At 39.0% G+C, this 242,222-nt stretch overlaps 5 protein-coding genes and 1 long non-coding RNA gene across 18 annotated transcripts; 5 read left to right on the forward strand and 1 right to left on the reverse strand.

Annotated features, from left to right (window-relative positions):
* Positions 1-8,249: 8,249 nt before the first annotated feature.
* LOC126380305 (mothers against decapentaplegic homolog 4) lies at positions 8,250-74,385 on the reverse strand. The gene is made up of 14 exons (XM_050029631.1): positions 74,251-74,385; positions 66,716-66,954; positions 61,806-61,980; positions 60,491-60,700; positions 59,779-60,384; positions 59,353-59,484; positions 58,808-58,924; positions 58,092-58,196; positions 35,900-36,030; positions 26,673-26,764; positions 20,438-20,606; positions 19,479-19,605; positions 17,570-17,714; positions 8,250-14,972 (listed from the first exon to the last, which is right to left on the reverse strand). Exons 2-14 carry the CDS (start codon positions 66,950-66,952, stop codon positions 14,903-14,905), a joined length of 2,316 nt encoding a protein of 771 aa, XP_049885588.1. The 5' UTR covers positions 66,953-66,954; positions 74,251-74,385; the 3' UTR covers positions 8,250-14,902.
* A 1,038-nt stretch (positions 74,386-75,423) lies between these two features.
* LOC126380294 (trafficking protein particle complex subunit 10) lies at positions 75,424-109,310 on the forward strand. 4 transcript variants are annotated; one of them, XM_050029606.1, is made up of 17 exons: positions 75,424-75,740; positions 76,204-76,415; positions 78,849-79,241; positions 79,422-79,721; positions 84,029-84,238; positions 84,445-84,683; positions 87,977-88,159; positions 91,219-91,644; positions 92,385-92,868; positions 93,944-94,129; positions 95,411-95,641; positions 96,263-96,526; positions 97,108-97,189; positions 97,972-98,100; positions 98,640-99,400; positions 99,521-108,651; positions 109,108-109,310. In XM_050029606.1, the coding sequence occupies exons 1-15, from the start codon at positions 75,677-75,679 to the stop codon at positions 98,771-98,773; spliced, it is 3,537 nt and encodes a 1,178-aa protein (XP_049885563.1). In that variant the 5' UTR covers positions 75,424-75,676; the 3' UTR covers positions 98,774-99,400; positions 99,521-108,651; positions 109,108-109,310. The 4 variants fall into 4 exon arrangements, with proteins under 4 accessions (XP_049885563.1, XP_049885564.1, XP_049885562.1 ...); XM_050029607.1 differs by having other exon boundaries at positions 99,626-108,651; XM_050029605.1 differs by having other exon boundaries at positions 98,640-108,651.
* Positions 109,311-111,666: 2,356 nt separating this feature from the next.
* Positions 111,667-142,179, forward strand: LOC126380321 (katanin p60 ATPase-containing subunit A-like 1). Of its 2 annotated transcripts, none has more exons than XM_050029654.1 (10): positions 111,667-112,166; positions 122,344-122,449; positions 130,786-130,915; positions 131,412-131,563; positions 133,064-133,222; positions 136,242-136,363; positions 137,915-138,094; positions 139,061-139,219; positions 139,738-139,961; positions 140,277-142,179. In XM_050029654.1, the coding sequence occupies exons 1-10, from the start codon at positions 111,975-111,977 to the stop codon at positions 140,473-140,475; spliced, it is 1,623 nt and encodes a 540-aa protein (XP_049885611.1). In that variant the 5' UTR covers positions 111,667-111,974; the 3' UTR covers positions 140,476-142,179. The 2 variants fall into 2 exon arrangements, with proteins under 2 accessions (XP_049885611.1, XP_049885612.1); XM_050029655.1 differs by lacking the exon at positions 111,667-112,166 and adding an exon at positions 119,039-119,241.
* Positions 142,180-142,643: 464 nt separating this feature from the next.
* LOC126380410 (uncharacterized) lies at positions 142,644-144,331 on the forward strand. The gene is made up of 3 exons (XR_007568475.1): positions 142,644-142,958; positions 143,236-143,291; positions 143,393-144,331. It is a non-coding gene; the product is annotated as an uncharacterized LOC126380410 (long non-coding RNA).
* Positions 144,332-145,112: 781 nt separating this feature from the next.
* Positions 145,113-240,145, forward strand: LOC126380284 (trithorax group protein osa). Of its 9 annotated transcripts, none has more exons than XM_050029576.1 (19): positions 145,113-146,321; positions 163,918-164,082; positions 174,812-174,958; positions 182,421-182,483; positions 214,504-214,633; positions 223,888-224,174; positions 224,283-224,481; positions 224,577-224,734; positions 225,281-225,322; positions 226,723-226,911; positions 230,223-230,439; positions 230,591-230,713; positions 232,116-232,190; positions 232,636-232,723; positions 233,000-233,219; positions 234,293-234,385; positions 236,875-237,135; positions 237,420-237,494; positions 237,662-240,145. In XM_050029576.1, the coding sequence occupies exons 1-19, from the start codon at positions 145,770-145,772 to the stop codon at positions 239,636-239,638; spliced, it is 5,061 nt and encodes a 1,686-aa protein (XP_049885533.1). In that variant the 5' UTR covers positions 145,113-145,769; the 3' UTR covers positions 239,639-240,145. The 9 variants fall into 9 exon arrangements, with proteins under 9 accessions (XP_049885533.1, XP_049885534.1, XP_049885535.1 ...); XM_050029577.1 differs by having other exon boundaries at positions 230,594-230,713; XM_050029578.1 differs by having other exon boundaries at positions 226,726-226,911.
* Positions 206,709-209,954, forward strand: LOC126380336 (uncharacterized). Its single transcript, XM_050029688.1, has 2 exons — positions 206,709-206,983; positions 207,289-209,954. The coding sequence occupies exon 2, from the start codon at positions 207,294-207,296 to the stop codon at positions 208,764-208,766; it is 1,473 nt and encodes a 490-aa protein (XP_049885645.1). The 5' UTR covers positions 206,709-206,983; positions 207,289-207,293; the 3' UTR covers positions 208,767-209,954.
* Positions 240,146-242,222: the final 2,077 nt, after the last annotated feature.

Raw genomic sequence — 242,222 nt, forward strand, 5'->3', positions numbered from 1 at the left:
GCTTTAAAGGGCGCTGAGCTGTAGGAAGTTTCAAAATTAAAATATTTGGGTTCTCAAATATGAAATGACTCCAAAGTCATCGGAGTTGCCAGCCCGGATAACAAGTGCGGTGGCAGCCTTTGGAAAACTTAAAATATTAGTGTACAAAGTCTCAGCGGCGTACTTGATACGTAACACTTTAAATGTCTAAGGTCCATCCTTCGCATAAAGCGGCAAGATGGTTTTCCAATAACAGAAGTATTACGTCGTTCTGGCATATTCGGAATAGAAGCTCTCATCATAAAAGATGACCTACGATGGTGCGGTCACGTCATGCGAATGGTTGATAGAAAGGTTTTCTATTTCGAGGTGTCTAGAAGGAACTGTAAACAAGGTGGACAATACCTGCGGTACAAATACGTACTCAAGCGCAACCATGTGGCTTTCAACATGCCAACTGATAGTTGGGATGAGTGTGTCTGAACCTGGAATAGCGCGTGATATAGTCCTCGAAAATCTTAGTCCAAGACGCCAAATACGGAAAACTCAACGGAAACTTTCCTACAATTACACGGTAAACTCGGCTGGCCAGCTTGATTGTATGCCATGTGACCAGATCTTCAATTCGAAGTTCGGTTTCGCTAGCCACGTCAAAGTCTACCACAACAACGACTTGGGATAGACACAAATAGAAGTCACCATCAACGGATACGGCTTGGGTGACATGATGACACGCACACTCCCGGTCCTCCCAATCGTAATTTTTAGCTGTGTGAACCGCCCAACCAGGACCTGCCCATACTTATTTTGATAAGTTGAAGTGATGCGGGCACAAGGTTTCATACAAAATTGCGATGACTGAAATGTTAACATTATTTCTTTTTTGTTTTGGAAAAACGTTTTAAGTCCTTTCAAAAGAAAATGATAGTTGTTTTATACGACAAAAAATTTAAAAAAATGTAGCATAAATAGCTGAAGTCAAATTCTATGAATATTTTCGGTAAAGGCAAAACAGTTCAAGTGCCAATTTTACTTTTAAACTGTCGAAGGCAAAACGGTTGAAGCGACAATATTTATAAAATCTGGATTAAAGCAAAAAGATTTAAGCGCCAAATCTATTTTCGTTTCGTCTAAGGACAAATGATTTAACCGACTTATCTATAACAAAACACTGTCAGGGAAAACGCTTTAACAGACTTCGAATCATGAAAATGAAAAGACATAACAGCTTATGTGACCGACTCATATCCCGGAATACGACTGATATGCCACCCGCCCAGAATTTTGTGCATTTTTTTGTCGGTTAAAACACGGGTTTTTAAAAATGTACCCAAAGTGCTAATTGGTTGAAGCGCCAAAAAGTAGCTTCGATTGATCTGAAACCAAGATCAGTCGACGCGGAAAAAATCGCTGATTCCGAATATATATATAAGTCAATTTCGCCCAAAATGTCGCTTAAACCCATTTGCCTTTCAACCCTCGATATGGAATTACCACAGCACGATTTTATCGACAAACAAAAGGCACGTCACTAGATTGAATAATAGTTTTATTTCTGTTCGGAGCACACTTCGCGAATGATTCCACTCATAAGTATATCTACCTGTATCCAACAAGTCACTTGGTTGCCGAACCTAGTCTTTCAACATCTTGAATGAAGAATTATCTACCTATTTACCTATACTTTTAATACATTTCGCCTGCTTTCTAAAAAGATCAAAAACGTACTTTTTTAATAAATAATAACGAGTATCATCTTTTCTATAAGTAACACTAACACTAGCTAAAACTGTCCCGTTGCACTTACAAAATAAATTAGGTGTAAGTATCTAAATAAAAATTCCACAAAAAGCTCGAACTTTATAGTTCGTACGTATATGTTATTTATATAACATATCGTTTTTAAAATGGACTCTTGGCTTTTAGAGACACGATCTAAATCTTTAAATCTTCAACAATCTAGTTACCATCCAAAAAATACCTACCTGCTTGGTAATATTGATTTAAAATATATCACGATTAGAAATGAAACGGAAATGCTAAAATTTCAGCACGCCGCTGTGGGCTCAAACGTGAATCTAAAATCCAAAATATATATGACTCACGCGCACCTGGATCGGCTAACCTGTGATTTAGACTCAAGCTCAGGTCGAACGAAATGCATGCCAAAAGTCTAGGTTTTATGATAAGTGCCCAGATTGGTACGACAAGCTTCACAGGTCATAGACATTTTTTTCTTCTAAACCATCCAAAGTTCCTTATTTAAAACTGCATAAACTAAGCCTCTATAGCTTCTGCTCACCCTACCGGTAGGAGATAGGCGTGAGATCATGCACGTAAGTAGTACCTACACAGTGATGTATCTACCACCAATCACCATAGATAAAAAAATCACAGTCCAACACGCTGTAACCGCAAAGTTTTTCAAAATTCAAACTTTGCAGTGCAATAAAAGAGTTCCTAACGCGTTTCGAATTCCACAATCCACCAAAATACGGTTTGGGAAGCCATGAAATGGCAGTTATAAAGTTAAAACATGTAAACAGGTCCGGCCTCGCCGCTAAAAATACCTAATATTTTGGAATATTCCCACATCGCGCGCCATTCGCCGGGCTACGATTAGCAAAGCGGGTGAAGGATGGCGATGGGAAAAGGCTAAAACCGAACTATATATCGCTATTTAGCGCCTGAATTTACTTAAAGGAATAAAAATGAAAGAAATTTATTGGCAATAACAGATAATATATTTGAAATAAGTAACATACTTACTTACTTTCGAATGATTACGTGATGCCTATAAATAATTTAAGTACTTATCTACCTATAAAGGCAAATATGGAAAAGGGATTTCACTTTTCTGTTTCAATTAGGAATTCACGAGTATTTTCCTTATTTTTGAAAGCTTAGGTTTTGGGTTTAGCAATTTCTAGATTGTGTTCCTGAATTTCGAATTTCAAATGTCGAACTGTGTGCCTGTCGTGGAACAAGGCTGAACTTAGTTAATTCGTTTAAACCTGGCGGAGTTCTGAAATGTTGTTTGATCGTTACTTTTTTCTTTTTTGTGGAGCCGTAGAGGCGGCCAATCAGCTCGCGACAGCACCGATCACCTATAACGAATTCTAGCAGAGTTTCCGACGATTTCTTAGGGCGTAGATGTTTCGACACGACCCGGGTTCGATTCTCGGTGGGACCTATCACAAAAATCACTTTGTGATCCCTCGTTTGGTTAAAAAATTGTAGACTGATCACCCGATTGTCCGAAAGTAACATGATCCATGCTTCGGAGAGCACGTCGTATCTGGCTGTAGTCGTTACATGAGCCTCAATGACCTTGCAACTCACACGAAAGGAGCCAATTTTACCAAACATAATTCTCTCAGACGACGCCCTGAACCTGAGCATCCTCAGACCTGTTTTATACCGCGTGAGAGCTTCTAATTTACCCAGCCAAATAGTTAATGCCATCTGATGCAAATTACAATAAGTCACGCCAAAAAAAAGTGGCGCCAATATTTTTTTACCCGTTAACTCCTCCTACCCGTTCGTCTAGTGACCGATTTTCCCTGAATATTTGATTTGACCCCATATTTTGCCTACAAATAGGGTACTTGACTGGGTCAAAGATAAATTATAAAATGCTAATCTACAAATAGAAGCCAGTCTAGGGTGATAAAAAACAAAACTCATTTTACTTTTCGACTTATTTTCGAATTTTATTTATGAATTAAGTAACAATGAGTACGACATTTGACCGCTTTTACTGATGACGTCACAGGACAGCATTTCCGTACAAACTCCAAAGAAAACTTTCGTTTTGACGTTTCGTAAAAAGTATCTCATTTGACTAGATTGTGCCTATCCTGGAAGTATGAAAATCGTGGATTATTTGGTCAAACCTAGGTCCTCCGGTCCGCCGGAAACCCGTGTTACTCTATGGTAGATACGCTACGCTTTTACTTAGTATAGAATAGCAGTACATATCAAGTGGAATTTTCCACAGCAAAATTCATGTTTACTGAGTCATATTCAGTTCCATAATTTTGCGACGGAAAATTCCACTTGATATTAACTCACAATCATAAGCTGAATCATCCCCCTCAGGATTCAGTATTTCCACTTACTGATGTAAGTATGTAGTCGTTAAGCCATGTCAGGAGCCTTTGGCGGCTCAGCATTAACCCTGACGCCAGGGTTGATGAGGTTGGTATTCCACCTCACAACCCACACGATAAGAAGACTATTCAGTACGGTGTCATTAACACCCTGTATATATACTTTGTCCACCATAAGCTTCGGATCTCTTCGTCTTCTTCAATAATAACAAATCATATCTACACATCCATCAAAACGCGTATAAAATATTGTGACGGCCAGTGTCGCAGCGCAAGCGCAGGTCATACAGAAATAGAAGATAGGTTTCCCAACACCAACACATACCATTGTGTCATTGGGAGAACCGTGAAGCACATGCGATAACGCCTATTTCCATCGAGGTAGGCAGAGACTGCGGAATTTTACTTTTTACGACCCTGGCAGTTCAGTGGTTAGTGGTATTCGCACGATAATTGTGGTGCGGGTTCGATTCCGTTTCGAATAATTTCAGTTTGGGTTGTCTGTTTAATGTCTGGCGCGAGAGCCAGGCAAAATGATTTTTGCTAATAAGGGATTGACTAGGGGTGGGATTTTCTCAAAACATACCTACTTACACAAATAAATACTATCTGCTCTAATAGGGTAGGCAAAACTACATGTAGGTAATCAAAAGACAACTTCAGACACTCTTGATACGAACTCGGGACGCCTGTATACCCGAAGGGTTAGGCAGACACATAAGCTCACGACTATATCCCATTTGGGTAGGCAGAGGTACATCAATCGCAAGATGAACTAAGTAGCCATACAGACCGCTTTCATTATGGCACAGTGTTAGAAGTTGGAATACAGTCAAAACTGGATCTCGCCTACGTACGGTTGGAATGGTGCCGAGGCGCGGGAGTGAGTCGCGGGGTATTTATAGTGGAGTGACCGGCGCGTGCGCCGAGAGACGGGCGCCGGCGGACGCAGCTGCTTACGTAATCGTTAAGTTGCAGGGAATATTGGACAGTGGTACCTTGAAAATAATAAGACGGCCCTTATCTCTGGAGAGTATGACGAAGACACAAGCCGGACACTTCTTAAAAAAACTCATACTTATCGCGCGCGTTCTCCCTTACTCCATAGCGGTTTACGGCTGTTTTGACTAAAGTATAACCCAGAGGGGGTGAGGTAAATCTAGCTCAGCGCCCGATGCAAATTGGTGCGGGGAGAGTTACCGTTCTATATGAAATATTACTCTATAACGATCGGAAGAAGTGGGGGAAACGTTTGGGGAATAGGTACAGTAGGTAGATATAGTGTTAAAATCAATTATAATTTGCTCAACTTCAGAGTAGAAATACATCTACCGCACTGCATCGCACTTTCCTTTGCTATCCTTCCCTTCTTCTATCGTGTGGGTTGTGAGGTGGATTACCAACCCCATCAACCCTGGTGTCACGGTTACTATTGAGCCGCCAAAGGCCCCTGATATAACTCATGTAACGACTACTAACTTGCTATGTAGTAACCGGGACCAACGACTTAACGTGCATTCCGAAGATCATCTTACTTTCGGACAATCTGGTGATCAGCCTGTAATGTCCTAACCAAACTAGGGATCACAAAGTGATGTCACGGTTACTATTGAGCCGCCAAAGGCCCCTGACATGACTCATGTAACGACTACGTACTTACATCAGCAAGTAATAACTGGGACCAACGGCTTAACGTGCCTTCCGAAGCACGGGTCATCTCTGAGAGAGAAGGATAGTTTGCTAGAGCGAGGTAAAGAGATGTAGTTCAACCGAAGTCCCTTTTCATAACCGCTGCAGCTCATATCTTGCACCTCGCCTCTTTTCTAAAGGACGCAAAGGCTAAATATTGAGCTGACTGTACTATGAATAATCACAACTATAATTAGCAGGCAATAAAAATCCGCCATTGAAAACAAGTATGAGTAATTCTACAAATGACTGTGTGCATGCAACATGTACACATCTTAACGTTATATTACTTTTGGCACTATAAGATAATAAATAAAATGTGTATAATAATAACTGTTTCTATAAATAATTCCCTCTCTAAATATCTAGTGAACCGTTTCGGTTTTACCGAGCGCGAAGTCATATTTATGTTCGCAGCATATTCTTTGCGGAATTTAGAGATTATTATAATCTGAACCACTTACCTGCATACCGAATAGTCAACCCAAACACGTTACGTTACGTTAGCTATTGTAAAAATAGAAACTTCTTCTTCTATCGTGTGGGTTGTGAGTTGTGAGGTGGAGTACCAACCTCATCACCCCTAGTGTCAGGGTTACTATTGAGCCACCAAAGGCCCCTGACATGGCTCATGGTAACGCCTACTTACTTACATCAGTAAGTGGTAACCGGGACCAACGGCTTTACGTGCCTTCCGAAGCACGGATCATCTTACTTTCGGACAATCTGGTGATCAGCCAGTAATGTCCTAACCAAACTAGAGACCACAAAGTAATTTTTGTGATATGTCCGCACCGGGAACCGAACCCGGGACCTCCAGATCGTGAGCCCAACGCTCAACCACTGGACCACGGAGGTCGTTACTACGCACGTCTAGAAACGATTCGGTGCGTTTGCTATTTGGTTGAGCGTTCACAACTTTTAAGCTCAACAGTAAATAGAAAACCGAATTGAGAACAACCGACGTTGTTGGCCCAAAGGACTTGATTCCAGGCCATAACCTTTTAAAAAAACCAAGGTTGTAGATAAATAAAACCATTATTAGAGGAATAACCTTTATATTCATTTCTTTCATAGTTTCACTCTTAAACTATGCGCTTAAGGCTGCAGCTACACTGTGCGGTATCCTAAATCCCAACGTTACAACGAGACACCTGTGCCCACAGCATTAAAAAAACAACATAATAAAATATGTCAAAACACATGGCAGTTCAAATATTTGAATTCCATAAAAATGCTAGTGTACTGAATAGTACGACGATCAAAATCCAACTACAGTACGTCTGCTTATTAGACACCTTGGATTATACTTTTGTTTAATTTTGCCAACAATTTGTAGTCCGATATGTTAACTACACTGTCAATATATTAATGTATAAAAATTGGCAATTTACTACTAACTAAAGTATTCTCAATTATTGCACGTGCCATAGACAGACAAGTCATAGAGAAAAATATATATTGCACTGAGGCAGTCTAACCCGTGTCGCACATCGGACACTCCAAACAAAAATCAGATTATCACCGTGTGTGGAATTACCGCGAGCGAGATTGACACCTTACTCTTTACTCATTTAGACTAAAGTAAGACCCAGAAGGGGTGAGATAAATGAGAGCCCGATACTAATTGGTTCGGGGCGGATAGTGACCATACGACGAGAATACGCGGTATTATTCCTTATCTTATGCCCCTGTTTGAATCAATAAAAGATTCATACGTATCAATCACATTAGGCACATACCTAACATATCGGATTCGAAATTGATGCCCGAATCAAACAAGTTTAACCCATACAGTTACAAAAATGAATTTTGTATGAATAGCGCAGTTGACGTCTACAAAACTTTTATTATTTCATAATAAAATCCGAAATTATAATAGGAGAAATATTATTTATACAACCTATAACTTAATTTCGATTATTTATATGAAACAATATAAAAAAAACTATACAATTCTAGCGTGAAAAAATATAACATAATGGTCAACTACTCAATTCAATATACACTTTTTTATTTGAATATATATAAAAAGGAATATAAAAACTATAATAAAGTAAGGTATGCCTAGCTAGTGTCGCCACAAACCATTACATGTGCCGAATGAACCTATTCGAAAGAAACTACCCTTAGCCAATATTACTTGACTTACACTTGCTAACACAAATTCCGACAAAAATAAAATGAACGCATAAACATCTTAAAAAAACACACCAAAAAATATTATGTATATCGGTCCAAATTTTAAATATGACCTAACATAAATGAATGCCTTGTTATAGATTACAAAATAATCAAAAAACTACAAAACAAAAAAATATTAACAAACAATTTCTCTACAAAAATGTGTTAAAAAAAATGCTTACACTCCGTAAACGAATACGAAAACATGACTAACCAATACATTCATTTTATTTTTTTCGAAAATACAAATAGGAGAGTAGGTTATGAAAACGAATTATACAAGGATTCTACACAGAACTGAATTTAATCATCATACAACAATTCAACTTTGCGCCGCCATCTTAAGTAAAAGGTATATTAAATCGATAAGCATATTGAATATACAAATTGAACATGGAAGAAAAGTATTAATATGTATTTTTTTTTATTAAAAGATTTGAGTGCGTTTGACCACGACCGAAACTGGTCTTAAACAGCGATGTGGTCTAAGTTGGAGCACGTAAACTCAAATAGTGTCAAATCACTCTTGTCTTAAAATCGCCAAATTATTGTGTACCCGGGAACAATGACGCAGGAAGAGAATTCCTTTCTTTAGCAGTTCGCGTAATTAAGGAGAAAGCGAATCGAAGTAAGAAATAAAGAATATTAGAATCGATTCGATTAGTTTAGTTTGACTGTGGTACTAATTCACACACCGTCTAATTTTATTTTAAGTTATACTGTCAATTTCTTATCCACCGAAAAGGAAAGGGACGGATGGTTGACAGCTGTTAATTTAAAATAGAATGAATGTACAATCCGGGCGAATCAAATAGGTATGTCGCTGGTATGCAAATGCTTTGACGTGTGCTGTCAACTTAATTCTGTCGGGTTATTGGCCAACGTAAAATTTTTAGACGATTGTTTTAGATTAGTGCCTAAAATTGACATGTGTCCCATAAATTGTATGCCTTTCCTTTTCGGCGGATAAGAAAAGGACAGGTATAATTTAAAATAAAATTAGATGGTGTATACAGGAATTAGCATCTGTTTTAACTTATGCTAACTTTATTGCACTTTGCGAAAGTGAGAGGCGACGCTATAGAGCTTTCAAACTACAATAAAATTGATGTTTATCGGACACGATGTTTATAATTAATAAATTTCGTTACTTTGTCGCGGTTCAATGTTTTTTATAGCCTCAGTAATTAAAATTAGTCACCTCGAGTATGACATGGTAATATTGCCGTTTCTAGAAGTTTATTACCTTGAAATTTATTATAGTATTCGTGGGCGAAAATCTTTAACTTCAGTTTTCAATCGCAATATGCTAATGACTGTGTGTTTGTGGTACTAGCGCTTGCGATCTATAGAGTTAATGCAATAGGGTAGTTTCCAACTAGTCAAATCAGTTACTTTTTACTAAAATTAATATGGAATTTGTATGTAAAGCAACCTATGACGTCATATAAAAACGGGACAAAATGTCGAAATGACTGTTACATTTTTCTTTATTAAAATTGATAAATACGTTAAATAGAAAAGAGAAAACGTTTTTGTCACTTTTAGATCTGTCTTTATTTAGTAATCACAATTTCATAATTTATCTTAGACCTAGGAAACTACCCAATCGTAATATCAGCGCATAATCAACTGATACGCCGGAATAAGAGGATAACATGAACTACACCTATTTCTATATTTTATACTTTTTTCCTTAAACTTTAATTTGATTAAGACAACGGCATATACATCTCCGTAGCTAATTACACCCAATGAGGTTTTGTGAGTTTTGTATTATATTCGTTCTGTGGTCTTTTGGAGTAAGTCTAATTAATTGGAGGTACAAAACGGAAGGTATGTCACAACCGGGTATCAATAAGCGAAATTCTCTCATTTGCAAGTTAAATACACTTTGTACTAAGAATCCTTTATGAAGGGTGTTAGAAAAGTCACGTCGAAGCAATTCTTCTAAAAAAGCAATATTGCTATTTGATATTTGTTGGCATTGCGCACTAAATTTTATACTCGCAATTGTCAAATAGCAATATTGCTTTTGAGATGAATTGCTTCGATGTGGCCTTTTTAGACGCCCTAATCATCGAATCGATAACATATAAAATAATGAGAGATAGAGGTGCCATGTATACGTTTAGGCTAGAGTGTTCGACACGAGGTTATCATCGTAATTATAATCCCGTTTATATATATTTTTTCGCCTATTCACCTTGATTTACAGTAGATCGTGTGTGCGGCACCCCCATGTGCAAGCGCGTATTTACAGGCGACAGTTGAGCCCATGCACACAACAAACGTAAGCTGTCAACTTGATAACTGGAGTATATCATCTCATAACTGTGTTTGCATCAATAATTTACGGCGGAACAATTCACAAACTCGGTAGTCTTATAACTGTGCTATGTAGAATTTCACAAATATTTTATTATTCCAAACTTCAACATCATTTAAAAAACTTACCACTTATTTAATATCATCTAAAAACCCTTTGAATCCTTTTGATCACTATAAAGAGGTATTTTCGATACATAATTTTGTGAAAGCTTCCTAAGAGAAAAAAATATTGAATATATATTCTAAGTACCGACTCGCAACCACCTGTATAATTATAGTCCGAGAGACTGACTCGCACACTCCTAACACTAATAAAAATATTTTTAATAAATTGTACTATTTACAAAACTTGCTTAGTCCGAATCTTCACAAAGCCATTGGTAACAATACATAAATCGTGAACAGTGAATTCCGAAGCGCAAATTAAAATATATCATAGAGCAATAACAAAAATAACAAAATCCTTTGTGATGAGCGTGTTATCCAGCAACCGAATTAGAAACAAATACAATTGGCTAACATCAAGCGTGCAACCGGCCTCTACATTAACATAATTTACATTTACTTTGTCAAAACCTCTTAAAAATAATAAATTTATATATAAGTAATATTTAATTATGAGAAAAATCAAAAACACTAACTTTCACTAACAGTAATTATATATAAATCATTCAACATAACTATCATAAATCGGCCAAGTAATAATAATTAAAGCAAAATCTTAAGCAAGTGACAAAAATCTCAATTATAGTAAACACATACACATTACACTTACGCCTAGTAAACCGTTTACGATTTCGTACACAAAATATGTCATTTATTCTTATAATAATCTAAAGTTAAAGTACGACGAAAAAATAATGGTGTCCTCGAGAGAGGGGCACCTAGGGTTGATTTCACGGGAAAACCTCACCGCTATGGTTAAAGATAATAAAAAAATATTTGAGAGCAGAATACGTGGACTACAGCTAGAAACTCATGTATTTTATAATAAGTAACATAAAGCGTTATACACACCAAAGCCGCCGACCTACCGACAGAACCCGGTTGCTTATATAATCATATTGGCCATGGTATAAGAAAACCAGGTATGCTCTATGAAAAGCCGTCATTGCTAGCCTTTTGATGACGTAAGTGTTACCATTAAATTGGTATCTCCAACATTCCAAGAATGTAAATTTTATTGTTGAAAATTAAGTGAATTACTGACTAATGTATTTAATTAATAATTTAAAATTAATCAATAATACTTGTCACATATATTTGCTTCTATGCTGTTCTGGGAGCAAATAAAAAACATAGAAAACGTTCAGCTGCTTGTCTTCCCGGGCATGTCGTAAAAACCGACAGAGGGATTGTGTCCTCTAATATGATGGACTAATGTTATGGGCGATAGGCTGATCCCTTATCACCACAAGGTTCATCATATCCAGCTTACGACATCGTATCAACAGTGGCTGCAAGTTGTCTTTGATTACTTGTGGCTCTGCCCACCCCATTTGGGATTACGGGCGTGAGTTTATGTATGTATGTATGTACATATATAACAATCAATAAAACTGTAAGTAAATCATTTACTAAAAGTGCTAAATGTCCTTGCAAGGTAATTTAAAAACATTGGTCGTGGCTAATTTATTTTTTACGAAATGGCAACACAGTGTGGGATGGCTTCAGCTGAGCTAACCTTGAAGTGTTAGCTGTCATTTTTAAGTATACCTGGTTTTCTTATACAAAGAAATATTGGCAACATGTGCCCATCGACATTTTGGCGACATGTCGCTAATTGGCGTAATCTACCCGGCGAAATTTAAGTCTTTCAACTTACGAACCCCCTAACATGGCTGCCGACATAAGCCAGCAGGTCGACGGCTTTGGTGTTATGCGCTTTACATAACTTTTTAAGCTTTTCTAAATGTAAATAACACCTGAAGATATACCATGAAAAAATAATAGACGTAACACCAAAAGTTTTAAGTACCTAGTTAGTGACGCTACTAATGACGCGACAAATAACGTGTCTCGACCAATAGAGACAGCGTATGTTGTCTACGTAGATAAACATCTTGCGTGTATTGGTCGAAGCCAGCGATATACTATAGCGCGCAAGAGAGAGGGTTATGTTACGGTACGTTAGCTTAGGAAATAGGTACCAGCCTTTGCAATTTTACTAGTTCGTTGAGGTACTTTATAGTAACATAACAGATCGAGCTTTACGTCTAATATCTTGTCATTTTTTACAGTAGATAATGGCAATTAACAACAAAGGAAAATAAACAACATTCGTAAGCTGAATTTTTTACACCGTACAGTCACGAGTAATATCATGTACCCACTTTAGAACCCTGTCGCACTATCATATTTGACATATTTTAATGAGACTTACGGTTTAATTTGTCAAAAAAGTTAATGTGACATGGTGTCAAAGTGTATACATATTAGTACTCGTGACCGTACACCGATTTCGCTAAACGTTAAAGGACCGTACTAGATCAAACATCGCGTCGAACAACATGTGTACTCTTTAAAACTTTGTCGCATTTACATAACTGTACATTCAGTGAGACTTTGAATTCAATATGTCATGCAAGTGAATGCGACATGGTACTACAGTGTACACATGTTAATCTTGTGATCGTACTGGAAATTTCACAATTCCATTAAATAGTTCGCCTTAGTACTATCCAACTGCGGGGGTACGCCGCCGTCCTACTCCTATAACAATTTCTGCTAGCAAATCACAGATCATCATAACAACTTAGCAAAATTGCATGAAAATAACTTGGACACATAAGATTGTCCGTGGTACCTAGTAATGTGACTAGAAGTTCCATGGACATAAAGATAAAATTTATATAGGTCAGGTATTTGAGTGGGTCAAAGATAGAATATAAAATACTAATCTAGAAATACACGCCAATCTAAGATGATCAATAATCAATCTCATGTAACTTTTCGAATTATTTTCGAATATTATTTATAAATTAAGTAACAATGAGAACGACGTTTGACCTCTTTTATTGATGACGTCAGAGGACAGTATTTCCATAGAAACTTCAAAGAAACCTTTCGTCTTGAGGTTTCGAAAAAAGTATTTCATTTGACTAGGTCGTCGTGTAGACTATTATTACGTTCCTTTGAGAAACGATGTTTCAATTTGTGTTACAAAAGATAAGAAATGTTTGGTACTATATTCGACTTGGCACTAGTATATTTTAAAAGCTCTTCACAATTCATGCAATTTCCACTAACTAGGCACATCAAGCTAACACAAATACAACCTTGGCCGCACGCACCCCCGCGCGCTCTATCGGTACACCTATCACAAATTACTAAGTAACTTAACCAAACACTAACTAACTTCACTTACTCTAAGTCAAAAGCTATCCCATTTGGCTTCTTTCAAGTTGAACCATAATTATGTCTTGTCATATTTAATCTATTCTATAAAATGCCTTATTTTGGTATCGCTGTCACTAAAATTCGTAAATCTTTCTCTTTATAGTAAAAACAACTCGACAAACTTAGTTCTACGTCAGTTGAGCAACAGACAGAACATTGAACATGTTCATCGATATTCACCATTTCATATAAATATATACTGATACATAGTACTAATATCTTACATAGTAATAACGTTACTTCATTTAGGATTTGTGAAAAATATTTTACTGAGATCTCAATAATATATTATTTAGTTTGTTCCGTCTCAATACTGTTACACAATATATGTATATCTATGTTTACTTTAAACTTAGTTTACTGTATCTACTTATTCAAAAATAAATAAATACAAGACATAAATTATAAGTTCACCTTTTGTTTTTAACGCGAGCGATGCACATTCCTCATGTGCAGTTTGTTTCACGAATCCCTAACTAAATTACGATCCAAAACCGTCAAACGTAAACAATTTAAGCGCCGGAAGACAAACAAACAAAATTTGGAAGACGAAGGCCAAACACGGGGAAATAATATTTGTAAATAACATAACGCTACAAGTAAAATAATAATGTTAACTTATTAAATGCTATTTTATGGCATCCGTTGATTCGCTCACTGCAACCATCGCACCACGTCCACAACACTCCACAGTCGTCTCGAAACAAACTTGCACATCAGCTGTCTCTAGCCGCGTCGTCTCGCCGCTCATGCGTACACTACACACACACACTCACACACACAAAACACCGGTCCTAAAACCCTTGCCTCACTGAAGAAATCATGCTTTGCAATAAGTAATGGTTTTTCGCTCTCTAAAATATTTAGCTCAATTTCAAATGGATCTCTCCACACACATAATATGGTCTGGTGATATTTGATAATGGAGGTCATTACATCCAGTTCTAATCACATCAGACCATAGTAATAGACAAGCGTAAATAAAAAAATAGTAAGTTTATCTGCACAAGAATGTTTTTTTTACGCAAAAGAAATAAATCAACATCGAGTGAAGCTCGGACTTCTAGCAAGAGGCAAAGTTTTCAGGCGGGTGTGTGTGTCTAGAAGGCAAGAACGACGACGTGCGCGAGCGCAGCACATGGCGTGTGCACGCGGTGCGCACGACGCGCGCGCCTCGCTCGAAGGCCTCAAAAGAAGCCGATCAACTCCTACTCGATGTTGGCCCGCGGCCCGTCGATTGGCATCGTGTGCAGAACCTCATCCAGTAGCTGCAGAGCCCTGGAATCAGACAAAACGCTGTTAAGGTCTTTCACACACACAGACACACACATTAAATCACGCCCGTGCCAGTCACAACGCTCCCCATGGACATATCCATGCGCTTCGTATCAAAGTATACAATGAAAGTACAATATCATCTCCGGTCCGGTTTTTTACAGAAGCCTGACCTTCCAACCCGGAGGGATAAACCAGCCCAATTTCGGGTTAGGTCACCTACCTCCGAGAACACATTTCTCACCGCTGAGCATATGATAATCGTTTAAGATTCAAACATGAATTAGAAAATCATTCACAATATACGCCAGATAAAATAAATAATAAACATTCGCTATTATAACCATAAAATGAAAGATTTCACTACATTTATTTATTTATATTCGCTTGAAGTGGCTTATTCAACGTTCGCGAACTGTTCAAAAATTAGAAAAATATTAAAAATATATAAATACCTCTTAGTAGAGCTATATCTAAACTTAATAAGATATGCAATGTGTCAATAAAAACATCCTATTCGTAGTTTTAATGGTACACAAACATATTTAGAAGCAAAAGGTAACTGATGACTCTAATACTGATTTCCGCTAAATCAATGGTGTTGGTAACACCGTCTCAAATACTGAGATGGAAATTAAATTTAATACTGAAATGAAAATGGAAAATTCCACTTGATATTAACTTAGAATCATGGTCTGAATCATCGTCCTCAGTATTCGGTACGATGCCACTAACACCTTGTATACACCTACTCTGCGCCAGCTACGCTATGGTATTAATAATTGGTACGGTGCAGAATGTCCCTTCTGTATTTATTCTATGCTACCAGACATGTTGAAGCAGGTTACAAAGGCCACATCAAAACCATTCACCAAAAAAAAACAATATTGCTATTTGACATTTACTTTTATATGCGCAAACGTCAAATTGTAATACTGCTTATAACCCCCCTGTACATAAAATCACATTACCAAAAATAAATGTCTGTCTCTCCAGCATTAAATTCGCATAGCACTTACAAACACTACTATTACTTATGCTAAAATAAAAAAGTGAAAATTAAAAAAAAATCATTCGCTATTAGCACGTTAGCACGCTCAGGATCAGCTCAAAATAACGCGCAGTATAACATAACATGAGTTCACAACTATATCCCAAATGGGGGGCCGGAGTTACATCCATCGCAAGATGAACTAAGTACCTAAACCTCGCTGAGCTTTCTGTTAGACCAACGTGACAGGTGGTGAGCCGTATCGCCCAAAAGGTATTTATACAATTTGACATTTTCGCATACAAAAGTAAGTACGCAATGTGAACGAATAGCAATATAGCTTTTCATTGTGGTCTTTTTAGACTCGAGTTGTTTTGTTAAATCTAATGTTTAACTTTTTTTAATGGCGTTTTGATGTTCCACTGATGGACGAAGGACTCTCTCCCTTCTTCCAGTTCGTCGTCTTGTGCTTTGGAACTCATTCCCCCAACAACAATGCCATTATGTCGCGTAATATCGAAAACCACGTAACCCGGACAGAGTTGATGTTCTCAACCCACACGTGAGAAGAAGCGAAACCACGTAAGCGACTTTTTGAAAAATCACATTTTGATGTTACTTTTTACTAAGCGTCAAAACACGAAATTACTATAGAATTTGTATGAAAAAGCAACCTGTGACGTGACAAAATGTCACACTTATTATTACATTTTATTAAAACTTTATTAAAATTCATAAATAAGTTAAATACAAAAAAAGGAAAACGTGTTTTGTCGCGTTTAGATATGTTTTTATTTAGTAAAATCAAAATTGGATCATTTATCATTGAAATGTATTTCATTTATTTTAGGAAACTACCCAATTTCCTTCAACAAAACTTCGATATCTTTCAATTAATTTCATTCCGGATATAAATTGAGACCGCGTATTATTAGCTAGATTGAAATTAACTTGTCTTTGATTATGTTAACGAAAGTCACAACCGAATGTGATTTTTCAAAAAGGCTTTTTCTTCGTTTTATCACAACAAGGCGCCGATATCAATAAAACTTTGCGAATGCAACACGAATACAACAGCTTAAAAACATAAGTACATTCACAATACAGTTCAGTAACTTCATTGTTCGTTAACAATTAACGTGAAGACATTATATATTTGTCGCCTTGCATACAAACGACACAAAATTAAAATAATACATAAAGAATGAAAAATAACCAACGGAAAATATACAGGGTCTTAGAGACGTCGTAACTTTAAGTTATGGTTCAGATCATGATTCTGAGTTGATATTAAGTGGAATTTCCCATCGCAAAAGTATGGAACTGAAAATAATTTAAAAAAACACTAATACTATATTACTAAGGAAAATACATGAAATTTTCCGACAAGAAATTCCACACTTCCCAACTTATCATGGTCTGAATCATCTCCCTCAGTATTTGTTACGGTGTATCTAACACTCATACGCACTTGTATACCTATACGTAATTATACAGTATGTGAGTAACATATAACCATTACTGAAGTGGATTATTAAGGTCATTATTCTGAGTTAATATCAAGTATAATTTTTCATTGATATTAATTTTGTTCAGTGTTGTTAGTTACCTGTGCAGGTGCACCTCGACCCAGCAAGGGGTCTCCTTGATGGAGGTGCGCGGGTAGTCGGGCCCCCAGCCCTTCACGAACGACAGACGCACGATGCACAGCCGTCGCAGGTCGTCCACGCCTATACCGGCCGCAGCTGTCAGACCTGAAGGTAACAATTTGTAATGGAACAAACAATAATAACATCTCAGCTAAGGGGCCGACCATTAATCATGCGAGGCTTGAGAGGGGGGAGGGGTAGTAATATATCATCATCATCAGCCCATTAACGTCCCCACTGCTGGGGCACGGGCCTTCCCTATGGATGGATTGGGAGATCGGGCCTTAAACCATCACGCGGGCCCAGTGCGGATTGGTGGTTATTAACGACTGCTAATGCAGCCGGGACCAACGGCTTAACGTGCCTTCCGAAGCACGGAGGAGCTCGAGATGAATTTTTTTTTTTGTGGTCACCCATCCTATGACCGGCCTTTGCGAAAGTTACTTAACTTCAACAATCTCAGACCGAGCGCGTTTACCGCTGCGCCACCAAGCTCCTAGTAATATATCATGAGTATTTATTTTTTCGGCAAACGCGCGATACTGAACCGAAAAGCAGCGTTTCATGCAATTATTTTGGTAGGTACTAAAAATACACGTGATATAGGGGGGGGGAGTCTTGAACCTCACCAGAAGGGGGAGAGGGGGTTAAAAATGCCAGAAAAAACATCACATGATTAATGGACGGCCCCTAACGAGTATATTCCAATTAGTTGTTACCCGCGACTGCGTTCGGGTGAAGCCCTACTATTAAAACTACGAACGAACAAGCTGGGGACAGGGAGGAGTGGAAGAAGGGAAGATAGGCCTTTGCCCTGCAGTGGGACATCGAGAGCTATTAATAATAATAATAAACTTCACCACTCCTTTTTTCCCCCTTAGAGTCACGTCCTAAAAGGAACCCCATGCAAACTTGTAGTCACTGAAATTTCGTGATGAGCGAGTCAGTCAGTCAATCGAAAGGTCGCTTTTATAATAGATTAAATTAGGCATTTTTGTGTGAATTCTATGTTCGTGATGCTGTCAAATAATGAAAGTACAACACAACACTATCAAGGACAGAACGTCTAATGACGTCCCGATTCCAAGGTGTCGTACTATCTATTATGAACCATTCTTCTTCTTCTTCTATCGTGTGGGTTGTGAGGTGGAGTATCAACCTCATCCACCCTGGTGTCAGGGTTATTATTGAGCCGCCAAAAGCCCCTGACATGGCTCATGTAACGACTACATACTTACATCAGTAAGTAGTAACCGGGACCAACGGCTTAACGTGCCTTCCGAAGCACGGATCATCTTACTTTTGGATAATCTGGTGATCAGCCAGTAATGCCCTAACCAAACTAGGGACCACAAAGTAATTTTTGTGATATGTCCCCACCGGGAATCGAACCCGGAACCTCCGAATCGTGAGGCCAACGCTCAACCACTGGACCACGGAGGTTGTTGAACCATTAATGACCCATGGTCTCTGCCCGTGAAAGGGTTAAACAGTGACTGTGGTCCTCTGGTCCTGTGGTACAAAGGCGCGGGCGCGCGGTTCCGAAACCCAGTACCCGACATGCACCAATGAGTTATTAATTTATTTTAAATACAGTTTTCACTAACACAGATGGCTCGATCATTAATGACGGCGATAAGGCTCACTGCCTATCACGTTGGTCTAACAGGACTTCGATTATCTTACAATGGATGATATAGTCAAATCAAATCAAATATTCTTTATTTCACATTCATGCACGAAACATTTTAAAACATGCACAGGAAAGATTGCAGCACAGTTCGCGGCCTTACTGCTGTGCAGCAGTTTCTTCCAGGCAACCAGAGACAGGAAGTGCCGTGTGTAGTCGGGAATGTTGTGTTATCTTACATTTGTTGACGGTGGGGTGCGCGGGCTGGATGTGTCCGGCGACAGCGGCCGCCTGCGCAGCCGCCGCCGCCTGCGCCGTTGCCGCTTGCGTCTGCATCTGCCGGTGACACTGACGCAGGTCGAACACCTGCACACAACAATAGTGGACCTCGTATAAGAAATAAACAACCAGTGTCTGTAAAAAAGTGTCCGAGCGCGTCTTGTCACAAGTGACGGCGTATAACGACACTGTACGGTCACGAGCATTAATATGTTTACACTTTGGTACCATGTCACAATAACTTTTTTGACAAATTGTACTGTAAGTCTCACTAAATGTCAAATATGTTAGTACGACAGAGTCTTAAAGTGGGTACATTATATTGCTCATGACTGTACAACCGCTATTGCACTTTACTTGAACAGCTATAACATCTTAATTTAAGGGAACGAAGTTATACTATCTACATAACATTATTTATACGTATTTCAACACGGTTCTGACGCTTTTTTAGAAAACTCCTTAGCGAATGTGAGTCTTTTTGTTTATAGGATGTCACGGGGTTGCTTGGGTTACTGTGGTTTTATGAATTTGTTTTATAATAAACTGAAATTTATTGGTGTGTCCATGCACAACCAATGTCAACACCATCTATCCGAAACATTAAGAATTAACAAAATACATATTATTAAGAATAATATGACATACAGATCAAAAAAATTGCATAAATCTATATGAAGCCGGCGATGATTTAATGGTTAAAACACTCGTCCTGGCTTGAGCTGTGGGTTCGAACCCCTTCCTAAAAAACTAAACTTCTAACATGATGTCTAATAATTATGGGCAATAAGCATAAGGTCCATGATATCTTCTTAAGACGGAATCAACTGCGACTGCAAGTTATCTTTGATTACATCTGGTTCTGCCTACCCCATTGGGGATTACGGGCTTGTGTTTATGTATGTATGAATTTAGTTACCTTGATGCAGGCCGAGGGGTATATCTTGTGGACAGCGTCGCCAGGCGCGCGGCCGGCCTCGCGGTCGAGGTAGTACGACTGCACGAACACCGAATGGTCGGACAGACAACGGAGCCACACGTCGCCTTCACCGCGGAGGTCCAGCTGAACGCCCTTGCCGATGTGTAGCCTGGAATAATTAAAAAAAACTTTTGTAGATTTTTTTACGTCATTTATTGTACACCATATTATTATTGTATTGCATAACCCCTCCGGTTAATTAAGGCGAGGCTTGTGCCCAGTAGTATACTAGCCCAGTCATTTTAGGGGTTTCACCTCGGAATGAGAGATAATAAGCTATAAATTGGTATGGACCTTTGTTTTGTCGTTTTAAATGTTATCTCAAAAGTCACAAATGATACCGTGTCCGCGTCTTAAGATATTGAAGGTCAAAGGTCATAAAAATTGGTTTTTTGTGATTATCTCGCTTCCTATTGCTTAAATGATATTTTTACCTATAATAAAAGTTGTAGAGTATAAAATTCTCTACAATTTTTGTTTCATGTTTTTTTTGATACGATCAACCGTTTTTGAGGTAGAGCGCGAAGAGTGCGCAGCGCACAGTTATAAATGGTCCAATGCAAGCTCAAGCGTGAGTTACGCTTATCAGTACGTGATATAAAGTCTATTATTTATTAAATTATTATAATTATTAAACAATGGCCATTATTTATATTTTTGTTGATATTTTATTAAAATCAGTAACTTAATTATTTATATTTAACTATTCAACTATAATATATTATTAATTCTGGAATATATATTTTCAGTTAAAACGTCATTACATACGTTTTCTTCAAAACGTGTAAATTTTTCAAAGCTTATATACCTGGATATACTTGTCCCTACCCTATGACCTTCTCTATTGACCTTCTCATCATCGAGACAGCTATTGCATTATCAGAACATCAAAAGACTGCCGTCATCATAGGAGAAGATATTGATTTGCTCGTAATTTTGCAAAAATGGTTGTGGTTCCCGCTGTGGATGTCGAAAATCAGGGCTACTATGTTCTTTAGCTTGTGGCCAGTGCAATGGACAAGCTTGCCTGAACGCTGCACAATATCCAAGTAATCCCGATGAAGAAAACGCATACGATCCTGAAATTCTGGAGGGTTTGGAGATGAATATGACCGATAATGAGGATGATGACAATGAATTGAACGTTTTCGAGCGACAACAAGAAGAAGACGACGAAGAAGATGAAGATAACTAGCTTCTATTCACAATTTTATTATAATTAAAACCAATAAAAATTCTTATGATATTTAAACTGACATTTCAACAAATGTATAGTATGGCATATTTAATGATAAATAAAGATATACATAAAATATATCCCCTTATTGCCTTTTTAACTGAAAATATATATTCCAGAATTAATAATATATTATAGTTGAATAGTTAAATATAAATAATGGCCATTGTTTAATAATTATAATAATTTAATAAATAATAGACTTTATATCACGTACTGATAAGCGTAACTCACGCTTGACCTTGCATTGGACCATTTATAACTGTGCGCTGCGCACTCTTCGCGCTCTGCCTCAAAAACGGTTGATCGTATCAAAAAAAACATGAAACAAAAAAGGTAGAGAATTTTATACTCTACAACTTTTATTATAGGTAAAAATATCATTTAAGCAATAGGAAGCGAGATATTCACAAAAAACCAATTTTATGACCTTTGACCTTCAATATCTTAAGACGCGGACAGGGTATCATTTGTGACTTTTGAGACAACATTTAAAACGACAAAACAAAGGTCCATACCAATTTATAGCTTATTATCTCTCATTCCGAGGTTGACCCCTTTTTTTACCTAATATGACTGGGCTATACAGGGTGTTAGTGACATCGTAACGAATACTGAGGGGGATGATGACCATGATTCTATTCTATCAAGTGGAATTTTTCGTCGCAAAATTCATGGAATTCAGTTCCATACTTTTGCGATGGAAAATACCATTTGATATCAAATCAGAATCATGGGCTTGACTCTTCAAAGTTTTCTTTACGATGTCACTAACACGTATGTATGTGTATGTTATGAGATGGTATGAACTACTTGGCCCAGTAAAATTTATAGATTAAGTATATAATATTATAGTTGTGTTTGCGTTGACTGTCCCGTGGTTTGTGGCACTAGAACAAACAACATCATTCCAGTATCTACACCAGTATCAACAGAACACACACGGCGAATACAATTCATACGAATTGCTTTTTCTCTTCATAAATGAATGAAAATATACAATACTTTAATGATATGAAAATTGTAGAGAATATATTCATTAAAAAAAATATAAGTTTAAACGCTAAAACCCGACTACGGAAAACTGACATATGATAATGATAAACATCGCTAATCGGAAGAATTTCAGAGAAACATACCTACCTATCTTTTAGTTTCATACCTTTTAGAGCGTCATTTTTCAGGACTAAGTTTATAAACTTATATTATTATTTATATTTTTTCTTATTTATTTATTAAGACAACATTCTTCCGATACGTGTTTTATGCAAAATTTGAAGATAGCAGCCAAATACATAACCCTCTCCTATTTGCTTCGCCGCAGGTAAAAAGGGTTGTAAAGTTGTCGTCTATTTTTCTGTCTCTACTCACCCCGTTAAGGATTTCATTCTACTTTCCATTTCTGCAAGTTAAATTAAATTATTGAATCGGAATGCTCCACCATTAATTAAGGGTAATTATAATTTTGTGGCAGTTCGCTGAATACCGTTAAAGGGAGGTGAAGGGAGCTTTACCCAGCTGTGTGAGTGACATACTCTCTCTACTCTGATTGGTGAATGTGGAGGAAGCATGAGAAGTGCATCAGGATCGAAGAAAATGGAATTCTATAGTCTCTGCTTACCCCGGTGGGAAATAGGCGTGAGTTTATGTATGTATGTTTATGTGAGTGACATGTCTCCACCGGGAAAAGATCCCAGAACCTCCAAATTGTAAGCCCATCTAACTACGGGAAGTGGTAGGCAAAGGTGTATAGTATGTAAACCCACTCGTAGCCAGCTATGTTCAAGTCCCATGTAATAGGGGCAAGCCAATTCCCATTCACAGGTGACATATCCTGAAAACTACGTGATATCAATTATTTATGATCCAAACATTAATTCAAACTCATAAAGTCAAATTCAGTGGTTTGGAGCCCAAGCCGCGATTCGAACCCTTGACCCTACGATGTAAGCCTCGCGTTCTCCGAACTGGGCTATCACCGATCGGTCTTCTGTCGTTCAATGTAATTAATTATGTACAAAGCTAGTAGAATTAAATATCCTCCTTTCTTGAGATAATTAGCAAGCGGCTTTAATAAAAATAAGTATTTAATTTATCCAATTACTGTAGCTCAAGTAGTTAGTGCTTCAAGGTAACGGGCTCTACAAAGCACCGGCGCGAAGCTATAATATCAAAGGATGTTTGTTTCCTTTATATTCTAAGTTTTTTATTCTGGTTATACTTGACTCAGGAAATAGGGAATTAAAATTCTTATCTTCAATTATTATCTCATATACCTTCCTTCTTCTCTTCTCTCGTGTGGGTTACTATTGAGCCGCTGAAGACCCCTAACATGGCTCACGTAACGACTACTCACTTACATCAGTAAGTAGTAACCGAGACCAAAGGCTTAACGTGCCTTCCGAAGCACGTATCATCTTACTTTCAGACAATCAGGTGATCAGAAACTAGGGATTACAAAGTAATTTTTGTGATATTTCCCCACCGGGATTCGAATCCAGGACCTCTGGATCGTGAGCCTAACGCTCAACCACTGGACCACCGAGGCCGTTCTACCGATACAGGTACCGATATACCTGCCTAATAAAGTACCTTATAAAGTCAACGACCGATCTAACCCATCTAATGGGTCGTGTTAACTAGGTTAAAGATTAATTATGAAATTCTGATTACTAAATAAAGACAGATTTAAAACCAACGAAAAACATATTATTTTTTTCTATTTATTTAACTTATTTATGAATTTTAATCAAGAAAAACGTAATAGGCCGCCTGTTGTGTTTTTCTGTATATGTTGTCCTTGTCTCTGTATTTTGTGTCCATTGTGCTCAATAAAGTATTTTATCTATCTATCTATAATAAGTCAAATACAAATTCCATAGTAATTTCGTGTTTTGCGTAAATTGTAACTGATTGACTAGTTGGAAACTAACCTAAAAAGGCAAGTATTGAACTCGTGCGTGACACCCGAGTTTCTGGTATTCGGATTTCCAGACACAGTAGTTAAACAATGGTGTTTAGGTGTGATCTATCAAGTCCTCAACTGCAGGAGAGAGCTGGCTCGTCTCGTACGGTCACGAGCATTAATATGTATACACCTTGGTACCATGTCACATTAACTTTTTTGACAAATTGACCCGTAAGTCACACTAAATGTCAAATATGTTAGTGCTACTGGGTTCTAAAGTGGATATATGATATTGCTCATGACTGTACGTAAGTAAGAATATTTAGTACACATAGGACACTGTAAAGTTCAGTGTTCGTTAGTGATACACATACGAGTATGCAAACAAAGTTGTTGAACATCGTGGAACGCAACAGTTCACATGCAGCTTTACATGTGGTGTGTTCATGATTAGATTAGATTAGACTCATTTATATCACATTTAGTTATACAACATATTTAGATATAATATAAAACGGAAACAACATAAACATGATCGTCGAAAATTATAACAAAATAATGTCAACATAGAAGATAATAAATTAAAATAAAATGTCACAAGATAATAAATCAATACAATGTCATGGCTAATATGAGTAATAAAACAATTATGTATAAAATAAAATTACAATCAAGTTATTATTATAAAATTAATGATTAATATTTATTTATTTATTCACATTTACATTATACAATAAATGGTATCATTACAGGATTCAATCCCAAATCGATATCATTGCATATAAGACAATTCAGACAACATAATAACAAATAAATATTCAAAAATTAACCAATTACCTATAATTTTTTAAATTAGTCAAAGTCAAATCTATCTAATATATAAATAAATATTAATATTATATTAATTACTTTGTGGTCCCTGGTTAGGACATTACAGGCTGATCACCTGATTGTCGGAAAGTAAGATGATCCGTGCTTCGAAAGGCACGTTAAGCCGTTGGTCCCGGTTACTACTTACTGATGTAATTAGTCGTTACATGAGCCTTTGTCAGTGGCCTTTGGCGGCTCAATAGTAACCATGACACCAGGGTTGATGAGGTTGGTAATCCGCCTCACAACCCACACGATAGAAGAAGAATAAAATACAATGTCAATTTTTCATAAAATCGTCAACAGAATATAGCTCCATATCCAACAAAGGTTTTTTTAGACTGTGACCGAATGATACATCACATTCCTCATTTTTAATACTAGTGGGTAGTTGATGTGATAATGGCCCCGATTCCTACAGACACCTCATAATTTTATTTTAAGTTATACCCGTCAATTTCTTATCCGCCGAAAAGGAAAGGGACGGATGATTGTCAACAAGTTAATTTGAAAATGAATGAATAACCCGTGCGAATAAAATAGTCATCTCGCTGGGATGCAATCTGACGTGTTATCATCTACTTAATTCTGTCGGATTATTGGTCGATGTAAAATTTTTAGACGGTTGTTTTAGATTTCAGCTTAAAATTGACGTGTATTCCATAAATTTTATGCCTGTCGATTACCCGTACCTTTCGTTTTCAACGGATAAGAAAATGACAGGTATAACTTAAAATAGCTTTGCTTCTATGCTGTTCTGGGATTCTTCTATGCTGTTCTGGGATGCTTCTATGCTGTTTTGGGAGCAAATAAAAAACATAGAACACGTTCAGCTGCTTGTCTTCCCGGGCATGTCGTAAAAACCGACAAAGGGATTGCGTCCTCTAACATAATGGACTAATGTTATGGGCGATAGGCTGATCCCTTATCACCATAAGGTTCATCATATCCATCTTAGGACTTCGTATCAACAGTGGCTGCAAGTTGTCTTTGATTACTTGTGGCTCTGCCCACCCCATTTGGGATTACGGGCGTGAGTTTATGTATGTATGTATGTATGTATAACTTAAAATAATATTAGATGGCGTCTGCAGGAATTAGCACCTATGTATGCATATTATTGTGTATAACAATTGAGCTGGCTAGTGAAAATGGCTTACCGTGCACGCTCGCTCTGTTCCGTTCTATGGACGTTGCTGAGAGCCCCCAGACAGAACCGATTGCCTCCCGATGGGTCCACGTACCCGTCCACCTGGAAATAAAAAAGTCAAAAATTACTTCTCATGAGTGGATTGTGAGACCGACCACATCAACCCCTCAGGGTTACTGTTGAAAAGCCCCCCGACGACCCGATTACTCTAGCCGTAGAAGCGATCAGCTCGCGACAGCAAACACTTCAGAACCCCGATACCGACCCCGCTATCGACCAACTAGGGTCGATTAATTCTTTCAAATATGATTCTCTCAGACGACGTCCTGAGCCGAGGTTCGCAACTGGGCACTCTCAGGCCTGTTGTCTTAAATTGTGTACCGGGTGAGAGCCCTCAGCGCTCCCCACTTGTCCGGCCAAGTAGTAAATGCCATTGCGGCAAATCTACAATAAGTCACGTCAAAAGCCGAAGGGACTGAAATAGCTCACGTAACGACTACATATTTACTCAAGTAAATAGTAGCCGGGACCGACTGCTTACCCTCCGAAGCACGAATCACTGATAAACATATTTTTAATTATCAAAATATAAAATAACATTTCTCCGTCAAGCTGTCCGATAAAAAGGAGCGATATATCTCTGACTGATTATTTTCAGTCCCATATAAGACAATATCCGTGCTTCGGAGGGCACGTTAAGCCAGCTAATATCCCGGATATTAGCTTGGTAAAACACCACCCCTAACCCGCAGTGGAACAGCGTGGTGGAGTATGGTCCATTCCCCTTCTGGTCGATTGAGAGGAAGCCTGTGCCCAGCAGTGGGACGTATATATATAGGCTATTTATGTATGTTATGTATAAGACAGTATAAATTAAGTTGGAAAATTACTAGAAGTTACTGGCTTGTATTAAATGTAGGCGAATGTTCCGGGAAACACAGTCCACCTGATATTTTTATTTGTTCCTGACGTATTTACCCAGTAATTAATATCTTGTTCAAGAGTTGTGAGAAATAATAAGGCAGCTCTTCCTAGTAAGGAAAAAAATAAAAACATTCCTAGTTTAATACTCAACTTAGACGATGAGCTGTAATACCAACTTTATTATTATGTATTACCGTCAAGTTTAGGTAAATATGCCACCGAATTTTCGACCAATAATCGTAATAAACTATGACATAGTGCAACCACGGGACTGGTTCGCTGTACATACATATTTTAAAGTCAGAAAAAGATTTAAAGCTGAAGCTTACTTTATGTAAAAAAGCTTATTATAAAATTAATGACTACCTAAATGATAAAAATGTCTGGTATTGAATGTGTTCCTCTAGTTATTAAATAACTTGTTATACCCTCATTGATTTAAAAGATGTGTTGCTGTTGCAGTTTCTCGTCATTTCTTCGCCTCAGCCATAACACCTTGCGAAATGACGTAAATTCATGTTACATTGACCTTCAATGAATAAATGATTCTGATTTCATAAACTCACGCCTATTTCAGAGTTCAAGTAGAGAATGTAGAATTCCATTTGCTCCGATCCCGACACACTGCTCTCGCTTCCAGTCTGCTGATAACTTGTAAATAATTCATTTGCTTTCTCTTAATTAAAAAATGACACCAAAAATTTCCGTTTCAATGTCAAAAAAATTGCCATTGCTTTAGTCGAAAACCTGCGTGGTTTTAATGATGAATGGCTTCACTGTTCATGATTCGCTCCAATTATTAATGTATTTTTCTAATAATTTAAAAGATAAAATTCATATTCATGCCGTAACAAGAATTTTAATTTTGGACCATTCCATGCTGTGATTTTTTATTTTTCATTTTTGGAAAATTGGTTTTTAAACTGGATTAAAAATACCGAAACAGTAACAATACCCCGGTAATCATGTTCTATATTACAGTAGTTAGTATTTGCTAAAGAAACATTATACTCGGGGATCAAACACGTCAAACGACTCATGTTTTGTTTCCGGAAAGGAAAAATAACTCACTCTACGAAAATGATTACATTACATGCCATAACCCTGTATAATAAAAGTATTGTAAATATCTAGAACCACCAAAAAAGATAAATAATCACTTAATCACGTGTAGACTAAGTTATTTTCCAAATGCCCAGTAACAAAAGTTGAGTCGATTTTTTATACACTAGCTACGTTTCCTCAACAGAAAAGTCATAGATCACAAAGAGAACATCAAACAGAAAAAAACTGACTCGGTCGGGACTTGAACCCGCAGGTCTTGTCAAACCTGGACGAGCGTGAAAACCTTAACACCTCCTGGTCCGCATGCAATCCATGCGAATTTTTCGATCTGTGTCCTGTGATATACAGGACCACAGATCGACAAAAACTAAATGTTTCCACTATGTCTATATATAGATCACATGATATATTTTGCTAGGCCAGCCAAAATAGTATTCACTGAATAGTACTTGTGCATTGTTTGATTTTGCGGCTAAATACCTACTGACCATCAAAGGCGGAATTGATAGCTTTCAGTATTTCAGGGAAATACTGAACGTTACTGGGATTGCGAATGCCTTTGACATGCATTCAGCATTGCTGTAAACAGTGCTATCCTTGTCTACGAGACTACAAACTATGTCGAAATATTATTAACATACAGTCGATTATCGGACAACACTTTGCTTTTCCGAAATTGTGAAAATTTGTTTCGAATTCGGTTTTACCGTTGTTGTTTTTCGGATTAGATTAATTCGTTTAAGGTTTTTCGACTTTTAAGGAATAAGACAATCGGTTTGGTTTTGGATGTTCCGAGTTCTCTTCTGTGTTCTAAATCAGGGGAAATACGGTTCCCCGTGTTACCCCGAATATTACGCGAGCGAACCCGCGGGCAGAAGCTATTGTTAATATTGAATTATTCAGCCAGGACGCAACACTGGGCATTTAACTATTTACTAATTGCTTCTCTCGTGGACTGGGAAGTTTACTGTGAAGTGCTTCTCCACATGATACATTCGCTTTGTTGTAGTTCGTAATTGAAATAAGGAACACTACTATATTATCATTGGTAGTGATTCCTGCAGACACCTCCTATTTTTATTTTAACTCCGTAACGCCGAGATTTCCAGACACAATAATTAAACAATGAGGTCATTGCCCTTATTGGCCAGAAATCTTTAACAACCATTTCAAAATTACGTTTTACGTAATTACGTTCGGGAACGTTGGCGTATAACCCGACAGACTCAGGCTGACAGCACACGTCAAACACTAGCGAGATACCTATTTGATTCATCCGAGTTACAAGTTCATTAATTCCTCCACTCAATAATTTTAAAATTAGAAACTGTTAATTATGCATTCCTTTCCTTTTCGGCAGATAAAAAAAAATACAGGTATCTTCTTCTTCATCTAATCCTTTTATCCCCTGTTGGGTTGGAACAGATTTCCACTCCTCACAATGTTTTGCAGCCCTAGCTTGCTTCCGTGACATGCCGAGAGTTTTTAATTCCCGTTAAGCGTCGTCGAGTCTATGACAGGGGGTTTAAAAAGGTCACATTGAAGCAATTCATCTACACGCATATAAAAGTAAGTGCGCAATGCAATAAAATTCTAAAAGCAATTTTGCTTTCTTACAACAATGTAGCCTTTTTAGACCACCAGGTATAACTAAAAATAATTTTAGGTGTCTGCAAGAATCAGAGTCATTGTTCAAATAGCAATACTAAAGCATTAGTGAAGATTTCTACGATTTCGAAAATGCCATATAGGTAGTTACCCCGTTCATTTATTTTTTTATTAAGGAATGTAGTTAGAGTACTTGTTATTTATGTGTTCCTAATTGCGGTACAAGTTATTCATGTGTTAACAAGTTGGGCGGTGATGCGCACAACACACATCAAAACATCTTAAACTTTTATACGGTTCACTAACTTTCGTCACACAGACTGCAGATGCCTAGACTTAATGCACTCACTCACAACAACAACACTTACAATGATCGCTTGTAATGTAACAGCTCAGGGGAATTATTTTTGAATGAAGATAAAAACTGCCTGTTTCTCCCGTCAAGTCGCTACTGTTGAGTGTTCTTAAATTTTGACAGTTCCCCATACCATTTGAGAAAACAAACATATTCTTTTGGTTGTAAGTTTAGACTATACTCCTTTGCGCAGGGTTCGACTGTAAAATCTGTTATATTTATTCCCTAAAGATCGGAAAGAAGAAAACTTAGTTTCAATCAAAACTGCCTTTTTCCAACTGGCTGCTTTTTTTAACTCATCCTTTAGCAATTCATCTCGGATTTTAGCTAGACATTATGGAGAACTGTCAAAATTTAGGAACACTCAACAGTGCCTACATTTAAGCTTCTAGTTTTTATCGCCTTCAACTCGCGTGCGAAAATATATACCTGTCTCGTCTTGCAAGTGACAAGGTCTGATGTGCTACGTGAAGAGGTTAAAAGAATAAGTCCCCTGATTCGAGCATAACTTCAGTGTTTGCGTCTAAGAAGAAAGAAAAAACAAAAAGAGAAGATGAGAAGAGTTTACAAATATACTTTTCACCTCTCCAGCACGAAAAGGATGCGCGCGTAAAAATAGATAATGCGCATTTTTTTTTTTTGTCTTACGTGACAAAATAACTTTTTAATTTTATATTCGGATTTCCTCGTGGGAGAAGGTAATAGAACATAGTCATATCTGAGCCTAATCTGCAGTCTAAACTTGGACGATTTTTTATTGAAATTTAGGTAGATATTGGCCCCGATTCTTGCAGACACCTCTTAATTTTACTTTAAGTTATACCAGTCATTTTCTTATCTGCCGAAAAGGAAATGTCGCTGGTATTTAATCCGTTTGACATGCTGTTTACTTGACTCTGTCGGGTTATTGGCCAATGTAAAATTTTTAGATTTCTGCTTAAAAACTTTTTTTGCCCGTCCTTTTTCAATTCTTTTTCAGTGGATAAGAAAATGACAGGTATAACTTAAAATAACATTAGATGGTGTCTGCGGGAATTAGCACCATTAAACCGTTAAACCTTAGTTTGAAGTCAAGTAACGCGGTGAACAGTAGTAATATTAGCCCTATATTATGGACTACCGTCAAGTTTAGACATACCACCGATTCTATGAAACCTATAATTACCAAAGATAAACTTGTCCCCGGTTCCGACTCAATGAATTAATAATTTATCTTAAGTTCAGTTTTCACTAATACAGTTGGCTCGACCATTATAGACGGCGATACAACTCACAACCTATCTATTACGTTGGTCTAAGAGAAACCTCTGTGAGGTGCGGGTACTTAGTTCATCTTGGAATGGATTTACTTCTGACTACATCAATTGGAATGAAGTCGTGAACTTATGTTATGTTATAAACTTCGGAGGCTAATGTAAGCCATTTCTGATTTTCAACGTCATTTAAGAAACTAACTTTTCTAAACTGACTTAGGTGAAGGTAGACGATATAAATAATAGACCATTGCTATTTCTGAAACGTTCCGGGGAACTTCTCCAATACATATTGATGTTGAAAGCCACCCACGGACAGTGTTACCAACTTGTCGGATTACCCGTCAGATATAGCGGATTGGGATGTGAAAACGGGAAAAACGGAGTAAATAATAAATATATAGAACACAATCAGCTGTATTTCTGATTGTTCTATTCCTTTCTAACATAAAGACCACAAATGGGCGATGGGCTTGAGCACTTGTCCAATCTAAACTGTCAAAACATACGGTTCATCGCTGTAGGATACTGAAACTGGCTATAGGATATGCTCTGATTATTTATAGCTCTACCCACGTCGTTAGGGACCACGTACGTATTTTCTTTTTTTAATAATATCAAGAAATTACTCCTACAACAGATAAGCAAAGGGCGCTACTAAATAAGCTGTTAAAGCTGTCTGAGAAATAAGCCGGGATTACTCGTAGAACCGGTACTTAGGAAATTCGTGAAGTAAAGTTGGCAACATTGTCGGTCTACCCTTGCGGTGCCCTTAAGTCTAAACGTAACTCTGTTGAAGACACACTACTCTATTACAGAACTCTGCGCTGACTATTATAAACTCAATTAAAACTCAATTTAAAAGTATGCCCTTTTTATTTCATTTAATAACAAAATACTGCCACTTTCTTGTAAATATCACTTCTTGGAAGTCTAGATTTGCTTCTCATTTGGCATTAAAATTATAATTTGGTAATGACAATTACATAATTTCCTTATATTTGGGCGAGAATCGATGACGTTATTTTCAAAACTACTTATATTGTATTTTCAAAACTACTTATGGGGCGGACTTTTTGACGAGTGCAGTAAATAGCACGGTTTCGTGTTAATTTATTGTGCAAATTGTTTATAAGTATATGGCTTTGTTCATTTTGTTTAAGAAATCATGTTTATAAATTATATTGGATTTTTATTATTTGAAAATGTATTACACAATAACAAACTACTGCTACTACGAGCTTTTGACGAAGCTTGTGTGGATTTCATTGACTGTTTATAATTATTTTTTTACGAGGCCTGTGGTGGATGTCGAGTCTTTTTGTTTTGTTTTTTTTTTTTAAATATTATTCTCGTACTCTACTCGTTCTTCTGTTTTCTCCAAAGTTTTTCCAAATATGCTATTGTACAGCATATTTGGAAAAACGATGTCTGAGCAATAGCAATTTAGCTATTTGACGCGTCATTTATAAGTCTTGAAAACATGTCATGTCATTAACGACCTCCGTGGTCTAGTGGTTGAGCGTTGAACTCACGGTCCGGATGCCCCGGGTCCAAATCCCGGTTGAAGCGTTTGAACATAATATATCGAAACAGGCCCTCAAACTATTTGCGTCAAATAGGTAGCCAAGTCAAATGAGATACTGTTTACGAAACGTCACAACTAGTTCTTAAAATTAATTCCTATTGAATTTGTTTGAAAATACCAACGCATGAGCAAACATCGAACTTATTGTTAAGTTATTCTCAACAAACTTTCGTAGGTAAGTCAAAAAGAATGGCAGGTTTTTTGAACTTTGTAGAATGAATTCTATTTTCAAAATTATCTTTTTTATTTTGTAAAAGAACTCATGCTGAAACAGCCCGATAGTCCTTACAAGATCTATTGTGACTAATATTAGCATTTTGCTTTTTAGGAATTTTATATGTAATCCAATTACGAGAAAGGGAATGAATGGTTTTGTTGAAGCCTGAATAATACCTGAATCAATTTTCTTTACAAACTATAGACCAATGCAAATCACAACACTACGAAACATAACTTTCGAAGGTACGAACGCAATCCACTATGAATAATGAAGAATATTGTATACAATACAGTGTATTGTGTACTGGATATTGCCGGGAAGAACACTATTGCAATATCTAAATGACGTAGGGGACCAAGAGCCGCAAGCCGATACCAGGGCTAGGGACTATATAATATACTACGTAAGCCAGTGTCCCTTGCCGTACTAGAAAAATAGCGGCCAACACGCACGCGAGAAGCCTCGACGTGCATACCGTGATCAAATCCAAGGTATTTTACGGGCGTAAAGTTTAATATTGTGCCAATTCATGTAATGCCGTACGATATGATTATTGGTCAACAATTATTGCAGAACACTGTCATGTTACTGGATCACAACAAAGTCCTTTATGCCTTCTTTTGACGATTCGTGGTCAACAAAAATTAAATGTTTTCCTTCTGAGGTTGACTTTTTAGGTTGTGAAGTGAATAGCAAACCCAAAATCCCAAGTGCCCTGTGTATTACAAGAAATTTTCTTGTAAAAATTTTCATCATCACAAGAATGTGTTTATCGAAACTATACATGTAAATTACATGTTACATGTGTGTGTTTATTTCACAAGTATATTTTACAATCGCTCTACTTTTTTTTTATAAACGTAATTTACACCTGCTCGTCAGTAACTTGTAGCTTGTGAACGTGTAGACTTAGAGGTTTTGATGAACACGGCATAGGATAAAAACACTCTAAAAGGCGACTGATGAGAGTGGAGCAAGTGAAAGAGGTGTGTCAGGATCGTAGTAAGTGGAATTCCGTGTTCTCTGCCTGCCCACACGGGAAATAGGCGTGATCTTATGTTTGTAAAACGTGCGCAAATGGAGCGCCAGTGGCGAGCATTTGTACTGCCTGTCAAAATGTTCATAACGACACACCGTCAGTAGTTGATACTTATTTCGATATGTAAGCTTTTAGGGTTACTCCAAAAGTACAAAAAAAGCACCGGTGGTATTATGGTGCCTTTAGGTCCAAAACGTCTACTTCCCAAAAGGACCACTGTCCCAAATCGTCCACTTCCCAAAACGGCAACTCCCAAAATGACCACTCTCCCAAGGTGGTATACTAAAATGTATGGAAAGGACCAGACACGCTACTACAAAGGAAGTTTGCTCCACAAAACAGAAAACACCTGTTGGAATGGTACAGACTATGATGTAAGAAAATCGCGAACCATGTCTATTAAGACCCCTATAGCCGCCAATGACCTTGCGAATTCTGTCAAAATCAGAACATAGACACGTCACGGAGTCGCTTTACTATTATTTATTTCTTATATATTGTTTATTTCTTATGGAAAACATTATAATAACTATAAGTGTCAATTCGTAAAACAAAACAATCAGAGCGGTATATTATCTAACTACTAATAACACGATAAAACTAATGTACATGATGAAACATAATTATATTTTTTGTGGAATTTTTGCCCAGCCTAATTAGGAGTAGTAATTCGAAATCAGTCATTTCAGGAAATCAGAATTATTTATTCAACGTAATTATCATGGATAAACTTGATGAAGGTCAATGTAATTGACAATGCAATTCGCAAGGTGTTATGGCTGATGAGAAGAAATGACAAGAAACTGCAACAGCAACACATCTTTTAAATCAATACATTACAAGGGGCCGTAAGGTTTTCCCCTATATATAATGATACCACAATCGACACGCCAAATACAGACCTATGATAGGTACAATACGGAGCGCGTATTTGGGTGCTCATTTCGAATATTGTTACTGAAAAAGAATTTAAGTGCAATACCGTACGTAATTCTCTTTTGAAGTTTATTTCTGGGGCATGCGGAGAGATTTTTGTAGCATATTTCCATTCAAATAATACCATGTTTTCAGCTCTGGTACGCACAGTGCCGAGTAACTCTTAATGATACGGGGGTAAGTTTACTTGCAAAAATCATTGTCGTCTTTCATAATCCACGTAATCTATGAAAAAGTATAAACACTCACGGTGACGTTGGGTCTACTCGACGGCACCTTGAAGGTTTCCCCGACTTGCGTGTCCAGCTCGAAGTAGGCGACAGAGCACCAGTACTCTGGTGCCGGCTGACTGGACAGCAGGCCGCCTGGATTGCCGTTATCTGTTGAAAAAAAAAAAAACGTTATAATTTGGCAACAAACGGCTGTTAGACAAAAAAATCAGGCCGAATCCCGAAGGACACAAAAATTACTTAGGGAAGTAGGTAGTTTGGTGAAGACATTAATTGCTGATCACCGGATTATACGAAAGTAAGATGATCCGTGCTTGGAAAGGCACGTTGGTTCCGGTTACTACCTATTTACTGAGGTAAGTACGTAGAAAATAATAATCCTGACACCAGGGTTGCTGAGGTTGGTAATCCACCTCACAAACCACACAATAGGAGAATACATGCATGGTTCCAAGGGTAAAGAGCTTGTAGGCATAGCTATACGATAATAGAATGAAAGGTTGTGCTAGCAACATTTTACAGAAAATGGCCGCATAAAAGGAATTGCGAGTATATACCAACTACATCCCGAATCGTTATGCCATACGATTGTTATGGTATACGACTTAGGACTAAAATAGGACTAGAGGATTATGGGGGCCTTCACGCGTAGATCTCCGGTAGACAAAAGGGTGGTGCTCAATAGGGGACTATAACATAACATCACAAGCCCCAAAGGGGATAGCAGGGGTTGGGGGGGGGCAGAGGTGTATAATATACACCCACTTGTCGCCAGCTACGTTTAAGTCTTATGTAGGTAGAGCCTATTGCCATTAACCGGGCACAAACCTTGGAAACCACGCCATACCAATTATCTATGATCCAAACATAAATTGGAACTCATTCAATAATATTTTTACTGTTATTCTAAAGTATTATACATAAATCTATGTGACTATACGACATTAATTATCAGAAGTTTCCGGAAATATTATCTTACAACACAAGCGATCGCAAAGCAAATTACCAAAAGTCAAAGAAAGATACGGTTGTCAAAACCACGCAAAAAAGTCTTATGGCATAGAATAAGAAATAATGCTACGTATAGAACGGCAAATTCTCCGCTCCCCACCGCAGCGGCTGAGGTAGGTTTCCCTCACCGCCCTCGGTCTGACTTTAGTCTTCAATCGTATGGGCGTCAGACGTCACACACACGATAACGTCAATGTGTAGTGTCTGTGTAAAACGAGGTGTTTTGTATAACGTGTTCGAGGTGTTTCTGTGGTTAAAACTGTTGGACAACTGAAAATTATAAGTAAACAATTTGGTCGTTATTAACTTGTATCTAAGGCTGGTTTCAGAATACAAAAAGGACGGTCGCGGTGCGTTCTGAAATTGAAAATCAGTTTCAAGATGGCAACCGACATGTGCAGCTAAGACCAAGTATAGAAGGTCTTTGTGTGCAACGTATTGAAACACTGGCATCCTATAAACGAATAGACTTACATTCACTAAGGAGTTTTCTAATAAAAAAACGTCTAAACCGTTATGTAAATATGTATACATTAAGTTCTGTAGATAGTATAAATTCGGTCTCTCAAATTAAGATGTTATGGCTGTTTAAATAAAGTGCAATATCGGTTGTAATGCATCTGTAATAGTAAATAAAATAGATAATAAGTATAATACTAGATCAATGGCCTCAGGCAAACTGGTTGTTCCGAGAGTGTACAATTATCCCATCAACAATTTGCCTGAGAACATTAAAAATATGCCAAAACTGTTTAAAAATAAGTTAAGAAAATATTTATTAGATTTAATTTAGCAGGTACCTATAATTTTTGTAATTTAACCATGTCTTAGTGAGACTCTGATCCTACAGTCAAATTGCTTATGCAATTTTGCAGGACATTGCATTTATACGAGTGTTACTTAAGGCCTAATAATAATAAATAAATAAAGTTACTACACGCCATCGCTTGTGACAAGATGCGCCGCGCACTCTTTTTTGACAGAGATTGGTGGTCTATATGTAATACGAGGTGTATGTATCGATGTGAATAATTATTGCCATCAACCATCTCTAGTTCGCCGTAGCTTCAATTGAGAACAACAGCCGCACGTGGATATATTCCCTCAATGGCCGGCATCGTCTGTTATATTGATGTTGTAACCATAGACCTTGTTGTCTGCATTGTAAAACCTTTTTGGAACTAATCTAAACTGTGTGTGTGTTCTTTTAGAAAATAATTATATATTCAAAATTATCACTTATAACAGCCTCCGTGGTCTAGTGGTTTGAGCGTTAGGCTCACGATCTGGAGGTCCGGGTTCGATTTTCGATGGGGACATTGTCGAAATCACTTTGTGAGACTGTGCTTTATTTGGTAAGGACTTTTCAGGTTTGAATCCCCTGATTGTCCGAAAAAGTAAGATGGTTCCATGCTTCGGCGGGCACGTTAAGCCGTTGGTCCCGGCTATTAGCCGTAAAAAAAAACACCTCCACCAACCCGCATTGGAGCAGCGTGGTGGAGTATGCTCCATACCCCCTCCGGTTGATTGAGGGGAGGCCTGTGCCCAGCAGTGGAACGTATATAGGCTGTTTAGTGTTTATGTTATGTATCACTTATAAAATAAACACGTTTTTACTATTATTCATTTTCATACCTTTCTAACGCGCCTAATATACCTTCCCACAACAACAGTCTGTGACTATTTCTCTTAAAGTTTTCATATAACGAATTATTTCTTTCCCGCGCTGTGTTCGTCATATTCGCGTAAGCGCGAAAGAATCTTTTTTTTTCTTTGCCGCTTGTTTATGTTTTTGATATCGGAATGTTCGGAACCATCTGAACTCACTACGACAAACCGCACTCACTGTGTCCTCACGTTTTTTCACCACATTAGGCCGTTTCAATGTGGTGAAAAAGAAAGAAAGAGGGTAGACAGATATGTCTGCCCATAGAAAATTATGGATCTACCTACTCCACTCCAATCTCATCAGTCATCCCGTGATCATGGCACTTGCAACAGTGTCGAAATATCTGGAGTCTCATATCCCCATTTAAACGCGGTAAGAACCCGTTATTATGTGCTTTAATTATGATAATAACCGCGTAAACTTAAAACAACACATGATATCAGTTATCTGTAATCCAAACATGAATTCAAACTCATTAGGTCGCATTCAGTGATTTAGAGGTCGAACCGGGATTAAAACCCGTGACACTTCGATGGAACTCACGCTTTCTCGCAGGGCTATCACGGATTTTCACGGACAGTTATTTAAGGATCCTTCTCGACGTATGACGCATCTATAGACAAAACCGGTAGGTAGCTATTCACTATAATACAACCGATAAACATCGCATTAGCAACGTGACCTTTCAGACAAATATACTGAGAATAACAGTCTAGAAAAAAATAACTAAGCTTATTGGATAAACAGCTCGGGGGTTTTTAAGAAAAAGTTTATCCGTTAAACTCAGAGTGAAGAAAAACAAATAATTATGTGTAGCTAAGTACTTATAGGTAACAGACCTACATTGTGTTATTATGTAACTAACATTTTTATTTTTATTTCTTGATATCGCATGAAATAAAAGTTTTTTAGGGATCCGAAACTGAAGAAAAACGAAACCTCATAGGATAACTTTGTTGTCTGTACGTCTGTCCGCCCGTCTGTACGGAGACAATAGCTTTTTAACGGCAGTCTTTCGTCGTTTTTCAAAGAGTCCCTTAAAAACCGAGTTTTTTATAATAACATCACAAAACAGAAATTACAGGTAATCTATTGATCAATAAATTAAATTGAGGAGCTCGGTGGAGCAGCGGTAAACGCGCTCGGTCTGCGATTGTTGAAGTTAAGCAACTTTCGCAAAGGCCGGTCATAGGATGGGTGACCACAAAAAAAAAGTTTTCATCTCGAGCTCCTCCGTGCTTCGGATGGCACGTTAAGCCGTTGGTCCCGGCTGCATTAGCAGTCGTTAATAACCATCAATCCGCACTGGGCCCGCGTGATGGTTTAAAGCCCGATCTCCCTACCCATCCATAGGGAAGGCCCGTGCCCCAGCAGTGGGGACGTTAATGGGCTGATGATGATGATGATGTTATTATAAAAAAGCCCTAGTGCGAGTCCGATTTACTTCATACGCGCATGACGCGTGACTTACATCATTGTGTCATGGGTTCGAATCCCGACGCGGGCTCTAAATCGTAAAACCCTGCATCGTTTAAAGCTACTTCACGATGTTCATCGTAAAATAATTAGTTGCTACTAAGCGCCGTATTTTATCTGATTAATTTCTAATATAGAAGCAGTTAGCTGTTTCAGGATGGTTTCAATTATTTTATTAAAGCCTTCTCTTTAGAACCCTTTTATTTAAGTCACTCAAGTCCTGTGATTCACTGGCTTGCTTCTCAAACGGGGGGCGCCGGTTCGAACCCCGGTCATCATCATCATCATCAGCCGTACGACGCCCACTGTTTGGCATAGGCCTCCCCCAAGGATCTCCACGACGATCGGTCCTGCGCTGCCCCGGTATGGGATTGTAATCATATATGAGCACAACTTTATGACCGCTTACCGTACTGTTCGATATAAAACTTACTGGCTCAAATCGATCTTTTAAGGCCAAACTTAATAATTATGTAATACAAAGTATTTCTATTTAGGTAGAGCATCCTATAACTTTGTTTCTGTACAGCATCATAATCATAATTATTATTAAGTAAGTAAGCATTTGTTTCTTACGTTAGTGACTCATCATCAGCCGTATGACGCCCACTGCTGGGCATAGGCCTCCCCCAAGGATCTCCACGACGATCGGTCCTGCGCTGCCCGCATCCAGCGGCTTCCCGCGACCTTCACCAGATCGTCGGTCCACCTTGTAGCGGGCCTACCCACTGAGCGTCGTCCGACACGTGGTCGCCACTCCAGAACCTTTCCGCCCCATCGGCCATCGGTTCTCCTCGCTATGTGTCCTGCCCACTGCCACTTCAGCTTTGCAATTCTTCGAGCTATGTCGGTGACTTTAGTTCTCCTGCGGATCTCCTCATTTCTGATTCGATCGAGCAGGGAAATACCGAGCATAGCTCTCTCCATTGCCCGCTGAGCGACACCGAGCCTCCTCACGTTAGTGACTGTAAGTCTTTAATAAGGCAAAGATTCTATAAAACCTATAATTATCAAAGATAAACCTATACCCGGTTCCGAACCAATGAGTTGTTAATTTATCTTAAGTTCAGTTTTCACTAACACAGTTGGCTCGACCAATATAGACGGCAAACGGCTCACCACCTATCACGTTGGTCTAACAGAAAGCAGAAATCAATACACCATCATGTAGTAAATGCCATGTAACACTTTTTAAAACGATTTTGAATTTCCAATTGTGCTCCTTCTTCTGCTCGTTTGGGTTGTGAGGTAGAATACCAACCTCATCAACCCTGGTGTCAGGGTTGATGAGGCTGTCCAATGGTACTAATTCCTGTAAACACCATCCAATTTTATTTTAAGTTCTATGTATCATTTTCTTATCCGACAAGCATAAAATTTATGGAACACACGTCAATTTTAAGCATAGATCAAAAACAACCCTATAAAAAATTTGCATTAGCCAATAACCCGACAGAATTAAGTTGACAGCCCACGTCAAACAGTTTGCATACCAGCGAGGGTTATTCATTCATTTACTCATTCTTCTTAAAATTAAGAGCTTTCAATCATCCATCCCTTTCCTTTTCGGCAGATAAGAAAACGACAGGTATAGCTTTAACTGAGGTGTCTGCAGGAATTGGGGCCATATAAAAGTAGTTTTCTGAATTGGACATTATAATAAACAATATGTTTTTCGTTTCTTACCCGTGGTATTCAAGCGCAGTAAATACGTTAGATATAAATCGATGTTTTAAACAACAAAGCACTAGTAAATAATGATGTATAATAGGGCACTAGAACTGCAATAATCCTGTAAGCACGGTACGAGACGTTATCAAGCTCGGTACCTCTGAAAGGAATGTCCATTGCAATCCTACCTTTGACAAGCAAGTCTGTAATTCTATCCTATCCAGTGTAGCATAGTCTCCGTAAATGAACTACACTAGGTTTACTTGTTGCGTAACGGCGACAGATATTTTATGAGAAAAGAAGATTTTTAAAAACGTAACGTGAATGCTCAAAAATCCCAAGCCCGGCGCAATCGAAATGTATCTCAAATTTTAGCAGAAAATTAGAAAAACAACACTTATAGAAGGCATAATCGAATTCGTTGCCTACAAAGTTTTTCAGGGATCAAGCAGAGTCACACATTAAGTATTTTATTGTTTTGTTTTGAGTGAAAAAAAAAATAACTTCGTTCTGAATTCAAATTCTGACACATGAAATATCTGTGTGATAAATCTATTATTTGATGAACATGGAAATTATATTCATTCGTTTGTACGGAAATGATTGACGAGGGACGTAGTCGGGTTATTTGTAATATCTTTTTGATATGACTTATTGTAGATTTGCATCGGATGGCATTGGCCGGACAAATGGGAATCAGTGGGGACTCGCACTCGCACATAAACTAGAATTTCTTACTTTAGTTGTTCTGGCAGTCAATGTGAGCCTTGATATACACAAAAAAAAACAAAAGTAAAACAAATTGGAAAAACAACAATACGAAGCTCCGTTTACAATTTTATAGGTCGACATCAATTGTACAGCTTATCGCGGAACTGTACTAAGGCCAAGTATTTTCTTTCTATGCGTTGACTCTAAGAATTTCACTCTAGCATTCTATTGCATTTCTCGAATGCCTTTAACTTAAGACCCACTTGAAATGGTCTAAGTACGTTCCAATTGTTCCGAATAGAAAGTAATACGCTGGAGGTTTAAGTAGTATTAAGAAAATTTATAATTGTTTCAACAATTTTCATTGCTTTCTTTTATTTGATGTAAACCGTAGGCGATCCAATTAAGACTTATGAAGCGGCACTTCCTCTTATGAAGTGCAAGTAAAGGTTTAAACTTTTTCTATATCATAACCCCTGTATTACTCGGGTATCTCCGGCCAAGTAGTTAAATTCCGGCCAAGTAGTTAATTCCGGTCAAGTAGTTAATGCCATCTGCCGCAAATCTACAATAAGTCACGTCAAAAAAAAAACTCTGGTATATTACAATATCCAACGCGTAAAACAAAAGAGAAACAGTCCAAACTAATATTTATAAATTCGGCAGTAGCTAACTCGGTGTATCAGTCTGTTACTCGCTTCTTCACTACTAAACCGCGGCGCGCGACCGATTTGGCTATAAATTGACACATGGATAGGTCGAAACCCCAACAGAAATACCCGACGGAGTTACCGGTATGGTAGTTAGTACATTATTCACTGTAGAGGCACGCTATGATGGCCGTTTTGACACATTACAATAGTGACGTAAAATCACGGTTTATTCATAACGCAACATAAGCTACCAAGTATGTCTCTAATTGGGGTTATCTAAGGTCCATCCATCGCAATATATTCATATTCATTTAGTTCGTAATAGTTATGTTATTACCTGTCATATGGAAGATATAATAATGCAATATGAACTAAGTACCCGTAAACGCCAAAGAGAAAAAAAAAAAAAAGTACCCGTAACTCACCGAGCTTTCTGTCAAACCAACGTAATAGGTTAGGATTTATTTATACGAGAAATATAATCAAATGCATCCGTTAGTTATCGGATTTAAAATAAGTGTTGCAGTCACTATTAAAGAAACAAACAAGAAAGTACAGATATTTGCTCCTTTATCTAAATTATTAATTAATACGAAACCTGATGAACGGGACAAACGTGAAAAATCACAAGGGTTATTCTGTAACTCCAAACGCCCTCGCGCCGCGGCAATGTCGTTCATGATATCCTACAACCCCAAGGGTTGATATACGAAAAAGCATTTTTAACAATCAGGCACATCTGGAATCCAAAGAAATTCTAGTAAAGCTTTATTGGCGGTATAATGTACTCTTTAGAACCCTAACTCATTACTATTGAATATATAACCTTAGCAAATGTCACATACGTTCTTAAGTTGTATGTCTTAGTGCTCATGTCCGTTCCTAAACGTGTGAAGTTTAGGGAATTTCGTCATGAGTAATGTGTGTCAGTGAGTCAGTGAGTGGTATTTCCATATTTTTTGTACCTCCTAACTATTTTACCTAAAGGTGAAATTCTTAAGCCTTCTAATATGATGAACTGATTGTACGGAAAAGTAAGATGATTCCGTGCTTCGGTTGGCACATTAAGATGTTGGTCCTGGCTACTAGTCGCAAAGACGCCCCCACAAACCCGCAGTGGAGTAGCGTGGTGGAGTATCCTCCATTTCTTCCGGTTGATTGAGAAGAGGCCTGTGCCCAGAAATGGGAGGTATTATTATAGGCTGTTTGTTTTATATTAATCCCGCCTGGGGCTCTAAACCACTGAATTCGACTTTATGAGTTTGAATTATGTTGGATCATAGATAATTGATATACATACATACATACATAAACTCACGCCCGTAATCCCTAATGGGGTGGGCAGAGCCACAAGTAATCAAAGACAACTTGCAGCCACATTAAGATTGTGATATCAAGTGTTTTCCGGGATTTGTGCTCGATTGACTGAAAAAGGCTCGCCCTCTATTACATGGGATTTAACATAGCTAGCGAGGAGTGGTTGTGTATATTATACATCTCTACCTACCCCTTCGGGGATACAGGCGTGATGTAAAAGTTAGAAAAAAACAAAAGTTATAGAGGAAAATCAGCATTTTCCTCTATATTTTACGCTGTCTCTGTAATGTTGTATTAGCAATTGCAGGCATAGGTTTGTTTCTGCGTGGAAAAGGTAAAAAAGAAATAGTGAAATACACTATCATGCAAAACTAAGCATCAAATTATAATAACTTTTTATATAAACAAGACAAACTTCCTAAATAAAAAGGACTCGAAAAATATAGTTTAATTTTGTACATAAGTTAAAAAGAAAGCTGATACAATAATTGTCTATAAAACATTTTTTTATTTTAAATCTTAACTTCTATAGTTCAGAAAAACATTAAATTTAAAAGCGCAGTACTTAGTTTTGCAGGTCAGTGTAGTTGGATTCTTTTTATTTTATCTAAGGCACGCTTCGTCATGCGCAGTGAACCATTTTTCCACCGTGCTATGTATCTTTCAATGTTCATAGAGGCGGTATCGAAACCGTTCTTAGAGCGGAATGTTCGAATGTATTTACAATAAAAAAAAAATGCAAATGAAAATATGCAGCACGGATTTAAAGGAAAATAAACAACGCAATATCGTACGACGATATAACTGCGGTAGGTAATAGGCCACATATCTATTACGAGCTGCGCATTTTTAGTCAGCTCCAAAAAATGAGAAAATACAGAACTGAAAATCTGACGTAGGTACATCTTTTTTTTAAATCAGCTTCATTAATTGGATACCACGCGGTTCGGTCTTCATAATCGATGTGTATTTTTTTTAACAAGCAGTTCACCATTGTGTAGCGTTCGAGCTTCCCGCCAGCGATTTCGAATACGGTCCATAATATCCGATCATATCCGCTTTACATAGTACTTCGTACCAAAAACAAGTAGTTAATTAAAAACTAAAACTACGTCAACAATTGTCACTGAAAAGTACACTACTTACTACATACACACACACGCTACACGTTACAGTACTTTATTTATTTTTGTTCTTATTTTATTCACCACAAATTATGTATCCGTAATAAATTGATTAATACGCCTCGTTTTAATTTCCTCATTAAAATCGGATAAGTAATTACGGTGATAGAACATCTTTAAACGCATACATTCAGAATGCTAAAACTGCAACCCCTCCTTCCCCCACCCCCTTCCAACCCTATAAGGGTTTCTGCGGCTGCAAAGTGTTATCGAAGCAATTGTGGCCTGTTCATAAGTTTATGTATTATATATTATGTACTCTAATTTTGCCGGTTTGGTCTCGAAAATATCCTTGAATTGTCAATTTTCATCAAAATCTTGTGTAAATTTCTATCTATACTTTAATATTCGTACTGATTATGAATATATTTAGATAGAGTAAGTGTCCGCCGGCACCACTCATATGCATGAATTAACAGTTACTAACTCTTACCCGCGGATTAAATCTCGTGGTTGTGTGAAAATATGACAGAGTTTGTGTATTCCACAGGAACTGTTACCGGAGTAAAAACTAGTCCGCACCGCTCTCAGCCAGCCAATAAATACCGCAAAAAACTCGTAGTTGCGTCGGCACGTTCCAGTGTTGCGTGAAAGAACGACAAACGAACAAACGCATTTTCGTATTTTTATAAAACATATACAACCTATATTCAAAACTCAAAATTCAAAAATATCTTTATTCAGTAGGTAACATAGTTACACTTTGAATCGTCAATTTTACATAACGAACGTCTTATCCGCCTAAAACTACTGCAGCTTCTCACAACCTGTATAGCCGGGGAAAAGAAGCTGCAAGAAAAACCTCGGCACAGCACATATATCCCCCTCTCAGTCAACCGGAGGCCGTAAAGAGCATACTACACCACGCTGCTCCACTGCGGGTTGGCTTAACGTGCCTCCAACACGGAATCATCCTACTTTTTCAGACAATCAGGCGATTCAAGCCTGAAAGTCCTTACCAAACAAAGGACAGTCTCGCAATGTGATGTGAAGTAAGTGAAGTGTTTAAGTTTAGCGAACAATAAAATATTTGCAAAGTACATCTTGTAATTATTTTACGTTATTACGCCGCATTATACGTCCTTGTCACACCCCGGGCAGTCCATACAAAAATCTCAAACAATCAGTCCGCGCGCGCTCGCTCTTAGGCTGCGTTTCCATTGACGCGGAGCTGGGCGGAGAGGAGCGGAGATGTGCAGAAATCGACCAATCACCGTGAGGAAGAGAATGACAGCGCGTCTTCGTTTTTCGCTCTCAAATCCGCACATCTCCGTTCTTCTCCGCCCATCTCCGCGTCAGTGGAAATCCGGCCTTCGTCCTTAGCGGCTTACGATCATTTAGTCTAAAGCACACCCTGGACACTCTGTACAAGGATCTCATTTATTACCGTGTGCCTAATGCGTAAGTGCAAGCGAGACAAAACAGTCCGCGCGCGCCCCTTTTACCCCTTATCGGCTTAAGACTAAAGTAAGTCTCACAAGGGGCGAAGTCGGCGCCCGATGCGAGTTGGTGCGGGGCGGAGAGCTACCGTTCTATCATCATCATCAGCCCATTAACGTCCCCACTGCTGGGGCACGGGCCTTCCCTATGGATAGATCGGGCCTTAAACCATCACGCGGGCGCAGTGCGGATTGATGGTTATTAACGACTGCTAATGCAGCCGGGACCAACTGCTTAACGTGCCCTCCGAAGCACGGAGGAGCTCGAGATGAAAACTTTTTTTTTGTGGTCACCCATCCTATGACCGGCCTTTGCGAAAGTTGCTTAACTTCAACAATCGCAGACCGTGCGCGTTTACCGCTGCGCCACTGAGCTCCTCAACACCGTTCTATAAGTAACATGTATTATTTTTCCTGTCTACAGAGGTAGCTCAATAGTGATTACGAACGTATGTTTACGTTATGTACATACGGAACATAAGTATACATACAGGCTAATTAGGGCACTGTTAGGCCAAGTGGTTCCTATGTTAGGGCACTGACCGTACGTATTCACGTAGATGTAACGTAGTTCGCAACTCCCGATTGCGAGACAGAGAACGCACACAAGTTTACGACTATACTCAACGGGGTTGTCAGAGGTACGTTCATCGCAAGATGATCGAAGTACCCACACCTCACCGAGCTTTCTGTTAGATCAACGTGATGGGCTGCGAGCCGTATTGAAGTCTGTAATGGTCGAACGAACTGTGTTAGTGAAAACTGCACTCTCTCCTTCTTCTATCGTGTATGTGGTGAGGTGGAGTACCAACCTCATCAACCCTTGTGTCAGGGTTATTATTGAGCAGCCCAAGGCCCTTGAGATGACTCATGTAACGACTACTTACTTACATCAGTAAGTGGTAACCGGTACCAACGACTTAACGTGCCTTCCGAAGCACGGATCATCTTACTTTCGGACAATCAGGTGATCAGCCTATAATGTCCTAACCAAACTTGGGGTCACAAAGTAATTTTTGTGATATTTCGCCACCGGGATTCGAACCCGCGACCTCCGGATCGTGAGCCTAACGCTCAACCACTGGACCACGGAAGCCGTAAAACTGCACTGAAGACAAATTAATATTAATAACTCATTGGTGCAAAGCTGGTGACGGGGTTAGAACCGATGCTCCCCGTTTGAGAAGCAAGCCAGTGATCCAAAGGATTGAGTGACTACAACAAACAGAGAAAACAGAAAGCGCTGTTCAACACAATGAATTTATTAAATAATACATCATCAATTTTACAACAAGATCAATTCACGAGGGAAGTTTGAAATGAAAATTGTTATTATCGTCCCTTTGTAGTGACAACTACATCAGAACGTGTTTGCAAAATCACCTTGTGATGTTTTCGTAGATAGCCAAGTGGTGAACACTCTTAGGACAGATTGGCATACGACCACGGATATCTCCTCATGAGTATTCGGAAGAATGTCACAGAAATATTTTCTAGTTTCATACTTTTTAAAGCGCGATTTGACGGGTTTTAGTTTTAACTCTTATTTTTATTATCCCATTTTCTGAAGAAGTATCGCTTTCGAAACTTCAGCCTCTATGGTCTTGCGATGAAGCGTTGAGCTCCTTTGGGTCCTGGTTTCGAATCCCGGTGGGGAAATAATGACAACAATCACTGTGACCTGTGACTATGACCCTAGTATGGTTAGGACACTGCAGGCTGACCACCAAATTGTGTGAAAGATGATCCCTGCTTCGAAGGGCATGTCAAGCAGTCGGTCCTTAATATTTACCTAAGTAAATATGTAGTCCTTACATGAGCCATGGTAGAATGGAACCCTGACACCGGTGGTGATAAGACCGGTCATAGATCTCACAACACACAGGGAAGAAGATGCAAACTTTTGATAGAGCGCTCAATAAAGGACTTAAGAGATTGAATTCTTCTTAGTAGACTTATTTTTTAGATAATGAATGATGAATTTGTTAAGCTGTTAATCAAACTCATTTAATTACTATACTAATTCTTTTTATCAATGCCAAAGTACATCTAATGTCAAAGGACATTGCAGCTAATCACCCAGTTGTCCGAAAGTAAGATGATTCCGTGCTTCGAAGGGCACGTTAAGCTGTTTGTCACAGCTATTAGCCGTAAAAAACTTATCAGCGTGGTGGAGTATGCTCCATTCCCCCTCCCGATTGATTGAGGTGAAACCTGTGCCCAGCAGTGGGACTTATAGGTATAGGCTGTTTATTAAAATATAATAATTGTGTTGAACAGCGCTTTCTTTTTTTATATGTTGGCTGTTCTAACACGAAAATTTTATAGAAAAAGATTAATAATTAAAACGAACTTCTCGTTAAAATTACGTCACACTTACTGGTATTATACTTTTATAGAAGGTTCAAGTTCATTTTATTTTTAATTCTTAGCAAATGTATTTCGGGGAAAGAAAATTTTAAAATTCGAGGGAAGAAACCTCTTAGAGGCGGATTTTTTTCTAAAGGTTATTTATGGCAGTCTAGCGGATTTACGTAAGTGTTACTATATAATATAAGTAGATAATCACAACGGTCGCGGAGAGTGTGACGAATGACTACATTTTAGTCCTTCTATGGTGTCTAGAGGAGTACCTAAACATTTTCCTCAGAATAATAAGCACTGGTATCAAAAGCCGTACACAGTGGCGGATAACCTTTAGACATTAGACCTAGGCCTACATCACACCCCAGACACTGCATACAAAACACCTCGTTTTACACAGACACTACATACCATACGATTGAAGACTAAACTATGTTCGAGGGGGGTGAGGTAAACTTAGCTCAGCCGCGGGTGCGGAGCGGAAATTTGCCGTGCTATACGTAGTATTATGCCTTAATCTTATACACGTAGGGCGCTAATATATTGGGGGTCGCTAATTATGGCAAAACATTATACAGAAGCGAAAGGAAACGACGTTAAATCACAATACTTAGTACTTTAAATAAAAGTAAATATTTAAATAAATATGAAATATTTATGTCTCCATACAGACTTATTCTCGTAAGGCCGAGATTTCCAGACACAATGGGTTTTGCATTTTGATAGAACATTCGTTCTTACCGACTTAATAGCGTTTATTAAATTACCCTGCCCATAGGGTCCCATTCGTCAAGGTCGCGGGCTCTGGCATCGGAATCAGGCAGTGTAATAGCTCTCCAGCCAGTGGGCGGGACCACGATTTCGCCATACATTTTATACCGATAGTCTAATAAGCCATATAGGGTGTCGCTTATACAGAATGTTAGTGGCATCGTAACGAAAACTTTGAGGGAGGATTCAGACCATGATTCTGAGTTGATTTCAAATGGAATTTCCCGTCAAAAATATGGAACTGAAAATAATCAAAAACACACTAAAACTTTCTTAAATTTACCGGCAGGAAATTCCACATATTAACTCAGTATTCGTTACGGTGTCACTAACACCCATACGAACTTGTATGACTATCTGTACGTACTTGCATGGGGTGTAAGTGACATTGTAACGAATACTGAGGGGAGTGAGTGCTGAATCATTATGAGTTAATACCTAATACCAAGTGGAAATTTCCATCGCAAAAATATAGATGTAAAATATCATGAATTTTGCGACGGAAAATTCCACTTGATATTAACTCTGAATCATAGTCTGAATCATCCCCCTCAGTATTCGTTACGATGTCACTAACAATCTGTACATCGCACACGTCGCTCATCGTTCGTAGAACGGACGGCCGATGGCTTCTCGAGTAGCGATCGGGGCCCGGAAAACGCAGCGTGGGCAGGCCCCCTATAGGTGGACCGATGACCTTCTGAAGGTCGCAAGAAAACGCTGGATGCGCCAGCAGAGCATCAGTCATTGTGGGTAACCTTGACATAGGCCTATGTCCATCAGTGGATGATTTTATTATGATGATGATGATGATGAATAAGCCAATAACCTGAGCAAACCAGGTACAGTCTCTAAGAGTTTTTTGTTAGACGTGTCCTCGCCAGGTATCGAACGTAGCCCTCCGAATAGTGAGCCCAACGCTCAACTGGACCACGAAGGCCTTTAAGTACAGAAGTTGACATACTTTTATATAGTTATGTAGCAGAATGTTCTTTTCTCACAATTTCCCTTGATCGCGAAAGGTGCTTTCGCAAAATGTCCCTTTAGTATTACAAAGGCGTTAGGACATAGAACAATTTTGAGTTACATTTTAAATCTTGCTAAAGGGAAAGACGTTACGAGCAAAGGAGGGTTTACTTCGTCTACAAACTTGTATAGACGGCGCGCATACATATAGTACTTATCATGCTTCAAAAATAATTTATAATAATATATTAAAAAATAAAATATTATATTGTTTAGTCGCGAAATGTAAATAAATAAATAAAATAAATAAATAAATTGATAGTACGAACTTCAAATGCTAATTTGGCACGAACACTACCCTTAATTGCCGAACAGTGAACAATAGGACTCGGAAAACGGAATTATCGGTTTTGGCGATATGCACGTGGGTGGTGAAGCTACGCGTATTCTGGGAAAAAAACACAGACAAAATTAAGGGAATTTGTGTCTTAGTCAATCCCAAATAAATTATTATATTGTACTTATAACATCTTTTTCTCTCTCATATTTTGGAGTGTCTAACAAAACAAAATAGAGCTGCCCAACTTCTCGGGCATTTCGTAAAAACCGACAGTGTGTGTCCTTTCTAACATGGTGATATAATATGGGCGAAGGCGCGATCGGTTATCATATTATATAAAACCGCATTAAAGTCGGATCATCCGTTTGGAAGCTACGATGCCACAGACAGACACATACACATTTACACAGACACGTCAAACTTATAACACCCCGTCGTTTGTGCGTCGGGGGTTAAAAAGAGTTCGTATCAAAAGTATCTGAAAGTTTTCCTCTGAATACGCTCCTTATTACAGATTACAGGCGATTGAATTTGCATTTTTTAACATCACGCCTGTATCCCCGAAAGGCTTGGCAGTGGTGTATACTGTGTGAGTATATTATACGCACTCCTCGCGAGCTATGCTTAAGTCCTATGTAATAGAGAGCGCCTATTGCCAATAACCGGGAACAAATTCAGGAATCCTTATGATATCATTTATCTACGAATTCAAATTCAATTCCAAAAATGAACTAAAGATCATCACCTCAAAGTCCAATTCAGTGGTCAGATCCCGAGCCGTGATTCGAACACGTGTAAGTCAAATATTATCCGGACAGGATCACCGATACTATTACCTATTTACTTTTATGAGTGTAAAACAATCGAGATTGTTAAAAACACATATTGCAACTAGATCAAATATAAATTTTACATGAAATTGAGAGACAGGATGCAATTTCAAACTTCCATATTTTAGTTCTGTAACTCCATGTACACGACGTACGTGCGATAGGATAGGTTTAATTTTACTTACGTACTCGTTCACTGCGCGGGAAAGCTACGGGCATTAATTAGTATGCGGCAATTTTGTTGTGGTAGGTATTGTAACACACACTAAGTAATGGATACATGTATGTTGTCCGTCTGTTTGTCAAAGGTACACCGCCACCGGCGCTATGGGCGGATTGTTTCCATCCCTATTCAAACAGCCATGCCAGAGCTTTGAATTCGCATTATGAAGCGAATTACGCATTCAAATCTGAAATTTCACACTAATTGATTGAATGTGGGTGCATTTTTAGTGTTTACTTATTTACTTCGATGGCGCAATCGATTTGGGCATTAGTACACTTTTGTTGACGATCAAACCTAATCTAAACCTAGGCTTTAAGAGATCCTTATTTAAATATAATAGCTCACGATCATATCCCAATAGGGTAGTCAGAGGTACATCCATCGCAAAATGAACTAAGTAAAACCAACCGAGCTTTGTGTTTGTGTCTGTTGTAGTTACTTAAAAAACTTGCTAAATATCACGTCCGTTATTATGTATAGGTGCATGTTCAAAAATTCAACCAAGAGAGAAAAATACGCAATAAAACGAGGAGATTTGTTATCTAATTTTTCATAAGCTCTTTTCATTTCAAATCATTGTAACGCGAAATTAGTAATTTCCGTACCTACATAACAGACGAAAAAAGATTGTAGATTATTCTTATTCACCACAAAGTTACACTTAAAAGCAACAAAGGAAAAATCAAAATATAATTATATTTGTACATTACAAAAAATAATCAAGCAATAAATAACCAGTGCAATTGAAATTGAATAATTCCAAATTTAAATTTTCTGTTTCAACTCACGGGATTCCATCTGCAATTTTAACGCGCGGTTATTTTTGCGGGAACATTTGGATGTGGACGCCATCACTCGAGTGATAGAGCGCGCAATTTAGTACAGAAGCTTCTACGCTTAGGTCCCGGGAGCAGCGGAAGCGGACTGTAACAGGTGGTTCCTATCGGTGCACCTTTAAATAAAGGTGGGCGCAGTTGCAGACCAACTTTGCTTGCATTGCTTTAACTTTACTGCGCCAATGCGCGCCCCTACTGCGCATGTCCCGAATCCACCAGACAACCCCCGCTAAAGTTTCGCAATTTGAAATCCTTGCGAAAACGAACATTCCGCAAGTTCTCGTATTATTATTGTTCAGAATTAGTAAGAAACTTGTGACAATCCGAAATAAAAGAGTTATTAGTAGCTTTATGCACATCTTATAGGGTATCCTACGATAAAGTACAGTCCCGAAAACAAGACAAAAAGTTATCGATAAAAAAGAAAAAGAGAATTAAAAAGTATTGACGGTTTTATTGGCAATCAAAGTTTATATTTTTCTGTCCCACAATAAAATGCAGTCCCAAAAGGGGGTGAAAAGTGTGGAAAAAGAGTATTAAAAAAAATTCTCAGTTTTAATGGCAATCAAAGTTTATAATTATGTATATTTCAGTGTAACCTCTATTATGTACAAAAACGTCGATTACTTCTGAATATTGACTCATAGTTGTCTCTTAATATTTTTTAATTGGGACGAAAATTAAGACCTGGTGATTCTACAAATAGGCGCTTACGTAGTAGGAGTATTTAGTATTATATTGCTAATTTTTACCTATACATAATTAAAATTCGAATTACATTTCATTTGCGCCGGTGCTCGATGTTTCGAGCACTGACACTATTGGTTTTTATTGCTAAAGAGGACTTAAGCCTACATATGCATAGTTTGAAAATATTAACATCGTGTCAGTGTTTAAGTTTGCTTTTGCACTAAAATAACTTCTTAGATAATTCGTTTCATTCCCGGTTTAAATTAATTCTATTACATCATGCGTAAATTGCTTCATTTTTATCGAATGAGAAATTTTGCAACGTGTAATTGTTTAGACATGCACTCTGTATAGAACATGGAAGTAGGAATGTAGTAAGGAGGTTATAGAATAGAAATTGTTTATTATAGAAGTTCTAGAGCGCCATTCAGAGCCCTAATCGTGTAACTCAGAAAGAGAAAAGAAAAATCCTAGCCTGTGTTTCGTTGAAACTGCCTTGGTGGTCTGGTGGTTGAGTTGGGATCGCGATCCGGAACTCCTAAGTTCAAATCTCAGTGGGGTCAATAAAGAAAAATCTGTAATCCGTATTTTTTAGGACTTAGGACTGTCCACCCGATTGTCCTAGAGTAAGATGATCCGTGCTTAGGAGGACACGCTAAATAGGTCCCAGCTACAATTTATTACTTAAATAAGTATGCAGTCTTTACATGCGCCATGTCAGGGGCCTTTGGCGGCTCAATAGTAACCCTGTCACCAGTCGATCGTTGATCTCTCCCACACGAGATAAGGTTGAAACTAATAACTCCTGTAAACTCATTGAAGTTTTAGGCAATAATCAGGGTTATATCTGTCTAAACAAATACTAAGTTACACAAACATCCCCCAGATTACAAAGTGCGGGTACGGACGCGGAAATGGGCACGGGAAGCAGATCGGAACAAAAAGGCGCGAAAGCGCGCTACGCGAAAGGGACGGAGCCTAACCTAACTACAAGAGGACACAAGAAAATGATGTGAAACGCGGTAATTAAGTTTTCCCGACTGCAGACGTACACATTTCGAAGTTGGTGTTGTACTTGGAGCCAATAGAAATCACAGATTTGCTTTTTCTGGGAAGAAACTGTCTTTGTGCTTTCATACATTGTGGACCGCTATATGGATGACGGGGTGGAAACATAGTTAGGTATATTTAAAAATTAAAAAAATATCCCTTCGTCAATTCGGGTACTTCAATTAGATATGGTAACATATTATACGTCAATTTGTACTTAATTTTTGAAATAAATAAATAAATAATTCTTACAGCCTCCGTGGTCTAGTGGTTAGAGCGTTAGGCTCACGATCTGGAGGTCCGGGTTCGATTCCCGATGGGGACATTGTCTAAATCACTTTGTGAGACTGTCCTTTGTTTGGTAAGGACTTTTCAGGCTTGAATCACCTGATTGTCCGAAAAACTAAGATGATTCCGTCCTTCGGAGGGCACGTTAAGCCGTTGGTCCCGGCTATTAGCCGTAAAAACACCTCCACCAACCCGCAGTGGAGCAGCGTGGTGGAGTATGCTCCATACCCCCTCCGGTTGATTGAGGGGAGGCCTGTGCCCAGCATTGGGACGTATATAGGCTGTTGATGATGAAATAATTCTTCAAGAACACTCTACATACATTTGCGGCAGTTGAATGAGGAACTTCCCAGGCTACGTTTACAAAAACTATAGATGGCGTTGTACAGTTTTAACACGATAATTACCTATTTTCTCATTACTCGGGTACATCATTATTCCAAAATACAATGTAATGGCAGAAGCATTTGATATTTGGATCATATTATGTATAGAATTATGTTGTTACCTATAATTCCTTCTCTTGATTTTGATCAGAATAATAATAGGTGGAAGATGTAACGGTGCCTGGGTGTAATAAAAAGGGTCATCATTTATGCCCAAAAACTACTGTAAAAGATGCATAATGTCAATTATCCATGTAATTAGAAAGTTAAACGAAGGAAAATCTGTACAGCGCCATCTATAATGTTTTTGGGGAAATTAGCCTGGAAAGTGCCTCATTAAGGAGAGAACTTCCAATGATACATATATTTTAAATCGAAAAATGTCACTCCTATAGGAACTCGGGTTTTGTTGAACAAAAATTCGAAAATACAAGATTAATATGAATTGCGTCACTCTTCTAAGAGTACATATTTGCAATGTCTTTCAAAATAAGAACAGTTTCACAATGTGATTTTTCGAACGAGATCTAGAGCCTAATGACATTAGTTCCTTTAGACTGTACCACTTGAAGCCACATTTGATTCGATGAGCGAGGTAAATGTAAACACACTCATCCAACACAGATATATGCGAATGACGGTATAAACTTTTCTAAATTGGTTGTAGAAATAGTTTTGAGGCTCTCAGTTCAGGAAGTAAAGTCGTTGAAAGGTCTCCAACTTTTTTATTAATACTTGCGGAAGATTCTCCTACTTCTCAATAGTTGTTTCAAGACTTACAACTTTTGTACTTTTTTATTTTACATTACAAAATCGAAGGATACTTTATAGCCACAATGCAGATCTGTATAAAGCCGACCAAATCTTCAATCAATCAATAATACTTTATTGCACAACAAGTAAAAACATAAGCACAATAGGTGGCCTTATTCATAAAAAATCAAATCTTGTTCATAATCATGCAGTTGCTGACCAGGCGTTGCTGTGCGATTGTTTTTACGGTGGACAAACACATAATTATGCTGAGCAAATAATTATTTACCTGATTTCCTTGCTAACCAAAATTTTATAATACTACTTGCCGTTTTCGTACTAACGGGTACCGCCATCTAACTATTTTGTTTGGTATGTTTAGATCCCTGCAGCGACATCTAGTTCCCTAGAAGGGTACTAAATATCCAGGCATTAGAACAATGGGGTAGGTTCCAAGTAAAGTAATTAACGGGGTCAAAAGTCAGTCTCATTTTACTTTTCGACCTATTTTCGAATTTTATTCATGTATTAAGTAACAATGAGTACGACGTTTGAACGCTTTTATTAATGACGTCACAGATCAGTATTTCCATACAAACTCCAAAGAAAACTTTAGATTTGACGTTTCGTAAAAAGTATCTCATTTGACTAGGTTGTCAAATTAGGTGGCCAAAACAAAACGTTCGAGATCGTTCTTGATAAATAGAATGAGGAAAAGTCTACTCGTTTTGCACTTGTTGCTATTTCGTTATCAGTATTTTATTATTTATCTTCGACTTACCTGAGTCGTCCTCGATGACTCCACCGCTGGCGAAGCTTTATAGCAAAAATGGTACTCAAAGTTTTTAGATAAGTACCAAAAATTGCACTTAACCCCTTTCTTGTTTATAGGGAAAAGCCATGAAAACTCTGAAACCTTTTGCTCTTCTTCAACACACATGCTCGCTCAGTGGTAGGAGTATAAGCAGGGTCCCACACTCATCAATTTATCCCTAATGTCTTGATGTGATCTCGTGCATACTTGTCCCATTTAAGTCCAGCTATTCTCAACGGTTTTGCAAGGCAAAACCTACCTTACGCGTAGACTGTAAACCACCTATAGCCTCAACTGCTGAGTACCTCTATAGGTACTATAATAGGGTCTGTACCCATTTTACGTAACACATCAGACCTTGTTATTTGCAAGATGAGACAGGTATATATTTTCGCACGTGAGTTGAAAGCGAGAGATTCAAAAATAAGTCGCCTTGTCTTTCTGGGCATTACTTGCGGTACTATCTCCGACGTAAGACAAGATATTGAAAAATGGATGTCAGATTAATCTTTAGCGTGTTAGTAGATTGATGAAAAGAAAAAACAATCAACTTCTCCATTCCATAGACACTTTGACATTTTGACACACATACAAAAAAGTATATCGAGACGTACACCGCCATCTACCCTATTTTCATATCCTCTTTTGTTTCGATATTGCACGACTCGCTGACGTGCTGTTAGGACGCTAGTTTTCTATAAAGGTAAATAAACTTTGTATGATAAATATTGCTCCAGCTGCAGGCGTCAAATGTATTAGTACTTACAATAATGGTGGTGGTGCGAAGGGGCGTCGACAGGGCCAGGGGGCGCAGCGGGCGGGGGAGCTAGGCTCTGCGTGTATGTCAGCGTGTTGTTCCCGGTCCAAGTGCCTGAAACATGGACTTTGGCTAGAATAGTCTTCACCGTGCAGTTTTAACCGTACAGCAAGACCTTGGGGATCATAGCCGTCGTAGCCCAGCCACAAGGCGCCGTAACTGAATGAACGCTTGACACAGTGAGTACTGTGAAGTCGCAGGTTTGCATCCCAACACGAGCTTTAACCAATGATTATTGTATTTGTTTTCGAATTTATGTTTGGATCATAAATGAGTATCACGTGCTCAGCGGTGAAAACATCGTGAGGAAACCCACATTCCCGAGAAATGCGCGTTTCGGAGGTATGTGACGTACGTAGCCTGTATTGGGCTAGTTTTCCCTTCGCTGGTTGGAAGGTCAGACAGGCAATCGCTTCTGTAAAAAAGACTTGTTAAATCTTCAGGCTGGGTAAGTGGACCCTGTCAATACGGGATAACTCTAGGGAGATGATTAATCATGCCTACAGCGTAGTTTCCTTGCATTCTGGATTGGGAATAACCTATAAAGAAAAGATATGTGATCTGATTGTCAATTACGCACGCCGTGAAAACTGACTGAAGGATTAATATCCACTGGTGAGGTAGGTCATCGACTCTACTACATGATAGAACAAGAATAGTATTACCTTGTTGGTGCTGCGTGCGTGGACTAGGCTGCGGTTGTGGCTGCGGGCTGGTGGCGGCGAACCCGTTCTGCTGCGCAGTACCCTCGCCGGGTTGTGGTGACACGCATACCGTGCCCGCTGCGCAAAGATAAAAGACTTAATGCTAAAATTTCCCCACTGAGTCAATGTGGTTCTGTGATACACTGGCTTGCTGTACCCCAGCATCGGACTTGGACTAATGAGTTCAGTTTAATCCAAAGTGCAGTTTTCACTAACACAGTTGGCTCCATTACTATAGACAGCGATACGACTCACCACTTATCACGTTGGTCTGACAGAAAGCTCGATACTCATCATGTACTCACACCGTTCACATACATAAGGATATTCACACAATACTCATATCTTTCCTCTTAATATTACGTTTCATATCATATCTCCTCACTAAATGCCCGTACTTTGTGACTTCCTATTAATATATCATTCCTAATCTTGTCCTTTCAAAAGTTAATAAATACACATTTAAACTATTCTGGATATTTATTAGGACATCGCAAATATATTACCTGTATTGCCTGGTAATGTCTGCGTCATTTGTGTATCGGCTGTGGTTTGCTCTGTAGCGTTGAAGAAGGTTGTATTATTGCCGTCGATGAGAGGTGTAGTGCCTCCCGGGGAGATATTGACTGGCATTGCCGCTGCAACGTAATCTACATTCAGTACCTATGTTTTACTTTTAAATGAGAAATAATACCTCGTTCACAACGTGTCCAGTAAACAGGTGAGTGCTCTCTGCCTTGTACTCAGTATAAGCACTTGACACACGTCATAATGTATGACAACATGCACTGGTTACTTGGACAAGTGCACTTTCTCGCCGATTTACTTGACACGTGTGATTAAGGCATTAGGACATAAAACATGCAGAACAAAATAAATGTATGAGAAGTGGCGGCACTAAAGAAGGTGCAAAATAAAAGAATAAAGCTTACAACGGTTCATTCGTTTAGGCAGCCACATCGCCCTCGCGTCCATAGTGTCCGGAGGCTCCAGTTTGGGCGCTATGGCTCTCTGCTGGGCCATCGCCATTTGTTGCTGGGTGGGCATCTGCATGCCTTGGCTTATCGAGGGCATTTGAGGCGTTCCCGGCGACATCTGATTAGGTGCCGACGCCATACGCGGTGACGCCATCTGTGGCACGCTCGTCCCCATCTGTGGCGTACCAGGTCCCATCTGCGGAGTGCCAGGCCCCATCTGCGGCGTCCCAGGCCCCATCTGCGGCGTCCCAGGCCCTATCTGAGGCGTCCCCGGACCCATTTGCGGCGTACCCGGTCCCATTTGAGGAGTTCCTGGAGCCATCTGAGGAGTACCCGGCGCCATCTGCGGCGTACCGGGCGCCATTTGTTGTGTTGGCGTCATCGGCCCACTCGGACGGTTAGCCATCGGGGCACCACTAGGGTGGTTTGGGTGGTTCTGCATCATTTGAGGAGCTGGACCCATTTGCGGTTGAGGCACCATCTGCGGAGGTCCACCGGGCGGTCTGATAGGCGCCCGAGGCCCGTGTGTCGGCGAAAACATGTTCGGAACGCCTTCTGGCGCTAGGAGGAGTAAAACGCAAATAAAAAAGTTAGCATGCATCGCAACTTAAAATTCGGACACGCTACTCAAAATAAATAAGAAAAATGCTGTTATAGTAACTCTTACTTTGTCCCTGGTTTATAATAATGTTGGTGGTTTGGAACTGTTGGTGGTGGTGCGGGATGGTGGAGTGGTGGTGTCTGGGGCTGGTGGCATGGTGCTGGATGGTGACCAGTTCACCTGTGTCCATGTCCATGCCATTACCACTGAGACCTGCCGTGTACTCATCTTTGACCAATCTGCTTGGGCCTGACTGGAGGGTTAGCCCGGAGAGATCTGGAAAAAAAAGAATCTCGTCAAAAAGTAATCATGCTTAAATAACTAAAATATGATGGAAATATTCAGGTGTATAATTCTGTTTATTTCAGGATCTAACGTCTAAACTATAGTTTCCAAAACAAGATTGGATCCTAACGCCATGGTGCTTGAGCAATAAACGACCCTTTATTAGTCTTCATACTCTTTCCTAGTCTATGAAATTGCAAATATTCTAATCGCTTTTTCTCAATACTATATTATAATAGTTACAAATAATAGTTACAATGCTGTGTGATGTGTATGTCGAAACAGAACCAAGGGCAAAACTGTGAACATCATATAAAAATGCGAACGAGATGAAACTACTTTCTCAAATGCAACGCAAATAAATAGATTTCCCATATCATTGATTCTGGAATATCCTTAAAGAAAGTAGGACGATGTCTCGCAAGGTAGAATCACAATGTATTGTTTGGCATCAGACATGTAAATCTATTGGTGTTGTGACCTAAAACCATCTGAAAGACAAGGTCGCAAGGCACTGCCTAGGGAGGCCATCATCTTTTGTGTTTACATACAATAAAAGAATAGATAATTCGCCAGATTGCGCCTAGACTATTTACAGTGCTTTTTGCAAAGTACAAAGAGACAGGTCGCCATTGCATCCTTAAGATAAAGCATAACAATGCCGTAGAATAAACAATAATAATATTACTGCGTATAGAACGGTAACTCTCCGTCCCGTATAGCAGCACACGGGATTTTTGGATGCAAGGTTGTGACAACTCTGCTGGACACAGGTGTACCCGCACACAACCGGAGGGGCACGGAATAAAATGTTCCACTGCTGCTCCATTTTGGATTAGTGAAGATAAAGTCACAGCATTTGAGTCACATTCATTTTTGAAATATGTATTGCGGCGACGTCTGCTGTCCACGGTGGACTGATCGGGGATCACAGATCTTTTCAAATATTGGAGCCAAACGGTCCTCACTGCGTTTTTCAGAGGCTTGGCTCTGAGCCCCCCAGCCGTCTCAACACTGCAGGCGTTTATTAGGTTAACAGACTCATTTTCTGTTTAGATGTAAACAAAGATCAATCAAATATCACAAAGCAACTTACCTATACCTGGAGAGACGACTCTCTCGTAGTGATAAGGGTTCACGCAGACTGAGTCACATTTGAGGTCGAAAGCAAACTGACAGAACTTGACATGTTTCAGTTCATTCTTGTGGAGATCTGGCCAGCGCCATATACGAGCATATATCACGTGAGGGAACCCCTTGCGACCGGCAACCTGGAAGGAAAGAAAAAAATATTGAACTGCAATATTATTCCATTATTCACGGGGTATGGAGCATACTCCATCACGCTGCTCCAGTGCGGGTTGGTGGAGGCATTCCATATCCCGTCTGGCTCATTGAGGGGACCTCTGTCCAGAAGTGGATCTTATATAGGCTTTTTATTATGTATATGTCCACCAGGGGAAGAAAGTGACCGATCAGCAACGACCCGACCGGACCCGACCCGAGGATGACTGCATCCTTTTCTAAAAAGGAAGAAGGCACTTTCCGAGTTGTTGTAGTATAAAAGAAATGGCATTTAACCTATCATCGTTCCGGCATACGAGTAATAGTAATAGTACATATTATACGCATTACTTCTAGACATAGGCCTCCCCGTCGATCGGAGGAGGGGGTACGTAGCACCACGCTGCTCCACTGAGCTATGGCGGAGGAACGAGCTTTGGCGAAAGTAAATTTGGATAAGTCAATCAACTCCAATTAGTACAACATTACGCACTTATATCAGAAATAATCAGAATGCAATACAACTAAAACTTTCCGTCATCTGGGATTTGTAAAGGTCAGTGTATTGTGAAAATAGAAAATGGATTCTAACGGCCGCAATATAACTGCCTATCAAACAATATTCCAGATCTTCGTCTGGTTCCGCTTGCTGTTAATATATGTATGCCTAAATCCCGTATATGTCCGCCCTTTAATCCTATTTTAAAATTAGTACTCAAATTGTCTAAAAGTGTTTTATTATGATTAGTCTGACATTGGGACGTATATAGGCCGTTCATGTTATGTACAAAATTGTATTGGTCGATTTTGAGATGAATATAAATACAATTCATGTCGCAAGTCTTGCTAATCTCATGTAATAAATAAAATAAATAAATAATATCTTTGATCATATCATCAGCATCTGTTTCAAACTATATATGACGTCATTGTTTTGAAATGCTGCACTTATATAAGTTTTCAAAATCATTTTTTTTTTACCTTTGATGGGTTTGCTCTTGGCCTCAGACTTGCCCGAAGGCATTGACGAGGCCTAAGTGAGCTCGCCCAGAAGGCGATGATGATGATGGTGATGATTTTTATTTCATCGAACAATGAACCAAAGGAAACAATCAAAATATCTCTTTCATTAAGACACCTAGGAAAAACTGACGTCTATTTCCCAACGAGGTAAGCAGAGAATGAAATTCCATTTGCTTCGATCCTGACATACTCTTTCTCCCTTCACATTCAGTAATCCTTACCTCAAATAAACTTTTAAGAATATCAACTAACTCATAAATCATGCTACAGCAAGCATGCACATAGTTATATAAAAATGATGTATCAAAGTGAACTATGTTATCTACTGAATAAAGATATTTTTGAATTTGAATATTACACATTTAAGGCTTTCACAAATATAGACATTTATTTCACAATTTGTTTATATTTCAAATACTAAACCTTTCTTAAGGACATCCCCAATTTGGTCGCATGCCAACCAACTGGTCATTTGGTAAATTAGTTTAGTAGCTAAACACATACTATTTGGAATCAAATATTATATAATAAAATTGAAAATTGATTAGACTGCAATCAAGTTTTGATGAACTATTGAATCGGTCTATGGATAAGACTTGTCTTCTACAGGAAAGCTATCTGAGGCTTCGAGGGGTGCTTCAATTACTATCTGTAATCACAACAATTTAGATTGAAGATACGCCTCGGGAACCTAGATAAATAGAAAATATAATGAGTGGTATTAGAATTTGTTTTGTAATAATTTGTCTGCAATATTGGCAATATGTTATAAATTTGTTTACAATTTTCTAGTTTTTCTAAAACACATAACATAATATAGCATCACGCCTGTACCCACGCAGGGGCAGGCAGAGGTATATAGTACAATAACTCCAGAGGCGAGCGTATTACCCTTAACCGGACACAAATCCTGGGATCCTACGATGTAAGTCAAGCATTCTCCGTACAGGGCTATCAGGGATTATGCTTTTTTTGTAAAAAGTCATTTTAAAACCCAATCACTGTTGAATAACAACTAGTTGCTTCTAAGCTACACTGAGTATAATTATTATTAAAACTAAAAATAAAATCATTCAGCTCATACAGAGGGAATGTATAGGATACGTTTCCTAAACTAACGCGCTAAAAGTATCAAAAGTAGCTGTAACTTATCTTCTCATTACTTGTGGCCCTGCCTAATTAGGGATTGCGGGCGTAAATGCATGTATACACTTTTTTTGAGGAATCTTTTGTCGATTGTTTGCGAAGAACTAAATCGCAATGACATTTGGATTCTACCCCGCTCCCGCGCATTTTTGTTCGATGCGGTTTACCGTTTCTGTACTACTTCGAAGAGCTTGTTTTCCCCGGAGCCTCTCGACACTGTAAATGTAGCCATAAACGTTACCACGGTAGAATTTATTTATTTTTTTACTTGCCAATGTTGAGATTCCTCGATAATAAGTTATTTCCTTTTTAAAAACTCAATCAACCAACCGTAAAATATTATTAAATAAAATAAAATTCAAATTGCTATAGGTCGCTGTCACGCAGACTAACACAATTTCCGATTGCGTCCTCTCGGATATTGCAGGATGTTTCCAAAGAGGGGAAAACAATTTAATTAAATATCGAAGGAAGACTTTGGTTTTCTTTGAAAAAATACACACATAGCGAATATAGGTGCCGATTCGTCCGTCATCCTTCTTTTACGATAAGAGCCAGAAAGAGACATAGCTACCTTTGAATTAGGGATGCACATTACGATTCGATTTTTGTGAAGATCGATTCAAGTGAATACGATCTAGCGATTTTTTGAATCGATTCACTTCTATGCGATCTGAATTCGATTCGATTCATAAGTAAGATGAATCGCATCCTTCAAATCGCATTCACAGACAATCAACTTGTTATCTTAAGAAAGATCAAATACATACAAACGAATACCGACACTAAAGTATATTTAAAATTAAAACACTCCGTCTCACGCAATGTTCCTGTTACAAAGCAAGGTAAGTTGATTTTGATAAACAATGAAACATGATGAGGGTAGATCAAAATAAGTAGTTATGGTTAAGTATTTATTTTTCAATGTGTTTTATTTTATGAAATCTTTGCAAATTTAGATTACGATTTTTAAAGCAATTTTCACAAGATCGATTCAAAAGGATACGATCCGATCCAAGGATCGATTCAGAGGTTTACGATCCATTACGATCCAAAAAATCGATTCAAAGTAAAAAACCGTGCATCCCTACTTTGAATTAAGCCTTAGTATTTCGTGTTTTAGCAGCATTAGTCGGAGGCTTTCAGGCTTGAAAACTATGCAGAGAATGGGTTTGCTACTAGCGCAAACTCCTTCATCAACCGCTATGGAGCAGGGTGGTAGAGTATACTCCAAACCCGCTCCAGGTGTCAGGGAGGCCTGTGTTCAGCACTGAGACGAATAGTATGATAGTAATGCGGCCTAACATTTTAGCGTAACTTGTGACTATTTTACTGTTATTAAATTTTTATCATACTCAACATTTTTTTACATCTAGAGATCATTCATGTTCTACAATTGATGATTTTTTACTATTCTATTTCAGTATTTCGAACACAATTCTTGTAATTGTTTATGCAATTAAATACTCATTCATTCATTCGAATATAGACGGTTTATGTTATATACCGCGAATTAAGTTATAAATGTAATATCTGATTCGGTTATGATAACAAGTCTGTAAATACACTTCTATGTGGCAAAACCTAACCCAACTTCAAAAACCTAACGCTGCATAATACATTTGAGATAACACTGAATTTGTTCCCAATCCGGTGTCTTGCGGAAACCAGTGAATAATTTTGAATTCATATACTACTTGATCGCTTGAGTTACATTGAATAATTCAAAATCGAAACTGTGATCATATCTAGGACGGCTTTGAATTTTGAGTTTGAATTTAATTTGATCTTTGAAATGGCGACCCTTAAGGTCAACCCATTTTAAAGATCTTGTAGCATGATACACTTTCAGCATAGCCGTACAATAATAAGGATATTTTAAAAATATGTCATGTCCACCTTGGTACTGGTTCCCGCAGCACCTATCTTTCTTTACTTTAAGTTGTAGCTGTCTTTTCCTTATCCACCGAAATCGCTAGAGAAGGCAGTAATGCATAATCTTGAAGTTTTCAAGGCTAGAGTGAATAGGCTTTTGTTTAGCTAAGCGTATTCCACCTTAGACCACATAGTCACATACCATCATGCGAAAAACGAAAACATGCGTGGAACTGTACTCTCTTATCTTACTTAGCCTAACTGATCCCACGGCTGGTCAAAGGTCTTCTGATCCTTCCAAGTTCCATCTTTCCCGGTGCTCCTTTAGGCGCTAAGGTCATTACGGAAGATCATTAAGTAGTAGTTCAGTAAGTAGTAGTAACGGCTTAACCTCGTAAAGCCGAGGTTTCGAGACACAATAGTAAAACAATGGAGTTTGGATTTTAAAAGAACTGTCGGCGTTACAACTTTAACATGCCTTCCGAAGCACCATCTTACTTTTTTGGACAATCAGATAATCAGCCTGTAATGTCCTAACCAAACTACGGATCACAAAGTGGTTTTCGTGATTTGTCCCCACCGGGATTCGAACCCAGGACCTCCAGATCATGAGCACAACGCTCAAGCACTGGACCACGGAGGCGGTTACTGAGGACGACATTACAGAACGATAGTTACCTGTAGTCTGCCGTCCAAGGTTCGTTGTATGGTGACGCATTTGCTAGGGTGAGCACCGTTAGTTGTGATGGCAGTGATGAGTGAGTCGAGTTCATCGCGCTTCTCCTTGAGTTTCTTCACGAGGGATTCTATGGCTCGTTTGGAGAAGCCTTCGCTTTCGCCGCCCTGCCGGTGGCACATGAGAGAGTGCACGATGCTGAGGCATGCGTCGGCTGATGTCGGCGCTGTATTGTTCATGGCTGAAATTAAAAAAAAAGTTAAACTATTTCCCGTTGGATATTCAAGCCACCACAGAGTCGTAATAGAGCAGCGTGGTGCATGTTCCATGCCACCTCCAATTGATTGAAGGAGGCCCGTTCCCAGTTATGGAACTTATGTCGTTCCATTTCATCATATTGTGAGCTCAACACACTAATACAAATATCATCGCCTTTTAAAAAAAACTCATTCCGATGTGATATACTACAACAAAATTTCCCGAAAATATTAGTTGTTTTTAATTATTTAGAAAGAAAATTCCACTTGACATCAACTCGGAATCATGGTCTTAATCATATCTCAAAGTTTTCGTTAGGTCAACAACATACAGGGGGGTTAAAATGGCCACATCGAAGCAATTCATCTAAGAAAGCAATATTGCAATTTGACATTTGCGCGTATAAAAGTAAGTGCGCAATGCAAATTAATGTCAAATTGCAATATTGCTTTCTTAGGGTGGTATTAATAAACTAATCTCAGCTGAGACTGCCCTCAAGATCATGCTCAAGTCCCTGTTTTTATATGAGAACAGTCATTGACATGCTCTTGAGGGCCGTCTCAAAGCTGAGATTGGTTTATTAATACCACCCTTAGATGAAATGGTTCGATGTGGCCATTTTAACCCCCCTGATCGTAACGTCGCAACATCTTAAGGATTTAGTATCAAAAATAGACGCAAGTTATGTGATTGCTTCTGGCTCTATTTACATTACGGATCACCGATGTGACTTTATGTAAGTATGTGTGTATGTAGCCCAATAAACCTGCAAGAAGCAAGAGAAGTGTGTCAGGATCGAAGCAATGGGAATTCTATAGTCTCTGCTAACCCCGGTGGGAAAGAGGCGTGACTTTATGTATGTAAGTAATTAATTACTGGAACATCATCACACTATTTGTGGGACTTCCAAACAGAATCTTCTTCTTCTTTGCGAGTCGATGGCGATCGAAACTAAATTTTTGCTGACCAATAATTGGCCACGCTTACGGCATTGTCAGTGGCTTCGTAAAGGTCTTTAATAGTGCAGGTGTTAGGGCACTTAGGACAGCACAAAAGGTGAGCCGTAGTTTGTGGTGATACTCCACACTCGCAATCATCGCAACCATCAACTGAATCAAGAACTTAAGACTTAGGTGAATAGGTTGAGTAACAAGAAGACTAGAGAGAAATACTAGAACAATATAATGATGAATAAAAAAACATCCTAGCGAGGGAACAAAATAAATGCAAGCGCAACGAAACTGATAAGACACAGTCTAAATTAAATAAATATCTACTTATAACTAAACTTTGATCGCTACAGTCCCATATAGGGCGGCCAAAGGGACTGATAGGACATTTCCTAAAAATAGAAGATTTGGACAGAAAGAGATAGAAGTATTTACTACATATTTAGATTTCTCATTTTGGTAAGGTGCTCGTGCTGGTAAACATTAATACGAAATAATAAATTTATAAAAACATATTATTTATTATAAATGTACTTATTATTAATAATTAAATTAATAAAAATATGCATGAAATCCCGTAGATAAATAAATAAAATTTCCGTACCTTTAATCGGCATAATGAAAATAAACACTAACTTTACGAATCAAAATATTGCAATTTATTTTAATATGTACGTGCTCGCGGCGTACCGAATGACCGAGAGAAAATAAGAAACTAGAATAAATGTGAATACATATAATATGACAAGGCTGAAATTGACCATATGCAGAATATGACCCCATCAACAAATGATAATCGCGGAAACCTTACTAAGCAAAACGAACACGAAACTCTCCGGTGGGAAAAGACAAACAATGTTCAAATAAACAAACTAACTTTAAACATAATAATCTTCTAAGAACGCCTAAGTGGACTCCCGCGCCGATTCAGTGTAACATCAGTAACTATTTATTATACAATCACATTTTATTTACATTTCTCGCAAAAATTGTTTATTCATACCCGAATAATGGCTCGGCCCCTATTAATATGGGACTTACAACATAACCGCCGAGGAATGGGTGTATAATACTATAAACCTCTGCCTACCCCTTTGGCAATACAGATGTGATGATATGTTATGTAAAAATTTTTCAAAACTTGAACATCAAACTTTAATTAAATATACAACAAAAACAAGAGGAATCCATTTTCGAAAACAAACGACTATCATCATGTCGAAGTTTCCCATAAAAATCCGATAACACACAAAAAAAAACAATACTGAGTCCATTTTTACAATATATCTATTCAGTCTGTATCTATTCACTGCTGCGTGTAAGCCTCCTCTTTTCCACGCGACTTTTTCCGCTCAAAAGTAAAACAATTATAAAAAACACTTATGTACATACGGCACTGCCAAACGTTCCAATATTGCATGGCGCTGATGATCACAACTTATTTCAAATTCAACTTCTTCTTAGTAGTCTCACTACTAGGTGAGCGTGACGGGTTTGAATGGGGCGCGACCACCCATTCGCAGAGACACCCAAACCAGTCTGACTGAAACTCTGGGACTAGTCGGCAGCGACATAAATATACAGATAGCTAGTTTGAGTACATAACAAAAATCTCAGACTCCATATTAAACTCGCCCCGCCGAGATACGAAATCACCTTACTATCTTCGAATGTCAAGAGCGTAGTACACTAGGGCCCCTCTCTCATTTAATAGCGGTTAGTTAGGTAAACAATGCAATGTACTTCTCCACCGCCCAGGGTTTTCTTGCAGCTACTTTTCCTCGGCTACACAGATTGTGAAAAGCTGCAGTAGTTTCAAGCGGGTGAGACGTTCGTCAAAAAAAAAATGTAAAACTTGACGATTCACTGTTACCAAATGAATAAAGATATTTTTGAACGGTATTTTGAATTAATAAAAACGCACATTACTAGCTTAATTAGAATGTTACTCAAATGTTACTTTATTTTGGTATGACTGGGCTGGGAGATAGATGCACGTTTTTATTTCATAACGCATTTATTTTTTCACAGTAATCGTGCATTAGTACACGTTTTGTACAGCCAAAGTTTTAGAAAAGCATGCAAAAATTGCGCCACCTAAATTTCTAATAACAACGGTACAATTGGGTAGTTTCCTAGGTCAAAGATAAATTATGATATTCTGATTACTAAATTAACACAAATTTAAAACTGACGAAAAACATTTTCTTTTTTCTGTTTAACTTATTCGTGAATTTTAATCAAGAAAAACGTAATAATAAGAAACTAGTGTATTATTCCCCTACGGACGTCAATCGTCATCCACAACAACGGTACGCGAGACGTTAATATTTCAGTATTCCTTCATAAAATACTTTTTATTCAAGATGTTATGGCAAACATGTTTTTCTTTACCAGAGTCAACGTTTCCAAAATGTATTCTTACCCATTTAAATTCTAATAAATACAAAATTTTGGCCATGTAGGAAGGTGGCGTGAAAATAAACAATGGCATTGCTAGGAAAATTACTGAATTGCTACTTTTTCTAGCTTGTGTAACAGCCTATATACGTCCCACTGCTGGGCACAGGCCTTCCCACAATAAACCGGAGGGGGTATGGAGCATACTCCACTACACTCTCCACATCTCTGTACATTGTGGAGAACAAATAAAGATATATTATTATTGTTATTACCGCGGGTTGGTGGAGGTGTTTTTACAGCTTATAGCCGGGACCAACGGATTGACGTGCCATCCGAAGCATGGAATCATGATATCTATAGTGATGGAATTATTGATAAATAAGTACCACAGAACAGAGATAATAAGTTTTTTTTGACGTGACTTAATGTAGATTTGCCGCAAATGGCATTAACTACATCGGCGGGCAAATGGGGAGCGCTGAGCGCTCTCACCCGGTACAAAATTTAAGACAACAGGCCTGAGGGCGCCCAATAATGAGGTCGCTTATGCCTAAATACTATACTGTTTCAATTATATATCTTTAGACACCTCTACCAACAGTAACTACATTGAATCGTCTCCTGTCAACCTCCGACTCTACCTAACTCAATAGAGATTGAGGATATGAACGTGTGTATTTGCATTGTATGTGATTTATTTCTGTATTAGAAGTGCAGGTCAAGGTATCACAACGACTTTTATGTTTATGACTTAGCTTTCCTCCCGCGACTTCGCCAGCGTGAACGTCTGTTATATTATAACAGACACTTTGACAGTAAGGAGCCATAGAAAATATTTCTTATAGTGAGATGACACTACTCATCAGCAACAATCATCATCATCATCAGCCCATTAAGGTCCCCACTGCTGGGGCACGGGCCTTTCCATCCATAGGGAGATTGGGCCTTAAACCATCACGCGGGCCCAGTGCGGATTGATGGTTATTAACGACTGCTAATGCAGCCGGGACCAACGGCTTAACGTGCCTTCCGAAGCACGGAGGAGCTCGAGATGAAAACTTTGTGGTCACCCATCCTATGACCGGCCTTTGCGAAAGTTGCTTAACTACAACAATCGCAGACCGAGCACGTTTACCGCTGCGCCACCGAGCTTCTCATCAGCAACAATACAATCATGGTATATGAAAACCAGGTATGCTCAATCCTATGACAATGCGCCATGCTAGCCCATTGATGACGTAAGTGTTACCATTCAATTGGTATCTCCAACATTTCTTGGACGTAAATGTTATTATTGAAAATTAAGACAATTACTGACTAATGTATTTAATTACTATTATTTGTCACATAAATAAAAATCATTTCAACTACTTTTCTTTAAAACTTCCTGTACATTTTATTAGGTATGTATATTTATTGTAAGGCCGGGTTTCCACTGACGCGGATATGGGCGGAGAAGAGCGGAGATGTGCGGATTTGACTAATCACAGCGTTCGAGAGAGCGAAAAACGAAGACTCTCTGTCACTCTCTCCCTCACGGTGATTGGTCGATTCCTGCACATCTCCGCGTCGATGAAAACGCAGCCTAACGCGTGACATACGCATGCAAGACAGCTTGCGAAGCTTCCGCAGTATTGATATACCTAACTACATACAGTCAGTCAGTCAAGGTGCAAAAAATATTGTTTTCATGTCTACCGCCATTTTGTATTTTACGGCCGCCATTTTAAAATGAACATAAAACCTACTCTAACCAACGGACGGTCAAGACAAATAGATAGACACTAGATTAGGATATTTCCAGACAGACAGACACATACAATACAATAACAATTATACCGCTACGCAATCCGCAGAAAAATGAAGCACAAACTTGCGTGTGTGTTTTTTTTGCAACGTGAAATTTTATGCGCGCCGATCCCACTTGAATGAGAAAATCCGGATGACCCGGGCGCCAATGTGCCTATTTTTATCCAAATCGGCCCAACGGTTTAAGCGTAAAAAGGTAACAGACAGACTAACAGTCACTTTCGTATTTATAATATTAGTATGGATATATTTCAAATAACTTTACACAAATGTTTTATTAATAGCAAATTGTAAATATTATGGTGAATGTTTTCCTGAAATAGTACTTATGTGGTGTGGAAAAGTACCTAGTTTCACTTGAAATCATCATTAATACATAGTATAAAATGGAAGTGTGTCCTGTGAGTGTTCAGGGTAATCTTGAGAAACACTGAATGGATTTACATACAGTTTTTACTGTTATATTATATTATACATTAATTGAAGAAAGTTGTAAGGTAAAACTATTCTCAGATCAAGTCTAATAAATTAATAATTGAGGTTAGCATAGAGTGCCCCAAAAATACTATCAAAACTAAAAGTCGGTACCCAAATTACCCTGAGCCCATTTGGTATGTTTTTTTAAATTTTCTACCTTACATCGCATCAGTAGTGGCTGCAAGTTGTCTTTGAACACCATAAGGATTATGGGCGTCATTTTATGTCTGCGTATGTTCTACCTTACTTTAGAAATAATTATTTTATTTACTTCATAACTTTTCTTTAGGAAGCCAACTGGGTTATAGTTAAAAATTAATTAGGCAAAAAAACATACAGAAAGTAACTTTGTTCAAAATGTTTATGAAACTTTGCCAGCTAACAGAAAAGAAATGAAGGAGTTTTGGTTATAATTTCAAAAAGTGTCCCATTTATAAAACTTTTAGAAACATAAAAAAGTAACCTTGAGGGGGAAATAGCAAAGTTATTGACATTCAAAGTTTGTTGTTGTTCTTGTTGCTCAAAGACATTTCAATACATTGTGGCTGGTCTTTGGAATGTTTTTATGGGATGTAAATTACACAATTTCAATAAAAAATTAAAAGAATTAAAGCATACATAAATCCATTATTCATATCAGAGTAGAAATAACACTAGTCAGAATACAGTCCTAATAAAAAAAGAATATGAACAGGTGTGGTGATTATTGTCTTTAAACTTCTAGCTAGATTAAAAGAACTTAGAAGATGTTTTACTGTCTTATGACAGTCCTTCTGTTGGTTTTATAACCAACAGGAGGATTGTATCCTTTCTAACATGATGGACCATTAATATGGCCTCTAGGATGGTCACCTGTCACTATATGATCCATCAGTCCATCTTAGTAATTCATACCAATGGGTGTTTAAAGTTATGGGTTTCTGTACTGACACATATTGAATTAGTAAAGTGTTACCACCCCTATAATAACGTAGGAGTCACATATACCTAGCATTGTTAACTTCATATATAATATACACATACATTTATAAAGGAATACATTAGTGTTTTTTTATACAACACAGCCTTCTATGGATATCCAGACCACTGACAAAGTAACAGGAGTGCTTGTCCTATGTTGTTTATGTTTCAATCAAGTTACAATCAAAGTTTAATTGTTACATTTCTAACCTTAAACTTATGGTTCACTCAGGAAATTGAGACAACTAACTACGCTCCACATTTCTTCCGGCTTTGGACTTGGCGGGCACCGCGCCTAAAGATCATAATCTTTTACAATAAAATATCACACCTGAAAAGTTTTAGTCAACTTTTCAAGTTTCTTATCAGCACTAATGGTCAAGAAAAGCTTTTTACTCGAAGGCTATGGATAAGTTATAGAAAAAATAATGATTATGACTTACGCGAGGAGACAAGCCTCCACTCCTTAGTAGGCTTAGACACTTTGTTTAGTTACCAATAAAAATTCGCACACTTTCTCAATATAACCTAACTTCACAAAAACAATTCAATAAAAGGACAAATGTTCAAACAATACAACCATATCATTATCAAATATTAGACAAAATTGCACAAAATAAAAGAAAATAATTCCCTACGGAACAAGTGTTTAGTAAAAGAATAAAAATATTTAAAGTTACCTGCGAGCTGAAGTGATATTACTCCTTGGTTTTGTAAGAAGTTAACTTAGTATTCAATCACAAATTCATGGATAAATTATGAAAATTGATTTTCTTTATTGCGAGATGATACAAAAACAGTATGCGACATTTTGGTGACGCATAGACAATTAGTGTTACCATTACTAACTACTAATGATTTTATGAGTGTTAAGAATTGTATAAATTCATCTGGCAACATTGATAACAAATAAGTTAAAATTTTGGTTTTAGAACATTTCTCGACTTATTGCAAAGACTTATTGCGTTCGCGCTACGAATAGTGCGCGTTGCAAATTATATCTAGGCCTACAACCAAAAGCTGTACAATGTTTATTCATCTAGATAGCATTTGCTGCGTCTATTGAGCAATCCCCTCGATACAACTAGCGCCCTGGCGCGGAACCCATAACCCGTGCCATCCGTTATATTGTAGTTAACAAAGGTAGTTAATAATTATTCATTACATTAGAGTTATAACTTATAACTCTCCAGATTTAACGTGTCGGGTACATAATTATTCAAAAAATATAATTTAATGGCAGAAGCATTATATAACATAATTATAAGTAATTATGTATAGAATTACATTGCTATGATACCTATGCCGAAGGCAACGTTGTACACCGCCATCTATATTTTTTTTGGGAACGTAGCCTGGTAAGTCCCTTATTAAACCAAGCATCGGACCTCAGGCGAACCGGGTTTTCTTGGTTTTGTCCAAGAAGTTTTCAATATAATTTTGAAATTGATCTTCAAAAAACCTCAAAAAAACCTACTATTTATTGGTAGAGTTGCCAGACGTAATATAACATGTTTATTTTTTATTTTTATTACATAACCGGTATTTACCGAAGAATAATTTCATAAAAATATCGTGGGGTGCAATTGGTGCAACGAAAACGACGAAAACATAGTAACGTTTCGTTTTACGGTTATCAGCTCATTAGGTGCTTTTAATAATAATAATGCTTTTCATTTAAATATGTTCTTAGTTTTTAGAAAAGATGTAATTTATAATTAATATTTACTCATCAAATCACTGAAAGATTATGACAACCTTGCGGTATTTGAAGAAATTATTCTTCTGTTTTGTATAATTCTATAACACAAATCGACACCAAAAATATAAAACGAAACGTTATCTGTCGTCGAGTTGGTGGCTGACAGCAAATTTTAGCCAATTTTCGTTTTTATTTTCGTAGGAACATAAAATCCTGTTTTAAACCTTTACTATACATTTCTTCTTAAACAATCTGTACTAACTAGAGATACAACTAAAAGTTGTATTCATTAATACTTTGTAATTAGTAAAGATTATTAAAGTGGGTGGATTCTGACTAATAATTAGGAGAATTTTTATGTGTGTCATGCCTGCAAAATTCAGGTATTTTGCTGATGATGAACAATGAAGGGTGTCGATAATTCTCCATCTGATCGCGAAGGAATGACAAACAAACCTATAGTAACATGTGAGTATATATTTGGCGTACTAAAAGTTAGGGACGCGACATCACTTATAAGCTCTTGTTTCGAATTTATACCTCAGGAACGGCTAACTAATTTAACCCGAAACCTATTGAAAGTGCTAATAAATTTTAAATAATTAAATTACTTAATGCTTTTTACAAAATTAATTTAATACCAGATCATTGATTTATACATAAATAGATTACCAGATTACTATAGAACAATTTATTAATTTATTTTTATTTATGGAAAACATACACCTTATTATTTACTAATATAAAAGCTTAAAATATTTTTAGGTGTTAGGCCTTTGTACATCAATGAAAGTCCAAGACTAGCGACAGACTGCTTTATTAACCAGTAAAATGTACCTACCACCATGAAATATAAACAATAAATAAGTAATATGAATCTACCGACCTAACAGACCTTATGATGATAAAGCAATAACTTCACATCACACAGGTGCCGGAGACTGGAATCTGTTCTGCACATTAGAGGCGCCACTTGTAGCAGCAATACCCCAAGACTCCTGCGAATGGAGGCGGTCTTATGGCCGCGTAACCAAGTCTGTGTACTTAGAAGCATCATTTGTCAAGTACAATAGGGATAAGCTGCAGTCTGAGTATAGTCTGCTGAAACGACCAATATTTCACATCTACTGGACTGACTGTGTGGTAAGTTAAATAAAACTAAACAATATTTAAAATACAATTTGTTTTTAAGTGATGATATGGTTATAATTTGAATCTGATTTGATTTCTATAAGGTATTTTCGATTTTCCTTTTCAAGAAAACTACATGTGTAAATTAACCCCACATGACTGTTTCAACCAAAATTTTGCTTATTTTATTATTATTTTTCTGTTCTTTTTACATTTCTGTTTATATGTAAATTTGTGTAAGTTCTACTGTTTTTTGTATTGTTACTGTGTGGTGTTCTCTATTAATATATAATTTCTTTCCCTCTAAATTTGATACAAATTCAGCTCAAAAACAGTTCACTAGGACATATATCTCATAACATTCTGCTTGTGAGTGCATTATTCAAGTGCACCACAACATAACAGCATAACTAGTCATAGCAACTCAACCATGGCATATTCAGAACTCAATAAGAACTGTCTTTTACCAACATCGCTATGATATGATATGACTATAAATTCTGTATAGTAAAATCAGTCTTATGGAGTTCACATATTACAAAGTCAATCAAAATCGTTTATTCAACATAATTATAAACTTGTTGAAGGTCAATGTAACATTTTTGAATTTTCGTCATTTCGCAAGGTGAAGAAATGACAAGAAACTGCAACAGCAACACATCTTTTAAAAACCAATGAGGGTATACATTACAAGTTATTTAAGTAATGACCTAACATTTGTGAGCTTTGCGAAATTTACAGGATTTTTTTACAAGTGTCATTTATAAAGGCGAAGTTTTTCAAAATATTTGTTAATTACTTAGGTTTTGTAGTTTTCTATATCTTTAAAAAAGCCTTTCAAAAATCAGAACAAGCAAGAACAGTTTGCTGGATATATTTTTATTATATATTTTTATTGAATCATTTTTTTACTAATATTATTATTTAATTTATAATTTGAGTTAAAGGTCATGTTGATGTGACGTGTGTGTATGTATGTATACTCTAAACACATGGAACTTTCGATTGCAGTTGCTCATCCACGATTAAATATAAAAAAATGCATTGAAATATTCGTTTGTATTAGATTCTGGCGCAAATGCGTATTGCATTGAATTTGTGTTTGAGGTAATATCAAATTTCGCAGCATATTGCTTACTTGCATTCCTAGAAATTACTGCATATCATTAAACCCTAATTTAAGTGCAATGTCTTCCTTATTTTGTTGCTTTATCACATCTTCTACCTATAGGAAGGAAATGACGTGAACATATGTGTGTATAGATATATCCAGATATTTTGTTATGTGTACATTTGTTGCATACTAGTTGTTCGTACCTGTCTACCAGGTACATTTACAATACGCCGCGCCTGTGCTGCTGCTGCTTTTGCGCTCAAATGCACACAAAATCTTTAATCATAATCAATCGACCCGTTTTCAATATAAATGCACGGGAATTGTACTGTATAAATATAGTTGCCATCGATACTACGTGTATACGTATTTATATCAAACGACGCGATTGCAGTGACATTTTAATGGAAAAAGTTGGAAGCTGCTTGCTAAATGGAAAACACCCGCGGCATAAAAGCTTTTGTAGCGAACTTACTGCAAAACATTTTAATTTAACAGGAAATTCCTGTTACGGACAGCAGACGAATGATAATAGATTTTAATAAAAAATAAATTGCATCTGTTTATTATTTTTCCATTCTGGGTGTTTATTATTATGATATTATGATTGCGTTGCGATTTGTTACGTAACCATTGCTAAAGTGATTTATACTGGAATGCATTCTTTGAATGCAACAGCGCCGACGTGTCGTCAATTTACGCGTTCATCCTTAACTGTGCCCTTTGTTGACATGTTTATTTTTGCAATCATGATTGTTGTAAAATAATAGGACACTTACCAAGTTATTCTATACTTTCATACTAGACCTCGCGTAATCGTAGGGGTGGGCGAAGCCACAAATAATCAGAATACAACTTGCAGACAAGTTTAAACGAAGTTCTGAAATGGAAAGGATAATAATAAACCATACTACTCTTGCCCAATTGGCATAGATTAAAAAATAATGCGTATAGAACAGTGACTCCCCGCCCCGCCTTACCCCCTCTGGGTCTTACTTTAGTGTAAACGGATAGTAAGAGCAAGAATGAACTGTTTGTCTCGCTCGCACTTACGCGGTAAAGCGTCACACATTAAGAATGAGATTTTTGTATGGAGACTCCGAACTGTGTGATCTGAAATGGTTCATCTTGTTAAAGTAGATAAAATCCCTTAGTCGATTTTCGGTATCCGACACTTTCTTTACCTCCACTGATTTCTATAAATTTTATACATATCTGCTATATTCATTTCCGAAAAGGTTCTATTTTTAACCGACTTCACAAAACCAGAAGGTTCTCAATTCGTCCTTATCTTTTTTTTCCTTGTATAATAAGAACACTTGCGGTTACAGGATATAGAATATTACAAAACCACACTGAGAGAAGACGTAGAATCATGGCTGAAGCATCTAGAAAAGAATGGGGTAACAGATTGGATGATAATTTTAGTAGAAACGTACGATATAAGGAAAACTAACAAATTGCTACCGAGGACCACGGTGCTGGACAAAATAAAAGGGGACTTCGCAGTGAAGCAGACTGAGGACAGATTTATATCGGTGATAAACCCTATAAAGTCTGAAGCGAGGAGTGCTGAATCGTGGAGGTCGCTCGTAGCCAAGATGAGGCATCTCATTCTCGTAGCATACAATAAAGCCTTGATAAAATTTGAGGAGTATACGAGGGAACAGAGAGAGAAGAGAAATGACCCAGAGTGGGATTTTTGTAAATACTTCATTTTACAGGTAAAGGATTTTGTTGTGTCGATGTAAAACTGCTTGATGTTGTATAATTGTAAACTCTAGATAAGTTTAGTGACACTTTCGGATAGAAAACAGGATTCTAAAGTCAAATAATGCGTCACATTTAAGCTGCTTGTTTTGTTTATTAATTTAATGGAATTACAAAAGCATATTCCCTTACAGGAACAACTAGCATTTGTCTTAGAAATGCTAGGTTTATACGACGAAGCGTTAGTTCAGTACGATGAATTAGACGCCCTATTTTCGCAGTTCGTTCTAAATTCAAATGTGACTGCTAGTCCAAAATGGCTGGACAGCTTTAGACAGCCAATCACGTCGTGGCAAGCTGTCAAGTTGACAGCCCTGGTTCCGCAGAAACTGAGAGACCTCATCATAAAAAAGAAAGCTTCCTTACTGGACTTCAGAAGCTATCTCTTCCAACGCCAAAGTGCCATGTTACTGCTTACTAATAAACCTTGGGAGGTAAGATTTTTAATTAATTTAAATATATAGGAGATGCAGAAATTTGGTGTTTTCCCTTCTGGTTGGAATGTCAGACAGGCAGTAATTAGCTTATCTGAAAGACCGGACCGGTCATATCTTCAGGTAAATGGACCCCATGCAAAACCTGGTAACGCAAGGGAGATGATATAGAAGGAAATAATTACTGAAATATACGCGCTAACACTAACGCAGGAACTAGAAATTCAAAGTAGACAAGAATAATATTAGTTTATGGGGAAAATGAATTGCAAATCAAGTAATGAGAAGACACTACAGCTTCGTACCAGATTTTCCTATGTTTTATTTTATTACCATTCCACAAACCAAAGTTCAACATGAGTAACAATAAAATTGGTTAATTGCGAATACCGCAAACTAAAGTTCCCGGTTTCGTGGGTTACAAATGAATAAACAGCAAAAAAGAACAGGCATCTTGAATGTAAACGGCGGGAAAGAAAATCGAACATCGGATTGAATGATCGACGGATAATCATAAAAAGTAAATAAAAAAGTATAATTGAGTTTTTAAACGTTGCCACTTTTTAGATTTAACGCAAAATAATCGTTCCGCCAAAGTATTATTACTCGTTTCATTTGTGATATAAATGATTGTGTGCGATTATAATGTGTTTGCACGCATTTAGACAATTTTTATAGACGGACGCAAGCAATTGTACGTTAATTACGAGCAATTAATATTTGTTTGCATTATTCATCGAATCAATACAATTTTTTAAACGGACTTTGGGTTCCGCGACCTGTTAAATAAGTAAATTATATACACTTCTCATCAAAAAAATCGAAACACTTCCGTTTTCATTGTTTCTGTCCGAATTTAACACAAAAAAGAATTCATACGATGAAAAAAAATACATAAATGTATAGCTGGCAGTTTGGCCATTACAGTAATAAGCGAAAATTCTAAATTCAAAATTAGAATTTCATTTGTTTATCTTATAAACGAAATGAATCACTGTTTTGAGACAAATGTGTGTTTAGGGTTGGAGTACATTTAGCGTTTAAAAACTAAAAATTGGCGCCTATCCTTAAACTTTTTGTTTTTTATTTCAATACTGTGACTTTGGGACGTCTGAAAAAAGGTTTTTTTTCTAAAACGTATGGATACTTCGCCCACAGAAGCCGCCCAAGTTGTGGCATTGCTGGATTCTGGCCTTAGTCAGCGTGTTGTGGCTGCAAGACTGCATCTAAGCCTGTCATCTGTTCATAGAGTCTATAAACGTTATCGGGAGACTGGTTTGTTCACGCGCCGTTCAGGATCTGGCAGGAATCGGGTCACTTCTGAGCGAGATGATCGATGTATTGTAACAACTTCTTTAAGAAATCGACGTCTTAACGCTTTTCAACTGCAGCAGCGGCTTCGTGTTGTACGAAGGGTGGCTGTAAGTGACTCTACAATTAGAAGAAGGTTGAAGGATCGTGGACTGGTACCGCATAAGCCAGCAAATGGGCCGAAATTAACTGCAGACCATCGAAGAGCGCGCCTTAACTTTGCACGTGAGCACCTAAATTGGTCATACCTACAGTGGAGCAAAGTTCTCTTTTCTGATGAGTGTAAAATTATGCTGTATGGTAACGACGGAAGGAACAAGGTCTACAGAAGAGACGGAGAACGCTATGCACAATGCTGCATTGAAGAAAAGGTCAGCTATGGTGGCGGTTCGTGGACGGTTTGGGGAGGAATCAGCGCCGACGGTAAGGCAGAGCTTGCTTTCGTGTCTGGGCCACGTCTGCCTGCACTAAACTGTCATCGGTACGTCGAAGAGTGTCTCGAGCCTCATGTGATGCCCTATGCACATTTTATTGGCAACGGCTTCATATTCATGCACGACAATGCTAGGGCTCACACCGCGGGCGTCGTACGAGATTATCTTAACGAAGTCGATATCTCTATTATGGAATGGCCAGCAAGAAGCCCGGACATGAATCCCATTGAACATCTGTGGGATGAATTAAAGAGACGAATTCGAGCAAGAGATCCTGCCCCAGAAACACTTAGCCAGCTGCAAGATGCAATCCAAGAGGAATGGGACAATATACCACAGCATGTGATCGTGACTCTCATCCGATCGATGAAGAACCGTATGGAAGCAGTAATTAGAGCTCGGGGAGGGAATACAAGTTATTAAATAAACGTTTTTTAGCTTTTTTTTTTCATTTACGTGTGTTGTTTTATCCATTTCCTTTATACTCCATACGGAATAAAAATGACTCATTTAACAAAATACGAAACCTATGAAAAATTCATTTAAATTTAGAACATTTTCATTAAGATTTGATAAGCTCATATTACTCACTATTAAACGACATTTAACATTTATTCCTAAATGTACACATTTTTCTGATAATCCTGACAAAACGTAAACTTGCAAGGTGTTTCGATTTTTTTGATGAGAAGTGTATTATGTTCGGGTGTGAAATATAATCCTATTTATACAAAACACTGACGTCATATCCTTTAAGAATAATTAAATTATTTAATCAGATAACAAGATCCATTTATTGTTAGTATTTGCTAAAGACTTTGTAAGGCTGAAACAATTTTCGCATTTCTTTTACGGAAAAACATTTGATTTTATCAAGTAGGTGTATACTTTTATCTATAGTTATAACTAAGTTATGTTTTATATATGTAAGGAACCGTAACAGCACTGTCTAGTACCACTTAAACCTGGCGTATCGGTTAGCCATTGCTTCAAAGTCTAGAAATTATCTTCGACTGCTTTTCCCCATGGTCGACCATCTGTGACTGGCCAATTATAACGTCCAGTATCATTATAGTGACAGTTAGTCAAGTTAGTGTATTTCTTCGTTCGTACTGCAGAATGCATTTCAAAATAAGAATGTATTTTTGAAGAATAATTTTGTGATGTGAGACTAAATAAAAAATAGGACTTATTACACTGCCCAGTCCATCGGGTCTGATGCGTCAAGGACGCGGTCTCGGGCATAGGGTGTAAGTAAAAAATGTATGACGGAAATGTGACCCCGTCCACCGATGAGCTATTATACTGCACGATTCCGATGCCTGAGCTCGCATAGACGGTGTCAGGTTAGTGTAAAGTGATTTTAGAATAATTTGACGCGTGTTTCTAGTACCTACAGCTCTCCCGGTCCACACACCTACGCTTTCGTTTTACTTTTGTTTATGTATTTTGTTGTGCACAAGTATAGCTTAGCCACTTATAAACATAAAGTGGCGAGCGTTAACTTATAAATACGCTGGTTTTCCCTTCGTGATTAGAAGGTCAGACAGGCGGTCGCTTCTGTTAAAAAACCGGGTCGAACATCGAAAAGCGAGGCGATGAAAACGGGATAAATCATTTTGCTAAAGTGATTTGTGTCTTATTGACAAATGTAATAGGTGAAAATCAGTTTCGCCAAAAAATGCAGATACATCAGAGACGTAAATTACCGCATTTTGAAAGTTCGAGCCCCGAGGCCCGCCTCTAGTGTTACGTACGGCTAATCTGTCACTGGTACACCTGTTATTTCAGTTCTGTGTCCTTCACCTTAGAATCACTTTGTAGGTACGGGGAAAAAAAATGCGCTTATAATGTCTATGAATCGATATCGGAGTTTAAGTACCTATACTGGATATTGCTGATGGGTTCTTATTATAAGCTGTAATATAAAGTTGTGTTATGTTATATAAATAACAAGGTAGTTTCCAACTAGTCAAATCAGTTACTTTTTACTAAACGTCAAAACACGAAATGACTAAGGAATTTGTATGAAAAAGCACACTGTGACGTCATAGATAAATGTGATAAAATGACGGACTTATTATTACGTTTGTTTGATTAAAATTCATAAATAAGTTTTATATTTGTCTTTGTTTAGTAATCTAAAGGAGAATGGGCGAAACTGGTCCAAGAACCTCCACTGATGAGACTTATATGTAATGAAAGCTTATACTTTCCCTATGATTCTGGCAAAGTTCTATCAGATTCTGTCCCGGGATTCTTTTTCTACGGCCGTGTTTGTCCTGGCTATGTAGCTTTAGTTACTGAGCAACAAATCTTGAGTCGATTTTAGTCCCCCACTGTATTTTATCACATTTTTAGCCAGGACAAACATGGCTGTAGAAAAAGAACCCCGGGACAGAATCTGATAGAACTTTGCCAGAATCATAGGGAAAGTATAAGCTTTCATTACATATAAGTCTCATCAGTGGAGGTTCTTGGACCAAGTTTCATACAAATGTGCCCATTGTCATTTCATAATTTATATTGAATCTAGTACACGACTAATTACGATGTTTCCAGATCGCTTCGCGTTGTCTGGCGACGGTGCACAGCACTCTAGTTGAGCTAAACCTCCTGGGGGCGTCGGCAGTGGAGGGCGCCGCGGCTTGTTGGGCCCAATTGGCATGTGCCGAGACCCTGAGGGCGATTGAGAAGCTGTCCGCATCAAACAGTGCCTTGGAAATGTGCACCGCAACACAAGCACCGTTGCTGCACAATGCTAAGGATAAGGTAGGGCTCGTGATGCTGCTACTGTTAGATAGAAAATCTCGCCCGATACATCACTACTAGTAAACGTCACAACACTAGAGAAATATAATCATTAATCACTAATTGTACTGAGCTAGTCGTTCTGTTTAATACTACTTTATTATTGTTAGATGATTGTTAAGAGTTGTTAATGTTATTAGATATTAAAAACAACCTTTATATTTCAGCTTCACGAGCTAGGCAAGCTCTGTGGTCTTCTCCCTGGATCCCCAGACCCAACATCTGAACAGCTGCACCTAGTAGTGATGCTGTCAGCTGGGATGGGCGACAGTGAGCCTAATAACCAACAACCTACGCCCACGGATCGATTGAAAGAGGCGCTGTGTAGCAAAACTTGCTTCCAACAATACTACCTTGAGCTGGCTGAATTGGCTATGGGGACTTATAAGCATATTGGAAGGTTAAGGTGAGTGGGAACGTCAAATTAATGTGCAGCGCCGAGTGCGTTTGAAAGAAGGAAATCTCATCTCATAAGGCTCCCTGATAACCTAGCCTTAGCTACCGCTTCTAGCGACCACTTCGACTCCTAGTCTACGGAAGCGGTCAGGTACGCAGGATATATTAAAGCGCGCAGACGTTCGCGCAAAACGCAGGCGCACACACTCGTCTTACCCCCTCCTTGCTTCAGTGGAACGGAAAACCGATGTTATGTTATATAAATAATAGGATAGTCTCCAACTAGTCAAATCAGTTACTTTTTACTAAACGTAAAAACACTAAATTACTAAGGAATTTGTATGAAAAAGCACACTGTGACGTCATAATATAGAAACGTGATTAAATGACGGACTTATTATTACGTTTTTCTTGATTAAAATTCATAAATATAGTTCTGATCAGTAAACGCGTGACCTATATCTTAGTGAATCTTAGTAAACCACTAATTTGACGAGTTTCATGTTTGGATAGTTGATATCACGCGGTTTCCAGGACTTGTACCCATAACATAACATAAACTGCCTATAGACGTCCCACTGCTGGGCACAGGCCTCCTCTCAATCAACCGGAGAGGGTATGGAGCATACTCCACCACGCTGCTCCACTGCGAGTTGGTGGAGGTGTTTTTACGGCTAATAGCCGGGATCAACGGCTTAACGTGCCCTCCGAAGCACGGAATCAACTTACTTTTTCGGACAATCAGGTGATTCAAGCCTGAAAAGTCCTTACCAAACAAAGGACAGTCTCACAAAGTGATTTCGACAATGTCCCCATCGGGACTTGTACCCAATTAGTGGTAATAGACTTGCCTCCTACTACATGAGACTTAAACATAGCTAGCGAAGGGTAGGTGTACATACTATATACCTCTGCCTACCTCTCCGAGAATACAGGCGTGATGCTCTGTATTTATGTTTTATCTCCTAACGCGACGAAAACAACAATGGAAAACATTTCATTTGAGTATTCAATTAGTCAAAGAATACAGAGTGTTAGAGACATCGTAACGAAAACTTTATTTATTTATAAAGCACAGCCACATCACAACACAGCAAACTTAAAAATAAGAAAAATATTAGGTAAGTAATATATAATCTAGAATTTTTCTCATATAATATATTTAGCGGATCATGGAACACATCAAGATCTAAGATTTTTGTTACAAAAAGAATTATATTCTTTAAAAGTTCTTTCGTTTTACAGCGGGGGGTATAAAATATATTTGTTATTTTATGTCTGGTATACTTATATGGCATAACATAACAGCCTCCGTGGTCTAGTGGTTAGAGCGTTAGGCTCACGATCTGGAGGTCCGGGTTCGATTCCCGATGGGGACATTGTCAAAATCACTTTGTGAGACTGTCCTTTGTTTGGTAAGGACTTTTCAGGCTTGAATCACCTGATTGTCCGAAAAAGTAAGATGATTCCGTGCTTCGGAGGGCACGTTAAGCCGTTGGTTGGCTATTAGCCGTAAAAACACCTCTACCAACCCGCATTGGAGCAGCGTGGTGGAGTATGCTCCATACTCCCACCGGTTGATTGAGGGGAGGCCTGTGCCCAGCAGTGGGACGTATATAGGCTGTTTATGTGTATATTTATATGGCACGCTGAATGAGATGCTCTCGTGAAGGAAGGTATAACTCCATTCACATTCACACTCCATTGTTTGAGGGGTGATTCAGATCATGATTCTGAGTTGATATCAAGTGGAACTAAAAATAAATAAAAAAAAATCATAAAAGAAAACTAAAATTTTCATGAATTTTCGGACAGGAAATTCCATTTGATATCATCAGCTCAGAATCGTTGCCTGAATCGGCCTCTGAGTATTCGTTACGATGTCACTAACACCCTTTATTATAATACATATAAACATTCGTATCGCGTGCAACTAAGAAGTATATAGTACCGAGAGGTCCATAGCGATAAGCTATTAGAGTTTAAGTAAATACATTAAAGCGATACTTACTAATGAGATCTACTGATCAGTAAATAGTAGCAAGACTGTCGGCTTAACGCGCTCTCGGGGTTCCATACTCACGTTATAAACACAAAGTAACTGTATAAATCTTTGAACACCAGCGGCTAATATTGTTTATTTATTTTATAACAATAGAACAGACGAAAGAAACATATAAAGAAAACGCACAGTACAGGTAAGCTTATCGCTAAGAAAGAGATTTCCAGCTGACCTATGTGACAAAGAGACATGCAGTGTATAATACTATAGGTAGATATACCTAAATACGCGTACAAATTTTCAAAATCAAATCATATATATTTTGTAAACAGTTGGTAGGTTTTATCTTCTATCGTGTGGGTTGTGAGGTGGATTACCAACCAACCCTGGTGTCAGGGTTATTACTGAGCCGCCTACTAACTTACGTTACGTAAGTAGTAACCGGGATCAACGGCTTAACGTGCCTTCCGAAGCACGGATCATCTTACTTTTGGACAATCAGGTGATCAGCCTGTAATGTCCTAACCCAACTAGGGATCACAAAGTGATTTTGTGATTTGTCCCCACCGGGAATCGAACCCGGGACCTCGGGATCGTGAGCACAACGCTCAAGTACTGGACCACGGAGGCCGTTAGTATAGGTTTTATGTTCTAATTATGTTATGTTCAAAATAGCCCCCTATTCCCAGTAGTCTTACCGAGTAGTCCTACCAGTTGAGCTTCTGGGAATTTCCCGGACTACATCAATTCATTAGTTTTAAAATATAGATTATGTTGGAAGATATTTCTATTAAATGAACCGTCTGCCAGTTTTGTGTAGAATCTATTGTCTTTATGTTCCGTCCTGTATAATAACTACCAGGTTAAAAAGGCCACATGTAAGCAATTCATCTAAGAAAGTAATATTGCTGTAACTGCTTCAATGTGGCCTATTAAGCATCCCAGTTAAATAAACAAAACCGTATAGCCGTGGTAGCCCAGTAGTAGAACACTTGACTCTCACTTTGACGTCTCAGATTCGAATCCCAGCATGAATTAGGCCTACCTAATTCATGTTTGAACCATAAATGATTATTACGTGCTCAGCGGTGAAGGAAAACATTGTGAGGAAACCCACATTCCCGAGGTACGTGACCTAACCTACGTATATTGGGCTGAATTTCACTTCGCGGGTTGGAGGGTCAGACTAGCAGTCGCTTCTGTAAAATAGATAGATAAGCGGATCCCTGAAAAAAGGGATAACGCTAGGGAGATAATGATGATGTTAAATAAACAAAACAATTTCTCTTCTTCCTCCACAGATTCGCGAGACTAATCGGCCGTGATTTGGCAGCGTTTTACTCAGAACTGGGAGAGACTGGGAAGGCGGTAGTCTTCCTCATGGATGCTTTAAGGTCGTATGAGGAGCAAGGATGGTGGGACCTCGCCGCGCAGACCAGGCTCGAGCTCGTCGCCGCCGCGAAGAAGATGAATGATATGGATAGGTAAGACGAAATTTAAAAAAAAATATTTTGATTACGTAATACTTGCATGCGTAGAGGTGTTAAGCCACGCGGGGCAAGAGTAGAGAGAGCTATTTATGTAGCTCTTGTGAAGTGTAGTTAGGATTTTTCATGGTATCATGATCATCAATTTAAGAGCCACGCTCTTGTCGGTGTCGCATTTTCCATTCCAGTCTATCAAAGGCCAATGCCTTGACTTCCCTATAAGACACGACGTTAACCTTTTCTTTAATCTGTTCCATGTAAGCTCTTCTTGGTCTTCCCCTTCCTCTCTTTCCTTATAGCTTTCCTTCTATGACGTTTTTAATAACTTCGTCATTCGTTTTCATGGTATAAGTTAAATAAATTCTTATAGAAACTTTTTGCTCAATTGGAAGTAAATAAAAAAAAACAATAGGCTAGTTTCCAACTAGTCAAATCAGTTACTTTTTACTAAACGTCAAAACACGAAATTACTATGGAATTTGTTTGAAAACCGTACCCCCTCCGGTTGATTGAGGGGAGGCCTGTGCCCAGCAGTGGGACGTTTATAGGCAGGTTATGTTATGTTATGTGTTTGAAAAAGCACACTGTGACGTCAAAGAAAAACGTAATAAAATGTCGGGCTTAATATTTATTATTTCTTGTTAAAAATTCATAAATAAGTTAAATAGAAAAAATAAAATGTTTTTCGTTAGTTTTAGATATGTCTTTATTTAGTAATCAGAATTTAGTAATTTATCTTGAACCTAGTCATCATCATCAATTTAAGAGCCACGCTCTTGTCGGTGTAGCATTTTCCATTCCAGTCTATCAAAGGCCAATTCCTTGACTTCCCTATAAGACACGACGTTAACCTTTTCTTTAATCTGTTCCATGTAAGCTCTTCTTGGTCTTCCCCTTCCTCTCTTTCCTTCTAGCTTTCCTTCTATGATGTTTTTAATGAATTCGTCGTGTCTTATTAGGTGTCCAATCATCTTGCCTCTTCTGTCCTCAATAATTCTCAGTATTTGTCTCTTTTCCCTTACTCTTACTAGCACTTCCTCATTTGTAACCCTTTCTGTCCAACTTATTCTTTCCATCCTCCTCCAACACCACATTTCAAAGGCCTCGAGTCTCTCTCTGTCCTTCTGTGTCAGTGTCCAAGTTTCACATCCATAGAGGGCTATACTCCATACGAAGGTTTTGACACATCTTTTTCTGATAGATTTGGCAATCCTAGCCTTGAATATGCACCCTTTGTTATGGAAAGCTTGTTTTGCCATTGCTATTCTGGTTTTAACGTCTAACGTACATCTTGAGTCATTCGTTATTATGCTGCCTAGATACTTAAAGTTCTTTACATTTTCAATCGGGATATTATTTAACTTAATTATTTGGCTGTCTATTTTTGGAGTTTTGGAAATTGTTAGAATTTTGGTTTTACTTATATTAATTTTAAGGTCGTATTTTTCAAAAACTGTGTTCATTGTGTTAAGTAGGGTTTCTAGGTCTTCTTTATTACTGGCCAGTGCCGCAATATCGTCTGCAAATCTGATACTAATTATATTCTGTCCATTTATTGTTATTCCGTTACTGATTTTAGCTATTTCCTTCATGGCACCCTCTATGAAAATGTTAAATATTAGTGGAGATAAGGAACAGCCCTGTCTTACACCTTGCCGTACTCTAGCTTTTCTCTTCACTTCTCCTATTTCTACGACAGTTTCCTGGTGTTTATATAGTTCGTATATTATCCTTCGGTCTCTATAATCCATTCCTACTTCCTTCAACCCCCTCATCATTTTCCTCCAGTTTACCTTGTCAAAAGCCTTTTCAAGGTCTATAAAAGCCACGCTGGTATCCATGCTTAAATCCAATCTCCTGTCAATTATCAGTCTTAAAGCTAATATTGCTTCTCTTGTACCTTTCTTTTCCCTGAACCCATACTGGTCATCTCCCAGACATCCCTCAGCTTTAGGTCTCAGTCGGTTTTGAATGATTTTAAGTAAAATTTTTGAAGCCTGTGATATTATGCTCAGTGTCCGGTGTTCTTCGCATTTCAAAGTATTTGGTTTTTTTGGTAATGCCAAAGTTTTACTAACTTGAAAGTCTGTTGGTATTTTGCCAGTTGTATACATTAGATTGATTAATTCGTAAATTTCGTTCAAAACTAAGGGGTTTGCAGATTTTAGCAATTCTATAAACAACTTGTCGTCTCCGGCCGCTTTTTTATTTTTTAAACTGTTTAAAGCTTTATCAAATTCCTCTCTCAAGATGTCCGGGCCACGATCATCCTCTTCCACCTCTTGTTCATCCTCTATATCGTCCTCGGTTAGTCCATCTCCCTGATATAATCCTTCTATGTATCTCTTCCATCTGTTAGCTATATCCTCATTATCAATCAAAATCTTTCCATCTTCATCTAGTATTGCTGTACTTCTTGTCTTTTTCTTCCTATTTAAACTTTTTATTATGTTATATGCTAGATCCATTTAACCTAGTACACGTCCCAATTAGTTCACCTGTTTAGCATCTCGTATATAGTCGAAGAAGCACGTCCCGAAAATTCTTTACATAAATCTAATTCCCCTTACTGCTTATCGTGGCAGGGCCATTTAAAACTCAGAAGGGGCTTTCCAATCGACGTTCCCCAAACACACGATAGATGGCGGTGTTCACTTTTAACGTGATAATTACCTAAATTCTCATTGCTGGGATACATAACTAATCAAAAATGTAATCTAATGGCAACAGCATAATATAAAACTAATTGTTGCTCGATATTTGAATTACATTACGTATAGAATAATGTTGCTACCTATATTGCTTTTCTTTATTTTGAACAGAATAATAATGGGTGGAAGTTGTAATTGTACCTTGGTGTGATAAAAAGGGTCATCATTTATACCCAAAAACAAAGATAAAAGATGCATTATGTCTGGTTATCCACGAAATTAGAAGTTTAAACGAAGAAAAACGTTAATAACGCCATCTATCGTGTTTTTGGGGAACTCAGATTGGAAAGTCCCTCATTGGTGCGGGGGAGAGTTACCGTTGTACAAATATTCTTTTTTTTTCAGATATACAAAGCTCTCTGCAACAATAGCATGTACTGCCGAATTAGAGATTCTAGTCAGAAACTTTTACTTCGAAGAGATGATGAAGTCTATAAAGGACAATTTACTAGACAAAAGCGATACCGTATTGGCTGAGCTCAACGACTGTTTTAAGATAGTCTCAGCGACATTAATACCGTCTGAAAGAGGGGTTTATATCACCGACAGCACAGTCCAATGCTGCTTGGTGGTAGACAGTAACTTCCCCAAAGAGGTGTCGTGCTCTCGTGCAGCGATCAATATAGAGAAATGCAAAGACGCCAAGCAGGAGAAACGGACTCCGATGAAAAGTTACAAGACTGATTTAAGCGTTAGTGTTGGTGTGCAAACTGGATCGCCGAAAAAACCCACCAGCTATTCAGATTGTGATTCGGCTAACCTAATTAGTAGGTAAGTGAACTGCTTTTGTTAGATGACAACCCAACTCAGCCGTGTTTCCATGCTGTGTTTTCACGATGTTTTCCTAAACTTTTTCTATCGTGTGGGTTGTGAGGTGGATTATCCCATCAATCCCGGTGTCAAGGTTACTATTGAGCTGCCAAAGGCCCCTGACATACGACTACTAACTTAAATCAGTAAGTAGTAACTGGAACCAACGGCTTAACGTGCCTTCCGAAGCACGAATCATCTCATTCGGACTCTCGGAATCTAACTTGCAAGCAGGCGCGCAAATGTTATCTTTTGTAATATTTATTAATTATTAATAATAATTGAGAAAAAAGAATAAGGGAAGACAAAGCAAAAGATGCGAACATGAACTTAAAAAGATAGCTGGAGCAACATAAAAAAGAAAAATAAAGGAAAATGAGAAAAACGGGAAGATGTCAGTAAATCAAAAACAATGTACTATTAAGAAAAAAACTAATGGTACACACTATAATACAACTTTATGTAAAAAACTTATATTATTATCGACGTATTTAGAAAAGGTTTAGTACGATCTACTTTGAACTGGCGCGAACGTGTATGAACCGATTGATGAATGTGGAGGAAGCAAGAGAAGTGTGTCAGGATTGAAGCAAATGGAATTCCATAGTCTGCTTACCCCGGTGGGAAATAGGCGTGAGTTTATGTATGCGTGTAAATTATTATATTGAATTGTAATATCCAATTACCTTGTTTTCTTCCAGTATAAGACTAGACGACCTCAAACCTAAGAATCCGTTACTGAGTCCGCTCCAGATTACATCGCAGTTACACTACAAGGAAGACAAGACCCTGCAGAAGGCTACCCTGGAGTGCCAGAACCCCAAAGTCACCCTCAAACGCTCAGACAGCAGCAAATATAGGAAACCGTCCGCCACAGTACGAAACGACTACCAACACAGCTTCTCAGCTGATAATTTAATACTAAAACCCGGAATCAACGAGATAAACCTAGAATACCCGGCTAAAACCTGTGGAACTTTTAAACTTGGTCAGGTTTCGTTACTAGTTGAGAAGAAATTGGAATTTTTATCGAATGTGTTAATACCTATTAAGGTGGGGTATGAAGTGGTGACTCAGGGTGTGAATGTGTATTTGAATAAGGTGGAGCCGAAAAAGGATCTGGTGGCGGGGTTGGAACATGCCATGGAGCTGGTCGTTACTAGCGGTAGCTCGCCTTTACAAGAGGTAAGATACATTGTTTTAAATTTACGCGGCTATTATCATAATTAAAACACATAATAACGGGTTCTTACCGCGTTTAAAATAGGGATATGAGACTCCCAATATTTCGACACTGTTGCAAGTGCCCGTGCCCGTGTTGTCATCCCGTGATCATGGCACTTGCAACAGTGTCGAAATATTGGGAGTCTCATATAGGTAAGAACCCGTTATTATGTGTTTTAATTAAGAGGTAAGATAACATCAATACAACACAACGGCGTAGGCAACGGCATTGCCGAGCTGCATTGTGTGACGGATACGGCAGAGACTTGGTTAGGGGAGCTTAAGCTGGATATATGATCCGCGCAGGATATTTTATTTTTGTCTGCCATACGCAATAATAATAACACAACGGACATATTCCATTCCAACTATCGTCCCCGCGTCAATTCTCATGTATACCACTTCAAGTATGTCGAAAATGACGTAATCTAATTTTCATGGTGTAAGATGAACAGGTATGCTCAATCCTATGACAAGCCGCCATTGCTAGTCCTGGATGACGTAAGTGTTACCATTAAATTGGTATCTCCAACATTCCAAGGACCTAAATTGCAAAGTAAATTAAAAATAATGGACGTGGGTAATTTATTTTTTACGAAATGGCAACGCAAAGCGTGATGACGTCAGCTGGGCTAACTTTGAAATGATAGCTGTCATTTTTGAGCATTCCTGCGGGCTTAGCACCGTAAGCAGGCCACTCTTTCTCACCGCGACACAGATAATAAGTCTCTTTCTGTGCAGTACTGCGAGAGAGTGACGGGTGACGTATGTCGAGGCGAAAAAGAGTCGCGCGCTTACGGTGCTAAGCCCGCTGGTCTTCTTATACCATGGGCAAAACGAAGCGAGGTGCATCTCTGTTCTGGTTCCATTTTTAGGCGGCAACAGATCATCCACCAATAAATATGCTCGAAGTGTATTTGCATCTAACATAGTAGGAATATTCAATTTGATCTTTTTATAAATTGTTGTTTGTATTTCCAAGTTCCTTTTTTTAACGAGAAGTTAATGTTTTTATTTTCTTTTCTCTATCTCATAGAACTCAACGATTCTCCTTAAAACGTCGACGGGTCTGTTAATCCGTTTTGCTGATAACCCGGAGGGTCAAATGTCCCGGGAATTGAGTATCCCCGTGCCGGCCAGCAAGCCGTTTGAGAGCACCCGCGTACCGCTGCGGTTATTCGCCAGCTTGCAGCCCAAGAGAGAGAAGAGTATAGAGCATACGGTAAGCTGTTCCACAATATAACATCACATCCGCATATCGGACAGGCAGATGTGTATAGTATACACACCCACTCAATGTCAGCTATACCTATATACATAAACTGCCTATATACGTCCCACTGCTGGGCACAGGCCTCCCCTCAATCAACCGGAGGGGGTATGGAGCATACTCCACCACGCTGCTCCACTGCGGGTTGGTGAAGGTGTTTTTACGGCTAATAGCCGGGACCGACGGCTTAACGTGCCCTCCGAAGCACGGAATCATCTTACTTTTTCGGACAATCAGGTGATTCAAGCCTGAAAAGTCCTTACCAAACAAAGGACAGTCTCACAAAGTGATTTCGACAATGTCCCCATCGGGAATCGAACCCGGACCTCCAGATCGTGAGCCTAACGCTCTAACCACTAGACCATGGAGGCTGTTCTAGTGGTTAGAGCGTTAGGCTCATACCTATATAAGTCCCGTGTAATAGGGGGCGAGCCTAATGCCATTAATCGGGCACAATGCCAAATCTTGGAAATCAAACTCTTACACAAAACCAAAAATATTGTTCCTATGCTAAACGGGAAGCAAATAAAACAAACATAAAACGTGTTCGGCTGCCTATCTTCCCAGACTAGCCGTTAAAACCGACAGAAGCATTGTAGTCATTTAGTCCCTTCTGACGTTTCTTCCGCGTCCTGGGAGGTGCTGCATATCTTAATTTCATTGATAGATAAGAAGAAGAAGTGGTAACCGATGTTCCAACCCGCGAAGGGTCAACCAGCCCGATAGATTTGTCAAATATCTTCGAAACGTATTTCTCGGGAATGTGTGCTCACGATGTTTTCCTTCACCACTGAGCACGTGATAATCAGTTATGACTCAAACATGAATTCGGAAATAAATTCTATAAACATTGGTTTAGGTCCGTGCTGGGTTTTGAACATTCGTCCTTCCAACTACGCTACCAAAAAGTAGAAAAATATAGAAAGCGTTCAGCTGCTTATGATCTTCTGCGTGTCCTAAAAGTTTTAAGCCATTCAACTATAGAACGATCGACTTGTGATTCGCGGATACTGATGTTTTTAGTTGCCCTTCGAAGGGCGAAATTAAAACAAATTAATGTATGTATGAAGAAGTCATCATCATCAGCCGTACGACGCCCACTGCTGGGCATAAGCCTCCCCCAAGGATCTCCACGACGATCGGTCCTGCGCTGCCCGCATCCAGCGGACGAAGAAGAAGAAAAAAAAAGAAGTAAAATAATGTGTATACATTTATGGAATGTTAACCCAACAGGTGTGGCTCAACTGTCCATGGTGGGACACGGTGACTGAGGTCCCTCTCCACTTCTCCCCGCCAATAGTGGCGGCATGGCGGCTACTCACTTCGAACACTCGGAAGTTCGTGCACGTTACGCTCAAGTCTTCCGTCGCTCACTTCTTACAGTTCCGGCTGACTAACCCCAAGTTGGATTGCGATAATAACACCACCGTGTCCGATTTAAATCCTAAAAATGCAAAAGAAATGGTGAGTTATTCTCTTGAATTTGTCTCGTTTGGTTGTGATTGGATGAACAACCCCAGCCGACCTGAATAGGAATCGGCTTCAGGCGCCTAACTTCGATTTCTTAGCCGGTACCGATGAAGTGTCAAAAGCACTGAAATCATAAGACCAATCGGCTTGCCGAACTTCATGTGACGTCACGAATGGGGGATCGTCATCTTGGCTGCTTACGCGGTACGGCAGAATCAAATCGATGTTCGATTTGCTCCAATCTGAATCGGTTTCGTCTTAACCGGTAGGGTAAGATGCCAGGATTACTATTCAGCCACCATTGTGACAGTTCAGATATATATAAATACAAGATTTATACATGGAATTATGATTTATCCATTCGGCATCACTTATCACATTGGTCTTACAGAAAGCTCGATGAGGTGTACTTAGTTCATCTTACGATGGATGTACCTCTGAGTACCCCAAGTGGGATATACTCGTAAGCCTTTGTTGTGGTTATTGTAACTTCATGTACTTACATGACATTTTTTTCAACTTCAATGAACGACAGAGTCCGATCTCCTGTTACAATAATAATATTCTGTAAATTGTGATTTTTCGTTCTAATTTCAAACCATGTTACATTTCCAGATGCTAGCATCGGACGGTACAACAGCTTCCTTCATGTGGGAGCTTCAAAAGGACCCACTAGTCAAGGCGGGCCCTATGAAGGCGACATTCTCTATCGACTATACGCCTGTTGGCATTGAGGAGCCTTCTAGAACATTCAATTGTCCTTTTGACATACAAGATTATACCACTTTGTTCGTGATCCGGACGAAATTAGAGCCCAGTAAAGGATCCGATTTCTGTAGGGCTTCGCAGATGTGCTGTCTTCAGCTTAGTGTGCAGAGGGTGAGTGTGCATGAAATATACAAATATATACAATTGTATTGTTCATAATAATTGTGGGTACTTAATGGTACACGTCAACGAAGCCTTGTCGTATCAGATAAAGTTGAGATCCGCGTTTGGATGGCTGACTTCGAAGGGTATTGTTAAAAAGATTTCGTTGAAAAACCGTAGTAGTAGGTGCTTTGGCGCCCGAGCTAGGAAAACCTGTGTAACAGGGACCAGTTACCCCCTTCAGATGGGGTGAACATTGAACTTACTTATATGTTAACGAAGTGAAAAATCTATACCTAATAGATGGACAGCTCAACTTAAACGTTATTTTTTACAAATTACGGAGGCATGCGAAGTATACTCCGCCACTTTACGTTACTTTTATACAATGGGGGACTTTCCAGGCTACTTTCCTCAAAAACAATATAGATGGCGCTGTATAGCTTTTGGATAATAGAAATATGCATCTATTTATATCTTTATTTTTGGGTATAAATGATTTTTGGGTCAAATATGTTAGTGCGACATAGTCCTAAAGTGGGTACATTATATTGCTCATGACTGTTCAGTGTTTAATGTGTTTGTTGTAGGTAAATGAAACGGAATATACGTCACTCATGTACGAAGTGTTGGCCGACCAATCTATGTGGGCGGTCCTCGGTCGCACAGCAGGTATGTACATCTCAAACTTATAGGGAAATTTACAAATAATTATACATAAACTGGTGAGACAGAGTGAAGTGGAGAGGAAAGGCGGGAAACGCAGACCCCGCAATAATGTGGGAATAATGCAACACGAAAGAGACAAATAGACATGCATATATATTATACCATATTGAAATAGCCTACATATCTAATCTAATCTAGCCTACAAGATTCCACTGCTGGGCAAAGAAAACATTTTAAAAACAATAATGACAAATAATAATTCGCGCAGAGGAGAGTATATTTTCATATACACAATAAGAAAACTTGAGTCGGTTTTTTGTCCACAAGTGTAGTAACTAGAAACGTGCGCGATCTTTAATAGTGACAATCTCTGGAATCTGGGCAAAGGCTTCCTCTTTCCATTTTTCGTGGTTCTGTGCATACTCCGGCAAGCGTCCAAGTCGACGCGCCATCTCTTTCGAGGTCTACCGCGACGCCTGTAACCGTCATGAGGCACCCAATGCGTGACGATCCGTGAAATATATTGTCCGTTAATGTGCCTGTTTAATGATCTCATGCAGTCGACTGACATGTAAAGCAAGTTTATTTTCACACACACATATGCTTTAACATGTGCTGGTCACTATTTTTTTCAACTAATCCTGCAACTTTTTTATACAGATTGTTTTCACATTAGTATTAAGTTTTCATACATATTATGTTGTGATGTCAACATTAAAATACTAATTTTGAAAACGACTTGGTATCCAGTTAGGTCTCATTTCTTTTTTTTTCTACAATGGCAGGAGTGATAACTATGGAGTCGGAGTGCACGGAACCGCAGTGCGTGACTTTGGACGTGATGCCGCTGGTCGCCGGGTACCTACCGCTGCCCACCGTGCGACTGTCCAAATACATCGCAGCTAGCGCCAAAGGTAATCCATAAAGGAGGAAGTAATATTCTTCTATCGTCAAATATTTCAGTTCGTAACTATTTCAATTACAAAGCAATATAGATAATGGTTGTTAGAGTTATTTAATGATTCTAATGGTATTTTTAATTCCTTGACAAAATGTGTTGGCCACTGGTTTAACGGTTGAGGTCTACTGAGGCTAGCCGGGGAAGTGTGTCCTTATGTTCCTTATCATTTAGGGGTCAAATGATGCCTTCTTTAGGCTGTTAATCTGTGCTACAGCTTATATGAGTTTCTGTATAAACATCCGCGAATTCATGCATCCAAGCTATTTTTATGTCCCATGTAATGGGGGCGACCATATTGCCATTAACCTGGCGCAAATCGTGGAAACTACTCATGTAGTTGTATGACAGCAATGTACTTACCTAAATTAGGTCGGATTACATCGAATCTATTTACGTATTTCTAAGTTACCGACCAGATTTCGACGTATTCTTGTATGACGCGCTGTATCTGCAGTCGTATATCAATGTATACAAAGATATATTTTTTTTCAGACCTTAAAAAGGAAAACACTGGCCATCCCCGTTTGGAGCCGTTCAGTCCCGGTCAGGTGTACCACGCAGGCAAGGCGAAGCAGGTTCATGTCTTGCCACCAGCTCCTAAAGAGCATGTAGACCCATCGGCTTAACACGATACATTGGGCGACGTAAGTTGCTAACACTGGACCTTAATGCTAAGATATGTTCGACCACTTTTGTTACTGACTCTATAGCATGACGCCACTCAGAGATTCCAGAGATTGTCACTATTAAAGATCGCGCACGTTTCTAGTTACTACACTTGTGGACAAAAAACCGACTCAAGTTTTCTTATTGTGTATATGAAAATATACTCTCCTCTGCGCGAATTATTATTTGTCATTATTGTTTTTAAAATGTTTTCTTTAAAATGATTCTATTGTAGCATAATATATGTGATGATGTCTGTATGAATTTAGTAGAAATGTAGGGGTTCAGAGAATTGAGACAAAGGTTCTTAAAATGGTTGTTAAAATAAACAGCAATATAGGTTGTAAAGACAGTGTCGACTAAATTAGATCTTGACACGGCATCGCTTAGTGACAAGTTGCGCCGCGGACGCGTTTTTACAGAGATTGGTAGTCTATTTACTAACGAGGTCAATGTAAAACGACCATAAACTAACCCACGGCAAGAACCTCAGGCCAGAACACACCTCATTGTACTTTTTTGGTAGACAGTTAATAAAACCACGTTACACAACGAGTCGATTTTTTGTCCATAAGTGTATACCACAGGTGTGTATACCACAGATGTGTATACCACAGATGTGTATACCATAGTTGTGTATACCACAGATGTGTATACCACGGATGTGTATACCAGAGATGTGTATACCACAGATGTGTATACCACAGATGTGTAAACCACAGATGTGTATACCATAGATGTGTATACCACAGATGTGTATACCATAGTTGTGTATACCACAGGTGTGTATACCACAGATGTGTAAACCACAGATGTGTAAACCACAGATGTGTATACCACAGATGTGTATACCACAGATGTGTATACCACAGATGTGTATACCATGGATGCGTATACCACAGATGTGTATACTACAGATGTGTATACCACAGATGTGTAAACCACAGATGTGTATACCACAGATGTGTATACCACAGATGTGTATACCACAGATGTGTATACCACAAATGGGTATACTATAAAACGGTATTCCAAAGAAAGGACTAATGTTTTCAATGACAGTTGTTACTAGTTGATTAAGGAATGAAATATGAGATTAAGCTTGCGTCGTATTAGAAGTGACTGCAGGTTGCCATTTGATTGCTTCTGCTCACCTCATTTGGAATTTAAGCAGTGAAATAAAATCCGTCAAATGATATAACCAGTTTTAATAGACAAAACACTTTAAAAGCATTACCAATAAAAAATAATAAGCGGTGCAGTTAGTATTGAACAGCCAAGCAAAATTGAATTGAATTTTTTGATAATTAGATTACATTTCGCTCAGCTGACAAATACTTAAACACACGTAAGGTGATATGTTATTTACTAAGTTTGGCTAAAATGGCAATGAATGGTTACATAATATATAAGTATAAGACGTGGAATTACAAGGCTATTTCAAGGAAATATACAATTGTACAGTTTCCTAGGTCAAAAATAAATTATGAAATTCTGATTACTAAATAAAGACAGATCTAAAGGTGACAAAAAACGTTTTGTAATAAAGAAACATGTAATTATAAGAGCGTTGTTTTGTCACGTTTTTCTATGACGTCACAGGTTGCTCTTTCATACAAATTACATAGTAATTTCGTGTTTTTACGCTTAGTAAAAAGTAAGTGATTTGACTAGTTGGAAACCACCATATTCAATAATTTATTTCTTGCCTTACGGATCACTGTATCCCCCACAAGGTGGACCGATGGCCTCCTGAAGCAGATGGCATTAACTACTTAGCCGGAGAAATGGGAAGCTCCCATTCTGACCTAACGGAGAAGGCTCCGCCCCATGAATACTCATAGAACCAAAAACCCTCGTGTTCTCTGACTTATCAATGGAACCTCTGAATTGTATCGTAACTCGTAATTGGAATAATATTCTGTTTCAATAGGATTTCCGTATAAACCACGCCTGTATTTCCTATACGGGTGAGTAGAGACCACGAAATTCTACGTCCTACGACTCTGACAATGTTTATAATAGAAAATCCATTGAAACAGAAGCTTATATACAGGCGTTATGTATGTAAAATAATTAGTCAAGTATTATTTTGGAAAATCATTTACGATTTTTTTAAGGATGTTCTACCTTATACGAACCGTCGCAAAACGGGGAAACCCATACATGCTTTATTACTGAATAAAGTTAATTTTGATACTGATTTTGGCAAATGCAAACTTAAGGCCGGCACGCCAAAAGCAATTCAGATGCAGCGAAGTTAGTGCGTGTGCGCGGATGTTGTAATATAAGAAATCATATGTAGTGCGTCACAGCAAAGGCAGTAACAGCGCAGGCGCAGTTTGAGCGCGGACAGGAGCGGCGGCAGCGCAGTTCAGTGCAGTCTTTGATCTACACGAACAAATCATCGAGTTTATATGATTTTATAGACAAATATAACACAACGCTGTGGGAGAATATTGCGAGCCCGCGTTGAAACTGCCCCCGCGCAGCTTCGGACCCGCTTTTGTTGTGCCGATGCTTTTATTTTTACGTTTTCACCCCCTCTGGGTCTGGCATGACCACAGTCGTCGTTCTTTACGAACGCAGAGCACAAGAAAAAGACAGTGTTAGCTGTGGAACTGACAAAATAAAAATAGGTTAGCATCTGCCAAAATCAGCACCATTGTGATCCTTTTTCCTCCTCGAGTCTCTAAATTGACCCACTAGTGGGACCATGAGGATTCATGTCTCGTGGACCATTTGGCTCCGGCCAAATAGTTAATGCCATCTGCGGCAAATCTACAATAGGTCACGTCAAAAAAAGGACCATTTGGTCTACGTAATGAAGAATTTACTTCGTCGATCTGCATTGAAAAACTGTTAAAAAGGACAAAGTATGATTTAAATATGATTTTGTTATATTTACTCGCCGGATGATCGACGTTATCTTTTTAGAATTATTTTCACTACATAATGTTTCCAAATCTATTTTGCGAAGTGGTGTTTTTTTATCCACTCTTTGTTATAAATCCCTTGCGATATACTTTACAAAGAGAAAATTTGAACCGCATTCGCATGGACAGGAGGAGGACCCGATTGTGTAATGGTTAATACGCTCTTCCCGGCTTGACAAGGGCTGCGGGTTTACGTCCCGTCCAAGTCACATTTTTTTTCGATTTAAATTTTCTCTTTGTGAGTTTTCCTAAACAAAAATATATCTTTAATACGGGTCGTTTTTTACGTGACTTAATGTAAGTTTTCCTCAGATGTCATTAACTGCTTGGCCGGACAAATGGGGCTTCACCCGGGTTTAAAAAAACAACAGGCCTCAGGCTTAGAGCGACGTCTAACAGGGTTTATAATTGAAAGAATTAAAAAAAAAGATAATCACTGAATGAGGGAAATCGTCGACCACGACGGCGGGGTCGGCATCGGGTTCCAAGCCGCGCCCGCAAGCATAAAAAATAAACATGTCTACCTACATTATGCTTAGTCCTACAAACGTGATGTGATTCAGGTCTACGAGAAATGAGTATCCCTTGAGGTTCCATTACTTAGTCAATTTAATGGGTCCACGAGAAAAGAAGGAGATAATTTAAGGGTATAGAACGTGTTCTGTGACATTGCAAGTATATGGAAGATGTAATGCTGACTTGAATCTAATCTAGCCTACAAGATCCCACTGCTGGGCAAAGGCTATAAGTATAAGCGTAATAATCGTAAAAAGCTTATAGAACTTGTGTATACACGCCATAGAGAAACACGGGCCGTGAGAGTTGGCAAAGGTAACATATTATACATCAATGAGCCAAAGCGTCGATACAAAATCCAGGTTTTGCAATAGGAATCTGCGACACGTCACTTTGTGTTTGTACTAATAGGGTAGTTTCCAACTAGTCAAATCAGTTACTTTTTACTAAATGTAGATCGAGCCGTTGCGCCAGACTTTATCGAACGCCTTCGCCACATCGAAGAAGAGCGCTCCCGTAGCGACAGGTTTTTTATAGTTCAATTTACTAGAGATGTGTTCAACAATACGGAGCACTTGTTGAACGCAGGAGTGCCTAGTTCTAAAACCAAACTGCTCCGGGGGAATAGGACTTTTGGATTCGGTATAGTCCCGAAATCTAGCAAATAAGAGCCGTTCATAAATCTTCCCCATGGTATTAAGGAGACTTATGGGACGGTAACTCGAAGGTTTTTAGGTTTCCCAGGCTTAGGTAAAGTAATAATTTGTCTTTCTTTAATATGCACGAGATCCATGGCTGTATAGCTAAAGGCTGTAAGACTCTGTTCTCTTTGACATTTCTATCGATAACTATCAACTAACCGCTCAGCATTATCGATTGTTATTGTTTAAATCCGCCTTAACTAACGCGCGCAAAGATTTGAGAACCGTACAGCCTTGTCTTTAGTAATTTATTCTTCGAAGTACATGTTCAAAATAGGCCTCGTCTTCAGTTTTCATAACCGTTTGGTCCAAAGCCTTGACTTCAATTTTCAATCTCTGACTTAATATCCAGTTTAGGTGACAAGATGAATCGCTTAGGTATAAACAGTTTCTAGGATACAAAATAGTTTTGACGGTCCAAGTCCAAGTCAAAGGTCCAAGAGGGTCCTATGGTAGACAGGAACGCCTGCGCATGACTACTCATTTTCCGTGTTGCTCTAAGGGCACATTATGGAGCAAACGAATGGCAAATTGTAACAACAATATTTCACCAATATGCTCAGTGAATTTATAACTCGTGTTAATAATTACCGTATTTAAGGTCACATTTTTGCAATAAAGATGTTTGTGCTTTTTCTGTGATTGTTATGTAATGAGAGGAATATTTTGAATATACTTATATTATCATCAACATATTCCTTTACACATCTACATAATGAATAATGAGTTAGACGCGCTCGATATACTCTATACGACCTAAACATTAATAACGCTATCGATTAGAAATATAATATATATGTATAAATAATAAACATGAATTAAGTACCTAGATTCATCGGACACAACATCGGTACCCATATTGCACATTATATAGTATTCTAATATATTTACGACAAGCTAGATAGGATACTGGTTGCCTTAGTAACACGTATTAACAATAGTACATGAATAGTTTTACGCATAATCAGTCACACATGAGTATAATTACCGCCGATTTGTGCCCATGTTACAAAAGTTATATAATTATACAAATTAAATCGTGCTCAATAATAAAGTCGCCCATTTTTGTCCATATAGTGAGAATAGTCTGTTCAATTCAAGTGAGATTTGGACCACACATGTGATAGACCATTTGCTTCTTAAGTCTATGTATAAATGACTAGCTAAGATTCGTAATGTCTCGTCACACTGTGCGCATGACGGGGCAGTAGCGTGACGTCAGCGCCGCGCTAGTAGCTTAACTGTTCTAAAGTGTGTGACGTTTCCTCCATATACGCCTCCCTGGCGTCGCGCTAGCTCCCCGTCACGCCAATAATATGACGAGACCTATATGCTGTATCCGAGTGCAGATTAATGATTATTAAAAACTCGGCGTGCTAAGACAATTTTATAACTATGTAGATGCTATGGCCTAGCTGGCGGGGGTACGTTAAAATGCCTTTTATTTTTAAAATGATCGTTCTTAATTGTTAGTTTTTTAATGTACGATTTGCTAATAATTGCGAACTGTCGTTTTTATCTATTACATTTATTTATTTTGTTAAAAAAACTAACGTAGTTTCAATTAAAATAACTGAAATGATTAATTTTATTATGTATTTATATAAAAGCGCCCCCTCGGGCTGAATGAGGGAAGGCCTGTGTCCAGCAGTGGGACGTATGTAGGCTGTTTATGAATACATTAAGCGAAATACAACTCGCTGATTAATCACGAAATCTCAGAAACTACAAGTCCTAGGAGTCTCAAATTTTGTACGAGGCTTCGCTTTAGGATGTAAGTGCTCACTAAGACGAGATTTGGCGAAATTCAGCCCCCAAAGGGTTATAAAAGAGGTTGAAAGTTTGTTTTTAAAGTAGTAATGGTGTAATTTCGCGGGTGGACAGCTAATACATTTATGTGCTAGACTATTGACAATTTAAAAATAAAGGCATTTAAGGGTGCCCTACCGTAGTTTATAATGCTTTAGCCTGTCTCCATATTCTAGTGTTGTACAATATTATAACGTTATTCTCACCAACGCGGCTAAAGGGTAGAATGTGGATATCAGGGTAAGTGACAACATACTTTTCGACTAGTTTTGCCGTTTTTAGTATTGAATAGATCTTTTACATGTGAATGAGTTACAGCCATCCACGATGCAGTAGGTTAGTATTATTGTTACTAAAAATTGTTCCCTTTTATATACGAAGCGCCTTATGATGAAACAAAGTTTATGACATCAAGGTTTCCTACAAGCTTTCATCAGTGGTGACTCTATTGCAGATCCGGATATTTTGGTACATTCACATAGAAAATGTAAAAACGCAAAACTAGTCTAAAAGTCATCCAAAAATAGTAAGAAAAACAATGTCATAGTAACTAGGAAAAACATGTTTTATAACAATTTGTTTTTCCTAATCCCTTCGACATGTATACAATTTCAAATTCGAGATACATATAGAGAAAAAAGCTTTTTGCTTTGGTAACTTAGAATCGAAAATTGATAATACCTTAACAATAATTAATTAGCTAGATAATTATGGCTAGAATACTAGATGTGTTTTTGAAAAATGTTGTTTAGGTTTAGCGAAAATGTTTTGATTTCTTATTTCAAAGTTTATATAAAAAAGGTAAGAATTCTTATTAACAGAAAACATGTTTTAGGAAGATATACGACCGGTTCTATTTTTAATTTATGCGTCTAGATGTCTAGTCGTATGATGGTGCCGATTCTAACAGACACCTCTTAATTTAAAGTTATACCTGTCAATTTCTTATCAGCCGAAAATGACAGGGACGGATGATTGATAGCTGTTAATTTTAAAATGAACGAGGGGATTAAAAACGAATCACACGAATCAAAAAGGTATCTCGCGTATGCAAGCCGTCTGTAAGTCTGTCGAGATGGTATTAAAATTCCTGTCTAAAATCCCTTTACTTTTCGGCGGATAGGAATATGACAGGTAAAACTTAAAATAAAATTGGAATGTGTTTTTCTGAAGTCAGTTTCAACTTGGCTGTTATTTTATATCTATCAATGAAAGTGTGGCTAAACTTGTCAGAGTTTTCATTAAATTCCGGGATCCGGGGCTGGGGGCATAATTTCTTTATAATTCGACTATCGAGACGTGTTCCTTCCGTCAAACAAATATTTGGAAGGAACGCCTTTCTCACGGGCCCCGGTACCATAGTAACGTATTATAATACAATGGACCCGGGTACTACCTATATGAAAAATCTGACGTGTGCAATGACGAACGAATTACTGTCGACGACACGTTTCAAGAGATAATTATTTATATAATTATTTCTGTACCTACACAGACGCGATAGGAGCTTCTTTTTTTAAACTAGATGATTGTATATTTGAATTTAAATGTAAAGAAAACACACGTTTTATTCTTAAGTTTTTCATTTGAGCATTTCCTTCCATATGCTAGTTTTTATTTTCAATGCCATATTATAATACTTTATTTGGAAACCACAACGATAATATTCAGCCTAGTCTCCCATCTTGTCTTCTCTTTTTTTTAAGTTGTACATATTAAATGGATTTATATGGTGCTGATTAGCGGCAAATCGTGCGTACAGTTGGCAGAAAAGTCAAATCAATTTATGATGTTGAATATTCAGAGTTGAAAAATAATATTTGTATGTGAGATTTCTGGTTTGTTATTCTAACTTTCTCGCCAATCTATACAAGAATTTTTGGTGGTACGGATTATTAATTTAACTGTAGTTTTATACCTACACAACTTGGTGTCTATATTATCTTAGTGCATTTGGTGTATGTTTATTTTTAACTGTTTAATCGGGTTCAAAATGTATAACCTAGTGCAATTACATAGTTAACGTCCACTACTAGTTATAGGGACAAGGTAAGACCAGTGCAGATGCTCAAGACTAAGTATTCAAAATGTATTAAAATCTAGATTTTTGCTGAACAAGATCGCGTAAGTTTTGTTATGTTTATACATAATGCTGTCTAACAAATGTAAACCTAATTGTATTTTAGTTTCAGAGTGGTGCTAATTCCTGTAGACACCAACTTAATTTTAATTTAGTTTGACACAATTTTTAGAGCTATCAGACTAAAATAAATACAAGTTTTTTTCCGCCATAAACGGCAACAGTTTTAAAGTAACTATCTGTGTATGACATTTTTAATAAGTGAAGGACAGTACGACTTATATAGTTTTCAAACTAAACTAAAATAATAAGCAATATAAAAGAAGTCCATAGGGTCGAAATCTCGGCAGAAAGCTAGTAGAAAAAAAAACTAATTAAGACACCAATGAACTCGCTGCCTAAGTAAACTGCAGAACCGTATTATTTGTCTAGTATTTGTACCAGTGTATTCGTGTAGTATCTGTGGTAGGTCGTAGAATGAATACATGCAATACCATATACTAAATATAAGGACTGACCATTTCTGTACTGGCTACCACTTATTAGTCAAATACATACACTCGCCCGTGAGTGGGGCTTCCTACTTGAGTTCGTAAGTCTTCTGACTATAGATGGGTAATCGACCCCGTGTTTTAGGAAAATTGCCAATTTAAAAAAAACATGGGTCGCACATCTATACAGGGTGTTAGTGACCGGTGTCACTGAGGGAAATGATTCAGTTCATGATTCTGAGTCAATATCAAGTGAAAACTTTACACAAAATACCGGAAAGATTACCAATTTACACTTACGACGATGTGTATATGGGCTACTCGTATTCGTGATGGGTTATTGTCGTTCATCTTACGGTTCATCATATCCATCTTAAGGCATATTACACTGACCAATCCATCGGGTGTAGGTATAAAATGTATGGTTATTACACTGTACGGTCCCGACGCTGGATTGGGTAATGTAATAAGCCCCTTACCGACACTTTAATTAGTGTCTGCAAGTATATTTATTTTGTTGCTTCTGATGACTTATCTGCGCTGCTCGATAGCGATATGCGCGTGATTTTTGTATTTATTTAATATAAATATCACACTATGCAAATGAAAATCAAACCTTCATTATTTTTATGTATTATTACTATAACACAACATAACTTCATGACTATATTATACCCAACTGGGCAAGCTTGGTGACGCGTGGGTACATAGTTCATCTTGCGATGGTTGTACGGTCACGAGGATTAATATGTATACACTTTGGTACCATGTCACATTAACTTTTTTGACAAATTGAACTGTAAGTCTCACTAAATGTCAAATATGTTAGTGCGACGGAGTCCTAAAGTGGGTACATTATATTGCTCATGACTGTACCTCTGTCTAGCCTAGGAATATACTTAGTTGTGAGCTTATTACTGCACGTTCTTTTTTTATTGAATACAGTGATTTTTTTATTATCACATATTTTTCGGTTCAAGTTACGCCAATTTTATAGTTAGTTTAGTTACATTTATGTGTACTCATTAAGTAATTATGATTAAACATGTGTAAGTATTGTATGTTGTTAGGTTTTGGGCAACACTGTTTGGTTTAGAAGATCAATAAGAAAAAGTCAAAATTATGTTATGGCACCTAGTTTTATAAAAGGTTGTATGGTATAAATATGAATTATGCTATATGTAAGCCAGGGAATGAAGAGATGGAAGACTTTGTTTGCAAAACTCATAAAAACATTTATTTAATCACAAATAATACTATTGCACTTATTACATTTTCACCGAATTGTAAGTCAGTATCAGAATAGTATTTTATGCAACAGTTGTATAAGAAGGGTCAAAAAATGCGAGTGGCGTGAGTTGCGATGTGAGCCTTGGCGAACATCGCAATAAGAGACGCCACGAGCATTTTTTGACCTAGTTATACAACGTTGCATACAATACTTTTTCTACGACGACGTAATTTTAAATGAAACAAAAATTTTCCAATTTATTTTCCAACGCGCGGGAAAATGGCGGCAAATGTATACTTTTTTTTATAGTATATCTATGGCACCAAACAAAGTAAAGGTGCCAGTTTCCAGGTCAAAAAAAAAACAACAACAATGCTTTTTTGGCGACATTATAGTACAGTTACACTTTGTAAACAATGCTTTTATAGGCCATAGAGCGTACACTTTTTCAAAGAGTTTAATTATGTATGTACTTATATTAGACTTTTTGGTTATTTAAATGCCAGATTAAAGTAGAGGAGTAGAAAAAGTAACATTATAAGTTCGTTTAGATTTACGAAAAAAGTAATTTTCTACTATTTAACCTAGGCACGACATCTGTTCCAACAGTTACAGATAAATATAATATTATAATTGTGTAAATAGACATATATTGTATAACTGGAGATTGTATTTATGTTTCATACTATGTATAATAATTAGGAGTACCTATCAATATAACGTTTATTGTTAACAGTTGTTTTATTTATATTTTACAGACAGATTAACGGATTATGTCTATAAGGGGGCATCCATTAATTCGTAAGGCGTATACCAGGCAAATACGTATTTCTCCGAAAGAAACATTCTAGGGTTAAAGTACGATCACGAGTACTATTATGTATACACTTTAAAATTTATATCAATCAATCACACTTTGAAACCATGTCACATTAACTTTTTTGGCAAATTAAATCGTAAGCATAGAATAAGGAATAATACTTCGTATAGAACGGCAACTCTCCGCTCCCCACCAGCGTCTGAACTGGGTTTACCATTGCCCCCCTCGAACATAGTTTAGGCTTGAATCGTCAAAAGTCACACATACAGATGCGCCTATATGATAACGTCAATGTGTGGTGTCTGTAAAATGAGTTTGTTTGTATGAAGTGTCCAAGGTATGCCGTAAGTCTCATCAAATGTCAAATATGATAGTGCGACAGGGTTCTAAAGTGGGTACATGATATTGCTCATGACTGTACATTACGGCCGCACCGAATCGCACTTTCCTATGTTTCTATTATTTTCTGTCACTTAGAACCACGCTCAGAACCGTCATTTACTAGAGCAAGGTAATGCGTGCGACCACACGGCGGCAACGTCGAGGTGGATGGAGTGCGATAGCATTTCTGCTCTTATCTCGCTCTTGCAGATTCCAGTTTTATATATTACTGGCTAAATTTGAAACCTCCGAAAAGTACGAAACTATTAGCAAGCGGCGACTGTTTACATTATGTTTCTATTTAAATTCCTACGAATACATTTTAGTTCCCGTAGAGGTACGCGGATCTCTGCGGACCGGAGGAGAGTAGCCATGGCGTTAGTTGCCAATACAACATTTTCTGGCACTTTTCGCGGGGCGGGAAGGTGTGAGACGTTACATTGTGGTTGTACCAATTGTCGATAAAAGAACTATCGATAAATTCAACAATTCGTTCAGGGAAATCAAAATTTAAAATATGATAATATAGTTATCAAATTGGCAAAAATGGAGTGGAGGAAAAATTATTGATGATAACAGGTAAATACATAATCCAATAAAAAATTGGGCCCACAAATTTGGACTTGGCTTGAAACGAGCTTGTCTATTGCGAGGTTTTATTTAAAAAATCATATGCGAATATGATTTGAATAAATGGTTTTACTATAAGGCGACGATATGCAGACTCCTTTGTCTTTGACATTTCTATCGACAAACCGGTAAATCACTAGCGACAACTACAAAACGATCGCTCATAGTCGCTTGATTAATGTATGAAGAATGTTGATCAACAAATCCGTAAATAACAGAATAGTTATAATTAATATTTTTAAGTTTTACGAGAATTAAATCGTAATAATTTGATATAACATTACTAAAATATGGAGCCAACGCCATCTTTTATATAAATTCGACTAGCCAGATCCCTTTTAGCAACAAAATACCGAACAATTAGGCATTTTTCAAGGACGTCGTTTTACCTACGCATCTAGATTCAGTCTAGCGCACAGGCCGACTGTAATTAGTTTTTTTTATAAAACTACCCGACCTGAGGACATAGGTATAGGTTCGCAGAGGAGGACGCCTGCGTATGGCTACTCCCCCTCGTTTAGTCTAGGTCCTGATAATGTGGACAAATAAATCGCCTAAAGATAATTTTACAGCATTTACATTTATCCTTGGTCTATACCAAGAATAAAGCCTATGCTCAAGAGTACCAGACGGAAGTCAAATCTCGCCGCCACGCCGCTAATGTCGCAGTATCTGCATAGATTATTGTTACATCCATGGATTTATAAGTTCGTTTAACATTGGCCCCGATTCCTGCAGACACCGCCTAATTTTATTTTAGGTTATATCCGTCATTTTCGTATCCGTCGAAAAGGAAAGGGACGGATGATTCACAGCTCTTAATTTTAGGAAGAATGAGTAAATTAATGTGTCGGGTTATTGACTGACGTAAAATTTTTAGACGGTTGGTTTAGATTTGTGCTTAAAATTGACGTGTGTTCCATAAATTTTATGCTTGTCGATTACCCGTCCCTTTCCTTTTCGGCGGATAAGAAAAGGACAGATATAACTTAAAATAAAATTAGATGGTATTTACAGGAATTAGCACCATTAGGTTGAGTCTGTCACCACCTTTATTTTTATATACGTCATGCACAGTCATCCATTGTGAAATCGATTTTAATAATCGATTCGAATAAACCATAGACTCAAATACGATTATGGCATAGAAAACAAACTTACTTTTCATAGCACCAACATAATGGCGGAAAATTGCTGGTTCACGATTGGCTGTTCGGGCTGTTCTCTTATATTTTTAGGTTGGTATTCAAATTGCGATTGTTTGTGAGAGTGTGGTGGACGAACTGTCTGGCAAACGAAAATGTCCTAGGAAGGAACGAAATTGATAAGTTTGTTTTGTGTCATAAATATGTTTTTGATTTTCTAAAATTTCAAGTAGACATGAGATAAATAACGTTTAGGAGAGAATAAAAATTACAAAGTGTGGCGAAAATAAGTCGCCACGATACAGTTCAGGCGGATTATGTGAAAATGCGAAGTGCCACTTTCAGAGTAAGATTGCACTGGTCACACGCGATTTTGCAGGTCTTCGATTAGAGCCGTAAAATTTTCGTTGAGGAACGTTACATGTACGCAGCGGGAATGACAATAATGGCAGTTTGTGTTGGCGAAATTTGCGAGAATACGAAGCTAGCTCGGGAAATGGCTTTAATGGGGAACTACGAGTCAGCCCTCGTGTACTATGAAGGCACGGTGCAGATGATCCAGAGGCTGCTGATGACCATCGCCGACCCCACACGCAAGTCCAAGTGGCAACTGGTGAGTACTCCATAGTAAATATGTGTTTTCATGGAGATTTTTCTCGTTTCGTAGCATATACGAAGCTGCTCGCCTTGAGTGCAGTGACATTTCCTTTTATGATAAGAAGTGTTAATTAGCTTCGCCTTTGGGAGTCAGAAGGCCACCCACTGAGAGCCGAAACGGCGAGCCATGCGGGCCTGCATACAATTTTTATGGTATTGTGGATAACAGGTGTTTTTGGTAATGTTTGTGTATTCAGTTGTATAACATAATGAAATGAATTACAATAATTCAAAATATTAATCGTAACAATTGGAAACCAGGCTCCTAATGAAAATAAGACTATGTGATATTCAAAAGAAAAATCACATGTTAGTTATATTGTACTAGATATAACTTTTTGTAACAAAGCATTGCAGGCATTGTCTCATTATTGTTTGTCTTCTCAAGCACCTTGCTTAGTTTAGTCATTCTTATATTATATCCACAACATAGGTAAATAACTTATATCTTCCCATAGTAAAAAGGTAGTATAAATCTATTTATAAAGACAGTAATTTAGATTATCCTTCCTATTTATAATATTTCTCATTCATTCTGTGTGCCTGTTAGTGCATTGTTTTATATATAGATATACTTTCCCAGCAGTGGGACTTATGCTGCTGCTATTATGCTATAAATATCTATATATAAAGTAAGCCTCCCCGCACTTTAGAAATACTATTATTAGATGTCTTTAACAAAACTTGCGTGACAGCAGTGTGCAATCTTTTAAAAAAAATGATTTAGTTTCAATAATTCTACTCGCTAAGATGTATCCATCCACACCTACAGAACTGTTCGTGTAGTAGGTATATATTAAATAATCCAAGGGTAAAATGATATTGAATATTAATACCAATTGCAATTAAATTGAGGAAATTAAATCTCATTTACCAACACAAGAACTCATTTTAAATATGTATTACTATAGTAATAAAAAATATTATGTAGGATAGACAAGCATTTATAACGGTTTGCAGATAATTTTCTTTCTTGTAACTGTTAAAAACCTTCTATTTATTGTGGAAGGTTAATGTTGCCCACTAAAAGGTGGACCGAAGATTTGGTGAAGGTCACGGGAAGCCGCTGGATGCGGGCAGTGCAGGACCGATTGTTGTGGAGATCCTTGGGGGAGGCCTATGCCCAGCAGTGGGCGTCGTACGGCTTATAATGATCATGAATGTTGTTTATGTATTTACTGCCCAGTCTGTCCAGGGACTGATGGCAGATTATTAGAAAAACAGAAATGAAAGGAAAGTGCAATATCATGAGTCACATTGCAAATAATGAGTCAGTTGTCAACGGGTTCAGATATAAGATGTATTTACCAACAATCTTATGTTTCACAATGGTGCATATGTTTTTAAAAATGAACAAACATCCTCACATGAGCTGTTCATGTAAAATATTAAATTTTATGGCCGCCTTTGTATCTCGTCTTTGTTTTAGTAAACTTCTAGTTATAATGACTCAGCGCTATAATTCACGCGATTTTATTGGGTATTTAAGTTGCTTAATCATAACATTTATATATCTGTCTTGTCAAAACTGTTAAATTTTTGGTGACATTACTTTAAACACTGTCTTTTTCATTTTCAGTATGTTGTGCACCCTTTCACAATTTCTTTTCTTTTTTAATTAAAAATTTCGCAACAGTCATGGAACCTGTAGTTCTTCTCGCCCAATTGTGTTAGGTATATTAGACACATAAATGGAAATTAAAGTCTTTTATTATATGACATAATTATGAATGTATGCCAATTACAAATCACTGCATGGTCTCTCTATTGACACTGCACATACTATAAAGGCTTCGGCACACAGAAAGTTAATACAGGACAGAAGCAGCATGAGCTAGTGTCAAATTATAATATTAGGTTTTCGGATGAATTTATTAAATATGGCCTTTTAAGACCCTCAGGTCTGTTAACAGTCTTAGAGACTGATGGGAGATTACTAGAAAATAAGATATGAAAGTATGAATCAGATTCCAAATAATTAGTCAGTTGTCAACGGGTTCAGTTATCATATTTAATTCCCCAATATTCTCCCATAATGTTCGGGTTTATGTATTTGTCATTGAAATCACAGAAACATTTTTTTACACACTTATTCTTTGTTCATCATAAAGCACTGATAGAATGTTTTTATTATTATGTGTGCTTCGCCGCGCCTGCGCTACTACTGCTCTTGGTGTGCATAAGCCTTAAAAGTAATTTAGCTTATTCACCCAATCATGTTGATGTATTGAAATGTTGCCATTGCAAGCTGAAGAGGAGCTCATTGAATCAACATCAATCTGCATAAGGTCAACGGTTCATGATTCATGACACAGCCCACGCAACGTAACTTGCAAAAAAGTATTTACACTTTTATATTGACTAATGAGAATTAAAACCTGTTGATCTGGTTGTAGGAGATTTTAGACGTTCCATCTGCTAGTTCAGCTAAATTTCGTGTCGTTATACAGTTTATTTACACTGAAATCAAAAGAAAATCGAAAATGTACCTATATAAAAATTTAACTTAGTATGGCAATTCTCCGCTCCCCACCAGCGTCTGAGTTGGATTTACCTCACCCCCCTTCGGACATAGTTCAGTCTTCAATCGTATGGCAACAGACGTCACACACACCGTTGCGCTTGTACGATAACGTCAATGTGTGGCGTCTGTTTAAAATGAGGTTAGTATGAAGTGTCTGGGGTGTGAATGTTAACATTTAAGAATCTAATGTTAAGATTTGGCTCTGATTCCTGTAGACACTTCTTATTTTAGTTTAAGTTATACTTATCTGTCTTTTTCTTATCCGCAGAAAAGGAAAGGGATGATGATAGACTGTTAAGGAATACCCCCACGTGTGTTACCCGTCCCTTTCCTTTTCGGCGGATAAGAAAATGACAGGTATAACTTAAAATCAACTTCGATGGTTTGTACTCGAATCATCACCATTACTCTCATACTTACATAATTCTGTATTGCACATACAGGAAATACAAAAGACAAAGAATATATATATAATAGGCGGTCTTATTCCTAAGTAGCAGCAGTGGCTCTTCCAGGCAACCATCCATTACCATCATGTTGGAGATAGCAGGCATAATCTCTTTGTCGAATTTTACTATAAGCTCAGGATGATAAACAACTCAGCATCAACGAAGCTCAGTACTGATATAAATGAAGACGGGAACAGCGCTTGTGACTGTTATTGTAGGTTATATTAGTGTTCACTATAGATACCTATTATTGGTTATTATATACCTTGCATGTTAGTGAAACCGTAATGAAAATTTTGCGGGATGATTTTTGACATGATGTAAACAATACCTGTCAAATCTACAGGTTAGGTAAGCTAAAATGGGATAATGCTAGGGACGATGATGATGATGATTCACATGATTCTGAGTTGTCAAGTGGAATGTTCCGTCGCAAAAGTATGTAACTGAAAATAAATGAAATGAAATATATTTATTGTGGATCATAGGTAGAGAGGTTCATGTCAATTATAAGTTGTTTCATCCAGCTATATCCCGCCATATAGGCATACAATGTTAGGTCTTCTAAATCTAAAGTCATGCTCATAAACACATTATACAAAATAACTTTTCCACTTGATATTAACTCGGAATCATGGTCTGCATCATCCCCCTCAGTATTTGGTACAGTGCCACTAACACCCTGAATATACCTACCTACCTAGGTATTGTATAGATAACTTTTTGTGTAACCAGTGAAACCTACAAAGTGTTTTTACACTCGATTGCTTTAATGTAGCACAATGCTTTAATCCGAACACTTGTGTAATAAAATAACCTTCGAAAGTAGCAACAACCAAACTAGTTTCAGTTAAAAGCATTGTGTATTATAGATTTCTGATTAGCGACTCACTTTATCTCAATAAATACATTTTTCACAGAAAAAAAAACACAGAACGCAATAAGACGTACGGTCTACTTTATTTAGTTCATTATCTCCGCACGTTTATTGTTATTTTTAGGGTTTCGAACCTCAAAACGGAACCTTTATAGGATCACTTTGTTTTATGCATTTCAAAAAATTATCTAAATACAGAGTTACCAATAATATACTCTCTCTCTCTCTCTATTTAAGAGCTGCGCTCTTCTCGGTGGAGTAACCGCCATTCCTCTCTTCTTCCCGCCAAAACCTTCACCTCCCGATACGACACGACCTGCACCTTCTCTTTTATTTGTTTCATAAATGTTATCCTAGGTCTACCCCTTCCTCTCTTCCCTTCAATTTTTCCTTCTATAATGTTTGTTATAAATGAATCGTGTCGTATCAGGTGGCCAATCATATTTCCTCTCCGGTTCTCTATAGTCTTCTACAAGGAATATAAATTATACTGTCATCATCAGCCGTACGACGCCCACTGCTGGGCATAGGCCTCCCCCAAGGATCTCCACGACGATCGGTCCTGCGCTGCCCGCATTCAGCGGCTTCCCGCGACCTTCACCAGATCGTCGGTCCACCTTGTAGCGGGCCTACCCACATAAATTATACTAGAATTGGTTTTTTAAAGATATTAACAATACCTATACTTATTTGTACTGTCGACAGCACTGCTAGCTAATTCATACTACCCCGATACCGACCCCGCCGGCGTGGTTGACGATTTCCCTCAATCAGCGCTTATCGCTTTCGACCCGCTAGGGTCGATTAATTCTTTCAAATATTTTTCTTCTCAGACGACGCCCTGAGCCGAGGTTCGCGCCCAACTGGGCACCCTCAGGCCTCTTGTCTTAAACTTTGTACCGGGTGAAAGCCTTCAGCGCTCCCCTTTTCTCCGGCCAAGTAGCTAATGCCATCTGCCATATGTCACTTAAAAAAAACATATTCATACTGCCGTCCGTTTAACTTCTGTTTTAAAAAAACATTTAATGGAAAACATCATGGCAAACGAAGCAGGTAAAAGTATCTTGCCCTTGGAAGTAGAATGTCTACTTACGAGTTCATTTTAGTCTGACCTCCAACATGGACCACTGTTTGCTCTTTTCTTGACCCGCGCTAAGTCAGGTCGCCCAGTGGATTCATCGTAAAAAAACTATAAACTATAACAATTAAAAGTGCCCTTTTCCATCTGGCTGCTTTTATTTTTCGTAACTCATCCTTCAAATGGGATAGACTCCGCATTACTCCACATTTTTATGAAAATTTAGGAACACTCAACAGTGCTGTCGCCTACATACCAGCTTATTAATGCAGTCTAACTTAACACCAAAGTCATAAAACGAATAAATAACTGGTTTATAGCACACAAGCTAGGTAAACGACTTGTCGTAATTGTAAATAAACTTAACAAGCACCAGTTCACTCGGTAAACCTTCAAAAAACATCAGAAACTCCGTTGATAAAAACAATTAATAATATTCTTCGTACGTAAAGTAATCTTTGTTTAAAAACAACAAAAATTCAAGCACTTAAGGAGATAAAAACAATTTTCAAGGTTCCTTATGATTTTTTACTGAATATGTCAAAATTAATGTAGCCTAAAGAAACTGGTGTTTCATCCTAGCCAAATAATATAATTAATAATAGAATTAAAATAATAAACTACACGCGAAAACGCATATAACATAACTTATGCTCTCAGTATATTCCTAATAACCCTGCCATATTATTCCTTATTCTATGGCCCTACCGAAAATGGGTATTTTACTCGGTCATAAATTATGAAACGTTAATCTAGAAATAAATTTCAGTGTAAGATGATCAATAAGCAATCTCTTTTTACTTTTTGACTGAGTTTCGAATTTTAATTACGATAACAATGAGTACGATGGGTAACCGCTTTTATTGATTACGTCACTCGATCGAACAGTATTTCCATACTTTGATAGAAAATTCTCGTTGTGACGTATCTCATTTGAGTAATGCCCGCTGTGCGTTATTTCATTATTCCCGATTGTGAATACTGAACATATTGATGACTATCATAATAATGATAATGCATACAGGGATAATCGCCGGTTCGCCGGGCCTATACGTGTTTGCTTAGGTCCCACGCACGCCTTCCAAAAGTCCGGGACTCTAGTCCCGAGATAAGGAAACGACATACAAATAATAATATAATAATTACTCAATTCTTTGTCCTAACACGTAACTCTTTATAGAAGTTTACAGTCTGTGGGTTAAACATAAAAATAAACAGCGGAAACAACTTTATTGACATACAATACAGTTCAATCAAAATTACAAGTACAGTTACTTCTGGGAATGACAAAAAGTGTGCGTTACCACGCCGTCGCCGCAACGACTGGCGACAGTTCGATGTTTCAGTTTTGAACCTTATGCTTTGGGGGATAGCGGTGCGGTTCTATTTATTTTTATCGATTTACCGCTGATTACGTACAGCTCCGTGGAACCGTTATAAAAACGCGAATAATCCGTGACCAATCAATAGAAGGGTATAATTAAAACGTCACACTTTTACTAGCAAGCTCAGCTCGCATACAACCATGCATTTGCATATTATCACGCTAGCCGCGTCGCGCGTCGTACGTGAACTGAACATGTTTTCCACCCGGCCAATCGACTGTTGCGGTCATAGCAATTAACTTAATTGTCTTTTATTAATTGTATACACAAAAACACATCCTTTCGTTGTAAAGAGTAACAAATGGCTTCCTTTCAAACATTTTTAAGTTAATTTTTCGTTTCCTTTCTTAAGTTTCTTAAAAATTTGTATCCGCTTGCGGGTTACAAATGGGTATTATCGTTTTACGAAGGTAAAGGTTTCGTGTTGAATAGACAAAAGCGATTCTTTAATTAGTTTGGAGAACTCTTTGTGAAGTATGATGTTTTCGGCCTATATAATTAGTGCGGGCCGAAACAAACTGTAAAGTTTAGGTCACCTAGACTGCCTGGATGCACGCCAAACGTTTGTTCTATTGTCGCTAACTTTCGTCGCGCTCTTTTTACACACTTATTGTCATGCATAATACCGATCGGCTGAAGTGTGGACGTTGCCGCAGAGTTCAACGAACCCTGACTGAATACATATTATCTTGTGACGCAGGAAGCTTTCTTTTGCTAGGTAAGTTTGCCCCGAGACTGTTTTGTCTGTGTACTATTACCATAGTTACTAGATACACGTGTGGTTATAGAACGCTCCTAACCCGTTTGTTGATAAGAACGATGACGACGTACATTATCCTTGCCTTTATGCTCGGATGCGTCGGAAACAAAATTGACGTAAACATTCAAATATGGAACACTGTACATTGACGCCCACATACGTCCTTCTGTTTTTAATTGCTGTTGACATACTTATACGACCGTAACTGCCTACAGGTCGTTACAATGTAATATCGAAATGCGTGAAGTGATTTTTAATTCACATCCTGACGCTGGAGGAGTGTTCTGCACTTACGAGTAGGTATAATTTGTTTAAGGAGAAGTCTGTCTCACATGTCTTATCTATGGACTGGGTGGTTACAACGAGAGGACATTCAGTAAACATGTAGCAACTTCATGTTGGTCAGTCAGACGTAAAGGGTTTAAGCAGTTTAATTTACCATACACAATAGAATGGATTTGACTTTATAATGTGCGTGCATTGACCCTAAAATAGGTCAACGAAATGAAATATCGCTTTCGTGGAAGAAACGTCAAGTTTCGTCTATATTCGTGATTCAAATCCTTATGGTTTTCATGTCGAGCGTTGACTAATTGTATGTACTGTGTCGAATTTTAGCGTCGTCTCTCACGAAAATTGGCGGACGTTCCGTTAGTCTTACACGCATTCCATTGTTTAGTTATGTCAAATGTTGTAGGTGGACACTGGACAGGCCAGCCTTCGTTTTTTACTACAAGCATCCGTTTAGGAAATACGAAGGTTTATTTTGTAAATTGGGTAGAAATCGGTCACGTAGTCGCGTGCCGCGCCACCGCGGGGAAACTGGGGCACAGTGGAACAGTTCGTGTTTGTTGCAATGTGCGGCATTGTATACAGTTTTCGGTGATTACTGACGGATTTATGTGGATTACTATTAGGCTTAGTCCAAAATATTGCTGTATTTTTCCTTTTAAAAGGACTTTTTTGCTGCATTAGAAAATACTGGTATATTTGCCTATCAACTTGGCCATATCGTCTTTGAAACGGTCTAATGGCTAGTTAATGATATTGACGATGGGCTAGTAACCACTCGTCATAGATAGGTGAATTTCACGTCATTCGTGTCGTAGCAAAAATATCTAATATTTTTTCAAATATTCGTTTGGAACATTCCTAACTTGGTAAAATACATTAGGTCCAACCGCACATTTGCAAAACTCAAAAGATTCTACCTATAGAATATTTTTGCGGTGACGCGTATTACATTTGACTTCCGGTGCTCTGAAAGTACAATCAAAGAGCAAAAGTTCATTCACTGAGCCCAGCGAATTATTGGTAAACAGTGGTGAAATTATGAACCATTAGTTGTCATAATTATAAAATTTATGTTTTTGTAGGTGTTTTCGGTCTATTACAGAAGCGACGTGTAACCAGTAGGCTCTGCACGGTGTTCCGAGCCGCGCGCGGTGCGAATTATATCGAGGCCTTTGACCAATAGCCGTTTGACGTCGATCTACGTAGATAGCATTCGTATCGTTTATTGGTCGAAGCGCACAATATACCTAATTCACGGTTGTCTTGTAGATCATGTAGAAACTATTTTCATTATTCAAAAAAGGGCAGTTCGCGCTATTTATAATCTGCGTTGTCGGGACTCTTTAAGGGAGCTGTTTAAAGAAATAAATATACTGACGGTCGCAAGTCAATATATTTATGAAAACATTATGTATATGCGTAAAAATGTATCTCTCCTTCCGAGAAACTGTGAAAGGCATACTTACAATACAAGGAATAAAAATAAAATTGTTGTTCAAAATTCTAGATTAAGTAAATTAAATTCATCTTTTTTGGGGTTATGTATACGTTTTTACAATAAAATACCAGATAATATCTTAAATTTGTCAGAGAACAAATTTAAAGCTCACGTGAAGCTTACTTTATGTAAAAAAGCCTATTATAAGATTAATGATTACCTAAATGATAAAAATGTCTGGTATTGAATGTGTTCCTCTAGTTATTAAATAACTTGTAATGTACCCTCATTGATTTAAAAGATGTGTTGCTGTTGCAGTTTCTTGTCATTTCTTCTCCTCAGCCATAACACCTTGCGAAATGACGTAAATTCAAAAATGTTACATTGACCTTCAACAAGTTTATCCATGATAATTACGTTGAATAAATGATTCTGATTCTGATCCGACCGGAGGTCTAAGTGCAACCAGTTAATATATTACTTTGCAAGAAACTGATTGGACTTTTGCATGGGCTACCATATCCGACTTCGGTCTTCAACATTAATTCTCTTCTGATGATTTGTGTTGGTATTCCGGACATGAGGTGTACGTCTGTACGTGTGTCTGTCTGCCTACAAGTCCTCTCTTACTCAACGAACCCAAGATTTCGTGTGGGAAGAACTTTACATTTTTTATTGTCTGCTTTGGAGAATTGTGACTTAATCATTATGGGAGATCTAATTTCACTTTCGCCTCCGCACGGAACAGATGACGATTCGATTTCGCGATTGTAGTATTTTTGCGAACGTTTTAATTGTATTTCCTGCCCATTCCCCGCGCCGCTGTGATGCGTAACGTAACCTGATATCCGTCATCAATTTTGCTCTTAAATATTAACAGAAAATCACCCTGTTACAATGAAGTATTTAAGTTTAAAACTGAATATTAAATATTTTCCGAGATGTTCTAAGCTTGTTTTGAGAGTAGGTGTGTTTAGTTCACAAGGTGGTCAATAGTGTTTTACTTTTGATCACTAATTAATTCTTTGGTCATCAATAGTAAGAATACATCCCAACCTCACTATTTAAAACGTACTATATTTTCATTATCGATTCCGTCCGAATTAACCAGACACAATTCTAAGACTCCATTATGCACTAATGCAACCCTTGTTGCGAAATATCAACTTAATCCAGGATATACATAAATGTTCGTTTTTCCGAATTTCGTGAGATATATAATTTTAATCAGCGTTTCTCTCATAGCGTGACGAATATAACGAACGCTATTGGTCGAGAGTCGAGAGAGCTAATCAAAATGCATTATTATCACGTGATTTTGTTTGTAGGTCCAACGACAGATGGCGCGCGAGTATCGACAGGTGAAGGCGACTATGGCAACACTGCAGATGTTCCAGCACGAAGGAGAGAAAACCATCACACCGTTGTCTGCCAGTGAGTACCCTTTTATTCTACATAGTACGTCCTCTTGTCGATACTTCTATATTGAGATTTGGCAGCAGACAGTACGGTCACTAACAATGGACAAACGGATTGTGTTCTTTCTAACAAGATAGATATACAGGATGTTAGTGAATGGTTGAACTCACGATCTGGAGATCCCGGGTTCGAATCCCGATGGGGACATATCACAAAATTCATTTTGTGATCCCTAGTTTGATTAGGACATTACAGACTGATCATCTCATTGTCCGAAAGTAAGATGATCCGTGATTCGGAAGGCACGTTAAACCGTTGGTCCTGGATACTACTTACTGATGTAAGTAAGTAGTCGTTACATGAGCCATTTCACGGGCCTTTGGCGGCTCAATAATAATCCTGACACCAAGTTTATGATGTTGGTGATCCACCTCACAACCCCCACGATAGAAGAAGAGTGACACTGTAACGAAAAAGAAATTAAAATTCCCACTTGTTTTTCTTGTCGAAAATGTTTAATTAAGATTTTAAGTTTTTGTTGTGCCGCAATGTAAATCGCGCAACGCGAACAGTCGGTACACCACGTACGTAACTACGTAGTTTGTGCAACGTTGATAATTTTTAATAATTTGTCATTTTTTATTATTTTTTTATGACATAGGGTGGGCGGAGTTCCACAATATCGCCATCATCATCATCTCTCTAGCATTACCCCGTTTTTCACAGGGACCGCTTACCTAACCTAAAGATTTGACAGGTTGAAAGACTTTACAGAAGCGACTGCCTGTCTGACCTCTCAACCCGTGAAGGGAAAACCATCCCAATACAGGTTAGGTCATATACCTCCGAAAATGCATATTTCGGGAATGTGGGTTACCACGATATTGTACATTTAAAATACTTGCGCGACACATCGTGCCCGATCAATCGCGTAAAGTAATATGGCCTTTAGAAATGTGCATGCACATAAGATACAAGGTCACGCTTGCGCGTTGGCTGGGCACCCGTCACCACTATAACTTTGTATCAAGAGTGGCTGATCATTTGAGATTTTACCCACCCCATTATGCAAATTCAAATATATCTTTATTAGGTAGGTAGTTACACTGTGAATCGTCAATTTTTACATAACGAACGTCTCATCCGCCTAAAACTACTGCAGCTTCTCACAACCTGTATAGCCGGGGAAAAGAAGCTGCAAGAAAAACCTCGGCACAGGGCCCTACACGTTCTTTTAAAAAAATGCATTACTGATGGGGCGTAAACATGTAACATTTCTCCAGGTATTGTTACCACAAATGGTGGTGTACAATAGGCTGTATAGTCACAGGTCGTATCCAATCGTATCCATTATCGACCATGGCTGAAGGTCGCAGATAATTAACATAGTGTTGTGACGCACGCACCCATATGACAGACATAATTAGTGATGTCGAAGCCAAGCCAAAATCGATAGAATTTGAACCATAATTCAGTTTGATGATGAGAGTGCTGTTTCCATAGTAATATTATTTATTCTAAAGAAGAAGAAGAAAGGAATGAAAGAAGGTTTACGGAAGCAGTATAGGGCTAGCAGAGGAAGACCTAGAAGGACGTACATTGACCAAACTGGAGATATCCTTAGAAAAGGATCAGTACGATCTACTCTGAACCGGCATGAGTGTATGAAACGATTGATGAATATGAAGGAAGCAAAAGAAGTGTGTCACAATCGAAGCAAATGTACATAGTCTCTGCTACCCCGGTGAGTTTATGTATGTATGTATTATAAATAAATAAATAATTTATTCTATGATTTCGATTAGCGAAAACCGTCTGAGCATGGAAAATTAAGTATGAAAACATTTATTACCCTAAATTTTAATCTCGTAAATTGTACAGTTAAACAGAATAGGCTAATTTCCAACCAGTCAAATCAGTTACTTTTTACTAAACGTCAAAACACGAAATTACTAAGGAATTTGTATGAAAAAGCACGCTGTGACGTCATAGAAAAACGTGATTAAATGTCGGACTTGGTACGTTTTTCATGATTAAACTTCTTAAATAAGTTAAATAGAATAAAGGAAATGATTTAGTGATCAGAATTCCATAATTTATCTTGAACCTAGTACTCGACCGAATTATATACTTAAATAGAATTTTAAATGTGTTTAAGAGTTTAGTAAAAATAGCCCTTAGTATAATTATGAAGTAATAGAGAAAATTGGAAATGTTGCAATGGTGCCGATTCGGCGAAGCACCAACTTAATTTTAGTTTGTAAGTAAAATTAGGTTAAGTTTGTTCGCCAGATTAGAACACATCGGACACTTCATACAAACAAAAAAGTCTAAACTATGTTCGGTGGGGGGGGGGGAGGTAAACCTAGCTCAGACGTTGGTGAAGAGCGGAGAGTTGCCGTTCTATGCTATGCTAGCAGTTAAGCGGAAAGTTGAAAGGAACACCACTAAAGTAAACCCTAAACTGTCGATTCCATCATTAAAGAGATTATGCATATTTACACTTCATTAGGTACCGGTACGCCCATCACCCGAGTGACAAGTGTACCTTAATGCTGTGGTGGTGTCCCCAATAGCCGGCAAACGCGTCACTTTCATTTCGTGCTATCTCAGCACGAATCAGTGACGTGGATTTTACGTAAATACTTAAGCCATCGAGCACACGGCCGGATTTCTATCGGAGAACGCGCGGGTAAATACGCGGAGATACAAGTTGTTTGAAGCTTTTTTTTTCTGGAATCAGGTATCCTTTGCTAGAATTACGAACACTGATCTATTACGAGTCAAAAGCTCTAATTCCAAATTCAAATTTATTTCAGAAATAAATCATATTTAACATACAATGGTAAATTAAAATAAACCCAAATTAAAAATACAGTTAAGAGGCTGCAAGTAGTCTAATGGTAATGTTTGTGGCTGCGCCCATCCTATTAGCGACCTACCTAAGATACTATAGAGCTTATGGTCTTGAATTTAGCATATGCAGACGTTTATAAAACTGTACCTATTTTTCAAAACTAACAACTCATTAAACATGTCATAAGTTACACAATTGTCAATGATTTGAAGACACTAGAGATGAAATATTTGTCCGTACACAAGAGCTTAGAGTATGTTATGTCATAGGTACATAAGATCTACTATTATGGCATCTTCACTTGATTGTGCTTATGCTCACGTAATGACACACTTAAGTAGCTACAATATTTCTTGTGGGACAGGCATAGAATAAGAAATAACTACTACTACGTATAGAACGGCAATTCGCCGCTTCCCACTAGCGACTGGGTTTACCTCACCCTATCGGTCTTGCACATATATGCTTGTACGATAACGTTAATGTGTAGTGTCTTTTTGTTTTGACGTGACTTATTGTAGATTTCATTAACTACCTGGCCGGATAAATGTGGAACGCTGAGGTCTCTCATCCGGTACAACATTTATGACAACAGGCCTGAGGGTGCCCAGTTGGGCGCGACCTCGGCTTAGGGCGTCTGAGAGGATAATATCGACCCTAGTGGGTCGATAGCGATAAGTGCTGAACGAGGGAAATCGTCGATCACGCCGGCGGGGTCGGTATCGGGGTTTTTAAGTGTTTGTTGTCGCTAGCTGATTGGCCGCCTCTATGGCTAGAGTAATCGGGTCGTCGGGATAGTATATTACGTCCTTCGAGTGCCTGTGTAAAAAAAGTGTTTTGTATGAAGTGTTCGCGGTGTGGTACAGGTATAAAAATAACCTATTGCGTTTCAATGCAGTGGTAATACGATTCTCTTGCTACTGTGATCAATCTGTGTTTATTCTAGACCAGTGGTTCTTAACCTTTTAAAGTTGAGTATGCATTTGAATGACATATTGATGAGCCATTGACCATCAACTATTTACCGCCTAATAAATTTATTATCATTGGAGTTTTGGTTTTATGAATTAAACACGTGTGAAATTATTCATATATTTAAAAAGTAATTGCGATTTTTAGCGGACTCATTGTCTCATCTTGATGATCATTAATGACTTCGCGGTCCTCCTTGGGAGGTTTTAGGGACCACTAGGGTTCGGCAGACCACTAGTTAAGATCGCGTCCATGGGCGATCCCCAATTGAGAAGCAAGCCGGTACGTAGGTAAGCCGGTTAAGAAAAGTATAAGTCGGATGGATACACTTATTGCGTACACATTCTAATGAATCGTAATTAACTATTTAACTCACAACCATCGATCTCCAAGTCCATGTACAGAGTACTAATGTATTGTTAAACATTCATTGTTCTTAGCTAAACAAAGCACATATATCTAATCTAAATCTTTAGACTCTTATCAAGAGGTATAAAGGGTGTTAGTGACACCGTAACGAATACTGAAGGTGATGATTCGGCTTAGGTGGTAACTCACCCAATGTAAACTCACCCAGTGGGTGAGTTGCCAGCTTTTCAGATTATTGATTCTTAGTTAATATCAAGTGGAATTTTCCGTCGCTAAATTCGTGAAAATGTTACTGTTTATTTTTATTTCTATTCCTTACTTTTGCGGGGATGATTCTACTTCATAAGCTGAATCATCCCCCTCAGTATTCGGCACGGTGTAACTAACACCCTGTATTAATAAAACAGTATTTTCAGGCAAGATTTAGTATCCAAACAAATACAGCAAATGCGAAAGTAACTGTCTGATTGTTACCTTTTGACGCTTAAACCGTTAAACCGATTTTGATGAAAATAAATAATTTTAAAAAGAAAACAATTTATCGTTCTGTCGTTCGAGCATTATCCGTGTAATATAATTATCGTAATTTCGCCTTTAAAATACTATAAGAGTTTATGATGGGTATATTAGCAATGTAAAAAGGAAGTTCCCGAAGGACGTCTATCTACCTGTATTAACCAGGTAATAGGGAGGAGCTCGGTGGCGCAGCGGTAAACGCGCTCGGTCTGCGATTGTTGAAGTTAAGCAACTTTCGTAAAGGCCGGTCATAGGGTGGGTGACCACAAAAAAAAGTTTCCATCTCGAGCTCCTCCGTGCTTCGAAAGGCACGTTAAGCCGTTGGTCCCGGCTGCATTAGCAGTCGTTAATAACCATCAATCCGCACTGGGCCCGCGTGATGGTTTAAGGCCCGATCTCCCTATCCATCCATAGCGAGGGCCCGTGCCCCACCAGTGGGGACGTTAATGGGCTGATGATGATGATGAGGGAGAGAATAGACACTTGCTAGATAAGCGTGTCACACCTTGGCGACGTCGCAATTGAAATAAGAAGATTCCTCAAATAAAATATCCCCCCCCCCCCCCCCAATATACATGGTAAAACGTCAGGGGGGTTAAAATGGCCACATCGAAGCAATTCATCTAAGTAAGCAATATTTCAATTTGACATTTGCGCATATAAAAGTCAGTGCGCAATGCAAACAAATGTCAAATAGCAATATTGCTTTCTTAGATGAATTGCTTCGATGTGACCATTTTAACCCCCCAGGTGTTGCACGCGTTGTGTGTCTAGCTTTACAACTCTACGTTTTCCAACATGTCCGACTGCCCAATCGGGTGTGGAAGATAAGTCGATTAAATCGCCTCATTATACAGGGGATCGATAATTAACTAGAAATTCACTATCGCTATTATATCATGCCTCGGTTAATGAAAGTGGCTTCACCGGCGGCGCATGGTTTTAACCACGAGGTACAACGTAGATTGATAAACAAGATAAAAAATATATTAATTTCTTTTAAATTGCGCAGGGTCACAGTAGAGCTGTTTGTTTGTATTTTTCACTTCAGAACAGTTATTATTTATTTATTTACATTTCACAACTTTACAGTGCAAAAGAATCAATCCAATTGAAAAAAAAAGCCAATCTAATTGGGATAGTCAAGAGGTACATTCGTCGCAAGATTTTTTCATTTCATATACGAAAAATGGGTTGTAGGAATGAGTGTTTACACTTCTGCCTACCCCTTCGGGGATACAGGCGCGATCCTATGTTTTATTGTGTTTAGTCTATTCAGGAGGTTTTATTTAATTTGAGGAAACTTAAAATAAAAAAAATAGTAGAAAGGTTATAAAAAATGATGAAAAGCAGAGCTGAAGGCAGTGATTACCGTACACCACTTACTACGACCCTGACACGCCACTTTCGCTATATGCTCGCCGGTTGAGAGTATTTTTGACCAGGGGGATTAAAAAGGCCACATCTAAAAAAAGCAATATTGCAATTTGACATTTGCGCATATAAAAGTAAGTGCGCAGTGCGAACAACTGTCAAATAGCAATGTTGTTTTTTTAGATGGATTGCTTTGGTGTGGACTTTTTAACCCTCAGGACTCTCTTTCAAACATTCTGGATTTGATTCTCTAACACTATCAAGCGGTAGATATAGTTGCTGTTTTGTCTAACTTTTAACGTTGGGGCTCAGCTGAAAGTCAGCGTTGTGGCACTCCCTCAATGTCGGAGAGTCACAACATCTTGCTGAGCTGACGTCCCTTTTTAGAGATAAAGTTTAAATTCATTATTATGTTCACTATTGCAATATCTTGTACCCACTTTAGTACCCTGTCGCACTATCGTATTTGACATTTAATGAGGCTTATGGTTTCATTTGTCAGAAAAGTTAATGTGACATGGTTGCAAAGTGTATACATATTAGTACTCGTGAACTTACCTACCTACTTTTTTTTAATAAATGTATTTTTTTAAAGATTAACAAAACAATTAAAATAACTCCACTAAACCCCTCACGGGTTTGTCTCGGCGCTATAATCCGCATTCTTTCTTTTTAACACAAAGCTCTAAGTTTTATTATTAATATGTATGGGAATAGTACCTACAATTAATTCCGCGTCAATCATGTGTGTGTACATAATATGCTCAGCGGTGATAACCGGATTGTAATGTGTTTGTTGATATGAATAACACGAGATAACAGATATTACTACTGGTACTGCAGGCATGTTTACGTCAATTTTATAGTATATTCCACTACTTTATAAAAAAACAAACCATTTATTTCAAGCAACTAGGCCCTTTGGTTTTGGTTTCATACAAGACCATTAACCCGGCCCCAGGGGAGTCAGTGTCACCTTCTCTGCCCTTCACTGGTACAATTCCTGTTCGACGCGTCCTTGCCGCGGGGGTGGGCGCCTCTTACTTCAGTCAGCCGGAGTGAGATGGTGATACGTGATATGTCCCCACCGAGATTCGAACCCGGGACCTCCGGATCGTGAGCCCAATGCTCAACCACTGGACCACGAAGGCCGTTATCAGTGTATAGTCTGTATTTAGACAATTCCACTCGACGGAATTAGGATTTAGATTGACGTTGTAGTCTTCTTCTTTTTTCGTGTCGTGTCGATGGCAAGTCGAACAAAATACTTTATAATTTCTTATCTTATTTAGCCTATACGATCCCACTGCTGGGCAAAGACCTCCCCTTGATTTTAACATTTTATAATTTATCAGCTCAAAATGCTGCCACGGCAATAGCGCGGGTGGAAGCGCTCATCAAGTCCGCCCGCGTGCAGGTTTCAGGGCACAGTGGGTGTAAGCGGTGCGATTAAGCCTTCGATAGCTAATAATAAAATAGGGAAAATTTGAGAGAACGAAATGAGCGGCTGACATAAATAAAAGTATAATGACAACTAAAAATAAAACAAAATACAAAGAAGTAAAAAATAATAGACAAAAACAAAATTAATATAAAAGAGACCGCTATTGGCAAATGCAACCTGCACGGTGGGCGTGCTATTAGGTGGGACATGGACCGATGGATGGATGGATGTTGTTACAGAATAAGACTGCTGGTATGGTCTTATCAATATAGAATTTTAAGATTGGGTGAGATTGTATCAGAAACAGTCCTACTTTCTCTTTATTTACACTGTTGCGTAGGCCCAGCGAACAGTGTCTACTATTGGAAAGTAGAACTAATTGAAGTGAAGATGTAACCGTTTTTCCGGAACTATTCATATGTCCACTAATGCCTTTAGTGCATCAAGTACAGGGGGGTTAAAATGGCCACATCGAAGCAATTCATCTCAGAAAGCAATATTGCAATTTGACATTTGCGCATATAAAAGTAAGCGCGCAATGCAAACAAATGTCAAATAGCAATATTGCTTTCTTAGATGAATTGCTTCGATGTCGCCATTTTAACCCCCCCAGGTATTCGAATTCGAAGACACATTATGAGTACTTAAGATGCTTTGCGCGACAGTATTTTTTTTTTTACTTTGATGATAGTGGAAGACGCGAAAGTGTTGTCAAGATCGTAGTAAGTGGAATTCCGTGATCTCTGCCTACCCCAACAGGAAATAAGCGAGATCTTATATCTATCTATGTGTGATTGAAGTAATGTTCGTCTGTTGCAGATATCGAGGACCTGCCAACCCGGGACCAGACGTGGGCGCTGGCCCCCCACGAGGTGGACCCGGACATCTGGCCCCCTCCCCCCGACAGAGACCCCACCACGTGGCCCGCTCCTACCACCGTTGAACACAAGTTCGTTGCATTTTTTTTAGTTTTTTTTTCTAGCGCAAACACCTCCAGCAAGTCCCGCTGTTGGACACAAGCTTTCCCTCCATTATCCGAAGGAGGTATAGAGCATACTCCATGTCGCTCCATAGAGACGTGCTTGTAACCAATCAACCAATCCATAGATAATAAGATCCAACCCCTTACCCGATTTTATCTAGCTATCTAATCAAATTATGCATGACGGATATTTAGCGAAAAGGACATTCATTTTAATCAGGTATAGTTTTGTACGTATTGTTAAATTTATGTATGTAACTATTTAAAATAAACCGTCGCTTCCAATCCAACCGCTGCCATCTTCCTCCTCTCCACTCTCTCTCTTTCGCGCTATTCAGGACACGTTCATAAACTCCATCTCATACACATCACGTTCATAATAATCTTTCATTTGAACACATGTATTTATCGTATGAGCCTTTGCAGCCAGAAATAAATGTGACAGTATTATCTTGTCTTCCAGGGGACCTGCGCCGTTGAAATCAGCCCGGAACAACACGAGGGTCAACAACCGCGACAAGAAGGGCCCCGTCAACCAGCGGAACGTCACCTCGCAGAACAGAAAGGTCTCCGACGTGCGGACCCCTAAACTGAACACCAACAAAGCACATAGCGGTAAGCGTATCTTAGGGTTGTAGCAGAGTACAAACTCTGCACATACTGGCCTTTTGTTCGGACCATCATCATTTTAAATTACGAAATTCTCATTCCATTCCATTCGCATTTCCTTTCATTTTACTCACTTTTGACTCACTGAATCCCCGACCTTCATAAAAACAACAAGTGTGTTATACCGTTTAGGGCCGTGCCCTCTAAATCCTTAGTCTTGAATCTTTTTAAAATGTGTATATTGTGAACTATTATTTTTGTGACTATGCTACTAAGTTTGTGAAGTGTTTTTAATAAACTGTATATACTCCTGTTGCTGTTGCTTCTACTTTATCATCGTCAATCATTCCCCTACTCTGCCGGCACGTCGGGATACCATATCCTCACCTCCTCAGCGTGCCGCAGGGTTGTATTAATAAACTATTCTCAGCTTGTAACAGAAGGCAGTTTAGTTCCACTATTCGACAATGTAGTATGGTGGGGGTTGAGCGGGCAGAGAAGGAGCTTCGATTCTGCTCTCAAGATCAAGTCAATGTGACAGATTTTAAGTAAAAACAGAGACTTTCGAGCATGATCTTGAGGGCAGTCTCAGCTAGGGGGATAATGATGAGTGTCAGAATATCTATTGTTTATTCTAACAATTAACCATGTCGAGAAATGACCAAAAATAAAAACAGTATACCTACTAATACTGTTTTTTCCGCATTAGTTCCTCGCCCTTTATTTACATAAAGTTTTATAATCAATAACATCGTTGTTTCGCGGCGTCTGTTTAGGTTTTATATCGGCGTGGTATGCAACAAACGGCCTCTGGATGCCTGACCTGTTGTTGTAAAGATAAAACATTCGCTAGCGAGACGCTTGGGGAAACAAAAGATAAATATTTAATTATGCGAAGTAAAAGGCAGATACCTCCGACATTTAATATTCAATTTCCCTCTGTTCTTCTCATTTTCGCTCCCGCTCTCTGTATGTCTCCTATTTCCTGTTTTATTCCCAGTTGTTGGAGCCAGTCGGCTATCATAATCATGCGTGGTTAGACGGTCGTGTTTTTGACACCTGTCATCACAACTGCTACGTTGTGGTGTTGTTGCTGGCCTGACGAATTGAATGTGTAGTTATAGGAGGGTTTCGGTCGAGTCTTCCGTATTTGGCGCTTTGCGTCGAGATCTTGTAAACGCTTCTCTTCAAATAAATTCACGCCATTGTGAACGGTGCGGCGCTATTCTGGTCTAAAACGAGCACGATCCAGAAATCTGGCTACTACGGAGTCTGGCTACCACTATCTGATTTTAAACTACCTTTGACTATAATTACTACAGAAGATGATTCCGTGCTTTGGAAGGCACGTTAAGCCATTGGGCCAGGCTAGCCGTAAAAAACACCTCCACCAACTCGCAGTGGTGCAGTATGGTGGAGCATGCTCGTTACCCCTCTCGCTGATTGAGGAGACACCTGTGCCCAGCTGTGTATAATCCAATTCTTATTGTTTTATGTCTTTTCCAGCAAAAACAAAAGACGCGTCGAGTAAAGACCACGGCGGCGGGAAGGACAAGCAGGACAAAGACAACAACAACGGCGACACAGACGATGAGAAGCACAGGGAGGAGGAGCGGCGGTTCGAGCCGCCCTCCAGCGCCGACGCAGACCTCGTCGAGATGCTCGGTACGAATCATGACTCGCTGTGGTGTACTTACTACTATACTAAAATCAAACGTTCGCTTCCCGCAGTGCCATAAATCATTGGTGCGCTAGGGATGGACGCGTGGTGTGAAATCTTTCCTTTTTATATTAATACTATCGACACAACAGTGGCACGTCACTATTTTCGCCCGTAAGCCTCGTAAGTGCAACAGAGAGCGTATCACATATTCGGCGTTCTGCTTCCACGTTTTATTGCACCGCGGGCAGCAAGCGTTTGATTCTAGTATAGCATAGAATATAGAACGGTAACCCTGCGCCCCGCACCAAATCGTATTGGGCGCCGACCTCAGCCCCTCTGGGTCTTACTTTAGTCTTAAATGGCCGTAGGACAGTATAATATCTGATTAGTCATCACACAAACTGCAACGTGACCGTATTTTTTTTTTCTTGATATGAGTTTGTTCTTGATACCATACTCCCTCCTAATGAGGTTAAGGAAGTATCGACGGCGTACGAGCTTACCCAGAAAGTGCCTGTTCAGTCTTGTCAGGAACTCAAGTTAAGTTGAAGTGAACGCCGATTGCTGAAGTGTATTCCACTCCAATAAATAGAAAAGAAGTAACGAATAATGGAAACTTTACAGATAATTTGCATTTCGTTGCGTTCCGTGTGGTTTTCATTTATTGTACATCACTAAAATACAGTACAGTACAGTCATATCCATCTTTGGACTTCGTATCAACAGTGGCTGCAAGTTGTCTTTGATTACTTGTGGCTCTGCCCACCCCATTAGGGATAACGGGCGTGAGTTTATGTATGTATGTGTACTAAAATACAGTCAGATAACAACCGCCATTACATTACATTAAATACTTATTTTCATATTTTTTTGACAAAAGCGCTGTGCTTAAAGTAATAAAGGTTTTAATGATTTGTAAATTCTTCTATCATTATAACTTTACATCTTAGTGTCTCTAACATATTTTTTTGCATGCGCTGAGCGATATTTTAAAACTGACTTTGCAAGTATCTGCCAGATAAGTCCTGGATAGGCTATCAGACAGGTGGTTACACAGCTCCTGATATGCAATAACATTTACATAAGAATAAGAATAAAATAAATTTATTGCCAGTAACAATTTACATTTGCTATATAAGCTATGTAAATATAATATATATCGAGCAGTAAGACAGTTGTACAGTCATGAGCAATATCATGTACCCACTTTAGAACCCTGTCGCACTATCATATTTGATATTTAATGCGACTTAGGGTTTAATTTGTCAAAAAAGTTAATGTGACATGGATTCAAAGTGTATACATATTAGTACTCGTGACCGGACGCTCCATGGCTAATAAGATTAACAATGAAATAAACAAGAATGTATTATGCAACTTATCACGCATTTAATTTTTCATGCGACTGACGTAATATTATGTTGTCGTACAAAATCCATGTGAAGTTTGCGAATAATCACCATAGCAACGAATATGTAAAACTATGACGTGCTATAAAAATGCAGTCATAGAATATTACGTGCGAAGTGCAATTGCTACTTTTTTATTGCTTTGTGAATTCTGCTTGCGAAGTGTATCTATTAAATATCTACTACTATTTTTATAATTTCTTCTCCTGAACTGATTATCTCTTGAAAATCTTACCTAAAATAAAACCTCTTCAGTGTCGACCTCGGAATAGAAAAACGAAAATTCTACTCTGTAAAACGTAACACGATTAGAACAACATATATTTTGCTCTTTTGTACTAAGCTGTATACCGTTAGTGCGATAGAGATGTGAGATACTATATCTCTACTGATGTTTTCGTAACTTTCTTCCTTCTTATGGATGAAACAGTAATGGCAATGTACAAGTTTATCATTGTTTAATACGTAGAATTAATCATTTTTAATTTATTGTATTTGAAACTTTAGATTGGGGGAGGTCTATGCCCAGCAGTGCGACGTATATAGACTGTATTTATGATCAAGTTCAAATCTACTGTACTTCAAACGTATCTAATCGTAATGCAATCTAATAACAGCAAGCAAAGCGATTTATTAGTCTAATTTCGATACTATACTATCACTTTAACTATGACTCATAAAAAGCTGCGATTTGTAAGCATTGCAAAAATTGCAAACATAATGTAATCTTACTTCATCACCTCGTGATTACCGATTCTCATCATCACGATTTTGATGTAAGGGAATCTGTACAGGGGGGTTAAAAAAAGAATTATCAAAATCGGTTCATATACGACGAAGTTATGCCCGAACAAACATAAAAAAAATATATACGGTCGAATTGCGAACCTCCTTTTTTGAAGTCGGTAAAAATGTTGCAATTTGACATTTACGCATATAAAAGTATGTGCGCAATGCAAACAAATATCAAATAGCAATATTGCCTTCTTAGATGAATTGCTTCGATGTGGCCATTTTAACCCGCCTGTTCTGACAGCTGTAATTATTATCAAGTATATAATGAGGTATCTAGTCACTGTGGTCGTATGGTACACCGGCTTGCTTCTCAAACGGGGAGCGTCGGTTCAAACCCCGGTGCCGGACTTGTACTTTATCTTAAGTGCAATTTTAACTAACACATTTGGCTCGACCGTTATAGATGGCGATACTGCTCAACACCTAACACGTTGGTTTAACAGAAAGTTCAGTGCATGTACTTAGTTCATCTTGCGATGGATGTAACTCTACCTACCCCAATTAGTTTGTAGTCGTGTAGCTTATGTTGTTGTGTCGTGTAGTCGTGTATCAACATATATACCTATATGGGTGTATACCTATACGGTCACGAGTACTAATGTAATATACACTTTGAAACCATCTCAAATTAACTGTTTTGACAAATTAAACCGCAAGTCAAATAGTGCGACAGGGTTCTAAAGTGGGTACATGATATTGCTTATGACTGTACATAGCGAAGCGATGCGACGTTAAATTCTTGTCTCATTTAAATATTCAACGCTGGTTTACCTCACTCGACACTGTGGTGTTAACATTGTTCTCTGCTCACTTTCAGAGAGGGACATAGTACAAAAGAACCCCAATATCCGGTGGGACGACATTGCTGACTTGGCGGAAGCGAAGCGACTGCTGGAAGAGGCCGTGGTCTTGCCAATGTGGATGCCAGACTTCTTCAAGGTAAGTTAGCCTAGACGGCGACCTAGTCCATTGAGGTTACAGGATGCAGGTTGTAAGTTCAGACGTTCGTTATATAAAAAAATACGATTAAAAATGTAACTATGTTACCTACAGAATAAATAATTTCGAATTTTAAAATTTGAATGCTACTTCTTAAAAAACGAGGGACGTCAAAACGATAGTTTTCTATCGGTTCATAATGAAATTGCCAAGTTATGACGTCACCAATAATATGTTCAAAAGTCGAACTTATTGTTTCGAAATTCGTAAGAAAAATGAGATCAACCTCAGAGCTCGTCATATCCAAGGGAAATCAATAAATTACATCAAAAAAATTCAAATCAGAGTGGGTACAAAAGAAAATCTAATAAAGCTTTTTTTAATAAAAACGTTTGGGTTACTTATCTTCACGCCTTTCATATTCCATCTCTGAGTATCAGATTATGTAAAAATACCTAGCTTTGTTTTACTTAAGAAACTAAGGTTTACGACTTGAATTCCCGAAATTATAATTTAAACGATTTCTGCAAGTTATCGATAATGCTTTATAACTACAAGGTGACGTATCGCTGATTCCGCGGCTTGTCGTGCCTTCCGAAGCACAAAATCATCTTAATTTTTCGGACAATCAAGTGATTCAGCGATTTGCTAGCCATACAAAGGACAGTCTCACAACGTGATTTTAACAATGTCCTCAACGGGAATCGAACCCTAAACTCCAGATCGTGAGCCCTACGCTATAACCACTAGACCATGGAGGCTGTTCTAACTAAGAGTATTTTGGAAAAATAATTAGAATATCGTCACCTTATAGTGACAGGGCGTCGTCTGAGAGAATTATATTTGAAAGACTTAATCGACCCAGCGGGTCGATAGCCATAAGCACTTCTTCTTCTATCGCGTGGGTTGTGAGGTGGAGTACCAACCTCATCAACCCTGGTGTCAGGGTTACTATTGAGCCGCCAAAGGCCCCTGACATGGCTCGTGTAACGACTACTTACTTACATCAGTAAGTAGTAACCAGGACCAACGGCTTAACGTGCCTTTCGAAGCACGGATCATCTTACTTTCCGACAATCTGGTGATCAACCAGTAATGTCCTAACCAAACTAGGGACCACAAAGTAATTTTTGTGATATGTCCCCACCGGGAATCGAACCCGGGACCTCCGGGTCGTGAGCTCAGCGTTCAACCACTGGACCACGGAGGTCGGTGTGACCAAGTATAGGTACTTAATGCTAGACTACCCACCTCTCTAGGAATGAGTGTACTTAAAGATTTGTGTAAATTTATCGTTTACTGTTCCAATAACCTATGTAGACAGTCCTACGGATGTATTTTTGTATGAAGTGTTCGGCGTGTTTTTTTTTTTAAATTTATTTGAACCATAAATTATACATTTTTTGCACATAACATTCTCTCGCCAAACTGACACCAATTTGTTGGCGAGTACGCTCTAGCTATGTTTGATTATACTATGTACATTTAAATACGATTTTGTCTCTTGATTACAACATGTGTGCTATAGGGTGATGAAATGTTTATCCTCAGGGTATCCGCCGACCGTGGAAAGGCGTGCTAATGGTGGGGCCGCCGGGCACGGGCAAGACGATGCTGGCCAAGGCGGTGGCCACCGAGTGCGGGACCACCTTCTTCAACGTGTCGTCATCCACGCTCACTTCCAAGTACCGCGGCGAGTCCGAGAAACTAGTCCGACTGCTCTTTGAAATGGTAAATAGGCTAACAACTTACCAACCAACCAACTACCTCAACAACTAGTCAAATCACTTACTTTCCACTAAACGTCAAAACGCGAAATGTGTATGAAGAAGCACACTACGTACAACGTTAAAAACGATGCGCTTTCAATAGCTTTATATAAAATTGGAGAAGTTAAACCCAAGCAGCTGAAAGGAAGAGAAAAATATATTGACAACTAAATAAACAAATTACAAAAAGCAGCAGGCCTTGTGGCCTGCGGTGGAACGTAGAGAACTAACTATAACCTTAACCTGTAACACCAATTTTATGTACCTATGTTCAATGCAAATAAAGAAACTGAATCTGAATCTTGTCCGCTGTGTAAGTGCGACTCCAGATAAATTAAGGTCCTTGATATACGTGAGTACCGAGACATCCACGATCTTTTCAAGATGTCGCACTCCAAAAGAAATGTCTTATTTTATTGTGTATTGCTTATAGAAGAGCCAAGAAAAAAAAACTGAAACCTATTTTTATAAGAAATGACAAAATTGTTCGTTTTGTGTGAAATTGTGTGACACACTTTTCCATTTTCATATTCAGCGGGCCTAGCACCGTAAGCACGCGATTCTTTCTCGCCGCGACAGAGATCGTCTGTCTCTTTCTGTGCAGTACTGTGAGAGGGTGACGGGTGACGTATGTCGAGGCGAGAAACAGTCGCGCGCTTACGGTGCTAAGCCCGCTGGTCGTAAATCGATGCGTGAACGAGCAACGTTAACTCGTCGGTCAAATTTGCCAACTCGCGTTTTGACATTTACTTTGTCACATTGGGGCCCTGTGCCGAGATTTTTCTTGCGGCTTTATTACCCCGACTATACAGGTTGTGAAAAACCGCAGTAGTTTTGGGCGGATGAGACGGTCTTTACGTAAACATTACGTAGAACACAGAACTATGTTACCTAAGATATTTTTTTGAATTTGAGTTTGAATTCGCAGGCGCGGTTCTACGCGCCGAGCACGATATTTATCGACGAGATTGACTCGCTGTGCTCGCGGCGCGGGTCGGACAGCGAGCATGAGGCGTCACGCCGCGTCAAGTCCGAACTTCTCGTGCAGATGGATGGACTAGGCTCCAGCACTGACGAACCAGCGAAGGTAAACACATTCAGGGTGCTAGTGACATAGTGACCAAAACTTCGAGGGATAATACAGATCACGATTCTGAGTTGATATCAAGGGGAATTTTCCGTCGCAAAAGTATGGAACTGAAAATAATTTAAAAAAAGAACACCAATCATTTCATGAGTTTTCCGACAGGAAATTCCACTTGATATCTTGAATCATCCCCCTCAGTATTCGTTACGGTGTCACTAACACCCGTACGTACTTGTATGGCTACCAGTACTTGTACGGGGTGTGAGTGGTATCGTAAAGAATACTGAGGGGGAATACCATTATTCTGAGTCGTTTGGCCACGTTTTTTTGATGACGTCACCGCTTTGTATTCCCATACAAATGCCAAAGTGCACCGATTTGACGTCCGGAAAAAAGTGGATCATGCTTCATTACCTCCCCTGGTTGATTGAGTGGAGCCCTGTACCCAGCAGTGTACATAGATTATATATGTTATGTTATTTATTTACATGTAGACTAAAAAATCATTTGTCATGCAGGTGGTGATGGTGCTAGCGGCGACCAACTTCCCGTGGGACATAGACGAGGCGCTGCGCCGGCGGCTGGAGAAGCGCATCTACATCCCGCTGCCGAACCAGGAGGGCCGCGAGGCGCTGCTGCACATCAACCTGCGAGAGGTCAAGGTCGACCCCGAGGTCGACATACGGTCCATCGCCAAGAAGCTTGAAGGATACTCCGGTGCTGATATCACTAATGTTTGCAGGTCCGTTTTAATTAGAATAAAAACATAACATAAATGAAAGTAGATTTACGAGAAAGATTTATGATACGGGTGTAGGGGTGGGTTTGGAAGAGGAAGGCCTAGGCGTACACACCGCGATCAGATCCAGGATATTTTAAAGAAAGTTCAGGTCTATACCGATGATAGTGGAAGAAGCGAAAGAGGCAGGATCGTAATAAGTGGAATTCCGTGGTCTCTGCCTACCCCGACGGGAAATAGGCGTGATCTTATGTATTTCTTCCAAGCAACCAAGATAAATACCTTATAACATACGAAGTATGTTTGTTTTGTTCACAGAGACGCGTCGATGATGTCGATGCGGCGCAAGATCGCGGGTCTGAAGCCCGAGCAGATCAAGCAGCTGGCCAAGGAGGAGCTGGACCTGCCAGTCACCAAGCAGGACTTCATGGAGGCGCTCGGAAAGTGCAACAAGTCGGTTTCCAAGGGCGACATACAGAAATACCTCTCCTGGATGGCTGAGTTCGGTTCCTCTTGATTGTCGTAGAAACAACTCAATAAACTGCCTACGAGGAGTGTTCCTAGTGTACACACTAGAGCGGTCACCTGCCACGTAACATTCGCTCAGTAAATCATGTTGTAACAAAACATCGAGCGCTTTCGATGCTCTGTTCGATAGACTGAGTCGTCTGATGTTATGTTACAAGTAAACGCTCTAGTTTGTATCCGGTCAGAGACATTTGCCGCGCAACGCTGCTCAATATAGCGCGGGAGCATTGGCTGCGAAACGAATGTTGCTCAATGTTTTGCAACATGCTGCAGATCAATGTTGCGCGACAAATACAACTGAATGAATCCCCGGCACACTTCACTTCGGAACCGAACGATCGTCATTGATAGTTTTATACAGAACTGCTCGATAATATGCAGCGTTTGACAACTTGCCAACATCCTCATACTTGTAACAATTATAATTTAATCTTTAACCACGACGGTCTTTCTACAGAGCTACATACCGCAATAAAGAACAGTTTTGAACGTCGCTCCTAACTTCGTGGTGGCTAAGTAGGTTTAAAATAGATACGAACTACATAGCGCCCACCACTACATGACGAACAGCGTGAAATATAATGACTGGAACATGTCATCTATTCTATTCTACATACTTTTATGTAACCAAAATATTTTTTCAATAATGCCTTACTATATAAAAGCAACATTTGGACTGTTTCAGTATTAATAAAAAATAAATATTAGTGGCATATCGAAATTGAAATAATATATATTTTAAAATGAGAACGTTTACATAAATTCATAAAGAATCATGTAGAGTAAACATTCCGATGTGGGATAATGTAAATAGGCTTTTAATTAATAACTGGTGGCATTTTACTAAACTATTTTTTCAATCGTAACAAATAATCCTGCTCACCGTCACTACTCGGTCTCGGTACATAGCGCACCTTAATTGTGTAGAATATCTTAAATTCATAGCGCCTGACGCAGTTACGACCGCGCTCAGCCGAACACTCCCATGAATTTGTTCTGTCATATCGTGATTTTGTACTTAAATTATATTAAAATTTGAGATTTATTTATAGAATTAGTAATAATTTTATGCCATAACTAATTTATATAGTTTTTTTTATAGATTTTATTTGACATGGACAATTTGGCATTTATTGCATTGTTCGCTCAATTAATTAAATTTTATAGTAAATGTCTCATGTATTTTTAAGGATTCGGCACACCAAGAGCAGGAGCAGGCCAGAAGCCGTTACAACCGCGTTCAGTTGTCATATCAGAACATTGGTTCTTTGCCTTTGAAGTCATATAAACATTTATTTTTACGCACTATTTTGATATTTTTTTAATAATATATAACTGCGTTGCCACCGCGCAGGTCCTTGTTCTAACTGCGCTGGTACTGATTTTGGTGTGCAGAAGCCTTTTAGTGATTCACTAAGAGCATTGGTGTGTTACAATGCAAGATTCCATGTTGAGCATTACGTTACGATGCGAGACACCTCATCGCTGCCTTTGCTTTTGTAACCACTCGAACTGTGCATGTTATACAGTTTGTACAGGAAAGTGAACCATGAAATGAGCCATCACAACAGTTTTATTTCATATTTTACTCGTATTTCATCTATAAATTTTGAATCCTTTTGTTAAGTTAATAATTTTGCAATCATGTTAACATACATTATAATGAAAGGAAAATAAACAAATTTAAATTTTACGACTTCTTATTTATTCAATCCTTTTCCAGAAGTGTAAAACATTTTCACAGTCATAAATCAGGTATTTTATTATTCTGCAACCTTATCGAGTTTGGGATCGCATGCACTCTGGTGCTACATGATGATCCGGGTTCTGGTGGTAAGGTGGTCAAAACAACTGCTATAAATCCACGCAACCTTATCAATCCGAGATGGCGTGACACCGCTAGGCATACTACCCACTTGCCTACTAGAATACTGACAAAGTTGGCGTAGGGGGTGGACAGGGAGCATCGACTGTAAGGCCACAACAAATTTCAAGTTGAAGATCTTGTCCTTGAACTTTCTATTACCATGTCTGTCATACATTCGACGTCTGTGCTACGGTATTTCCTTTTGGGACCCTGTACAAACGCGAATTTGTCCTCTGAAGAGGACGATTCCCCGCACCCCAATAATGAATCGGATTCGGTAACATCCTTATCCACTCTACAGTCGTTGGTAATTATAGCTACCGATTCCAAATTCACCTCAGGAGTCGATGGTAGCTATACTTACCAATAGTCGGGGTTCCGTTAGGGTGACCAATTTTATGGATTAACTAGTTTTACAAGCTAGTATAGATTATAAAATTATACTAGTATTGTGTACTATAAAAATCCTTACTAGGTGGTATTTGCATCTCTTCCCTATGAGTTGGTAACATTAAAAAAACAACTGTCGAAGTCAGACGAGTGTTGGTCGAGTCTACTGTCAACTACTGTGTTTGCGATTGAGTGTTTTAGACAAGAAATATGCCGTAAGTATATAAAATATATTATTTTTATTGATTAGCATACATCTTGAATATATCCTCTACCGTTTTCTACAAAAACCTGAACATTTAAGCCATGATTTTGTTCCAAAAACATTAAGAGAAAAATATCGTATCAAAAAAACGTCTCTTGACACTAAAATGGAGGCAAATTACGGAATATTACACGACGCATTATATTTTATAATGTTTTAAATATACCACGTTACTTATTAGTTACTCGTGGAAACACATTATTTACCGAAATAAACAATTATTTCAGCAGATGCCCAGGATATTGATTACAGGGTACACCAAATTTGGTCAACTTTCATCATGGTAACTAAACCTACCATCGACTTATCTGGGTTTAAGGGTTCGTACAAACGGAGCGCTAGCGTTATTTTAACTTCAGTTCTAAACAATGACTTTTTTTTCAGAGATGCTATAGTTCAGCTATAGAGAGGACACAGAGAGTAATTACAAAAAAAAACGAATTACTAAACTGCCAGTAGATGTCCGACAGGAGCTTACGGACAGAAAGCGGCAGGCGCAATTAGATTTAGCAATAAGGCCGCCTTTTGTCTCTAGTGTCTCGATTTATTTGTTTGGTACGTCATTTTGTGCAATCAAGTATATTGTATTGCAAGACTGTAATTTTAAATTCTAATAAAAAATATATATTTTTAAGGTCCGAATGTTAAGTGCTTGGTAAAAAATGTAAATAAAACAAGCATTCAATTATAAATTGGTTTTAGTTCATATTAATAAACCTTAATTTTTCTACTGGTTTTCTTTAATTCCTGAAATCACACACACAAAATGTCTATGTTAATCTTACCCGTTATTGGTAACCATAGTTACCATCGACTTAAAAAGGCAGAAACGCTCAGTGCGAACAGAAACTTAGCGAGGGCGGCCATCTTGGTAAGAATACGGTGTTACAAATAAGTCGTCACCAGGTGTTATATTTATATTTCTTGTGTTTAAACTAAGTAACATTAAAATATAATTTGAATACTAGTAAAAAGTGTAAGAAATGCGCTTTCAAATAAAAATTATTACAGTCCCTAGAACATGATACTTTACATGCTATTAACAGGCATGGCTGGGATAACTGAAAAAATGAGCGGATTCTGTCAATTCTAATTGGATTTGAGATAGATTTTATAATGTGATCTTTTTTATTTTTATCTAATTAGAATCATTGCACATCTGGCTTGCTGTTTCTGAATTTTCTTTATTATAGCCACAGTAGTTTTTGAGTTACAAGCCTATTTATAACACGCCACGATATCGCCCATCGAACGCCGCGCAAGTTCGAAATGCCTGGACTGTTGAGGCTAGATTTGCTAGTGCGCCTGGACTGTCAAGTGGTTATGGAAGTTGTTTGATAACTCATGGTCATCGGAGAGGAGGGTGGCAGGGGAGCAAGATGGCGAATGGGATAACGGGCACGATGCGGTGACACGGTTGGTTCATATCGCTGCGCGCGCGATTTACGTGCTGCATGCTACGGGCATAGAATACTACAGGTTAGGCTTTTACCTAACCCATCTACCATATGCGTCATACGTAAACATCGTCGTCCGTATTTAATATGGTTTGTGTATAAGTTCAAAATAATTATTATTGTAGCGAGTTGATACATTTACATGATCAATTCAGAAATCGATTTAATAAAAAAAGTGGAATAGAGAACAAGCTGAAATAGACCATAGACTATAACGTTGATCAAGATGTTCTAAATAATTTTGTAATTTACGAATTAAAATTATATTCTTTTATTTCGTAGTAAGTGAACGTTAGATTTCGTTTATTTTGACATTTCTTTTCACCTTTTTTATGTACTCTGAAAGATAATTTATTATCTTTGCAATGTCATGTTATTTCGTTCTCATGTTGGTACCGCGAACTTCCTAGTCGTAATAGCCCCTAGTTTATTATACTTGTTTTCTTTACTGTATTGAATATTATTGAAAAATAAAAATAATATTATTATAGCACCTTATTATATTTTATATGAAAATAATTTATCCCAAATGCCTTACAAATAATAAAGTAGAGCACTGACCAACTGAAGTTAGCAACAGAACACTTGGCGCCAGCGGAACTTGTCAGAAGAAACTAAATGTTTATGTTGGCATTACTGTTGTAACTACGTGTCGTAACAGTACGAATTTGTAAACATGCATACATATTTTTGGCTAAATTTTAACATATTTTTTCTGTAAAAGACCTTCTCTCATATTTAGGTAAACGATAATTTTACAAAGGATTCATTAGCGGTTGGACTTATTTTCTGATTCCCCAATATCGCGTTTTTTATTTTTTTCGTAACCGAAGTGAACATAGGCAAAAGCGTCGTCAAGCGCTGTCGCTGTAGAATTTCAAGTCCGTATAATGGCGGACGCTAATAATTGTGGGAGTTTCGTGTATCTATTGTTCTGTTTTTAGGTATTTCTATAGTTCAAAATTTCGGGAATGAAGTTTATAACGAGTGCGCACGTCCAGAGTGTTAAAAACGTGTTAGTGATATGAAATGCATGACTATATAACGTGACAAAAGCGCCTGCTAGATATGTAACCTTTTCCCTAACCTCGTTTACGCCAATGGAGTAGATATGTGATCGATGTGTGTGCGTCGGTGAACGATTTTTCGTCCGTTTCGTGTTAGAATTGATGAAAAGTAGATTCGTTTATTAGTAATGGAAGTGTCCGCGTCGCGATTTAGCTATCCGACGCCAGATTTCGATGTAACGTAAGCGAGCCGGTCGATTGCAAAGAGTGAGCGGGGACAGCCGCCACCAGCCGAACATGGCTGCGACGCAGGCAGAGACTCAGCGCAGCGAAGCGAACGTAGAGCAGAGTCCATCAGAACCACTCAGTGAATCTCGGAACGCTTTATTGCAAAACGGCACCGACAAGGCGATCGGACGCGTTCCGCCCGATGGCGTCGTGAACACAAAGAGTAAGTCGCCGATGTCGGCCGACTCGGGACAGCCACGCGACGGAGGCGAGGCACCGGGCCACGATCGAGGCGGCGAGAGACCGGGGCCCGAGCAGTACGGCCAGTACCGGTATCAGGAAGGCGGAGGAGATCCATATTATTCGCAACGGCCCGGCTTTCCCGGCAAGCCGCGACCTCCGCCGCCGCAACAACGGTTCTTCCCAGGACAGCCAGCCTCACAAGCGCCGGGACCCACACCGACGCTGAATTCTTTGTTACAATCCAGCGGCGCGCCGCCGCACCGATACCCCAACAGCTATGAGCAGCCTCCAGCAGGATACGGAGCGGGGCCAGGCTGGCCGCCGCCAAGACCTATGCCTCCTTACAATCCTCAAGGAAGCCCATATAGAAATTCAACAGTGAGTATTCCAATATTTTTAAGTATTTCTTATAAAACTTTCAGAAAGCTAAACATAACCTTAATCTTGTTTACTCATTTTCAAATGACTCTTTTAAGGGTAATCATTTTAATTCAAATGATTTAAAAAATAATCTGTGGAATACTATTAGTTGGCTGAATTTTCTATAAAAGTTCTATTTGTAATCAGAGTAGATTAGATTCATATTGTGAAGTGATTTTATGTCAAAGTTCTGACCATGCAGTCTTGAACTTAGATTACATTTTGTTTGAATAGCAGATTTTGTGTCATTTTAATATACTGGAGTATTTAGTGAATAAATTGTTTATTATAAACCATACTTTGAGTTGGCAGTCTGTGATAACTTGCAAACAATTTAACTACAGAAGTATTGTTTGTTTGTCCGTATACTCTTTATTGCTTTAAAATACAAAGAAAATAAGTAGAAGTATTCATATTTGTAAAGTGATTTTATGCCAAAGTTCTCACCATGCAGTCTTGAAGATAGATTATATTCTGTTTGAATTGCAGATTTAGTAAATTTTTTTTTTTTAATTTTAAATCATATTTTGAATTGGCAGTCTTATGTTGTGCTAACGGAACATGCACTTCTAAGTTCAACGGGGGACTTTCCATGCTATGTTCCTCGAAAAATAATATAGATGGCACTGTACAAATTTTCCTTGGTTTAACTTTCTAATTTCATGGAGAACAGACATATGCATCATATTTTATGGTTGTTTTTGGGTATAAGTATACATACATAAACTCACGCCTATTTCCCACCGGGGTAAGCAGAGACTATAGAATTCCATTTGCTTCGATCCTGACACACTTCTCTTGCTTCCTCCTCATAAGTATGACCCTCTTTATTACACCCAAACACAATTACATCTTCCACCCGTTATTGTTCTGATCGAAATATAGAGAAACAACATAATGTGGTCCAAATATCAAGCAACAATTATTTTTATAATGTATGCTTCTGCCATTATATTGCACTTTGGATATATGGTGTGGAATATGGTATGTACTCCAGTAATGAGAAAATAAATAGTTACAATGTTAAAGTTGTACAGCGCCATCTATATTATTTTTGGTGAACATAGCCTGGAAAGTCCATCATTTGTTATGTTGTACCAATTGTGAACCTAATATTTTATTCAGTTAGAACTTAAGCATTATCCATGTACTTTCTTCAGTTGTTTATAATAAGACATTTGATTTTCATTTTAATATGTACTTGTTGGTGTCATGTGTTTGTCATTGTTTCTATTTTTAATATCAAGTTTATGTTCAGATCTAATTTGCTTTCCAGTTTCACAACTTCAATTTATTTCACACTAATTGTTTTTGCTATTAATTCTTGTTTTTTGGTAAATTTGAAGAGCAAGTAAATTGGATGCTGAAGTTCACTATAAGCAAATGCGAATGTCATCATTTGAGTTATTCCAGTTGGAGACCAGGGGCAGCAGAGAGGTAAGTATAATTTTTTGTGTCTTAATTTAAAATAAAGTAAAGGTTTGGGCTTTCACCAACAAGTCATACAGTCATGAGCAATATAATGTGCCCATTTTAGGACTCTGTCACACTAACATATTTGACATTTAAAGAGACTTACAGTTCAATTTGTCAAACAAGTTAATGTGACATGGTACCAAAGTGTATACATATTAAAGCTCATGACCGTACATCAGCAATCCAATTCAAAATAGTTTATTTTCGATATAGAATCTTTACAGACCTCTTATGGAATTAATCCAGTGATATCTTCAATCCATCAATTTCTTTAGATTAAATCCAATTCTCAACAATTAACAGTTTAATACCTACCTAGATACCTATAAATAAATTATATTTTATGAATGTAGCTAAGCCTAACCTTTATTTTGTTGAAACATTTATTTAACTTGTTTAGTTAGAGCATTGCCATATAAGAACACAAACAGCATCACGCCTGTATTCCCGGAGGGGTAGGCAGAGGTGTATACACCATTGAGTATATTTTTTTATCATACTGAAACTAGATTTGAATCAGATCAAGCTAGTTCTTAAAATCAAATAGTATAGAATTAATAATTGAATATCCAAAGCTCGCCAAAGCTGCGAGACATATGCTGGGGAAAAGATGAATCATTAGAATCTCCCCATCTTCAGACACCCATTATTTTCTTATTATTATTTATTAAATTCTGTTGCGATTTTGTTATCTTAAGTACAGTGGTTGTTACCCATCCAATAGTTAACATTCATGAATTCATCATTTTCGTAGTCTATTTGTTTAAAAAAATAAAAGCCCCTATATTTTTATTTTGTAAAATCAGTTGTTTACTTTGCGAATTTTGGTTTTTAAATTTATGCACTTCTCCTTTCAAGACCATGAATATGTAAGTACTTTTTAATCTTCACTGTGAGCCCACTTTCATTGCATTGAAATAATACACATTATACATATACTGAATGATTTTTATGATCTAAATAATATATAAATAATGTTCTTGATGTAAGTGGACTTTATAGTGATTAAATTTTTTTTTGCAATGCGAGTTTTATTTTACTGTGATCAGAGGTTTGTATTTACTTTCTTGGTTTACTTTATCAAAGTTTTAGCCAGACTTATACTTTAACTTTATTAATACACTAGCAAACCTCCTTTTTGCAGTTATTACTCTTTATATCATATTTAAATGAAGTAGTGCAAGTGTTAAATGTGGTGAGAGAGGGAAACAGAAGACTATCACTTTTCTTTGAAAGTTTGAATGCGGTAGCAGATATTTTCTGCCTGTTAACATTTATTCCCAACATCTAGCCGTTTTTCAACTACTTACGTTCTCTTTATTTCTTAGTATTTGAACTAAGCCATAATTAATCCTCTTAAGTGTTCGAGGCTATTCTCCGCGTTATAAAGAGGTTTTAGATAATTTTGTCTCGCTACAAATACTCCAGTAATCTATAGTAAACTCTCCTTTACACTGTATTGTTTCTAGTCAAGTACACAATTATAGATGTTTTGTTTAAACAGATTTTCGGAACTCAGTTTTAGCCTTCAGAACACCAAAAGCAGGTTAGAAGCTGCGCGGGTACTAAGTCGCCGCGGGCCCTCGTTCTGTCATATCTAACGACCGTGCAATATTCTCCTATAACGTTGTTTCAGTATTATTTGTTTGAAATCATAATATAAACAATTATTTTTAACGCACGTTGAACTGTGCTGCCACCGCGTGGGCCCGCGCATGAGCTGCGCCCGCGTCGCACCTGCGCTGCTACTGCTTTTGGTGTGACGGATTTAACTATTCCCATCACTCTTTGTTTTTTTGAGTGATTTGATTTTCTTTTTATTTTTAATGCGATGCGAATTTGTTTTGAAAAATAATGACAATGACACCAACAAGTTGAGTTTGCATGAGATCAAGGTTAAGGATATTTTGTTTTCAATTTTGATGGACCCTTTAAGGATAGTGTGAAACTAAATTTACAGGCAAAAAGAAGTTGCTCTACCTGTGTAATATGCGTGAAAAACTGCAAAATTCAGTTCTTGTATTTTTTTTCTATTGAGCACTTATGTGTCGACGAAAGTCACTATGAACACGTAAGTAGACTAAATTTAAACAAAGTAGGAATAATTTGAATTCAAAAATGTGTATCCTAGAAAATATGATTGAGTGTAAAAAAAATTAGTTGCCCTCCTTATTGCGTGTCCTACCTATCAACTCATCATTTCTCATCAACATCAAACTTCTATATCTTTTGAGTATTGCTCTTATATGGTTGCACTTATTTTAATTTAGTATATAACTAGGTTGGAAATTCGGTGGCCGATTTACCTAAACTTGATGGTAGAATTGGTATTACATTTCACCTCCTACATTTTTTACAAATGCAATACTTCGAATAACTAAATAGCTATATATACCAGGAACTTTCACACATCCACAGACCTTTGCCATATCGTGTTATTGTAAACTTTGTGTATTATAATTTTATTTATTGTAAAATGGGTCCTTAGTGGTCATCATCAGCCTAAGCCCAAGTATGTCCTTGGTATTAGAATTATACGATAACGGAAAATTGACCGAAAAATATGTAGCTATGTATACGTATTACGCACGTAACACAACTTTTTTGCGTACAAAGTTTCACGTTACCCTGAGGGATGGGAGGCGGCGAGGTCTGTCTAAACAGTATATCAAAAATGCACATTTACATAGCGTTTTATGTTTTTTATGTAAACTCATTGATGAGTTAGAGCTTTAAAATGAAGAAAATACGGAACACAGTATATTTGAGTGCGGAGTTGTGCTACCACATCTAGAATTTTCCGACACAGTGAACTATAAAAGCTGCGAGCTATCAACTTTACGCTCACGTCACTACTGTATATCGGATGGCAGACGCAAAAAGAAAAAAAGCGCCGCGGAGGAATAACAAAACGGGCCCGGCTGTTGGTAGTGGATATAAAAACGAAAGCGCACTGCGATAGTGAAAGTTTGATGTGTAGGCAAATATTACTCGCTTCCAGGCGGAGATTTGTGCGTTCCTCTCACTTCCAAAAGGGGGTAAAGTAACCCGAAATACGGGGAATTGCCGGCTTTCCGCCGCTCGGGCGCCGCACATACATTATGTAGAGGCGGCGGTGGGACATGTTTGACGGAATCAACGTGAATGAAACCTGACATCCGACACGTGTACCTATCTAGCGTTTAGTTGGAAGCCTCCTGTACGCCAGACTCGATCCTGTACTTTACCGATATCGCCGTCATAAAACTTTATATATATTTTGTATAGTAACTTAATCTAGTTGGTCTCGTCCATCAAAGCAGTATCGGAGTAGAGTACTGTTTGGGGTGTTCATTTCATATGTTACATGCTATGTACTATATAATTAATTGCTCTTATTTTTAGATTTGTATAATTATGTATATTTCTAGAGAACTATAGTATTGGGATGGTCTTGTAAAGATAGTTCTAGAACATTGATAAATAAATAAATAAATATGAGAGAAGCACTTACTTTTGAAAGGAACGCAGAACTGTTATCTTGTCACTTAAACAAGTTATTGAGTTGGTTCAATTACACACCTTGTGCAGCAGCACGAGTAGTTTGCCTTATTGCAGAGGTTGAAAATAGATTTTCCAAATTGAAAAATCAATTACAAAATTATCAATTACACTTTTAAAGAGAATTGTAGTTAGGAACTGGTAATGTGTACGAATTAATAAAGAAAGTGTGTTCCATTCGATCTGGCGGCGGCGTGCAAATCCTAGCTTGTCGGTTGCGGCGTTCCGTAGCAGGGCGGTCATAAAACAATGCATCGGGTACGTGCCTGTTTACACTTTCGAGTTCACAACCAAGGTCGTACGCATTTGTAAGGATGTACTACCCGTGTAGGCTGACCACGAACAAACACCGCTTACGTAACTGGCCCACTTCCCACGGTATGGTTTATGTTCCGCCCGTCACGGCTTTTTGCAATTAGCCCAATTAGTATTTGCGTACGTATGAGTGTCGTCTTTACGATACAGGAAATGACCGATGGCTTACTTTCTTTGTTGCCTTTCATTGCAGAAGTAATGCATTGATTAGAGCATTTGCTTTTAATAAATGCCTAGGCACATTTTTATTAATAAATACCATGGTACGCTGCGAGCTGCTGTAACGCGTCAAAAGTTTGACTTTTACTTTGAGCAAAATGCATTGCCAAAAGCCTCATCCGAAGCCAGAGCTGAACCATTGGCTCGTGTTGTTTATTTGAATAGAATTAGACAAGATAAACATTATGCTTGATTGAACGTGGGATGACAACTCGCTCGTTCGAAATTCAAAAGCGTTGCTCCGATTTGAAGGCGGGCATTGTCATCGAAATCGCTATGACGTTACGCCGATTATTTATGAATGGCTCGAATAGTCGGGTATTGTGGAATTAGTCATTTATCTCGGCATGTTGTTTACCCACAATCGTGTTAGATAGTTGTCGATAAGGAGACACGTGGTTACGGGGTCGTCGACCCGACATACTCGTGCTCGCCGACAGCTTGGTAATAATAATAAAATGTTTCCGTGCGACTGGTTCAAGGGCGAGCCGCTGATATCGGCGCCCGCTATATTTAGATTTAGATGTGTGTAATGTGGATACGTATGTGTTTGCTTACCTTTACAATAATTGTCTTACCTTCTATCCTTCTTTGCTGCCTGCAATGCAATCTAATTGATAACTAATGGATACCGTCGTCATCATATCGGACTATGACCACGGAATTGAAAACGAACTTGCATTATAATTTATTTTCAATACACAAACCATAATTTGATAATCCACTTATTCCATGTAATCTACAAATTCTGCGAATTTATAGTACGCTAAGAGATCGATAAATGCCACAGTTTCAATTGCCTAAACAACGTTAATTGACTGCGGTAAACCTCGGTAACGAACCGTCTCGCCCTGGGTGAACATGTGAAATTCGCAGCTGCAACTGATTACTAATTAGTGTGCGCCTGTTCGATAGCTATTCTCCGTATTTAGGCCAATACATGGCGGCGTGCGTAGTGCAGTCCGAGCAAATTTTGCTCTCACTTTCGTATCGCAATAGCGGCCGTGTGTACATGAAAACGAGATGAATGGGCCGACGGAGACCGTTCATTCTGAAGCCGTGATGTGGATTTCGTAAAATCAATGGTGCTAGCAGTCTCGGACCCGCGTACGGCAGATAATCGTGTCATTGTGCTGCGCTCGGATAATGGGATGGCCTCGATCTTCCACCGCAAGGGGTTACTGACTGGTTAACAGCCGTCTATTAAAATTTCACTTGCTTGTGCCAATGCTGATTCTACTGCGGTCGCTAAACGATCGTCAAAAATGCTTTTTGTCAAGGTCTGGTCAAAAGGCTCGAAGTTCAAGCTACCACAACGCATTGATGGAAGGCGCGTGACGTCACATGTTAAATGCTGCAGCGAAGTAAGAAGACCGCGCCATTTACACGAGCGCTAGTATTGGCGAATAAAAACGTCACTCGTCACGCGGACTGCATTCATTCATACAATATGTTGAATGTCGTAATGGGGTCGTTAAACCGTGGTGACGTCACGTAATTGCCGGCTCCCTTCCTCGGTCGCCGGTTGGAATCAAAACGTCGGATTAATAACAAGGGAAGCCTGTGTAGGTCAAGCACATTATCACTAGTAACGGCTGGTGTGCGTGATACACCTACATTTTGCATTAGATAAAGTGTCATGTGTTCTCACTTTGCACCCCCTATGTATCTCATTCATTGGTACTATGATTATCCAGATCAAAGTATATACCGTGGATGTAGAGAGCCACACAGCGATGCGCGGGGATACCAGCAACAGAAAAAAATCGCTAATTATTCTTTTGGTACTTATTCGTTTACTAGGAAAGTTACGATTGTCACAATGCTATAAATTGTTGTAATATATACAGGCACCGACAACCGACCTTTTCAAGATGCAAACAATGTGACGTAACTTAAACTAACATCGATAAATGTATATGTAAAAGGGGCCATTGCCAAGGACCTTGCTCTGAGCGCAGTCGGAAAGGTAAATGACTTCCATGCATACGTATCTGTACAATCTATAAGTACATATGTTTTAAAGTTCCGCCATGAAGTATAAAACTGTTTCGCCGGCAACTGCACGTTTGATGTGCCATAAAATTTATTATGAACAAGCGACGTTCATATAAAAAGCATCAAAAACTCGAAATTATGGTGCTAGCTGAAATTACTGAAACTAATATTGAAGTGTGACATAATTAAAAAATACAACTATCAACAAAAAAATAACTGACGGAGTTGAATAAAAGCACAATTATGGTCTCACTTCTGTGCACGTTTCTTATCGCGTCAGCCGCCGCCTATGTTATTTCAAACGAGTGACTAATCCGGAAATCTCTGATTTCAGTCGTCTATCGCTTCTGTTTCAGAAGACATTCACTCGTTTTCTGGCAATTCAGTGCAGAGAAGAAAACAAAATACGGTTCTTGTAAGCGTGAACTCAATGAGAGCTATTATCGCTCGGAACGTTTTACACCGTATTATAAGATAATGATGTAGAAATATGTCTTAATCCAAATAAAATCCAAATGAATGACAAGAAAGTGTTTTGAAGGAGATTTAAATCGCCGCGACACAACTAAGACCTCATAAGAAGATTTAGTGGGAAAATTTACGGCATACAGTACCGCATCCGACGAGGGGTGAACATTTCTTTAATCCGCGGCAGTCGGTACATAACGGGGCGCGCGTCTATACACTGAAGTATATCTATATTAAAGGTCACGACCGCCACTCTATGTACTCGGATAGTATGTACCTAAAGGGAGTTCTTTATTGAACAGTCTTGAGTGGGAAAGGGGTCGCTTTATTAGGTCAGTAACACTTGTAATCCGTTTGTTTACATTCGTGGTGTATTGTTGATTACGAGATTAAACTGTTAGCTTGTTTATCAGTTACATCGATGTTACGTAATTCATTGATGTTTGTTGAGTTACACGGCGTTACGTCACGAAACACTCTTATCTTTTCTAGAGTTGTTTTAAAATTTAATAAACACGATAATAAACATTGCATTCATTGATCTTGTTGTGATACAACATACAATTTTTTCGTCAAATTTTAGTATGGCTAGCAATTTCTTCGGATAAACCTTAACACAACATTTTTTTACCAACATCAAGTTTTTTGCTTGAAGAACCCTTTTGCTATGCATACCCATGCAAAGGTCGGTCGACTAGCCGGTTTTCTATTATTGTTAACCGCAACTAATTTTTTACCTTACCCTTACGCAAGCTGCTAAAAACCCTTCGATAGTGCATGTTGTGCATTGCTGTGAAAGTGAAATGAGAAGCGCCGGGTTTATGGCTGGACAGGAAACAATTGTGGTTTTTTTAACTAGTGTATCTATTTAGTTGGGCTTAAATATTAGTGGGGGAAGTTAGCAGGTGCCCCATCTCGCCCCGGCGTCTTTACGCCCATGTATCTGAAGCGACTGTTAAGATCAACACAGAGTTAGACGAGTAGTTTACCAAGAACTGGCTTGCAGCCATAATTTATAGTAATGCTAGTCGGTATGTTTACTTGTCTAATATCGCGGTGCAATGCAATCCACCTGTTGCCCAACCGGCACAGCACCTAGTTACCGCGAGCTTGACATTCACGGGGGCTCGTGACGGTGCAGACCGAAATAACTTGCCGTAACCGACCGCATAAGACGACGTAATGCTCCTTCTATTTATAGAGCCTTATAATTAAATACACAGACATTTGTATGTACCTTCCGCTAGTGCGTGACGGGCGGCGGAGAGTGCGATGCAGACGCGCGTTTGTGATCGTGCCAGACGCTGATCAACATTATTTCTGCAATGTAGTGATATACCCATCCGAAGACATTGGCTTATTTCAATTGGTAATATGGTGAAATAAAACTGTTTTGGACATAAATCTTTGTTGATTTCCAAAGTAATAGTAAAAATTCCCGTCACTCCGTTAACGTTGATTTATTTAGAAATATTGTCAACCTTCTTATTGTTTATTGAATAGTTTTCAGGTGTTATTATACATAAATACCTATTTATTATAGGCAAAACGAATTTGTGTTTGTTTACCGTCTCCAATGAAATATAGTTGAATAAGAATACATTCTTTGTGAAAGCATTTTGTTGACGGCACGTGGCGGCGGAAGCCGAAACAGATGATTTTGATGAATACCGTTTACGTCCCATTGTTGATACTCAAAAACGCATAAAAAGTAAACCGGTCAGCAGGGCTTTTATCGTTTCTCGCAGGAGCTCGATGAAATGAAGTAATAATAGTAATAACAGTCAATCTCATCTCATTCATTTTCTCTTTTTCTCGCAACAATACAGTTATGGCTCGACTTTTTTTTGTAGATACGCAAAGGGATAGCCCGACGGCGTTTAATATGTAAAGGAAGGCAAGGTTACACGCACACACGTGTGGTGGTGTCTGTATAAGGTGCGGTTGTATGGAGGGAATCCCCAACTTTTTACAAACACAATCAAAGTTATGTAATGTTTGCTCGTATCCGCCGGCGCACTCGGCCTGCCACTGTTTGTACGAATACCGATGTTATACATTACTTACCGGCATGTTGTATTACTCATAGGTCATTAACATTCTGTTAAACCGTATTTACTTTTTGTAAATTTATTGTTGTTTTAGTTGCCTCGACGCCGACGCATGATAAATTGTTAGTCTGAACATTCGTGCGCGGTTTGGTTACTTTTGTTATTGTTCAGTTACCTCATTCCGAACATTTATTACATTGAGCCGATATTTCATATTTATCAAACATGTTCTGCTAATGTATTTCTTAATTTTATGAAAATACAAAATATTACCCAACTCAACAAACTATGCCTGAGTATCGGTGCATTTTATGTTTGCCCTACTACGCCAAAAGGAAAGTTATTATATTCTCCAGCTAGGTTAGAACTACACATCTTGTTTTTTAAACAACGGGTTTCAATATATGTTAGTCACTCTTAATAGCTATAACTAGAAAATTATGAAACTACTAATAATATTGTGTGTTTAATCAAACCACATTCTTGGAAACACTTGCTCGCCGATCCATAAGACAAATAGCTGGAATAATACAGAATAACAACGTGTTTCCGTCGGGAGCCAAGAAAAGAAAGAGGTTATTGGCTGCGTCACCTGTAGACAGTAGGCAACACTTGAAGCGAACTACGTCTTTACCTCAACAGCGATCAATGAAATTAGACGTTAGTCTAATATGCAATAACATATGCTTGTGTGCGATACAGGTTGCACAAGAACTTATTTATTATTAGTAAGGGGGTTAATGTTTAGGCCGTTGGTAATGACATAATAGCGATGTAAGTGGGTGAGTGCGGTCGCGCCGACGAGTTGGATTGGAATCCGGTCGCATTCCTAACTGCACTGCAATGTCGCGTTTGATGCAATTGCACTTGCAAGAACTACTCGTTGCGTAGCCTCTCCACTTGTAAATATAATTCAATTTAATGATATATCCTTGCAAACAATCGCCTGTACCTGAATTCCTGACACAATTATATCGCGTTCATTTTAATTTACCATTTCCGTAAATTCCAGAGCCAAGTATCTGAACGGGAGATGGAAACGTAGAGATTTATTTTAATGCAATTGAATTGTTCTCTTCCATGTTCAGAAATTCCTAGAAATGCCTCGACATCGCTTCAATTCACGATGTCGAGGCATTTCTAGGAATATTATATCTCCATTTTCTAGTCCATCAAATAATATAATTTGAAATACATTATAATAACATTTGAATCTCGACTTTCAACTACTCAGTGTAGAGATGCAGTCACATTTTATATTGGTTTCCTTTGAAATTGTTATGAATTAAGGAAGGTATTAATTATAGGACAAACAAGTTTGTAGCTGCATAAATTAATGATTACTATCTTTATTCACTTTCAAAAGATAATTTTAAAACTGAGATTATATACCACAGGTATACAATAGTATAAAAAATCAAAGTGATTTATTTTCAATATAGAATTAGCACACAACTCTTATTTAAAGTTAAGATATTTATTTTAGTATTTAGTTGATTTTGTTGTAGTAGGTAAATAGAACTTAATAAAAATTAATTCAAAATCGTGTCTTGTCTTGTAATGCGTGCTTTTCCAAACCGGGATAGCCGCACGCGCCGAGTGACGCTATGTCACTAACATAGAACACCGGCATTCCTTTTTTGTTCGTGTATCATATTAAAGACACAATGACCCTAACAGCTGATTTTACTACTAAGTCACTTATCTTCGCATCATATATCGTTGTTATTACTATTGATTCTGGATTCTGAACTGACCTTACGAATTTTGTATGGATCCGTTGCCAAAATGTTTTAATTACATAACTATACTTTCCGAACATCTATACGTGCTTATTTAAATTATTTACGGCAACGCTGCCATTTTATTGGTTGTTAAATAAATAATAGTAAAATATTTAATTTGATATAAAGTTTTTTTGTTGGACTACTCATGTTGTTGAATTCGCTTTATCGACAGACGCGAAAAGTCAAGCAAGCTTAAAAAAATATGTTATGTGATTGTCCATTATAGAACAGTTCATTCAGCGCAGTTGTATTTAAATTGAACTCAAGAACATAATTCTCCTTCTGGAGAAGTCGGGTCGGTCAGTCGCGAATAATGTTTTCACTTTTCTAGTACGAAAATTGTGTTTTCCATGCATAAAAACAGCGAGGGAAAGCTTCTTTTATTCTCTTGTGAGACAAAGTAGCTTTTTAATTTTGTACTCGGTTTTCCAATGGGAGAAGACAATGGGACATATTTATACAGCTCGATCTGCAGTATAAACTCGGTTCTTAACAGGCGTAATTTTATATGTTATTTATAAAAAATTAAGTTTATAATTATTAATTTAAAAACCCAATATATAAAATTTACATTAACTTTATCATGATTAGTATCTATTAAAAAAAATACAATATCTATTTAATAAAAAATAAATAATATAAAACAAAATTCACGCGACTTAAATGTCAAAAGTTTTCTTTAAACGTTACATTATTTGAACTATACTTCTCATAAACAAATAGAAAGACTTTGTTGTGAGGATAGCTTGTAATGCTACTACTTATCTATAAGTTCTATAACCTATAAAACTTTTCTCACTGTTAGAGATGTAAGTTATTTATTTCACAGGAGTGCAAATTGTTTTTGACTCGTACCTTTAAATCACTCATTGTGCTCAGTAGTCTATTTTATAATCACACACTAAGCTCGTTATTTAAAGTCAGTACTCGCTGAAAAACATACCTTTGCCCTCGTGTTAAAAAATAACTATTGCCGATTTTAAACTGGAAGATCGACTACAATTTTTGTATAGGAAAGTACTAAGACGTATCCGCTATACACTTAGCCGGTGTCTGCTTTGAACGTAAGCAACCTTTGCTAAGTGTGGACGAGTAAGGATGAATCATATCATGCATTTGTAAATTGAATCAGTCACTAAGTTAAGCCGGGTTATTAATAAAACGACCTTCAATATAGGATCAAAAGAGGGGAGCTATAAATAGCATGAACTTGACACTACTCGTCGCCTAGACGGAAAAAGAAAACTCACAGTGAGATGACAGCGAGTTACATCGAGACGGAGGCGGAGTGAGTCGATCCCATTCAAATTTATTAAATCAGTTCACTATCATTCGATTTGCTGACTCATTTTAAATATTTGCCCAACCCTATTATAAAGCGAACCGTATCGTTGATGAGCATTGTTTGTAAAAAGCTCACTTTTGTGTTCATTCAGCACAAGAGATGCCTTTGGAACCAAACGAAGTGTAATCCGATGAAACAAAACTCTGGCGGAGGTTTTAAATAAGCTTTTTAACAGATGGCTGGACTCTAACCAGCTTATCTGTAATCATTCGTGTTCTACTGTAAATACTGTAATGTGTAACTTTCCTAGTAGGTAATTGTGCTCTCACTGGATTTATAACTGGCGTTAGTTGATGGTGAACAATTCGTGCCGATTATTCTAAACCGATAACTTTCAACGGAAAAGCAGTTTTGGGACCCTTTGATGCATAATCATTAATTTATAGATTGTACTCAGTTCAAGTTAACGCAAGGCTTAAAGTTTACTTATAGGTCTGACGCGATACGACTCTGTTCGATCTTTTTTACCCGACTGCGGCGAAGAAAAAGGGTTATGTGTCTGACCGCTATGTATGTATGTGTGTATGCACGTCTGTTCCAACCTAACTTATAAACCACCTGTCAGAAATTAACGAATGGGGTGTCACTAGAAGCGTCTTGATTGTCCGGTGGTTATAGGCTATGTGAAGTCACGCTAAATTCAATGTGGACATAAACCGAGGCCGATAATTTTTTTTAAATGGTTGTATGTTGGGTGTCGTTTATTCGCACATTTAAAATATGTCCATATTACTAGCTTTTACTTGCAGGTTTCTTTGTATTTTACACGACAATTACGTAGAATTGATAACATGACTGCTCATACATGTTCCGGTCATAGGTTTTATCTCCAAACCTTATAAAAATATCGGAAGCACGTTATCTTAATAAATCAAAATACTTACCTCGGCTACCTACTAAACATCACTATTCGGAAGCTTTATAGAGAAATAATACCTGTTTTCTTGAATCATACTTTTTAGAGCGTGATTTTTCCGTAGTCGGTTTAATTTTTTAACTTTTATGTGTATTTTGACTCATTTATATTTCCGCTATCTCCGCTACAATAGGAAAGGACTTATTAACCGTAGTTTTAGGAAGCCGTTGAACTGTCCAGAATTTCGAACTTATTTAACTTCCAATATCAGTCCCTTTGTATAAGTTAGGTAAAGTTTGTAGTACTAATTTAATTCCTTGTGTCTCGCTGCTCGAGTCAACCGCGTGCGTTTCGACAAAGCAGTGGCTTGCGTCAGCTCGGCGGCGTTTCCCAACTGTAATCCCGGCGATTACGGGTGGTTGTATCTGGTTTGACTTACTGACTAGCGCCCAATACTAGTGATCCCCAGTCGGACCGCAAGTCTAGAGACCTCGTAAATGTTCTCAAATAAATTTACACCCCTGACGTTGCTACTAGAGACAAGTACAGACATGTAAGGACTTCCTCCCATTGTATTTTTTTTATTTCCATTATAGAATTAGGTTTGCAGCGCTCGCCTGACTCTAAACCAATTTGCATTGGCTACGTGAGCCCTATAAAAGTTAATGGAAATACATTGTCCATGTAGATGGAATGCGTTTGAAAACAAATAGGTGCGTAGCGAGTAGAAGCGGTACGCGGGTTGCGCACCTACCCGCGGGTCAATTACTGCATAAATCAATACGGATGTCGCCCTATGCGGTGGTTCTTTGTTCCAGCCGACTGGAGATACAAGGCCCGTCTCGGCGGCTCCAGCTCTGTCCGGAAAATTCGCTGAGGTATCGCGGGGTCGGATGATTACTTATTAACGTAGGTGGAGGCTGGCTGGCGCGGGCGGGCCGCTTGGAGCTCGTCGCGCGATCGATGCCGAGTCGGCCAATAGCGCGCCACCGCCCCCGACGCCCGAACCCTGCGCAACCCTCGCCGCGCCCCGCACCCCCGCACGCCGCCGCAACACCGCCCCCATAAATCATTGAATCCGCCATAAAACACCCCAATGTTCGTAAAAATGTAATTCTAATTGCCTAGCACATGTGTCATATCTCCTAATCAAACTGCACCCGCAATCCTGTCCAGGACGGGGTAGTTGGAAGGCGAGACGCTTGCCAGGCCTTTAATCAAAGCCAACTCAGATCCCCGTCACCTATTCAGCGCGCTGCGGCGCTCTTACGAATAATTGAATTTTCTTCGGAGCAAAATACAAGTTGAAAATGCTAATTATATTTACTGGTTTTAAAATTGAACGTTACATTTTCGTTATTGGGTCGGAGGCGTTATTTATTTTTAGTACAGATGAGTACTCTGCGGGTTTCCATTATAAATTGTTGTTTTGCGAAATCACTTATTTTGTGACAGTGAAACTGTAGCAGTTTATCAAAGTCCGGAGACTCGATGCAGACAAAGTTCGGAAGTGAATGTACACTCGACGTCATTAAATTAAAGCGGGGGAGGTTTCTCCCGCGCTCGCCCGGTCTTTTGTATCTGACAGTCATCATAACTCTCGCTCGTATTAGTCGGCGCTGACGGATTGCTGTCTCCTATATCTCTTGTAAATGCTTTCTTGACTACTGTTGCTTTTGCACAGTGTACGACACAGTTTTCCACAGAGATGCACACTTCATTGTCATAACGTTTTTGCGATCAATTAGATGTGACATGAACAACCTACACCTTCATTACACACATGAATAGGTTTTCTAAAGATACTCGTAGACCGACGCCTTCGTATACTCTATGTTATAATTTCTAACATACCTCTTTTTAAACCCTTTGTTATATTTTCCTTTGGTAATCTGAAACTACAGTCCATGGCTCAATTTGAAAAGAGAATAGTCTAATAGGTGTTATATTAAAATAGGCCTGTTTAATTAAAAAGTTGGGAATTCAGTTTTTTAACAGACTTAATAAAGGGAAGTTTTCAATTTGACCAGCGTGTGTGTAATATGAAATTGCATAATATTTGTTAATTCTAGGTGGGCTAAATAAACATGTGTTGCCAATTTTAACAGGTAATATTTGTCCACGCATTTCTCAGAAACTACAAATCATATTGTAATAATATTTTTGTATTTTAATCATTCAATAGTACAAAGTGTGGTAAAAAACTGATAAATATTAAGACGTAATGCTGAAATTAGATTTAAATTAGGTGAAACTGTTTGAGCATAAGTAAATGAAAATTGAGAAACTGTCAAGAGTGTGTTGGTTATACGTTATACGAATTATTTATGGGTTGTTCTTCTTTTTTATCGACAATGATCTGTCCTTCGTTCTGCTTCTGATAAGTTATGTTTTAGAATTTTATTTCATGTTTTGATTGTCCAAAAATATAGTTATCTTATTATACTCAAAATACAAGCAAAATACTAATCGGTTCCTCAATTAGTTATTAACGTAGCTTGATCGTTTTTCATAAAATTATGTGACAGAGTGGTAAATTGAAATGCTGTCTCCGATGAAAAGGGCCACTCTGTCACAATATTTTTTGGAATGCGCCTGCAAAGAAAAGTATGTTACCAAGATAAAGAGAACCACTAAATAGTCCTCTACAGACACATCTTTATATGATGTTTTAAAATATTTATTGCCGTTATAATTTTAAAGATGTTAAATCCGATAAATCGAGAAAATGTCTTTTTATTGTCGATAAAAAAGAAGAACGACCCTTATAAGGTCTGTTATATATTCCAGTGTTTTGATATCGTAGTTACCAGGTTATTGAAGTAATAAGTAAGCTAGAAAAGACGGTCAACACTACAGTAATCACTGTGAGGCACTTACAGGGTTTTGCTGGTTGCGTCGACTTCAGAATTTAGATTCTAACATTGTATTCGGCAAACTATTACGTTTTACCTTTTCAGATTTAGGATCAGATTTTTTTTATTAGAAAATACGTTTTGTGTACCATGACATCCAATGTCCATTGCAGCTGGTACGTCAACGGGACCGGTACAACAAATTTTGACAAGCAAAATGAATTTTCATTTCCCTTACGTATTCAGTGGTCTGTCGAACATTCTGGACATTCATTTCATGTCATGTTGATATTTTGTTTAAAAGACATTAATCAATGAATTCGTGTTTTTTTTATTGCTATGAGTACATTTATTTGAACCTCAAATATATTTTTGTTGTCGAACTGCTATTTTTGACAGCTCCCGTTTAATTAAATATGAAGCCTTGAATCTCGTAGAATTTTTGTAACAACAAACATTTATTGGAAATGAAAAACGTTAATTGATTGCCCAGGTTATGTTTGGTTTTTGTTGGTATATCTACTCTATATTCAGATAATATATTCATATTTATATGTGATATAGAATGTGTGTTCCTTAAACATATATGATGTAGGAGGGATAATGGTTAAAGCTTGTGACTTTACTGATTTGTTCGTTTGCAGCCACCTCGAGGTTACGGAGGGCCCCCTTACGGTTCAGGCGCTCCAGGAGGGCCTCAACAGCCCCCTGCCGGCTACGGTCCTCCAGGGTCCTACCCTCAGAGGTACCCGCCACCGCCGGGGCCTCCGGGCGCGCCCAATAATCGCCCACCCTTCTCACCTCATCAGGTCAGTGACACTGCATTTACATACTATACGATTTTTCCGATAATGAGACTTGATAGTGGTATAACATTCACAAACGTTTCCCCCTAGCACTGTTGTTTATGGCGTAAGTGCCTTTGAAACTGCTGCAAATTGTTACAAAGAGTATAATAATTTATTAGTTAAAGATCATCTACCAATAATATCATCCAATCAATATTCATTCCATAAACAGTTGCAGGGGAATTAAAATTATTTCATTTGAAGATATGTTTAGTTTCACTATTATTGAATGGTAATACTTCTAGTTTCCTTGATCAAAGATATATTTACTACAAGTTCATTTATTTCCATTGCAATAGTCATTTTTAGCCCATTCAGTCTATTTCAGACTCAGCGTAGGTTTTCTGCGCGTCAATAACAAATGTGTTTTCTAAGTTGTATAAAGGATTCTAAGAAAAGCCCCCATTGTCGTTGTACAATATCATTCAGGGCCACGTTTACAACTGTTTGTATACATTTCTCCCAATGTTTACGTATAAAGCTCGTGCATAATACAAAATCAATCGGTTTTTATTATAGTAAACTGAACAAGTTCTGTAGTACGCTCAGTAGTCGACCATAATCTTAAGATTATATTATTACCAGCTATGTAATCCGTAATCTGAAGTGAAACTGATGATGACGTTCGTTGTAATTACTACTTTACTAGTGTATTGTGCGCGGGCTGTCTAACCCGCATCAAGCCAGGCGCCGTTCCTAAAAACTGCATCCATACTCAACTCGAGAACAGATAGATCGCACATAAAAAAAAACTATATCGCCAAAAATAAAGCTGTCGAGTTATTATTACTCGGACTATCCTGAAAACATTGGTACGAATCTTAAACCTTTTTTATTTTTGATTTCTATAGGTATAAGGGTGGATATCGTGTTTATTAACTTCGCAACAATTTTAATTCTTTTAAAGTAACTTTTTAATGAAGTCATTTGACTTGCTATTGTTTGTTCGATAAAGTAAAATATTTTTTTATGTTGATTTGTGGGAATGTTTTTTCATTGAATTTTGAACTTCAGTTTATGTAGGTAACAATATTAGGCTTCTTCTTCTTAAAGTGGGTTATGAACTTATGAGTTTATAAGGCTACTTGTGTCACGGTTAATATTAGCGGCCACTGAAATCGTACATGTAACGACTACATAATTATTAATTAGTGGCTTCCGAAATACGGAATTATAATACTATTCAAAGAATCAGGTGATGTAGTCTGCAATGTTTTGTCAAAGCCAATCAAAGGAAACTCATACAAAATTATTTTGACAATTCATCGGGACTCGAGGACAACCAGAGCGGAAGCCGAACGCTCTAACCACTAGACCATGGAGGCTGTTAGTGTTATACGGTGACACCAGTATTAAGCTTCTTTTATAGGACAGAAAGGTAGCGAATCTGAAGATAACTTGCAAGTGCTTGCTTATATCACAAGTTTCGTCATAATCTTGCGTCGTAGAACAAATTACTGGCACCTGAATTTGATTTTTGGTAAAGGTAGTTCTTGAACTGTCCGCACGGGATTTCTGCCACGTTGATGCCATTCTGGCTATGTTGCCTACCCGATCAACAACCAGCAAAGTTGCCGTGGGAACACCTACCAACGTGAAAATACGCAGTATACTATGTAGTGGAGAACAATTAGAAAGTAAGAATTTCGCTTGTGCCCGTAGATTTCGTTAAAAATATCTGAAAATTTAATATTCAAACTAGACTTGCAACGAATATTCAGCCTATTCGGTTACTTTTACTTTAGTAGTTTTTGTTGTAGTGAGATAACTGGTAAAATAAAACACTATATTGATTTACTATAATATCATATTTTACTGATAATTATTAAAGTTAAGTACGGTGTATTGTCGTTAAGTTAGGTGGTAGAGTATGCTCCATAACCCCTCCGGTTGATTGAGGGGAGGCCTGTGCCCAGCAGTGGGACGTATATAGGCTGTTTATGTTATGTAATTATTAAAGTTGTCATTGTTAATTTCTGTGTTAAGAACTTTAAAAAAATAAAAAGTAGATTTAGTAAATGTTATTTGAATCCTCGTACGCAAAATTTAGAAGAGGAAGACTAGTGCAGAATGACCAGTACAAGCTTTGAATTAAATTTATTTTTAGTAAAGTAAATTCGTATAAAATAATAAATCAATGATGAGTGCCAGTTAAATACTGGCTATAGTTTTTAAAAGCCAAATATTATTTACAGCATTAATAACGTTTATTCACGAGTCACATTGTAATTTCTTTTAAAATTGGATGTCAAGCACGTTTGAAGGGGTGACAGTTTGTAACATCGGTTTTTAAGCCTAGCCATGGGCCATTATTTGTTTGTAATTTCCCAGCAAAATGTTTACCCACATTAGTCTATAGTTGTTGATCGAAATAGGCACGCGTAGTACTAATATTATGCCTACTGTGTGTGTTTGTGGTTTGTTGGTAAAGAATGGGACTTTACCGCAGCGACGACGGAGCAGTCGATCGACGTGTCTTTTTGCACAGAGATAGTTTCAGGCTACTTTATTTCCAGGAAAAATGCTACTGATCATTTGCACGTTTCCTGTGAGGTAGATTTGGAAAACTACGTTGTTTTTCCTTACAGTCAAACGAGAGCGAGGTAATACAAATAACATTTACGTAGGCGAAGACAACTGCCCACAACTAAACTCTTTTACCTTATTTGTACTCGCTGTTTGTTAATCGATAAGTATAAGTGACGTCAAATACATAATTAATTCATGCTCTTACGCAGTAAATCTATGCACAGAATCTAAAATTAACATATTATAAAAATAAACTGTTCATCACTATCCTATTTCCAGCTTTAGTCTTAAAAGTATTTTTATAAAATCTTTTACAATTTTCCTTACAAATCCTATAAGTAAACGTAGAAGTAAATGCAAGCCAATTAGTAGTGATTGGATCTATTCACTGAAAGTAAAGTATCAGGATTATTATAGTATTAAGTCCTTTTTTCTACCTTGTTTTCTTTCATTCTTTTTTTAGTCTTAGTGGGATAACGATTCCTGGTCGCTACAGTCGGTTATCTTTAATATTTTTTTCTACCATTTGTGTAATTTACCAGATTCCATTTAGATCGAAATCTTGCATAATATGTAGGTATTCAAATTAACGCAATACCAATTTTTGATTTTAAATATATCAATACGCACCGCAAATACTTTGAACTAATTAAATGGCTTTCGTATAGATTACATTTAAATTAACAAAATGATCCATTTGATAACTCAATTTCAATAAATACAATAGCCACTAATGCCACATAATTAATTATCAATGGAAGCTGCGCTGAGATGTATTCATCGGTATTTCATGGTTTTCATATTATATAGTTCGATTTTAATTAAAAACTTCATTAATATATTATTAATTTTGGAATTACAATATTGCATCTGTATTACACGAGCATAATTTTATATAATATGAAAAAAATACAGGGTGTTAGTGACATCGTAACGAAAACTTTGATGGGTGATTCAGACCATGATTCTGAGTTGATATCAAGTGGAATATCCGTCGCAAAAGTATGAAACGGAAAATAATTTAAAGAGACACAAAAATTTTCATGAATTTTTCACTTAACAGGAAATTCCACTTGATATCATCTCAGAATCATGGTCTGAATCATCCCTCTCAGTTTTCGTTACGAAGTCACTAACACCCTATCTACTTGTATGTACTTGTACAGGCTGTAAGTGACATCGTAACGAATACTGAGGGTGATGGATGATTCAGACCATGATTCTGAGTTAATATCAAGTGAAATTTACCATCGCCAAAGTATAGAACTGAAAATAATTTTAAAAAGTTCATGAATTTTGCGACGGAAGATTTTCGACATGTCACAAGTAGATAGGGTGTCAGTGACTTCGTAACGAAAACTGAGGGCGATGATTCAGACCATGATTCTGAGATGATATCAAGTGGAATTTTCAGTCTGAAAATTCATGATTTTTTTTTTAAATTATGGTTTCAATCATCCCTCAAAGTTTTTGTTACGATGTCACTAACACCCTGTATAACAGTGCATACATAGGGCAGGATGAACACAGTGTCACTAACATCACATGTCCATATGACACGTGTAATAAGGAGGATAGTTCTTTATAATGATTAGCTGATTTTGTTTGCCACTGCCAGGTTCGCCAACTGATGGGATTCCTGCTAATGTGTAAATTAGAGCGTAAAATGAGTAGCCACTTGTTTACGTTCAACAATCGTTAATAAGGTGTTTTCTTTCACGAATCATGAAAAAATAGATTTGTTTTCTTACATAATATTATGTGCCGGCTTTGTTTAATGTTTAATGCCAAAATTTTAGCGAATGCAGTCTCTATACACTCTGAATTTACTGTGCAACGGAGTTCTGTGCTTTCTAAAATCACAGTGAAACAGTGTAGTTACTATAAACCAAATTAATTAAGTTACATCGAATGAGGATCGACAAATTATTTCATTTTTAAACATCTGCGTAAATTATATTTACATAATATAATAACAGAGTTTGAGTATTGTCAATTGAAACTTCGTCCTGCGCTGCCGCGCGTAGTGTGCGTGAGGTCATCTTACATCTTCGCGTACCTACCTTGTATATATTTAGATTCGGGAGGCTCCTACGCATAACTGAAAAAACATTTATAAGACCTATAAATATTATTTTTGTTTTCCCGAACAAATAAATCAATGCTTAAATAAAGCGTAGGAGCCTCCCGAATCTAAGCATTTACTAAGGAGGCCGCCCGTAGTAGTTACGGGGATATGTATGATGACGTCACCACCTCTCCCGTGGGCTAAAGATCACGCTACTTCAATGGCTTGTTTTAAAACTCAATAGCTTTATAAATACTCGACCGATTTTCGTCATTGAAAAAGTAATATCATTGGTTATCCGGAAATAATAACATGATTTAAAGTTTGATCGATTTATTTTTACCCTTAATGATCCTCTGCTATTTCCTGCAACTTTTGTCCTCTCTAGTAATTCAATTACTTAATTATAAATATTATAAGTATGTAGTAATTACTCTTGGTATATAAATTCAGTTTAAAAAAAATAAAATTTATTACTTTGACCACGAAAGATAATCTATTATATTATGAATTGTTCATGTCATCTTTGTGTTTGGGTTCAAAATAACAATGCACATAATTATGTAACGCGGTGTTATTAGTCATATTGCGACGATCGCGTATTAATATGATCAGAGGTTAACGCCTCTCGGTCATTCAACTCTCCAAAAGTACATACTAATAGCAAGTTTAAAATAAACTAATGATACCTATCGTGTCAAAGTACAAGCACAAGAAAAAGATGTTTTAAAATTATATACAAGTCGAATGAGAGCAACTTTGCTCTCGGAAAATTGTGAATTGAACGCTCAACCGTTTCTCGTAGCTTCCTTACAAACTGTGACTTGTCGACTCTTGGAAGTTTCAATTCAAAAGTTCAGCTGACCGTCTGATTTATGCACAGGTGAAAGTTCAAATAAGTTTCTTACTACTTTGTACAAGGGTTTTTAGAATACTTATAATTTTATATTAGTTTAAAGATTGTCTTTTTGCTCAAAGAAACAAGTGCTGGAGGTACGATTCCACGTAGTGCTTTTCGAAGTTGAGGGTTGAAGAAGCGGTAAACATGAACTTTTGTGTTTTCTGAATTTCTTCCTCCAAAACATGTACTTCATATCCGTGGAGAAAATTTTTCTTTTGTGTTTATTTTACTTCATATTTTGTAAGATAATTAGAACGCTAAGTCCCAAGATACGGAGCCGTCTGTCTAATTGGATCACAATAGTATTTCAGGAATAGAAATTTGAATAAAACATTAAAAATCATTATTAACATTTTTTAAAAGTAGACACTACGTTGCTTCGCCGTTACAAAATTTGGTGGAGATATCTTATTCTCTCGAACTCGGCGTTGGTATGACACGATTCATATTCAAGTCGAAAACTAAAGAGCCGGCTCGAACGCTTCTCAGAATCATTGAGCCGGCGGCGGCGCGACGGAGCCTCTTCCACTCACGTGAACATAAACGTTCTATCATAGTTACTTAGCATCTTCATTCCCGAACACAGCTCTAAGCGCCTTACGCATAAGTTCTAACTTGGCTTGTGGAGGCTGGTGATTCGCTCGAATGACGTAAGCCGCTCCGCGCGCTCGCTGACGTAAGCTCGTTGTGCAACGGAGCCCGAGGTACGTTTTGAAGCATGGCTCTTGGAGCGAACTCGTGTAGAAATCGGTGTTAAGAAACGGTTCGACGGGGAACAAGGCCGTTTTGAAACCACGGGCAAATGTGGTTAGCTCTGAATCTAGTTCCAAAGGTTGTTTCTTTGGTACGTAAACGTAACTTCAGTAATTAAACTTGCTGATTCTGGATTTTCACATTAGATAATAATAATATTATGTTATGAATGTAACACATAATATTCGAACTTATTCTGATACAAGAAACTCGCTCCACATGGCGAAAGATCACGTATCCACGCCATAATAAATGGATGTAATCAGTTTCTAGAAGCATAATGTTCTGAAACGTGAATAAATTGCATTCGTTTTTCATTTCATGAATGAAATCAATAAGTACTTTGAAAGTTTTTTGAACTCTTGACACAGATTTTGTGACGTTCACAATTACAGATACCTGGGTTTGAATAAAAATTAATTAAGAAAGTTACAGGGTTCGTTTTGTACATTAGTGACTAGTTCTATTAGAGTATACTGTCACTACCGTACTCTCCCAGCATTTTGTGTTAGTGAGGGAAACACATCAATCAGTAAAGGGGTACTTTGTGGTGATCCAAAACTAATATTATACATGTTATAAATGCGAAAGGAACTCTGTCTGTTACCTTTTCATGCTTAAACCGCTGAACCGATTTAAATGATATTCAGATAGTTATGAGTCCTAGGTAAGAACACAAGATAGTTTTTATCTCGGATATCACCCCTTAAGGGGATGAAGAGGGGATTGAAAAACTTGTTGCGCGAGATAGACGAAGTCTACGCGGACAGAGTCGCGGGCGGAAAACTAGTACTTTCATACTTTGTCTTCCAAGAAATGTTTGTCGGCATCGACAACATGTACTTACACGCATAGACATCACACAACTTGGACAGAAGCTGCTTGTTTGATTGGCAATAAGTGTGCTTGTAGTTACAGTAGTTTGTTAGTAGTTCGATACTTTGTTGTATGTTGTGTAGTTTGGTCCTATTTGTAGCAATACGAAGGTGGGTGTGCCCGTGAACCTATAAAGGGGTAGGAGGGATCTTGTAGGAGTATTGCCGGCACAGCTCGACACCCGCATCCGGGTGCAATGAATGCGACGACGGTTTCAAGGGCGCGCCTCAGGTGATGACGTACGCGTACCCCACCGCCACCCACCGGCTCCCGCGGGGTTCCGGCACCCACCTAATAATGCACGTCTACGCCCTGTCTGCCGCGTCCGCACTCGTTGCAACCTTCACTGCTCTCGGGGAGACCCCCTTTTGCACCTAAGGGGTGTGGACTGTAAAAAACAAAGTACCCACCACAGCGCATCGCACGTGACGAGCCTTACGAAAAACCGCAGCTCAACAATACAAGCAGCTTCTCGACACAACCTAAAACAGGTTACGTGTAACTAATACTAGTGAACTACAAATGACCTGTCTAAATCGATCGTCTTTCTGTCCGCACGTTGGCTCGAAAGTCTGACAAGTCACAATTAAGAATGAGCTGTCAGTTTGGATCACGTTGATAACTCTTTAATTATCATAATAATAGTGGAAGCATACGGGTGGGGGCGACCCCGTCAGCTGAGCGAAAACGAAAGTAAACAGAACTCGGTCAAAGGGTCTGTACTCACCTACCCGCAATATTTATGTGGGTACGAGGGGGGTACCCCACACCCAATCCTGTCTCCCTCCTTTGATGGATTGGTCGGCGACTGGCGCGAAAGTTCGACTAAAACTCGCTGAATTCGAATGCCAGGCATTAGTCTCGATTTCCTTCTATCCTCCGCGCGACAAACTTTTATCACGAAATTATAATTCAGCGAAAGTTCTCAGAATTTTTCGTGTTTTGTTTTGGGCGCGGACATCCTGCCACCTTACCCATCCCCCTGCTTTCAAAGTTAGTCGGGTGACATGGATTGTTAAATAAAATTATATCTTACCAATTTTTGTTTTGAGAAAACATCTTTTCAAATCATAATATTTGAGTCCTGTTTGTTAGGAAATTGCGTATAGATAGTTGTACGCTGTGGTAATAAGCGAATTTGGTAGAGCTAATTAGAGTAACGTCAGGTACGGTTGCAGTGATCGCAAAGCGTGGAGCAGTGCGACGGTGGAGCAATGACAATAATATCCGGCAGCACCGTATAGGCTGTGGTATCGGCTTTGAGGCTAAATGAAGCGCTGCATATCCAATTACGTTTGATACCCCCACAGTATAACGTTCGAGGCCAAAACCCCATTAAGAACCAAACACTTGTATAGCTTATTACCCTCTGGTAGATTGGGATGTAGTAGCGTACTGAAATTAGTATCCCGACGTGTCAGGTGGCTCCTGCTAAATACAATATACACAATATGTTTTCGCGCTAATATATTATCGCGTTATAGAAGTATACGTTTGATACTTATACGTAGCTTAGTTTATTCAAATAATGTATACTAAACTCTTATAAATTGAACACGCACTGTAAAAAGAAAGAACCCATACAAATACCAATACACCTTGTTAAGACCCGCAAGGTTGGTAAATAACATGCTTATGTAACAACACATTTTGTTCCGCAAACAAAAAAAAACAAAACCGGTAACACATGCCGTTATAATTATTTAAATGCCTTGTAATTATGTAATCGTCCTATTATCAAGAGCAATACACATTACACGTTAATATTGTGTAGGTAGGTCGCGAGCAAAATGACGCCTCATTTTATACAATGATCGGTTATTAGGAAGGGTGGTTGGATATGAAAAGTGAATGACTCGAGTTGACCCGGATTGTTTCAATATGAGGGCAGCTTATTTGTAGCCTTGGAACGTGACGTGGAAAGTGACTGCGGCGAGAAAGCACTACGATTGATGCAACCAGTCTGCAATCCTCGCCGATTTGTGTCGAGGACGCCTCTGGCCTTGCTTGCTGTTAGATATGACGTTATGGACTCGCCCTCCAATCAATGAATGGAATCAAACTGTGAATATGACTCACCTTAAACCAAGTTCAGGCTAGGGAAATGTTAAGAATAGCACAGCTACAACTACAACTGTTTGGAACTAAGAGTTAATACTCGTAATTTCGTAAACAGTAGTTTATTTTAGTCTTATAATAATAGTAATGACTGAAATGAACCTTGGCACGACAATAACATAGCATGTCTATCGTAGTTTCGTTCTTTTGTCAATTTTAGATAGGTGACCAGGCGTCCCCGGAACGTTAAAATGTGTTGGTGGTGGTTTCGTTATAGGCACCTAGGTGGAGGCATAGACGCGTTGCAATGCACTCGTTGGCAAGTAAACGGGTGTGCATAATGGATGCTCGGTCAAGGCCGACCGTGGCCGCCGACCTGTACTGCACGTGCTTGATTGTTCTATACTTAGTAATTGTGTGCGTACGCCACGCTAAACGGGAAATTAATGTTACACACTCGACATTATATTCTTAACTCCTGCAACTCCTGGCAAAATTTTACTACACGCCTCAATATTAAATAAACAGAAAACCTACTAGCCCTAACTTCAATGTTCACGTTCAAGTTTCTTTGCTGCTATGACCGTGAAAGTTCAAAACTGAAACCGCTCAACTGCAGAGAAAGTACTCCGAATAACGTTGGAAAATCATTTTGGTTTTAGAAAAGGAAAACTGTGTAAGAAGTTTGCGTACGCTCTCGACATAAGAAAATCAAGAAGCAGAAACTTTGATAACACATGAATATTGTCGCGGGATTTGGACTTTGTTTCTCATTAAACAAACCTGTTTTGTGTTCCAAATATTCAAAGAAAAGTGTGCGAGATTCTTTACAACTTTTACTGGGCAATTCTGCTATCGTTTAATGGAATTAGGTCATTCGGAGAAGTTTGGGGTGGATGGAGTGTATAATAAAAATGTAATTAGAGTGGGCGTGTTCCCGACGCGATCGGAGTCACGGCCAAGGACACGCTTTGTCGACTACGATTAATCGAGTGCTCTCATTCGGAACTGATTGTCAGCCGATCGCGCTCCTTACTGATCCATGTCATTATCTACTTGATATTGTCTCGAATCATAATTGTTATCAATGCCTTTTGCACATTTTATACACACACTTCTTTCCCTCACTTTGATTTATTAGATAGCTTAATAACGATCATTACTAATGTAGGTATTTATTGCAATATCGATTAATAACTATTAATAGCTGTTGCGGATTAGTAACAACATATTATATTTATCTTAGCTTTGTTGTTTTGTAAGCCATATGCGGACGATGATGATAACAAAGCTAGAAAAATTGCCGCAAGATCGTTCGCCGAAAACCATGAGGGCCGGGTGCTAAGGTAAAAGGGATGCCTTTGCCCAACATTAGGACCAGGCTAGAACATTTTTTATTAGAACTACTACTACTATTCGTCTCTGTCTACCCCTTCGGGGATACAGGCGTGATACTACTATGTTCTTTGAGAAAATGAAATGTATTAATGTACAATCTTCGACAGGGCTATGAGCGCGGCGGTTCTCCGCAGCCACAGAACCAGCCGGCGGGCGCACCGAGCCCCGGCGCCGCACAGAGCGCCCCGGGGCCCATGTCGCCCACGCAAGACGCCCAGCATATGCCGACACACGGCTCGCAACCGCAACACCAGGTAACACCGTTTATCATAGCCCAAACTATTTCTGTCTTGACTTTTCTCAGATTTGCCTCGGATTGTATTCACTACTTCATCAGACAAAAGGGGTTGGGGACTATGACCCGGTTCAAAATGGGCCGTTAGCGATAAGCGCTGAAAGAAGGAAATTATAACCCAACAGTAATATGGGCCTAAGCCATGGTATAAGAAAACCAGGTACGCTCAATCCTATGACAAGCCGCCATTGCTAGCCCTTTGTTGACGTAAGTCTAACCATTCAATTAGTATCTCCAAAATTCCAAGGCCATAAACTTTATTATTGAAAATTAAGTGAATTACTGACATGACTCTGAATTTATTTAATTATTATTACTTGTCACATATATAAATAACATTAAAACTGTAAGTAAAACTTTTACTAAAACTTAAAAATTTCCTTGCAAAGTAAATATAAAAACATTGCTTGTGGGTAATTTATTTTTTAAGAAATGGCAATGCAGGGCGGGACGACGTCAGCTGGGTTAACCTTGAAATGTTAGCTGTCACTTTTGAGCATACCTGGTTTTCTTATACTATGATCTAAGCTTGATACGTAGAACCAGTTAATGAATTCTGACATAATACATCTTATTTTTCTAGCTTTGTTATCTTAACCAGAAAACACTACTCCTAGTCCAAAGTTCCATTGCTAATGTCGTGTAGGGCGATTAGAGAAACAAATCAGAATGTTCCGACGTAATTATCAAAGATAAACTTGTTTTTGGCAATGGGCAATGGGCAATTTCATATTTTTTTATTACACGTCTTTTTGCAAGATGTTATGGTTGAGGAGAAGATATGGAAACAAACTCTAGCAACACACGTTTAAAAACCTGGATGACTTAAAGGCGATGATGACCTAAACCCTGCGTAATGATTGACGATTGTGGTAATAATTGTAATCTATCTTAAACAAATGGCTACGAAGGTAATGACTTTGGGTTTTATATAGATCTAAAGTGAATAGCCTAGTTAACATAAGTAACAAAAGGCAAGGTCATTCCATATTTAGAATTTGTGTACTGCCCATAATTTGAGCTCGTTAAGTCTTCGGATTCTATAAATATTTAACTTATTACAAACTTACGGACTCATTCTTTCGCTCGTATAGGAAGAGAGTACTAACCTCTTGAAATAAGATAATTTGAAGTGCCATTATGTATTATGTAGACACGCTAGAAGTGCGGGAGAGCAGCAAACACTCAAAGTTTGTAGAATTTTTATGTTCAGTCGAACGAGTGTTGCTATAATATTTGGTGGTAATATGGGGAAGAACATTAGAATTGAACAGTTGGAGCAGTAGCACAGCTTATAGAGCGGTTGGCGAAGCGGCGTCATGTTTGCATTTCGTTTATCGCTCGTATCGCGGCAAGGCGGCGCCGGTGGCGGAAATTTTCGATAATTTCGGCCGAGTCGGCTGCTCCGACCGACATACGTTTGTGCCACGAGATAGCTCCTCGAACCGGCAAGATAAACGGCTACTTGCGAATAAAGAACACGATTTTACTGCCACGCCCGTTCGCGCTATAAAAAAATCTGGAAATACTCCGAAGACTTTTTATAATATAATAATGGAATCGGGCAATCGTAAAAATCTTAAACTGAAGATTGCGAGATAAGCACGGGAATGCGCTGGATAATTTTATTGCGAAAACCATTAACGTTGGAGTAAATAAAGATTTTCATACCCCTTTCGGCATGAAGTCCTTTACACAGTGAATATTTAAGTAGCGTGCTGACTGGCAGTTACAGCGAAATATATTTTCATCTGAAATGTTTTGTTACACTTGTAGTTGGATAGAGCGTCAGCACGAGCATAGATAGGAATCTGTATAGCTTTAGCGAAATTGAACCCGCTCTATATGGAAAGTATAGTAATCCACGAAACTCGGCGGATGGAACTTCGGCTATGAACTTTACTGTTATCGCTCCACATTAAACTGCTTCCCAATGTACGGAACCCTCGTTGTTAGCAATTTTTAAAAATTACCTCCCCGACCATAACTATTTCAATAAACCGTCTATGGTCATACCCCTCCTAATAGACGACTTTTACTTTCCCAAACTTTGTTTTGATATTCTTGCTCTCTTTTATGTGCTGTAATAATCGTTGAGGATATGGAGTTGCTTTGTTTGCATTCGTTTTTATTTTTTCTTTAGCTACTTGTAATAATTTATGAGCGGCGTGTCAAAATAAAGATTATACTACGAGTACACCTAGCTAGGTGTCGTGCAGTAAATATATTATTAGCATTTTATAGTTATGCTTAGATTAAGAAACATATTAATGTACAGTTTAAAACTACCTCGTGGGTTTATATCCAAATTCCAACACCTATGGTAATGGCAGTAGGGCCGAGGCCTTAAAATCGGATCAGTGCGATGCCCTAACGAGAACTTATAGCGATCGATAAGAAAAGTTCGTTTATACGAAGCGCGCCAGTTGAAGTTTGTTTAATGTGGACGACACGATTTATTCGTCAATATAATTCAGATTTAGTAGTGCAGATCGATGGAATATTGTAATCTTGTCTGATATAATATATGACTTAATAATAATTAAGATGAAGGCATGCGCAAGGCGAGAAGCAAAGTTAACGATTGGTTCGTCATAGTGCATCGATCAGAATTCTCGGCGCGGAACGTGAGCGCGGTGTTTTTGGCACGCTCAATTCCTCGCGATTTACATATTTGTATGGGCCGGTCTCTAGTTGTATGAGACGCACGTGGCCGGCCTAGCGACTGCCGCTCTCTACACTATAATGAATAACGTACATTGTGAATTCACATGCCGACGGTATCGGTATTCTCGCAAACAAGTATTTACTAGAAGCTGCCTACATATTTACAAGGGGCGGTACACAGCGCAGGGATCCACTATCGAAAATTTACTTTTATTTGCAAAGTACAAACAAAAGTACAGTCTCCAGATCTGATCAGACCTATGGGATGATGTGGATAGGTGATAAGTAAAGAATGTATTTCGAAGTTAATGTGTTCTGTGCTTACAGAGACACGTTCCTACCGAAGGAGCACGGGGTGCAAAAATTAAACGTCAGTCAGCTATCACGTAACTGACGGAGCAGAACACTCCGACCCTCCTGAGGGAGCCTCTCCTGTCGATTCTACGCGCGGCTTCCAAGTAATCGCCGCGCACACTACAATTTATGCTAACGTAAAACATCGTCGTCGCTGCACTATTTTACTCGCAACCCTCACTGAATTTACCCTTAACCTACCAAAGTCTACGAGAGACTTTAAAAAAATAAATAAAGAAGTAGTACCTAAAATAATTGAATAAATACTTTCCAAGAGCTCTATTAACTTCTATTATCTCAGATCCATCTTTACGTATCCGTTGTAATCGCAGAATAAGTTGTATAGTTATTAAGCAATGAAGCATACCTAGAAGCCCTATTCTCATATCGATGCTATCTACGGAGGCAACATAAATCTAAACTCCTTACAAAACTCGGGGCACCGAGCTGCGGTTAATACTCCACGATGTCAGTGGAGAATTTTGAGAGTCAAGGGCCATTCCGGCATCGTGATCGCTCGAGAGTCGTACGGCCGAAATGAAACGTCGTATCTTATTTTATGATTAGCGGCTCGAAAGCGCTTTGTAATTTTGTTAGTTCCGCCTTTCTGGTGCTGGGGGCGAGCACAGCGAGTGGAGATCGATGCAAGCGTTGCGTGCGAGTGCGAGCGGGAGGCCACCACTCAATGCTTGCGCCGTCCCTGTCGCTCGAACCGCCTACCAGGCAGCCATGTTGTGCTCGACCTGCGCTCGCCCGACCGCCATTGTAGCGTTTGTAGTTAGTGTTGTGCGCCGGCTCCACTCGACTCGATACCTCTCCACAAACATTCTACGAACACCTTTAACTCAACTAACTTTGATTTTAACTTACGATCTCCGTAAATAACTCTCGTCTCCTTAAACATTTCCTTACAAACAGCTTATATAAGCAATCAGCCGGTAATGAACCAAGTCAGTTATCATTTGCATTACCCCCTACACATATAGGTATCGTGAGTTATGATTCACGTTAATGTATAAAACGAATGGTATTATGAAATATATCAGCAGCGAGCGATCGTTATGAAGTAAACATGCCGTTTGATATTCAACGCGAGTAGAGAAGTCGCGAATGTCGATAAAAGTATTATCGATAGGGAAAAACGTGTAGTGGACTTATAGCCACGGCTCCGGAATTAAAATGTCAGACGTGCGGCAGCGCGGGCGAGCGTGGGGGCTCGCGGGAGGCGCGCCGGGCGCGGGGGGCCGGCGTTATTAATAACCATAAGCCAGCAGACGCACGAACGTCCAGAGGGGCCATGCCAGCGCGCGGTAATGAGGAATCACTAATTACATTTTACTGGACTTTACTATTATACCTACGTTAATTACACTCTGATGTTCTATAGATATGGCCAATGTTTTTCAATAAAACTGCCTGCTGTCAAAACCACCGATTCCATTTATTATGCGATTGGATTTTATTTTGGGTCGGTGATCGCTTTGACCGGCATTGCGGCACACGGTTTCGTATGTAATCGCATTGTTTGATAGCAGAGCCGGTGCTGGATATTAGATATCGGGCTCGGACAGAATGACAAGATATAATGGCGTGGCTGGCGGCAGGGTCCGCTTTAATATTCCCCGGCAGTAGGCACGCCGGTTGCGCGCGACAGCTCTACCCGCTCGCTAGCCCGGCTCCACTCCGCCAGTAAAAACTCAGTATATTTTATTGTCAAGGAAATATATTTGTCAAAGGCCGTGCGATTAATTGCTTGACTTTCTGAAGTGCGCCTCGGGGATTTTTTCCCTTTAAGCGTTTGAATGAGTTATTTTTGCATTTACCTTCTTTTATTCATTCATAGTTCAAATATAAAAATAGAATTGCTATTATTATTTATCAAAGAGTTTACGATAAGGGTTGAAGTATATTATCTATTGATGTGATAACATATTAGGACTATTTTTATCGTATTGTAGGTCATAATTATATACGGCCTAGTCGAAACTATTAGTGTGCTGTTCATGAACGGTTTGTAATTATTGTTACGGAACTCTTCTTCAATTAAAGCTTGGCAGTCATGTTAGTCATTCTCGGAATGGGCAGCCCGCCACCGCACGGCAGCTTAAAGATAACTTTTCGCTTTTGCCCTGTTTTTCCGTATAAAGAGCAAGTTATCGTCGGGACGAGCCGGCGCTGTTCTCATAACAAACTGCAAAATGCTCGGGATTCTCGGAACTTTACTGTGGCAGCCCCGCTCTCGGTTGGGAACCTTTAAAGCGCTGACTGTGGGGCGTACATTCTCTCCTGCGGCGCAGTCACCGCGCCCGCGCCCGGGCTGTCGGGAATTGCCGAGCTGGATAAATTATGCCGCTCGCTCCCTTTTGCAATCTCCGCAAAATAATACAATTGAATCGTAGCAGAAGCTTGACGATCTTTGTCTTGTATGTCGGCCTTGAGCGGCTAACGGGTTTACTATAACAGTTGCAACTGACTGCGGACTTCGTAAACTTAGTATCAACCCTAGGTCGATATCCGAGCTCGCAGCGACTACGTGGCAATATGTAGTTGGAGTACTTGTGTTCTGGAGAGCACGGACAGAGACGCAGCGCTGTGTGCCGTCTACAGTCGCTGCTCTCTCTGGCCACTTCACCGCTGCGCTACATACGACTTATGAGCGACATTCTCTCACACGTTGCCTTCACAATGTGCCGTGAGAATTTAAAAGTTAGCGACTGACACGAACACACTCATCTGCTTGCACACTCGGAAGTCGGGTTTTGTACGTCGCGCTCCCCTTCATTACCCTCTGTATTCATTCATATCAATACTTACCATTAATTAGAGTGTAGGTATATAAATTACCTGCATATTTATTTTGTAGTGGTCAGTTAGACAAGCCAACCAATTCGCCTTGTCCGCCTCTCATATAATTATTCTGCAACACAAATTGAATTACCTCTAAAAGTCGTTACTTGAAAAGCGGCAGTAATCGTTTAGATGGTAATAGTCGTTCGAATCTAATTTCACTACGGCATTGTTAAAGTAGTTTACATGTTAGTTTATATCGTATTGAGTCAGGACTGGCAATGGGGCGAGTGATCTGTTATATGTTTTGCGTTCCCGACCGTCGTAGCCTGCCTCGTAGTCAGTAATTGCTGGCGAGTCTCCTCATCCCTGCGGCGCCACGGCGACGTACGTTGCATCAAACTTTATTCCATGTCTCTAATTATGAATGTTTTGATTCCTTATCTCTGTCAAGTGTAATTTGCAACTGACAACACTATTAATTACTTTGCAAACGCGAGTAGGTATGACCTCGACTCACTTCATTACTAAGTTCGTACTCGTGTTACATTTCTATTCGCCCCGCGCGCTTATTGTGTTCTACTACATAACGTGGGTAGCAAAGTAATTTAGAATGAAATGCTTGTTTATCATAAACAGTTTTTGTACTTTGCGCCAGGGTAGACTCAACGTTAAGCGTTTTACTGCCCGAATGGGCTTTTTAGCAGCCAAGTGCGGTCTTCGGCTTACAGTGGTGCATGAAACTAACTTTGTTCTGAGCTCGTGAACTTTTTGTCCGGCGCTCGTTTCAAATTGCAATTTAATTCGAATTGCACCAGTTCTGACGGAGTTACCTTTAACCGCTTGTTCGTTGTTATTTGTCGTTGTGACTTTCCATTATACGTTTCGAAAATTGAACCTTTGTGTATTAAGAGTAAAGAACATTAATTGCTATACGATTTGCAGTTGGATCCAGTAATGTATGTTAGATGTACAAGTCTATGTGAAAATTTATATGAAATCGTGCTTTAGTGATGTGTATCTGTACCTATTGCAACGCGGGTAAGGAGCATTGAAGAGTATAGGATAAGAGGTAGGCGCGAGGGCTGGGATTATGGGTCATATAAAAGGCAGTTGAAACTGGAATGGAGTAGCTGGTCGGGGCCGGTGTCTGTGTCAATTAGTCGCCCACTGGCGCAGACGCTGCGGACGGATTACATGCGATCATGTCACTGCACCGCGCCGATGTACACCGAGCATCGCGGCGGCCGCTCGCCTTTATTACTCTGTCGATGAACGTTGAATTGATCCTGTTGTCGTTAACAAAGTTCATTTTCCTCAGAGTGCACTTCGGTTTGTTACTAAAAGTAAATCCGAAGGTTTGGGTATTTTATCACCTTATTGATGTACACACATTTCTAACTATTACAAAGATATACATGGCAACTGCCATCTTGTAACGAGGTATCTAAAATACCCTTTGTTATAACAATCCGTATAACTTGTTATAGCTGCAATAGAACATCTAGTTGATGATTTTCAGACGAGCAAGGTATATTTAATAATGATTAGAATTTAGAACTTTATAATTGGATTAGATATTATTATTATAACAATTTTGTGTTTTGTCACAGGGCTACCCTCCCCCTCCGAGGCCCCCTCAGCCGTCCACGCCAAACGCGCACGATCCTGACTCGGTGAGTACATTCCATTCAATATGCTGTAACCCACAACCGCATCTATTTCAGGAAAAATTAGCGCAATTTACGCGACAAAATCGTTATGGAACACTTTTCAAACTACGATTAGCATTAGAAGGCATCAGGAACGTCGGCAGGCGTGATCAATCGGCGGAGGCCACCGGATGAGTCAAGCCCTGTATTAAAAAGCTATCAACTCAACCGCTCACATTCTTAATAAGCCTGCCATGAAACGTTGGTAAAGCTGATTTTAATCATAATACCCAACTTTAAACATAATTTACTAATAATATGAAGGCAGATATTTTTGCGGGTGTATTCTGTGCAAATGATGAAGCCAGGTTCAACACTAATGGCTATATGGCGTAAGCAGCTGGTCATAATAACCAAGCACAACGCCTGTACATAGGTAATGAAGCTTTGTTTTGTTTATGACCGTGCATTATTTACCTACAGAATAGAGATCCGCTTATAAAAATATTTATTGTAATCAAATCGCGCCTCTGCTTCAGTATGGCAATATGTGTTCGATGCACGTACAGGTAAATTAATTATAGCTCCGTAATGATCTATCTTCATGAAGGCATTGATGTCAAAATTGATCACAAATTTAACTGATTAACGGTCATTGTGAAGCGGGTATGCCGTGTACGTGGCAATTAACGACGCGCATGCAGTTCACATGTGCTGTAGTGTGTCTCCCAAACCGATGTCGGTGGACATGGCGCGCGGACTACGTAATGATATACGTCGCGTCTTCATTAGCGCGCACATGTGGCCTGCGAGGCTCGATAGCGGCGCGCCGCGCCGCCGCCGCCGTCGCTGCCAGGCCTGCCACTTTTATTTGTGGACTGACACCCTAATACTATATTTTCTGAGTTAGCAATCCAGCACGACATTCTAAATGAGCTTGTTTGCTAAATTGTGTCGCCTCACCGCATTGAAACTCCAATCGTCGTTCCTTAACTAAGTTTATTTGCGCTAGTTTATATATGAAAAATGAAAGCAATTTCCTACATATACGCACGACGGAAGTCGAAGCGAGTGTCGCCCCATGTAGTTTGTATGGTATCTGTTTATGCCATGTTTGCTTTTAGAGTCCATTACAGTAGATCGTTTAGCTATTTCATTAAGTGTGGATCAAAGCGAGGCCGTGGAGCAGAGCGCACACAGCCGCGGGCGGCGCGGCGCCCTCTGCCGGCGGCCGCCTGCTGCATGCATTACGACGCGAGCGATAAAAAGAATTGTTTGCGACACTCGCTCACCAGGGCTGCCCTGGTTGCTGCCTGCCCCGCAATCCACTACGAAACTATGACACCCAAATAGCGACGAATCTCGGATCGGGCTCTAAACCACTGAATTCTTCTTTTATCAGTTTAAATTGATATTTGGGTCAAAGAAAATTGATATCACGTGATTTCCAGGATTTATGCTCGGCAATAGGCTCGCCCCCACATGGGACTTAAACATAGTTGGCGTGGAGTAGGTGTATAAGTATTCACCTCTGCCTACCCTTTCAGAGATATAGGGCTATAGGACTATGTTACGTTGTTTATGTTATATAACCATTCACCTAAATGCGTTTGGAACGTGATTACTTGATTCGCCAATGTTTGAATGTTTGCACTCCAAATTTCCTTTCTTATAGATCTTTCTGTAAATGAATTTTATAGTGGAAATAAAATTGATTTCTCTTTTATAATTTAGTGCTCGACATTTTGTATAATAATTTGAAAGGTCCCCGTTACCAAGCTGCAACCCTAAAGCAATGTATAGATAGAGCAGGGCTGTTTGATGTTGATTGATACCGTTAGGCGGGCGCGCATTGTCTCGCTCGGGCCGCCGGGGGAACCCAAATGAGTGGAATTATTAAACCGGGGCCCGTTCCGCGATGTGACGCTTTTTGTAATGAATGTACCGACCGCTCGACAGCGCCCCAAAACGAGGGGGACCCGCCGAGCCGCTCCTATCAATTGTAGCACAAACGCGGCCCCACTGCCAACCCTACCATTGTCAGCATTGCTTTGTAATCGAAATTTTGAAATTGTAATGATTTCCAACTTTCTGCACCGATCAGGTGGTGAACGGATCACACTATACACAGGTTGATTTTACCACGAATAACTTACAATGAATAACCTACCTGAAACTCGTCTGTGAACCAGTTCATAAACCTACATTTTGGTAACTCGTAAAACGACCATAACGGGACAAACTCGAGTCGACTGCCAGCCCTGTAATTGGAAATGCCTTGCGATACTTATTCTGAAATTGAGATCGCTTTTTTTTCTTTTCTTGCAGGGTCAGTTATTACGGTTATTCTTTACCGAGAGTATTATGAAAAGAATCTCGCTTTTATAACGAAACAATTTTAGTTGCGGTTGTGTCATGGACACACATTCTGCGCTTTATGCATTTTGTATTGTGAATGAAAGCTTATTACAAAAGCTGCGGTATCTCGCATATCTTATACAAGTTCTCGTTAACAGTCATTTTAAATTTGGAGCAACGTCAGCCCAAAGGGAGTAAGAAATTATTCACCACGAGTCGCAGGCATTCAGAGCGCGCAAGAAACGCGAAGGGTTCTAATTCGAGTTATTTATTTATGCAACTTAGTGAATGACAGCCCTACAAGCCGGCACACGAGAAATGTACCAGTCTCACGACCGGGTAGGGGAGTGCATTGTAAAATGTCCTTTTTACTGTGCTATTCATAATCGAGTAAGCGCACTCCATACTCTAAGCTCAATGGAATCTTTTTATTCGAGCCGCACAGGCCTTAGCTGAACAACATAAACCGATGAAGCTCACTTTTTACACTTATCTCAAATAATACAAGGGAAATAGAAAACTCTATAGCGAAACAGAAACACAGTCGTATATTATTACTTTTAGAAAAGATTTACGTAACAATGTCGAGGTAATTCATGTAGCAAAACATTGTAATGTAAAAAGCGAGAGGCAGGGCTGCGCAGTGCTCGCTGCACGTTCATAATAAACGAGATTGAGTGGGGCGGTGTAGACGCAAATGAATGACGCTAACAGCGCGCGCTGTAATCAGCCAGCCGACGACGTGTTCCCCTATAAAAACAAATACACTCTGAAAATTTTCATACCAAATTTCGCTACAACAACACACTCCAAAGCTGTATTCATAGTCAACTACCAAGTGCTACTTCGCTACCAAATAATATAATTACATCATCTTGCACCTTTTCACTCAACGAAAATTTCATAAATTATTTTTTTCTCAGATTCAAACACGGACTTAGTTTTTGTAGACATAATATACCTAAACATCATTATCCGTATTTCGTGACATGGAATAAGAGTTCGTAGGGGTTTAACGGAAGCTCTCAACCGAGCGAGCTTTCGTCGTAGACAGAATTTGGACTTCAAACGAAATAACTTTATCGAGTAAGGTTTGTCGCGGGCCGCGCTCGCTCCTCACTCCTCGCCGGCACAACTTTTATGATGGAAGAGCCGCGCCCGGCCCCCGCGCTATATATTGCTGAGAGTCCTCACACACTAACAAAACAACTTATAGAATGAAACCAAAAAGTTACTTGCGAAACGTATTTCATGTTTATTTCACTTATATTTTACTTATATGTATCATTGTATGTATATATCTATAGTATGTGTATAATATATATATTTAGTATATAAGATTGTGTATGTATATATAAAATGTGTCTATTGTTTTATTTTACGTATTTGCGCGCTACACTGCAGCTGTACAAATGTACCATATCCTTTGCCGAAGGTTGTCTGGAAGAGATCGCTCTTAGCGATAAGGCCGCCTTTGCCCACCTTAGAATAAGTTTATCCTGTAAATGTTTTGTGTATTTGTGTGCAATAAAGTGTTTTTATTATTATTATTATAACAATCTTAAACAATCTTGGAAATAATAATAATAAATAATCTTGGAATGTTTCAATCATATTCTTAATGCTGGCAATGATGGAAAGGACAATGATTCACGCTTCCATTGATCCCTACAGTTGATTGCTCAGATTTGATGTTAAAATGATTCAAACATAACCTATGCCATGCGAAAATTGAAGCGCTTTATGTTGGTGCGTAACTGTAGGATGGGGCGGCAGCAAATTTCATTTGCCAAACGGGGGACTCGTCGTACAAAATTGCGCGTAGTGAGACGCGCGCACGAGTACCTTCCGTTTTTAATTGAATAAGCCGAGAGCGCTACATAATCCGACCCTGGTGCACCCCGAGCGCCGAAATTCACGTCGACTGTTTGTTTTTGTTCCCAAGTCTTATTTCCACTGCTTTCCGTTTCAACTCTCTCTCGCGCTTGCTCCACTTCGCTAAGTCCACGTCCCCATCGATGCAAATTAATTTAATTTATCATTAAAATTTACTGGATTCGCTAATGAATCTCAGTTAATTATGCTTAAAATGAAAATTTTGTTTTATCATTGATTGAACGGCAAATGTATATTTGAACGGCGCGTTAAATTATAACAATGTTTGTGAGAGGGAATAATAAATTGTGCATTGATAAAATTTTATCGAGCACGTATTTTATTTAGCCGCTCGGACAGATGGATGGAGCGGCCGCATTCGGCCCGAATGTAATTATTGCGGTCCGATTTCGATAATGCGCCGCGAGGCCGCGCGCGAACAAAATGTGGTCGGGCACTCGTTTCGTTGAATTTTAATAATTTATACGGCTCACAAAGCAGATAAAGCCTTTTGGAGTTATTTCAGTTCGAAATTATGCATCGAAAAGCGTGTACATTTTATTCAGAATTGCACATACCATAACACAATAACTACGTTAATTTCAGTTTTCATCGAATTTTATTATGTTAACTTACCTACATTAATTTGACGTTAGGTTTTGCGTTTCTATACGAATTGTAGGCAGATATTTCGTGTTATTTAAATGTAAGGAACACTTTCTATAGAAGGGTCTACAATAAAAAGATTTACCCCAATTACAGGGTGGGTAGGTCGGGTGAGCGGTTTAATCGCGCTGTAAAAACGCCGGATCGCCGGTAACGAGGTTGTAAAACCGGACCCGCTGCCCTGCAACCATACGAAATGCTTTTTGATAGGTGCGCACTAAAAAGGCGACTGGTTTGCCTATTTATAAAACTGCCCGTATGATACACGCTAAATATTCAGACTACCATAAATCTAAAACATGATTAGTATATAGTCTGTTACGTTGGATGACATGCCCTAATTTGTGCAACATTCTCAAATCGTGAACCAAATCCTCCTATTTTAATACTGCAAAAATATCTCTGAATAAACATGTCAACCGCAGCCTGCTACTGTCCTCCATTTAACAGCTTTTACGTTTAGATATCCAACGGTTCCGATATGACTATTTTCGTTGTCAACGCTGTCTATTGCCAGGCACAATTGATATTCACGGCTGGTAAGAACATAAATTCAAAATTGATTGCAGTAGACTATTATATGCGTTCCGACGAGTTTCCATACACATTAGAGCCTCGTGCGGTTTCGTGTGGAACGCGATGTACGGGAGGCCGCAATAGACCACTAAAAACCGTATGCATGCATGTGGTGGCGTCTTTACATGTACCACTATACCTGTTCATTCTCGTTCATTTTCTTGCTATTGAAAATTCATAATGGAATTTTTAACCAATGAACAAAGGCCCAGTCAAAATAACAAGCTACTCGGTAAAAAGATCTACCTAAATTACTTCATGCATGTAGTTGCGTATCTACTTTTTTCATTTACTACTTACTATAAATGCCTTAGGGCTGATTTTTCAATAAAATAATTTTGTCAATGCTATATCAAAATGTTGTATGAAAGACTTTATACTACGAATGACGCTATTTGACTGTTCAAGAAATCAAGAAATCGGCCCTTTAAAGTATATTTTATTAACATTATTGAAGTATAATACACAAAATATTAAGTGGTCACATCATGATGTAGCTATAGTTACATAGGACATGACCACTTATAGTACTCCTTAAAACCAAGTTAAGCCAAAAACTGCTGCGGGCGACTACGAGAAATACTCAAATGAAAAGTGCATAACGTCTTCCGTTTTAATTAACTCATTTCAGTTACACTGGTTCTGTAGACTAGTTATTTAACAAAGAAAGACTTAATGAAAGCCTTTGAATCCCAGAATTGTGAGTTTTGAAATGCAATGTTGTTACGGAATTGATTCGTTTTAGTATAAAAAAAGTGTTCGTGAAATTGCCTACTTCAAAGGAACAGTGTTATTTTTTAATAAATTAAAATGTACATAAAATCTGTGACTGTTGAATAACAGTAAACGTTAAGCGATACTTGACAATTTTGTCGATATTCGAGCCGGTGCGAGTGAGCTGAATAACTGTAACCTCCTCTTTGGCGGATCGTTATTATTTTTTTCTACTCCTCTACTTTAATCTGGCATTTAAATAACCAAAAAGTCTAATATAAGTACATACATAATTAAACTCTTTGAAAAAGTGTACGCTCTATGGCCTATAAAAGCATTGTTTACAAAGTGTAACTGTACTATAATGTCGCCAAAAAAGCATTGTTGTTGTTTTTTTTTTTTTTGACCTGGAAACTGGCACCTTTACTTTGTTTGGTGCCATAGATATACTATAAAAAAAAAGTATACATTTGCCGCCATTTTCCCGCGCGTTGGAAAATAAATTGGAAAATTTTTGTGTTTCGTTTAAAATTACGTCGTCGTAGAAAAAGTATTGTATGCAACGTTGTATAACTAGGTCAAAAAATGCTCGTGGCGTCTCTTATTGCGATGTTCGCCAAGGCTCACATCGCAACTCACGCCACTCGCATTTTTTGACCCTTCTTATACAACTGTTGCATAAAATACTATAGAGTGCTCGAATGCGGATGTGTGTTGTAGCTTTTGTCGTAAAAGCTACCGTGTCGTTTTATAGCGCGACCCAGCACCGGTGCGCCAGGGGTCGGACCTACTGCTCCGGGTGGTCGTAACCTGAGACCACCCTCCCAGCTTGTTTATGAATTTTCATAAACTAACAATACCCTGTTACGACGGACTACCTAGACGTATCCACCAAAGTTAACACTTCGAAAATTAAATTGTTTATCTATTTTAGTACCCAATTAGATGTAATGGAAATTGTTGTCACTCCATCGTTTAGAATAGCTGTGTAATATCCCATCAATAATCGAGACAATATAGTAGGGTTAGGCTATTGCGAATGCATGTGGGTGATGAGAGGGCTATTATATACCAATTAGCAACATAATCCTCTCACGTGGCCATTGTGCCCGATAACTAAAGTGCTTAATTTAGACAACAATACCATGGTAAGTGACCTTGACCGCTCGGACAAGTTCACCATATGCATCTATTGCCTACTAGAGAAATAGGAGATTGTTAGAAGTAAGATACATATTCATTTCTTATATTGTTGTATTGATTTGCGTTAATAAAACAGTCCTCAATTCAATGTATGAAATCCACAATGAAATCGAAATCTAGTTGATTTCGATTTAAAAGCAATCCATTTGAAAATCAAATTACGGCGTTGGTCTAAGAACTCCATTGAACAGGAAATCGAGGGTTTACATGTTTTGATGCTTTTTAGTTCAGTTGTACTCGCAACCGGGAAGTGATAGTGTTTTATTAATCCGTGGTATTGATATAATAGGCCTCAGGTACGTGCGTTCTCAATTGCCCTAGGCCGACTCAATAACAAGCTCTGCTATAGTCTGCTCCTATCGGACATCCACCGATTCCGTAATAATCAATTGATCAGAACCGCAGGCAGGTAGATTTTATGCTCCACTTGAATACTATTGTTTGCGAATTTCAAGACCATTGAGTTTTCATTGCTCTGACAAATGTGAAGTTCATTTGATTGCCTAAATATTGCAAGCGTGGCTTGTTCAAGTGCATTGATTGTTGTAACATTGAGTATGCTACTATTTAATGAACCAACCCGGGAATGTGATGGCATAATAAGTGATGGTAAACACCGTGTGTGTGGCATATTGCGGGCCGATACAAGAAGTCGAATAAAGATTTTAATGAAGTTTTGAAGAAAAAGAGGAAAACAAAAGTCAGCTGTGCGACATAATTGTTTATCGGTAGGTAGAGTTAGTCTATTGTGATGGTGACGGCATTGACCGCGCGACCCCCGGCTGACGCAACCAGTGTCACCGCAACCATCAATCACACACTCGTTGTGACGTTTCGCGACCTGTGCCACAGACACCCGATGCTTGCCACGTCTGTTGCTACGCTAGCACTTTTACTACCCTTAAGGGTGACCACTGTGAAATGACACGCCACTTACACGATTCATAAAAAATATATTATCAATAATTTTTTAGCCTCTGAAAAAATCCAATTAGCACGTACGTACGTCACGTACGTTTCGTTTAAACATGTTGCAAGTTTTGTGAAATGTTCAGCTTAAGTTTGAAATGGCGTTGTTGAGGAATGTAGTACGAGTAATGTGCAACTGGCAGCTAGCGAATTAGAGTATGAGGCGGGGAATGATGTCATCTGATTGCGATGAGCAGGCACGCCTCGGCCTCCGCCGCCGATTCGTGACCAAGACTCTAAACGACTCATACATACCTAGCCTCACTTGAAGCTGAACCGCCCGGCTGCATTCTGCAATGCCACAAAACGAGCCGCTTTTATGCTGCGACACGGGTGAGTGGCAAAGACCCGTCCGCCAAAACTTATCAATAATTGTAACGATCTGCAAACACATAAAGATACCGGCATAGAAAAATACTAGCGAGAAGTCACGCGTTGACCGCAAACCTGCCATCTGTCCACGGGGCGCTAACGGCATTATCATACTAATTTATTTTAAGAAGTCCTCTTCCGGTTGGCTGCCATCCAACGGGGAAACCCCCACGTTACGAGACGATTTAATAAGTATGTTTTTTTGTACGCTTTAATGTGTGTTGTTTACTGATGTTTGTGTTTGATTCTCATTCATGTGATGAAGTTCGTTCAAGTTTCTATCCTGAACCCGCTGTTAACTTATCTGAGTAGGAGCGTGGGCGGATGTCACGTGGCATTTGTATGTATAGAATTTATCGTGAACTTGGCGGGTTGCAGCCACCAAAAGCATTTCTTGCGTGAAAGCGAGAGTTCGAGAAGTTTGTCGGGTGCGCGCTGCGGCGTCGCATCGACCGACACCACGGGATTTGTTTACCTACACTTTTACATTATGTACAACTCCGCGTATAGCTCTGCTCCAAACTCTAGTATCTCCTTAAACTTTGTTTGTTAGGTATCACAACGCTCAGTGCTGTTACTGTCACTTTCTCTTCACCTACAACGATAGGTGTGTAGCGTGACTATACAGATATAGACGTCTGCGGTGGCTGAGTATTCGTCTGTTTACACATGAATATTCAAGCAAAACGGTAATTTTATTCGATTTACATTGTCATTTGTTAATCAAAAGTAGGTACTATAGAAGGATTATTTGTAACTGTTTAAGATATTTATACTACACCTGTTCGGCAAGTGCCTTCGTAATCTTTCGAAAAAAGAGGCAGAAAGTACGACATTCTTTATTAACTCATTAATATTAAAAGTTTTTATATCCAAGTGCGCTAAATGTTATGTACTACTAGCGATGAGGCCGGCTTGGCCACCTCGCCATTTATGTTTAATTCGCATGTAGTAGGAGGCGAGCCTATAGCCATTAACCGGGCACAAATCCGTGATATTAATTATCTGTGATACAAACATGAATTCAAACTCCTAAAGTCGAATTCAGTGGTTTGGAGCCGGAACCGGGAAACAGCACTATCACGCATTTATTATAAATAAAATAATGAATACATAAATAAATACTTTATTTAATGCCGACATTCCTTTCTTGTCAATATTATATTATTATTTATTTCACGCACGAGATAAATTTTAATTTGTGTGTGTTAAGGCCGCTACATCCTCGTTGGTAATCGGTCGCTTTTTTTTCCATTCTCACTATGAATAAAGAAAGGCTCCATACCAATATTATACATCTGGAAGTAACTCTGTCTGTCTGTTACCTTTTCGAACTTCGTCTCCTTTCTAGGGACGGATTTGTGTACTTACGCTATGTTACCCAAGTCCTTGCATACGAAGTCACACACTTCTAGTACTGCATAAATACAATATTACAGTGTACTGAATAACTTCCAGTTTGTGAGCTTTTGAAACGAACTCGTTGAATACAGTGACGCAATGCAAGTTCCGTCATTCATTGAAAAGGTCAGGGAGGCGGCAAGTTTATCGCGTCAGCTGTTCCCGGCTTCTCGTTACTACAATACCTTCCGGTCGTTTCGATAACCACGATACTCGTACATCTACTCGATTGTTTAATTTTATACTTCGTTGTGAGTTTCCCCGGTTGAGGCGAGGGATGCCTCCAGACAATAAATAACGAGTGCAGCGATTGCGACCGCCGGTCGGGATAAGGGGCTCGGGGAGGGGCCGACCATTTTAATGTCCCGACGCCAGACTTTATATTAAACATTCGACCTTGACAGTGGCCTACATCGACACGGGACACGCATACACACCCACTTCTTACGCCATGGAAAAAGTTCACTCAAACTTTCGACACTTCTAAAGCTATAAATAATAACTGTGACGTGTTTGCTCGGCCGCGATGTTTACGTCTTATCTTGCGCTTCGTTGACGTCGCCGGAGGTGTTACATTGCCGATCTAACACGGTTCATCCTTATCAACATACCAACTATAACAATTACAATGACCGTGAATAATATATGTATTTTCCCGTTATCGTTTAGCATGAATGAACTGACGTGATTCAGTGAAATCGTACAAAGTATCTCGGCGAATATTTTGAATTCCTTCCACGCAAAACAGAGCCACGTGTTGTAATCGCGAGTGGATTCAATGTTCAATATTTGTGCGTCGAGGCTCATAAAGTTGCGTGCACGCTAGCGCATAAATCCTGTAAGAGTTTATGGGACAGTTCGGATGATCGAGGGCCTGCTTGCGTTCCACGAACTCTTGAAAGTGCTCACTAAATATACTCGTAATACAACTCGTATGCCTTTCTCTATATTGTCATTTTGGAACATAACTTTGCGGGGATTTATTTATACGCTAAGCCACTATAATTTTATTTGGTGGCAAACTCTACAGAACAGACATGCTACACACTACTACCACACTAAACTACAACATCTAAAAATAGTTTCAAAGAACTATAAGTATTACTACAGGCATAATAGATTCATAAGAAAAGTCTTATTACTTTTACTCTATTAACTGCAAATGGAGGATTATGATATTATATAATATAGTCGTCGTTTTTAAAATTCAAACTAAAAATGCTTATAAGATAACAATCCCTGCGTTAGGAAATAAACTACCCCGCCGGTTGCCGCGGCGACCGTGCGCCTTGCTACCTAATATGTGGCAATAAAGTAACAAGTATTATAAATAGAGATGAGCCGACTAGCTGATTAGTCGGCCCCTGAAACCCGACTAATTATCCACCTAGTACTGTAGGAAAATACTGTTTCTGAAGTTGGAAATATACACGAAACTATGAAATGTGTGCAGATGAGGCAGAAAACTATGAAATGACATCCAGGAATGTTCACTAACTTAAGTGTTATTTTTATGCATTTTCACAATTGGAAAATAGATGGATCAATAACAAGGGACTTTCAATTTACTTTTCTTTGTTTTCCTGTTTAAAGTTCTTGAATTTTCTTCCTGATTTTTTAATGTCAGCTATTTTGCTTTTTCTCTGAAAGCTCCTTTATTTATTCTGTCTTTAATCTTCAACATGTTCACTCCACTCAGTAGCTCATAAGGAGACATACCAGTGCTCCTCCGGTAAGTACTATTGAGACATCTTTGTACAACTTAGTGAGTACTGATATGATAACCCTGTGTAGTCTCTCAATTTGTCTATATAATATAGGTATACATTCAAATGGGCGTTCCTCAAGGATCCATTTTTGGTCTGTTTCTTGTGCTATTCGACTGACACTTCTCTTATGTTTAAAATTGATAGAAAGCTAAAGAAACTTCAAGAAACAAGGTTCAGGCAACGCAGGTTCTAAATTATCTCATTTTTTAAACTCTGGCATACCAACTTATTTTCTTGTTCTTTATACAGTATCAAGCCCATTAGCTAGGTATATAGTCTTCAAAAGATTGGGCCGACAACATTTATTTTATGACTCTCTGGTGGATGTTTCCAAGACTTTTCTTTATTGTCATTTCAAATGCCTGAGTAACAACCACCAAAACTGGTGTTAGTCAGTCTTTCAGTCTCGCTAGACTTCAGACTGAGAAAGCGTACTGAGTACAGTTTTCCATATTCTAGATCGTTTTTAGCATAAAAATTGCTGAATATGCTGTATTCGAAGTATTTGTGTGAGCATCAGTTTCTCTTCATAGATCAAAAATCTTTAAGATTGTGTGTTACCCAGGCTAGGCTTTGCACATTAAATTGAAATTGAGTGTTTTTCTTCAATGAATCTGTTAATGACTTAGCTAAAACGGCATATTTTTTTTATAAACTTCCTGACATTATAGCACAATCCAACAAAGGCGTGCAGTAGCTTGAAGTCTTGGCTTTGGGTACGAGTATGTTCTGAGTACTTTTATCTTCTCGGGTGATGGTCTTATCTCTCCATTTCTGATAATGTGCCCCAAAGATTCTACACTCTTCACCACTAGTTGACTTTTCTTCCGATTTATTTCCAGGCCATATTCAGAAGGTCTTCTTAACACTGAAGTCAACCGCTGCATGGCTTGTTGCTCGTTCTCCCCTGAAATTAAAAGATCGTCGATGAATACCTTTACAATACCTTTTTCTATTCGGTCTCGGAATTTAATACTAATAAACCGTATAAAAGCCTTCAGGAAAGGAACTATGCCGCATGGTGCTTTAAAAAAAAAACGCTGTTACTGTCCATTCATAATCACAAATGTGTGTAGGGAATTGAGTCTTCCTATTCCCCAAGGTAAATAATATTTTTAGGGTTCCGAAACTCAAAAGGAAAAACGGAATTCTTTGCAGTCCGTGTGTCTGTCAATTTTGTTAATTTATTCAAACTTGACCTCCTTTTTAATCCAAAGTGCTAAATATATTTGTATTATGACACTTGTCCGGCAAGTTATCAAAAAGTGACAGAAGATAGTGATTCTTGACCATTTTTTGATTCAGTTTCCTGCAGTCGACACAGACCCTTAAGTCCAATGGGCTACATATTCAAATGTACGTACGCAATTAATTTCATCTTGTAACGTGGTGATATCTATCACCTTTGAGGTGTACTTTGATCAAAATGGGAGCTTTCTTCATCTTCCCTGGCTGACGTCACCAACTTGCCTACTAGTTGCTGTTCCTCTGGCGACACCTCGAGACCTTAGGTCAAAATGTGACTACACATCTGAGCCATCCATAACGTGACTGGTGCTTCAAAAATTCTTGCCTAATAGTAACAAAACAAGGTGTAGCGTTAACTTCTGTATTATAAAACAATGTCCCTATAGCATGTGCCGCCCACAGGCACTTGTTGTAATTTTCCCAAGCGCACGATTTTTTGTCCAACCAAGCAAGTCCCGCCAATGCCTCGATACAGTTTTCTTATTTACGCAAAGCCTAACTTTCATAGCACTGGTACGATATTTAGTTAACGTTATTGCCGGTATCAATAAGCGTACTCATTTCTATACCAGCATTTTTTACGTTTTTTTTTGATAGGTGTTCTTGTGCCTGTCATACGTTTCTCGACTTTGAGTACGTCACGTGTTGTTGACGCGTAGCGTAGCCGCCATCTTGTCCTTCATTGTCAAATTTCACTTCTTAGTTGCGTTTCGCTTCAAAATATAAGGTTGACGTTTGAGTTCGGAACCCTGAAATAACATTTGATGAATAAATGATTTGATGGAAAGTTTTCGATGATAAACCTTTTCGATAAATCAGCATCGACAGCACTTCAAACCCGTATTTTTATTTTATTATTTACAATTCACAAAAATACCTATTTTCTTCTCCTCCTGTGGAGACACCGCAGAGCATTATTTTGTTGGTTTCCTTGTCAATACATTGTAAGGCGACGTAGTCCAAATTCTTTCATTAGCATCCAACATTAATCTAGACAACTTTCGTCTCGTGACTTTTTTCCTTGCGCTTCTTTTTTTTACTTCATGTTTTTTTTTCCCGTCCATGTTATGGATAAATAACATGTTTTCAATAGCGCCGCCTTTAGCTGCTTCCACGGTTTATGAGACTGTTCAGATTTTATCCACAGAGCCGCCGTTCTTGTGAGAGCTCGTCGCGCTACCAGTAACTTTTGCAATGGTGACCACGAAAATATTTGGCGTTATTGAGAGGGACTATGAAAGTTGATTCCGTAGAGGTTACTCTGTTTTGTTCCCAAAGACACCTTCCTCTTCTTCACCGTCGCTTATCGCGTCGCCGGTCTTTAGGCATGTTGGAATAGTGATGAAAATTTTTCATCCACGCTGCCACGAGTCACGCCGCTAATCTCAAACTGCAATATGTTTATGCTCCAATTCCGGATGAGACCCCAATTGTTGAGTTGAGACAGGGTGGTACAAATGAAATCCAGGAACATTTACTTTCTTTTACATAGTCTTCACAAATATCTTTATAAAATATTAAATCGTTGTACACGCCATCTTCCTTTCATCTTACATTTTGAAGCTAACTTACTCAACGCCGACTAATCGGCGTGAAGTCGGTGCATCTCTAATTAAAAAACGTGAAATATGTTCTTCATAAAAACTATTGACACAAACTTCAACAACATCACTTACAAGATCAATTAACAATTTAATCAAATTCGCTGTCCTATTGAACCTTGCACTAAGCAAAACATTGTTTATGAAAAGCTGATCGCTGAGCAAAGTGTACAGTAATCATGGCTTGCAAATTATGTAATAGTTTCGCCGGTATTGTTATTACGAGGAACTGTAATGTGGGTCACAAACGAGAACCGAAACAGGGTCGAGATGACATTGACGCGCTTGTGTTACGTTTCACATAAATTATATAACATCTGTGTATTATCTTCAAGGTATACGAAATGTGCACGTGTCAACCCGTAGACATGTAAAGTCAGGTCTTTATGTGAATAAGTTTGCATTCGATAGTGCTTATAACACTTCGTTTGATGTCCCTGTAACGTAAGAGCTTGTGAGAAAGCTAATGTGCCGTTACTGTACGCTCACTATTCTTATTACCAGATCCTGTGTCCGTTTCACAATCCACAGAACCCTCTATCATATGACAAGGTCTCGTTGCACTTAGCAACCAATTTATTTACGAAATAATATACGCACGCAATGCAATATTTACTGCCACCTTGACATTGAACGATCATCGAATGTAATTTGTTACAACAACCTTATCTAAGAATCGGCGCACAGAATGTATGAAAACATCGTAAAATGGTTTATTTGTACGGAGTCTAACGTTATGTCACTTGTTAACTTGTTATGACATAATTTAAGTAAGAATTATCTACTTTATTATTATTTACAAGTTGTAAGAATAACATTGGTCGGAACGATGGCTGGACGTTGGTGGCGGTTTCGCTTGCAGGTGTTCGATGTCACTACGAAACTGGTCGGGCATCCGGTTGGAACCTCGCCCTGCACTCGACAGATGGCGCTATAAGCGACGGTACTTAGACATTCGCCTTTCATTCTGTCCAACACAAGCCTCGTTCGAATCCCTCTTATTCTTCTGATATTGTTATTTCATTACTATTACGAGAACGCTCTGTTACAAATTCTTCAACATTCATATGAAGATGGATCGTCATTAAACTCGTCGTACTATAGGTAGTTAAACGAATTTGAATTCGAATAGGTAATTAGTAAATGTTTTACTAATACAATTAGGGAACAATTCGCTAAAGGTCCTCTCAGAAATACTTTGACGACAGTATCGCCGTAAGACAAATTGTCTAATTACGGCGCGGTCGGCCGCTTATATAACTAATGGCAGCATAATCGGGCTCGAGGAATCCGATCGTAAACACGCTCGCTAACCCACTAAAACATATTTCTTTTATTTTGCGGAGCGGGCGGCGCGCTGTGCCTGCTCTGCTCGCCACCGCTTAATAGAACAGGTTTCTATATCGGAGTTAACGATAAATCCGCCTGCGAGATGCCGCCTCACCCTCTGCATATTTTCTTAAGTCTCCCGAGAATGATGCTTAACGTTTTCCGAATATTTATGTTGTGCTTATTATTTTATAAATCGTAATAACGATTACTTTAAAATTGACATTGAAGATGTTAAAACCTTATGGTATATATTTTTTTTTTTTGGTGATACAATGTTCACGCATAATTAATTCAACAAATGAATCTAAAAGTGGGTGCTGTCGCCACTAAGTCTCTGTGTCATATTTACATATTAATCAGTAAAAATGATGGCAATGTATATCGATTGTGTTGAGTGATTTTTTTACCCGTGCTCTCACGCAGACCGTTGGGCGTCTTTTGTCCAGAGTCCCGATGGCGCCGCCATGGCGCCGGGTTTCATCAACCCATAGCCATTACAATTCTTCCCTCCACTCCTTGATTGAAGTCATATTTTTGTACACGGGTCGTTCGACTAATTCCTAGACATGTTGCATCTTCTCAAAGAACTTTGTCTTTTTCAAAGAAAAGATTAAATGGTTGTTCATTTCATGTGGTCACAAATGCAGAGTGAGCTTCGCACATACAAGCAGATAATATTCTATGGAGCTAGTGCGCAGATGCAATTGGCCCGCATTCCCAATAGGCCATCGTTGTTAGTACTGCGACAGTAATGAGATGAGCCATACACAACACACAATTTGCCATATTATATATAGCAACTCAACTGAATTCGATCAATATTGCCTAATTATAGTGCTTCTGGAACTGGAGAACGACGGAAATTTCACTTTAATCTATGTTTACAAACTAGAGACGCGTACATCAACAGTAATGTGTGCCATGTTCATTATCACACGACTGTGAATGTGTGATCATTTTATATTTATAATGATAGCTCGATTCTGTGTGTACACACACATATAAACACACTCGCACATTATTGTTCAAGCTCTTCATTTGTGTTTTTGTGTGTGTAACCTTTCTTTTGTATGGATGTACATGTATGTATTTAATACTGACTCGGTTCTGATTTGTTTGTTTTGAATTATTCTGATTGACTGCGTCCTTGCTGATTACCGTTTGCAATATAAAGTCCTATCTCTATGTAATTATTGTGGGATCATGAGTGCATCTAATGAGACTTCTGGTTTTTCTACAAAGCATACGAGCGTTATGCAATAGTTGCAGCAAGTATAGAAGTTCGAAACAAGCCATGGAGTAGAGAATGAGTGTGATGCGTGGCTGTGCTCGTCGGCGGCGGTGGCGACCCCCCGCTCGGCAATGCTGGCGTGCCCTCGCCTGTTCGTCCGTAGCTATACATATGGGTCGAACAGAGCGGCGTGCCGTTGCCTGCCGTCGCAATATCAGCCCGGTGAAATCGCTCGCCCGCCCGCTTCGTCGCACCGCGCGCCTCGCCTGCGCCAGTCACCGTGCGCCAACTGAAACGCGCGCACCGCTAGCGTAATCGAACGTACAATATCCCACACGAGTCTCTTGCTCTCTGTAGCTTCTATCGCCTCTCCACCGGCTCTCTTGTACTGTCACCAGTAACGGTCTGTCAATATTTAAAGTTTTTCCTTTCGAGAATTTTTGCCTCTAGTATCTTTTAAGTGTATAAGTGCATGTTTGCTGCCAACCTTTATCTGTGCTTCGGTGTCGTTCCAAGAAACATTCAAGACGGCCGTCATCATAAGGCTGCCTGCGAACACAGTAAGTATCGCATCGGCCGCATGACTCAATGTAAAATGGGACGATTCTTATCTACCGTCATGTCTGTGTGCGTTGGACGCCGAGCGCGGCCATGTGTGCGTGACATCCGACCGCCTTCGTACCGCTTCTGTGTGTGTTGGCTCAATACTCGGTTCTATTTTGTGGCTGCGGCTAGATGTTTGTTTTTATTATCATATGACCGGCGACTGTTGCAAGTTCCTTTTAATTCAATGCATGATGTCAATGGAGTTTTTAGGAAATTGGACTCTGCATTTTTAAAAAATCTTTACTATCTTGTTAAAACCTTATTTGCAAGATAATACTTTTCCCCTAAAAACTCCTCATGATATTCCATATCTAAACAGTGCGAATACATTCGTTTATTCTGTATTGGGCAAAGTAGCGAAGTATTTCATTATCTGAGTCGTACTTGCCGTCGGCAACTCTTAGGCGTATTTGAAGCCATACTTCCAATATAAAAGTAGGTATCTAACGGTTGACAAAACCTCATATTTACTACTTATTTTGAATATGTAACTAACATGGTTTTAACATACGTATTTGGCATGTTAATTTAAAATAATATATTTAAATATGTATGTACCCAACAAAATCAATGCATGCAACAGCTAGCAACATTTTTGTGCAGTACAAATTCAGCATCATCAAAAATATTTTTTAATATATTGAAAGAAAAGTCCAAGTGTACTGAAGAAATCACAGCCGCGGGCTTGAGTTCAATTTGTCAACCGGGTTCTAGTGTTGCTAAACTTTATATTGAAGTAGATCACAATACGACCCCTTGTCTAACAGAACTATAGCTCCTGTACCAGTAACTTCGTATACATGTACATAGTCATTAAGTTTCCAGTATTCACTCAACAAGTTTACTGAGAACTAAGTACTACCTGTGACTGTTTTTGCCTCTTGTGTATTCAGCAATTCTATGACGCTATCTTTAGTCTTTATTATTTGAATTACTATTAAATTACATATCAAATTTCGGTTCGACTCGTCAAAGGTGCAACATTGCCATCATAGATTTTTTTAGTATCTTTTGTAAAGTACTGAGAATAGGCCTATGCCAATGTTGGTTGACAATGGGATGGAGTAACTAATATACCTACTACATTTTTTTTTGACGTGACTTATTGTAGATTTGCCGCAGATGGCATTAACTACTTGGCCGGACAAATGGGGAGCGCTGAAGGCTCTCACCCGGTACAACGTTTAAGACAACAGGCCTGAGGGTGCCCAGTTGGACGCGAACCTCGGCTCAGGGCGTCGTCTGAGAGGAAAAATATTTGAAAGAATTAATCGACCCTTGTGGGTTGATAGCGATAAGCGCTGAATGAGGGAAATCGTCGACCATGCTGGCGGGGTCGGTATCGGGGCTCTGAAGTGTTTGGTGTCGCGAGCTGATACATAAACCAGAGAGACACTCGCCATGTTAGAAAATTTACATCTTATAGCGCCGGTGACGAGCACTTGTACTAACTGTCGAAGTGTTCCTTATGATACGAGATGCCGTCGCTAGATGACACTTACTTCTAAATGTAAGCTTATGCTTTAGTTACTCCTTGGCGCAATAGAGTAATATATTATCTCACGTCTATATCCTCCATAGCGATGGCAGCAGCGTTCAATCTGCCACCACTTCACCTGCATGTAATCAAGGAAACTAAGTAGAACAGCTATGCTTCGACCTAAGGAAAGGAGATCCACGACAGTTATGACAAAACTCAAAGCCTCATGACTAAACCTGTAATGGCCATGCTGACGCCATTATCAGGACTCCCAAAAGTACTACAATTAAGTAAGGTGATACCAGAAAGAGAAAAAACACGGATAGGTCTGGAGATCTAATCAAACCTAACGTACACCCATTGGCAATGTGGATCAGAGATGGTTTTCTGTGGCTGTAGACAGAATGGCTTTGCATGGACAGGTTTATGCGGAGGGCACCCTAGGATACATACTCGTGGCTAATGAAATCGAAATTGTATGTATTATACACGACACGTTATTGGTAACCAAGATCGTATTTTATTTAAATCTTTTGATATATTAATTTGTATTACATTTCACGAAAAAAATAATTTGGAGTTTGATGATACAACTAAAATTATATAATTATACGCGGACTGTGTATCCTTGTGTTCGCACAAGGATTGCGTGCATTTTAGTTTATGTTAAATTTTGTTTTATTTATTTGCACCAAAATAAGATGAATTATGTTACATGTGTTATAACAGCATAAATCACTAAACAAATGATCCAACTCGAGTTGTATTACTTTTCACTGAAGGATACAGATATTTACTTGTTTTACTTAATTTCTGACAATACACATTTTACTCCTGACCAAATCACGCTTCTTGCTGACCACTAGTATTTACTTCATTTTCTGCCAAAATTACGGTTTTGCGGGCCAAAACCTCTATAAAAAAATTGTTTTTGTTTTGGATTTGCTACATAAGGATAATTTGGTTCAGTTTTGTATCATAATCCTGAACTAAATAAATATCGTTTACATACATTTAATGATTGTCTATTGTGAGGTTTTGTGAACAAAAATGACATCCGAATGTGATTTTTTAAAAAGGCGTTTTGTGGTTTTCATTTCATTATGTCATCTACACGAGTAGCAAGGTCACCTGTGTGGTCACCTGTTCTGGCTACTGGCCGTTAGGTGTCAGTGTGCCCCCCACACCAGCTTAGTTAAGACCCTAATAACATATGAATAAACTCTGTTGTGCCATCTCATCTTTGTACTTCCTCCGTGAATGAGCTCGTCTTTACGTGAAGGTTAATTAGGGTTCAAACCTTATTCAACAAAATAGAGTTTGTGATTTTGGTACAGTTGACTATGGAGAGCAGTCTCATAAATATTTCAGATGTGTTCTAAGATATAATACGGAAATATAATAACCTACAAGGCTACAATAATTGTTACACTTAAGTTATTTTTAGCTAACAATAGATAGATTTCAGGTAGCGATTAACAATGTAAACCCTATTATTTGCAAAAAGAGTACCTAGGTACAAAGATTGTATTATACAAAAATAGTTCATGTAAAGATACAATAATATAATATTGCAAACTTATAAACTATATTCGTTATGCTGTAATTTAGATACAAAAGAATACTCGACTACGGCAAAGCAAAAAGGATGGTTTTTGTGGTTGACCGCTATGTATGTATGTTTGTACGTCTGGTTCCACCAAACCACTTATCAGAATTTATATATTCGTCTTGATTGTCCGCTGGTTATAGGCTATGTGACGTCACACTAATTTCACCATGATTAGAGGACATAAAGTGATGAAGTAAAAAATATTTGTAGTTCTAATAGTGTGGGGTATCAAATAAAAGGGCGTAATGGGCACATTTGAAATATGTACATACTGCTAGTTTTTACTCGTGGTTTTGCTTGTTTTTACTCAATAATTACGTTTAATAACATGTCAAACATGATCCGAATAGCTGTTACCTTCGAACCTTGCTGGCTATATAATTCAAGAAGTTATCTCAATAAATAAAACCTAAAAATAGTATAAGTAAATTAAAAAAAGATGTTTAAGAGATAGATACCCGCGGTCGTATGCTAATGTCTTAAGAGTTCGCTTACCACGGCTATCTTCTCGATTCTGAACATTACTGTATCTTATTGAATTAAAATAGTAACGTTTATCAAATACGATTTACATATTGAATGCTTTTAATATTGAACTTTTTAAACTCAATAAAACTATGAATCATAGAAGTAGCTTTCTAAGTGTCAGATAAAAGAGTGTGCAAAATCTCTTGACCTTAACCATTGTAATGACAGTTTGTATTTAATATATTTCTATTATTATAGTAAACAGTATTAGCAGAACACATGTGTGGTACTGCTTGCATACGTTACTGATTATTTAATGCGATCTCACGCTCAATAGGTGGAATGCCGCAAGGTCCTAACCGACTGTAACAAAGCAATCCGTCGTCGATTTTATTTGTCTCGTCGTAAAAACTATAATGCCGGTAAAACCGTCGGCGTATCGCACATTCCTCTAGTGTCGGTCGCTCATACAAATTATACGATGTGTGTTACGTATAGTTAGGTAGGTGGGCCGTCATTATTTATGTTCTCTAACAGTCGGCTCAGTGGTGTGGGTTAAAATCGGAGCAGTCAGCTGATCATCCATGTGTGTGTGCGTTCTTCGGGAAACACCTTTGGATGACGTGTGCGAGCTCCGTTTAATTGGACATTCACATTGTTCCCTCGTGTTTTTATGTATCGTCATATTGATACGCTTGATAAGGCAGAGCATTAATAATAGATATTTTTCATTCAGTTTCGCTCATTTCGTAATTCTATCTGGAAATGGCTGTACTCGTAGAACTTGGAGGTATATGACCAAATATGTACTCTTCTACCTTACTCCATCATCGTGGTTGCCTTCCGATCGTGAACGAACACATCGCCTAAAAAGGAATATCATTTTAATGTTTATGCTCGATATAAGTGTACCTTACTGGCCACCTCATGCGAGCTGAAGCGGAGAACATGTCATTTGGTAGAAAAACCTGATATCGCAGACCGGTGATTACGCTGGACGCTGGTAAACCATAATTTTGCCGACCTCGCCACGACTTGCCGTCGCTATACGATTTATAGCTGTTTTTTCCAACTGCTAAATGACTGTGCAGTCCCTGAATGATGTTCACTTTGTGTATCTGTGATTAGTTTTCAAAGGAAATTCCTTTTGATTGTTCCAAAAATACATAATTGGGCTTTGTTTTCGCGTTTAACTTTGACTGTTTCAAAATTATGTTCATTTTTGTTCTTACCTGAGGACATTGTTATTCTGATGGGTTAGTGCTTTAGTATTGTATTTGGAGATTCTACGATTCTAATGTTGTCGAGGTGACCAGCAATCGCATCAACGATGAATGATGGATAGAAAAAATTTAGCTTTTAATTCTTAGCACTATTGACATACGTAGCGCCTCATCTACGATGATGTATAAAGTATTAATTTACTTATACAATTTCTAACGTAGAGTTTTTGTGTGCCATAGTACATGTCGACCGACGGGGAAAGTGTTCTTCGGCACTTCGTCCCGCGCCCCTCGTCACAAATAAATAAGGCCGAGCCGGCATCCGACAACAATAATAATAATTCGCTCCGGCCCGATCAGCTGTTTCGCCGACACCGACCCGTGTAACAGGTGGCCTATAAAGACATTCAATAAAGTGTACCACTTGCCTTCGTGCGGAACCGTCTATACAAATACACACACATTCGTACCAAACTCACTCATCTAAGTTTTTTGTGACAACTTTACAAATAATAATTGGTTGGCTCCCGTTTTCTAACAAACAATCATACAAATCATCATGTCAACGCCTTTCCTAATTTTATTTGGATCAACCGCGCACTGTCTATCACTTACTTACCTACAAGTTGTTCATCTTGTGTACCATGTGTCTCTTATTCCATACTCTTGAACTCTTGAGTTTGCATTTCAGATGTGAAGAATGGATCAATTTGAGGTAATTAATCTATCGTCAATTTGAATGTTTCGATGTAGATGTGCTCGTATGTAGACATTTAAGATTAAACGAATGCGGGTGGCGGGTGTGGTGTGGGTGAACGAGTGCCGGTCCCCTGAGCACGTGGTCAGAACATTATCATAGACTACCGCATCATCCTTACATAACTATACGAGGAAGGTAGGCACTACATTAGCCCGGTCGCAGCGTAGGACGCCCTAAGGGCTCTCATGTTTAGCTTCCATTTTCTCGTCATTCGCTCAATCGAGTTCCTCTTGCCAGTTTGCGGAAATTCCCCTCATATGTTTTCATTGGTGAAGTTGCTTTTCAATTACACGTTACGGCAGTCGGCACTTTCCTTTTCCCATCCACGAGCGTGCTCTTTTTTGAAACTTTTTATTTAAATAACAGGGATTGCGCCTGCATAATAAAAAAAGTTCACTCGGGCTACGAATTGTTTCGATACGGTGATGTTTCAATGATTGAAGACGGCATTAGTGCGAATAAGTCTTAAGTGGTAGATGGGTTATTCTTAGTTAAGAGGTACTTTCAATGGCTAAGACAAAAAAATACTTTTTTTCCATACTAACTTCCAAATTAACCTATTTATTTATTTAAACTAAGTGTTTTCTTCTTGCTCACTCAAATTTATTACAGAAACGTATGTAGTTTAGTCACAATAAGTTCCAATATAAGAAAAAAGTCTCTCCCCTGGTCTGTCCCCAACCCGACTTTATTTGTAATCCAGTTATAATGAGTGCATTAAAATTCTACATTTACTTTATCATTGTTATATTTATACAGAACAATAACTTAGTCACAGTGTCTTATAAGTAAAATTACTTTTATTCTAACTTTTCATAAATAATATCGACGATGAAAATTGTCCTTCGTATTTCGTGTCTCGTCCCCTGGCTCTTTGTTTTCGTTTAAAAATCAATTTTGTTTAGCAAGTTTGTCGAAGTTGTGACCTTGAGTGCATAGAGTTTAACGTGAAGTTAGCAACAAGCGGCGCATAAGCCGACTGCGTAACCATTTTAACGGTCATTCTAGTCACGCCGCTCGCTGGGTGTAGAAGTGTTGAGTGAATGGAGTCTCTCCTCTGGTAAGTTTTATTTAGTAGTCATTCGTTAAAATATTAATATTTACTTAAATATTCACTATTAATAGTGCACACAATGTTATGTTTGGTTGTGAATTTCATCCGATAAACACTTTTACGGCTATTTTAGATATCAATCGAAAATGTATCTCCCCTGGCGTATTTCCCCTGGCTCTTTTGATGGCAGGGGAGATACTTAATGTCCAGGGGAGATACGTTTGTTTGTGTTTTCATGACTACTTCAAAATTTTTCTTTATTTAGTATTATTTATATCTTAGCTTTACAATGTAGTATGATTTTTTTACAGGAAAAATGGCGTCTAGAAAAAAAATGACGCGTGAAGAACGACTCGAAAAAAAAAGAATAGCAGAACGATTACGATACCAAAAAATTAAAAATGACAAAGATAAGTACGCTCAACAAAAAGTCAAGGAAAGGGAAAAATATGAAAAGAAGAAAGAAAAAGGAGTTATTAAGACAGTCAATCAAATGACCCCCAGAGAGCAGCGGAAGGCTAGAAAAGTTTGGAGAGAGAAAGCAAAAATTCGTAGACGTCGTTTAGCACTCCAAGATTTAAGCAATGCTCCTGAAACTCCACCATGTTCAGATAATGAAGACCCGCCGCAGCCCCCTCAAAATATAAATAGGCGAGCGCAGGCAGCACAGCAAAAATCAATTCGAGCAAGAAAAGCAAGAAACCTGATAATAAGAAAACAAGAGGCTGAAATAGCTCGACTTAAGTCTGCAGTCCAACGTTACAAGAAGCAAATACAACGGATCAAAAAACCACCAATTATCACACCCAACACTAAAGTAAATTTACTTACATCAGCAGTAAGTGCAGCTGACAAAGAAACCATAAAGAAGAAACTGCTTTTCAGTGAAGTTATTACTCAACAACTTAATGAAAATTTTTCAAATATCGACACTGCCCAAGAAAAAAGAGTCTTCAGAAGAGTGTTAAGTGGGAAAATAGTAAAAAAATACAATGTGTTACCGGAAGAAATGAAAATAAAACCTTTGAGTAAAATAGACAACAAATTAAAACTGATGGATACAAAGCGCAGCTCAAAAAAACACAGTCTGAATTTGAAAACCTGCATAGTTAAATTTATGGAAGATGATTCGAGCAGTAGACTTTGTGCAGGTAAAAAAGACTTTATAAAGAAGATGGGCGAGCGTAAGCAAAAGCGAGTTATGCTAGATACGTTATTCAACTTGCACAAACGTTTTCTGGAAAAGACACACATTCAAATATCTTATTCAGTGTTCTGCAAACTCCGACCATTTTGGGTCGTCCAACCACGCTGTGACAGTCGTAACACTTGCATGTGTGTTATACATAGCAATATAGATTTAATGCTGAAATCACTTTACAACGCTAAAATAATATCTGTCTCGAATTACGTGGACCTTCTAAACCAAGTTTGCTGCAACAGATTCAACGAAAAATGTTTATTCCGCGAGTGTAAGATGTGTTTAAACAAAGGTCTTCATTATAAAGAATTCGATAACTCTATTCAACTATTTTACAGCAAGTGGCAAAGTGTACGCCAAGATATCGTGGATTTAAAAACTCGAAAACCTCGAACTGTAACGAAATGCGTTAAAAGCTCACTACAGATTCTACCAAGGGACTTGATTTTGGATTTGGAATCAAAGATGGCTAAGTTTTTGAATCACGAACGAAACATAGTGCACCAACATCAAACTATAAAAACAAAAAAGAGTCCCTTACTGAGTCAGAAGCTCTTATACACGTGGATTTCAGTGAAAACTACCTAACAAAATACGCTGAAGAAGTACAATCCTTTCATTTCGGAGGATCGAGACAACAAATAAGTATGCACACTGTTGTAGTCTATACTAAAGAAGTCGAGCAAGAGCTAAAAAGCCAATGTTACTGCACATTATCACAAAATTTATCGCACTCACCTCCTGCAATTTGGGCGCATTTACAGCCCATACTGGACTGTCTGCCGGCTACTGTTACAACTTTACATTTCTTGAGCGATGGGCCAGTCACCCAATATCGTAATAAAATGATGTTCAAAGTTTTGGCTACGATGCTAGTAGATTTCTACTCTAATCTTGAAAATTTCACTTGGAATTTTCATGAAGCAGGACACGGTAAGGGAGCTCCTGACGGAGTGGGAGCTACTTGCAAGAGAACTGCAGATAGATTAGTTGCGAGTGGCACCGATATTTCATCAATAGATGACCTAGCTAAAGCCCTTGAGAAAAGCTGCCCGAATATTAAAATTTTTACCGTAGATGATGCAAACATATCTGAAAAAACAGCAAAATTAGGTTCTACTGAAGGTTTAAAGACTTTTTCAGGCACACTAAAGGTTCACCAGGTCACTGGTTGCGTTCTTATACCTAATTGCCTGATAATGAAAAGTTTGAGCTGCTTCTGTGACTCAGAGTTATGTCGTCATTTTCATTTGGGTACTTTGGATTATCGACAAACACAACTTCGTCTACGTGTTGATGATATTTACGGAGCTAGCGATTCAGAAGATGAACCACTAATCAATTTCGCATCTCAAGAACGCAGGAAGAAGCTTCAAGAAACACTACAGCATTCTGTGCCTGCCAGTATTAAAAGCAAACTGCACAAAGATAATTTAAAGCCCTCAACATCTGGAAAGGAAACATTCTGCAACGGTGATTTTCTGCTGGTTAAACTGCAAGATAGGAAAACAGAATATCGTTATGTTGCAATGTGCACAGGTGTTGAAGAAGATGATGAACTTCAAGTTAAATTTTGTAAAATCGTTGATGAAACCGGAAAAAAGTTCAGAATTAATGATGAAGATATTTCTTTCATCACCTGGGATCAAGTTTTTAAAAAACTTCCCGCCCCAAACTTAAAAATGAGGGGGCAACGTATTTTTTATTCATTTAATGAATCTATTGATGTCTTTGAACGCGGATTTTAAAATTTTAATATTTCTAATTACCTTTTAATTAAAATGTTTTTTATATTTTAAGTACAAGAAAAGTTTAATACTGTTACTTAAGTTTTGTTTCTTTTTATTTCATTATTTACTATTGATATGATTAATAGTAAAGTTATAGATATTTTTGTTTTGATTGAAAGAAAAAGTAAGAACCTATTTGTTTTGTACCTAGCCTTAAGAAACATTTAATTTTATAAACAATGACTGCAAAGAAATGAAAAGTCTGATTATAAATAATTAATAAGTAAAATTTAAATAAAATAATAATGTTGATTCTTAAAAAAACTCTGTTTTTAATATGTCTGCCTCTCTTCCCTGTCCATAGAGTATCCTCCCCTGTGCATCTTGTCTCTACCCTGTACTGAGTATCTACCCTGGTTACTTATAAATCGAGAAAAAACTAACAAATTGACTGGCCACTTTGTAAACGTTAACAACTTAAATGTTTCTATATAAAAAAAATATAATTAAGTAGAAACATTAAAAAAAATGCCATGCCGTCACTTCATACAACATATTACCTCTTAACTAAGAATGACCCAGATCTCGCTTTGTTGTTTGCGGAGGGGTCAAAGGGCCACGCTTACGTGGTGGCCGCGCGGTGCAGAGCAATTCGCGAGCAAGACTCACCATTTCGCTCTCGATAGCGCGCGGCCGCCGATGACGAGCCGGTTATGTAATGTAAATGTTTACGTACCTACCTACTACACGTGCCCGCCACCACGTGCCCCAACCGAGAACACTAGCCTTGTGAATTATTTATTTACGAGGCAACATTTTCACACGCCGGTCGACGAACTCTTGAATGATCTTGGAACATTTACGACGATTAATCTCAGCATGTCTAGAATGACATTACTACTCCTATTCCAGTCTTATGCGATCTCCTGTAATCTTTCGCAGAAAACTTCGTACTGACGTAGAAGAGTAATATCAGATATAAGAAATTCCCAATTGTCTATACTTACATGCCACAGAAAATATTACTGCAATATTATACATACTCTATCTTTCTCTACCGTAATCTAATGTTCTTCGAATCGAAAGAAAAAATCTTGTAAAAATGCAGTATAACATAACAACAAAATAAGCGTCTGCAATTTACACTTTTGTGGGTTGAATAGTATTGCGGTTATTTAAATGATACTCATCACGAGACTATTTATAAAGTACACGTTACATCAAAACGCAGCTTTCGTACTACTGACCTAGCCTTAAATGATATAAATTGTGACTTTCCTAAAACTCAGACAACGCACAAGAAGTCGAGCAGTTCTGCCGCATTTAACTTTTTGAGACGACCGATCTAAGTTGTTGTGAGTCGAAATACATGGAAACAATTCCGTAATGAATATCGATTCGCGCGAGGCTCAATTTGTTATACAACGGGTCGACAGGCCTTTCTCTCGACTCAATGGTGTATTTCATGATCGACGTCACCCAATTCCCAGTACTAAGCTGTAGAGATACAACATCGCCTCAATGCAGAATGATCAGTGTATACCTATGTATGCATGTTTATATGCAGTATTATTCACCGCTTCCCGCAATGTGTAGTGTAGACGTACCGACAGGAGCGATTTGATGTTTATTTGCGTCAGGATTTGGGCCAAGTGCAGTCGGTCGGCTGATTTAAACCGATGTCGTTTGTCTAGTCACTGACAACTCACTGGCTGTGTGTGAATTGGCAATGTTGACACTCATAATAAACTCGCAGTTCCTGTTGGCGTTGTAGACGACGGAAAGAATTTCAAACTGTCCACTGGACCTGAAGACTTCACAGGCCCAGTTTTTTACAGAAGCATCTGCTTGTCTGACCTTCCAACCCGCGAAGGGAAAACCAGCCCAATACAGGTTAGAACACATAGGTATCTCCGAAACGCATTTCTCGGGAATGTGAGTTTCATAAACATGAATTCGAAAACAAATGAGAATCAAACGTTTTACCAACTGGTCTACTACGGCTCTTCAATCATGGCAAATCAATGTTAAATCAAAATTACATCCTCAAACTAAACCAATATCACCTATAGTCGCATAAAGAAGTTGTTAAATCTGATAATGAAGATATTGTTCTTTATTGTTGAAATGTTCGAAAGCTCAAGCTTCATTCAATTTGTCAAGTACTTAATACAAGAATCCGTAACGTACAAAATCATTAACAGGAAATATTTTTATCTGAATCCTGAATCGTGAAATACCGATATAGAAGGAAAATCATAAAATAATTTTGAAACGAGTAGGTAGCAAAGATATTCAAACTACTTTTGGTAATAGAAGCCATAACTAAACAAAAACTACCCGAGCACCACATTTATTTTTTGAAGTGACTAGCTTGTCACAACTTCCGATTTATTTCAAACACGAATAGCAAAGCAGTAGATACCATAATTTTGAACGTTACCTCAATATTTAAAACGAAAAATATTTTTCTCTAAGTTATTCCTAGTACAATTTTTTGAAGATACCTATTAAATCAACAGACCTTAAGAGAACACCTCGGTTACAAATATCTAGATAGAAGCGCTCAGTATGTCCCGACAGCTTCCAACAATAATAATTAATTGACTCGTCCGTTCGTTATCGTGCTTTTATATTGACGTTCCCGAGCGAGCAAGCGAGCGAGGCGCATTCGGAATGAAATTTCCATAAAAACTTTTGTGCTCCAGCGGACGTTGTGAGCGCACGTTAAAATCGTCGGCTGGCAATAAAACAGCGGCCGGTGCGGCGAGGCGCGACGAACTGAGCGGCGGGTGTGAGCGAGACAGGGCGAGAGATAATGGACTTGGTACGAAATGAAGAACGCGCTGCCGAGCCGAGCGAGCGAGTTGGAGCACGGCAAAAACATCGGCGCGGTTATCGCGCTCCCCCCGCCGGCCCCGCGCGCCTCGCCGCGCCCTGGGACCGGACTCGTCTGATCGACGCCGGAGCCTCTCGCGGGCGAGCTAACCTCGACAGCGGGGGGTCGTGAGTCGCCCGTCGAGCCGAGCTCTTTCCAACGCTGTGAACGCGCCGTATACCCGCTCTCTCTATAATATGGCGAGATTTTAACGTTGAAAAAGCCTTACATTTGTACGCGTTCGTTTGACAGTTTGTTCTCGTTGACTGTGAACACAGTCTAATCGCATATACCGTTGTTCGTTATAATCGAAAGGGGCCTATCGATTGATTTACGACTAGCCGGCGTTCACTGCTCTGAAACGGTATGTACTATCATATGATTGTCGAAATAGTTGTTTGTTGAGTTTGTTTATATTGTCAGAACATGCTTAATTGAATTACATTTTGGGAATAACTATATGGAAGCTTGGAATGTGTAATTCCAGGAACTGGCAATTAGTGTTTTTGTTTTGTATCTGAAGGAGTATTGTTTGCGGGGATGCCAGGCGTCGTTTTATTGTGAGATTACCGCAAGTGACCGTGCACTGTTGACTCAGCCGCGCTATTGTTGGTCTGACTGCGGAGGTTGCAGTGTCAAGGCGGCTCATCTAGCCATTGAACGCCTGTGCAACCTAGCTCCTTTACTGCTGGCACATCCACTCCACTGCACATGCTGGTTACAATAACAAGTACACTCTCTGAGATTACTTCAGACGTGCATGATTTTTGTTTTAGTATCAGCATTCTCTTCTCTTATATTCAGTTGACGTCATTTGGACGACGCCTGTTTATACTGGATCATTACTTGTAATATTTACTATCTGAATAAGTCTAATCAAGTCTACAAAGTTTGCCGCATTCTCAAATAAGTTATGCTGAACTGGAAACACGTTTGCGATGTGAATCATTTAACTAGACTCAGTGCAATTACGTTTTATAGCAACTTTGATAAAGTTATAAAATGTATGCTAATAGCAACCAACGGCACATGCAATTTGTAATCAACAGTAATCAAATTACCTCACTATGGGTGTTTAGTGTGTAAAGTAATCTATTCAATATGAATATTCTTGGTAACTTGGTTTGTTTATCAGTATTTAACTTAAATTAAAAAAATATTGAAAGTTCCAGGAGTGCGGCAAAGTGTTCTTAGTATAAACTATTAACACCTTTAATAGCGAAAACTTTGAAACTAAGCTCTTGTATAATTTAATAACTTACTAGAACAGTCAAGAAACGCTGCATTTGAAAAAGTTTATTTGTGTTTGGTGTTTATATCATGACTGTGTAGAGTTTTCAAAGAATTACTCTTCTTCCAATCACCTATACACATATATTTATTAGCACTTGCATCATAACATCTTTCAAGACATCCAAGCACATTCTTCTATGAAAACTTCGAAATAGATTTGTAAAGTATTCTTGTTTTTCTGTTTCTATGCTCCATCCAACATATTTATCACTTGCCTCCAAGATACACTGTATATTATGTTTCCGTGCTTGCCGCCTGTTGTTGTTGGTTGATGACAAGAAGTGGTGGCTGTTGGTGTTAATTACTTTTTGTTTTTTACTGCGCATACATATTCTTCTTCTGTCGTGTGGTTGCGTGTGATGGGATGGCCAACGACACCAACCGTGGTGTTAGCATGATAATAACAAGTAATGTTTGGTTGCAGGATCTGACCGGCCAGAACAGCAATGACTCTGGAGGCAGCGGCAGCGCCGGGCGCGCCACCACGCCGCACCTGAGGCCGACACCCAGCCCCACCGGCTCCAGCGGCTCTCGATCCATGTCACCGGCTGTCGGTAAGTCTACCAACTTCGTAATCTCGCGGGTCCCGGGGTCGATTCTCGGTGGGGAAATGTCACATCATTCGACATTGCAGACTGCTCTGATCATTACAACCACCAACCACCCTCGACCTGGATGAAAGGTCCAGGTACAATTCCTGGTACATACATGTCACATGTCACTGTAATCCCAAGTTTGTTTAGGACATAGCAGGCTGAACACCCGATTGTCTAAAGGTAAGATGATTCCGTGCTTCGGAAGACACGTTAAGTTGGTACATGCTATATTTTCTTAAGTAAGTATGTAGTTGTGTGGTTCACTAATAACCATAACAAAGGGGTTAATGGGTTTGCTCATTGACATCACACCCCACATGAGAACAAGAATCACGCTCCTACATTAACACCACCCCTTCTAAAACTGCCCTGTTATCTACAACCACCGGAAGTTCTAAGCCAAAGAAAAAGTAAGACCAGTAGCAATCGTAAAAGTTAATGTCTTGAACTAGCGCAAACCGCAGCTACTCACTCGTTTGATTTCATTGAAGTAGCTCGTAGTAAAAACCTTGACACAATTCATCTATCAATGAATACGCATCCTGTTGCACAACAGCTGATGTCATAAGTGCATCCACCTCTTCTAGATGTATCCCGACTAATTTGAACCTTATTCCCTGGCGATAAGGGTTTATATACTGTAGGGCGGATATTGTCGGTTCCTTTGTTTGGTCACAGTCGTGTTGATCAGATTCGTTGTGCATATTCCGTCACCGGCAGACACGGGCTTTCCCGACATTGACCCACATAGAGCGGGCGCTCAGAGTACGCCGTATTTTGCCCCTTTTGCGGGCGCGATCCACCCCCCACCGCCCACCTTATGTACGAGCCACGGGGTGGTCGCGGTATATAGGGCCTCGTGAAAAACTTACCCCCTCCGTCGGGGCGAGCACGCAAAACAGGACCTTCCAATTCACCTCAAACCTCAAAGCGTCGGCTACGATATAAAATATAAAGAAATTGAAACTAATTAATCTGCAAATAAAAATAATGCCGATACTATCTGCCACAAGTTTAATCTGAAGAGAAGTATCTTTGAATGTCGGCTTGTCCATTTCGTTTTTAAAACAAGTGTCAATGCAAGGGGCCCATCGTAACCATATGGGGATTAATACAAATATCACGTTATCGTCGTGTATCTAGGCAAAGATTTCTGAAACGCTGTTGTCGGGCTTCCCTCGCAGTGTCCTTGACGAGTTCACCCGCCCCCGGCCCACCTCATCTTATGTACACCCAGTGTCACGAATTGTTTGATATACATGTACTTTCGCCTACTTATCCGATTTTAGAGTTTTACTACAAGTTCATTCATGAAACTTGGGACGATTCACTCCCCAAAACCCTTTTCGTTTACACCTATATAGGTGTCCTTATGTACTCTACACAGGTAGTCAAGACCCAATACTTTGAAAATTGAACGAGAATACGACGAGTCCACGACCTTTTGTAATATAATGTAACAGACTGTACATAATGATAGCCAAACGTTGCTTATACTGGTTGTAAGTTTATGGTTTTAGTCTTTTTTCTTTTTACCAAATAACGAGCTGTTAAAATGCCTTTTTATAGGTACGTATTTTATTAAGCGGTTTCAATTTTGTGTCCAATGATAAACGTTAAAAGCAATTTACCAAATACCGGCTCGAAGGAACGGTAACCGCAAAGCAGTCGTGTTTTGTTAACGTTGGCGATTGCCGAACGCGGCTTTCTCAAAACATCGCGCTATAGACCGGGCCAGCGACTGCCACCGCGCTCGAGTCTCGAATACCGGTTATATGACCGCAATACTCCTTTATTCTGCCTCTCGTGCGCCGCTGCTATTTCGCCTTGTACGGCGTCCAACGCTTTGTATGCTTCCACCAGCCAACTGGCAGTGAAGGCAAATACAGCGTTGTATCCGTCGGCGGTGTATAGTTTGCTCCGAGCTGGTACCGCGGTGAAGGCTTAACATGACTGTATGACGTCAACCGTTCGGCTCGTCGGGCTTCTCGACTCTCGACAAACAGCAAACGGAATATGTATGTGAAGTCTCGCGTTAGAAAATTATAGACGAAGCGTTCCAGGAAAAAGACAGATGTTTATTGTACCTATGCACGTGGAAATTAAAACTAACTACTCGATCGGAATATACAAAACTTTCAATAAAAAGTACTCTGTTCTAATTTAATTTGTCGATGGTATAAAAAAAATCCTTTACTATCAAATAAATGAGTTTTGAATAAAGAGGAAGTGATTTTGCTTCACTTTGACTACCTAATGGTTATCATACCAGCATCAATAACCGCAAGACACAAGTACAAATAACATGAACTTTAACGAAAGAGTTAGTAGCAATTGATTGATTGATGCATACTAGCTACTAGTACCTGAGTACTACGTAGTACTTAGATCAGGTAGCTTGTTTTCTTATCAATCTATAAATAAAAATTAAGTCCTGTTTATCGACCGCATTGTACTCGTTTCCAATTCAAGTTCCATCGTTATTTGAACACAATGAAGCCGCAATACCACAACCCGACGCGTTCGAAGGTGAATTGCGTATTGTTTGACGCTCGCATACAACGTGACTTTCGAAAACGACTTTATTTTTCGACCTATAAGGTTTAATTTACACAAAGTACACTTACCGGCGTAGTCGTGGAATTTTGGACTCTGTATCGATCGCTTTAGGTAGTATTTGAATGTATGTGGCGCGGCTGTCTTAGTATACGGGCGCGCTAAAAGCGTTTCGCAGTCGTCCGTCGTGCGTATCGACGGCCGAGCAGAGGAATGCCATCAACTAAGATAAGGCCGGCTCGAGGGAGCCAACTTGAACGCTGACTCTCAGTGTCGCGCGACACTCGAAACCTATATTTATACTGAAACTTAGTCAGCTATTTTTGTTTATAGAGGTATCCTTTGTTTGTCGCATTGGTCGTATTAGATTACAATGATTACTGCTTATATTAATTATTTTTCTCGGTTTCAAGTTGTCGCAAGCAAGTTACAATAAATGCATTTTACGGCAAATAATTGTGCATACTAGATTGTCTATGGTAGAAACACTAGAACTGGCATGAAAGTTCATTGCTTTACATAAATGCCGGGAGTCATCGCTCGTTCCTGCTTCACGAACAAGAACGGTGGGATTGTATAGTGCTTATGTGAGAGGCAGGTGTGCTTGTCGTCACACAAATGCCTCTATGTATTTGCAGCCACGTGCCAGCGCGTCCTTGACAAGGCCAACAACCTCCCACTTTAATGAAAAAAAAAAAAGAAGAAACAAAACGCTTTTTGCCCCGATCCCACCATAATGTTTGTTTTGATCGTTTTCACGTAAACGATCCGTCGTGGTTTGTTTTGAATACTTTTTTGTTGTGCAAGGATCGATGAGGTCGTTATTATTATTTATGACGTTCGTCTTACCCTCCTTGACAAGTTTCTTCCGAAAATATCAACAATTGGTTTGTAATTAAAAAAAAAAAACGACCTGGCCTTTACCACACCCCGGACACTTCATACAAAACAGTACCTCCTTTTAGACAGTCACTACATATTGACGTTATCGTACACGCGCATCTGTGTGTGTGACGTCTGACGCCATACTATTAAAGACATAGTGTACTATGTTCGAGGGCGAGGTAAATCTAGCTTAGCCGCTGGTGGGGAGCGGCCGTTCTATACGTAGTATTATTCCTTATTCTATGCATTTGCATTTCAAATAATTACACTGCTCAAAGTGGCGTGAGTCAACAGGAAACCCGTAGCCAGTATTTGGACATAAATGTTTCGTATGTTCTCCGAATTCGTTCAATTCCCGACGCCCGCAGTTTTATCTAGTTTGATAAGGAAAATCGATCAAGAAATATGAGCCAGCAGACTCAAGAGGAGCTTTTGTTAAGGCAGCGACCTGTTGCGGACCTGCGGCCCGGCCGCTGCCCATCGCCTAATTGTATTCAGATTACGCCGGAAAAGTGATAAATCTTGCCGAGTCAAGGTCACCGGAAGGTTCGACAGCCCATTCACCCCGTTCCCGTCTGCCCCCTCGGCTAATGGTACGATCATTCTTTCCCCGACCTCACTGACTTGCCCGCTCCAAGTATACACATCCACCGTCGCCTGCCGCCACCCTATATACCCATATAAATAAGACGCGCCCTATTTCCAATACTACCTCTTATCGTACAATCGAAAGGGAAAACGAGATTAAATCCGTCAATGAATTTCTTAAGCTTCCTTGGTTTGCTCACTTTATGTTGTATTCTCACAAACATAACGTAAGATTTCCATGTTATGAAAGGAATTTTATCTCGACGTAAAAAATAATTCTAAGAATTGTGGAAAAGTATTTATTCTTTCATTTTAGTACGTTAGGTAAAATCTTATTACTGATATAGAATGGATGAGGGTTTTATGTAGTGATCGGATATTCGGGATATTATTTACCTAAACCTTATAAAATCTCACGAAAGACTATGAAAGCATGCAAGCGATTTCTTGAAATTATTTATTTTGACAACAGAAATCCCGGGATCAAATAAAACGTTACGATGGTTTAAAATTGTATAGATTTTTTTATAAATCATTTTTTTAATTTAAGCTACTGGTTCTTGTCGATCCCGACATTCCAGCAGGCGAGTGCTGATATGTAATCAAAGTAATCTACAACAATTTGTTATTTTCTAATATTACGGAATTCCAACCCATTTCATCAACACCTTTTGTATTATGGACGCAGAATGAAACTGGGAATAAAACTGGGGCTTTTTAAATTAGATTTCTGCGTCAACATTCCGTTAATAAAAGAAATCGTTCTATATTCTGATTAAAAATATAAACCGCATTAAATTGTACTATACCTACGTGCGAGATTGTATTAAGTCTAGAATATAAAACTGCATAAAAGGAATGCTGTGATGGAGTCGACGTCGAGCTAATCATCATGCAGTCACTGTTTGTGCATCGAAGTCGGGTGTCTATCGTTGAGCGCTAAATGGGTCGACAAACACCGACGTCGTGACGCCGCTCCCAACTAGGCCGTTCTTGTTAACGCGATTGTCTATGCTCTGTTTATACTGAACACTGTTTAGACGGTCCAGTGATTAAATGAAGTCTCCAACTAGCTGGCATTTGGACTCATTGTCGCTGATTGTGTAAATGAAAACGCTGATAGAACAACAGTGTATAATGTTTGCGCACACACGCAGCCAATACGATCGATTGGTTGACGTAGTGGCTCAGCTGCGTGCGTTGTCAAAGTCGAGCATATTTTACGTTCACGTAGATTATGCTTCTTGGGTGTTTGAGGGGGAGGCATGTGCTTTTAACAGTGGTACGTATATTATGCATGGGCAAAGAATTAGGCCATGATGTTTGTCATTATAGAGGAAGATAGATACTTATCACTAGCATCATTGCTAATGATACGTGATAAAAATTGTATAAGAACTATACATTACCTATACAATATAAACTTTGCATGGTTCGAAATATACCTATTACTTTTGAAACACATGCTACACTTGTCAAATAAAAAAACCTCAGTGTCGGAATAATTTAGTTTCGTCTTAATTATACTACAATGCTTCCAAAACAATTATGCACGTGACAAGTTAACATATTTCTTGGTAAAATCAGAAAAATATATAATTTTCTTAATAAGGTTTAATAAGGTAAAGTATCGCCAGCGGAATTAGCGCCTAGTATTTGGAAAGTCATGGTGTCGAGCTCCACTCCAAGCAATATTTCCGTCGTCAGTCGTCGTGACTGTGAGGTTTGCTCGTTCAAATATGCATGGTACAATTCGTAACAGCCACCACACCACATAAGCCACATTGCTATTCTGTATTTTGCCTCCAATTTACATACTATTTTTAATATACACCATATAGCAATTTAGCACTCGACCACCGAAACTGAAATGAAACAGGTCGAAACCTGCTATGTTTGCGAGTAGTTTAGTTTAGAGTCAGTAAATCAATACGACCTATTTGTCAATCTAGCGAGTAGCGCAGGTCCTTTATTTGCAATTGACGTTTGGATAGCGTTGTAAAAGTCGGTTGTCGTCTCTACAGAAACCAATGTTTTATATCAAATAGTGTTAAACGCGAGTGTGGAGTTTAACAAATTTGAAACTCGAACGTGCACGTCCCACATATGGGACATGCATCTTGTTTCTTTCCATAGTGTGTCTATATACATAAATTCTAATGTGTTTATCGGAAAATAACATTGCACGTAGGGGGTTGATATCTAATTTTCAGTTACTAAGTAAACGTGTTAAAGTACTAACTACCAAAGTTGACTACTGAGCGCAGTCAGTATTTTAAAAACACAAGATTTGGAACAAACTTCCTCTCGTGTAAAACATACAAATTATCACCTCTACCAGCGAGAAAAGATTTTGTGCAATAAAGTATATTTTATTAATACCAAACATGATATTATTTTAAATAACCTAAGTGATACTAAATTAAGGTTCACTTATTAAAAAAATAGTTATCTTTTTTAGTTATCTTAATGATTTACAGACTTATTTATAAAGAAAAGAGATTGTTTTTTGTTATATAATATTATATTGTTTACATATGTCGCAATAGGCCTGTACCTGTAATGACTATTATTATTATTACTAGATAATGAATTAGTATACTACTCGTAATATTTGGGGTGATTACTGATGGCACTTGAGAGGCAAACGTAGTCCTATTGATGTCGCTTTGCTGTCTGTCGGAATGTCACGGAATGTTCTTAAACGGAAAGCAAAACCAAATATCGGATAATGTCGAATCAAGTTGACTTGGGTTAAGTACGGAACCCACAACGTGCAAGTTGGAATGACACTGTGTTCTGTCTTTCGTTTTATTATAAAATATTGCAGGATGCTATACTTTTATAGGAAACTCGACTCCGAAACTTGTGTTTGTTATGCCTCAAAGGAGCTCTGGCCAAGACACTTTCATGTTCGCTTGAGAAGGTACTCAATAAGTATAATTTTTATGAATTTCTTTTTGTGAAGTGCGCCCGTTAGTGGACTAAGAGAGACCAATTCAGAATGTAAAAAAATAACATGCATCATGTTGTTAAATAAATTAAAATGTTGTGTGATGATTTCGCTGAATACAATCGAGTTTAGCTAAAGTAGGGTTTGTGCATCCGGTCGATGTACGTTTTATCTTAAGTAGCGGGTGTCCGTGACTTCTCAAATTTAATTATACTGCTGAATCAGAGATAAACAGTCTACACGTAGAATCCGTGCATGTTTATCCAGTCAAATAAACCATGCATTATAATGTAAGGTTTATAAATTCGTGTAATTGTACTAAAATTGGGAAAATATACGCAAGTTCTTATACAAATTAAAAAGAAATGTTTGCCGATGTGACCATTTGCTGAGATTAATATTAGAGATACAGATACAGAAATGGAATGGTCACTGTTATCTGTGATTATCTCAACTGTTTGCGGTATAGGTTGGCCACGCGTGGGTGTGAGTGCACGCGCGGAATGCGCCGGCGCGGGGCCGCGGGCGCTGGCGGCAGAGGCGGCGGCGTCGTGCGGACGTGGCGACCCGCACATACCGCCGCCCCGCATAACCAATATCACATGTAGATGCACATGTGATATTGGTTATTGCTGCATATCAAACTGTTAACGCCGTGGAAATTGCTAAGGCTCCTTTATTATGCGGTAACGCAGTAGTTGCCGGTGCTAGAATTTAATAACACAACCTTCTCGGTATTGCACAACATTATTTTATGCGGTTTCTACAAAGTTACGTTACGCAACTCAACCGCTCCGAAGAAATCTTTCTTTAATTAAATAACTTTTATTACGTCTGTTTTCTTGAACAGTGCATAATGACTATAGGGTTTGAGTTGCTTAAGAATTGTACGGTTAAGGTGGTGGGAAAGTAAAGACCTCGGTTGGTGCGTGGCGGGCCGGTGACAGGCGCTGCCCTTGACAGAGCGGGTTCTCAGCCACGACGCCATCGCCGCCGACTCATTAATTCCAAATGTCGAACTTGGCCGTACCTATTGATAATGCTTTTGAAACCTTTATCAATAACGTTCAGCTTATGCTGACATTCTTGCATCGTTTGGCACGTTAGACATTCCAAAGTATCGATTGACTCCTGTTTCAGTTTTGTTTATCCATTCTCATTTGTGCAATCTATCAAAAACTTTACTGCTATAAAAAATAATATACTCGTCATACTAATTGCGGTGTCGTCACTTTGAATGCTATTTTTACGTGACAGTCGAATGTGGGCCGGGACGACCCCATTACGTGGCTGCAGTCATTAAAGGTCGCCGTAAACAAATAGGTGTATAGGTGGGCGCGTATGGCACGCTGTTATCTATGATTCACCGGCGCCCCGCAGTCTGCCGCGCGTCTGATCGCGCCGGCACAATATAATGGACCGATAATGGCCGCTGATGAGATTACATGACGACCCTCGCACGTGTTCATCTTTTTATTCCTATTCGCCCGACGAAATCCCTTTCAATCGCCGGAAACAGCGCTCCAGCGCTTGCGCCCGCGACTAGCGCTCGCATCTAACGACGCACAGTTTTCCCAGGCCGTTGACAGTCGGTGCGATACATATATACTGTACAGGTACTCTCACGTAACACTAACATAAACCGCGTAACTCCAAATCGACCTACATAAAAGCTTGCATTACCACTTTCGTCGTCGCAAATCACTGCCGCTCGTATCTCGGCCTCGGTCAATGCGTTGCGTGCATGTCGTATGCACATATACGGATGCAATAAAGTGCATCGAGAATTCGCAGGCTTGCGGTGTATGCGGCTCACGTGCCGACGGAAAACGAAAGTGATCCGCTGCGTCTCTCCGCCCTCGATTGATGCGCTCGTGGCTTAGTCGGGCCCATCGTTAGCCGTATTATTCAAATTGTGTGCGAAGAGCGAGCCCGATCGATCACATGCTGAACAGGCATTTGCTTGCACTCTCAATTTAACCTATCTACCTACACACCACCGTTCACACTATCAGCTGAGCCGGCTGCGAACAACAGTGCACTTGTAACACATTGTTCAACGTGCGAGTCGCTCTATAGTCTTTGTAGGTATCTGGGATCCGTATATACATCTGTAAATTTAGATATACCTACCAGTATATCAATATAAAACATAATCTTTTCACTTCTTTGCAGTCTTACATTGCACTCGTTTGGACAAAGTTCTTAACATATGATTTTTTTGTTGCAGGCACCCAAAACGTACCGATGCCGCCGCGAACGTCGTCGTCGCTGCCCGACGGCAGCGGTGGTGCGGCGCGGGGAGCCGGCGGCGGCCCGCCGGGACCCGCGCCCAGCCCAGTGCCGCCGCCCGGCTCCATGGTGGCGCAGCCCTACGGCCATCACCCGGCCTACAAGTCGCAGCACTACCCGCCGCCGCAGTCCTACGGGTACCCTCCAAGGAACCACCATCCGTATCCGTACGGCGCGTATCGTCCGCCCCCGCCGCATCCTCCACAGCACTATCCGCCGCTAAAGGTACCATTTAATTATTCATATTCTTCGGCTATTACATTTCATCCAGTTTCGTTCTTAACTGAATCGTTGTTTGTAAATTCCTCGTTGACGTAAGTGTTCACGTTCCAGCCGGGACAGGGTCGTCACATGGGTCCGCCGGGGCAGGCTGGTGGCACGCAGGATGGTGCGATGCCCCCGCCGACGGCTCCGGGCGAGTCGCACGACAACGGCCCGGCCGCGCCCGCCACGGCGCTCGTCACCACTGGACCTGATGGTGCGCCGCTTGACGAGGGTAGCCAACAAAGCACGCTCAGCAATGCTTCCGCAGGTACGACTATACCTCCTTGCCATACTGCTTGAAATATAATGTACTTATGCTGACATGCAGGATATAGATATTAATGAACACCTTTTCAATTCCAGCATCAGGGGAAGAACCATGCGGCACACCGAAGGGCCGCAAAGACTATGGGCCAGGCAGCGCGGCTCCGTCGCCGTCCCCGGGCGGCGGCTCGCACTCGTCGGTACATGACGACTACGACGCGTCACCGTCCTCGTGGCCGCGCCCGCCCTCTAGTCCCGTGAGTCGTCACAAATATTTTCTTCAAAGACACTACTCCGCCACTCATGATGTCCTCTTAAGCCTCAGTTTGCACTATTACTTGGAGACGTCGTCACACTAGAATTATAATTACCTCAAAATTTCTATATTTCATTCTGCAAAACAACTGTGTAGTTTATTCGTATATTGCGCCTCGTGGCGTCGTCTCTCGAAATTCTCAAACTTTGCCACATAATCTCGCAGGGTCTGTTCAAAGGCAGTTGTGGTCAACTAAAACCTAATATGTACTGTACATAGTTCATGAATAACCCTCTAAATGTTACCCATACAGTAAATACTAGCAGTAAATGTACATTCAGCGGCAATGGGTAGCTGAATAGTTTGATGAACTTGTGTCTAACAAAGTCCCGTTTGTAAAAAGCTTTCCCCAGCTGAAATGTATGAAATCTTCCATAACGCTTCCACGAACATTCCATACAGCGCATACATAAGATAGCTACATATGGAAATAATCACTAGTGTTTATCAGAGGGAGGCATTGCATTTTATCTATCATGTATTTCAGGTATTTAACAGTCACATGCCACCGGAGTCCTTCAGATCAAAGGTTTATATCAAGTTAAAAATCATTAGCATGTGTAGTGCTCGATTCGATGAATAATAATTACATTACTTAACCGATGTAATGCATGGTAGTCTCGTATCTTCTTTCTGCATTTACGACATGCATTCTGTCAAAGTAACTTACTAAAAATATATTTATGCATCGCAAGAAGGAAATTGAATAATGGATATAGGTCGCCGCCGAGCTTCAGCTTCCGATAATAATAAAGTACCCGCTTTCCGCTACATCTAATTTTTCTCTTTGGTGTTGGCCTTTCGCTTCCAGTAATTAAGTAAAGTGATGCCACATTCAACTTCCTGAGGATCAGTTCGAATGTGTTTGTTCTGTAGAAACACCCCCAGCAACTAATATTCACAAGGTTACCATGAACAATCACCCCCTTTCACTTGTTTTCTGTCATTCATCTACACGGAACGGTCCGATGACATTTCGTGCTAGCATGTGGCTCTAGTGTATTTCCTAAGTTCATTATTTTTGTAGATGCGAGTAACATCTAGCAGTTTGTTATTTACAACCTACGTCTATATCACTTTTGGTTATATTTTTTCTTTAAACAGTTTGGTGTGGCTCGACGTCTTTGTTTTGCTGTCATTCAATAAATAAAGCATGACCAAAATCCTTAAACAATATAATATAGAAACACTGTTTTGATATTTGCACTGTATATAAGTATGTAATAGTTTATATTTCAAATTCATGAACTGCATGGCTAGCAATCACAAGTGTTGCTAAATTTATACGTTTTAGTAGCACTTGTAGATTGACAGTCACAGATAATAATGATAATGGGTTCCCATTTTTAAGTGTAAGAATTTAATTGTATAAAAATATATTTCAGCTGTGCTAATTTGGAAAGCGAATGTATAAATAATAAATTGAGAATGTTCGCAGGTGGGGAAGTAAAGCGAAAATTAGACATATTGCATTCAATTTTACAATTCACGACGTACAAATAGATACTGATTGCTTGTTGTTTGGGTATTATATTTCATTATGATACTCAACCAAGGAGCATGCTGATAGAACTATTTCCCCTCGTGCCGTAATATGTCCGGGTTACATGGCCTGCCAGGCGAATAAACATCATTGCTTGCGTCGACATGTTTAATTATTCTGCGATTGACAGTTGTGCCAACTGAACTGACAAAGTACTCGGAGTGGCAGGTGAGCAGAGTGGTCGTGTCGTAGGGCGCGTGTGGAGCTGGCCCCTCCGCATGTGTCTCTAGGCGTTACTAGTCGGCACCTTGTTTGGCCCGGACCGGTACTTTATCAGTTTAGTTGTGAACTGGGCACGTCGGTGTCGGCGCCGCGGTGCCGCGGCGGGGTGGCGAACACTAGCCGTGGTTAATGCATGGGTGTATGATGAGGTGTCTCTGCGCCAGAAGTCGGACTCGCTGGGGAAGCTGTACGAGATGGACGACGCTCCCGAGCGGCGCGGCTGGGTAGAGCGGCTGCTGCAATTCATGGAGGAGCGGCGGACGCCCATCGCCGCCTGCCCCACCATCTCCAAGCAACCGCTCGACCTCTACCGACTTTATCTGCTAGTGCGCGATCGCGGCGGATTCGTCGAGGTTTGTATTCAAATTATAGTTATCGTACATGATCTCAGTCGTCGATCCACCCGGATTTAAAGCAGGCGTTTGGGTAAGAAATAGATGGTTCAGGATATCCGTTCAGGATTTTTTTTCCATTCTATTCATTTTCATTTTCTAATATTAAAAAGTTCAGAAATGTCAAAAATATATGAGAATGCCGTTTGTCATATGTCTGTCAACGCCCTCTATGTCGCCTCCTCAGTAATATTATTGAGAGGATGTTGATCGTGTGGTCGTCTATAATCAGTACGCGCAATAAAGTTTTAGATTTTTTGATTCGAAATTAATTTGCTACACCGATATGAAGAAGAAGCTAAATTTGAAAAAAAAAAAAGAACATATAGAACATAAAATACTTCTTACTTGCCAGGAACAATTTCATATTGATTATTTTTCTTTTCGAAGTGTATGTTTTATATTATTTTAAATCAGAAAAATATATACATTGATGCACTTAAATAGTTTGATCATATATTATAATAAAAAAAAAAAACACTTCAAAACTTTACTTTCAACTGTAAAAAGAATTTAAAGTTTTTTGTGATTCTGAATGTAACGGCTTCTACTATAATAAATGCATATTTTGTGTAAATTCTAACCGGGTGCCCAATATGGTTCGAAAGCTACAGGCCTTCAAAGGTTCTTTGAAACCCTAGAACTAGAACGGATGGATAGAATATTTTTTTAGGCATATTAAATGGAAATGTATAGAATAACTTTTATACTTATAACTTTTAATGTTGAATAAAATGAGAAGAATTTTTATATGATTAAAATACACTGAAAAATTGTCAGATTATAAATAATATAAAAAATACACCTAAATAATATATCAAAGTCGGACTTGTCTTTGGCAAATAACAAGTGAAATGTTTCAATGACTCCACTATGCTATTATAGTTTTGATTTGATTGTGAAACTTATCATGTAGCGAATAGAAAAAGAAATATAGTGGTTATTTTCTCAAAATTATATATATGTTCGATTCGTTTAGGAATGAGCGGATAAATAAAAATTACAATAGTTATTCGTTATACAGGAGTGATAAGTTATGTTTTATACGCGAGTGCCAAATTTAAAGTAGCAGTCTAGAATTTTCTAATATAGACAACTGAGCGCAGTCAGTAATTTAAAAGCATGAGACATAAAATTAATTTCTTCTCGTGTAAAACACAAGTTTTCACCTCTACCTGCTAGAGAAGTTGGTTTTAGCCTATAATATGGCAAACCTTTTCTCCCAACTCTTGGGAGTTAGACAACTGTCCTTATAACTGGATGCACTAATAATACATCACAAAAATAGTTTAAACAATGTAATGCTGGATTAAAACATTTGATTCGCTTTATTTTATTTTTTACGTAATTTATCAGTAATTTATTAAATAAAAAATTATTATGTTTACCGAACATCATTATATTATTATAAGTAAGTGATATTAAATTAACGTTTACAAGTATTTATTTTAAATGTTACTTTTTTAAAAGGTATAAATTAATAAAATTAAATTCCAATAAATATCATACAAAATCGCGCGAGTTTACTCTGCAATCTTTGCCTTCTCTTAAGGGAAAATCCGAGTATAAAATTAAAAAGATACTTTGTGTCTAGTGGATGAGCCGCATTTTTCCTCACAGTTTTATGCGGAAGCACCCTTTTCGTGCTGGAGAGGTGAAAATTTTATTATTGAACAGTACAATATGCTACTTGACAACTAAGTCAAATGACATACATTTTATGAAACGTCAAAACCAAAAATTCTTTATGAAATTTGTATGGACATACTGTCGTGAGAAATCATAAATAAAAGTGGGCAAACGTCGTATTTGTATTTGATGATTTTAGACGGGCTTAGTCCGCATACCAATTTTTAGCTATCTACTTTGAAAATTACAGGTTGCTCCGTACAAACATCCACCCTCATTTACAAAAAAAAAAAACATAAATTCATCGCCCCGTTTTACCGTGAAAGATGGACAAACAAACAGACACACACACTTTCCCATTTATAATATTAGTATTGAGTCAAATACCCAATGGACCACCTTATCCCCACAGCAATTTATTGGTAATGTTGCCTTCAGGATATTAATAGATGATCAGACACTAATTTCAAGATTATTCATGTTTCACTGTTCGTCTTTCGACACAGCTAGTTTGCTAAATAGCGGATATAAGCCACACTAGGCTATAATAGCCCTAAGGTTTATAAATGCTTTTATAGGACGAGTTCTTCATTTCTGTACAGTTAGTGGGAATTTATTTAATCTTCTTAATTCCTACCAGAAAACTGTAAAGCTAGCAGTGTCGGTGTTATGTAGGTAGACTGACAGTATTTTAGCAGATCTCTACGTTAGGAAAGCATTATAAACCTTCAATCGATTGTCCATCTTTAAAGGTTTGCGGGCGGTAGACAAGTCAATTATGCTTAATTGTTTGCATATTCCAATTTGTAGTGGGCTCGATATCACAAATTGAAATTTGTTTTGTTTGCCGCCGTAAAAGCTAGAAGTATGTAAATAAATCGAGTAGTGTGTAATTCAATTTAATTTAACAGTTTTAAGGCCGTGTATTTGTATTCTTGAATATCGCATTAGTGGTGCTAGTAAAACGCGCGCCGTGTAGTACGCAACTGAGACTAATAGACTTGAGCTAGGATTTATGTCGGCGCATGTACTGGCGGCTTTATGTGAATAGGCGCCATAAACCGCGCGCGGCTTTAACGATAGTTAATAAATTTTTATCATTGGAGTGTTCGCAAAGAGCGCTTTGTACAATGTAGAGGCGGTTGTAAAGTAGATTGCCGCTGGCCGCCGCCAGCGCCGTACGCTGCCGCGCCGCGCGCCGCGTTGCAAAAAAATATTAGAAAATCCTCGGCATGGTGAGGTTTCCACTCGTTAACACTCGGAGTTATCGCGTTTTCCACACTAAACCTTCACACTTTATGTTCGCGCGTTAAACGGCCACTCGTGCGCTGTTGTTCACTGAAAATTACTTTAAAACTGAAAAACTATTTGCTTTTTGCCATCGACTTCATAATATTAGTTTTCTATTCTTTCAATTAATGTGTAAATGTTATAGCTGATGTTCTTTTTTATATATGTTACTATAAAGTTGAAAACATATATTATAGTACAGAGTACCGAGTGAACTTTTATGTTTATATAAAATCGAAAAGTAGTGAGCCGCGTATTGGATATTAAGAGGTCTATTTGTATTAGTTTTGAATATGATTTATATCTTCGTTAAACATTAGTGATGTGACATGGCTACGCGTGTACGGTTGCAGGTGACAAAGAACAAGACGTGGAAGGACATCGCGGGTCTACTCGGCATCGGCGCGTCGTCGTCGGCCGCGTACACGCTCCGCAAGCACTACACCAAGAACTTGCTGGCGTACGAGTGCCACTTCGACCGCGGCGGTATCGACCCCCAGCCCATCATCAACCAAGTCGAAGCCTCCACTAAGAAGAAGAGCGGCAAATCCAACAACAATTCTACTGCAGGTAAAACAACGGTTCTCCCCTCACACAAACGATGCAAGTTGTCTATTGATTAGTGACTTTGTTGTGATGTGTCTTTTGTCGATGGCGCCAATAACTCGCCATTGCTCTTCGTCAGATGTTCTGTTGGTTACATATTGATTTCTTTTTATAGCAGCAGGGTCGTCTAATTCCCAAGAATCATTCCCTGGTGGCGGGTCAACGGCGCCCGGTGCGCCCATGGATGGATATCCCGGCCAGTACGCGCCCTACCCTCCACAACCTAATCAACCGCAAGGTAAGATCTTACCCGGACTCGACAATCACAGAAAAACATACCGGGGAGTGCGCAAGTTACACTAAGCCGTAGAAAAAGTTCAACGTACTGTCGCGTGCCATTCTCTCAATCAGCCCTGTCTAATGACGCGTGAGCCCTTCTCTCAAGACACTTGCGCCACTACAGAAGGACGCTGACTCATCGCATCGCGCTCTGACACAGGATATAAACAAAAGTTCAGACCGTGCCAATGAACAATCAGCCATTCTATTGCTAAGCCTAAGCGCATTGCGAGTTTAAAGCACAGCGATGGTGCGGCAATCGCGAATGAGTTTAAATGTGCCGTTACATCACCCTCATTAATCATTACACAGCGCTAAAGGCCACATATCATCCATGGAAATAACATCTCCATTGAAAAATAACAGCGTACTAACAAATGAATTGTATTAAAGAGCTTTGTTCATTTTGTCAAAAAAATACTTTTTACCATTTTGACTTGGTATAAATTGAGTTACTAGAACTGGGTGATGGTACGCGACGGGACAGTGCTTTTTTGATGTGAGAGTTGTATAGATGGTAATGCGCACTCCCTGAGAGCTTCGTTGTGTATAGTGTGATAGACAAGGCTAGTATACAGTCATAGCAGCACATGTGAGGCCGCACAGATATACTTATACCGCCAGTCCGCTCAAGTAACGTCTTTTGCGCTGCTAACGAATCATGTAGCAACAGCTGGACATCAGTTCCAGTAAATCAGGATGTTAACTATTACCATACTTGCACAAGTGATATCGAGATTATAACCTTCATTGACGGTAGCATATTGTGTAAGTGTGATAACACCCTCAGTAAACGTTGTATCTGAGACGGAATGTAATAATTGTAAAGTGCGTGTAAGTGAGATGAGACAGTTTCTTGACGTGGACGGGTCTGATGCTGTACATGAGCTAGATAGAGCTAGTTAGCCGCCCGCGCTGCGCCGCGCCGGAGACAGGACGCGGTACCAGCGCGCGGTGCTTGTTTTTTTCTTTTTTGTGCAACATGAAACTAACTTCATTTCTAACAACTTTCCAATGATAACTTCACAGCTAACAAATCGTTCAGCTCATATTTTCGCTTACTAATCCTAACTTGACTCCGTTTGCCAGAGAGGAGACTGCTGCAACTCAGATGTATACGTGCAAATTGCATAATTATAATACTCTTCATCGGGTGTCTAATGCTGATAGTACATTGAGTGCACGTTGCGTAGTTGCTCCCTCTGGCATGCGAATTCCGGCTCTCGAGCATGTGTGAATGAGAAGCAGTTCGGCTTTTCCATTAGAAAATGTCGACTGGCTTTGTCGCACAACAGAGGCTCAATGTAATGAAGGTGAGCGTGAATATCGGGTGGTCATACCTGACGTAAATGTGGTTGTAGGCGGCGGGCCCGGTGGCGACAACCTCGCCGCCTCCAACCCGTTCGACGAGCCGCCGGGGCCCCGGAGACCCCCAGGTACTTAACCCATCACACATTTGTATCCCCCACTACCCTAACCTAACGTCCGAGCTCGTATTCAACTCCATTAACTATATTTTTGTGAGCGTCTACTCCGCTACGACTTATTGCTTTTCTCGTTGAATCCGTTCTCGTATTTTCAAAGAGTTCCCCCATGTTTTCCTTGCCCTGTGTTGTTTATAAACGGAATTGAAGTTCATTTAAATTCGTTGTATATGTTGAAGTAATCTGCTTGTTATGGCCGTCTTTCAATCATTTGCTGTGTTACACAATTGTATTTAGTTCTAGATCGTCCTTTGTACATATAGCATGTTCACATAATATTTTAACACTGCATATTCACTGCATGCATGTCACTGTATATGTATATCCCTGTACCGGTAGTTAGTTGAGAGTATTTGTTAGTGTCAGATCTGAAACTGGTGTTGTGTTGTTATTTCAGGTTACCAGCAAGGCTACGGGTACGAATATGGATCTCCGTACCCGTCCAATAGACCAGTGTATCCTCCGTACGGGCCCGATGGGGACAGGTAATAAAGTCTTGTATGTTAAAAGTAGTATGGTGAAATGCTACACCGACAAGAGCGTGGCTCTTAAATTGATGATGATGATGTTAAAACCAGATGCCTGTTTGATTCCGTTTTGTCAAATTGACAACAGTGGTTTAATTTGAATTATCTATCGGGTACTACGAATATTCACATAAATAGGACGCGGTTTTTAAAATGTGGCACTTTCAACTACTTATACTAAATAGAATGTAGCAGTAAATACTTGTCATGAATCGTTTGTGCCGTATGTTTCAGAGGGGGCTATGGTTCGGGCGGCGAGTACCGCTACGGCGGGTACGGCAGCAGCGGGTTCCGCGCAGGCGCGCCGCCGCCGCCGGGCACGCCGCCGCCGGCGCAGCCCTACCCCGACTACTATCGCCCGCCACACCCGCAGCACCCACAACACCCACCGCACCCGCAGCATCCGCCGCACCCGCCGCATCCGCCGCATTCGCCGCAACAACCCCCGCACGAGGTGAGTCACGCTCCACTACATGTACTAGCCACATATTATAGTGTTTTCGTGATCTGAATGATTAGAGTAAATACTGTCTTGACGTTGTAATATTAGGGTTTCTGACGCACCGGGTACATTAGCAAAAGTTCAAGCCAAGTTTAAAGATCGTTTATAAAAAAAAAAACTATAAAATAAAGACAGTAATAAGAAAATATTTTCCGCTCAGAAATGCTAGTATTTCAATTACCTAAATCTCTAGCCTCAGAATTTAAGTTGTGTTATGCAATAAATTTGAATGGAACAAAACCTATTTATTCATATTACATTAACATAGACTTCTAAATCAACATTGAACGTACGAGACTGATTTTCTCTAAGAAATAGAGAAATAAAATAAGTATATCATTGTTATAATATTGTGAAGGACATTTTTTGTGTAATGTTTCATTTAGTATATAATATATCCGAAATATGCAAACAACCATAGCTATTTGTATTCTTTCATTGATATTTATAGTGAAACAAGTTTAAATGCAGACAGATCCTTATTGGACGACGGTTGGAATGTGTATCGTAGCAATGCAGCCTGAAAATAGTATCTATCGCCCTGCATGGTTAGCATGTACGGAGCATATTATTGTATATGTATGCGATATTGTGCTTCCACGGCGCGCACTGTTCTGTGGGTAGGTGCTGCTGACACACTTCACACGACAGAGAAAGCAGAACACCAAGTTCAACTTTGCCATCAACAGTGCGCCACCCACTCACAGAAGTGCCATTAGTTTAGAAAAGGTTCATTCAGTAACTCACAAGTTTTACACAATAAGATTGACGTGTTCTATACCATCGTGTGTTTATTTCTTAATAATTGATTCTAAACTTGTTGTTAGTGAAAATAGAACCTCAAATACAGATAGCATTGTGTGATTCAAATGTCATGGTTGATCGAGTTATGATTGGGAAGAAATGTTGTCGCATTTTGCCCAATGTTGCTTGAGAATGATGGCGCCATGAGGTTTGGATCGCGAGGTGCGTAAGATGAGCGCGGTGGTCGCTCCGTGTGTGACGGTTTGTTTGGTGGTGTGTAGATGTCGAGCGGCTCGTCGTCTGTCGGTAACCTAATGAGCTCGCAGCTCGCGCGGCAGCTGGTGGCGCCGCTGCCGCCCAACCCGAGACCCTACGTACGGACGCCCCGTTTGTACCACGCACTCAACACCGCTTCCCCATACATTGGCGATACGGTCTCATAACTCACTCGCACGGACCTCACCAACGTTCGCGTCGATTTTCGTTCTCGTACTAGACAGTGCAACATACAAAATGCTTCTTGCTATATGTTAATTCTACATTTCACAATCAGGTTCAGGCTAGAAAAAAAAATAGATCTTTCCACATTTATTATAGACGTAGAAAGCATTTATATGTTGCTATGGATGATTCGACATGGAGTGGTGCGTATAAACTAGAGCATTAGTTGGTAACAGACCATCGAATTGCTTTCGGTGTGCAGTTGGTCAAAACGAACATCGAGACGCTCGACGTTTTGTTACAGTTGAATACATTTACTTAAAATGAGTGTTGTTGTAAACTTAAAAATAAAAGCATTACTGCCGCGACAGGAGCATCTTGTTTTTGAGCAGCATTTGTTTATTATAAACATACATATAAATAACTCTTTAAAATAACTTTTCACCATACGAAAGAAAGTTACCTTAGATCAAATGCTTAGTTTGTATTATCCATAAAAATGTTACCATTCGTTTTATGACATTATATATATACCTAATAATTGCTCAAAGCGCAGCGTTTGAACGATAGTAAATACTATGCAGAAGCGATGCAGTGTTTCGACACGAATGGCGACACTTTGTTAACGATCATCGACGTGAGGGTCAAACTCATTCGTGGTTTTGGCTTCATTTATTTTTTCGAATAATCCCCACTCGCTTGACAAAATTTAAAGCTGTTACTGTTAATTTTCTTCTATTTTTGTTGAACTAAATTTTTGGCTTGCGGTGTGTTTAATTGGCTTTCCGACGTTCCAACGTGGCGGGCGGCGGCCGCGAGGCCCCGCGCCGCACTATCAGCCAAAACCTGTCCGTTTGCTGTTTCAAAATTTAACAAATAATCAAAATATGGAAGTAAAGGTTTAGAGTGTGTGGTGGTGGCTATGATCAACTTTTGGTCACTAAATCATTTTGCATGCTTTCACAGTTATCATGTAAGCTTAGCTGTAAGTTAACGAAGAAGCTTTGTTTTATATTGCGGCACCGATCGGTCGAGTGTACCTAACTGTTGGTTTACTTTTGTAGAGAACTAACAGTGCATTCGACCGATTTTAAGTTATTTTTCATCATATTCAAGTAAACATACACATTTTGGGTTCACGGCCAGTGTAACAATAATTTCTTTCACGCAGACCTAAATAATTTAAAGCATTTGTCTCAGGTTTGTTTTGTATTTATGATTTATAAATTGTTTTGTTCAACAAGAGAGGAACGTTATATCTTGTGTCCGAGTTGCGAGTTTAATTCACCAACTAGCGAAGTAGACTAGAATTGAACGCTTATGAGAGCGTAGCGACTAGAGTACTTATATGCAGACTGCTGCGCGTAGTGAGTGTTATAAACTCTGCACTTCCACACAAAACATAACTTTTGCCTTCCGAGTCATAAAACAAATTTCCTCTTGTGTGAAGTATACTACTTTTCACCTCTGCCAGTGAGTTTTTTTATAGTTTATAGCTAAATTCAGCATCTCCAAATTTTTCGCCATATATCACAAAAATAGTTCAAAAAAGTAATGCTGAAAGAAAATATTTCACATTTAATTCGCGCCATCTTATTTTATACTTACTTTGGTCATATATAACTTAACTTTATGTTTATTTGTTGTTGGTATTGTAGGAGTAACATTTTATGGTTACCAAATATGATATTATTTTTAGTAAATAATATTAAATTAATGTTTATAAATATTTTTTAAATAGTAATATTTAAAAATAATAATATCTTATAACCTTCCGACCCATAATGACAAAAATTCTAAAAAAATGTCGAAACATCTACTGCTAGATTCCCCAAACACGTAACGACTTAAATGGCACTAGCACAAAACTGTACTATTATATTACAATAAATATTTTGTGAGTTTACACTGCAGATCAAGTTGTATGGCTATTTTGAGTTACGGGAAATGTGACTATAAAATCATTAAGTTATTTTGCTGCGGGACTTCCCACGAAACGCACTTTTTTCGTGCTGGAGAGGCAAAAATAAAAAATGTTTACCTACAGCGATCTCGGACAAATGCGTTAAATTGACCTCACGTTCTAAATCTTATGGTCTTGGCGTCGAGTATAATATTGTCCATTTTTACACATTGTTTTAGAAATGAGGCTGATTAAATCATGTGCAAACTGTGTGATTATAAATATCTTTACAAAACATCAAATAGTTTATTTTTATCAAGTTGTGTTTGATTTTACTAGTCTTGTTTCTCTTATTTTAAAAGTTGTATGTAGTGATGCAAGATAGACCTATATATCAAAACAGTGTGGTTTTAGTAAGAAATTAAATGTGGCAGGACGCATAGACCTAAAGAATTAGAACAGAAGTCTGGTCGGTGCCGTGCGGGGCATATGTTTGATACGCGTGCGTGACATTCACAGTACGGTGGCGGAAAGCCGCCGGGGCCAGGCGCGGCTAACGTGGGGGCGCCAAGAAGACACCCTGACTTTGCCAAGGCGGAGGGATACCCAGGGCCGGGGCCTGGTAGCGGGCCGCCGCCCGGGGGTGCTGGGGCTCGCTTCGGGGGCGCGTGGGGCGGCGGCTTCCCCCGCGCGCCGCAGTCGCAGTCCCCGGCCGCGCCCTGGCGCCCGCCTGCCGGCGCCGCGCAACAAGCTGGCTGGCCACATCAGCCCTACCAACAGGTCAGTACGCAGCACTCATTTCCAATCCGTCGAACCAACTCTCTCTACCCGCTGCTTAAATAGCTGAACTTATATCACAGCAACTTAGTTCGCTCGACAGCGATTAAACTTCACACTTGGTTCACATTTTTCTAGACACAATCACTAACGTTGTGCATTGCAGCAAACCTTTTTATTTATTTCACGAAACACTCACGTACATTTTATGTAATGGTGTGGTTTGAAAGTATTTGTGTTCTGGCTATGGTATGTGCTCTAAGAGAGTGCGTGTGTGTGTGTTGTAGGGGCCGGGCGCGGCGGCTTGGGCCCCGCGGCCGCCGGGACTTGACGCCTACCCGCCCTCCGTCGCGCCCCCTGCTGTGAGTCACATTCACAAGCACTTTATACCGATATTGACATTGCTGCACCGTTAAAGCCCACGAGACAAAATTACTAATTTATTAAATTTGTTTAAATCATCTAAGGTTATCTCACAAGATTGTGAATTGTCGACACGTTTATCAATTGTGTTTACTTGTATGTGCAGGGTGCGGCGCCGGGCGGTCCTGGGATCAAGCGGGAGCTGACGTTCCCGGCGGAGTGCATCGAGGCGGCTGTGCCTACCGGCGAGAAGCGGCGGCGGCTCACCAAGGCCGATGTGGCGCCTGTCGACGCGTGGCGCATTATGATGGCGCTCAAGTCCGGCCTGCTCGCGGAGACCTGCTGGGCGCTCGATATTCTAAACATTCTGCTGTTCGATGACAACTGCATCGGATACTTCGGCCTACAGCACATGCCCGGCCTCCTAGACCTACTCCTTGAACACTTTCATAAGAGTCTCAGCGACATGTTTGACACGCCGACTCCTGACAACGAACCCTGGTACGCGCCACCGCAGACTCCCGAGCCCCCTGTAAAGAAACGCCAAAAGGCTGAACCACCGGATCCCACCGACAGGGTGCAAGTAATGAATGGTGAAAACTTTACGTTAGAATCGCGGCGTAGGCATCCCGTCACCTACAAACCAGACGAGGAACTTTTCGCTCCAGATGACATGGAATCTGACACCGATGACGTGGAGGACGTGTTAGAGCCCTGGCAGTCCGGCGGCGACATTGCCAGTGCAGCTCATGTGATGCCTTGCTTCCGCGGCGAGTTCGTGCACCTGCCGTTTGTGCGGGTGATGCCTGGCGTGCGAGTGCCGTCGCCGCCGCCGCCGCCTACAACGAATGTGGAGTCGCCGCGGGTGAAGCCGGAGACGGAGGCGCCCGACGCGACCGACACCAAGGACGAGGAGAGCGACAACCTGGAGGCGGAGCCGATGGACCTCGAGCCGGAGCGGCGGCCCGCGCTGCTCATCCGCGACCCCGCCGGTGTACTGAAACGTCGCCGTTTAGAAGATTACGAAGACGAGTGCTACACGCGTGATGAACCAAGCCTCAATTTAGTGAACGAGTCTCGTGACGCGATATCCAAGCGCTGTATAGCGCTCTCGAACATTCTACGTGGATTGACATTCGTGCCTGGTAACGAAATAGAGTTCTCCCGGTCGAGCGCGTTCTTAGCACTCGCGGGCAAATTGCTGCTACTTCATCACGAGCACGCGCCGCGAGCGGCGAGGGCGCGCGCGTACGAGCGTGCGGCTAAGGACGAGAGCGACGCGGACGCGTGTTGTTCCAGCTTGCGTGGTGAAAGTGAATGGTGGTGGGACACACTCGCTCAATTACGAGAAGACGCTCTGGTGTGTTGCGCTAACATCGCCGGCGGAGTGGAGCTGGGCGGGCAGCCTGAGGCGGTGGCGCGGCCGCTGCTGGACGGGCTGCTGCACTGGAGCGTGTGCCCGGCGGCGGTGGCGGGCGACGCGCCGCCGGCCGCCGGGGCCTCCTCGCCGCTCTCCCCGCGCCGGCTCGCGCTCGAAGCACTGTGCAAGCTCTGCGTTACGGACGCTAACGTCGACCTTGTGCTGGCGACTCCGCCGCGGGGCCGAATCGCAGCCTTGTGTGCCGGTTTGGCTCGTGACTTATGCCGCCCCGAGCGGCCTGTTGTGAGAGAGTTCGCCGTCAACTTACTTCATTACTTAGCGGGAGCTGGCGGATCAGCAGCGAGAGAAGTAGCCTTACACGCCCCGGCCGTGGCGCAGCTGGTGGCATTTATCGAGCGCGCCGAGCAGACCGCGCTAGGGGTGGCTAACCAGCACGGCGTGGCGGCGCTGAGAGACAACCCCGACGCGATGGGCACGTCTCTGGATATGTTGCGGCGCGCGGCGGCAACGCTGTTGCGGCTGGCGGAACACCCCGAGAACAGGCCGCTGATCCGCAGGCATGAGCGGCGCCTGCTATCGCTGGTGATGTCGCAGATCCTCGACCAGAAGGTGGCGCACGAGCTGGCCGACGTGCTCTATCACTGCAGCCAGCAGCGCGGCGAGGGCGAGGCGGAGGCGCAGCCGGCCACTATCGCCGTGGTGGCCGCGGCCGTGCCCGCTAGCACCGTCGCCAACCACACGCCCGCCGCGCCCGATGAGTAGTGTTAGAGGAGTAGTGCGCGGTGAGTGCATGAAGCGGACGCTCGAGCGACGCGCGAACGCGATGAGACTGAGCATACCTGTCGGTACGTGTACATATAGTGATACGGCACGCCCCGGACGCGGACGCGGCGCGGTTCCCGTTTCTCGTGACTCCGAGATCATTAATAGCGGTGTCTCAAGTGTTAGGCTGTACAATCCGATTTTGTTATTTATGTCCATGATGTTTTATTTACAATTTTACAAGAATGTCATTGTGCTATAATCGATTTCTATTGTTCGATTGAGAAAAGATGTATTATAACTCGTAATTTTGATTTTTATAATAAAATGGGACTTGAATCTTGTTCAATTGTTTTATAATGGAGATTTTATACCGAGTACCTTTAGGCGCCTTTGTCTTTAAGAGAGTAGTTGGAGAGTGTGAGGAGCTTATGTGGGCTATAAGTTTTAATTAAGTTTAATGTGAATTATTACAATAATCTATAATATATTGAAATTGAATCTGAATTTTATTTATTTATTTTATGAATTGGCATTTTATGATTTTAAACACCTTAAATTCAAAATTATTTTATTAGGTGCTAGGATGGTTGGGATGCTCAAAAAACTTTATAAATGCCCGACATGAACCTAGAAATGAAAATTAATTTAGTAATAAAAGGCTCGGTACCTCGGTGTCGTCAAGAAATATTGTATACTGACTTTATTTATTTTATATTTTATGGTTGTAACGAAACTGCAAAGCGAATGCATTCAAATCTTGGCTACTGGGCTACGATTAGCTATACTGAAGTTATAGGGAGGCCACCTTGTGTGCCCGCCTGTCCGTAGAGCATAAGGATACGACGCAGTTCAACATCGGGGGGTAAACACTCTTTGAGGCACTTTGTCTTATGTGGCATTAATATTAATCTTGTAACATCAGTCTCTATATTCAATTAGTATAGGTAATTTATTAATTATATCCAGTCGGCGTGATGTCAAAAGTTTCGTTTTGAAATTGCAGTTTATTTTAAACCTTTACTTATTACGTTTGATTATTATAAAGACTGCAGTAAAAACATTCAATAGTTCTAAAAGTAGAACATATTTCATCATAATCTGTTTGCAATGGCGAAAGAATATGCATATGCGAATTTTCGTTACAACCTTTTTTATTTCTAGGTCCATGGGCTCTTCTTAAATGCTACTTAGGGCACTATTCATAATGTATGTGCAAGTTTTATAGTTGATGGTGAGAACTGTAATAATATATAGCTTATAAGCCATATTGAGGCTCAAAATATTTATGAGGACTCGAGTTAATGAAATGCATTATGAATAGTGCCTGGATTCTGCGCAGTAGAAGGCGTCGACGAAAATACACAAGGATAGACAACAGCTCCAACTAAAATTGCCTCGTGTCATAACAGCTTAAGGTCTGGTGCAGCGCGCCCTCCCTCATTAGGAACATATAAATGTAATTACTTATAATAACCAAAATTCGACTTGAATTTTAGGTACATAATAAAACTGCCCCACTGAACTGGTTTAGACATGAAAATAGGCACAACCTTATCCTGAATAAACTCAATTCCATTCGCCTGTAATGTAATAAAGTTCTCATTTGAGTCTGTTTTGTCGATTCAGTCGTATAGTTTATTTCTGTCACTGATGCAGTTACAAATTGTATCATTCATTGCACGCGCACTATAATAACCTCGGCAATCTGTGATCTAACACTCGCGTCTGAACATTACAGACTGATGATCCAGGTGATGGGCCGCCTTATACAATTTAATACAACATACCGTACGACAAAACATACTGTTCTTACAACCGGCGAAACTAAGAATATTTTACATTTACCGGCTAGCACCGCTAGACATAAAATCAATCTAGTGTACGAAAAGGACAACACATACCGAGTGGAGTTTGCTTCAAAGAGACAGCTGGGCGTTGCGAGTCGGCGATTCTCGCTAAGTTGAAGGCTAGGTTTATATGCTATATACCTATCTAGATATTGTACACAAATAACCCTCACCCGTAATACCTAATGGGGTTGGCAGTGCCAGTAATCAGAAGGAAACTTGCAGTCACTTTTGATACGAAGTCCTAAAATTTGATGGAATAATTATAAATACCGCACGGTGCTAGGTGATCAGCCCAGCGCCCGTATGAACCATCATGTTAGTAATCAATTCCTCTTGTCGATTTTTTTTACGATATGCACGGGAAGATAAGCAACAAGCAATTGAACGCGTTCTATGTTTTTCAATTCGCTCCCAGTCAAGTACAGAATGTGCACCTAGTCACAAGACTTCCAAACACGAAACTTTCAGTACGATCTCAAAATTTTAAGCTTGCCGGACTCCAATCGGTGAACCGATTATAAAACGTTCAATGAACACATTCTTATTCTTAACACTATGGGAGACGCAAACACATGAAACAACACGTAATAGCGTATTGAATTAAATTCTTTTAATTTACTACTTTATTGTTCCTCTTTTATCCAATCCATCCTGTGTTCTATGAATCCATCGCATGGACGGCGGAAGAGACGGCGATCTACAAATCTGGCAGCTTACATAGACGTTATCGA

This window comes from Pectinophora gossypiella, chromosome Z (assembly GCF_024362695.1).
Source record: "Pectinophora gossypiella chromosome Z, ilPecGoss1.1, whole genome shotgun sequence".
NCBI lineage: Eukaryota > Metazoa > Arthropoda > Insecta > Lepidoptera > Gelechiidae > Pectinophora > Pectinophora gossypiella.

Excerpts from the sequence above, each read along its gene's own strand:
- LOC126380284 (XM_050029576.1), top strand. The coding sequence starts at position 145,770 with ATGGCTGCGACGCAGGCAGAGACTCAGCGCAGCGAAGCGAACGTAGAG. Across the intron at positions 230,714-232,115 it reads ACAACCTAATCAACCGCAAG|GCGGCGGGCCCGGTGGCGAC; the intron begins GTAAGATCTTAC and ends ATGTGGTTGTAG. Across the intron at positions 232,191-232,635 it reads GGGGCCCCGGAGACCCCCAG|GTTACCAGCAAGGCTACGGG; the intron begins GTACTTAACCCA and ends TTGTTATTTCAG.
- LOC126380336 (XM_050029688.1), top strand. The coding sequence starts at position 207,294 with ATGGCGTCTAGAAAAAAAATGACGCGTGAAGAACGACTCGAAAAAAAA.
- LOC126380305 (XM_050029631.1), bottom strand. The coding sequence starts at position 66,952 with ATGAACAATACAGCGCCGACATCAGCCGACGCATGCCTCAGCATCGTG. Across the intron at positions 61,981-66,715 it reads CCTTGGACGGCAGACTACAG|GTTGCCGGTCGCAAGGGGTT; the intron begins GTAACTATCGTT and ends CTTTCCTTCCAG. Across the intron at positions 20,607-26,672 it reads GAACAGAGCGAGCGTGCACG|GCTACACATCGGCAAGGGCG; the intron begins GTAAGCCATTTT and ends TAATTATTCCAG.
- LOC126380294 (XM_050029605.1), top strand. The coding sequence starts at position 75,677 with ATGAAGGGTGTCGATAATTCTCCATCTGATCGCGAAGGAATGACAAAC. Across the intron at positions 92,869-93,943 it reads GTAGCTCGCCTTTACAAGAG|AACTCAACGATTCTCCTTAA; the intron begins GTAAGATACATT and ends TCTATCTCATAG. Across the intron at positions 94,130-95,410 it reads AGAAGAGTATAGAGCATACG|GTGTGGCTCAACTGTCCATG; the intron begins GTAAGCTGTTCC and ends TTAACCCAACAG.
- LOC126380321 (XM_050029654.1), top strand. The coding sequence starts at position 111,975 with ATGTACGCAGCGGGAATGACAATAATGGCAGTTTGTGTTGGCGAAATT. Across the intron at positions 131,564-133,063 it reads CACCAACAAAGCACATAGCG|CAAAAACAAAAGACGCGTCG; the intron begins GTAAGCGTATCT and ends TGTCTTTTCCAG. Across the intron at positions 139,220-139,737 it reads GCACTGACGAACCAGCGAAG|GTGGTGATGGTGCTAGCGGC; the intron begins GTAAACACATTC and ends TTTGTCATGCAG.